The sequence below is a fragment of the Leiobunum rupestre genome, chromosome 9 (assembly GCF_980474605.1).
Source record: "Leiobunum rupestre chromosome 9, qqLeiRupe1.1.hap1, whole genome shotgun sequence".
NCBI classification, from domain to species: Eukaryota; Metazoa; Arthropoda; class Arachnida; order Opiliones; family Sclerosomatidae; genus Leiobunum; species Leiobunum rupestre.
Genome location: NC_143392.1, coordinates 980,398 through 1,268,755, shown reverse-complemented (window position 1 = coordinate 1,268,755; position 288,358 = coordinate 980,398). Strand labels below are relative to the sequence as shown.

The 288,358-nt window shown below is 35.0% G+C and overlaps 3 protein-coding genes across 3 annotated transcripts; all 3 read right to left on the bottom strand.

Annotated features, from left to right (window-relative positions):
- Positions 1-64,805: 64,805 nt before the first annotated feature.
- Positions 64,806-65,393, bottom strand: LOC149926282 (uncharacterized). The gene is made up of 3 exons (XM_090159334.1): positions 65,347-65,393; positions 65,140-65,288; positions 64,806-65,084 (listed from the first exon to the last, which is right to left on the bottom strand). Exons 1-3 carry the CDS (start codon positions 65,355-65,357, stop codon positions 64,918-64,920), a joined length of 327 nt encoding a protein of 108 aa, XP_090015460.1. The 5' UTR covers positions 65,358-65,393; the 3' UTR covers positions 64,806-64,917.
- A 36-nt stretch (positions 65,394-65,429) lies between these two features.
- Positions 65,430-68,946, bottom strand: LOC149926281 (uncharacterized; the record flags this gene model as incomplete). The annotated part of the gene is made up of 9 exons (XM_090159245.1): positions 68,032-68,946; positions 67,887-67,968; positions 67,574-67,826; positions 67,147-67,516; positions 66,994-67,081; positions 66,833-66,909; positions 66,581-66,767; positions 65,827-66,075; positions 65,430-65,518 (listed from the first exon to the last, which is right to left on the bottom strand). Coding segments are annotated over exons 1-9 (2,310 nt in total), but the record flags the coding sequence as incomplete, so codon positions are not given.
- Positions 68,947-208,810: 139,864 nt separating this feature from the next.
- Positions 208,811-209,406, bottom strand: LOC149926280 (uncharacterized). The gene is made up of 3 exons (XM_090158309.1): positions 209,325-209,406; positions 209,058-209,252; positions 208,811-208,998 (listed from the first exon to the last, which is right to left on the bottom strand). Exons 1-3 carry the CDS (start codon positions 209,365-209,367, stop codon positions 208,811-208,813), a joined length of 426 nt encoding a protein of 141 aa, XP_090014435.1. The 5' UTR covers positions 209,368-209,406.
- Positions 209,407-288,358: the final 78,952 nt, after the last annotated feature.

Genomic DNA, 288,358 nt, shown 5'->3' with positions numbered 1-288,358 from the left:
TACGATTTTCCTTTATCGCGTGTCCTACTTCACCCAACTATAGAAGAATTTGAGCTCGATAGAGACTACAAGCGACATTTCTAGCGGCCAGCAAAATATGTAGAAAGATTCAGCACGTGATTTAATAGCTTTTTGCGATTTAAAATTGAGCGCCATTTTATTAGTCAATTTGCATTTAAGATCTTTATTTTATCAACTTTCTGTTGTGCAAATCCGATTGAATCAAAGTTATGTAGGACTAGAATAGGACGTGGAACACATTTCTAATTGAAACCATCTTCGTTACTCTTACGGTTTTCGAGATAATTTTTGGATGACCTTGAATACACGTTTCAAGGTCATCGAAATTTTCAAAGTAGGTATTCCCCTACTCACTGTATGCGACCTGAAAATTTCAATTTTCTACCTAAAACAGGTTTGGAGATATTCGCGGCGCCTACTTTTTTATCGTTTCGTCCAACTGTGCAGCGTACCAGTTAGTAATTATTAACTATTTTTTTTTTTATATTTTCTTTGTTTTTTTAATTTATATTTTTTCCGATTATTTAAATTTTCTCGTGGGAAATGGGTGGCCTTTCACCCATATCCCGAGGTTTTCGCCCGCTTATCGTTTCATTCCGACGACGGCCAAAAGTCGTCGCCGTCGGTGTGACGTTCGGAGGCGATTTCCGTGGACGAAGGCCTCTAAGCTGTCGGGGGAACCCTGTTTTTCGGGAGCGGCGTTGGCAGCGTTCCTTTGGGCCGTGCGCTTCGACTTCGGGCTCTCCTGCCCGCAGGGTATCGACCCGCTTGACGGCGATCCCGACGCCGTATCGTGAAAGAAGAAAAGTTCTTAATTCTAGGAGGGACAGCCCGAATCGTCACTTTGCTCTTTTTATGTATGCAGAAAAGCGAGAGAGAGGGGAGAGAGCGCGGCATAACGAGACGGTAATTGGGATATTCGGCACTTACAATTAATAAAAGTAGAATGCACCGAAACCGCTAAACACCAACGCTTTGTTGGGAAGAACAAAGTGGGAACACGCCCTTGTAAAAAAAAACACAAAAATTACAAACCAAAATTTTTCGCGCGCGCCGGCACCCATTCAAAAAACCCCCGAAAAAAATCAACTACTCGGGAGTTTGGGAGACGCCCGGTCTTTAAAGACGAGTAGGTTTCGACGAAAACAAATATAACAAACCCTTCAAAACAAATAAAATGAAAAACAAGGTGTAGCTTTGATCTTTTTTATTTTGTTACCGCGCGGGGGTTACGGAATATTTTTTTTAGCGTTGGGGGAACGAAGTCGTCGTAGCTGGCGAGGTTGACGGATGCGTCATGTAAAACAAAGTTTTGGTTTTAAAATTAACGAGTAGGAACGTTCGCGTTGTTTTCTTGCGTCAAATCAACATACCAGGGAGCGACAGCGGTTTAGGCACACCGTCAACTTGGCGGCGGCTACGGCCCTCGCTCTCATCTCCCGATGATGGGCTTGGGCCGCGATATGGCCTGGCCACACGTACCGTAGAAAACGGGTGCGCGCGGAAACGAGGGTACGCCTGGTTAGCCAGCCTGTACCGGCTGCTAACCCCATGGCCGACGTGCCGATGCCGTGCGAGTGCCCATCGGCGAACGAGGGAAATAAGGCGGCGGTCGTCTTTGGTCGTGAAGCGGCGTCATCCGTGGAAGTTTCGTTATTTTTTTGTTAATTTTTTTATTTTTTTTACTAATTTTTCGTTATTTTTTAATTGGTCTACTCGTCGATAGCCCAGTCTTCTTCCGTCATCTTTAGGCAAAATTTAGCGTATTTAACGCGTTTGGAGGGAGACTCGGTCGTCCTCGAACTCCAATTCAAAGTTAGCCGAGGATGGAAGATTGGCGGGTGCGGGGCGAATCTTTCCGTCATTAGCCGTTCCCAGCTCGAACTCCCACTTATCGTCCTCTTCCACCTCCAATTCGAAGTAAGCTAACGGTAGACGGCAGACGATAGGCGGACTTCTTCCTCGGCGTCGGGCCAGAAACTACACCCCGGCTCGAGTCGCCGCTTTAGACCACGTTTGGACGGTGGTACCAACGATCGTTATTTTTGAGGCGAACACCGCTCCCCATCTTTTTCCCCGTAATAGCATGATTTTTACATTGCTGTAATAGGCTCAGGCGTTTCGCTGACTCTAAACTTATGGCATTGGCGAAAGCAAAATTAACCCGCGCGATTTCCTGCCTGCCTTCGCGGCGTTCCAATTAGTAATATTTAACTATTTTTTCGTTATTTCTTTGTTTCTCACTCTATTATTTTCTATATTATTATATTTTTTCGGTTATTTAAATTGACTCGCGGGAAATGGGTGGCCTTTCACCCATATCCCGCGGTTGTCGCCCGCTTATCGTTCGATTCCGACGAGGGCCAAGTGTCGTCGCCGCCGGTTTGACGTTCGGAGGCGATTTCCGTGGACGAAGGTGTGAAGGCCTCCAAGCTGTGGGGGAACCCTGTTTTTCTGGAGCGGCGTTGGCAGCGTTCCTTTTCACCGTGCGCTTCGTTTTCGGGCTCTCCTGCCCGCAGGGTATCGACCCGCTTGACGGCGACCCCGACGCCGTAACGCGAAAGAAGAAAATTTCCAAAGTCTGGGATGGACCGCCCGAATCGTCACTTTTCTCTTTTTCCGGGGCCCCGACGACGACCACGTTCTCCGGGCTTTCGAACGAAGTGGGCGCCTTTTGCGGAGTGGGTTGTCCACCCGGAAAAAGAGTAAAAGAAGATTCGGCGGGCGACTCTGAGACGTGGGTGGAAGGAAACTTCGTGACGAACGAAGGCCACGGCGCGTTGGAGGAGGAAGGCGGGAAAAACGGGGTCATCCGAGGAAGTTTCGTAATTTTTTGGTATTTTTATGTATTTTTTATTTTATTAATTTGTCTACTTGTCGATAGCCCAGTCTTCTTCCGTCATCTCTCGGCGAAATTTAGCGTATTTAACGTGTTTGGAGGTAGACTCCGCACTCTCCGGGATGGGCTGTTGGTACGTCTCCCAATCCTCCGTTTGTCTTTCCGCGGACGATCACCCATACCGATCACTATTCCAATCGGCTTAGCAAACGGATCTCCAACAACGTAACTTTGGCCCAATCACCTAACATTTAACGAAAAATATCTCCGACAACGTATCTTTTAGCCTATCACCAAACGTTTCGCGAAGCCAATATCGAAAACAATCAAAAAAAATCAGGAAATAAATCGGTACACCAATCTCCAAACTAATATCTCGCAACGTATCCTTAAGTAGAGCTCGAAACGGATCACCAAACCATTCTCTCCTATCGCGTTGTTTAGGAGAACACCGAAGGATAAGCGAACTGATCACCAAAAACATCGCTTAACCGATCACCAAACGGAGCAGCCGAAACGCCACCATCGGGCGATCACGAACCAGATTTATCGCGACGTTTGTTTTGGGAGATCAGCGAACCGATCGACAACCAGCTCAGCAAACAGATCACCCAACTTACGGCCCGCAACGTATTTTTCTTAAACGAGCCGCGTGAGTCGCCGGGAAAGATACAATAATATTAGTCTTCCGCAATTTTGAATTTAAAATTATAAAAACCCGGTGACAGGTTATGTCGGTAAAAAATGAAAAAATTGAAACTTTTATTAATTTATAATTAAATGGATTGCGCGCAAAGTAGAAGTAACAATACTCTGTCTTTAGTGTTAGTTTAACTTATAGAACTTGCTAGGTATTTAAAGTATTGCAGCCTGACGGTGGCGCGCACTCCCTTCGCTCGAGCGCTGGGGGCGCGCGGCGCCTCCCCAGCCCCATACTAAAAAAAGCGATGGGCCGTCTATACCGCGACTTAGAAGACAGTACTGAGCCTAACGCACCGAGTATAGTCGGGCGTGGAATATTTTCATTAAGTTCTGGCGCCTCCCCAGCCCCATACTAAAAAAAGAGATGGGCCGTCTATAACGCGACCCAGAGGGCAACACCGAGCCTTACGAAACGAATACAGTCGAGCATAAAATATATTCGAGGTATTGGCGCCTCCTGGCGCCCCGAACTAGCTAATCACGCTGGACCGTCTATAAATCGACCTAGAGGACCAGTACCGAGCCTAACGCGCTAAGTATAGCCGGGCGTACTCTTTCGGTACGATACCGAGACATAACAGCGCTAAACGTTCCCGAGTAAGGGAGAAAAGTGTCGCGTGACCGAGTACTGGCCGAAGGAACGCGTTGCTTTAAGATTCGAGGATTCTTTTAAACGCGCGCGTTCCATTTCTCTTAACTACGTTCGACTAACTTTAAACGTGTTCAGGTACCACGAGAGTTTGCCAAGAAGACAGGATCCCTACGAAAACAACTTAAACTTGTTCGGAAATAACGATAAAAATTAAAAGATGTTTACGCCAGGTAACCCGGAAACTTACCCACGAATAAGACGTTCCATGACGAACTTATAGATGCCGTTATATTTAACTAATGCAAAACTTAAGCGTAAGAGATAGTTTAATATTATATACTAAAAACTACGTATTTACAAAAAAAACGTCGAAATTTAAAATAAATTACAAAAACTTAATGATGTTTAGATTTTTTCCCTTTTTCTTTCCGCCGTCTGGGCTAGACAACTTCTTCTCGTTACCATCTTGGGAAGAAGACGGGAGATGTCTTTTCGACGCACTTCGAGACGACGGGGCCTTGAGTGGAGAAATTAACCTCGGCAACGGCGACGACAACATCTTTTATAAAGCGGCAAGTTCTTCAAATGGCGCCGTTAAATCGTCCTCTTTACCCAACGCGACGGACGGACCTTTTAGGAAAGAAACGTTTTAGTTTCCAAAATTAAGAAAAAAGAGAAAGACGTCTAAACTTACTGTCTATCTTGACCCAAACGGGCATCTTCTGATCCAAAGTTGTTTTTTAAAGGCACGTTCTCGGAACATATTGGAATAATTAAATCTTGTATCTGACCCTGTCCACGTATTTTCAAAGTTTTCTGCCATATATCGTCGATATTTTTCGACTTGCGAAATCGAGTAATACTGTTGGAGACGCGCGAATTATGAACCATTTCGATCGAGGAAGTTTTCGGAATGATCCGTTTTACCATTACGCGCTGCCTTAAATAGCCAGTCAGGCGGATTGAGGAACAACCGCGTCCCCGACGTCCGTTCTCGACCTGCTCTCCCGGACGTTCGCGCCGACCGCGAGGCGAGAAGGGGAGAGTATCCGAAATAATCTCCAACAACGTATCACTCTTTGCCCAATCACCAATTGAATCAGCGCACCAGTTCGGCAAACGGAGCGTGAACTGTATCGCCAACGAGCTATCTTTGGTCCGATCACTAAACGGATCGCGTTCTGTATCTTCGACAACGTATCTTTTAGCCGATCACTTAACCGATCAGCAAACGTTTCACGAAGTCGAACGCGAAACCAATCGCCAAAAAGATCGGCAAACCGATTTCTCGTGACGTATCTTTTAGCGGTCTCGAAACGGATCACCAAACCTAGCCCTCACGTCGCTTCATTTAGGAGATCACCGAAGGATAAACGATAGGATCACCAAAACGACCACTTAACCGATCACCAAACGGAGCAGCCGCAACGACACCCACGGACGATCACGAACCAGATTTATCGCGAAGTACCTTTTGGGCGATCAGGAAACGGATTAACAAAACGATCACCCACGACGTATTGCCTACGGTAAAATATACCTATTAAATTAACCTAATACTTTAAAATTAACTGTTTAGAGTATCGGTTAATGTCTTTAACTTAATTCAGATCAGGTTTATTCTGATTAGGTTAATTAAAAAGGCATAGGTTACGTAGGATAATTTTGGTTATGGATATTAATTGGTTTGTTGGATTAATATCGGGTTGACTATACTTAAATGCGTAAGGCTTGCTGCTGTCCTCTAGGTCGCGTTATCGACGGCCCATCGCTTTTTTTAGTAAGGGGCTGGGGATGCGCCGCGCGCCCCTAGCCCTCGAGCGTAGCTAGTGCGCAGCGCCGTTAGGGGCCAATACTCAGAAAAAATTCTCAAGACATAGTATTTGACATTATTCTAATTTTAGGTTAGGTTAGGTTAGGAATCGTAGGTGGCGAGTAGCTATTTTTTCTTAAAGCTAGGACCTCGAATCGGGCCCACTTCAACCACGCTTTTTTCTCTTTTTTCGCGGTTAAAGGGGTAAAAATCCGAAAAAAATACCCAAAAAAAAAGAAATAAAAATATAAATTAGAAAAAAAACCATTTCGTAAATCGTCGACCGCGGGATTCGCTCCGAAGCTCTTCCCCTCCGCCACGTCGTCGACTTTGACAGTCGCGGCTTCGAAAATCGAGGTACCCCGGGCGACTTTGTCCAAAAATTTGTCCCGAGTATTAACTCGCTTAAGACCACTTACGGAAGTTTCTCAGTACATGTTTAGACCCGTTTTTTATGCAATATGGAAAGGAAACGTTACAGAGCGTACGAAACGCGCCTGGTACACGATAATCTTCCGGGAGGAGGTAGGCGGGAGTTCATGCGCGTGTATTTAGCTTTCGCGAAACCAATCAGCGAAGAGATGGCGAAACGCCTGACAGAGGACGCGAGTATTACGCCCTGTTACTACGCTAAAAAAGATGGGGGGCTCTTTTCGCCTCGAAACGAACGGTCGTGGGGACCACCGTCCAAACTTGGGACAAACCGGTGACTCCAGCCACTGGCTCGGACGCCCCCGAAAAAGCGCGCCAATGGAGTCCTATCGCGCCCCGTCCGCCATTACCAAAATTCATTTTGGAGTTGGTTGATGACTTCCTCGATGATATTTTAGACGAGGCTGAGGACTGGGAGGATTACAGACAGTCCATCCCGGAGAGCGCGGAGGCGACCCAGTCTTCCTCGAAACGCGTAAAATACGGTAAATTTAGCATCGAGTTGACGAAGGAAGACTGGGTTATCGACGAGGAGGAGGTTTAAAGAACCACGACCGCGGGAAACGGGTGAAAGGCCGCCCGTTTCCCGCGAGGAAATTCAACTAATAATTAAAAATATATATCTATAATTACTGAAATAATTGAAAGAAAATCTAGAAAATCCAAAAAATAAGACAAAAAACAAAACAAAACCCAAAAAATTAAGAAAAAACGTTCCCACAAAAAAAAACAAAAATTAGAGCTTGCGTAGTTATTATTATCAAATTTAATATTTTTTAATAATTCCATTGTTCTGTGTGTATTCTATACTTTGCAATCATGTCCTTCATTCAGTGCCCCGCCAGCAGTAGGCACGTGCCTATGTTCAAACATTTAGACCTATTTTAGGGGTCTCTAAAAGTTTAAAAAAATTGCCTCTGGGGCCTCCAAATGTGATTTTTAATTTTTTTTTAAATTGGTCATCTAGCCCCCTAAAAAACTCCCATTCAATTCCAATTTCCAAGAGTCCTAAATGGCCCTAACAAAACGTTCCCTTTTGAACCACCTATACTCGAAATCAATATTACTTGAGTACACAACCAAAGGCAGCGAACTCTGTGGTTTCTGCTTTTGGTAGTGTACTCTTATAACATTGATATAGAGTATATGACAAAAGACTAGCCCGGGATGGGGAAGTCCGTCGTGCAAGAAAAGCAGCAAAAAAAAAAACACCTGTTCGCCTCAGTGATAACTTAGCTCCAACCAATAAAATAAACATAAGCTTAGTTTCTAGGAATTATACAAAAGGGGGCATAAAGTGAGAAACTGGATTTCTTTAATACGACTTAAACGGTTGCAAAGCTTAAACGAAGGGAAATCCGCGCGGAGCTGAAGTCGAAGCGTAAAGCATCGTACCAGTCACTACTTTGAATAGAGAGCGTCCTGGGGATTGGGGTTTTTTCTAAGGCTGGGCGAATAACCGAATTCACCGAATAATTCGATCGAATATCGAGACGAATAACCGTCTCGATATTCGCTTCACGCCTTTTTTTGGTATTTGATCGAATATCGAATAGCATTTGTATTATCCGTTAAATATTCGGCGAATATTTCTTGAAGATATTCGGCGAATATTCGGAAGATATTCGGCGAAAAAAAATTACAAAAAGTACCTTAAAAAGTTAAAATGTGATTTTCTTATTTAATACCGAGATATACTTCAATATTGTAGTACCAAAGATTGTGTACTCTAGTGATATTTTAAAATAAAACATATTTGTTTTTGGGATGCTCAATGGTACTTTAAACTGATACAATTCTACCATTTAGATATTAATTTTTTAAATATTTAGACTATTAGAGCTGTTATTCGACGAATATTCGGGCCTATTATTCGACGAATATTCGATAAGGTAATATTTGTACTAAGCCTAACTATTCGGTATTTGGTTCAAAAACTACTATTAGTCTCGGTATTCGATATTCGTCTCGATAGGTTAAAAATGCTATTCGCCCAGCCTTCTTTACTTTTTTCTTTATTACACTTTGTCCCTTTTGCGAAACCACGTGATATTAGTGACCACTGATCGTAGAGAAAGGCACTAGACCTTCGGTGGTCGGACTTGTCCCAGATAACGCGCGTTTCTTCATTTCGTTTTCTGCACCTGAACAAAGAGGTAGATCTCAATTTCGATTCTCTGCCAGTCAAATTTTTTCAAAGTCTCTTCCGAGACTAACTTTGCCAAACAGCCTTTTTCAAGGCTAATTAGCTATTCTAGCTAAATTATTCAAAAAGCCTTTTTCAAGGCTAATTAGCCATTCTAGAAAAAATATTCAAACAGCTTTTTTCACGGCTTTGATATAGCTGTTAATATTAAAAAGTCTCTTTGAAGACTACATAGCTTTACCTAAGCTTTATTTTCTTAAACCTTTTTAAGGTTATTTCGCTATTAGTATATAATAGTAGCATTTTGAAATATGAATACCAGAAATTTTTTATCTGGGTCCCAAAAACGAGAAAAACGGAAAAGGGAAGATAGTTTCGTTAAAAGTCAGAAAGGTGCAATGGCACGTTTTTTGAAATCGTCGGCGCAAAGCCATAACTATAGTTCTGAGAAAAACCTAGTCAAAGAATTGGGAAAGGGTTTAGAATCCTTGGGGACTGATAACAGTCACTGTTTTAGTTATACTGCTGAAGTTCTTCCAAACGTCAGTACTGAAATGGAACTAACTCATGAAGAAGAAATTGCAGAAGTAATTGCAAACCCCAACTCGAACCATGCACAAAATACATCAAAAAACGTGTGCAATTCAAAAGAAATGGGCTTACACGCGTTGAATAACTTGGATATAAGTCTAGGTAAAGATTGCCTTCCAGTTCAGCCTAAACTAAATCATTTTCCTAAAAGATTAATTGGCGGTAAAAATCTTGGTTTCAATTCTTCTTGGTATGACAAATATCAAATATCAAATGATTGAATATTCAGTTGCCGAGTTTACACGGCGGTAGAACATCCCTAGTTAATTGATCCAAGGATAAACTTATCATATTAAATAACTGAATACTCTGAAGCTAGTATTGAAAGGCTCGTTGGGAAAATATAATTAATGCGCATTGCAACTTTAATTAGAGTTCATATAGAATGCCATAAGGATAACATCTACAAGGTCAGTCTGTATTCATGCTTTCCAAAACCAACACAATATTCCGCTAAAACGTTGGACAAAAACGTAGGAAAGTGACTACAGTATATGGTAACAAATTCACGCGATTGCGAAGGAGAAAGGGGATCGCGTTTTTGGTAAGGGATGGCGCCTTACTGTTAAAGGCGTTTCCAGTACCACATTCAAACTACGATAAAGCAAAAACGATGGCTCTAACCAAACTATTCTATAAAACCATTTTTGTATAACCAACAAGGCCCTAATTTCCGTAATTGGGTTTATAGCCGTAAATACTATCCAAACTCTATTTAGTGCTCACAACCAAATGCTGGGAAATTTTTGTATTTCATATATTATGGCTAACTGAAGGTACCAGTCATAATTCAATTCGGTAGCTTATCTTCCTAAGTAAAAACCTTAAATTACTGGACTATTAGCACCCCCAAAAATTACAATGCCAAATACTAAATATTATATTCCCTTTAAGCAGGAGAGAAAGGTATGCCCCCGGTGAATGAGAATTTAATTCAGAAATTCTTCCATTCACCGGAAGGACATAGAGCACTTCCCCCCTTCCCCCATTCACTGGATCCTTTGCCTTCTCGTTCACCAGCTGCTTTGCCCCGTTGCTACCCCCTTCACTGGATACTTTGCCTTCTCGTTCACCAGCTCCTTTCCCCCGTTGCTATCCCCATTCACTGGTCTAATTCACCGGAAGGACATAAAGCTCTTTTCCCCCATTCACTGGTTCCTTTCCCCAATTGCTAAACCTATTCACTGGCTCCTTTCACCCTTTCCACCCTCCCCCAATCGTAATCGCTAAAGCGCTTCTAATGTCTATAATAAGCAATAATGAACAAGTTATTTTAGAACTTTGTTTTCATTTTAAATCGTAATTAATTCGATCTTCGTAAGGGATATATACAATTTCATTTAAAGGGTTGAAAAGAAGTACCTTCTGCAACTTGTATAAATAATTTAACTCAAAGTTCTAACTTACGTATTTGTAGTGTCTAACAGCAGTACCATCTATCACATGACGGACAGTCACAATCGTCGTTTTCTTCTTCAGGTACAGGTGAGATGCATTTGTAGTTGCTTTTGGCGTAGGTGGAATGCCCCATTCTTGCGAGAGATACTTTTTTTCTTATGGTGAATTATCCCTCGACGGACAGCGTGGGAAGGATAAGGCATGTTCAAGTTCTGGTACGTCTCCTGATTCCCAGTTTCCTAAGATTCCATGGCCCTTGTAACATCGTACATCATCTAAACGTTGAATGTCGTAGAATCCAGCCTCCGCTAGTTTCTCTTTAGTGACATGCGGGTTTTTCCAGTGGCGAAACGTTTCAAGTCGATACGCTTCGATTTCCATAGCCGATCTAGACAAAATATGTTCTATAGTTTCATATAGCTAGTTTCTATAGCTTACATGCTTAATTTTCACACTAAACCTAATTTTTTCAATATGGTTAAATTCCTACGCTAAAATTCTCAATATAAACCCTTTTTTCAATATGCAAATTGTTTTGAAAAAAAAAATAGTCTACTACAAAACAAAAATAGTTACTTACTTTCTATGCTAATCTTATCCCTACATGGCCTAATTTTCTGTCTAATACATTTCCAATATATATATATACAGGGTCTTTTTTTTTGCTCGGAAAAGTGTTTTTTTCAAAAACTATTTATAGTACCGATTTCAAATTTGGAAGGTCAATTCTCTATACTGGGGGACATCAGTTTGAGAAATTTGAGCGTTTTCGGTAATGTTTTTCACCAATTTTGAAAAATTATTTTTCGACCACTAGGTGCGAGATAAAAAATTTCTATTATAAAGTTGTAGGCCGTCATCGAAAACCCTTAAAAATTGTTCACTCGACGAAAAACAACTTATTTATCAGTGAAAATTCGAGCTTGAAAAATTTACAAGTTGGTGAAGCCAAATTACGATTGTTTGAAACGATAATTGAAAAGGGAACAAGTCTAATACAAACGTAGTAGAGTTTTCACACTTGAAAAAATGTACACGTTTGGTTTTTAAATGCAGATATTTTATTCACATAAATTTTTACAAAACATTTTCAATAATATCACCATTGGCTGCAACACAGGTTTGTGCGCGGACAATTAAGTTCTCAAACGCTTTCTCTACCATTTCTGGTGTGACGTCTCGGCAAGCACTGATTATTCGTCTAATGAGTTCCTCCCTAGTTTCAATGGGCGTGGCGTATACCTTTGCTTTAACGAATCCCCAGAGAAAATAATCCAGCGGTGTTAGGTCAGGTGACCTTGCTGGCCAAAGCACTGGACCATTTCTCCCTATCCACCTTTCAGGAAACTCGTTGTTGAGGTGCTCAGTTACTTGCCGGGAAAAATGCGGAGGGGCGCCATCTTGCTGAAACCACAACTGACGTCTTTCAGCCAATGGAAGGTCATCGATTGCGTCACTCAGTTCGTTCTGTAGAAAATGTAAATACCTTTGGCCGTTGAGGTTCGTCGGCAGGAAAAAGGGACCAATCAAACGGTTTTCAACAAGTCCAACCCAAACATTGACCCGTTCAAATTGAACCTGGTGATGATATTCAAAACCCCAATGTGGGTTGATGTCAGACCAAAGATCGCTGTTTTGATGATTAAAGGGCCCATCTCTAGAAAATGACGCTTCGTCGGAGAACAAAACATAGCGCAAAAATTGTCTATCTTCTTGGACAGCATTTAGTAACCAGTTGCTAAATTCATAACGTCTTTGATGGTCTCCGTCAATTAGTCCTTGGTGGAGCGTAGCTCTATATGGGTGATAGCGATTCTTACGAAGAATTTTCCACACACGATTTGCAGAACAACCCAAATCAGCAGCGGCGTTAGCGCAACTGTGACGAGGATATGCCACAAAGTACGCGAGTACATTGTTCTCGAAGTCTAAATCCGGTTGACCCAATCCGCGAAACCTAGGTTGCAAGATACCAAATTGATTGAAATCGTGAATTGCTCGTCTTACTGTATTTACAGATGGTGCTCCATTTGGATGTCTTTCTGCGAAGATTTCAGTCACTCTTCTAAGGTTTTGCGCTGCTTCTCCATAGTAAATGGCAACTATCTCGGTACGCTCAGCTACTGAATAACGAGGCATTGCTCGAAATATTATCAAACACTGATAATAATCTCCCAAAGTTTTCCTTTAAATACCCAATGCATGTTTAGGATTGACCTATAGCCTCGTGTTTTTTAAATCCGGTCGTTTTTTTAACCAAAGTTTCAACTGGATTAGGTAATTCGGTTTCAATTATCGTTTCAAACAATCGTAATTTGGCTTCACCAACTTGTAAATTTTTCAAGCTCGAATTTTCACTGATAAATAAATTGTTTTTCGTCGAGTGAACAATTTTTAAGGGTTTTCGATGACGGCCTACAACTTTATAATAGAAATTTTTTATCTCGCACCTAGTGGTCGAAAAATAATTTTTCAAAATTGGTGAAAAACATTACCGAAAACGCTCAAATTTCTCAAACTGATGTCCCCCGGTATAGAGAATTGACCTTCCAAATTTGAAATCGGTACTATAAATAGTTTTTGCAAAAAAACACCCTGTATATATATATATATATATATATATATATATATATATATATATAAATACACGCTAGGCCTAATTTTCTCATTTTAAACGCGTACTTATGATAAAGTTCATTACCAATAAATTGCTAAACTAGTATTTCGTTTCATAATAATATACCAGCTAGAATTAAAAGGTCATAACTAATTTTGAAAATTAAAACATTCATATGCTACTGATGATTAATACTTGAGTGTAGTAGTAGGATTTTAAGAGAAAAAAATTAAATACGGTAAATCAATTCTTTTATTTAAAAAGTTTGAAAATGTCTTCACTTGTGAGGTCCCACCAAACAATTTCAATGTCCTCTATAAAGTCCAGCTCATCTGGAGCGTCCCAGAAGAAATGTTTTTCCTTAAAATGGAACATTGCTTGTAAGCACCATCGTCGTTCAACTGGATGCTATCAGAAAGAAAAAAAGAGACAGAAATCATTAGCATTTAGGTCAATATAATACTATAAAAGTATGGAAAATGTTGAAATTCAAGCATACAAAAAAGATAAACTTAGAAATACGTTTTTATGGTAATGAAGAATTACTATTTTACCTTCTAACCAAAAACAAATTGGGTCATACCCTTTGGGTACTCTGGTCCAACTAAAAGAAAAAAAAAATTAATCTTACACTACTTGAAAAATCCAAGAGATTATTATTAAATTCTTACCTCTTAAAACAATTTCGGACGACATTTTTTTTTGCGTTATACTTGTAGTTGTTGTGATCGTATTATGAATTATCCATTTTCATTTCATTGGTATTTATACATAAACGCCATACAGCCTCGATAGTTAAGAAACAGTTTTGAATAAAAGATAATTGTAGATAAACAATCTTCAAAAAAAGGAGTCATCCAAAGTTTAGGAATGAATGTTTGCATAAACAACAAAATTTCTATTATCATTTATTTCTCATTGATATCTGAGTCGAATATAATCACGTATCGTACGTGGTTTTTCCTAGAAAATAAAATTTCCTCTCCGATTATAATCACGTTTCGTAGACTTAAATAAGTATATTCTAAGCGAACTGGATTATACCGATTAATTTTAAAGGCCGAGACCAGAGAAACATTTTATCGTGTGCGAATTTCAGCCCACTCTTCTCAAACTCTAGGTTGATTGACATCCCCCCGGAGCGCGTGCACGTTCCCTCTCCTTATCTCTACCACACTAACAACTTTCGTTGATTCTCTACCTCTATCTCTACATGCCATTACAACGGTCGCGTTTAGCAGTAAGATGCGGTACGATTTGCCACTGAATTCCGAGAATAACTCATTTCCTTATCAGGTGGTCAGTGACGTTTGCGCCCGCTTCGAACCGATTTCAAATTGGTTCTCACACATTCTTTTGCTAAAATTCCGACCGCATTAGCTATTTAGATCGTTTTATTTCTTATTGTCTTCGTGAAAATAAAATTGGCGAAAATTGTAGCGAAATAATAATTAGCGGCCGGATTAGTAGAAATCAAGAAGTGGCCATTAGGCGTTTGTTTTCGAGTAATGGCTGGAATTTTGAAAATACTTTTGGGAACCAAAATAATGGTAAATATTTTACTCGATTTATATAGTCAACGGGCTGGGGAACAAAATCAATTACCGCTTGACAACAATGCATCAAATAATGTAAATGATAACGATCTACCGGAAAATCAACCGGATAATAATAACGAAAACGGAAACGAATGCCCTACCTGCTTTTTGGATCCATGCATAGCAATGAGAAACCACCCTTGGCTCCAAAGGCAACAAGAAGCCCAAGCAGAAAATCGTGGTATTAGACGCAATAAATACAAAAAATTCTGGAGTTCCATTTCGAATTTAGGAGGATGGGCCAAAGATCGTTATATAAATAATGCCCGAATGTGTTGTTCGAGAAGTGAGAAGAAGATATCCAAATTCATCGGGGGTTCCGTACAAAGGACATGATTGGGCTTAGATTTATTTTTTTTTGTTCCGTAATCAATTAATTTTTAAAATGCATAAAGAGCAAGTTAATAACGCGTTGCTTCTCATTTCGACTTTATTATTATGTAAAAATGTATTTTCGAGTTGCGTAATAACGTTTTGAGAATTTGTAACTAAATACACGAAAATAAACTTGTATGTTGTAGATGCAATTACCTTTGTTGTTCATTTTTCTACACATAGTATGTGGCGCAAGTATATGACAGGGAACACAAAAACATGGTAGGGAACACGAAAAAAGCAGTAAGAGTAAAGGAAAATTTAGGAAAAATAATAAGTAGGACATAGGAAAATAATGGAAGAAATAATTAGGCATATTATAGGCTAAAAAAGGCGCGAATTTTGACAAAATGGAGCGAAATAAAGATAAATTTTGAAAAGTCAGGTCGCTCTGCAATTAGAGACGTGTATTAGTCCAGTAACTTTAGTGCCCTTCCCAAAAAAATCAAAAATAACCGCTTGGTAATATATCTCAAGTTTCAAAAAATATATATATTTTTGTATTTAAAAGAAATTTGAGTCGATGTAGAAATTATGTTTAATTCAGAGAAAACGGCATGGTATTAGAAGATAAAACTTATTTTATACAAGACGTTTCGAGCCGAGGCTCTTCTTCAGTCGTTCGTTAGTTTTAATTTGATTTAAAATTTTACCACGCGCCATATTCAAGTTCTAATATCACGCGAGCAGAAGGTCAGCGTGTTAAAAAATAAACAAAAGTTTTACTGATTTTAACAATTTACGTGTGTAATAGAATCAATGTAACCGATAAATCCAAAGTATATGTAAGTCAGTGTGAATTATTAAAATATAAATATAAAATAAAATAAAATTTTAAATCACAATATTACCCCAATTAGTTACTTCTTGACATCCTTTATCTAAATTTAAATTACCTAGTTTACGAATATACAATCCTTCATAGAATTTTCTTTTGTACCAATTGGTTTCCCGTTTTAAAATTTTGTAATCATCCCATTTAATAGAGTGGTTTAACGTAGACCAAATATGTTTTGAAATTCCGTTATTCATATCGCCCTTAGCCACGTAGGATTTATGTTCACGTATCCTGTCTAAAATGGAACGTTTTGTTTCACCAATATACGTTTTTCCACATGAGCAAGGGATTTCATAAATAACGCCTCGAATGGCGGAATCTTCTATTTTAGGTTTTAAATGAGAAATTTGATTTTTTAGTATATTAGTGGTTTTTGATACTAAGTTTATTTTATAATTTTTCAAAATACGTTTAAGTTTCTCTGTGGTTTTAGGTATATAGGGTAAAACTAAAACCTCCTCTTTAGGTTTACTTTTCATATCAGAAGGCATGCTGATTAAAACTAACGAACGACTGAAGAAGAGCCTCGGCTCGAAACGTCTTGTATAAAATAAGTTTTATCTTCTAATACCATGCCGTTTTCTCTGAATTAAACATAATTTCTACTAATATTCACCATGGTAAATAATAAGTTTATTATATAAATTTGAGTCGCTATACCGTGGATTTTTATCTCTGTTTATTAATTTAATTTGCCTTGTTTTCACTTTCGTTTGTTTATCTCTAAAAGATACCAGATGGCGTGGGAATATATATTTTTTATCCTCTGGAACCGGATTTTTTTTTAGTCAGTCACCATACCTCACTCTCTAGCTAATGAAATCGCCAAATTCGATGTGATGATTTTTCCAGCATGATTTGCGAAAGATAAAAATATCTTGTGGTCGTTTTTTCCCAATTTTTCGAAAACTTTTGGTAGTACCTTTTTGTACTCTGTCCTTTAGTTCTATGCAAAATAAACATTACGCAATATTCGCCGCAAACGTTACTAGTTAGTCCTTGCAATCGTCTTTTACAAAATGTCCACGTCTTACACATTGAATTTAAATATTTTCTGATTAAGGGTAAAAACGGGGGAAGCCCCATTGAATCAAAGTAGAATCCTCGTTTTCTGCCATCGACGTAGACGCAATTCCTGTTTCGCCCCTTTTATCAAAATTATTGATAAGCGATTGTGTGTATTTCGCGACGGGTTTTAAATTATCTGAAGAAAAAACGCCTAAAAAGTTCGGTGTTTTATACAGTGCCTGAGATAAGTCAACGTTTGTCGTAAGTTAGGGTTATAAGTCATAATCATGATAACTTATATCCAGGGTATAATTTACTAAACTTCAATAAATTTGACTTGATAAAGTGGGTAATACATGATTCGAACTAAGTATACAAATTTGATATTTTAATTTTTATAACTTTAAATATCTTATGTGCTTAGATTATTACCATTTAGAGTACAAAATGAAATTTTAGTTAAATTGGAGACTTGCTGCAATCATCCATATCCCTTTATTTAAATTACAATGTTTGTGAAAAGGCTTCATTTAAGTATGCGACATCATTTAAACAATGAGAAATTAATTCGTTTATGTCGAAGCGGGAATACCCTGTAAATTCATCCAAAAAATCTTTTTTTACACGATGCAAATAATCCTGGGAGATACGAAAGGTTGTATATTGATTTAAAAAACCACAAGGTTCACCTTGATTTTTCAATGGTATATAAATACAATGAATTTTTTTGAGATTTTCGATCAATACACAAAACATTGAGTTTATAACTAATATATTATTGTTTAGTAGATTTAATTGTTCATCTATACAAACTTTAAAGTTATTCAAAGCTAACACCTGAGATCTACTAATAGTTAGGCTGTAGGAAAAGTTAGTATCATCCTCAAAATATTTTTGGTTAAAGGGTAGAATTGTCCACGAGAATTGACCTCCCAAAGAAGAAACTTGAAAATTGTGAATATGGTTCTTCGTTAGGAACCGGAAGAGCAATCTTTTTCGCAGTTGTAGAATATAGACTAGCAATGACCAACGGCCACTTCATTGAGAGGACCTTCCACGTTTTCAAGGAGAGGATACTACTTTGGAGTCCGTTAGAGCTGTACAACTGAGGTTCTTTGTTGAAAATTGATGTAATCACTTTCAGTCTTGAAGGAGAGGAAAAGGTCCTAGATACTTCAAACAAATATAAAATATATATATAATTTTTTTTATTTAAAAATCACTAGATATGTCTGATTACATACCGTTTTTAAATGTACGATTTACAATTAAGGTTTCAGCTATTGTAGAAAACAATTCGGACTACTTGTCGAATAGTAGGAAACAGATAACAACCATGAAATATAATTTACCAAGATATGTTATGATCAATATAAATAATTTTTAATATTTAAATTCAAGGTATTAATTTTTAATTCTACGATAAATTATACTACCAAGAAAAAAAAGAGAAAAGTATATTTACCAAGTTTGTCTCTTGAAATCTATTGAAGTTTTGCTTCTACGTTTCTAGACACTAGAAGAATGAATAAATGTTAATGGCAGTGTCGGTTTTTATACTAATTCATAAACACTTACATTACCAAAGTGTTTTGATTGAAAAGTAAGTGGGTTTTACTATTTATCACGGTTATCTTATTTATTAACCGCAGATTTTGGCGGTCCTACGGACGAAGGCAAGATCTTAGTATGACGTCAATTAGATGCACAAAGGACGATTTTGTGTTTGCTGGGTATTGATCTGTTATATTAAAAATATTTTTAAAATAAAATACTTTTTATTTTGCAACTTATGGCGTTCTTTTACAAATATAAATTTTAGGCAAAATATGCCCTGTGAGGCAGAGCAAAGGAACAGTTATTAAATAAAAAAATGCCTTTATCAAAACAATTGAAAGGTTGAATTATGGGTGAGTAGTTGAGATCTATGAAGGCGCAGATATTGAAAATGTTTTAGGTTTAAAGAGTTTGGTTTTGGAATTTTCAGTAGCGAAATATATGTCTAAAATAATTTGCATCAGTTTTCCTCACCTTTTATACATTTTAAAACCCTTCCCTTAAATTTGAGTCTTGAAACTAACAGTAAACTGAGAAAATTTTAAATTGTAAAGGATTACGTGTAAAATGACAGCATTTAAGAAAGAAAAATACGAGCTAGGCTACATTGCTTGATACGGCACCATATTTTTGGGCTTCTTGCGTTGATTTTCAATCCGATCGACGTCTGCTACGTTGTTGCAAAGATAATATGTTAATTTAAAAATGTTGTATTAATTAAAAAGAAATTAAACGGTTAAAGGAGTTGGCAACGTTATATGTAGGCTAATTATCTGAATTTAATTGATGTTATATAAGTCATATATTAAATTATATCTATCATAGTCGGCAATTTTAAACTTTTCGTTTAAAGTAGAATCATGAATTAATTAACCTCATTAATCCATGGTAGAATTACACATAACAACACGGAGCTTTATACAGTTTTGGCATGCCTAATGAAAATCTGAAGCTCCACACAAGTCGAGTAAGCGCTGGTAGTAAAAAAGAGACATTATTGCAAATCTCTTTTATTTATGACTTTTTTCAAGTTCAGTTTCTGTTATATATATATATATATATATATATATATATATATATATATATATATATACAGTTATTTCAGTGTCACGTGATACAACATCACCCATGCTTGTTGAGTGAAACTACTCTACATGTGTTTATAGAAGTTAAATGCTGTCATTTTACACGTAATCCTTTACAATTTAAAATTTTCTCAGTTTACTGTTAGTTTCAAGACTCAAATTTAAGGGAAGGGTTTTAAAATATATAAAAGGTGAGGAAAACTGATGCAAATTATTTTAGACATATATTTCGCTACTGAAAATTCCAAAACCAAACTCTTTAAACCTAAAACATTTTCAATATCTGCGCCTTCATAGATCTCAACTACTCACCCATAATTCAACCTTTCAACTGTTTTGATAAAGGCATTTTTTATTTAATAACTTTTCCTTTGCTCTGCCTCACAGGGCATATTTTGCCTAAAATTTATATTTGTAAAAGAACGCCATAAGTTGGAAAATAAAAAGTATTTTATTTTAAAAAATATTTTTAATATAACAGATCAATACCCAGCAAACACAAAATCGTCCTTTGTACATCTAATTGACGTCATACTAAGATCTTGCCTTCGTCCGTAGGACCGCCAAAATCTGCGGTTAATAAATAAGATAACCGTGATAAATAGTAAAACCCACTTACTTTTCAATCAAAACACTAGGGTAATGTAAGTGTTTATGAATTAGTATAAAAACCGACACTGCCATTAAAATTTATTCATTCTTCTAGTGTCTAGAAACGTAGAAGCAAAACTACAATAGATTTCAAGAGACAAACTTGGTAAATATACTTTTCTCTTTTTTTTCTTGGTAGTATAATTTATCGTAGAATTAAAAATTAATACCTTGAATTTAAATATTAAAAATTATTTATATTGATCATAACATATCTTGGTAAATTATATTTCATGGTTGTTATCTGTTTCCTACTATTCGACAAGTAGTCCGAATTGTTTTCCACAATAGCTGAAACCTTAACTGTAAATCGTACATTTAAAAACGGTATGTAATCAGACATATCTAGTGATTTTTAAATAAAAAAAATTATATATATATTTTATATTTGTTTGAAGTATCTAGGACCTTTTCCTCTCCTTCAAGACTGAAAGTGATTACATCAATTTTCAACAAAGAACCTCAGTTGTACAGCTCTAACGGACTCCAAAGTAGTATCCTCTCCTTGAAAACGTGGAAGGTCCTCTCAATGAAGTGGCCGTTGGTCATTGCTAGTCTATATTCTACAACTGCGAAAAAGATTGCTCTTCCGGTTCCTAACGAAGAACCATATTCAAAATTTTGAAGTTTCTTCTTTGGGAGGTCAATTCTCGTGGACAATTCTACCCTTTAACCAAAAATATTTTGAGGATGATACTAATTTTTCCTACAGCCTAACTATTAGTAGATCTCAGGTGTTAGCTTTGAATAAATTTAAAGTTTGTATAGATGAACAATTAAATCTACTAAACAATAATATATTAGTTATAAACTCAATGTTTTGTGTATTGATCGAAAATCTCAAAAAAAATTCATTGTATTTATATAACATTGAAAAATCAAGGTGAACCTTGTGGTTTTTTAAATCAATATACAACCTTTCGTATCTCCCAGGATTATTTGCATCGTGTAAAAAAAGATTTTGTGGGTGAATTTACAGGGTATTCCCCCTTCGACATAAACGAATTAATTTCTCATTGTTTAAATGATGTCGCATACTTAAATGAAGCTTTTTCACAAACATTGTAATTTGTATACTTAGTTCGAATCATGTATTACCTACTTTATCAAGTCAAATTTATTGAAGTTTAGTAAATTATACCCTGGATATAAGTTATCATGATTATGACTTATAACCCTAACTTACGACAAACGTTGACTTATCTCAGGCACTGTATAAAACACCGAACTTTTTAGGCGTTTTTTCTTCAGATAATTTAAAACCCGTCGCGAAATACACACAATCGCTTATCAATAATTTTGATAAAAGGGGCGAAACAGGAATTGCGTCTACGTCGATGGCAGAAAACGAGGATTCTACTTTGATTCAATGGGGCTTCCCCCGTTTTTACCCTTAATCAGAAAATATTTAAATTCAATGTGTAAGACGTGGACATTTTGTAAAAGACGATTGCAAGGACTAACTAGTAACGTTTGCGGCGAATATTGCGTAATGTTTATTTTGCATAGAACTAAAGGACAGAGTACAAAAAGGTACTACCAAAAGTTTTCGAAAAATTGGGAAAAAAACGACCACAAGATATTTTTATCTTTCGCAAATCATGCTAGAAAAATCATCACATCGAATTTGGCGATTTCATTAGCTAGAGAGTGAGGTATGGTGACTGACTAAAAAAAATCCGGTTCCAGAGGATAAAACAATATATATTCCCACGCCATCTGGTATCTTTTAGAGATAAACAAACGAAAGTGAAAACAAGGCAAATTAAATTAATAAACAGAGATAAAAATCCACGGTATAGCGACTCAAATTTCTTTTAAATACAAAAATATATATTTCTTTTTGAAACTTGAGATATATTACCAAGCGGTTATTTTTGATTTTTTGGGAAGGGCACTAAAGTTACTGGACTAATACACGTCTCTAATTGCAGAGCGACCGGACTTTTCAAAATTTATCTTTATTTCGCTCCATTTTGTCAAAATTCGCGCCTTTTATTAGCCTATAATATGCCTAATTATTTCTTCCATTATTTTCCTATATCCTACTTATTATTTTTCCTATATTTTCCTTTACTCTTACTGCTTTTTTCGTGTTCCCTACCATGTTTTTGTGTTCCCTGTCACATACTTGCGCCACATACTATGTGTAGAAAAATGAACAACAAAGGTAATTGCATCTACAACATACAAAATTTATTTTCGTGTATTTAGTTACAAATTCTCAAAACATTATTACGCAACTCGAAAATACATTTTTACATAATAATAAAGTCGAAATGAGAAGCAACGCGTTATTAACTTGCTCTTTATGTATTTTAAAAATTAATTGATTACGGAACAAAAAAAAATAAATCTAAGCCCAATCATGTCCTTTGTACGGAACCCCCGATGGCTTTGGATATCTTCTTCTCATTTCTCGAACAACACATTCGGGCATTATTTATATAACGATCTTCGGCCCATCCTCCTAAATTCGAAATGCAACTCCAGAATTTTTTGTATTTATTGCGTCTAATACCACGATTTTCTGCTTGGGCTTCTTGTTGCCTTTGGAGCCAAGGGTGGTTTCTCATTGCTATGCATGGATCCAAAAAGCAGGTAGGGCATTCGTTTCCGTTTTCGTTATTATTATCCGGTTGATTTTCCGGTAGATCGTTATCATTTACATTATTTGATGCATTGTTGTCAAGCGGTTATTCATTTTGTTCCCCAGCCCGTTGACTATATAAATCTATATTTAAATAAAAACACCCTTAGTTATTGTTTATATAAAAATCGAGTAAAATATTTACCATTATTTTGGTTCCCAAAAGTATTTTCAAAATTCCAGCCATTACTCGAAAACAAACGCCTAATGGCCACTTCTTGATTTCTACTAATCCGGCCGCTAATTATTATTTCGCTACAATTTTCGCCAATTTTATTTTCACGAAGACAATAAAAAATAAAACGATCTAAATAGCTAATGCGGTCGGAATTTTAGCAAAAGAATGTGTGAGAACCAATTTGAAATCGGTTCGAAGCGGGCGCAAACGTCACTGACTACCTGATAAGGAAATGAGTTATTCTCGGAATTCAGTGGCAAATCGTACCGCATCTTACTGCTAAACGCGACCGTTGTAATGGCATGTAGAGATAGAGGTAGAGAATAAACGAAAGTAGTGACTGGTACGATGCTTTACGCTTCGACTTCAGCTCCGCGCGGATTTCCCTTCGTTTAAGCTTTGCAACCGTTTAAGTCGTATTAAAGAAATCCAGTTTCTCACTTTATGCCCCTTTTTGTATAATTCCTAGAAACTAAGCTTATGTTTATTTTATTGGTTGAAGCTAAGTTATCACTGAGGCGAACAGGTGGTTTTTTTGCTGCTTTTCTTGCACGACGGACTTCCCCATCCCGGGCTAGTCTTTTGTCGTATACTCTATATCAATGTTATAAGAGTACACTACCAAAAGCAGAAACCACAGAGTTCGCTGCCTTTGGTTGTGTACTCAAGTAATATTGATTTCGAGTATAGGTGGTTCAAAAGGGAACGTTTTGTTAGGGCCATTTAGGACTCTTGGAAATTGGAATTGAATGGGAGTTTTTAGAGGGCTAGATGACCAATTTAAAAAAATAAAATAAAAATAAAAATCACATTTGGAGGCCCCAGAGGCAATTTTTTTAAACTTTTAAAGACCCCTAAAATAGGCCTAAATGTTTGAACATAGGCACGTGCCTACTGCTGGCGGGGCACTGAATGAAGGACATGATTGCAAAGTATAGAATACACACAGAACAATGGAATTATTAAAAAATATTAAATTTGATAATAATAACTACGCAAGCTCTAATTTTGTTTTTTTTTGTGGGAACGTTTTTTCTTAATTTTTTGGGTTTGTTTTGTTTTTTGTCTTATTTTTTTGTCTTTTCTAGATTTTCTCTCAATTATTTCAGTAATTATAGATAAATTTTTAATTATTCGTTGAATTTCCTCGCGGGAAACGGGCGGCCTTTCACCCGTTTCCCGCGGTCGCAGTTCTTTAATCCTCCTCCTCGTCGATAACCCAGTCTTCCTTCGTCAACTCGATGCTAAATTTACCGTATTTTACGCGTTTCGAGGAAGACTGGGTCGCCTCCGCGCTCTCCGGGATGGACTGTCTGTAATCCTCCCAGTCCTCAGCCTCGTCTAAAATATCATCGAGGAAGTCATCAACCAACTCCAAAATGAATTTTGGTAATGGCGGACGGGGCGCGATAGGACTCCATTGGCGCGCTTTTTCGGGGGCGTCCGAGCAAGTGGCTGGAGTGGACGGTGGTCCCCACGACCGTTCGTTTCGAGGCGAAAAGCGCCCCCCATCTTTTTAGCGTAGTAACAGGGCGTAATACTCGCATCCTCTGTCAGGCGTTTCGCCATCTTTTCGCTGATTGGTTTCGCGAAAGCTAAATACACGCGCATGAACTCCCGCCTACCTCCTCCCGGAAGATTATCGTGTACCACGCGCGTTTCGTACGCTCTGTAACGTTTCCTTTCCATATTGCATAAAAAACGGGTCTAAACATGTACTGAGAAACTTCCGTAAGTGGTCTTAAGCGAGTTAATACTCGGGACAAATTTTTCGACAAAGTCGCCCGGGGTACCTCGATTTCGAAGCCGCGACTGTCAAAGTCGACGACGTGGCGGAGGGGAAGAGCTTCGGAGCGAATCCCGCGGTCGACGATTTACGAAATGGTTTTTTTTCTTCTAATTTATATTTTTATATATTTTTTTGCTAATTTAAATTTCTTTTTTCTTGGTAGTTTTTTCGGATTTTTACCCCTTTAACCGCGAAAAAAGAGAAAAAAGCGTGGTTGAAGTGGGCCCGATTCAAGGTCCTAGCTTTAAGAAAAAATAGCTACTCGCCACCTACGATTCCTAACCTAACCTAACCTAAAATTAGAATAATGTCAAATACTATGTCTTGAGAATTTTTTCTGAGTATTGGCCCCTAACGGCGCTGCGCACTAGCTACGCTCGAGGGCTAGGGGCGCGCGGCGCCTCCCCAGCCCCTTACTAAAAAAAGCGATGGGCCGTCGATAACGCGACCTAGAGGACAGCACCAAGCCTTACGCATTTAAGTATAGTCAACCCGATATTAATCCAACAAACCAATTAATATTCATAACCAAAATTATCCTACGTAACCTATGCCTTTTTAATTAACCTAATCAGAATAAACCTGATCTGAATTAAGTTAAAGACATTAACCGATACTCTAAACAGTTAATTTTAAAGTATTAGGTTAATTTAATAGGTATATTTTACCGTAGGCAATACGTCGTGGGTGATCGTTTTGTTAATCCGTTTCCTGATCGCCCAAAAGATACATCGCGATAAATCTGGTTCGTGATCGGCCGTGGGTGTCGTTGCGGCTAATCCGTTTGGTGATCGTTTTGGTGATCCGATCGTTTATCCTTCGGTGATCTCCTAAATGAAGCGACGTGAGGGCTAGGTTTGGTGATCCGTTTCGAGACCGCTAAAAGATACGTCACGAGAAATCGGTTTGCCGATCTTTTTGGCGATTGGTTTCGCGTTCGACTTCGTGAAACGTTTGCTGATCGGTTAAGTGATCGGCTAAAAGATACGTTGTCGAAGATACAGAACGCGATCCGTTTAGTTATCGGACCAAAGATAGCTCGTTGGCGATACAGTTCACGCTCCGTTTGCCGAACTGGTGCGCTGATTCGATTGGTGATTGGGCAAAGAGTGATACGTTGTTGGAGATTATTTCGGATACTCTCCCCTTCTCGCCTCGCGGTCGGCGCGAACGTCCGGGAGAGCAGGTCGAGAACGGACGTCGGGAACGCGGTTGTTCCTCAATCCGCCTGACTGGCTATTTAAGGCAGCGCGTAATGGTAAAACGGATCATTCCGAAAACTTCCTCGATCGAAATGGTTCATAATTCGCGCGTCTCCAACAGTATTACCCGATTTCGCAAGTCGAAAAATATCGACGATATATGGCAGAAAACTTTGAAAATACGTGGACAGGGTCAGATACAAGATTTAATTATTCCAATATGTTCCGGGAACGTGCCTTTAAAAAACAACTTTGGATCTGAAGATGCCCGTTTGGGCCAAGATAGACAGTAAGCTTAGACGTCTTTCTCTTTTTTCTTAATTTTGGAAACTAAAACGTTTCTTTCCTAAAAGGTCCGTCCGTCGCGATGGGTAAAGAGGACGATTTAACGGCGCCATTTGAAGAACTTGCCGCTTTATAAAAGATGTTGTCGTCGCCGTTGCCGAGGTTAATTTCTCGACTCAAGGCCCCGTCGTCTCGTAGTGCGTCGAAAAGACATCTCCCGTCTTCTTCCCAAGATGGTAACGAGAAGAAGTTGTCTAGCCCAGACGGCGGAAAGAAAAAGGGAAAAAATCTAAACATCATTAAGTTTTTGTAATTTATTTTAAATTTCGTCGTTTTTTTGTAAAACGTAGATTTTAGTATATAATAATAAACTATCTCTTACGCTTAAGTTTTGCATTAGTTAAATATAACGGCATCTATAAGTTCGTCATGGAACGTCTTATTCGTGGGTAAGTTTCCGGGTTACCTGGCGTAAACATCTTTTAATTTTTATCGTTATTTCCGAACAAGTTTAAGTTGTTTTCGTAGGGATCCTGTCTTCTTGGCAAACTCTCGTGGTACCTGAACACGTTTAAAGTTAGTCGAACGTAGTTAAGAGAAATGGAACGCGCGCGTTTAAAAGAATCCTCGAATCTTAAAGCAACGCGTTCCTTCGGCGAGTACTCGGTCACGCGACACTTTTCTCCCTTACTCGGGAACGTTTAGCGCTGTTACGTCTCGGTATCGTACCGAAAGAGTACGCCCGGCTATACTTAGCGCGTTAGGCTCGGTACTGGTCCTCTAGGTCGCTTTATAGACGGCCCAGCGTGATTAGCTAGTTCGGGGCGCCAGGAGGCGCCAATACCTCGAATACATTTTATGCTCGACTGTATTCGTTTCGTAAGGCTCGGTGATGCCCTCTGGGTCGCGTTATAGACGGCCCATCTCTTTTTTTAGTATGGGGCTGGGGAGCCGCCAAAACGTAATGAAAATATTCCACACCCGACTGGACATGTGTCAGATTTATAGCCCGGTGTACCCGGTAAGATTGAAACCACACCACCGGAGGTCTGTCATCATTATGCCCTACGCCAGCGTCCACAGACCCGGACAGGCGGCAAAACCAGCATGGGTAGCAGAACCCCACTACTGATGGTCGCGCCCTTGACGCAAGCCACTCAACCCAGCAGAAAGTGCAGCAATGGGTCGACCAGCCCCCACTTCGCACACAGCAGTGGGAATAAGAGCGGATGCTCTGGCAACGCCAGCCGACACCCTACCTAGAAAGGTAGAGAGCCAAGCCCTTTGGAAGGAGCGCCTAAAGGGGAACGGCGGGCACACAGCAGCCCGCATAACCCGGCACAGCTGGCACCGGATATCCCGGTGGAACTCCAAAGGCCGGGAGATGGGTCCGCCGCGCCCTCGTACGGAGGCCCGCAGCCCCACAGCAGGCAACTCCATCCGCCGAGACGGCCAGTTTGCCCGGCCCCTCTCCGTTAGCCTGGGCCGAAGCCCAGTTACCAGCCCACACCGGACCGAAGTCGGAGGTGGAGATAGGACCATTTGGACGGAGCTAACATCTCCCAGTGCGCCACCGCCCGTGCCGGGTTACAAGAGCCGGACCCCAACTCCCCGGTTAAGCCACCAGTTATTGCACACTCCGACCCCTCGTGGGCCTCCACGCCCGACTATACTCGGTGCGTTGGGCTCGGTACTGTCTTCTAAGTCGCGGTATAGACGGCCCATCGCTTTTTTTAGTATGGGGCTGGGGAGGCGCCGCGCGCCCCTAGCGCTCGAGCGAAGGGAGTGCGCGCCGCCGTCAGGCTGCAATACTTTAAATACCTAGCAAGTTCTATAAGTTAAACTAACACTAAAGACAGAGTATTGTTAATTCTACTTTGCGCGCAATCCATTTAATTATAAATTAATAAAAGTTTCATTTTTTACCGACATAACCTGTCACCGGGTTTTTATAATTTTAAACTCAAAATTGCGGAAGACTATTATTATTGTATCTTTCCCGGCGACTCACGCGGCTCGTTTAAGAAAAATACGTTGCGGGCCGTAAGTTGGGTGATCTGTTTGCTGAGCTGGTTGTTGATCAATTTCAAGATCTGGTTTGGTGATCCGTTTTCTGATCGGCTAAAAGATACGTCGAGAGAGATACGTTTAGCGATCGGTTCGCTGATCTCCCAAAACAAACGTCGCGATAAATCAGGTTCGTGATCGCCCGATGGTGGCGTTTCGGCTGCTCCGTTTGGTGATCGGTTAAGCGATGTTTTTGGTGATCAGTTCGCTTATCCTTCGGTGTTCTCCTAAACAACGCGATAGGAGAGAACGGTTTGGTGATCCGTTTCGAGATATTAGTTTGGAGATTGGTGTACCGATTTATTTCCTGATTTTTTTTGATTGTTTTCGATATTGGCTTCGCTAAAAGATACGTTGTCGGAGATATTTTTCGTTAAATGTTAGGTGATTGGGCCAAAGTTACGTTGTTGGAGATACGTTTGCTTAGCCGATTGGAATAGTGATCGGTATGGGTGATCGTTTTCCTGATCGTCCGCGGAAAGACAAACGGAGGATTGGGAGACGTACCAACAGCCCATCCCGGAGAGTGCGGAGTCTACCTCCAAACGCGTTAAATACGCTAAATTTCGCCTAGAGATGACGGAAGATGACTGGGCTATCGACGAGTAGACAAATTAAAAAAATAAAAAATACAAAAAATATAAAATACCAAAAAATAACGAAACTTCCTCGGATGACCCCGTTTTTCCCGCCTTCCTCTTCCAACGCGCCGTGGCCTTCGTTCGTCACGACGTTCCCTTCCACCCACGTCTCAGAGTTGCCCGCCGAATCTTCTTTTACTCTTTTTCCGGGTGGACAACCCACTCCGCAAAAGGCGCCCACTTCGTCCGAAATCCCGGAGAACGTGGTCGTCGTCGCGACCCCCTCCGGGGCCCCGGAAAAAGAGAAAAGTGACCATTCGGGCGGTCCATCCCAGACTTTGGAAATTTTCTTCTTTCGCGTTACGGCGTCGGGATCGCCGTCAAGCGGGTCGATACCCTGCGGGCAGGAGAGCCCGAAAACGAAGCGCACGGCGAAAAGGAACGCTGCCAACGCCGCTCCCGAAAAACAGGGTTCCCCCACAGCTTGGAGGCCTTCACACCTTCGTCCACGGAAATCTCCTCCGAACATCAAACCGACGGCGACGACACTTGGCCCTCGTCGGAATCGAACGATAAGCGGTCGAAAACCGTGGGATATGGGTGAAAGGCCACCCATTTCTCGCGAGTCAATTTAAATGAGTGACAAACAAAGAAATAACGAAAAAATAATTAAATATTACTAATTGGAACGCCGCGAAGGCGGGCCGGAAATCGCGCGGGTTAATTTTGCTTTCGCCAATGCCATTAGTTTAGAGTCAGCGAAACGCCTGAGCGTATTACACCAATGTAAAAATTATGCTATTACGGGGAAAAAAGATGGGGAGCGGTGTTCGCCTCAAAAATAACGATCGCCGGTACCACCGTCCAAACGTGGTCTAAAGCGGCGACTCCAGCCGTTGGGTTGAACGAGCCGGGGTGTAGTTTCTGGCCCGACGCCGAGGAAGAAGTCCGCCTATCGTCTGCCGTCTACCGTTAGCTTACTTCGAATTGGAGGTGGAAGAGGACGATAAGTGGGAGTTCGAGCTGGAAACGGCTAATGACGGAAAGATTTGCCCCGCACCCGCCAATCTTCCATCGTCGGCTAACTTTGAATTGGAGTTTGAGGACGACCGAGTCTCCCTCCAAACGCGTTAAATACGCTAAATTTTGCCTAAAGAAGACTGGGCTATCGACGAGTACACAAATTAAAAAATTACGAAAAATTAGTAAAAAAAAAAAGATTCTGTCCAAAATTATCAAATACGTGAGACAAGAGGCACCAGGTTTCGATTTCCTCAGATTTGCAATTCAATCGGAAAATTTAGAACATCCAATTAACATTAAATTTATTCAAATTGATCAGTTAACTGTTTCTCGAATATTTAACGATATAGCTCGCATTGCTCAATCGAAAAAAGATTTCTTACTAGATGGAGAAATTAAATTCAGTATAATTCTTTTGAAATCCCCACAGAAAATGGGAAAAAAATTTTTAGCTGTAAAAACAGAGACATCGATCTTGATGCTTTTTTAAAAACTAAAACCAATTTTTACTATATAAACAACATCGATAATTTATGTGTAGCGAGAGCCCTCACAGTAGGAATAAAACTCTGTGAAATTGCCGAGTACAAAAAGAAAAAACTTCCATTAACAAGTGTTCTTAAAGAATATAGAGCCTTAACATTCTTTCGTAGTAAATTACAAACTAAAGCCGCTAAGAAATTGCATGATGATGTAGGAATTGCAAAATGAGCTGTAGAAATTGGTGATATAGCTAAATTTCAAACATATTTAGCCCCAAAATATCAGAAAATATTATTTAACGCAACGGAAAATTTTCAAATTTATTTCAAAGGCTTCCCCCCTGGCGAAAACAAAATTCTACTTGTAAAAATTGGCACGCACGTTCATTTAGCTAAAAATCTACATTCCATTTGGGGCGGCGTAGCTTCGTGCTTAGACTGTGAATTTTTTTTTTATTCCACCACACATAGAAACAAGCACCACTGTTTTGCTGCTTCAAATATTAAATGTTAAAGGTGTTCAGGTCGAGATTTTCACGAATTTTTTGAAATTCCTTCAATTCGTTGTAAACTTTGTAATAGGTATTTAAAACAAGGTGACTGTTATAGTTTTCACCTGAAAAATGAAACTTGCAAGCTTTTCCACAGATGTGAAAAATGTTGTGTTCAATTTGAAACTTTAAAAACTCACAAATGTGAAACAGCTTGCAACTCTTGTAAAATTGAACATCCTCCTAACCAGCATTATGTTAAACAGTCGATTGAACTATAATTGAGAATAATATGCATAAACCTATTCTGTTAGTGGCACAAAGTGAAATTTTAAATCAGCCTGTGGAAACCACTGTTTTTGAAGGACAATATTGTGTAAATAACTTCCTCAATTTTTTGTTTCAACATGAAACTTTTACTTACGGATGGGAAACGGAAAAGAAAAACAATTAGACCGAAATTTACAAACCTCATCGTAATGGCCCATAATCTAAGATCTTTCGACGGAATGTTTATTATTTCTAAATTAATTAATCATGTCATTCCCGAGGTTATTTACGATGGAGCCAAAATTCTAACTGTTTATATTAAAGAGGTAGACATTCGTTTTGTAGATACTTTAAACTACATTAGTGCTCCACTAAGACATTTTCCTAAAATATTTTCTTTACCTCAAACTAAAGGATATTTTCCCTATATTTTTTAGACAAAAGAAACTTTGAATTATTCAGGACCAATTCCGGACGAAAAATATTTTGAGCCTAATAAAATGAAAGAATTTGAATACCGAGAATTTAAAAATTGGTATTCACACAAACAGCTCGAACCGGTCTAGCTATGCAGAAATTTCGCATCTTATATAAAGAACTAATTGAAATTGATATCAGTAATTATGGTGGTATTTCTCTTTCTGGGGCACTTAATTATGTATTTCTCGACAAGTTTTTATAACCATATACCTTATGTACTATTCCGGCTATCGGTTTGGCAAGTAGACAGAATCAAAGCGAGATTGCCTTAAAATATTTATCTTGGTATGAGAAGGAAAATAATTTAATTTTGCAAACTGTCAGATCCGCGGCTGGGGAACAGTCTGTAGGTCCGTATTTCGTAGATGGTTACTGTGAAAATCCCCCCATAGTAATTGATGTAATGGGTGATTTCTGGCACGGTTGTCCAAAACATTTTTCTGGCTCGAGCTTTAATTCAATTGTCGGGAAAACATTCAAAGAAATTAGAGAAAGAGAATTAGACCGAAAAGAATTTATTGAACAAAATTTACCAAACCACACATATATTCAAATTTTTGAATGTGAGATATTAGACTTGTTGAGAAAAAATGCCGAGGCGAAAGCATTTTTTAATACAATTAAAATTATTCCTAAAATTAACCCTAGAGATTCTTTAGTTGGAGGGCGTGTAGAAACAATTAAGCTGTACCATGAAATAGACCCCTTAATTGGAGAACAAATCCGATATTTTGACTTTTGTAGTCTGTATGCGTATTGCTTACAAAAAATGGGATATGGTTTTAAAAGTGTTAAAGTTATCACACACAGCTTTGATTATGAACCTGACGCCTATTTTGGAATAATTAGTTGTAGAATCCTCCCCCCCAGAGACCTCTACTTACCCGTTCTTCCCTACCGATTTAATAAAAAACTTTATTATCCTTTATGTGGTAGTTGTGTAATAAATAATGATGAAAAATGTACCCATAGTATTGACGAACGAGCTATAACGGTAGTTTTACCTTCGGTGGAAATCTACTACTCAATAAAAGAGTGTAATTATCAGCTGTTAGAAATTTTCGAAGTTTACCACTATAGTATTACAACCAATTTTTTCAAACCATATATTGACATTTTTTTAGAGCAAAAGATAAAAATTCAGGATTTCTACCCAATATTAAAACAAATCAAGAACAAAAAGAGTATTTAGACGCGATATACGAAGCTGATGGAGTAAGGTTAGAGCCTGAGGAAATTGTTGATAACCCATCCTTAAGAACTTCCGCGAAATTGGCGCAAAATTCGTTATATGGAAGAATGGCCTTAAGAATGGATAAATCATCAACTAAAATTATCCATCGCTACTCCCAATTAACCGAGATTATAGCAGACACAACGAATAAATTAACAGACTTTCATCTTATCAACAACGATGTTGCCATGGTAGGCTATAAAAAAAGTGAGCTGGACCCCACATTTTCAAAAGGTAATGTAATAATCTCCGCCTTTGTCACCAGTTACGGTCGTATTCATCTGCATAAGTTAATTAATAAGTTGGGAAAGCGTGTAATTTATTTTGACACTGACGGAGTGAAATTTACACATCTACCAAACGAATGGCTACCCCCCTCGGTGGTAATTTAGGCGAGCTTACGTGCGAGACTCCGAATACATATATCACAAAATTCGTTTCAACCGGACCAAAAAGCTATAGCTTTAAACTTGAAAATAATCGGACAATTATAAAACTAAAAGGAATAACTCTTACCAGGGAGAATTCAGACATCATCCATTTCGATTCTTTTAAACAGATGATTTTGTGCCAAATACCGAGTTTAAGGTGAAAATTCCCTTTAACGTAATAAAAGATAAGTACAAAATGCTTTTACGCGTTGGCAACTTAAGTAAAACTTTCAAAAAAAAACATTTTGTAAACGTGTTCTAAAAGATAATATCTCTAGTGTCCCCTACGGCTATTTAGAATGTGAAGATGGTGAATTGTAAAATTTATGTAAAAAAACCCCGCAAAACAGGTTTTATTTAACAACATAGTTATCGTAAATGAAATCTCTTCCGAAAATCGAGTAAATACTTTATTTTTAAATAACCTAAGATTTAAACTTTTAACTTCCAAAATTGAATTTTTACTTAAAAACGGGAATTAATAATTTTTTGGTGAAAGAGATGTTATGATTTATTTTTTATTCAAAAATGTTATTTTTGTATGTTATTTTTTGAAACTTTATATAACTGGTGAAGGAATGGATTTTGATACGAAACATTATACTTTAATAAAATATTTTTTTAAATTTAAAATGTGTTTGTTTATTTTTACATATATTCTATAAAACAGTCAATGTACTAACAAAATACGTAGTATGTTGTCTTTGTTTAAACAGTAATGGCTAATATAAAATTTCTTTCACCATTTCGAATGATGGTGTCAGGGCCTACTATGTCGGGCAAATCATCATGGACGAACTCACTAATTAGATGGAGGAATGAATTAATCGATAAACCTCCTATTAAAATTATTTATTGTTATTCGGTTTGGCAATCAGGTTACCATGATTTATCTCAGTTTTTAACCGATATAGAGTTTATTCAAGGACCTCCTCCAATGGACAGCGAGTTTTGGGAATCAAATAGAAATTCCTTACTTATTATCGATGATCTAGCAGACGAACTTTACAAAAATGATCAAATTGCTAAATTGGTTACTATCGACAGTCATCATTATGAAATTTCAGTCGTATTAATCTCACAAACCCTATTTCCTCGAGGCAAACAATCTCGTTTAATTTCTCTTAATATGTCATATCTAAATCTGTTTAAATCTCCTCGAGATCTAAGTCAAATTCAATATTTGGCCAATCTAATATCTCCAAATAATACAAAAATAATTAAAATGGCCTACGATATGGCTACTAGAGAACCTTACAATTCCCTTTTTATAGACACATCTGTCACCACTCCAGATAGCTTACGATTAAGATTGTACACATTTAATCGAAACGGACCACAAATGGTAGTTTTTTCCAATAATAAATAATTTACTATATTATTATCAAGTTCATTAAAGACAATGGCTCCAAAAAAGACAGTACGTAAAAAATCGACTCCTATTGCAAATCCCTCTGACAGGTTTAAAACACACTATCCATATTTAAATTTATTGTATAAATCTAAAGGAGGGATACGTAAAAATTTATTAGCTAACAGTTCTCCAACGCAATTAAAAGCCTTACAGACCGTTTGCAAAAATTTGAAAGGGGGTGGAATTATATTATCTAAAGCCAAAAAAAACAACTTTCTAAATATAAAAAAGCAATACGGTTTTTAGCCAGTCCGAAAATTTCGCAAAAAAAGAAAGCGTGCTCTAATAATTCAGAAAGGTACGGGATTCTTCATACCGGCTCTATTAGGATCTATCGTTCCTTTAATTGCCAATCAATAAAAGATAAAATGAAAAAAATGATTTTAGTTCCCGCATCGCGTGTCGGACAAATATCTCAAGAAAATAAACAGCTTGTTTCTCCCCAGGAAACATATTATGACTTATTAGATAATGAGCTGCAAAATATATTAACTTCTAATTTAAACAGCCGCTCCAAATTACGAGAATTTCTAAAAATACTGAGCGAGGCCAGATAAATTAGGAAAGCGATACCGGTACCTAAAGTTGAAATTACAAACTTTCAAGCACCCGTACCTGTTGCCCCATTAAATTCCCCGTTCACCTCGCAAATTTATTCACCCTTCAAAACGCCCGAGGGAGTTAACGCTGGCGACGCTGCAGAGCTGCGTTTAAATACTATGACACGCAAAATGAAAGACTATCTCAGCGAGAGAGAAAACGAACGAACTAGGGGAGAGGTCAAATTCCCGAGTCTCTTAAAGACAGTAGATTCTTGGAAAAGGAAATCATCTACGCCGATGGTTAAGCAACAAAAGACAATTACTGATGATAGAATGCATAAACGATTAAATCAAGAAAATGAAATATTTGAAGAATACTTAGAAAATACCGATATTGGAAGTCAATTAAGCAAGGAAGATGATTGGGATCGAGAGCTATCTTTGGAGGAGGGTGCTGTTGGTGGAGTTCCAATATCGCCGCAAAAAAAATTAAAATTACCATCCCCTAAAAAATCTCCCAGGCCCAAAAGACAGACCCGGCCTCCTTCCCGCTGGCAAGAATAATAAAAATGTGTAAAAATAATTATGTGTGAAATAAATAAACATTTTTTTATTCTAAACAAATTGATTTATTTTGTTTCCACTCTTTCATCAAATGAATACATATATTCAACAACGCTAAACTATCATTTCTTTTTAAATCGAAATTATACAATTCGTTAATTATTTTACTGTAAGAAATCCCCATACATCTCGAGGTTAGAAAATAAATCACATGAGGTCCGCAGTTTTGGGTTTTATTTGATTGATATTTATGAGTATTGTATCGAATACGTTTGCCATATCGCTCTAGCAAAAATCCATAGTCACGATGTGATCTTCCTAGAGAACAAAAAAGTCCAGAGTGTCGCCCGATTTGTAAACAGCCGTCCAATGAGAGCCTGGAAGCGTATCAGGATCGGTGTTGATTACGAAACAATATGATTTTTTTTAATTGGAACTTTTGGTAATCTATTAGCGGGGAACACTCCGATAAATTTATCTCTCGAGCGGGGGTCACACTTCTTTCACGTCACTGTCAAAATGCATATTTTCTCATATTGATCTTTTGTTAAGTTGATTCCCCTGATAGATGGTTTTAAACTCCCGTCTTCTTTCTTGAAATGTCGCACGTCGAAAGTCTCGTTACATTTTACGAGGTACGTGTCTCTTCCTAGATCGTATGCTTTGTCACAAACTCCAATGTCTAGGCTATATTCGGGACTTCTTTTTTTAAATTTCATCGCGGTGACACTATTGTGGCACTAACACCAAATATTACAATCGCGAGACCCAGGAGAATGTGTACTTTACCCATGGTTAACAAAATGTTGAATAAAGACTGTAGCGCTCTACACTTGAATTTTAACTATTTCTTGAGGGTAAAACGCCCCTTTAATTATATTGCCGGTCAAATCTTTCACAATATACATACAGGGATCTCTCGTAATTACTCTATGAATTTCAAATATTTCGGCTGTAAACGTTCCCCTATATGCTTTATCAAATGTTGATTTTGCAACGGCTAATCGAATTTTATCCCCAATTTTTAAAGCTGACTTTCCAATCATACTAAGGTTGCCATAGTTTTATTTTTCAAATTGCCGATTCATTGTTTTTATTGACATCTTTGGGGGCGATTCCTGTTGTAGAATGTTTTCGAGCGTTATAAGATTTTGCAATTAATGGTAGTTTATTAAGATAATGTAAATCGCCGGTCTTGGTAATTATTTTAAAAAATTTAGATTTTACTGTACGAAAGAGTCTCTCAACCATAGAGGCCTTTTTCTCGGAGTATGTGAGGTAATGGTGGATGTTATAACGCTTTAAGAGAGCGCGAAATGGGGCGTTTCGAAATTCTGACCCTGCGTCGGTACATAAATTAAGGGGTACCCGTTTTTTGAAAATCTCTCTAAAAGCCTTCACAATCTCGCTCGAAGTTTTATTTTTAATTGGCAGAATAAAAATGAATTTGCTTAAGATATCCTGAACTAATAACAAAAAACGGTAATTTTTATTAAAAGTTTGTAAAATAGGGAGGTCTAATAAATCGGCCATAAATGTCTCATCAATAGTTGTTACGTATAATTTGTTACGTTTAAAATTTAACCTCCTAGCTCTGTGTTGTGTGTAAGTTGGTTGTTTGCTGAGAAAAATTTTAATTTCTTTTTCCGAAATTTTGGGAAAATTTTTTCTTAAAGTAACACTGTCAGAATAACTGTATTGGTTTTCAACATCGTAATAAACTTTACTTAATTGTTTCTCTGTTTTTGACACCACCATCTTTAAATGTATGAATAGTAATAATAAAAACAGATTATAGTAAAAGTTTTTATTTTAATAAATTAAATCACATTTCAAGTTTGACACATTTTGAATAATATCAAAATATAATTTACTTTCTACTATTAAGGGGTCAAGACCAAATTCCTTTTGGAATCTAACAATAACATGATCAAAATTTAGTTGGGGAATAGCTAATAATATCATATTTTCCACTCGGTCTTCAAAATTTGTGCTAAATCCTAGTTTACAAGAGAGATCGTGAGTAATCGAAGATTTACAATGTGGATTCTCACAATTTTCGGTAATTTCAAGCATTTTATCCGTGAGCTCATGTACAATTATGTCACGCATAATATTTTTTGCCGACAAAATTAAATTAATCTCCTGATCGATTGTATGTTTACAATGTTTCAATCTTTTCCACCCTGCTTGGTTGAGAGTAAAACCATAATTTGTTGAATAAAAAAGATGATACAAATGGTTTTTTCCTCTTGCGCAAGATCGTACATCCACGAGTTTTTCCTTTTGTCCCTTGAAACACTCGATTTTTATCTTTGAACCTTCAAGAGGCAGCCAGGTGTGAAAACTAGCAACTTGATCTTCAAAAAATCAGTTATTTCCTTTTCGAATGTGAATAGAGATTGCCAGGCTTCCAAATTCAGTTCAAATTCGGCGCAAGTGTCTATTCGGTAAATTTTGATGGATGGGTTAACATTATGGATGGGTTAACATAACCTATCACCGATACTTCTTGTTTAGGTGAGAGACTGTGAGTTCGAGACATCTTTACCACTACGATTTCAAGAAACAACTAACCAATCTTTGCCCTCGTTGATTGATTTTATTCCGTAATATACGTAACTTGACGCTCTTGGTTAATGACAAATCGGTTTTCGTATTCTCCAATAATAATTATGTTTTGAATATTAGTTAAGGGGGAAGAAAATTTCATTACCATCCGTAAACTACCATTTCGTTGAATTGAGAGATTGTTAGAGTAAGCCGAGGAATCGTAAGTTAAATCAAACGCGAATAATGTATTACCGTTTTTATAATTTTCGTAATCAATACAATTACCAGAGTTATTTCCAATTAAATCAATTGCCGAGAATAGTGAATAATATGACCTAGTGTAGAGATTTTTATTAAAATCTGGAGTTAGAGCAGTTTCTGGTATATTTTGGTCATCTAATGAAAGTTGTAAGAACGAGAGATTATTATGGTTAAATTGAAAAGGGTTTTCTTGACTGACGCCATTGTACGCAGAATTGTTTACCATTCCAATTATTACCCGATTTGGAATTTTACCTAAAAAAATATTTGACTTCACGAAATCGCTAGCGCCTGTTGAGATTGTCAGCGTTTTAACAACAGTTTCTGTTCAATCGTACAAAGCTCTCTGTTTCTGCAATATCGCATTATGTGCCAGCTGGAGATCTGGATTAACGAGAATATGCTTAGTCGTAAGAACCGCATCTTCGACAATCAATTTATATTTCTTATTAACATCTCATGGGAAATAATTATAACATCATCGGAATTTTTCAAGAGACGAATTCTTAAATTCACTTTGTTTAAAAGAAATTTGTCTATTTTACAAGAGTCTACATGAAGTCTACCCATATATTCACAAAGTTTCGATCCCGAAATATCTTTACTTTTTTTTAAAATTCCATTATTATTTTTATTCTTATTAACATCATCAAACGCTAGCGTTGGGTCGCAAAACCCGTCTTCGTAAAAGCCCTCGGCGGTTTTGTAAGATTGTTTGGCTCCCTTATCAAAATTTAAAACTGTTGCTAAATATGCTAAGTATGGGTAGCAGTTGTTGCTAGATTGTACTAAAGTCTCATTCATAAATACGTCTATTTGGCTAAAAATATAATGCAATGGAAGGTTACATAGGGATACTTTTTTTTCGGCTGCAGGAATATCTATTAAAATCCCGTTTTGTTCTTTTTTAACACGAATTCGAATTTCAAGCATCAAGTTTGACATGTCAATATAATAATCTCCCCCGGGGATAGAAAAATCAATCTGTGTAGCATTAGACAAGGGAGCTATAGGGAAATAATCTACAAATTTATTCCCCTCAATATTTCCATTAATCAGGGGTTCGTTAAAAAGCTCTAACTCTGAACACATAGATTCAAATTGAGGCATAATGCTTTAGTCAAGAAAATCGGTTTTTGTTCTCTTGCGTTTTCTTTGATTATTGCGTAATTTTGATTTGCGCTTCTTTACTCTCCGAACTCCAGAGCCTTTCTGTGTATTTAATATGGAATCACCGAGACTATTTAAAAGATTTGTTCCGGCAATTTAACTATTTTTTTTAAAAGACTCCTTAAAATTTTGACCCGCAACAACATCGTCCATAATTCTTTTCCCCATAACCAACCCTTTGATACCGAGTGATTTAGATACGGGTCGAAAAAGAGGAGTTACGAATCTTGCTAAACTTTTAAAAATTGACCCAAATCCACGACCAGTTTGATATTGGCTTCCTCGAATCTTTCCATGATGAGCTTGTTTTAATTGTACTTTAGACTAAGAATCCAGTCTTTTAAATATTAATTTAACAATATTCTTTCCTGTTTTATATGGCAGGAGTTCACCGTAATCCGACCTTAAAGAAATTCCTATAGTTTGTATTTGATCGTAGAGAACTAGAAAATAGTCTAAAAAATGAAATCTTTCAACTTGTGCTCGATTTTTATTTTCGTTTAATTTGATAATTCTCAGCAGGGGCGTATTAGTGTGTCCTGTAATTACAGGTTGTATAATATTTGTATAGACATAAATTTTGGATATTCCGTGGTTGAGATCTGCGGGGTACATACCTATTTCGTTAAAAAGAGGTCTTTCAATTTGATTGGGTGCAAATCCTAACATTTGACCGAGTTTGGGGTTATCTATTGGAAAGGTTAAAAAACTGTTTCCACCCAAACCTTTAACTGAAACTGTCGAATCTGAATTAAAATTAAACTCGAATTTAGCCAACTCTGATGTGGTAATGAGTGTTTCATCGCAATTAAAACATCATCAATAGTGTGGTAAACGCACCTTGGAATTCGACAATGGAATTTGTCTACAACATTTAGTTTATTATTTTTACCTTGTTCGTAATTGTGGAAATCAATATCACGTTTTTGTCGTCGACTATTCTCAACTCTGTTTAAATCGTTTCGAAAAATTATAAAATTAACCGTATTATCTAATTCTAATCTAATTTGAAGAGGGTCTAATGCTTTGCTTTTATAAACTGAGGAGATATAATCTACTTTGTACTCAATTTGCAAGAGGTCTGCTAGATGTCCAAATATTTTAATTTCCAACCCACTCATTAACTCAATTTGAAAATAATATTTTCCATTTTCTTTGAAAATAAAAAATCCAGCCTTAAGTGAGATATGCGAATCAAAATATTTTTGAAGTTCATTTAAAATTTTGAAATGAAGAGATAACGGTTTAAAATTTCCGCTTGAATCTTTATCAGACTCGTAATAACTACGTTCAAACGTATAACTGTCATTTTCCCAGTTAGGTATAATAAAAATATTCCAATTGAAGCCCCTAAAATCTATAACCGATTCCTCATCTGACATAAATTTTTCCTCATACACTTTTAAAGGATTTTGACTGCTAATTACACCATCTTGAAATTCTGGCGCTTTTATATAAAAAATATTTGCTAATCTCCCGGTGAAGGCCATCTGTAGATCTTGAGGGAATGAAATTCTTAAGTAATGACCTCAATTTATTTCTTCGATTACGTAACTAATTTCGAACCGATTTAAAGGGGGGAAGTTAGTTGCCTGTTGAATCTCGTTTTTTAATTGCTTATGCAAAGATAATGGAATATTATTTCCAAAATCATCTCTCTGACCTTCAAATAAAAAAGGTTGGATAATTGATAGAGAGTAGAAAGCCCAATCTTCCTGCTCAAATTGCGGTATTTTTGTAGTCTCAATACGTATGTCGATAAAATTGTTGCGTGAACTAAAAGTAATATTATTTAAATTATTTAACGGTCCAAATTTTTCAATACCCGTAAAATAAGTGTCTGGTGGAATTTTAAAAAGATCTGCTAATGGATTTTGAAATTTAATTTCCATCCCTACCGGTATTTCTAAATTAAAATATAAATTATCTTCATCATCGGACGATATCGCGGTTTTTAAGCCGTCAAACTGTCTTAGTTTACATCGTTCTAATAAATCGCGTATAATTAAGTGTAATGTGAACGGTTGAATTTCATTATTATATTGTCTTTCTCCCTCATATCTGCCTGCCTCAAACACAATTGCGTAATTATTACATTGTATTTGTTTAATAACAGGCTGAGATGGTAAATTAACTGGTATTGGAAGAGAACTTGGTAAATTATTTTCTTCGGAAGGATTTAAAACTTTTGGTTGGTTGACGGCTCCATTAATATTTGGAATTAAAGGGTCAGTTGGTAAAATGTTGTTTAGATTTTCTTCTGGTTTCAAATTTGACTTTTCTTCTAAATTTGGTTTTGGTATTTCTTCTTGTTTCACTTCTAGTTTTAGTTTCGGTTTCTTGTTAATTTTCTGTTTTTTCCTCCTGGGTTGTGATTGTATTTCTTCCACGGGAATTTGTCGTGGTAAATATTTTTGTTGATATTTATTCACAATTAACGCTTTTTTAATTCGTACTTCTATAAAATTTGTTGCGTAAGTTAAAGAAATAGTTTTGGCGTGATTCGAGAGTGGATAATTAGAAAGATAATCACTGTCGACAAAATCATTTTCTCTAAATTCCAAAACAGACGCTAGGGGCGATGCTTGAGGTATTCTTACTTGCACATCTTTTTGTAACTGTATTTTTAATTTTGAACTGTCTTCGTTTTTATCTACTTTTACCGTATTCATATGTATTTTTCCTTTAAGTGTTTGATTGTCCTCAATAGCTTTAGCAAACTCATTAAGTATATTATTTTGAAGAGATGTTGGAATAGTATTCTTATTTCGGTCTAGATCACCCTCGTAACGGTTGGGTGGAATTTCAATTTTAATATAATCCCATTGATTTTTTTCGGGTGAAATAGCATTTGACACGTGCCCTACTTGGAAATGCGAATACTCATTTGTTATATTTGAATAAGTTTCAGGAAGAATTATCTCTGCTAATGCACAAACACATTTTTCATTGTTAAACTTTAAAGGTTTTGATAACTTTACTTTAAAGTTAGAAGGCGTATTTTCCGGGTAAATATCGGGTGATGCGTTCGAAGGTAGAAATACTACGAAACTTGACATCTTTATAATGTAAGTTTTAGTTGGGCGACATCTCGTTTTATATTAATAAAAGATTTAGCGTGATAGATCGAAAGTATTGGGAGTTGAACTGAGACTGTTTGAATAACATCCTGCAACGCTACCGATCTACCACGCTAAACCTTAACACGAAAGAGTTAAATTATCTATTTTTACGTAGGAAAAATAAGAACAATATATTTATTAGAAAACATATTTATTCACATATTTTCAATCATTTGACAAGTTTGTTCAAGATTTTCCAAAACCTCAATAGGTGTTTCAACTTGATTAAGAGTTAAAATTTGATTATTTTTACAATATTCTTGAAAAAAAATAATAGCTTCCATCTGCTCATCAGATGGCATGACAAAGTCCGGTGGAAATAAAACATTTGATTTCATTGTTGAATTTAAAGTTTCTTCGGACTTAATAACAGTTGTCTCTTTTTTTACGATGAATTTTCTTTGGAGTTCCATTATCATTAACAAACCCGTCGAGCCATTCTTGATTTTTTACGTTAAACTCGTTCAAATAATCAATAATTTGGTCGTCTAATATTTCTTCTTCGCTTGTGTATTTCGGTTGATTTGAATGAAGACAATCGCAAACATCAATATTAAGAAGTGTTTTATTAGAAAAACTAGATGTCAAATGATTCAGCAGAGGCATCTTAAAAACTCTTCGTTCCAGAAATAAAGCTTGACAAACCCAACATTTAACACTAAATTTAAAACTATTTATAAAATCAAACGCGTGTTTGCGACATGGTTCCTCGTAATAACAAGGATTCTCGGTAGGAGATTTGCATTTAATTTCTGGTTTCCCCATAAATAACTTCATTTTTTTAACCTTTAAAGAGCTCGATTTTTAAGACGTCTTACGCTTACACATGTCCTTTGACTTTTAAATGTAAAAACAATTATCGTTTATAGAAATAGTTTTTATCGACATTTTAGATTTGTTTATTAATTGTTTAAAGTATTTTGGGTGGGGCCAAAACCGCCAAGGGTATGAAACGAAGGTCGCGAATTCGTTTCCCCATCTCGCAATTCAATAATTAGCATTTTAAATGGCGAAAAAACGAAAAAAGTGACACCAAAAGTAAACAAGTTGACGTAATCAGGGGGTCACATATTACCGCCGATATCTCGGGTCGAGCTTGTCCGATCGTGACCAAACTTGTTGGGGTGGTGGACAGTGCTCGAGCGTCGAGGTCAAGGATCATCTTCAAGGTGAAATTTGAGATTGAAAACAAAAATATGTTTTTGGAAAATGTTTGGGGGGGGTTATGGCGGCCATCTTGGATTTACATGTTCATATTTAGTTTACTACTACTTATATACCATTATACTACAGAACGATTTTAATATCATTGATCTAACTGAACGTCTTTCAACCTGTTTCCGGATAAAAGTCTAACAAATCTATGAAGAATGGTATGAGATGTCGTTCCTAGTGTTTTAGTACATCAGTCCTTTCAGAAATCACATTCAGATAATCATCTCGCCTGTTGTAAGAAAAAGGGGTTTTAACATACACTTCCACTTCCAAAAATGAAGTGGAAGTATACTTTATCTAAGACCATATACTGGTCATAGCCATCTAGCGACAAATTATGACAAAATAACACAAATTTAAAGATTTTTTCAACTATTTATTGTTCATACATTAAAGTCGTTAATATTAAACTTATTATTTACCATGGTGAATATTAGTAGAAATTATGTTTAATTCAGAGAAAACGGCATGGTATTAGAAGATAAAACTTATTTTATACAAGATGTTTCGAGCCGAGCCGAGGCTCTTCTTCAGTCGTTCGTTAGTTTTGATTTAAAATTTTACCACGCGCCATATTCAAGTTCTAATATCACGCGAGCAGAAGGTCAACGTGTTAAAAAATAATTTTTTTTCTTCTGATTTTAACAATTTACGTGTGTAATAGAATCAATGTAACCGATTAATCCAAAGTTTATGTAAGTCAGTGTGAATTATTAAAATATAAATATAAAATAAAATAAAATTTTAAATCACAATATTACCCCAATTAGTTACTTCCTGACATCCTTTATCTAAATTTAAATTACCTAGTTTACGAATATACAATCCTTCATAGAATTTTCTTTTGTACCAATTGGTTTCACGTTTTAAAATTTTGTAATCATCCCATTTAATAGAGTGGTTTAACGTAGACCAAATATGTTTTGAAATTCCGTTATTCATATCGCCCTTACTCACGCAAGATTTCTGTTCACGTATCCTGTCTAAAATGGAACGTTTTGTTTCACCAATATACGTTTTTCCACATGAGCAAGGGATTTCATAAATAACGCCTCGAATGGCGGAATCCTCTATTTTAGGTTTTAAATGAGAAATTTGATTTTTTAGTATATTAGTGGTTTTTGATACTAAGTTTATTTTATAATTTTTCAAAATACGTTTAAGTTTCTCTGTGGTTTTAGGTATATAGGCTAAAACTAAAACCTCCTCTTTAGGTTTACTTTTCATATCAGGAGGCATACTGATTAAGTTTCTGTCAAATATGGTGTCTATAAGTGTTTTTGGATAATCTGATTCAATTAACTGATTTTTAATTTTTAATTTATCCGCAATTGGGTTATCAGATATGGATTCAATATGGTGTTTTAAACCTTTTACGACTGATGTTTTTACATGGTTGGGGTGGTTCGAATTAAAGTTTAAAAAGGTTTTTGAATGAGTAGGCTTTTGGAATAATGAAAAGGTTAGTAATTATTTAAATCATTGTGAAAAGTCGTTCTACAAAAATGAAGTGTAAGTGTGTATACATTGTTTAGTTGTCCTTATTAATTTCAAAATATTTAGCTACTGTCCCTCTTAAAAATTGTAAAATATTGCTGTATACTTGAAGGTTTTGTACTGTTGATGTACACATAAAACATGATATTTATTCATTTTAAAATTATTGTTATTATTATTCTTATTATTTTGCAATTATTCTTTATATGACTTTTATTATTATAGACAGTTTAGTTCCCAGGTTATATCGTTACATTAATGAGTTTGTTTATGGTACAAAATGGCATATTTTAATTAACCAAACAGAGAACGATTAAAATTCATTTATTTTTTACAAATTATATATCTAGGATAAATATAAGACGGTTAAGTTTTACATTGAAATAAGTGTCTGTCCGCTTTTCAGAATTATTATAAACTCGAACTTATAACTAACGCTTTCTTTAATTTGGAAAGCCATTAAGTAACAAAAAACTACAAAATTATTTTGGAGGCGTGGTTTGTAGAAATGTATAACCGCTTCGGTTGTGACATCATTGCATTTTGAATTTTTTTGTTAATTTATTATATGTGGTAAATTGTTATTAAAACGAATCATTTCTAGATATTGATTATCAATAAATATACTGACACAATTTAAAAAAATTTGATTAACATTGGATAATATGTCACATAAAAGAATTACAAAATCTTAACTTCGATTTTAGATATTAAGTTTAGTTGGCGAAATATTTCGAGGGTCTTTGTTGGCGCAAATACATGGGATCTTATTAAAAAATATTTCGGTTTCTTATTTAGAATGTGCAAACTTGGATGAATGTGATGGTGCCAATTGCAGAAAAAATTTCACTTTAACGTGTAGACAGGTTCCAGAATGTTTAACAAATGAGGAAAAAAAGTTCTGCAGCAAAAGATGCAATTGTCTTCCATTGCAGGAATTTTGGATTTATTGTAACAATAATTGCCCAGAATCCCCTTACGTAGACTGTGAAATAAACGAGTGTCAAGCATTAGATCAAGAAAACACTTGGAATAATCCACAATAGATATGAAGTTAGTTCTGTATTTCATTGTTAAGAAATAATTAAAAAAAAACTGATTTATTACCTTAGCAATGACTTTGTATAGGGTAATTGGCCCCTTTGTGAAATAAATTGCTTTAATTGCTAAAACATATCGTGTGAGTAGCGTTCTTTTAAGGCACATCTCTTGTGAGGAACATAAATTGAAAGGAATTTCACTTGATAGAAACGTCTATTGTGAGAAATCCCCTTGTGAGGAACGTCCCTTGTTAATAACGCCCCTTGTGTGGTAAGCCACTGGTCAGTGGCGTAGCCAAACATTTGTCAAGGAGGGTCGAAGTATGTGAATGTTAAGAGGTATTACAAAAATTAAAAGTTATTATATTCAAGGCCACAATATAAAGGCTGATGAGGAAAACAGTACTACATAACATCATTTTTTCACGTTCGTTTTAACTTAAAAGCATTATTTTTGTATTTTTTAAGAAGCCATTCGAAATTTTGTAGTTTTTACTAAATTAATGAAATGGAAGTACAAGTTCTTCGGTTTCCCCTTCCCTAAAAACTTGACTTACCGGTAAAAGTTATTATAGGCTAGCGTGGCATGATGGGCTTGCCTCCACCTGGCCACCTGAAATAATGGCTTAAAACGTTGCTTGATGATTTTGGCCTAAGGTGGTGCCTTGGGTTTTAGCCTAGCTGATCATTATTATTATTATGTTATTATTTTGATATACATATTGTTCTGAATAGAATTTCTACAAGCTTATCAAATTGAATATTTTATATGAATAATTTCACTTCAACCAAATTTCTGATCGTAGTCGGGGCAGGTTTTAAAATATTTCATCAACTGATTTAATAGCTATTATAAAACCGAAGTCGGTGGCAAATTTCATCTTCTGATTCATTCAAAACGTTTACAAAACAAAGAAAAGTTTTTCCTGTGAAAATTTTGTATTTTTAGAGTTATATAAAGTAATATTCGTAATTAATGAAAAAATTTGTATAAAAATTTACAAACCAACAGGAAATAAGATTTCTAAGCGATATAGATTCTTAAATTTACAACTTGTCTAACGTTTATTAATTAAGTGATAATTAATTAAATAGTAATATTGGCGTTATTCTTGTCCCATGTAAAATTTAAAGTTGTCAAGAAATATTGGTAGGGTAATTGTAATATCAATGAATTTATAATGGTTTGATTATGTAAATGAAAATGATTTGATTAAGAAATCCAGAGTAGTTTCGTGAAAATTAGGTAGAAGATCTATTTGATCCGAGATTCGCTCGAAGACCTATCGGTACGAGTTATTAGTAAGTTTTTTAATTTCTTCAAATTTGTTTAGGATTTAGATATATTATCCCTTTTAATTATGGACTAATCTACTTTTTCGCGTATCCTATCGTGATCATTAGCCGTTCGTTTCCACGACGGCAGCTGAAAGAAAGAATTTACAAACGAAAAAGTTTTATCGATTGAAGGCCATTAAAATTTCAGCCCTAAAGTAATTTTTCAGGGTTATCCATTAAATCGGGCAATGGCAATTAAATGCGGGTCTTTGAACGACAGAGATATGAATAAAGCAGTAAGAGTGTAATGAAATTAACCCCACCTTTTCTGCGTTATTAAATAAAAGGTGCTTATAGAAAACATCCTCTTCTGTGACTGATTTAGAACGTACTTGGCAGCTTTAGCTTTATCGTTCGTTTTGCCACAGTTTTTCACACCATCCTTCAATCCGAATTATTTTCATCGGTAATTCCACTTTATTTGTCATTTGTGTCCTGCAATATTTAAATATCGGTCCCACCAAATGTCGAAAAAGTGTCGTTATTTTGTATTTAAGACACTTTTACACCATTATTGCACTTATAGAAATAAATTTAAAAATAAATATTACATAGAAACCAAAGTCATAATTTTCATTGTCTAACCATTTTAACCACATCTTTTTTTTAAATCGAGTCATGTAAACCCCCCAGGGGTCTAACCCTTTATTCCTCTTATCTCTGTCGAACGCGCTTAAACCAGATTTGACCTTTATAATTTCATACGTAAAGCAATCTATTAACTATTAATATACTCTTCCACTTAAGCGGACTTAGACTTACTTATTTTCATTGAAGCGTAACTGGTCGTTATGTGGTAGAATGCTCACCTGTCATGCAGGAGGGCTCAGGTTCGAATCCCGTCCGATACTTTCACCAATTGATAACAAGATTTATACCGTGAAAATTTTCTAGATACCATGCCATTTGGAAGTTGAGACACTTAAGTTAACCCTTAGCACAAGGTTCGTCCCAAAAGTTAATAACCAAAAGAAGTTGGATAGTAGTTATCCAGTACATACAAAACACACGTTTCTTTCTAGAACGCAATTCAAGCCTACGAGGCATTACAACGTCGCACGAGAAAACCCAGGACACCATATCATAATTAAAAAAAACTGTCGTATTTGCAAAACCATATATCTATGTACGGAAACCGTAAAGATAAGATACGTGGTTTTGGAAATAAAGTCGTTTTAGAAAACGTTTTACCAAAACTCAATAACCACAAACGAGGTGGTTGCTCTTTTCCCCGGTACTGCGGACAAAAGATAGACAGACAGAGAAATACACGGTGTTTGTACTACCCTAACTAAGGATAGACCCCTCAGAGAGGTAACAAGTTTGCAGTCCAAAAATATACTTCTCCTCGGGAGAGTTTGCCCTACTGGACAGGGCACGCACCGATATTACACCAAATACCAATTATCCGCCTAAAAATGTATTCCCGTTTCTATTCCTACCAGTAGTATATTAATTTTAATTTTTAAATATTATTGCCTTAAACAAATCTCAATTATCAATAGAACAAAAAATCCAATTTACACCATAAACGTTATGAAAATAAAGCAACAAAAATGGGAAATATAAAATATTTAATTAACAATTAATAGAACGCTCACGAAACTAAAACATAAACGTGCGAAAAACCATTTTGAAGACAAAATCCAACAAATTGTAATTTAGCTCTTAATCAATTAGAGTTATATATCTCCGCAATTCAGAGTTATTTTCTAAAAACGAAATCCCGGTTCAATCCCGCCCGGTATAAAATTTTAATTATAATTAAAATAATTGAGATGATACAACCGAGTTTAATTTCTTCAGAATATTATAAATTAAGTAGTTACAACAGTGATTTAGACGCACTAAAACAATGTACAATTGAATTTACCCCTATTTACAGTACAAGTTTATCAGTTAAATATACTACGAAGCAAATGTTAATGAAAGAAATATCTACAGAGGGTATTTGTATTTTTCTCGCTTACGAAATACTTGCCACATCTTTTACGCTCATTTTATTTCAACACTCGCCCTTAATGAAGATACCGTAGAATAGCTATATTCGACGTTCTGGCACTCGTAGACCCCCGGTCGACGTTGTGACACATACCGCATAAGAAGACCAATGCCGTCCAATTTCCAATATCATATAATGACTCCCAAACCCAGGAAATCGATGACAGCATTAGGAATCATAGATTTCCAAATATCCACACCAAGAAGCAAAAATCTTACCATTAACAAAGCACAGAAAGCCACTTGACTAAACGACAGCTCGAATATCAATAAATGACCATAGACGGAATAGTTAGGGCTCTTTAGAAAAACAAACGAACTTAATTTATGAACTGCATTGAACATCTTAATCAGTCGAGAAAACGAAGTAATGACGTCCCAGTTAAAAACCAGACCAACGTAAGTGTAAGAGCATGATGTATACAACTCGATATTTTCTTTATAAATGAACCATTACGCTAAACACGCAAAAGATAAAAATAAACGACTGAAAAAACGAAATACATTACAAAAAATATAAATATTATTTGACTGCTCTCGATCGCTCTGAAACCGATCTGCCGATTGCGATAGATCAACGGATCGAGATCGGAGGAAATTTTTGTGTGTTGCTATTAGATTTTTTGGCAAATGGCAGACTAAGACGCGAAAATTCAAAAAATAACAATAATGGAATTATTTATTTCCAGTTTTTCTCTAGTCGATCGGGGCGAAATCAATGACGTCCGAGACAATGTCGGTGCGAATCTCGAGTAATCAAAAGTTAAGCGCTACGAAAACCGTTTTTATAAATAAAGACAGTAACACCAATATTGAATGTAAAAAATTAATAAAAGACATTAATTGATCGAAAATATCGAATTCACTATTAAAAGCTAGGTCGTTAATAGAACGTTTATTTTTGCATTTAAAATTTGGAAATACAAGCGTTTTTTCGTTACTTTTATTGAAACCAAAACCATGCGAGCTATCTTCCCTCTCGAAAGGGATCGGAATGTGAAGCCGTCAATGAAATATTACCAAATTATCAGACCACTATTTAATTATATTTTACGAAGTGTATTTCTTAAATGTTATTTCCCTTTAATCAGCGTTTTCATCTATCACGTCTTTATAGCAAAATTCGTCGTGAAAAATTATTATACAAAATAAAAAATAATAGAATTATTAAAAATGTTACATTTTAAAATACATTTCATTCTTAATTTTTACACTTGTGGATATATGGCGACCGCGTTTTCCGTCGATAAACGTCATCCAAAATAAGGCCTGATATGATAGGATAGGACTTAGGAGGTCTCGTAACTTAAATTTAAGAAGACTGGGGATTTTTCGATGTCAGTTTAAATTCTTTTTACGTTTAGTTTCGAATGAATTATCATTTATCATTCGCAAAACGTATGAGGTTTTCAAAGATTGGTCGTAATTATTAATTTTCGGAAATTTCTTTGTATGGTATGTGCCTTAGAATCAAAACCACACTTAGAAGATTATCTTAGCTATAGTTAAGGGGCGAATTTATCTTGTGGAATGAGCCCGATGAACGTTTGTTAATGACACGCTTGGCAGCTAAGGAAAGATCTACATGGATTAATGTTAAGAGGATTTTTGAGCCCACTACGCAGTTTTCGGAGAAGAGAAATTCCCCGCGGACCAACTTCAATGATTCTACAGCGGTTTTTGATCTTCTCACCCATTACTCCAAAAGAAATTAATCACCGAACCTGTAAATTCGTTTTCGGCAGATTTACTCAAAAGTTGACGAGGCTAGTTTTTTGTTGAGTATAACGAAATGTTTTTTTAATTCAATTTTATTAGGATGTAGAGTTACGAGGGGTCAAGGTTTGACCGTAGAGTACCGTTTAGTCGAACCGAAATAAAACCGCAATCACCAGATAATTATCCTTTTAAAACTCTTTGTTTAAACAGCTGATTAGTGCATTTACATAAACTCGTAGAATACTTGAGATAAACTGATCGTTGGTGGATGTGGCACCCTTTTTGTTGGGAGAGAACTTAATATGAACGCTTTTATTTCCAAGATGGCCGCCAAAACAACCCCCCACCCCCCCAAAATATTTTCAAAAACAAAAATTTTTGTCCTTGGAAAAATTGAAAATATTAATGTTTTCAATTTCACCTTGAAGATGCTCTTTGACCTCGATGCTCGAGCAATGTTCACAGCCACTAAGCCTCGGTCTATCACCCCAACAAGTTTGGTCACGATCGGACAAGGTCGAACCGAGATATCGGCGGTAATATGTGACCCCACCTAATACTTCCACTTATTTACTTTTGGTGTCACTTTTTTCGTTTTTTTCGCCGTTTAAAATGCTAATTAGTTATTTCCGAGATGGGGAAACGACTTCGCGACCTTCGCTTTATATCCTTGACAACTTTTGGCCCCACCCAAAATATTTTAAATAACTAAACTAATATAAATGAGTTTTCATTTTTTCGCAAATATTTTATTATTTTAAAAACAATGATAGTTTAAGTAATCAAAAACACAATTAGTTATTATAATATTTAATAACTATGATATTTCAATATATTTTTTAAACACTTAACAACATATGAAACACTACAAATAAAACTAAAATCTAACAAATTAAATTAATAAATAATAAAGAATTAAAGAAGGGTGTATAAATAATTTGAAGGCTAAAAAATTTAAAAAAAAACAATGTTAAAAATATTTTAAGTGTATAATAAAAAATAATTATAATTACATCAATTCGTAGAAGGTATTTTTCCTCTTCGGTACAAAATGACATGTCGGGTTGGAAATTCGGGCTAGAATTTATAAAAATAAATAAATTAATCTATTAAAAATGAATATATCTAAAACATATTTACCACAAGAATTCTTTTTGTTGCTCTAACATCGAACGAATAAAAACACTGGTTTTGGTCTTAATCACTTCGGAAGTATATAGTTCGAGACTGTCTGAATTAAAACAGATCGAACGGTATGTTGTACAGTGCCAACATGTTGAATTTGATCTAACACACGAAGTTCAGACTTAAACTTTTTAAATTCTTGTGATTCCACCACGAAATTTGACGAGTATTACAAAAGAATAAACATTCTTACTACTCGAAAAGAGAGAATTTTTAAAGATCGTGGTAAAGAAAGTACAGGCTTTAGATGTAATTCACCAGACATCTTGATTCTAGATTTCTTTTGGTAAAATCCTTTACATTGAGATTTTATAGTTTAAGCCCGACCTTTATTTTAAAAATTTAAAAATATTGTATTTGGGAATAATTATTAATTTTTTAATACAACTAAGGTTTTATAAATTAATAAAAACAATTATATTCAATTTTTAAAAACAACCTAATACACAATGTACTTATACAATTACCAGAAAACACATAAAACATTAAAGTTTAACCGTTATTAGTATAAAAAAGTACATAGAGGACATGAAAAAAATCAAAAAGAATAATAAATAATCAATGGGTTGTTTGATATAGGCGATAGATTGTATCCCAGATGAACTTTGTTTAAATCAGTTTTAAACAAGAAATTTTCAAGAAATTTTTTAAATAATCATTATAATAATAATAATAATAATAAAAATATAAGAAAACTAATATTAATAAAAAAACAAAAAAATATATTTATATCCACCAATTAATTTAACCAAAAAAGATAAGAATAAAATTTCTTGAAAATTCACTGGATAAAAAAGATGAAAACAAAGAATGTTTGCTATAGAAAAGAAATGTTAATAATCTCAGGTAGACTTTTAAGGTTTCGGTTAGGCTCAAGGGTATATAGCGCAAGAGATGAAAAAGCAAAGAGATTAATAATAATAATAATAATAGAAAAACATCAAATCTAGTACAAAGCGTATTAATAAATTTCAGTTAATAAAATCTAATACTATAAATTAAATTAATAAAGCTAGTTAAAAAAGAAAAAGTAGATTATGAATTATTAAAAAGAACCTCCACCGCCTGAATTAAATTAGTAAAGCTAGTTATTTTGGAAAACATGTTTAAAAAAATCTTAAACTTTTTAAAATAAGAACATTTAAAATAAAAAATATAAAACATTTCCAAAATTATCACTTTCACCAAATAAAAAAAAACAATTAAAAAATAAAAAACACAAATATAGTCTTTAAATAAAATAGTCTGTTGAACAATTCTAGAATTTTATAAGATTTGAGTCCTATTTCAAAAAATAAATAGTTTGTTTTTAAAATAAATACCTTGAGTCGTAGTTGAAAAAGTTGCCGACGATCATTTAAATTTTGAGCTGTTCGAGATAATTTGCAACTAAATAAAAATATTTATTGTAATTATTTTTTTAAAATTAGTATTCCTTACTCTAAAGTTGTAAGTATTTTAACTTCCTGTCTATCCAAATCATTAATAAAAAATAAAACTATCATTCCTATCTCCAAACGGATGGTATATCTCGTTAGGCGAAAGTCAGTTGTAATTGATAATTGTTTTTTTCGAAAAAAGGAAACTTGTTGTAATTGAAACAGTAACAAAAGGTCACGTTGAAGGCTCCTACGATTTTTGTGTTGGTGAAACCATGGGATCTTATTTAAATTTTGATATAGGCGCATATGTTTTCCAATTAAGCGTAAAATTTCGTAAGAAAACCAGCCTTCAAGAGTGGATTGAGTGTGGAACAATAAGCCGTCAAACTCAAAAGCCTCGTGGGGACAGACAAAATTAATAGAATGAACGTCAAATAGACAAGAATTGTTATTGATTCTTCTAGAAAAAACCGAAGCGAAAACAGCTGGCGATAATTTGAAAGAATTTTTTATAAAGGGACAGGCAAGAACAATTTTTTAAAGGGTTCTATTAATGCTTTACACTAAAGAAAGACAGTTCTCATACAGTAATTTTCAACTCTAATTGAAATATCGTTAATTTTAAAAAGGTTATAATTCCTAACTTTACGTAAAGCTAAATATTTTAGTGAAAAAGGGTTAATAGCGAGAGGATGAGAAATCTTACCAGAAAAAGTCAAAACGTCGCGAGAGCCCATGGTTTATAAAAGGAACACGGTGAAAGACAGTCTTTTTATAAGAAAAATTTCAGAATATTTAATTTTTACATCCTGATTTTAACCTGTTTTAAAATCAAGTCAAAAGACAATTTTTTATCAAATACACCCTGCAGAAATATAATTTTATCCCTTCGTTTAAATTTTATACCTCGCAGAAATATATTTCTTCCCATAGAATTTTAAAACATCTAATCCTGTAATTAACAAAATTCTTACATCTATAATCGATTTTTAAAGCAAAAATATTAAAACTCTTAGGGCGTTGTCTTTTTTGTCAAGGAATTAAATATAAAATCCTTCAAAAAATAATTAATAATTTTATATTTTTATACACATCTACATATTTAAATTGTTATTCACAAACAATTTTAAATACCGTTTACATTTCGATAAGTTATACCTAGGTTCTATCCTTGTAGTATTAATCACTTTAATATTCAAGGTTTTATATTTTGAAAAAAATTAATGAAAAAATACATTTGGTATAAAAGGGCAAAATTTTACTATTGAAACATAACAGGCTAAAATGGCTTCCACAAGTAATAGTCAAATCTCCGCGAGTCAGGTATTTTCAGTTTTTGATAGGCCCGAAGAGGAGATGTTATTAGAGTCGGACGAATCGGATGGGGACTATATTCAAGAGGTCCGTAGAATGTCAAACATCGAAGAAGTTGGAATCAAACAATCAGTGAAAGTTAAGAAAGGTGGAGTCTCTTACGAAACTTAAACTCCGAGAAAAAAAGCGAGCGACAAGGGGGTATATCTAGATATTCAGATATATTCATATAAAAACATCAAACATCTTCCCCAAGATGAACTCTGGAAAGGTGATTATAAAAGGGTGAAATTCTTAGCTAACACCCTATCCATGGACGTTATTCGAATCATAAACTCAACAAACAGGCTGAAAAAATTAATTGAGCAGACGGAAGGAAAAATTGTTGTTCCACCCACGAAGGCAAGTTAAACTCATTAATTAATTATTCGTAATAGAAATTAGAATAACATTTTAGACCTGGAAACGAAATTAGAACATGGGTGACTCCAGTGATTACGATTCGGACTCTCAATTAGACTTTTCATCTTTAAACAGTTTTAATTATAAAAAGTTTTATAAAATTAAAAAATTAAGCCCTAGAAATTCAAAAAAGTGGAAATGTAAACAATTGGATATTGATCTAGAACTAATAGACTTAAACGAAATCCCCACACATTTATTTTTTACAGTATTTGAAAAGATTCTGTCTAAAATTATCAAATACGTAAGACAACAAGCACCCGGTTTCGATTTCCTTAGATTTGCAATTCAATCGGAAAATTTAGAACATCCAATTAACATTAAATTTATTAAAATTGATCAGTTAACTGTTTCTCGAATATTTAACCATATAGCTCGCGTTGCTCAATCGAAAAAAGATTTCTTACTAGACGGGGAAATTAAATTTAGTATAATTCTTTTAAAATCTCCACAGAAAATGGGAAAAAAATTTTTAGCTCTAAAAAACAGAGATATTATCGATCTTCATGCTTTTTTAAAAACTAAAACCAATTTTTACTATATCAACAACGTAGACAATTTGTGCGTGGCGAGAGCTCTTGTGGTCGGAATAAAACTCTGTGAAATTGCCGAGTACAAAAAGAAAAAACTTTCGTTAACAACCGTTCTTAAAGAATATCGAACCTTAACATACTTTCGTAGTAAATTGCAAACTAAAGCCGCTAAGAAATTACACGATGATGTAGGAATTGCACAATGAGCTGTAGAAATTGGTGATATAGCCTAATTTCAATCATATTTAGCCCCAAAGTATCAGATAATAATATTTAACGCCACGGAAAATTTTCAAATTTATTTCAAGGGTTTTCCCCCTGCAGAGAACAAAATTCTACTTGTAAAAATTGGCACGCACGTTCATTTAGCTAAACATCTACATTCTATTTGGGGTGGGGTAGCTTCGTGCTTAGACTGTGAATTTTTTTTTACTCTACCGCTCGTAGAAACAAACACCACTGTTTTGCTGCTTCAAATATTAAATGTAAAAGGTGTTTAGGTCGAGATTTTCACGAAATTTTAGAAATTCCTTCAATTCGTTGTAAACTTTGTAATAGATATTTAAAACAAGGTGAATGTTACAGTTTTCACCTTAAAAATGAAATTTGCAAGCTTTTCCACAGATGTGAAAAATGCTGTGTTCAATTTGAAACTTCAAAAACTCACAAATGTGAAACAGCTTGCGAGTCTTGTAAAATTGATCATCCTCCAAACCAGCATTATGTTAAACAGTCGACATTTAAAAAAAAACCACGATCCTATGTATATTTCGATATTGAAACTATAATTGAGAATAATGTGCATAAACCTATTCTCTTAGTGGCCCAAAGTGAAATTTTAAATCAGCCTGTGGAAACCACGGTTTTTGAAGGACAATATTGTGTAAATAACTTTCTAAATTTTTTGTTTCAACATGAAACTATTTTACTTACGGATGGGAAACGGAAGAGAAAAACAATTAGGCCGAAATTTACCAACCTCATCGTATGGCACATAATCTAAGATCTTTCGACGGAATGTTTATTATTTCTAAATTAATTAATCATGTCATTCCCGAGGTTATTTACGATGGAACCAAGATACTTACTATTTATATTAAAGGGGTAGACATTCGTTTTGTAGATTCTTTGAACTTTGTTAGTGCTCCACTAAGGCATTTTCCTAAAATGTTTTCTTTGCCTCAATCTAAAGGATATTTTCCCTATATTTTTTGGACGAAAGACACTTTGAACTATTCAGGTAAAATTCCGGACGAAAAATATTTTGAGCCTAGGAAAATGAAAGAATTTGAATACCGAGAATTTAAAAATTGGTATTCACACAAACAGCTCGAACCGGTCTATTGTATTAAATCAGAATCCAGAGCGTATTGTCTTTTAAATTGTAATTTATTACGCTTAGCTATGCAGAAATTTCGCATCTTATATAAAGAACTAATTGAAATTGATATCAGTAATTATGGGGGTACTTATCTTTCTGGGGCACTTAATAATGTTTTTATTGACAAGCTTTTAGAACCATATACCTTATGTACTATTCCGGCTATCGGTTTGGCAAGTAGACAGAATCAAAGCGAGATTGCCTTAAAATATTTATCTTGGTATGAGAAGGAAAATAATTTAATTTTGCAAACTGTCAGATCCGCGGTTGGGGAACAGGCTGTAGGTCCGTATTTTGTAGATGGCTACTATGAAAATCCGCCCATAGTAATTGATGTAATGGGTGATTTCTGGCACGGTTGTCCAAAACATTTTTCTGGCTCGAGCTTTAATTCAATTGTCGGAAAAACATTCAAAGAAATTAGAGAAAGAGAATTAGATCGAAAAGAATTTATTGAATAAAATTTACCAAACCACACATATATTCAAATTTTTGAATGTGAGATATTAGAACTGTTGAGAAAGAATGCCGAGGCGAAAGTATTTTTTAATACAATTAAAATTATTCCTAAAATTAACCCTAGAGATTCTTTAGTTGGAGGGCGTGTAGAAACAATTAAGCTGTACCATGAAATAGAGGCCTTACTTGGAGAACAAATCAGATATTTTGATTTTTGTAGTCTGTATGCCTATTGCTTACAAAAAATGGAATACGGTTGTAAAAATGTTAAAGTTATCACACACAACTTTGATTATGCACCGGACGTTTATTTTGGAAAAATTAGTTGTCGAATCCTCCCCCCCCCAGAGACCTCTACTTACCCGTTCTTCCCTACCGATTTAATCAGAAACTTTATTATCCTTTATGCGGAAGTTGTGTAATAAATAATGAAGAAAAATGTACCCACAGTATTGACGAACGAGCTATAACGGTAGTCTTACCCTCGGTGGAAATCTACTACTCAATAAAAGAATGTAACTACAAACTGTTAGAAATTTTCGAAGTGTACCATTACATTATTACAACAAATTTTTTCAAACCATATATTGAAATTTTTTTTAGAGCAAAAGTTAAAAATTCAGGAGTTCCACCCAGTATTAAAACATATCAAGAGTAAAAAGAGTATTTAGACGCGATTTACGAAGCTGATGGAGTAAGGTTAGAGCCTGAGGAAATTGTTGATAACCCATCCTTAAGAACTTCCGCGAAATTGGCGCAAAATTCGTTATATGGCAGAATGGCGTTAAGAATGGATAAATCATCAACTAAAATTATACATAGATACTCCCAATTAACCGAGATTATAGCAGACACATCGAATAAAAAAAAAGTGAGCTGGACCCCACATTTTCAAAAGGTAATGTAATAATCGCCGCCTTTGTCACCAGTTACGGTCGTATTCATCTGCATAAGTTAATTAATAGGTTGGGAAAGCGTGTAATTTATTATGACACGGATGGAGTAAAATTTACACATAAACCAAACGAGTGGCTACCCCCCTCGGTGGTAATTTAGGTGAACTTACGTGCGAGACTCCGAATTCATATATCACAAAATTCGTATCAACTGGACCAAAAAGCTACAGCTATAAACTTGAAAATAATCAGACAATTATAAAACTTAAAGGAATAACTCTTACCAGGGAGAATTCAGAAATCATACATTTCGACGCTTTCAAACAAATGATTTTTGTACCAAATACCGAGTTTAAGGTGAAAATTCCCTTTAACGTAATAAAAGATAAGTACAAAATGCTTTTACGTGTTGGCAACTTAAGTAAAACTTTCAAAAATACTTTTTGTAAACGTGTTCTAAAAGATAATATTTCTAGTGTCCCCTACGGCTATTGAGAATTTGAAAATGGTGAATTGTAAAAATAAAGATGTCATCTTTTAATTATAAATATAAAAAACATGTAACAAAAAAACTTGCAAAACAGGTGTCATTTAACAACATAGTTATCGTAAATGAAATCTCTTCCGAAAATCGAGTAAATACTTTATTTTTAAATAACCTAAGATTTAAACTTTTAACTTCAAAAATTGAATTTTTACTAAAAAACGGGAATTAATAATTTTTTTGGTGAAGCAGATATGATTTATTTTTTATTCAAAAATGTTATTTTTGTATGTTATTATGAAGTTTATATAACTGGTGAAGGTATGGTTTTGATAAGAAACATTATACTTTAATAAAATAATTTTTTAAATTTAAAATGTGTTTGTTTATTTTTACATATATTCTATAAAACAGTCAATGTACTAACAAAATACGTAGTATGTTGTCTTTGTTTTAACAGTAATGTCTTATATAAAATTTCTTTCACCATTTCGAATGATGGTGTCAGGACCTACTATGTCGGGCAAATCAGCATGGACGATCTCACTAATTAGATGGAGGAATTAATTAATTGATAAACCTCCAATTAAAATTATTTATTGTTATTCGGTTTGGCAATCAGGTTACCACGATTTATCTCAGTTTTTAACCGATATAGAGTTTATTCAAGGACTTCCTTTAATGGACAGCGAGTTTTGGGAATCAAATAGAAATTCTTTACTTATTATTGACGAGTTAGCAGAAGAACTTTACAAAAATGATCAAATTGCTAAATTGGTTACCGTAGACAGTCATCATTTTGAAATTTCAGTCGTATTAATCTCACAAACCCTATTTCCTCGAGGCAACCAATCTCGTTTAATATGTCATATCTAAATCTGTTTAAATCTCCTCGAGATCTAAGTCAAATCCAATATCTGGCCAATCAAATATCTCCAAATAATACAAAAATAATTAAAATGGCCTACGATATGGCTACTAGAGAACCTTACAATTCACTATTTATAGACACATCTGTAACCACTCCAGATAGCTTACGATTAAGATCGTACACATTTAATCAAATCGGACCACAAATGGTAGTTTTTTCCAATAATAAATAATTTACTATATTATTATCAAGTTCATTAAAGAAAAAGACACCAAAAAAGACAGTACGTAAAAAAACTACTCCTATTGCAAATCCCTCTAACAGGTTTAAAACACACTATCCATATTTAAATTTATTGTATAAATCTAAAGGAGGGATACGTAAAAATTTATTAGCTAACAGTTCTCCAACGCAATTAAAAGCCTTACAGACCGTTTGCAAAAACTTGAAAGGGGGTAGAATTATATTATCTAAAGCCAAAAAAAAACAACTTTCTAAATATAAAAAATACGGTTCTTAGCCAGTCCGAAAATTTCGCAAATAAAGAAGCGTGCTCTAATAATTCAGAAAGGTACGGGATTCTTCATACCGCCTTTATTAGGCTCTATTGTTCCTTTAATTGCAGATTTATTCAATAAAAGATAAAATGAAAAAAATGATTTTAGTTCCCGCATCGATTGTGGGACAAATATCTCAAGAAAATAAACAGCTTGTTTCTCCCCAGGAAACATATTATAACTTATTAGATAATGAGCTGCAAAATATATTAACTTCTAATTTAAACAGCCGCTCTAAATTACGAGAATTTCTAAAAATACTGAGCGAGGCCCGAGAAATGAGAAAAGCGATTCCGGTACCTAAAGTTGAAATTACAAACCTTCAAGCACCCGTACCTGTTGCTCCATTAAATTCCCCGTTCACCTCGCAAATTTATTCACCCTTCAAAACACCCGAGGGAGTTAACGCTGGCGACGCTGCGGAGCTGCGTTTAAATACTATGACACGCAAAATGAAAGACTATCTTAGCGAGAGAGAAAACGAACAAACTAGGAAATTCCCGAGTTTATTAAAAAATGTAGAATCTTGGAAAAGAAAAGCATCTACGCCGATTGTTAAGCAACAAAAGGCAATTACTGATGATAGAATGCATAACCGATTAAATCGAGAAAATGAAATATTTGAAGAATACTTAGAAAATACCGATATTGGAAGTCAATTAAGCAAGGAAGATGATTGGGATCGAGAGCTATCTTTGGAAGAGGGTGCTGTTGGTGGCATTCCAATATCGCCGCAAAAAAAAATTAAAATTTCCATCCCCTAAAAAATCGCCAAGGCCCAAAAGACAGACCCGGCCTCCTTCTCGTTGGCAAGAATAATAAAAATGTGTAAAAATAATTGTGTGAAATAAATTAACATTTTTTTTATTTTAAACAAATCGATTTATTTTGTTTCCACTCTTTCATCAAATGAATACATATATTCAAGAACGCTAAACTATCATTTCTTTTAAAATCGAAATTATACAATTCGATAATTATTTTACCGTAAGAAATCCCCATACATCTCGAGGTTATAAAATAAATTACATGAGGTCCGCAGTTTTGGCTTTTATTTGATTGAAATTTATGAGTATTGAATTGAATACGCTTGCTATATCGCTCTAGCAAAAATCCATAGTCACGATGTGATCTTCCTAGATAACAAAAAAGTCCAGAGTGTTGCCCGATTTGTAAACAGCCGTCCAATGAGAGCCTGGAAGCGTATCAGGATCGGTGTTGATTACGAAACAATGATTTTTTTTAATTGGAACTTTTGGTAACCTATTAGCGGGAAACACTCCGATAAAATCTTTCGAGCGGGGGTCACACTTAAGTATAGATTGGATTTGATTAGTGTTCATCTTTCACGTCACTGTCAAAATGCATATTTTCTCATATTGATCTTTTGTTAAGTTGATTCCCCTGATAGATGGTTTCAAACTCCCGTCTTCTTTATTAAAATGTCGCACGTCGAAAGTCTCGTTACATTTTACGAGGTACGTGTCTCTTCCTAGATCGTAGGCTTTGTCACAAACTCCAATATCTAAGCTGTATTCGGGACTTCTTTTTTTAAATTTCATCGCGGATGTTACTATTGTTGCACCAACGCCAAATATTACAATCGCGAGACCCAGGAGAATGTGTACTTAACCCATGGTTAACAAAATGTTGAATAAAGACTTCAGCGCTCTACACTTGAATTTTAACTATTTCTTGATCGTAAAAAGCACCTTTAATTATATTGCCGGTTAAATCTTTCACAATATACATACAGGGATCTCTCGTAATTACTCTATGAATTTCAAATATTTCGGCTGTAAACGTTCCCCTGTATGCTTTATCAAATGTTGCTTTTGCAACGGCTAATCGAATCTTATCCCCAATTTTTAAATTTGGCTTTCCAATCATACTAAGTTTGCCATAGTTTTTTTCCCAAATTGCCGATTCATTGTTTTTATTGACATCTTTAGGGGCGATTCCCGTTGTAGAATGTTTCGAGCGTTATAAGATTTTGCAATTAATGGTAGTTTATTAAGATACTGTAAATCGCCGGTCTTGGTAATTATTTTAAAAATTTTCGATTTTACCGTGCGAACGAGTCTCTCAACCATAGAAGCCTTTTTCTCAGAGTACGTGAGGTAATGGTGGATGTTATTAAGAGAGCACGAAATGGGGCCTTTCGAAATTCTGACCCTGAGTCGGTACATAAATTAAGGGGTACCCGTTTTTTGAAAATTTCTCTAAAGGCCTTCACAATCTCGCTCGAGGTTTTATTTTTAATTGGCAGAATAAAAACGAATTTGCTTAAAGGGATAATGCAAAGCCGAACCAACCTATTTTTTATCGATTCGCATACCTAAAACTTGTACAAAAATCATACTCACCCTAAAAAATGGTTTGAAATTAAATTTAAATTAATTTTTAACTTTGAGAAAATCGGGCCTTGGCACTTCCGATGGCCTCTCAACTGTATTTGCCGCGCATCCGACGCGTCGTCTGAAATAAGGTCCCCGACCAATCAAAGCGAGGAGCACCCTTTAATCCAACATCCAATGATTTATCTCTTTTCGCACGTAATCGCTCGAAGCTTCCGGGAAAAAATCAATCGATTCTAGAGCTGTCTAAGCCTCGGTCGTTCCTAGTTCGTTGTTTGTAATATTTATTACGTTATAAATTTTGTGAGGAGTTAAATATCTCTTTAGTTTAAACCTAGATACTATGGAGGATCAAAACTTAGGCGCTCAACCATATTTGTTTGAACCGAGATTGGCTCAACATCAACCAATTAATGCTAACAATGATAGTGATAGTGAAAACAAAGCATTAGATGTAGGCCTAAATCTTAATAATGAACGAATTGGCAATACGAACTGGTAAGTAATCTTATCTAAACTCTAATAATAACTTTTAATAATAATGTAAAATTAAATAGGTGTCATTGTAACAATTGCAAAGAAATGCCAACAGTTATCGAAAGTTTATGTTGCCAAGAGGTTCGCCAAATAAGAGAAAAGGTTTTTGGTCATTCCTGCATTCAAACGTATCAGAGATTCATCAAAAATTGTACTGATATTGATGTGTTAGAAATTCACTACAGAATGTACGTCCAGAACACAAATGATAGGAATGACTTTAATATCCACGAGTAAGTTAAAAGGGTGAAGGATACATGTTTCTGTGCATGAAATTGATCATTTTGTGAATTCTATAGAAAATATCGGTATGTTGCTTATCGAAATTATATATACGTTGTGCATGAAAAAATGGGAAGGCATCGTAGGACACCCATACCAAGTTGTGTGGTATCGAAGATAAGGGAGTTGTTCCCAGCGGAATCTGAAAAGTATACGGGATTTAAATACCCAAGATTTTAAGATGTTTGATATATAAATAATTGACTATATTGTTTTTGTTAAAATAATTTATTAATTAAATCAGCTGTATTTTATGGAAATGTTCTTTTCATTGCATCAGTTATATTATTTAAAAATATTTCTTCTACTGGTAGTAAAAGGGCCCCCGATAGGTGTTAATCTAGCACTGAATTTATCAATCAAATCGGCTTTGTTTCTTTGCTAGGATGATGCTCTTATCTACCCCTTCTGAATACTTTGACGCTAGCGTTTCAGCTGTACAAGCAGAAGCCATTAACTTAACCCCTATGGTAGTTTCCAAGGCTTTTTCATATGCCATTTGTAATAATTTTTCCACATATTCTAAAAAAAAATAATTTAAAATTTTCACAAAAATATTTTCTAATTTACCACTCACCGTAAGTGTTTTCCTCAAGAATAGCGTTTACAGTTGGTTCTCCAGCTTTGGCTTTTGGATATGCCAAGTAATACTCTTCTTCACCTTGTTGGTTTATTTGTTTCGCTTTCTGTCCATTTTCATTAAAATGAAGGGCCGCTAAACATGTTCTAGAAGAACGCAATGATGTAAATATTAAATAGAAGCAATTGGCTATTTGAACTATACCTGGAGACCATAGAATCTTTGTGAAAATGAATCCTCTTTGGCGTAAAAGAATTTAGTAGAGAATGAAACACTTCTAATGTAAAAGTTTGATACTTTTGTGAGAGCTGGGCTACTGCAGCCAAAGTGTGAGGGGCGTGAATTATTGGTGAAATTTTTTCGTAAACAACGGACTCTATTCAATTTAAAAAAAAAGTTATTTCAACTGATTTGGTTTAAAGAATTCTTCGCATTTTCCTTTTACGCTCTCAGATTGATCTTTGAGTGCTCGATTTTCAATTTCAGCGAGTCTGCGATCTCTGAGTGAACCAAAGGATAACGTTATAAGTACTTCACCAGTGGCGTAGCCAGGATTTGGTTTCGGGGAGGGCCCACAATGAAAAAAAGTAAAACAAAAAATAAAATAATTGTGCATACAACCATACGTTTTGGGGGGCGCGTGCCCCCTGTGCCCCCCCCCCTGGCTACGACACTGTACTTCACCTCTGTGTAACCAAAATCGCTCTTCTTCCTTGGAAATCTCATCATGGAGGCAATTTGGAAAGGCTTTGCTGTGACCCTGGTGTATGTTGCATATGTGGTTTAGCAATGATGTCCATTTTCCGATACGTTCTTCTTTAGTGGTTGATGAGCGAGCTACCCAATATAAGTGATTAATAATGGATTGCATCCAAACTTCGAGATCTTCACAACCCTTTGTGTTAGCTACAGCTCTTAATTTCTTCTTTATATCTAAAAATTTTTAGAAAATCAGTAACTAAATTATTGACAGAGTTGGCACATTTTTTCCAGGGTTGAAAAAAACCATGGTTTTTCCCAAGAAAAGACTGGATGACAAATTTTAAGCTGTTTTTTCCACTTAGTTTTTCCTGGTAAAAAGTGGGACGTAAAAATGAACTTTTCCTTGGTTTTTTCACTTCCAATGGCCAAAATTGAAAAAAAATTCATTTAAATTAATTAGAGTAACAGAAACAAACTTTTTCGCAAAGAGATGAACTAATTGATTTTGATTGGAAATTTGGAATATAGTAGCTGTTTTATTATCTACTAAGCCTATATTTAAATCTGAATACATCAGTAACAATTTAATTATTTTAAAGTCATATCAAATCTTAATATCCCTTAATTGGTTTTCTCCAATTTTTCTCGTTTTTTCCTCTTTTTACCACTTGTTCCGAAAAAAAAACAACTTAGCCGGGTTTTTTCCAACCCTGATTATTGAACAATTATATCCTACTTTTAGCTACATGCCAGTTGTCGAATTCGTGGTTTATTTCTGGATGTTTTTTCCTCAAATGAGCTGTGATTGCGATATGACGGTCAGATACGAGAGTACCAATTTTTACTCCTTTATCATAGAAAAATTTTAAGCCTCTAATAAGGCCTTCCATTTCCATTTGATTAGATGATACAACTTTAGTTGACTGTCAAATTTTAAGTTTAAAATTAGTTTAAAGAGGTTTTTAGTTAAAATATTTATTTAAATTACCTGCACAAGCTCGAAATGTATTATTTTTTTGGATTCTCCCGTCATAAAGTTGTACAGTCCGTATTTAGCTGAGTAACCTAAATGAATAAATGTAATAATATTTTTCTGAAAATTTACATAAAGCGCAGTTAAAAGTATTTAAAATTAAAATGAAATTTCACCGGGACTATCTGCTCTGCCGTCTCCACACACATTTAGGGGTGAAGCTTTCATTTCATTCAAAAGTTTATCCTGTTCGCTTAACCAAAGCTAAAATATATATGTCCAAATATTAAAGAAAACCGAAATGTAAAGCAAAAACAAAATGATTATACTTTTTCTATTACTGGATGAAACATCCTTTGGTAGTAGAAATACATCCGTGGGCCAAAGCATCGAAGTTTGAACTGTTTACAAACCAGCAAAAATTTTGTGGGTAAAACTCCGGAAAAATACATGCAAGCGGCAAGCAAATAGTTCCCCCAAGAGGTTCGACCAAACTGTGGGTGGCTTTGCCATTTAAAAATATGACCTTTGGTACATTCTGTAGTAACACACAAACAAGAGCCAATAACTCTACGTTTAATGTCTATGACAGGGCTATTATGGCAAATTTGACAGATTCTGAAGAGAGTCAAGAGACATGATGAGAAAACAATAAATTTATCCTCCAGATGGGGCTCAAGTCTAGATGGAAAAGTCTCCCTACAAATAAAAAGGATTGTTAAAAACCAAATCAAGTCAATAATAATTAAACCATACTCGTCTGATTCAAATTCCTCGCTTTCTGGGCTAACAATAGTTTCACTACTAGGTTCGTATGTGACATCACTAGGGTGGTCCTCGCTTTTAGCTGATTCAGTTTCATGACTAAAATTAATTGCCTTTGGTGTTGGCTCTTCCACCGAATCTTCATACTCAGATTCAGAATCTGTGTCATAAGACGTTGTTCCACTTGCAACAATTGGGGAAGAAAACATCAATGGAGCAGCGAAAGGCTCTTTAATTCCTAGATCTATAATGCAATTTTATAAATAGTTTTAAAATTTACATACACTGTATTTTTTACTCTTACCAACAGGTCGCACAAGAGTTCCTTTAGATTTTGTTTTACTTAGTGAAACAGAGGTTTGTACACTCTTGGATGAAATACTTCTCTAAAATAATTAAGCTTTTTTAATCCTTAACTTTTGAATAGGAGTAAAAAAAAATTATCTAACTCTAGATGCATAAGAATGAAATGTCAAAGCTTGAGCTGAATCCACAGGCTTGCAAGAACTGGTGTCCCCAGCTTCGTGAGAACGGGTGTCCCCAGCTTCGTGAGAACGGGTGTCCCCAGCTTCGTGAGAACGGGTGTCCCCAGCTTCGTGAGAACGGGTGTCCCCAGCTTCGTGAGAACGGGTGTCCCCAGCTTCGTGAGAACGGGTGTCCCCAGCTTCGTGAGAACGGGTGTCCCCAGCTTCGTGAGAACGGGTGTCCCCAGCTTCGTGAGAACGGGTGTCCCCAGCTTCGTGAGAACGGGTGTCCCCAGCTTCGTGAGAACGGGTGTCCCCAGCTTCGTGAGAACGGGTGTCCCCAGCTTCGTGAGAGCGGATGTCCCCAGCTTCGTGAGAGCTGATGTCCCCAGCTTTGTGAGAGCTGATGTCCCCAGCTTTGTGAGAGCTGATGTCCCCAGCTTTGTGAGAGCTGATGTCCCCAGCTTTGTGAGAGCTGATGTCCCCAGCTTCGTGAGAACAGGTGTCCCCAGCTTCGTGAGAAGAGGTGTCTGAAACTGATGTTGCTAATGGCGGAAGGGCAGAAACAGTAGCAACGCTTGTTTCTCCAGAATCGACACTGGGCCCACTTAATCTTAATCTTTTAGGTTGAGTTGAATCAAATACATTAGGTACTACTCCAGATTTAAGATGTTGTTTTACACCGTTGCTTTCGCAGTTATAACAATTATCAGAGAAATGATTGGAGCATACAGCTAAACTAGAGGTCGGTATCCAGTCTTTCGATCGTCCAAGAATTCTTATCCATTTGATTCTAAGTTTAGGATCCTTCGGGAAGTAATGGAATTTAATGTCTTTCCCTTTTGTATTTTGGCGAGTATTATCACAGTTGAAAGCTGCACATTTACAACTTCCAGGCATCTTTCTTAACCTAAAATAAACATTATTATATTTTTATCAAAGATAATTTACGATTATTTTAAATATTCTTACCGAAATATTTCCAAAAACAATCAAAACTACACCTTAGTACTGACCAGGTGTTTAGAGAATACTGATAGTCCTCACGAAATGGCTGGGTTTATTATTATAAGATATATTTAACCACTCACGAAATTGTTAGTTTTATAACACAAGTATATTTATAAAATAAAAGCGAATAAAAATGCTTGAAAATCTCCTACAATATATTAAATAATACAAACAGAGAACTAGGAACGACCGAGGCTTAGCGAGCTCTAGAATCGATTGATTTTTTCCCGGAAGCTTCGAGCGATTACGTGCGAAAAGAGATAAATCATTGGATGTTGGATTAAAGGGTGCTCCTCGCTTTGATTGGTCGGGGACCTTATTTCAGACGACGCGTCGGATGCGCGGCAAATACAGTTGAGAGGCCATCGGAAGCGCCAAGGCCCGATTTTCTCGAAGTTAAAAATTAATTTAAATTTAATTTCAAACCATTTTTTAAGGTGAGTATGGTTTTTGTACAAGTTTTAGGTATGCGAATCGATAAAAAATAGGCTGGTTCGGCTTTGCATTATCCCTTTAAGATATCCTGAACTAATAACGTTTAACGGTAATTTTTATTAAAAGTTTGTAAAAAAGGGAGGTCTAATAAATCGGCCATAAATGTCTCATCAATCGTTGTTACATTTAATTTGGTACGTTTAAAATTTAACTTCCTAGCTCTGTGTTGTGTGTAGGTTGTTTGTTTGCTGAGAAAATTTTTAATTTCTTTTTCCGAAATTTTGGGAATTTTTTTTAAAGTAACACTGTCAGAATAACTGTATGGGCTTTCAACATCGTGAGTTCGAGACATCTTTACAACTACGATTTCACGAAGCAACTAAACAATCTTTGCCCTCGTTGATTGATTTTATTCCGTAATATACGTAACTTGACGCTCTTGGTTAATGACAAATCGGTTTTCGTATTCTCCAATAATAATTATGTTTTGAATATTAGTTAAGGGGGAAGAAAACTTCATTACCATCCGTAAACTACCATTTCGTTGAATTGAGAGATTGTTAGAGTTTGCCGAGGAATCGTAAGTTAAATCAAACGCGAATAATGTATTACCGTTTTTATAATTTTCGTAATCAATACAATTACCAGAGTTATTTCCAATTAAATCCATTGCCGAGAATAGTGAATAATATGACCTAGTGTAGAGATTTTTATTAAAATCTGGAGTTAGAGCAGTTTCTGGTATATTCTGGTCGTCTAATGAAAGTTGTAAGAACGAGAGATTATTATGGTTAAATTGAAAGAGATTTTCTCGACTAGACCCATTGTAACTAGAATTGTTTACCATTCCGATTATTACCCGATTTGGAATTTTACCTAATAAAATATTTGACTTCACGAAATCGCTCGCGCCTGCTGAAATTGTCAGAGTTTTAACAACAGTTTGTGTTAGATCGTACAAAGCTCTCTGTTTGTGCAATATCGCATTATGTGCCAGCTGTAGATCTGGATTTACGAGAATATGTTTAGCCGTAAGAACCGCATCTTCGATACATAATCTATATTTGATATTAACATCTTCTTGTGAAATAATTATAAATTCATCGGAATTTTTCAAGAGTCGAATTCTTAAATTCACTTTGTTTAAAGGAAATTTGTCTATTTTACAAGAATCTACATGAAGTCTTCCCATATATTCACAAAGTTTCGATCCAGCAATATCTTTACTTCTTTTTAAAATTCCATTGTTTTTTTTATCCTTATGAACATCGTTAAACGCTAGCGTTGGGTCGCAAAACCCGTCTTCGTAATAACCCTCGGCGGTTTTGTAAGATTGTTTGGCTCCCTTATCAAAATTTAAAACTGTTGCTAAATATGCTAAATATGGGTAGCAGTTGTTGCTAGATTGTACTAAAGTCTCATTCATAAACACGTCTATTTGGATAAAATTAGAATGCAATGGAAGATTACATAGTGATACTTTTTTTTCGACTGCTGGAATATCTATTAAAACACCGTTTTGTTCTTTTTTAACCCGAATTCGAATTTTAAGCAACAAGTTTGACATGTCAATATAATAATCTCCCCCGGGGATAGAAAAATCAATCTGTGTAGCATTAGACAAGGGAGCTATAGGGAAATAATCTACAAATTTATTCCCCTCAATATTGCCATTAATCAGGGGTTCGTTAAAAAGCTCTAACTCTGAACACAGATTCAAATTGAGGCATAATGCTTTAGTCAAGAAAATCGGTTTTTGTTCTCTTGCGTTTTCTTTGATTATTGCGTAATTTTGATTTGCGCTTCTTTACTCTCCGAGCTCCAGAGCCTTTCTGTGTATTTAATATGGTATCACCGAGACTATTTAAAAGATTTGTTCCAGCAATTTTACTATTTTTTTAACGACTCCTTAAAATTTTGACCCGCAACAACATAGTCCATAATTCTCTTCCCCATAACCAACCCTTGAATACCGAGTGATTTAGCTACGGGTCGAAAAAGAGGTGTTACGAATCTTGCTAAACTTTTAAAAATTGACCCAAATCCACGACCAGTCTGATATTGGCTTCCTCGAAAGACGTTATATCCGCGTCCTGTTTGTACACAATGATGATAATATCGTTCCATGATGAGCTTGTTTTAAGTGTACTTTAGACTAAGCATCCAGTCTTTTAAATATTAATTTAATAATAGTCTTGCCTGTTTTATATGGCAGGAGTTCACCGTAATCCGACTTTAAAGAAATTTCTATAGTTTGTATTTGATCGTAGAGAACTGGAAAATAGTCTAAAAAATGAAATCTTTCAACTTGCGCTTGATTTTTATTTTCGTTTAATTTGATAATTCTCAGCAGGGGTGTATTAGTGTGGCCTGTAATTATAGGTTGTATAATATTTGTATAGACATAAATTCCAGATATTCCGTATTTGAGATCTTCGGGGTACATAACTATTTCGTTAAAAAGAGGTCTTTCAATTTGATTGTTTGAAAAACCTAACATTTGCCCGAGTTTGGGGTTATCTATTGGAAAGGTTAAAAACTGTTTCCACCCAAACCTTTAACTGAAACTGTCGAATCTAAATTTAAATTAAACTCGAATTTAGCCCAACTTTGATGTGGTAATGAATGTTTCATTGCAATTAAAACATCATCAATAGTGTGGTAAACACCAGTTGGAATTCGACAATGGAATTTGTCTACAATATATAGTTTATTATTTTTACCATGTTCGTAATTGTTGAAATCAATATCACGTTTTTGACGTCGACTATTCTCAACTCTGTTTAAATCGGTTCGAAAAATTATAAAATTAACCGTATTATCTAATTCTAATCTAATTTGAAGTGGGTCTAATGCTTTGCTTTTATAAACTGAGGAGATATAATCTACTTTGTACTCAATTTGTAAGAGGTCTGCTAGAGGACCGAATATTTTAATTTCCAAGCCACTCATTAATTCACTTTGAAAATAATAATTTCCATTTTCTTTGAAAATAAAAAATCCAGCCTTAAGTGAGATATGCGAATCAAAATATTTTTGAAGTTCATTTAAAATTTTGAAATGAAGAGATAACGGTATAAAATTCCCACTTAAATCCTTATCAGACTCGTAATAATTACGTTCAAACGTATAACTGTCATTTTCCCAGTTAGGGGCTTCAATTGGAAAATTTTTATTATACCTAAAATCTATAACCGATTCCTCATCTGACATAAATTTTTCCTCATACACTTTTAAAGGATTTTGACTGCTAATTACACCATTTTGAAATTCTGGCGCGTTTATATTAAAAATATTTGCTAATCTTCCGGTGAAGGCAATCTGTAGATCTTTAGGGAATGAAATTCTTAAGTAATGACCTCGATTTATTTCTTCTATTGCGTAACTAATTTCGTACCGATTCAAAGGGGGGTAGTTTGTAGCTTGTTGAATCTCGTTTTTTAATTGCCTATGCAAAGATAATGGGATAATATTTCCAAAATCATCTCTCTGACCTTCAAATAAAAAAGGCTGGATAATTGATATGGAGTAAAAAGCCCAATCTTCCTGCTCAAATTGCGGTATTTTTGTAGTCTCAATACGTATGTCGATAAAATTGTTACGCGAATTAAAAGTAATATTATTAAAATTATTTAACGGGCCAAATTTTTGAATACCCGTAAAATAAGTGTCTGTTGGAATTTTAAAAAGGTCTGCTAATGGATTTTGAAATTTAATTTCCATCCCTACCGGTATTTCTAAATTAAAATATAAATTATCTTCAACATCGGACGATATCGCGGTTTTTAATCCATCAAACTGTCTGGGTTTACATCGTTCTAATAAATCACGTATAATTAAGTGTAATGTGAACGGTTGAATTTCATTATTATATTGTCTTTCTCCCTCATATCTGCCCGCCTCAAACACAATTGCGTAATTATTCCATTGTATTTGTTTAATAACAGGCTGAGATGGTAGATTAACTGGTATTGGAAGAGAACTTGGTAAATTATTTTCTTCGGAAGGATTTAAAACTTTTGGTTGGTTGACGTCTCCATTAATATTTGGAATTAAAGGTTCTGTTGGTAAAATGTTGTTTAGATTTTCTTCTGGTTTCAAATTTGACTTTTCTTCTAAATTTGTTTTTGGTTCAAGTTTTGGTTTTTCTTCTTCTTTCACTTTTAGTTTTAGTTTCGGTTTCTTGTTAATTTTCTGTTTTTTTTCTCCTGGGTTATGATTGTATTTCTTCCACGGGAATTTGTCGTGGTAAATATTTTTGGTGATATTTATTCACAACTAACGCTTTTTTAATTCGTACTTCGATAAAATTTGTTGCGTAAGTTAAAGAAATAGTTTTGGCGTGATTCGAGAGAGGATAATCACTGTCGACAAAATCATTTTCTCGAAATTCCAGAACAGACGCTAGGGGCGATGCTTGAGGTATTCTTACTTGCACATCTTTTTGTAACTGTATTTTTAATTTTGAACTGTCTTCGTTTTCATCTGCTTTACCGTATTTATTTGTATTTTTCCTTTAAGTGTTTGATTGGCCTCAATAGTTTTAGCAAACTTGTTGAGTATATTATTTTGAAGAGATGTTGGAATATTATTCTTATTTCGGTCTAGATCACCCTCTTAACGTTTGGGTGGAATTTCAATTTTAATATAATCCCATTGATTTTCTTCGGGTGAAATAACATCTGACACGTGTCCTACTTGGAAATGCGAATACTCATTTGTTATATTCGAATAAGTTTCAGGAAGAATTATTTCTGCTAATGCACAAGACCATTTTTCATTGTTAAAATTTAAAGGTATTGATAACTGTACTTTAAAGTTAGAAGGTTTATTTTCCGGGTAAATATCGGGTGATGCGTTCGAAGGTAGAAATACTACGAAACTTGACATCTTTATAATGACAGTTTAGTTGGGCGACATCTCGTTTTATACTAATAAAAAGATTTAGCGTGATAGATCGAAAGGATTGGGATTTGAACTTGAGACTGTTTGAATAACATCCTGCAACGCTACCGATCTACCACGCTAAACCTTAACACGAAAGAGTTAAAATATCTATTTTACGTAGGAAAAATAAGAACAATATATTTATTAGAAAATCAGTTTTATTCACATATTTTCAATCATTTGACAAGTTTGTTCAAGATTTTCCAAAACTTCAATGGGCGTTTCAACTTGATTAAGAGTTAATATTTGATTATTTTTACAATATTCCTGAAAAAAAAATAATAGCTTCCATCTGCTCATCAGATGGCATGACAAAGTCCGGTGGAAATACAATATTTGATTTCATTGTTGAATTTAAAGTTTCTTCACTCTTAATACCAGTTGTCTTTTTCTTACGATGAACTTTCTTTGGAGTTCCAGTACCATTAACAAACTTGTCGAGCCATTCTTGATGTTTTACGTTAAACTCGTTCAAATAATCAATAAGTTGATCGTCTAATATTTCTTCTTTGGTTGTATATTCTGGTTTCTTTGAATGAAGACAATCGCAAACATCAATACGAATTTGATTTTTATAACTACTCGATAAGTGATCCATTAAGTGTTGCTTAAAAATTGTCTTGTCAAGATATTGTTCTTGACAAATCCAGCATTTAACACTAAAGTTTAAATTATCAAAGAAATTAAAAGCGTGTTTGCGACATGGCTCATTATAATAACAAGGATTCTCGTTAGGCGATTTGCATTTAATTTCTGTTTTCCCCATAAATAACTTCATTTTTTTAACCTTTAAAGAGCTCGATTTTTGAGACGTCTTACGCTTACACATATCCTTTGAATTTTAAATGTAAAAACAATTATTATTTATAGAAATAGTTATTATCGCAAGTTTAGACACGTTTATTAGTTGTTTAAAGTATTTTGGGTGGGGCCAAAAGTTGTCAAGGATATAAAGCGAAGGTCGCGAATTCGTTTCCCCATCTCGCAAATAACTAATTAGCATTTTAAAAGGCAAAAAAACGAAAAAAGTGACACAAAAAGTAAATAAGTGGAAGTATTTGGTGGGGTCACATATTACCGCCGATATCTCGGTTCGACCTTGTTCGATCGTGACCAAACTTGTTGGGGTGATAGTGGTTGTGAACATTGCTCGAGCATCGAGGTCAAAGAGCATCTTCAAGGTGAAATTGAAAACAAAAATATTTTCAATTTTTCCAAGTAAAAATTTTTTGTTTTTGAAAATATTTTGGGGGGTGGGGGGTTGTTTTGGCAGCCATCTTGGCGGCCATCTTGGAAATAAAAGCGGTCATATTTTGTTCTCTACTACTGGTATGTGCCTTAGAATCAAAACCACACTTAGAAGATTCTCTTAGCTATAGTTAAGGGGCGAATTTATCTTGTGGAATGAGCCCGATGAACGTTTGTTAATGACACGCTTGGCAGCTAAGGAAAGATCTACATGGATTAATGTGAAGAGGATTTTTGAGCCCACTACGCAGTTTTCGGAGAAGAGAAATTCCCCGCGGACCAACTTCAATGATTCTACAGCGGTTTTTGATCTTCTCACTCATTACTCCAGAAGAAATTAATCACCGAACCTGTAAATTCGTTTTCGGCAGATTTACTCAAAAGTTGACGAGGCTAGTTTTTTGTTGAGTATAACGAAATGTTTTTTTTAATTCAATTTTATTAGGATGTAGAGTTACGAGGGGTCAAGGTTTGACCGTAGAGTACCGTTTAGTCGAACCGAAATAAAACCGCAATCACCAGATAATTATCCTTTTAAAACTCTTTGTTTAAACAGCTGATTAGTGCATTTACATAAACTCGTAGAATACTGGAGATAAACTGATCGTTGGTGGGTGTGGCACCCTTTTTGTTGGGAGAGACTAAATTTACTTAAAAACCGACTGAAAAATTTCTAAGTATAGGAAATTAGGAATTAATTGGAGACGACGAGGTAATTAACAGTTAACCAATTTAATTACTTTGAATTAATAAATCACAGTTAGTTAATAAAAAATTGAATTATATTTTGCTCTTATGGAGCGACCGCGACTTTAATTTTTCTGGGGTTTCTCTTTTTCTGGAGAAGTTAGGAAATTTGGACCTTATGGGTCCCGCGCCAAATTGCAAGTGAGAAGCCCAGAGAATATTTTCTCGGGGCTTTCTTTCGCGCGCATTTCACTTTCCACAGAAATAGCGCTTACAATGCTATGGAAAGTTTTTTGTATTGGGATAGAAATTCCTCAAGCTCCGAGCGTCACAGTGTCGGGCTGTTCCGGTCATCGCTAAATCGCCCGAAGGGATTTTGGGGAAACCCAGTAACGCTCGGTGCCAGCACCCTTTCTTTACAATGGCAAAGGGACAAAAATGGGCTTTCTTAGAAGGGACGGTAAAATACAGCATTAACGCTACGAAGGCTAGGGTTCGAATTTTGGCTTATTTTTATAGTTTTACAACGTCCCTTCGGGAAACGCATTAATTTTAAATGGTATACACTTAGGTTAAATATTAAATTAAATGGATTACAATGATTCACATTTTTAGGAATGCTTAGAAACAATTTTGGGATTATTTGGAAGTAACATTATTGAAATTTACAACATATTTTTTCATAGAAACAAGTTGGGTCAAAACCCTTAGGATTTGGGAAACACTCTAAAATATGCAACAGTGGGCCTCCAGATTTGCTATGTCCCGTGGCCTCTCCTGCATGTTCCTTATAAAGCGTCCGTAAGAGTCCCGCCGTCGCTAACCGTTGAACCCCAGAAAAGCCGACCGCCGCCGGACTGGTGGCGCCACCTCCTCCATATGCGGACACGGCGGCCCTGTTTCCTGGCCTTTTATAGTACACCGGGATCTCAGGTGCCAGCTGTGCGGGGTTACTTGGGCTGCTGTGTGCTCGTCGTTCCCCTTTAGGAGCTCTTTCCAAAGGGTTTGGCTCTACTTTCCTAGGTAGGGTGTCGGTCGGAGTTGCCAAGCATCCGCTCTCATTCCCACTGCTGTGTGCGAAATGGCGAGCTGGTCGAACCATTGCTGCACATTCTACTGGGTTGAGCGGCTTGCATCAAGGGTGCGACCATCAGTAGTAGGGTTCTACTACCCATGCCGGTTTTGTCACCTGCCCGGGCTTGTGGATGCTGGCGTAGGGCATTCTGATGATAGACCTCCAGTGGTGTGGTTTAAATCTTACCGGTACACCGGGCTATAAATTCTAACACATTGTGGCGCCACCTCTCCACTCATTAATGCACTGCAAACGTTAACAAACCCACCGAGGCTTTCCGATACAGCTCCCCGTAACATCGTCCCCCTCCTCAAAAAAGGGAAGCCTCGGGAAAAACATAGCAGAGGGGAAAAAACGGGAAAAAAACAATTTTTATTTGAAAAAAAACCTCCACCCGAACAAATTTTAATTCGGCAGATAAATCTTATTAAATTTTTGCTCATTCTGCAACAAAACCGACGCCAAAGGATACACCTAACATCCCCTCCAAAAAGCCATCGACTAAAAAGCACCCCCACTAAACCCGGCAACGGAGCTGAAATTTCCACCAAATAGTCAACCGGAAGACCCCCAGGAACAAACAACGGTGCTACTGACTCCCCAATAATTCGGCCAACCTCCACCCCCCGAAAAACTTCCCTAGCTGGCCCCAACGATGGGAACGTTGCCATAGGAGAATACCCTAACCAAAGGTTCGAAAAGTACCCTAGAAACTGATCCGCATCCCACCGAGACCCAGAAAAATTGTGGAGGAGAACATGATGCGATCGAGAGACGTGTTCCTTCAACAACCGAAACACCGTTACAAGGATACAAATGATATATTCCCTGGCGTTTTCGTAGCAGTGTACTTAGGCAATAACACTGACAAAGGATGGAAACTGATAAATTCTGGCCACCGGGGAAGTTAGCTTTAAATCGCTCCACATTGGACAGTTAATTTGACGTTTAAGAAGTAACTTAAATATATTTCTTATACGTTGTACGTTATAGATATTTAATTCAAAACAAATTTTAAATTAAAGCTCTGATATCCTTACTCGATGATAAATGTCAACTCCGAAGTACGACGAAATGAAATGCATTTTAAAAAGATGGGAAACTACTGAAAGAAATTTACAGTATTTGGTTGGTAGTGAGTATTATCTTAATTTTTGTAAATTTGGTCAAGCAAATCGATACATACTGCGAAAATCATAGCTGCAAATATTAAATCTTTCAAGATTACTTAACTTCCGTTTCAGTTGGCGCAATAAAGCGCTTGGTTTTTACTTCTGCGCAATATACCACAAATCAAAAGTATATTGACAAGTTTACAAAAGGCGTTTGAAGTATAATATCTTATGTATCGTTTTTCTACCTATTTAATGCTTAACATCTACTAAGTTGGTAAATTGCTTTTCGTTAACAGGTCTAACTTTTAAAAAGAAAATTATTCTTAGAGTCCTTTTCTTACCAGCCCAAAATTAAATAAGGGAGGAAAATTTACGGGTTTCATAAATGATATTTGGAGTTTGGAAATTTCATCATGCTCTTTGCTCGGGGCCTTTTTTACATTCGATATTCAAAACTAATACTAATTATCGGGAAGCTCAATGTCGCTCTCAATTAAACTATTTTTTGAAATTAAAACATTGACCTAAAGCGGATACGGGAATTCTACTAATACAGCGGCAGCGGGCTATGAATAAGATCCGAACTGATAGGCTCGTACAATTGCGAGGTAACTGTTTTGGACAGGATAAAATTTTTGTAAAATATCGAATTATGAGAGTTGTAATTTTGGGTTAAGTGACTTTTATTTAAAAATTTTTTCTCTTATCCTCAAATTTGTTCATTTCTTTTACCCTATCACGTTGTGAAATATATGATCCGTGTCTTTTGTAACACCATATGTTAATTGGTGAATCTAACTGTTTTTATTCGATAATGTTAATCTATAAATACAAAACATAGTATCCTTACGCTGGACCTAAGGAAACGCGCGCACACAAGCAGTCCAAAAAACAAGGTAAAACTACATCTTAATAGCTCAAAATAGTTCCCTTTCATAATAAAATGTAGATGGTATAAAACTATAAATAAATTAAAAAATATTATTAATAACAACCTCTAGTACGCCTAGGCTTTTAGCGATAAGTCAAAGAAGCAGACAAAATTCAAACGCTGGATGAAAATCGAAGCTAGTAAAAAGTTTTTACACGGAAGAGGGAAATTTGAAGTATAATTTTCATGACCGTAGAAATCAGAGTAGTAACTAGAACCCTCCTTCGAGTGGCCCAATTTAATGCTAACGGTAGCTTTGGTTTGGCGGATGTCGAAAGTATGGCCATCCCCAGTGGATATTTTTTGAAAATGATATCTTGATTATATTATCAGAGTCATTTTTATCATTACATCGATCAGTATTAATAATTCGGAATTACGTAGAAGTTTTATATTAATATTTACCGAAAAGAAAGGTGTTTTAATTCTTTCCGTCTCATTCTCAGAGCTGATTATCCTTTGTAAAATATTTTTTATAGTTAACCCTTAATTTCAATTAGTTGCTGTGATAGAGGAAAATCAGCTTCGACGGTTAGTCGGGAGCAGTTTTAACCAGCTTATAATTTCAAAAGGCGCAACATTCGTTAATATGTTAATTACATATTTTTTGACGATGTCGGTAATTTAAGAATAATTGTTAAGGACCCCAATGAAAGTACCGTTAAAAGGGTCACACATAATTTAACTTTGGTTTTAAGAATTAGTTATTTAATGGAAACTTACTTAACGCGTTTTGGGGGTCTTACGGCCGTCCAGAATAAGTAATAAGAAAAATATTTATTCGACAAACTTTAATTAACTTTCTCAAAAATACTTAAAGGGGAATTGTCACGAAAACAAAAATTTACAGAATGATAGAAAATATATTAATGATTATGTCCCGGAAATTTTTTAGTTATTGGAAAAGTATTTAAAAAGTTACGCTCCTTTTTCCGCAACCTACTTCAAACGGCGCCAAAAGAATGAAGCGGCAAAAATTTGAGAAAGGGTGGGGTGTAAGACATTGTAAAAACACAATAAACTACAACCTACGAATAAACCTCGATTAAAAAGCCAAGGAGAATGTCGTAACAAACGACAGTTCCGACCTAAAACGAGAAAACCGCGGAAAATAATATTTCGTTGACGAGATGGCGCTGCAGGTAGGTTCAACCAAGTGGTTCTGAGATTCTCGAGTCGGGGGGGGGGGCATAAAGCAAGAAATTTGGTTGCTAATAATAAATCTAATACTGGCAATATTAACATGAAATTTTTTCTATAACCATTTTCGGACGTCCTCTATCAATTGAAATGGTTTTTAATGTTGACAATTCCCCTTTAAGTATAAAAACTAACCATATACGAGTATAATAGACTGTAGTTCAATTAAATGGGTGAAAACTCGGAAGAATTCCGTCTGCGTTGAGATCACGAGTTCCCTCCTCACTGGTTTAAAGAGCTTTCCCCCGAGATCTTCAGTTTCCCCTTCCATAGAAAACTTGTTGGCGTTAACGGTAATAGTTGGTGAAGGGAGCTGGCATGAAGCTCTAGCCATCACCCTCGTACTCCTTGTAACCCGGAACCCTGAAGTCGCTGGATGGTGCCATGGGTATTCGCCAAGATGATAATTATTATATATTTTACAAAAACAAATTAGAGGTCAAAAATTGGTCGCCAAATTAGGGAGGGTTAAACTTAAAGTTTTTCACGGTTTTTTTATGTTTTTAATCGTGTTTTTTTGAACGACGGGATTAATTTAATTAAGAACAGACCGATAATTGATAGAAACAATGAAATAGGTATTAAGTTAATAAAATAAACTGGGAATGTTAAAAATCTAATATAGATGATACAAAATAAAAATATAAGGTTAGTTTATTGGAAAATAACCAAATATTTTAAAATACTATTTAAGGAGGCCGTAGCTAATAAAGACGCGAAGAAATTAAAATTTTATAATCTTAAAATCTGTATTAAAAAAGTTTAAGAAATACCCGTTTTTAATTTGCAATTAAAGAACAAAAAGGGTCTAGAACACGAAAGCTTGCAGATTTTAAAATTCAATTAAATATATTATGAACCATTTTGTATCAGGCGTTGGTTTTTATTCATATTATTATGAATTTTAATCATGGTCAATTAATTTTACTTACATGATTTTATGATTTATATCACTTAGTCAAACATATTTTATGAAATTTAAAACAAAGTTATTTGAATCAAGAAACTTGCTTGCCATTAATCGTCAATTCGAAACTGCCTGAGATAATAACCCTTATATACTTTTTCAAAAAGGAAGCACAAAAGAAGTGATAACAATTTCGTCGATTCAAACCACCATCGTTTATTCTCTTTCAATGTACGGTTATGTTTTATTGTTTTATTGAATTAAAATAAATGCATCTATTTTCTGTTTAATTTCTTTATTTTCAGTTAATAACTTACGTACTAAAGCTAAACTAAATAAAAACAATAATTATTTGAAATAAATAAATGTAGACAGGTGTGAATAAAAAGCATTTATTTGTTTTTTAAAAGTAAAGCTTACAAAATTGCAAAACCTTATATTAATTTTATTAATCATTTGAACTTTCGAAAGCATTTTATTTAATACTATCGAGGATATCTTGATAAATCTTGGCGTTTTTTTTCCCTTTCACCAGAAATCTAACCGAAACTAGAAAATCCTCGTATTGAACTGTGTCGTATTTCTTATTCTTCTGAGTATACTCTATTTTATCGTCATCCTTCTCAGTTTCAAAGGAACTTCTCTTTGGATAATCGTTAGTCGGTATAAGTTTACTATTTTCAACCTCCGGCGATTGAACGTCGGCAAAGTGACTTTCATTTTCGACAGGCTTCTTTCAGAACGGAGGCCATCTGTTAAAATTTAATAAAAAACAGTAAAGAATGTTATTAACTATTGGTTAAGAAACTAAAATATAAATGAGGAAAAATATAAACCTGTTTATTTTAGAAAGGCTCTAGAGAAAATAACAAAAATGTTTCGGTGGACAGATCTCAGTCGAGAACGGGAATGAAACAGGAAGAACTGGCCTTGACGCGACGCAAATTTCAAATGACACAAGCTGGTATAAGAAAATGCTTATATAGGTTGGGTGGTTAGATAAGTGCTTTAGAAAATAACGAAATAGCTAGCTTCCAGAACTACTATAAGGTGGCCAGAAATCAAAGAACTTATTGAAAAAAGTTAAATTCTAGTGACGGATGTTTAACTTTTTTACGTAATGATATGCAAACTTATTCTATGGGTTTAAGAAAATATTGAAAAAGCCATGTTCCCGAACTACGACCGTGTTGCCCGAAATTAATGAACTGGTGGGAAGAAAGTGAAATTCTAGTTACGGATATTTTACTTTCATTATAAATGAACATGCAAACTTATTGTATATGGATATAGGAAATATCGAAAAAGCCATGTTCCCGAACTACGACATGGTTGCCAGAAATTAATGAAGTTGTAGAAAACAGTGAAATTCTATTTACTGATATTTAATTTTCGTACTAAACGGACATGCAAACTTATTCTATTGGGCTTAAGAAATATCGAAAAAGTTCCTATTTTTTTATATAGAAGATCATTAGTAAATAGTTTTAAATAAACCGCTTTTCATCTTTTGATATGTTTTATAATGTTTTACTGAATACTTATTTCTTTAGTTATTTGGTAAAAATTAGATAAAAATACGCTTTGAATAATAATTTTAGTGTAGATTTTGAATATAGATAAAAAACTTAATCTAGACAAGGTTATTCGATATTATTTTACATCGGTTTTTCTATACTATATGATAAATAACTGTTAAATTTAACTTTCATGACGGATATGGTAAAGTCTGGGTGCTAACCACCCACAGGCAATTCTTAGCACTAATCGGGAAATATAGCACTGGTTTTTGTGCAAGCAACTGTACATCTAACGTCCTTCTTAACGAATCAATGAGTAACGGCATTTGATCCGCAGGCACTTCATAAGTTATCAAGCGCCGAAAAAAAGTAAAGCCTCTATCCCGGAAAAAAAGCAAACTATCCATATATGAAAAAAGAAATTACAAAAAACATGCGTTTTTATGTAATATTTGTTTTCAAACTAGCCCTTTATAATTTTTGTATTTGGCAAATTGATGTTAGTAACGCGCTGATTTCGCACAGCTGTAAATATTACGGACTTACAAATGTCCGCACAAAACTTGACGAGAACAATTGTTTGAAATGTCAGCCATTAATCCAAAAATATTGTTAAATACAAAACTCACGTCCAAGCCCTTTTTATTTAAAAGAGGAAGAGTATTGAACGCCGGGTAGTAAATGAGAACATCATTATCGTCAACTGAAAACGCGCCATCCCCTATTAACGCTAAAATATTTTGCCTGTTTGACACAAAATAATTTGTAATAAATCCAATATCTTTGCATAGATTGTAGTTATGTCCTTTAACATAACGCGCTATAGCGGCTTCGCCGACCTCGCAACTTATTATGTCATTTATTTTTATATCAAGGAACGCCAAATTTTTCTTCTTTATGAACGTATCTTCTAGTCTTACAAGGTGAAGATTAACTTATTTCGTAAATGGAAGGAATATAGATTCGCATCGAAATGTTAATGTTTCACCGTTTATTTCTCTATGGGTTTCACCGGATATTAACTTCAGCGCGTTTACTTTAGTTAAGCACTTACAAACTCGTTGAACGAACATACAAATTCCAATCTCGCGCTCCCTGTTTTTGTTTCCGAAAAGTCGGTAACAATTCGCTCCAACAAATCCAATTCTTTTCGAACGTTAGCGCATTCACTACGTATTCTAAGGTGTTCCACCCGGGAACATTTTGGGAAAGTTATGGTCGCTGCTCTTAAAAACAATGTTGAAGCCCTCGGGACTTGAAAAGGTGGTTAAGGGTTTCAGTGACAGTGCTTATGGGAGCTTGAATAGAATATGGTTTCGGTAATAGCAAAACTATTTTGATTCAGCTGGCACTTGTGCGAAAAGTAGTAATTTCCCAGTGTGCATATCGCGTTCGGGAAGTACTCATGAGAGGGTCGTCCTAATTACATGGTCAAAGGGTCTCTCGACCATAGAAGGTATTTTCCTTCTTTCTTATTATCGAAGGCGATGTGATATAGTATTTTAATAACATACTGGCAATTAACATCCCATTTGCGGTTTTGGAAACACCCAATATTACAACTTTGGTCTGCTGATACAGATTGGAAATCCAAAGTTATAGCACAGGTGTCCCTAAAAAGTGTAGCTCTAAGATTTATTTCGAAATTGTAGCCTAAAGCTTCGAAATCGGTTAGAAACACTTTTAATGTCGTTCTTTTGGTACAGTTCACAAAGTTTTCCACTTGTTGCCAATATTTTGCATGTGTTTCGCTGATATCCATGTAATTTAGTCCCATTTCTAACGATGACTTGATAGTAGCGAGTAAAACGTTGTAGGGAATAAACTCCTCTGTGGTAAAAAACGTGATGCTTAGTACATTGTCGCAAATTTCAAAAAACCGCACGGTGTAAACCTACTTGTATTCATTTAATGCCTGAGATGCTTTAACCGCCCTCGACGTTTTTTCTTTTTTAACTCTTAGGGGAAATAGTGTATTTGGGGACTTAAGAGGATTCCAAACACGCCAAGAAGACGAAAGCAGGAAAAATCCGTCCATATTTACTTCCGTTTCTATATTTTCAGCTTTGCAAATTAATTGAGACATAGTTATTGTTCCGGTAGCAAAAGAGTTCACAGGGTTGTATTATTTTACTTCCTATATTCAAACTTCCAATCTATTTTTATTATAATCGCGAAGATTATTTAAAAAATATAAAAAGGGACGATGAGTTTGGAAATAAAAAACCAGGCAGCGTGCTCTTCAAGTGGTAAATGAGACACGGAGAGAAAGTGCAACGCCAATCCGGAATGTTTTAAAGAAGAGATAAAGTTTTGTTAAATCTTTACCTCGTCGCCGTTAAAACAAAACCATCTTTTCGGTGACCTTTTTGAGAAAAATTGATTTTTAATTTAGCAGGGACTTGTGAAATCGTGTGTTAGGTTTTAACATGCGAGTTAATTTTATAGTTAAATTATTTCGTTTCAATATTGAATTTATGAGGATTTTAATTTAAAAATATTTTGCTAAAGGGGATTTTTTATAGATACGTGGTTTTTGCGTCATTAAGTGAAATAAGAGCTGAAAATAAGCAAGTTACGTGCTTTTGCGCGAAATGCATTGTGAATATCAAAGATACGTTTAAATATGGCAACCTATTAACGTTTTTAATGTTATATGCGTAAATTGGGGTGTAGAATCAAAATATGTAAATTTTTACAAAACTACGTATCTTAAGTTACGTGGTTTTGTTTTAACGGCGACGACCTGATCCTAAAAAAACTAAAAACGTTAGTTTTAACGATGACATCACCGTAATGGAAATCGCGCGATCCGAGGAAAGGATAGAAAAAACGTGGCTGGGATTAACACTTAGTTAGTGTAGGGAACTGTTGGCTCACGTTCCACCACCCTCCTAGGCATTGTAACTCGGCCACCTGTTAAAAGGCATTAATAAGGTGGTCCCTTGGGTATTAGCCTAGTTTATTATTTTTTTTCGCGAATGAATTAAACGATTATAAAATTCGTGAAATGAAAATTCATCTTTAGAGCAGACACCTGACTAGACTTCATTAGGGAATACCGAGTCCTCTGAAGACTATAACCACTCTTGACCCTTATTATTAAACGTTTTTTTAATTTCTAAAACTAAACTGATTTCCTAAAATAAAAATTTCAAATTCATCGAATATCGTGTATTGCTTTTTTTTTCATAAAAAGGAATAACTAATTAATAAGACAGCTCATTTAAACCTACCGTACCTACGTTGGTTTTCACTCTTATTCTTAAATTTTAAAAGTTTTAAAAGTCATATTGTAATTAAACCACTTTAATCATAGTCATGAAGTGAAAGTGTCTGTTTTAATTAGATATCAATATATTTTCATTCTTTTCTTAATTTATTAATCATTTTTTAGTTTTATCGATAAATTAGATTAAATCAAACCCCCATTTTCGAAATAAATAATGTATTTTGAATAACCTTCGATATTGTTAAAATCACCATATGTAAATGTTCACAAAACGATCCAGTCAGATATAATTATTTAACATGAAGCTAATGCGTAGCGTGTTTTTCCGATTTTCATTTATTTTTGAGTTATAAAACATGATAATACAGAGATTTGTAATAATGAACGTAATAATATTCCGATATACACCTATTTAAACACTAAAACGAGATGACCCTAGCTTTCGCGACACAGCGTTACGCTCGTCAATACATATTACGTTAAAACACAGCCTAGCTAAGCTCTAAATGCTCTTAAAGGGGGAACCCTTACTTTCGTGACACCACTTTTCGCTGGTTGGTCCGTATTACGTTATAACTTAGGCTAGCTTAGCGCTTAATAAATGATGGAGAGGACACAGCGTTACGCCGTTATAACGTATTACGATATTGCACAACGTAGCTTAGTGCTTAATATTTAAAGGAGATAACACTTACTATCGCGACACAGCGTTACGTTTATCATTACGTATTAGGTTTTATCACAGCTAAACTTAGCTCTTAATATTTTGATAGGACCTTTACTTTCGCGACACAGCGGTATGCCGATCATTACGTGATTTTCTTCAATCTGGCTTGGATTAGCTCTTTATATTTTAAGCAGAGTACCGTCTGGTCATTGCGAATCACGGTTAAGCTCGGGTTCGGTATGCTCTTTATATTTTTAGTAGTGGACCCCCTTTTGCAGAACAGCGTTATAAATTGTCATACTTGAACCCCAATAAATGTCAGAACCGTTGACCACAACCTAAGTTATTTTTCAGATAAAAACACAAATTCCTTTTTTATGAGATTGCTATGAGTCACAAGATAAAATTCTATTCTTCAGAAGACGATCAATTGATCACCAAGGCCGTTCTTAAAGTTCATGGATCGCTCACGGGCCCCGGTATAACCGCTGATGTTTTGTGGAAGAAAAAACAATTTTTAATATAAGATTTATTTAATGATTTCACTTAGGAAAAATGCAATTGAAAACTCAAATTATTTTGGTTCAACTATTTTAATAGCGGGAAATTTCAATTCAAAATTCTTTGTGATCTAGATATGTGAAAAAGTGTTCAGAAGTATGCGGTTATGTGATCTGTAAATGACTAGTAATCCACTTTCTGTTAAGATTACATATGAACGCTTGTGCATCACTTACTCTATCGATCACTATGACAAAAAAGCAGATCACCTATGAACTTCTTCAGATTACATTTAATCGGTTACGGATCACTCAAGGAACATTGTAAATGTTCGAAAATGATCTCTGAGTGAAATTAAAATTAATTCTGACCCAACGGAAGTATTGAAGTTGAAAAAATCGAAAATTCCTCTTTGATCACCACTAATCTTTTAGTTTGTTATACATTCAAATTTCTATTTAAGCTCATCACAGTCCACTACCGTCATGAAAGACCGAAAGGGAGCGCCAATTTTGAAAGAATCGTACGCCATTTTTTTGTTTACCTCTATTTGGCCGCAATATTCCATTTTTAAATTTTTGTAAATCATTTTTTTATTCCTTTCCAATTTCTTTACAGCGTTCCTAAATCTTCACCAACGGAAGTATTGAAGTTGAAAAAATCTTAAGATCCCTTTTGATCATTTAGTTTGTTATACATTCATATTTCTATTTTAGCTCATCAGAGGCCACTACAGTAGAGGGAAAGTAAGGGCAACGGGTCGATCTTAGGATCGAGGATTTTAGGGGTGAAATGGGGGTAAAATCATGGGAAAGTCTATGTATTTAAGATATTTATCGCGACGATTTGTTTTTCCACATAGCAACATCTTTATCTCTGCTTACTTTTATGTCAAGTGTTTCAATTATTTAAAGAGATAAACTGTTACATAAGACGCGTGAGGGGTGAATTTTCAACCCCATAGAAAAGTAGCGGAGTAGTGGCAGTGGGTAGTTGGTTTTTTCCGCGTAGTTTCCCGAATACGAGTGCGATATCCACGTAGTATATACAATGTGTATTATTTCAACACTAAATGTTGACCTCAGAGCCAGTGTGTCAGAATTTATAGCCCGCTGTACCTAGTAACAGTGACCATACCACCGGAGGCCTATCATCATAGTGCTCTACGCCAGCGTCCACTTAGGCCGGACAGGTGACAAATCCAGCATGGCTAGCAGTACCCTACGACTGATGGTCGCACCTTTGACGCAAGCCCCTCAACCTAGCAGAAGGAGCAGCAATGGGGGGGACCAATCCTTACATCGCACACAGCAGTGGGGGTAAGAGTGGATGCTGTAGCAACTCCAGCCGACACCCTACCTACGGAGGTAAAGAGTAAGACCCTTTGGAGAGAGCTCCTAAAGGGGAACGACGAGCACACAGCAGTCCAAGTAACCCGGCACAGCTGGCACCGGAGATCCCGGTGTGACTCCAAAAGGCCGGGAAACAGGACCGCCGTGCCCTCATAAGGAGCACCGCCGCCCCACAGCAGGCTACCCAATCCGCCGAGGCGGCCAGTTTGCACGGACCCTCTCCGTTAGTCTGAGTCGAAGCTCTGTATCCAGCCCAAACCTGACCGAAGTTGGAGGTGGAGATAGGACCATTTGATCAGAGCTAACATCTCCCAGTGCGCCACCACCCTTATGGGTTACAAGACCCGGACCCCGACTCCCCGGTAAAGCCACCAGTTATTACACACTATAACCCATTGCGGGCCAGACCTCAGAGCCATGTTGTCAGAATTTATAGCCCGGTGTACCGGTAAAGAGAACCACACCACCGGAGGCCTATCATCAGAATGCCCTACGCCAGCGTCCACAAGCCCGGACAGGTGACAAAACCAGCATGGGTAGCAGAACCCCACTACTGATGGTCGCACCCTCGACGCAAGCCGCTCAACCCAGCAGAAGGTGCAACAATGGGACGACCAGCCCGCCACTTCGCACACAGCAGTGGGATAGAGAACGGATGCTCTAGCAACTCCGGCCGACACCCCACCTACAAAGGCAGGGAGCCAAGCCCTTTGGAGAGAGCTCCTAAAGGGGAACGGCGGGCACACAGCAGCCCGCATAACCCGGCACAGCTGGCACCGGAGATCCCGGTGGGAGCCCAAAAGGCCGGGAGATGGGTCCGCCGTGCCCTCATACGGAGGCCCGCAGCCCCACAGCAGGCTACTCAATCCGCCGAGGCGGCCAGGTTGCCCGGCCCCTCTCCATTAGCCTGGGCCGAAGCCCAGTATCCAGCCCACACCTGACCGAAGTCGGAGGTCGGAGATAGGACCCTTTGGACGGAGCTAACATCTCCCAGTGCGCCACCGCCCTTACGGGTTACAAGAGCCGGACCCCGACTCCCCGGTAAAGCCACCAGTTATTGCACACTCCGACCCCTTGAGGGCCAGACCTCAGAGCCAGCAAGAATATACTTACTTAATACCTTATATAATCCTTTAGCAAAGACAGTTTCTCTAAACGAAAGTACATCTAATTTTAACAGAAGCCAACTGAAAACATACTATAAACTAAGTATTATAAATAGTTAGGCCTATCCGACCAAGGTAAAATTCCCAAACAAACAGAAAATAAAAAAATAATTTTTGAATATGAATATAATATGTCACAGAATTAGATAGCAACGTCTAAGCCTAACTAGCCCTAAATACCGTAAACTATTTTTAAATAATAAAGATAATCTATCATCTCGTAAAATAACAAACAAATGCTGCATTTACCTTTCGAAAAATATGAATCCGAAAACCACATCTTGCTTTGTACTTAAAGCTAAAACCGTTAAAGAAAGTAGAAAAGACCACTACTGAATCAACAACACCTGTAAATGGTTATTTGCATCAGTGCCTACGTTATTCACATAGTAGACCTGATCACTAGTTAAAATAAGCTTCGTGTGCGCGGTGTAAATGGTGTTACTGTCGTTTTAGCCAAGAATCTAATCGGCGGTCTGCCAGCCATTCGATTACGCGTTCTAGTTTGTTATCCGATTTCTATGACACTGTATAAAGGTGAAATAAATAAGATATTTTGCTGATACCGCAAATCAAATGCCAACATTCTTTTTGGAAGCCAAGGCTAAATTGTTTTGATTGGGTGGCTTATTGGCTACATATAGTTTATTAAATAAATATTCATTTATCAAAGCAGTTGGAAGGTTGATTTAAAGGGGAGTAGTTGGGATCTATGAAGGCACAGATATTGGAAATGTTTTAGAATTGAAGAGTTATTTTTTGGAATTATTTTAAAAAGTCAAATATATTTCTAAAATAATTTCCATCGATTTTCCTCACCTTTTATATATTTTAAAACACTTTCCTTAAATTTGAGCTTTGAAACTGTAAAGGAGTACGCGTGTTTAGTTCAGAAATATGTATATTCTGATGGAAATATTTAAAATTAATTTTAAATGGGAATTTCGAAGTCAAAAACGCGAAAAACGGGATTTTTCATTTAATGAAATTATCCCAAGAGGGAAATTTTAGATATCAAATTTGAAAGCCCTGTCTCCTATGCAGCAGCAGCTGTCGTAACTGGATTCTGCAGTTTTGTTTCAAAATACTACTCGCAAAATGTTATAACCTTAATTAATATGCTGTTTTATATGTTAAATTAAAATTATGTATAAATACATTAGAAATTAAACGGTTAAAGGAGTTTCCAAGTTCTATGTAAGTTTATTCTTTAGGCGTCTTTAGAAACTGTCAACTTGGATGACCTTTAACTCATGGTATAAAACGCGTCTTATTTGAACGAACCATTGAGAGGTAGACGGCGCTACGGGTAGAATGATAAAGTTTTCTCGTCATTTGGGAACAGACGGCAGTATTCTTATTTTTTAAAAACTTGTTTCGCGAAATACTGAAATCCGACGTTTTGATTGGACCTCTAGATTAACATTCCCAACTCAATGATTGGAACCTTTGGAGAGCGACAGAAATACCAGAGGTTATATTCCCTTTAAGTTTACTTAACACCAAAAATAACATAAGAATGACCAGAAGTGTATAATATATCGCTTACGAGACACTAATCAATCTGCGCCGTAATAATGAAACATATACCAGGAGGGTAGTAGTTTGCTTTGAGCGCGAATGTTCCTCCAAACCGCGGATGTGTACACCGCATCACGCAGGGTCGAAAGAAAAATCGCGTTTTTTTATTAAAACTGCAGATCAATGACTTTGTATGGCTATATCCGAATATCATTGCTTTTATCCGAATTTTTTTATGAAACCTCTCTATTTTAAGTGTATTAATTTTAATTTTCAAATAAAACAACTCCAACTCAAAAGCATTATTTAGCCATTACAATTGCGAAATATTTTTACAATAACATTGCGTTTAGCACGGCAGATTGCAAGTTATTTTCGTCAAATATTTCCGTCCTTTTAAGATTTTTAAAAAATCCGGATTTCTTCTGTGAATTTTATTTAGTTGACTTATAAGGTTTAAACCACCCAGTTTTAAACAGACTGGACAGGTCTGTGTCAACTCTGGCATCACGGCTGAACATTTACAACGTGTACTTAACATTGAGTTGGGAATATGAATTTAAAGGTGCAATCAGGAAATCCGCTTTTTGATGTGATGATCATAAATCTTTGGCCGGCAAACGCGTCTTATTTGAAATATTTAGGCTTAGTGAATGAACCGCGCATTTCGAAACGCGTTCGAAAAAGTTGGCCGGTACATGTCTCACGGTTATAGCCAGGGCCGTCTTTAGGTATGGGCAATCGGGGGAATGCACGGGGGAATGCACGGGGGCCTCATAATAGGCGAAACTATAAAGTCCAGGGGCGCTGAAAAGATTGTAGCACGTGACTTTGTGCAGAACTGCAACGCCATCTATCCTAAGAAATACGAACTATTATTCATTTTCTTTTCCTAAAGACGGTTTAAATTTTGATCGATTCATATAAATTACCCAATTAAAGTTATTATTTAAACCATTTTGTAATAAAGGTGTAAGTTAATTAGTTGTATGTAGTATTTACTGTATTTGGATGGAATATTTTTTCTTTATCGTCGCACGGCCAACTATGAACACGAATTATCGAATCGAAGTTGGCTGCGAAATTTTAGTCACGTGATTTAGTTTTCCCATTTTAATAAGTTGGTTAAGACTAAATTTACTTTATAGTTTCGCCTATTCTAGGTAACCTCACGAATAAATAGGCCTCATGTGAAATTAAATTTTTTCTCGTAGTAATATCCAACCTTTGAAGACGCTTTTTGTTTTCGTGCACCCTGCCTAATAAAAAGTGTATATAATATATTTAAACCATCACTGCTGGAGTTGCGTAGAATTCAATAAGGTAGAAATCAAGATACCCTAATTAACTGTGTGTTTGAATGATTTTTTGAGTTGTGTATCCGGTAGAGTTGTCTCAAAAAATGTTATTTCACTATTTGGATTAATGGTAGTTATTCGATTAGGTTGGAGGGGTGCTTGCTTCCTTCCCCCTTGTAGGTGCGCCTACGTCATACATTGTTATTCCCGGGGGCCTCCACTTCCCTAAAGACGGCCCGGGATATAGTATTAGCAGTATATATAGAATTCTGGAACCACACTGTCCATTGTTATAGTTGAACCCAGATATCGTGCTAACCTCTGGCTTTATATGTTGGAAAGTTATCCAAAATATGATAAATCGGTAAACGGTCCATTGATGGAATTATATATGGTAATTTGGGGCCCAATAGCAAAAGTTGATATAAAATCAACGAGGGTGGAGAAATTGTCCATCGATTGAAGCATCATTCTCTCTTCTAACTTCATTGGTCGAAGAGTTTAGTAAAATCTCCAATTTGGGCGCTATTAACGTTCTGGGTACCATACACAAAAATCGATATGGGTATATCGAGGATCTGAAATAATTTGACGTATCGTCAGTGACGTTGCTGGAACCAATGGATCTCAACGCAATAAATAAAGGTTGGAACCAGTACAAGATAGTAAGGTGAGTCATAGTACAACATAGAGGTGAGCCTCTTTTGCGTGCATAAATGGCGTGGACTGAAAGATAAATAACGTGCCCTGAACGGTGGCTGGTCGTTGCCAATTACGGACTTACGGGGTCCCTACTGGACTTGGGTTCCAACGGTCAGCTAATGAATAAAAAATATACATGTTTATACATTATATGATGTCTAACTTTTCTAGCTACGCCAATGATTAATTGGGTTTCGTGGCACTTATGGACTCTTTGGTCTATAGCTGGTATTTGCTATACTGAAACGATATTTATTACCACCATCAGAGGTGCCACTTAACAGTGGCTTACTCAGAAGGTAGTAAGTAGTCTGCATCGTAAAAAACTAAGGATAAATGTGTTTTACCAAGAATGTTTTATTTTCCAGAATGAGCATGCTAGCAGCTCCTAAATGCCTTTGCTACGTCTAAAATATCCGAAAAAGAATAAATCAAGAAATTTAGCATTGCCTTTGGAATAAACGTAGTAAACGTTTCAAATAATACGATGTCTAGTTCGTTTTCAATAAGGTTCGATTAGGTATTGAAAAATAATTATAATAAACCGCCACAGGTATAGCATATCGCCTTCTAATGGATTGGGTAAACGCATATACGACAAAAATTCTACTCACTGGAGGTCCTGATTATAATGCCCTACGCCAGCGTCCACAGCCCGGACAGGTGACAGAACAGCCAAGGCAGCAAGGGAACCCTACCGCTGACGGTCGCACCTTCGACGCTAGCCGCTCAGCCCAGCAGAAGGTTTAACAATGGGACGACCAACCCCTCACTTAGCACACAGCAGTGGGAATAAGATCGGATGCTATAGAAACTCCAGCCGACACCCTACCTACGTAGGTAGAGAGCCATACCCTTTGGAGAGAGCTCCTAAAGTGGAACGCAGGGCACACAGTGCTCCACATAACCCGGCACAGCTGGCACCGGAGATCTCGGTGTACTCCAAAAGGTCGGAAAACAGAACCACTGCGCCTCATACGGAGACCCGCCACCTGTTTGCCTGGACCCTCTCCGTTAGCCTGAGCCGAAGCCCAGTTTCCAGCCCATATCTGACCGAAGTCGGAGGTCGAGATAGAACCATTGGATCAGAGGTAATATCTCCCAGTGTATCACCGCCATTATGGGTTAAAAGAGCCAGACCCCGACTCCCCGGTTAAGCCACCAGTTATTGCACATTATTAACCATTAAGGACCAGATGAAAGGACAGTGGCGTAATTATAAATTTGGTATACCTGGATGACACCCATAGTTGGTTTCATATAGCCATAAATGAAGCCCCACCCCCGTTGCGCCACTGATTATAAGGGGAGTGCACAATTTAATTGTTAGCCTACCCCTGAAAAAAGCTTAGCGTCGCTACTGCGTTGAGACCTCAAAACTTGTCAACCGGATACCGTTGTGCACACAAAAACGCTGTAAACCAACTTACCGGTACGTGAAACATTGTTTGCTGATTTTCGCTTCACTTCAAAGCCCGCTGAAAATTTCAACGCTTTTAACAGAAAAATCCCGCTTATTTGGACAAAAAATAAAACCTTATTGAATCGAGAAAAAAAATACTTCTGCTTTAACTAATACGGGATGATATTACCATTTGGATATGACATTGGGTGGGGGAAGGGGGGTTGCCAACGGCATATATTTGTACTGTAACCATACATCGGCGGCTTCGGCCACCAGTCTCTGAGACCCGCGATGTATATGGAGACTGGATACCTCTAGTCGCGATGAAGATTTGACACATGGAGACCGAGGGCCTCAACTCACGATGGAGACTGGAAGCCCAACCTTCTAGTGGAAACTGGAGACCAAAACTGTTGCCGACCTATGATTGTAACTTCGAAAGAATTTTCATGAAAGGAGGCAGTTGTTCCGTTTTACACCCCCCTTTGGACTCTCATATCATTTGGCATTTGAATAAATTGGTGAACAAACAACGTGATTTTTAGCAAAACTATGAAACATCAGTTTGTTTTCAGGTACAATTGAAATATAAATCTTTGTTTGCGCTTTTTCACAGTTAAACAAAATTAGGGATTCGTACGTTTTAAGGTATGCATTTATGCTACTTTTATTTCTAAAAACAATTGCACTTTTAACTTGATACATTTTATTTATTTTTAACTTTTTACGAAATTAAAATGTGGTTGATAAGATGGAAGCTTTGTATAGGGGAAACACAAAACTTTCTGTCTGATTCTCCTTTAGAATTGAAAACGTTAACAAGTGGTCGCCTTAAACAGTCGCAAGATGACTTTGGACTAAGGTGTTGCCTTGGGTATTAGCCTGGCTAATTATTATTATTTAAGCCAAAAATTTCCATCTGGCGCCATTTTTCAACGAGGGTGATTACTTCGCCATAAGCACCGGAAACAATTATAGAATCAAGAATAAATTCAGGTATCTAAGAATATTTCAACCCCATCGCTATCGGAGAGCCAAGTTCAAGCAAATCGAAAAACCCCTATTTGAGAAAAACAACTTAGTTGTTTCAAATCAAGAATCATAATCTAATATAGAAAATGTACAAAAAAGGGTATATCCAACGGGAAATACGATCTAGATTTTTTTAAATCTCGAGATATCTCGAAACCCGTTACGAAAACACGAAGTCGAACGAGAAAACGTGGAATCCGACGAGTATTCCAACATAAAATGCAACGCGAATGGTTTAAATGACCGGACGCCACCCGTGCTTTTCTTTATATAAAAAATTCTCCAAATTGGCGGCTATGATCTAGCTCCTTAACAATATTCCACATACCCTTGCACAAACTTTATATAAAGAAACATAAACGTACTTGGGCGTAAATGGCTTTCATAAAAGTCATTGTTCTTTTTAGGGTTAATTGTATTTCATAATACATAGACTCTCTTTTTTTAGCCTCGGCATCCGCCGGTTGAGATTTCGATTCAGTATTGTTAATTATAAAGGGATCCAGTTGGGGGACTATATATTCTTGTTCGTTGATATATATTAGAACATTAATAAGATAATTATTCGTGTTAGCTCATATCTAACCAATTAAAAAATTACTACTTACAATTGCTAAATAATAATCATGATCATCATTTAAGTTTAGCTGCTACTTGTCCTAAATGCTTTGTTCAAAGTTTTGAAACCAAACTAAAACTAAGCTAACAGGCATTCATGTTTATACCTAACCCCTTATTGGCGGACGCAACGGAGGGTCTTATGTATAAGGGGGGAGTTTCTCTTGTCTAAGGGGTTGTCATCCTTGCTGTATCATAGTATAAAAAAGCTATACACTATTTTTTGCAAGTATCCCCTCCTTCTTTTCCTAGAAGTTGACTTTTTAGGTTATTTGCGTAATTGGGAATAAGAGGTAGAACAGCACCCGGGTAATTACAGCTCTAAGGAGAGAAAAAAAGATTTTATCCCAAAAAAACGCTTTCAGAGTTACGGCAAACAAGTATGTTTTAATTTACAGTATTTACCAAAAAAGGAAATTAGTTGATTAATTTAGTTGGTTTTTACAGCTAAAGCCATGATAGAAATTGTAAAAATTCTATTAAATCAAGGTGCCAAGTTTGTCTTGACAACGAATTTTAATCAAGATCTGCTTGAACTTGAGTTTTCAGGGCAACGGGCAGCAAATGGATCAAATGATAATCCAACAGTACAATTGGCAACAACAGAGAATCACTGTGGATGCTAAAAAATTACAAAATCCCCTACCATAGTGCATATGGAAATACAGTGGCGTAACATTCGGTGAGCGCCATGGGTCCGCTCTGCCGCAGCTGGGTGGCGGTTATTAATAGATAGGCTAGCTATGTGAAAATTATTTTAAGAAAAATAATTACATGTTCAGAATAAAAAGTAGGTCCAAGAATCAACACATTTTAAATATTGATTGATTGAAAACTTTTCAAAGAAAAGGTAATTGGTTCATCACAAGTAGGCTGTTCGTCGGGCCTTTTGTTTCGCAAAAGCGTCAATTACGGATAATATGTTCAGACTGGCAACTCTCTGATTGTCAATTCAAATAATAGATAATCCAGTTAATCGAGATTGCGACATTGAGCTCCGCAAGTACGTTTTTATCAGCTTTAGTTTCGAAAAGCTCCGCTCGGCTGAAGCCACAGTTACAGGTATTGTCAAGAACAACAGGCATGCCGTGATGATTTCAGTCAAACCAGACGAAATTCTGCCAGCACTTTTACGTCCTCAATTGCGGCAAGTTTATTGGACATCGCCGACTTCAACAGTATCACTTCCTCGCAAAGAGCATGCGTGAGGTCCGAAGTATAAGCTTCAAGTAGTCGATTTCCGGCCTCCATGATTTCTTCTTCACTCATTGAAAGGATTTCTTGAGGATTTATGCACTTGAAAAGAATATCTGTCTCCATGAGCGAATCAAACCTCACTCCGATCTGACTTCTCATAATGTCGAGCACTCTTTTATAAACCTCCACTTCAATTCGTTTTTCGGTCGAATCCAGTCGTGAGTCCTTTGATAGTTGATCATGGAAGCGCCGAACGCGTCGAACCCGTTCTTCAGAAAATAGCGGGGAAATACCCCACTTTACGGCGAGCTGTATTGCTTCGCCGGTAGTGATATCCCAGTTTTCCCACAAATTTTCCAATTCGGTCTTCACTGCAGCGAGAATTTAAACCGCTTTTTGAATGTCACTAGACTTTGATTGCAGAAGTTTTAGTGCGATGTTTAAAGGCCCCAAGATTTTTGATAAGGTAACAACTAAAACTACCTCAAAATATATTTTTAGTCCAATTGCCACATTGATCTCACCTTTTTTTTATGTCAATGAGTAAAATTTGAGTAGCTTTATCACATCAAAATATCGGGTACGCAAAGCCAGTAGTGCGTCATTCCTTGACGACCAACGGTTTGGACGCGGAGAGGAAGATGATGTGTCATTTTCTAGACGGCTCCACCGTGATACAGCGCAAAAAAAAAGACATACAGCTCTTGAACACGGTCAAAAAGTTTTTTTTATCTCTTATATCATTCACAGCGTCATTCACAACTAAATAAACGTTGCGTGCAGCGCAGTGCGCATACCTAGCGGCAGGTTATACATCATTGATTCGCTTCTGCACGCCGCTTTACCTACCACTCATATATGCCGCTCCGTCGTAGTCTAACCGCGTAATTCCGTAATCGTTTTGAGAGACTCAACATCAGTAAAATTTCCTTGGCAAGTGATTCCGTCGTTTGACTTTGGACAACTGTGAAGCCACAAAACGATTCTAACACAGATAGTGACACTGGCTTCCCCGTAGATGTGTCATACAGAATTTTACAAAACGAACAATTTTGAAAGCTGATCATTCTTTGATATATCTTGTGTTGTGTCAACTATAATTGAGAAGAAGGAAGCCTTTGCCAAATCATCTTTAATGCTTTGGAGCGCACAATTTCCAATGGTTTCAATTAATTCATTTTGAATGCTTGGACTTAAGTATTATGTCGTACCTTTTGGTTTTTGTAGAAGCTCGCACAAAAGAGGGTCATACTTGGCTAAAAGCTGAACAATAGCCAAAACGTTTCCACCTGACAACGCGCTGTCACTAAAGATGTCTTCCCTGTGACCTCTTAAGGGTAGATCGCACGCTGACAATGTTATAATGACATCTATTATGCGTTTCAAAACCTTGTGCCAGTATTTCTCGTGTGCAACAATTTCATAATCGATCAGTTTCTCCATCGTTTTGTTTTCTCTCCAGCGATGAAAAATCAGGCATGCATTGGCACGGCCAGGGCACTTTTCATGGATAGAGATGTTACGAGAAAGGTGCTTCCAATCTTGAATATAATAATAATAATAGTTTTATTTGACTTCGTTTAGAAGATATATATACAGTTTATGTTATAGCCCAAGTCAGACGCTGGCACTACATTTCCAAATAGCCAGCATGATGTGCAATAGCATTTGTTTAAAATGTGACTGTACGACAACCAATATCGGGATACGGTATACCCTGAAACTTTAACACACTTGTAAAAACTGCTGTCAAATGATCGGTGGTTGGTTCTGAGATAAGGTCCAGGATTTTGGAAAGCACCATGGTCTACAGTAAAACGCATTTCAAAGTTGGAGAGATCGAGATCCAAAATTACCCATATCAGTATTTAAAGGTAGAGACGTAGTACTTGAAGCTGGTGGTGTTTGGCCACCATCAGTACTCTGATTAGCCTCTTGCTCAACTCCTCCACTGATCAACCCGGCGTTTAGATTGTATAATTCATGATCATTAAGAGCAATCCCTATCCCTACAAGAACTTTTGGGTCGGCAATACCAGAGGCTGCTGCGCAAGCGCTACTGTCATCAACAATCTGTGGAGGCTCTCTATACACTGCTTCGATGACCAACTCTGTGTTTAGGTCAATTGTTTCATTGTCCGCAACAGCCCTCACACGCACTTCAGAGTCATTAAAATTTAACTCTTGAGCGATGGAATCGACACTAATGGGTGAAGCTGAAGTCTGGGACCACATACTCGTGAGTTTTGGAATTTTAGCGAGCAAACGTTCTGTTGCTATAGCGCTCTCTTCAGCAAGCTTTCGACGCTGCGTCCCACTCGGTTTCTTGGGCGGCATACTGCAATAGTAGTAATTTTTTTTCTAAATGTTAAACCAAAATCCAGCCCGAACTGGCTCCTTTGGGTGCCCTCGACTAGAAACGGAAAAGAAGACGGAGCCCCTTACCGAGCGCTGTGCGAGTATGGAATAGAAATTGGTATTTGGTAATCATGTAAAAAAATCTCAAATATAAACTTAGTTTTCAATCTATTTCTCCAATAATCCAATTTGACTTAAGTTGATTGTTAGTTTTGTTACGAACTTTAATATAAAGTAACGGTAACTGAAGTGAAAATTAATATCCTAGTAGTCGTACCTGAAATTATCGTCTGAATTCTTGATAAAATACTTTATAAGAGCAAAGATAATTTAAACTCGTACCCTAGATTTGAAATCACTCTCTCGCGCGTTGCCGATAGCGTTTACCCACTTCCCGCCGGAACACAGAAAAAATTCGCTCCATGGTTTGCGCCTTACCGCAACCGATGGAGCCCGATTTTTCTGAGGTCACGTGCCGGAAAAGGGTAAAAATTTCGTAACAAAACCGTCAATGGGAAAGCTCTCAGTATTCGAATCTAGGGTACGAGTTCAAATTATCTTTGATAAGTGTAAGATACTATTTTGGCGAAAATCAATATTAATTAAAAATATCTTTCGACAATTGTGACTAATTCAGCAACAAAAAAGAGCTTCAAATATAACGGAGTCTGGAATTTCATCCCTTACTTGTAACGTCGTTGGTTCTGTTCTACCGAAAATTTTATATTTATTGATTAAATTCCCAACGCTGTGAAAACCAGATCCGTCCGTCCTTTGACAGTGTTTTTAAAGTGTACTAGGTGTAAACAGTGATGGGCGCGCTCGTATATTTGGATACTTTTAGGATACGAGATGATACTTTATCCGAAAAATAAAAATAAAAATATACGATTTTGATATGATCTTCTACATTGCAAAATGATCGCGATAGAATGTTGAAGAAAAAAATCGGCAGCGAACTATATTTAAAAAGATTTTTCTCTTACCTGGCCTAGCGAAAAAAAAGAGTGGAATAGAGCTAGTGCTTCCATTTGTTGAATTAGAACTTTACAGGATAGATTTTTTTCTGGTTCCTCTTCAATTTTGTTTGTATTTGAGAGGAAATATTTAAGCCGATATACAATTATTTGAGCGGCGAACGTCTCTCACGTGATACTGAAATGTAACCAAACCCGAAACACTGTTAAGTGATAGAAGGGAGAGGAGCGGTCAACGGTCGCGCAGTTTTTCTGGTTGTTTTTTAACGGGGGGAGGGGGGATCATTTGCTCTATCCCTAGGCACAAATAGGCGGACAGAGGAGGGAAAGCAAAGACTGATTCTAGCGATAAGAAGCTGCGCCGCGCAGCCTTTAAGGCAATTTCAAAACTAAAACCAAAACTCCCATAAGTTATTTTTCCCACCGTCCCAACTCCTACGTAGTTAGAGTGTCACGTGTGTTGCAAACTGGCAGTGTGGGCTGTGGCGATGCAATAGCATTATTTTTTTTTATAATTTAGTTTTTGAAAATACAAAAATTAACATCGATTCTAATCCATTAAAATCAAATGTTGGAGGGTTTACTACTAAATTAACAATCAAAAATAGATATTGAAATATTCCTTTTAATACTTCGAACTTTTGATTTGAAAAAATTTTATACTACTTTCTCGTGAAACGTACTTTAAATATTTATAAATATACACTTTTAAAAATAATGAAAACTAAAGAAGTATTTGAAATGATACTTATCTAAACCTTTAAAGATTTCTATTGATAATTTTCAGGCACGGGCAAATAGAATTGAAACTCTCATATCTTAGAAAGAAATTTGAAAGATCGTGAAAAAATCCAAGGGCCAAAACTAAATAAAATGAAAGATTGTGAATGATTTTGTCGCCATCTATGCTCAAAAATAAAATGATATTTTAAAGAAACTTCAGAGGGAAAAAATTGATAGTATAGTATAGCTGCTGCCATCTCTGTAAAAAGATACGAAAAAGATAGATATGCGTCTAAAGGGCCTATAAGAAAAATGTATTATTAGCAATTTTTTCTTGTTCAAAAACTTACCTAACCTTTCATAACTCCACTTTATTTTAATTTTATCTATTTTTTTCAGAGAACAAAAATATATTTAGAAAAGTTCTTAAGAAATGGCGCCCCTTTGGGTCAAATTGACCCATTTGCCCCACGTTGTTACGCCGCTGGGGAAAAACTCTATTGATTCTACACAAGGGCTTTTAGAATGATCCTATTTTATATATATAAAAAAAACATGATTAACAATACCTCTATTGATTCTACACAAGGGCTTTTAGAATGATCCTATTTCATATATATAAAAAACATGATTAACAGTACCTCTATTGATTCTACACAAGGGCTTTTAGAATGATTTAATTAAAAATAAATGTATTCAATTCCTTTGTTGTAATTTACACTCATTGATAGCTGCTGCTGCAATTGCTTATGCTGTCTGTCCTTCGAATTCGCTTTTTGCTGTGCCTTCTTTTTGAAGTCGTCTTTCTTAATGTGGCCATTACCGATAGTATTTACTAAATACTGAATGCAATGTTTCAGTAAATTTAAATTATCCGCTTCATGAACCTCATTTTTCAAGAAACAATTCCATTTGACCCCGGAGAGGGTCGCGACGACGACCACGTTCTCCGGGCTTTCGGACGAAGTGTCCGCCATTTGCAGAGTTGGTTGTCTGCCCGAAAAAAGAGAAACGGAAGATTCGGCGGGCGACTCCGAGATGCGGGTGGGAGGGAACGCCGTGACGAAAGAAGGCCACGGCGCGTCGGAGGAGGAGGTGGAATGCGGGGGAAAGGGAAAATCGGGAGAAGCGGCGGCGGCGTCGTCGGAGGAAGTCGAGGAGGACATGGCGATGTTTTATCCCGCGGAAACATTTCCGATAAATCCGGAAAAAATTGGCCGTAAATTGTCTAAAATGAGTTAAAACTCGGGGACAAATTTTCATCAAAGTCGCCTCGATTTTCGAAGCCGTGAAGGTCGAGCTCAACGTCCCGAAGTTCCGATCGGCGGAAAAACTTCTAGCGCGGCCAACGTCGGAGAGCGAAAAGCCCGGAGCGAAGTGAGTGCGCGGCGCCAATACGTAGTTGACGGTCGAAACCAAAGTAAGGGGGTGGGGGGCGCCGTCAGGCGACAATACCTAGTTGACGGTCCAAACCAAAGCACGTTTTCCGTTAAAGGGCGATTTCTTAACCATCCGCGCCGCAAACCCTGATTTATATTAATCGTTGAGTGTAGATCTTAACTAATCTTAAAATATCTCCGTAAAGGATCTCGATTTTTTATATATAAATCTTTTTCGAATCAAGCTCAACCGAGTTTTCTTTCCCTTAGGCAGTGTTGGTCATCTCATTGTGAGCGGATTTGTTATTATGAGCGAAATTGAGCGGTAAAATATTTTTTTAAAAGAGCGGAAAGAGAGGAGTGAAAATTTTACCGCTTTAACTTCTATCTTCTGGGTGTCCGATTTCAAAATAATTAATTATGGCGACGAGGGTTTTCGATACGTGAAATGAAACTAGTACACGACAATCCCTATATAGTGGCGTAACTAAACTTACGGTCGCCCGGGGCGGAAGACAAAACCTTAGCCCCCTCTCATACAATTAATGAATAATAATTTGAATGACCTCAAGTATTAATTAATTGACGAATTAATTCATTATTATGGGAAATGAACTACAAATATTATTTGCTTTGGTAATAAACATTGAAATTAAACTTTACTGAAAGTCTGAAATACAAGGAATAAAAATGTCGTGATAATCTGCGACCGACCATTCAAAACGCGCCCTCCGCTCCTATAAGTTTGCACCTGGGGCCCTCTTCGCCCCCCTGGTAGATACGCTACTGCCCTACATACCTAAGGATTGTGTGTATAAAGTAGATGAAGATGTAGTTAAAGCTACTTATGTTAATTGTATGCTAGAAAAGAGCGTAGAGGAGCGCAAATATTATCGCTCAACAAGAGCGAAGAGAGGAGCGAAAATTATATCGCTCAATATAGAGCGGAAAGGGATGAGCGAATATTTTACCTAAAAATCACCGTCTGCTTAGTTAAAATTACCAAGATAAAGACAAATATATTAGAAAAATGTTTAGCTGGCGTAGGATAGCTGGCTAGAGATGCTTCTGTCTGTTTACCTTCTCGACTCGGACTCAAATGCGACTTATCATTGAAGGGCGCTTTGAAAAGGGGAAACGCTCTGGGATTGGCTGGGTGCTTTATTTCGGAATTCCCGCGAAATACAGGGCTCAGCTGACCGAAATGCCAAGGCCCTTTTTTGCAAAAGTTAAAATTGTTTTAAAAATCGAATTGATTTTTTTTAAAACGTGAGTATCATTTTGAAACTTAATTTAGGAGTAGGAATAGATATAATATAAGTTATATTAGCCTTTCATTATCCCTTTAATAATATCATTACTTCTAGAGACACGAGGTTTGACCAGTTTAACAAATAACGAATGGGCGTTTGTAAAGTATTTATGAATGAATACTAATGTTTTAAGTTTGTATATTTGTTCTATTTTTAAGAATTTAGCTTTGATAAAAAGCTCCCTAGTATGGGATAGATAAGGGGCATTAAAAAAGGGAACGAGCCGCTCTCTTTTGGATAGTCACTTAACTCACTATTCGACTTAGGTTTGGTTTTGAGGTATTTCCCCATAACTCGACTCCGTAGGACATTACAGAGTTAAACAGGGCATGGTTTAACTCAATTAATATATGCCTTGGGATGGCGTTTTTACTATAGTACAAGATACCACAGACACGAGAAAGAGATTTGCATAAGTTCTCAACATGAGAAGTCCACGTTAATTTATATTGCCGCAGCCTGTTCAACTCAGCGCCACCGACCTTAATTTTTACTTCAGAATCGATATTTTTATTAGAAAAAATAATAAATTCAGATTTATCAGTGTTAAGGGAGAGACTCTTGGTATATAGCCAGATGCTGAGATAAGACAGATGGTTATTTATGGTTTCCGCAAGTTTAACAATATTCTTACCTGCTTTAATTAGGATTGCGTCATCCGCGAATAGGTAAAGAAGACCCTTTGGGATAGAATCAAATACATCATTAATAAAGAGGTCGAAGAAAAGATGGGGATAAGACAGAGCCTTGGGGTACGCCTGCTGGTAAGGTCTTGGTATTGGATAAATTATTATTAACGCGGGTGGAACAAGGGCGATTGGTCAGGTAGCTAGTGAGCCATTTTCCAGCATTACCCCTAATACCCATACGGGCTGATTTATTAATAAGTCACTGATGACTGACCGAGTCAAAAGCCTTTCGAAGGTTCAAGAACACGCCGATACAATAACATTTCTCATCAAATGCAGTTAAGATCTTTTTATATACATTGGTTATAGCGTTAATTGTGTTCTGTCCTCTGCGAAACCCAAATTGATTATACGATATGAGGTTATATTTGGTTGAAAAAGATAAAGAGTCGATTATAGTAGGCTTTGTCGACACATTTAGAGATACATGAAAGTAAAGAGATCGGTCTATAGTTTTTAGCGTCATAAGGATTCCCTTTTTTAAAAATTGGGATAATTAAGATCGTTTTAAGCTTGTCGAGGTTACGAGCCAGTGATCAATGAGGGATTAATAATAAACATATTAGGTATAATTAAGAATGTAGCAACGATTTTTAAGACCTTGGGATGGAAACCATCGGGGCCGGGTACCGCATTTGGTGAGAGATCGGAGAAAATGTTTTTCAGTTGACTGTTTTCGAGTGGAAAAAGCATCATCGTTTTAGGATTAGATAAATAAGTTGGTGGAGGATCTTGTAAGATAGCGTTATTAACGGGAGTACTCGAGGTAAATAATTTATTTGGTGTGTCCGAGCTAACCGGAATTTCTTGGTTGGGGTTTAAATTTTTACCCATAAGGGTATTTACATTAGACCTTTTTTTCTTTTTGGGTCGATCAACTTTTTATAGAAATGACAATTTCTGGTGTTTCTTATTAGGTTGTTACAGAAATAATGATGTTTTTTTTGTAATTATCTATGTTTACATGAAAGGGGTGGCGCTGCGAAATTTTTTGGAATTTTGATTTTGAGCTGAATGGCGGAACAGATCTCCGTGGTGAACCATGAATGACTGTTCTTAAAATCAAAGGATTTGTTATATAAATATAGGAGACGTTCCTCAATTAGGTTGTAAGCTTCGTTCACATTAGATAGATGCATAAATTAGAAACTTTCTTTATTTCTCTGGCTTAGATTTCGTATTTTGGATGAAGCGCATGCAAATTTAAAGCAAAACCAAAGAAAACACGTGCAAAAGCAGCAGCTGTGGTGAAAAGTTAAATAAGCGTAAAATTAAAATTAAAATTCTAATATTTCAGGTCGATAAAATTATGATAACTAGAAGTAGAAATCAAGGTTATCTATCTGTATTTAAAATTGTGAAAACTTCAAAAGTACTAAAATCAGGGGGTCACTTAAGTTGGTCCCCCAGTATCAATAAAATTGGTAAAAACCATATCCACAGACCTTTCACCACCTTGTACCATCAAAGTAAAAGTTTGCACCAGAGGGCAGTGCATAGCAGAAGGAAAACCAAAAGTGTTTAGTTTCAAAGTTTGGTCAAAATCCAACTGGGGCTTACTTAATAGCCAGCTCAGGGAATTATCACTTTCTTTTAAATGCCACCGCTCAGGATTCCATCTTTACGTGTTGAAACGTTGTGTTTAAGCTTAAACTGCTTAATACCAGTTCCCTTATTTACCCATAGGTCTGTTGTAAGATTCGAATAATCACTACCGCACCATTTAAGACATAAACGTACTAACTTCTCACTAGTAAAGTTTTCCATTAAAATCGAAGTAAATTATTAAAATATTAATACCTAACACCATAAGTAAAAATGGAAGTGGCTCTTTTTAAACTTTCGCTAGTGCAAGTCGTCCATTGACTTCAAACTCTTTTACGGCGTAAAATCTCGGATGAATACACTGTTTAAAAAAATGTGTATCTTGATTTTAAACTATATAATGAATATCTAACCCGATTCACTGCAGATTTTGTACGGAAACAGCACTTAGTTTGAAGTTTTCTCTAGTTATAGGTAAAATGAGAGTTTGACTAACTTCTTGTTAAGCCTGTCCAAACTAAACGAAAGGGCCACATCACACAAACAATGTATATCGAAAAACAATTGCCTAGGCAAGAATAATCAGTTTCCGCTTCTAGAAAGCGTGAAAAGAAACTTAGGAGCTAGTAGCAAGTAGTTTTATGTTTCGTGAGTTTGCGAAGCGGAATCGGAAAAAATGTTTGAACAGATCGACGCGGAAAAATAAAAAGCTTGTCTGAGTGAGCGTGAAATTGGCGCTGAACGACTATTAACCCTCAAATCAATTACAAAATTTACTGGCCAAACCCTACAATTTAAGTGTTAATAATATTTAAAAAATTCCATGAAGTAACAGATTCTTTCGCTAATTTTTAAATATAATTAAAGTTATATCAGATAAATTATCGACAGAAGTTTACAAATAAAGCTGATGCGGTTTAAACGTTTTAACTTGTCGTACAACAAACCTAGTTAGTGTGACTCATTTTCAACACAAATCTTTTATGGGATGAACAAAATTATTTAATCGAGTTGTAAAGTACGTGCAAACAGATAATTTCGTTTCTAGAGCTGGTCCTTTTTGATTCTGCAGATCGTCATATATAACCCAATTCCCTTTGACGAAATTGCTACATTTTATCCTAAGGACTTTAAATTTTTCGTCCTCTTATATCCAACTGCACCATGAAGCTTCATTTGAATATCTTTGAATTTTAAGGACACCGGAATGTTATTTAATTTCATAAGGTAAACGAGTTCCCAATCTGATCTTTCTTTGAAATTTGTCAATTCGGTAAACATAACCAATTGTAAATTACTGGTAGATAATTTTTTGTGCATTTAAGGCAATACTCTTCACTCTGTTAGAATTTTTCGAACGCTATTTCTTGTTAAGATTTAATATTGCGGGGAGTGCATTCAAGACATAAAATGTTGTGAGTAGCTTCAATTTTGGGCTGGGAGCAGCTTGCATTACAACACTGGCTAAGAGAAGTATAAAGGGATACTCTTTAAAGGGAATATAACCTCTGGTATTTCTGTCGCCCTCCGAGGGTTCCAATATTGTCCGCTGCCTCCCACTGCTTTTCACACTTGCGGCGCTGATAATCGCTGATTGTAAAAGGAATAAAGAAAATTGATGGGGTCTTCCATAAAGAATGCGTTGGAGGTTCTATTCCCTTTAAATACTTTCATTATGAATTCGGCTGCGGAAAATTGACAGTTGAAATATTTCAATTCGTTAGGCAGGATTTCTGGTTGGATTATTAAAAATTATCCCCTTTTTTGTAGGTATTGGCTTTTATGCCTCCCGTAACGATGGCATACGCTTAGTTTATTATAGAAATTGTTTGATCTGCTCCATCTTTTCTTTCAGCGCGCCACTGTCGCAAATTTACGTAGCTAATATTTGAATGATAGAATCAAAGGCGCACGTGTTTGAGAAACTTTAGCTTTCTCCTTGAATAGTAGGGGGTCGAAGGTCAGTAGTGCGATTTGCATTTCTAAATGCCCAATTGGCATGATTTTTTTCTGTGAAGATAAATCGGCTGTAGTCATTTTGCTTATTGGGTTTATGTATGATTCACAACGTCTTGTTTTCGGAGGTGAATCATCCAATCCTCTCCAGTTTTCATTTGCGCGTTATATTGCTTTTCATTGTTTGAGCTTTTGGAACACTGAGGGCAGTGTCGTCCTTCCCCGTAGCCTTCTTCATTTTTAGTCGAAACAGAACAAATCGAAATTGCATGCACGTAATCTCATTCACAAAAAAATAACTAGAAACTTTTCTTATTAATTTTCCCGACGAGTTGTAAATTGCATATCGGTGGGCACCGGAATCCTCTTTAGCGCATGAAACGCAGTTTAGAAACTCTTCAGATCCTTGAAAATAGTTTTAAAATGCATGAAAATAGCAACTTGTTAATTTACTAATATATTTATGTTATAAACGAGAAAAAAAGGACTCGTAGAGGGCTGCAGGGTCGTTAAAATAGAATTTAACTAAATATTTTCGTACAATTCAGTTCGAGATTCAGGGTAGATTCCTCAATTTTCGAAGTTTGATTTAAAAATATATGTTCCGTTTCCTCATCTTATTATTTTCAACATGGATTCCATTCCAGGTTTGCGAAATGAATATCGTGTATATTGAATAAATTGCGTTCCATTGCAGGTTTGTAAAGGTTAAGAACGAAATCATGTAAGCTCTAAAATCCTTATAATCTTAATGATGATTTTCCTTACACAGGGTGTTTTAAAATTCAGTACAAAAAATTCAAGGTGTTTGAGGGGTTGTCTTCCTAGCGATACTCTGCAACGAAATGGATAAGCCTAAAGGGTCTAAAGTTTGGCCTAAAGACGCCTAGACACAAGAACACGGATAGGAAAGCCAATTTTAGGTGGAGAAGGGAAATATGACTTTACAAAAGAATGAAGTAAAACGTTTCCATTAGCGGAATGTAATTTTTTAAAGCAAATTTCCTTTTCCGAGTGATAGCGTAATTAGGCCAAACTTTAAACTCTTTAGCACTAGTCCATTTCTTCAGAGGATCGCGACGAATACAGTTATACAACTTTACTCAAACCATATAACTCCTTAAATTTTCAGTTCTGAATTATCAAACACCATGTATAGTAAAACGCTTTACTTATTTAATGAAACGTTTCTTTGTAATGTTGGCAGGGTGGGTGACTTTGAAATATTTCTACTTTTGGCCTTACTTTCACTTTCTAAAGAGAATTGGTATTTCAATATCAATAATTTATAATAATGGTCTAACTAATTATGCTAATAATACCCGTGCCACCTTCTTCCTCAATATTTTTTTCTGATGATAGCACAGATTTTGCAGGCAGAATCTTCGTCCTTAATTTTATGCCCATTATTAAATAATGAAATTCTCAATGATATTAAAATAAAGTTGAAGGTACATACCGGCGTTAAAATTTACTAGTTTCTTTCACAAACCTCCTAAAATATGCAAGAATATGATCGTCCAGAGGGGACATCACGATGTGCAAAAATGCAGAAAAGATTACTAGTAAATTTCCACGTGGATTATTTCAAACGTCGGTGTAGCCGGGCCCTTTAGCACTGGTTAAGAAAAAATTTTAAATCGCTGTACCTAAATTAAAAAAACAGATGTTCATGTTGAATCAAGTCACGTGACCAACACTTAATAAGGTTTCAGTGTTCTTTGTTAAATCTAAAATTGCTCGGAGAAGAATTGCTTTTGCGTTTCTAGTGTTTAAGGTTTTCTTTACCTCTCTATTAAACCAGTCCAACAGCGTTCACAAAAATGACACCTTCTATGTTATCTTTTATTTTTGGTTTCGGTTACTGTTTGTGTTACTATTTAAAGACATTTCATTATTTCTAACTCGTTTGATGATGCGCCCAGTTCTCCTAAAACAGTACTGAAAGTTGAACGCCACCTAACTTTTGGTGAAGCACATGCTACCAGCTTTATTGGGCCTTCAATCGAATCCACATAGTCCGCGACAAATACATCCACCCTTATAGGAAGTTTTTAATGTGCAAAGTTGACGTGTTTCACATCTTTAAAACTACCTTCAACTGACGTACTGCTCGCAACGGGATTTTTATCATCAAAAACTGATGTCCATAATGGGATCAGGCGCGCTAAACGACGTAAATCCGCTACTATTTTAGGTTCAAATTGTTGGTTTCGTGTATCACCTTCTTTATTCCAAAGTTCCTTGCGACATTCTTCGACGAGGGTATCCATCCATTCATCAAAACTCTCTGTTCCAGTACTAGTATCGTCATCAGAACCTTCCCGTCAGTCTGTATTCTCTCGAAAATCACCGTCACGGTTTTCCATTATGGAACTGAACAAAATGGTTATACTCGTTTAACCCCGATGTTACTCGTCTAAATAGCCATTCCTTTCTAGTTTGGCAAATAGTGTGTTCTGAATTCTCGGAATGTTTATATAGTTTAAGGTTCGTGGGCATAGAAACGCGTTTAGTTTTGCGATCTACTACCCAAATCCATAACAGGAAACCACTTTTTGAAGATAACAATTATCCGGACTAGCTCTTTGTGGTCTGCTCCAAATTCAGCCTTTAGTGCATTCTTCATTGACCTGCTCATAATTTGTGTGGCCGATTTTACTTTCATCCTATTTTCCAAGTATAAATAATCGGATCTTTGTTTATGCCATTTCTTAAATTGCCCGATATGTCGATAACTTTTTGGAACAATTTGCTGTAAATGTTCATGCCACTTTTTTACCCTTTATTTGACAGATCCGAAAGGCAATCTCTTTTCTAACAATTTTAAAGCAGTTCCGCACAGTTTTCATTAAGTGAGGGACGTCACAAATTAGGAATCAATTTCTGTTGGGATCAAATGGGTTTGGAAATTTAAATGTCTGTTCTTTGCAATTTATGTTTAAGCATTTTCTGTTAGTTTTTATCCCATCTCCAACCACTTCTAAAATTTCGATCCCTGATAACTCTAGCTTCTGTATTGCTTCCCAAAGCAAGCTATCCAAAGTTTCAGCTGTTACAAAATGTGTTGCCAAGGGTTTTTGAAAGCCATTAGTCGCCCCTCTGACCATAGGGTTTCTTTTTGTTTGAATTTCTGGTAATTTTTGTTCAGCTTGGCTCAAATGAATATATCTTATAACATCACCAGTCTCGACATCGTTAACTAAGTCTTCTTCGATTTGAATTGACCAGTCAAGATAAAAAATACTCTTCTTCAGCCTTTGCTGACACCGGTAAAAATTTTACATTTAATCAGTTACATTGCTAGGAAAACCTGGACGTGTCAGAATTCCGTACCAAGGTTGTTTTCTACAGCTGAATCAGGAGACCAGATTCATTTAGAGTTTTGAACCTTCTAGGACTCTTCACGTACAAAAATAAGCACCACTGAATTTCTAAGGGGTGTCACATTTCGTCGTTTTTTTTTGTTTTAACATCTTGAGTTGCTTCGTCACCAAAAGTCGTGAAAAGAGTGATTTTCTTATGATGCTCCAATATTTTCAGAAGGTATTAGAGGTCTTGATCGGTTACTTATTAAGTGATTTGCTTTGCCATTTGTTTCCGTTACTCTAGAACTTCAGATGTTTACTCTTACACAATTTCTGTGTTTTTCGAGTTTATTTGAAGATAAAGCTTGTAAGAATCTATATTTTATAGTTCTTTTCCTAGTGCCTCATACTTTGCATAAAATGTTTCATCCAATTTAATACAGTAAATTATATAATTAATCAATTTCTTAAATCTATACAGCTTAACACCGTCTGGTACTTGACTCGCTGTCCACTCTTTTAGGAGAGTGAAACTCTCATGCAGATTATGCAAATTTAAAGCAGTGGTGTCCATGTTTGAAAATAATTAAGACCTTAATAACGTGTAGGATGCTGCAGTCAATGTTAGAAACTTATCTTTAAAAAGTTGTGTTGAAGTGTGTCCATCTTGCGACACATGAAATTGGGAATTAAGTTTTACGGGTATTCCCGTTTTCAATGAGTGGCTCCATAATATTGCTACTTAGCTCTGTACCTAAAGAATGGCGTTTCAGTATAGATACATATTCCTAAACAATAAAACCCCTTTAAAGTTATTTATCTGAAAAAGTAACAGTACATATATCCTTACTGAATGATAGTGAATTGTGTAACCGCCTCGGTTGCATTCTCTTCTTTTGCTTCAATAATTTCTAATTTTTATTACATTTTATATTTTATGTAAAGCTTGTTTTGACATCCAGTAAGCGAAGTAAGTCTTTTTGAATGTCCCCTCGAACTTTTCAACACTATGTGTTTAAGATTAAGCTAACGTAATATCGCTATAATCAATAAGTTTCCTACGCGATAATTCTATTTTTATAAATAAACTAGATAAAGTACCCCCTCTGTTATAATATGGAAATATCTAAATCTAAGAAATGTTAACTATTTTAAGTACAAATTTTAGTTTAAGTTATGTACATAATAAAGGTTGGCCCCCTAGTCATTTTAAAGTATAAAGTCCCCAAAGAACTATGTGGCCTGAGGTTCCAGACGACAAATGTGAGATCTTAATTAAGTTTTGGTCAAATATTAAAGTTAAATGTAAAGTAATGTAGATTTCAGTGTTAAGCCTAGGCCCCAAAGAATTCAATAGCAGGAGGTCGGGAGGAGAGTTGGTATTGTCTGTTTGAGAGAGCCCCTACGCAAAAACCTTGGAAAGTATCATAAAACCTCTAAAAATAGCCATAGTATAAATCGTGCATTGGATCCCTCAGCAACAAGGCCAAGGTTACCAAAGACGCGATAAGATGAAAGGACCCCCAACTCCCCACCGACCTCAAATTCGTCGTCACGTAGACCACAAAAAAGCTTAGTCAAAGGCGTAAGCCACCCCCTTACGTCCTAGGGACCCAATGCCCAAAGAGAGCACCGTCATTAAGGAATGAGTGACAAGTCCGAGGGCATAAAATGACCCCGCACCCTCCAAACAAAAAGAAACCTGAAGAGAACCCCAAGAGACTCGCAGTCGGAAGCTCTGCTCCACCATGGCCCGACCCTCCACTTAGAAACTCCAAACTTTTAACCAAAACGTAGAAACTTAAGCGAAGTCGAAATGAAATCATAATTAATAAAAAACGACGTTCAGCGAGTCCCCAGACGTATCCAGCTACGAAAATCAATGAATCCAGAAAGACGGCTAATCCAAATCCCAAGAGAGCGAGAGACGTAAATCCAATCCAGAGTTCGAGAGTCCCGTTCAGGTCCGAAAGAGATATCCCGACGAAGACTGCTGGGAGCCTACTTCCGTAACCCAGAAATCCCGTCACCCGGAAGCTCCCGTAAACCGAAGAGACTACATCACAGTCGTTAAATTCAAGAGAAAGAGTCCCCAACCTTCCATCGACGCATCGTGAATCAAGAGAGAAAGAGGGCCCTATAATTTTTAAAAGTGTATTTTTTGTTAAAAAGGTCTGAGATTCCATTACTTCCCCTTTCCCTCTCCCCTTTTATAATCATTTTCGGTGGGAGCATATAACACCGGACTATTAACAGCCTTTGATTACTTGCCATCGAATCACCAAAATGCTCCAACCGGAGAGAGGATATAATTGGGTCTGTAAATTGAGTTGTTGGTCCAGTTTTACTCACAAATTTTTAGGGCATAAGTAGGTACTGTAATTTATTCTACCTAAAGTTTAATCGCCTCTGTTTTACCATTTAATTCATTTCTGGCACTAACTTAAGTTTTTTTTTAGCTTTGGGAAATGGTATTAAGAATACACTATTGCAAGTGGGGTAAAAACACAATTTTTCTTCATAATTCTAACTGTTTCTGTCTTTTCGTTAGAAGTTGTTGTCCTAATTAAGATTATTTTATCTCGATTTTAAAGAAAGCCAGTCAAAGAAACCGTTAGATCTCGACTTAATAGCAGCCAAGTTTTACCTTTGAACATCAGCTGTGGCTATTGCATGAAGACGTTGACGGATATATCGGGGACTAATCAGTTATGTAAAGTCACTGGAAAATTTTTACCAATAAAAATCCACGAAACAAAAACGGAAATCAGTCCGACTAATAAATGTCTTTGCAATAAATCAGTTTTGTACTTCGGTTCTCTGATAACAATAGAATGAAGTGATACATTACATGAAATTTTTAAATGGAAATTGGTAAGGGAATAATTATCAGCTAGCTAGGCTAATACCCAAGGCACCACCTTAGGCCTAAGTCATCATAAGGTTATGTATTTGTACCCCGCCGTTCCGCTGGGCACTACGGCGGCACACAAGACAGAGTCATGCCGGAAAAAAATGCACTTTGCGAAACAAACGTTCGGCCAGTGAGACAGCCATAAAGACAGGCTCACATATGGCAAACAAACGCCCTCATCGTGGCCCAACAAAAGGCGACACCATGGGATGCCCTAATTCCCACCCTCGCACAGCTGAGGACTAGAGTGACTTCCTCTTCCACCACAACTATCCTCCCCAGTCTAAGTCATCAAGTGACTTTTGAAGCCATTAATTCAGGTGGCCGGGTTACAATGCGTAGGAGGGTGGTAGCAAGCCCTGCATGCCACGCGAACGAGCCAACAGCTCCCTACACTAACTATTACCGTTAACCTCGACAAGTTTTTATGGAAGGTGAAACCGAAGACCTCGGGGGAAAACCCCTTAAACCAGGGGGGGGGAGAACTTGCAAACTCTACGCAGAAGGAGTTGTTCCGAGTTTTCACCCAGTGCCATAAGCTGGGCTTGAACCCGGCTCCTCTCGCTGCGAGGCGAAAGTGCTAACCACTCCGCCACCCCAGCAATATAGTTTAGACGAAAATGAAACGTAATTTTAATTATAAAATTATGCATTTTTAAAATTATTGAGTAAGTTCATGGTTTTTGGCGCAATGTGTAACACCATATTTTAATATATAATTAGAAAACTTATTTTTAAGGGAATTTAATAAATTATTGAAATGTCACTGGCACTTGTTCCTTTTTTTCATATTTACATGCGGTGGTGCAGTTTTATGAGCTTTCTTATAGGTTATTTGGTTGTTTGTATATTCCTTTTAATGTGATTAACTATAAAGGCATCTGCAATCACTTCGTAGGTATTTTCTCAGTTAAAAAAAATTTCAATGGACTCTAAAGCCGTTATTCGACTTGTGCCAATGGTTCATCCGAACTACGGGACCCTCTATTTTCGGATTAAACACAAGAAAAAATTGGAGACTTTGACAGCCTACTTTTTAATCTAAAGAAATATGTCCGCAACGGCCTTGTCAAGTCTAATTATTAAGGGGTATAATCTTTTAATCCGGTTCCCACTAATAAAAAAGCAACCGTTCCAAGCCACTAGTAATTATTAAAAACGCCGAAGTAAAGTTCGCGAAAATATAACTTAAGGCTGTTCTCAAATTTGATACAGCCTGTGTGAAGCTTATTTTGCTCCTCTATGTTAAATATGATGGCATTTGGCCACTTGCAGCGGTTGTCAGCAGGATTTGTAGTCTTGTTGCTTAATTAGGGTGCCCACAGTTCAACCCATCCCTGGGCCTTTTGCTATATTCAACATTGATCATGCTGTTCGTAGCTTTGTTACCGCATTCAATAAAGAAATCCGTGACCTCCTCCCTGAAATAATCTAAATAGAAATTCTAGAACAGTTTTTATTTCTACGTCGAAGCTAAAACGACACTTCTCATCTTACCTATGAATAATCCATTATTTCTTTGGAAAGAGGTGTCCGGTAGTAGGAAAAGTTGAGCCCAACACTTTTCTATCTCTTCGTACAACCGGTTATTTATCACATAATATCTGAATAAAACATCTGGAATTTGTACCCTAAATCACTGTGCCTCTTTAGCGTTTTACACCTCAGTGATTAACCCAGCCATGAAGATCTATAATCAGATAAAGACTTAGTGTTGAAACGATCGATATGTAAAAAAAGGCGATCCACTGCGGATCACGTTGTGCGCAGCGGCGTTCTTTTCGTGTTTAAATTTTGGCGTCAAAAAGCATATCCGCAAAAATGATTAAAAACTGCGCTTTTTCACATTGTAAAGAGAGATCTGGGAAAGAAATAAAATTATCATTTCATAAGTATGTAATATGAATGGAAGGCACCATTTGAAAGCAAATGCTGTACCTACACATTCTGAAATACAAAAACTAACTGAAATAAAAAATTAACTGAAATATGAATAATTTCTTTATAAAAAAAAATTTCGAAAGAGCTCCCAAAAATATCAATTCCAGAACAAAGTATAGTTTACATCTTCTATAGTATGCCAATTTACCCATCTCTCGTTGTTCATCGAAAACTAGCGAACACTTAATGGCTTTTCCCTATATTTAGTATCTATCACTCGTAAATCATGGTAGGTACCGTTAGAGACTAGAACAGTGGATTGCAAATCAAATTTTAGTCATTTTCCCGAATTCAATTCGCATTTAAATATGTATAAATTAAAAATGTCAAGAGCGCATAAATATTTCCTACTTAAAAAGTTTGTTTTGTGAGGGGGGAGACACGTAAACATGGGTCCGTCTTCGTCTAATTCAGTAACCTTCGGACACCCTACACCATTTAAGTCTATAATTTCGCAGTGTATTAGTTCTAATAAAAATACACATTACTCCTCGCCTTTACAAAATACGCGGTCATAGCCGTGAGTAGTCATTAGCATACATTTTTCCAATTTGTTTTAGGGGGTGAAACCATAGTCCCAAGCGAGACCGTGAACGTTCTTCTCAACCCAAGTGTTCTGACGTTGAAAACGGAAAGGTATATCGGTTCGGCTGTACGGCGGGAGAAAAGTCCACGATACGACCCGGGGTGTAGTTTCGGCCGAGCATGCTGACGCTTCTTTAAAAATTTTCTCCGGGTTCTCATTTTTGGTCCGCCCATCAAAGAATTCAAAATCAACGATTATCGATTTCTTATACCTGCAATTCAAAAGTAAATGCATTGTCCTCAGAGAAAGAGGTTTTTAATATAAAAAAATAATACTTACATAGTTCTTGTCGGGTTATTCTTCTTGACTTGAATTTTCGAGTTTGTATGGTTATCCACTGATCGCTCGACTTTATATACTATTTATTGCGTCATTGTATTTTACCTCACCACCGCAATGTAACTCGGAAAACCCCTCGATTGCGCTCCTTCACTCATTCGCCACTTTAATAATACCGGGGAAATCAGTGGTTAAAATTTAGTCTAATTTGCATGGTCTTCGTACTGTTAAATAGTGTCAGAGAAACGTACGCTCATCAAACAGACGTTGAAGAAGTAGGGACTGTTAATCAGGATTAAAACCCTTCTATCAATAATAGAGAGAAAGGTGGGTACCTTCTATAAACATTTCATTTTAGCGAGGTACAGTCTTTACGTGTCCTTATGCACCACTCTCTTTAGCGTTACACGTTCACCGCCCAACGAACGCCGGGACTATCAATCAGGATTATAACCCTTCTTTTCGACGAGGGGGTAAAAAGATGAGCTGCTGCATTTACACGTTCACCGCCCAACCGCCCTGCGATTCTGTCTAGACAGTTCACCGCTTGTAGATTTCAGTGTTAAACCTAGGCCCCAAAGAATTCAATAGAAGGAGGCAGGGAGGAGAGTTTTTATTCCCAGTTGGAGAGAGCCCCACGCAAAAAACCTTGAAACTATCATACATAAAATAGCCATAGTATAAATCGTGCATTGGATCCCTCAGCAACAAGGCCATGGTTACCAAAAACGCGATAGGATGAAAGGACCCCCACCGACTTCAAATTCGTCAAGTCACGAAGACTTCAAAAAAGCGTAGTCAAAGGCGTAAACCACCCCCCTACGTCCTAGGGACCCAATAACTAAAAAGAGCACCATCATTAAGGAATGAGTGACAAGACCGAGGGTATAAAATAGGCCCCACACCCTAGAAACAGAGAAAGATAAGTAAGGGAACCCCTAGAGACTTGCAGGTGGAAGCTCTGCTCCACCATGGCTGGACCCTTCACTTAGACACTTCAAACTTTAAACCAAAACTTAGAAACTTTAGCGAAGTCGAAATGAAATCAAGAGGTCCCCTATCATTTAACATTCATAACTCTTTTTATTGAGTTTTTGGGGACCTTTCAAGTGACACTACTGAACAATACTTATGAGAAGTCTTTTTACCGACTGTCTGTGGTCATTTTGAGTATCAATTATGAACTATGCATACGACGACCATAACATTGAATTTTTAACGTGTCATAACTCTTTTTATCAACTTTATGGGGTCATTTTGAGTGTCAATAATTAACTATACATCTGAGGACCATAACATTGTAATTTAAACGAGTTTTAAAAATCTTTTATCGACTTAATGGGGTCATTTAGAGTGTCAATAATGAACTATACATATGAGGACCATTACGTTGATTATTTTACGTTTTAATAACACTTATTATCGATTTTATTTTACATTCTGAGTGTCACTATTAAACTATAAATATGAGGGGAAGAACATAAAATTTTAACGGGTGTTAAAACTCTTTTATCGACTTTGTGGCGACATTTTGAGTGTCACTACTGAACTATATTTATGACGACCATAGCATTGAATTTCTCACGTGCGATATAATTTTTTATTTACTTTTTGTCACTTATGAAATATAAATATGATGAGCAGAACATCAATTTTTTTAACGTGAGTTATAACTTTTTTATCGACTTTGTGGGGACATTTTAAGTGACACTACTGAACTATACTTATGACGACCATAACATTAAATTTTTATCGTGCGATAAACCGCTTTTTATCGACTTTGTGGGGACCTTTTAAGTGCCAATAACGAATTATACTTATGACGACCATAACATTGAATTTCTAACCTGATTTATAATTTTTTTATAGATTTTATGGCGTTATTTTGAATGTCACTATTTAACTATAAATATGAGGGACCGAACATTGATTTTTTAACGTGAGTTATAATTTTTTATCGACTTCATGGGGTTATTTTGAGTGTCAATAATGAACTATACATCTGAGGACCGGAACATTGTTTTTTAACGTGTGTTATTAGTCTTTTTATCGACTTTATGGGGTTATTTTGAGTGTCAATAATGAACTATACATCTGAGGACCATAACATTTAAATTTTAACGTGTTTTAATATTTTAGTCGACTTTATAGGGACATTTTGATTGTCAATAATGAACTATACATCTGAGGATCGGAACATTGTTTTTTAACGTGTGTTATTAGTCTTTTTATTGACTTTATGGGGTTATTTTGAGTGTGAATAATGAACTATACATCTGAGGACCATGACATTTAAATTTTAACGTGTTTTAATATTTTAATCGACTATATAGGGACATTTTGTGTATCAATATTGAACTATACATATGAGGACCATAACATTGAAATTTTAACGTTTGTTTAAACTCGTTTATCGATTTTGTGAGGGCCTTTCAAGTAACACTGCTGAACTTATGACGACCATAGCATGGAATTTTTAACGTGATATATAACGCTTTTTATCGATTTTGTTGGGACCTTATGAGTGTCAATAATGAACTATTCATCTGAGGACCAGAACATTGATATGTTTAAGTGTGTCATGACCCTTTTTATCGATTTTATGGGGACATATTGAGTGTCGATAATGAAGTATACATATGAGGACCAGAACATCGAATTTTTAACGTGCGATATAATGCTTTTTATCGAATTTGCATTCCCTTCGGGGGGCTGGCCTCGGCTTCGGTGGTTGCTTGCGTCTTTTCACTCCTGGAGAATGAGGGTATCTCCCCCTTCGGCAATTCTGGTTGGAATTAAACATAAAACATTCCTGCCTACCCTTCATCTAACCATCCTGACGTTCTCAAAAGGAGGTTGAGCTATTTGTATTTTGGTTAAGCTGAAATTTTCTCTTTTCATATTATCTAGGCCATTGGTTTTCCGATATACCTCCACCTCATATCGCGATCGAAACTTTTCTCCCTGGGGTCCATTTAAGCGCTAGGGGCCAGATAAAATATATCATTCTCTTGCCCTTCCGGTTGGACAACATTCCGCAAAAATACTTCTCATTTCCAACCGTGCTCAATAGACCACATCTTTCTGTAAACATTTTAACAAAATTGATAGACATTATTATATCATAAAAATATAAATCCACGCGTTCATCCGCATTCATAGTCAAACATTCGTGTTTGTTCTGAGACAGGTTGTCCGTTTCACAAGCAAAGTATGTTTTACTAAGTTGTCTTACGTAATTGTTTTAATACGATGTTAGATATAGCTTCCCTCGTTTCTTGGCTTTGTTTTATACAATTTCGAATCTACTTATACTGGTCTAGGATATTTGTCCAAGATGAACTAGCGAATGTTTTTCCGTAATTTTATCAACTCCGGTTGAATACTCTTTTGCGTGGTCAACATAGCAATAAGCTGTCATTGAAATTTTCTTCTGTTTATCGTTTACAGTGTCACACTTATGTTTCAGATATAATAGGCGTAGCTAAATGCTTTATTTAAAGATTTTGTATGATTTTTGGATATTCATTGGGAGATTTTTGCGTTTTCGTGGGACACGAAAACTTGTTATCATTCAATTGCAGTTTTTACCTTATTCTTGGAGACGCACTTTATCATTATCAGCCCAACTTAGGGCTTATGATTTTGATATAAGTGGAATAATCCTCCATCAAGTTAGAAGCATTAACAGAAAACGCTTTACGTACGTTCTAGTATCGAACTTAGTTCAGAAGCGTCTAGCGATACACTACCACGTAGTGAAGACGATAAATATTCAGATCTTAATTACGACTCTGACTCCGAATTACCGGATATTATTGATGAAATAAGCACGAACCGGAAGAAAAAGATACGACCAAGTGAATCGGTGTCCATGGTTCCATGCGTTAAAACCCCATTGATTAAATTAGAAGCAATAATGCCCATAGCGAGAAAAATTGAGTTTTATAGTTGCAGCTTATACGACGATACCCTGAAGATATTATACAAAGAGGAAGATATGCCTCCGCCTTTCGAAGAATTAGAAACGTATAACAATGAACAACAGCCAGATTCAACGAGTTTGTCAAAAAATTTAGTCGAAATTTTGACCGAATTAAAAGAACAAATAGATACCACTCGCTTTACATATTTCAATATTAGCAGTATTATGGCGTATAAGCGTAAAGTTTTTAACTCTTCTCTCAAAATGAACGTCAGTTTTGTCGGAACGCCTGGATCAAATTAAATAACCGTAGGTGCCATCGACGCGGGTGGACGTACTCGAGAATTTTTAAGGCTTCTTGGGAAAGAGTGTATGATAAGTTGTATATTTTGCAGTCCGGAGACTATCCGATCAATAGTTACAAACCCGGTAGGTTTTGAAAGAAAACTTTTTGAAAATTCTGGTTTGGCAATTGCATTATCTCTCGTGCACGGTGGTCCAGGGCCATCGTGCATGTCCACTACAACGTTCGAGTCAATTGTAAAAGTCGATTGCCGAGATATAAAAATTAGAGCTGTAGATTTTCAACCGTTTTCCATAGTATAAGATCCAGGTTTTATTGATGTATTATACAATTACGATCATAAATATAAAATACCCTCAAGAACAAATTTTTCCTGAAATATAATTCCAGATCTACATGTTAAGATGATGGAAGACATAAAAAAAACTTAACCACGGCTATTAAAGATCATTCACAACAGATTTCTGGTCATCGAGGGCCATGGACTCGTAGCTGAGCCTTACGTGTCATTTTGTAACAGACAGTTTTAAACCAAACGTTTTAACGTTAGCTTGTTAACCTTTTCACCAAGAGCACACTAGTAGAATTAAAGTGAGGTCGACACTCCGATCCCGGGGTCGGGGTCAGGTTCGGGATCGGGGTCCGGGATTTAAGGGGTGAAATGAGGGTAAAATCGTCCAAAAGTCAATGTATTTAGGGTATTTCTCGCGACGATTTGTTTTCTCATATATCAACATATTGTGTCCAGGCCAGCTTGTTCATTTATCTCTGCTTATCGCGAAAGACACTTGAACGTATATCTTATCGCGTTTTATCGTACGGAATAAGTTGAAATGATGTAAAAATTGATAACCTAGGCGGCGCGTGCGCAGATTCCCCGGGAGGCGCGGTTAATTTGAATTTAAGAGTGTTTTGACGTCATTGAATATTCGTTGTTAAAGTAGAATGGAAATATTTTTTAACTTCATTTTAATATCATTGAAGTACGCTTGGCACTTGAACCTATCTCACGAGTATTTCACTGGGTGAGAGATAACGCGCGCGTGCGTGGATTACTCGGGGCGTGGTTTTCGCGGCGCGGTTAATTTGAATTTAAAACACGGATTTGAGTGTTTTGACGTCATGGAATATTCGTTGTTAAAATGATGTAGAATGGAAATATTTTTAAACTTCATTTTAATATTATTAGCACGTAAGTTTTAAATTTGATTATCATAATTTTATACCTATATTTACATATTGAAATTGTTACGCATACATGGTCCCCATTTAATATTGGGATATTTATAGTAATAAATACATAGAAAAATACTATAAAAGTTCAAAACGTATAAAGAGTCCTTCAAAGTACTTTAAAAGGATTTTATTTACGAACTAAATCCATATTTTTTTTTCAAACTTAGAAGTTAGTTTGTATGAAATACTTTCTAATACCTGAAAAATGGACTTTAGAGTGGATAATTAAGTATTTTTTCAATCCTTATACCTATATTTACATATTGGAATTGTTAGAAAAGGTTCTTTTAAACGTAACTTAGTACATTAATTTATTTTGGAAGTTCAAAACGTTTTAAGAGCCCTTCAGAGTACTATAAAAGGATTTCATTTAGAAGTTAGTTTGTATGAAATACTTATTAATACCTGAAAAAAAAACTTTAGAGTTGATAAGATTTGTAAATATCATTTGAAACTAATAATTTTCACGCTTTATTTAAGTCAAGCAATTACATTTTTAAAAATGAAAGAAGTTAAACAATATAAAAATTTGTAAATATTGTAAATATTTTTAGGTAAAAAAGAAATTAAGAAATGTTTTAATTAAAATATCTTTCATTTTCTACTACATTTTTAAAAATGAAAGACGTTAAACAATATAATTATTCTAATATAATTTCAAATTCAGTTATTATTTAAAGTACAAATGCATAATTTAGTGAAGCAATTCTTATTTAAATACTTTTATTTAATTAATTTGTATATCTGAAATGTATTTATTGAAAAATAAGTGGGTTTTACTATTTATCACGGTTATTTTTATATATATATATATATATATATATATATATATATATATATATATTGGAATTGTTACAAAAGGTTCTTTTAAACGTAACTTAGTACATTAATTTATTTTAGAAGTTCAAAACGTTCAAAACGTATAAAGAGTCCTTCAAAGTACTTTAAAAGGATTTTTTATTCACTATATAATCCACTTTTTTTTCAAAACTTAGAAGTTAGTTTGTATGAAATATTTACTAATACCTGAAAAATGGACTTTAGAGTGGATAATTAAGTATTTTTTCAATCCTTTTACCTATATTACATATTGGAATTGTTACAAAAGGTTCTTTTAAACGTAACTTAGTACATTAATTTATTTTGGAAGTTCAAAACGTATTAAGAGCCCTTCAGATTACTATAAAAGGATTTCATTTACAAACTAAATTAATATTTTCTTCAAACTTTCAATTCGTTATAATTTGAATTTAAATGAAAACATCATGGATTATAGGTGCGTAATCTACATTTCAGACGTCGACGGGGGTTCGGGGCACCGACGGGGCTGGCGCGGACGCTGGGGCACGGGCGCCACCCGCGTCTCAGCGTCTGACTATCATCTGGCAGTTCCATACTGGGCTATTCGACCATCAAAATGACCAAATACACGTATATTTGAACATTTCCTTGACTACATGACTGAAAAATTGTTTAAAGGTCCATCTACTTGGTTACAAAATTTGTTAAATACTTGGCTTTAAGGCCATCTAAATTAAAGTTAGAAGAAGCTAGACAAAGAGAAATTGTTCTGAAAAATAAAATTAAGGTATAAAAACTAACCAATAGTATTTCGAATACCAAATAATTCAACGTATTTGTTTTTGAAATAACTAAATAGTTTGCATATTTGTCAAAAAAACTAAAAAAGTAATTGAAATTACTGTTAATTTTACTTGCAATAGTAAAATACTAAACCAAATGTATAATTTATATTTTATTTTATTTAATAAATTTAAACTATAATACTAAACTTTTTCAAAAAAACTTTTACAAACAAAATTTAAAATACACATTTTTAAAATTTAACTACACCAGCTCCAAGTCAGCTAGCGACTATTCTTTTTTTTAAGTAACTACTAACTACAATTAAAATCAACGGATCTGCTATATTTTTCATGCTTTGAAAACAATTTATTAAAATCTCGAGTTTTTAAATATATGTAAAACACGAAGGAGCAGATCTTTTATCACAAATTTTCAAAAATTATATTTAATTTAGTTTATAATAATATAGGGAACTCAAAAATCAAAAAATTACTTACTTCAACCTTTCTCCCAGTTATTAGTTTCGTTTTAAACTTGGTTTACGTTTTAGTTTTACTTTGCTATTCTAGAAAATTCCAAAATTCCTTTAGAGTTTATCAGTAAAACCACTTACTTTAAGTATTTTTTTAATCCGTTCGGTCTAATAGTAGATTACGCACCTATAATCCATGATGTTTTCATTTAAATTCAAATTATAACGAATTGAAAGTTTGAAGAAAATATTAATTTAGTTTGTAAATGAAATCCTTTTATAGTAATCTGAAGGGCTCTTAATACGTTTTGATTTTCCAAAATAAATTAATGTACTAAGTTACGTTTAAAAGAACCTTTTGTAACAATTAGAATATGTAAATATAGGTATAAGGATTGAAAAAATACTTAATTATCCACTCTAAAGTCCATTTTTCAGGTATTAGTAAGTATTTCATACAACCTAACTTCTAAGTTTTGAAAAAAAAAGTGGATTATATAGTGAATAAAAAATCCTTTTAAAGTACTTTGAAGGACTCTTTATACGTTTTGAACGTTTTGAACTTCTAAAATAAATTAATGTACTAAGTTACGTTTAAAAGAACCTTTTGTAACAATTCCAATATATATATATATATATATATATATATATATATATATATATATAAATAACCGTGATAAATAGTAAAACCCACTTATTTTTCAATAAATACATTTCAGATATACAAATTAATTAAATGAAATTTGTACCTTAAATAATAACTGAATTTGAAATTATATTAGAATAATTATATTGTTTAACGTCTTTCATTTTTAAAAATGTAGTAGAAAATGAAAGATATTTTAATTTAAACATTTCTTAATTTCTTTATTAAATAAAAATATTTACAATATTTACAAATTTTTATATTGTTTAACTTCTTTCATTTTTAAAAATGTAATTGCTTAACTTAAATAAAGCGTGATTATTCTAGGAGGTTTAAACATACACCATTTCAGTACATTCTTAACTTATTCCATACGCTATTTAAAACACATGCGATAAAGATAACGAGGAAACAAGTTAACTATGAACATATATGTTATGCTCTATACGTGAAGGATGTTGTAAGCTTAAATTCATAATGGTTAATGTGTAGTATTTTTCTACCTTTTTACATTTTATAGTATTTCTTTATCTATATTTGTGTATCGGAAATGTATTTTAACGTATCGAACGTAGAGTAAATTTTTTTTATATTTTCTTTATATATTTGCGTATCAGAATTGTGTGTTGTCGTATTAAAAGAAGAAAAAGGAACTATTCATAGTGTTATTCTACCTATTTACATATCGGAAATGTATTTATATTTTACCGTATTTAAAATATAGGTAATTGTTTTTATTGGCTTGACTTAAATAAAGAGTGAAAGTTATTAGTTTCAAAATGATATTTACAAATCTTATCCACACAAATTTAATTTAATTTTAATTTTAGTGTTTTATAGTATCTTTCTGACTATATTTGTGTATAAGAATTATATTTTACCGTATTTAAATAGTAATAAAAGCGAATTAAAAGTTTGAAGAAAATATGAATTAAGTTCGTAAATAAAATCATTTTATAGTACTTTGAAGGACTCTTAATACGTTTTCAACTTGAATAAAATTAAAAACAATAATCTAAGATACCCTTTAAAGTTAAATTCCTTTAGAGTTTATCAGTAAAACCACTTTAAGTATTTTTTCAATCCTTATACCTATATTTACATATTGGAATTGTTACAAAAGGTTCTTTTAAACGTAACTTAGTACACTAATTAAGTATTTTTCATTTACCGTAATTAAAATATAGGTAAGTGGTTTTTATCTTATTTTATACCTACGGAAGAGAAAAATAAATTATAGCAATAAATTTTTGGAGTTTGGAGATGGGTGGAAAAAAAAATAAGGCTCTTTGTTTTTCCAACTGCTTTTCTGATGTACCCAAAAATGGACCAAAATAGACCAAAAGTACCCTTAAAACGACCAAAGTCACCATTTTCGGCCCTATGTACCCCATTTCGGACCAAAAGTACCCCAAACTGGACCAATTAGCTTTATTGTAATGTTAAACTCCCATAGAGATTCCCCTAAAAAGAAAAAAAACTTGCGGTCCAATTTTGGGTGCATGAATTATTTCGGAGAGGGAATCCATGGCAGAGTTCATATACCTACTGCAATTGCTCAACTGTTCTCTAATTGGACCATCTTTTTTTTTGTCTTTAGCTACCCAGTACTGGATATAGACGAAAAGACTGAATTACAAGTGTGAAAACAAAGATCCAAAATTATGGTTTAACCACCGTACGCTTTTTTAAATCGCGACAAATATTCAACCGTTCGTTATCTGTGACCTATTCAACGTTTTTAACTCCAGTGACGCTCATATCGTTATCTAAATTCCTAAAAAAAAAAAGGAAGAAAAACCGGGAAAAAGTTTTTTAAACACGTGTCTTGGCTCAAGTCTGCTAAAGTTATAAATACGGGTGTAAAGTGTTCGATGTCTCCACTCTGGCAGAGTTCATATACCTACTGCAATTGCTCAACTGTTCTCTAATTGGACCATCTTTTTTTTTGTCTTTAGGTGAGCAAATTTTACTTAACCTTTCCTCTATTATTGTGAACTCTGCCAAGTATATTTAAAAGAAATTAAAACATCTAAATTATAAAATATTCAAATATACCTCCGGAAACGAGAGACCCTATACTATCTGAAATTCGGAAACTTAACGAAAAGATAGACTCTAAATTTGCTATGACGAACGACGCCTTAACCTCGATATCAGCGCAAATAGATATTAACAACAAAAAAGTTAAAAATTTAGAAACGCTACTTGTGGGGGTACAAAATAAACTTACGGACTTAGAAGAAGAGGTAAAATCTATCCCTGATTTAAAATTTGAAATCAACAGAGTTAATCATAACGCAGTAGCTATCAACCAAGACCTTAGCGCTAAAATAGAAAAAAATCGATTTAAACTTGAAAACCTAGATATAACCATTAGGCGAAATAATATTGTGATAAAGGGTTTGGCAGATAGTGAAACAGAAACCCGCGATCAGTTAGCAGAAAAATTGAGAGACTTATTCCGTAACCACCTCGAGATGTACTTTGACTTCTTTGCAAACCAAGCCTGCAGAAGGGGTCCCTATATGAAAGAAAAAAGGCGCTACGTAATTTTTAAAGCAGAAACGTATGATGCAAAAATTGAGATACTTAGAAACAGCCCCAAACTTAAAGGAAAGAACATTTATCTTGAACATGACTATACGCAGGAACAAGAAAGCGCGAGATACTTCTTACGTACTTTCGCGAAATCAAAGTTCCCTGATAAATACAAATTTACAAGTGTAAACCAAATTCTAATTGGAAATAATAGCTATAAGTATGATTTTGTTAAGCGTGATGTCGTGCAGATATAATAATTTTTCTTTTTTTTTCTCTTATGTTTCAAATATTTAAAATTATGATTAAAATAATCTATAGCAATATAAGAAGTGCTTCGGCAAATTTTTCTAATCTATTATGTAATTGTACTTTTAACTTTAACGACAAAATAGATGTCTATGCTCTTGTCGAAACGTGGTACTGTGAAACATACTCTGATTTGGTGGAGGGTTACCAGTTCTCAGGTATTGGAAGAAATAAAAGAATAGGTACTAGGGGCGGGGTAGGGGGTGGGGTGGGCTTCTATGTACGGTCTGGTATTGACTATGAAATAATTCGCGACGCGTGCCAAATTAAAAATTCTATTGAGTCTTACGTCATTAAAATTGGTGAAATCTTTTATTGCGTAATATATAGACCAGAGGGAAATGTAGTCGAATTTCTAAACGAGCTAGAAAATATTATTGATAATTTAGGCCCTCCTCATATAAAAAAAGTTATTTTTGGTGATTTTAATATAGATTTAGACATTTCCAAACGTAGTAATGACTCCTTAGCGCTAATTGATCTAACAAACTGTAAAGGGTTATCACAATTTATCCACCGCCCAACGAGGGTGACTGCTGACTCTGCGACTATTATAGACCACGTATACTCAAATGTAGAGAATAATTTAAAAATTATCGATAATTGGTCGATCACCGACCATTATCCGATACTTATCGAGCTTCATAACAATATAGACTTTACGGAATCGATCCCACGTAGAAGCTATTCAAACACTAATATAAAAAACTTTTTGGCAAAGGTAGGCAAAATTAATTGGGATACCCTTTTTAACATCGAAGAAATTAATCATGCCTTTACATATTTTCTAAACCTAATCCTTGAAGTCTACAAAGTTAAAAGATCGAACGAATGGATTAACGATAACATTAAGCAAGAGTTAAAAATTAAAAACAGGTTAAAAAATAAAGCTAAGAACTACCCTACAGACGAAAACCAATTTAACTATAAAAAATCCAAAAATAAATGTGTTAATCTAATAAGAAACGCTCGTCATAATTATTATGATAAACAAATATCTGATAGTAAAAACAATAGAGATACCTGGGGGCTGGTAAACCGTCTCTTAAATCGAAAAGAAATTAAAAAAACACCTATTAAACTTTCACCCAACGAGTTAAACGACTTCTTCTGTTCGACTACCCCAAATACCCCAATATCGAACGCCGAGATGTATACCACAGTTAAAAACACTCCTAACTCGTTAGTCCTCCTCGATGTTGATTCAAATGAAATAAATAAAATTCTAAACACTCTGAGAACAAACGCTGCACCTGGTGACGATGGAATTTCATCGAAATTTCTAAAACTTGTTAGCGAACACTTAAACAAACCGCTTGAGTACCTAATTAATCTAAGTTTTAAATCCGGAGTATATCCTAATATCCTTAAAAATGGTATAATTAGCCCAATCTTTAAGCAGGGCGATCCAAATGAACCTGGAAATTACCGTCCCATCACCGTTTTATCTGTATTTGCTAAAATATTCGATAGCTGTTATTTCTCACGTCTATCCAATTTTTGTTATAAATACAACCTCATATCAAAAAATCAATTCGGATTTGTAAAGAACAAGGGAGTCGAACATGCAATTAATAGAGTCTATAAAAAAATAATCGACTCATGAAATTTTACTAAAAAAGTTATATATTCTGGGAATTCGGGGCCCTGCATATGAATGGTTAAAATCGTACCTCCACTTACGTAGCAATAAAACTTAAGTAAACAATACTATCTCTAACCCGAAAATAATCAAATATGGGGTCCCGCAGGGATCAATCTTATCACCACTTTTGTTCAACCTATTTATTAACGACATATTTAATATCGATGAAACAGACTCGCTTACGTTATACGCTGACGACTCCCTCCTTCTAGAAAATGATACAGACTTAAAAAAGCTTATTAATAATATAAACAATAAATTAGGTAAAATCCATCAATGGCTAACCCATAACGCGTTAGAACTAAATTTAACTAAAACTGTATATATGGTCTTCTGTAACAAAAACAAAATCGTACCTAAGAACATTAAGATAATTATTAATAATAGAGACCTAAATAGAGTAGATAAATACAAATACCTTGGAATATGGCTCGATGAAAAGTTAACCTGGAATGTACACATTGATAAGATTGCCCAAAAAATAGCTTACAGCATATACACTATTAATAAAAACCGCTATATTCTAAGTGAAAAACTATGTATACAACTCTATTACGCTTTAATATATCCTCACATAACCTTTGGTATTTCGGTTTGGGGCAATACCTCAGACACAAACCTAAATCGAATCCATAAATTACAGAAAAGAATTGTTAGAGTCATTAAAAAAAAACCATATCACGAGCCAACTAGAAATATGTTCTTATCTCTAGGACTGTACAATGTTAGAGAAATCTATAAATATAACTGTTTAATCTTTATCTTCAATTCGTTAAAACATCCGGAAAATGATTTATTTCAATATACCCCTGCCAATACACATAACCTCAGATCAAATGACCTATTAATTGTGCCTTCAGCAAGTACTTCTAGAAAAATTAACTCTTTATTTTATACCGGAATTAAGTTATACAACAATCTACCCAGAAATGTGCAAAACTCTACAAACATAATAGGGTTTAAAAAACACATAAAGAACCTTATTAGGGAAATATAAAACCAATATGTAAAAAATAGAGATAAATTAATTGTAACTGGTAAAATTTGTATAGTGAAGGAATTAATGTGTATAAAAATTAATAAACATAAGCGCGTCAAAATATACAGAACTTAACCACGAAAATCTAAAACTAATATATACATACCACCTACTAACGTGTCTTTGTGAATAAAATAATAATACTGAAATAAAATGTAACATGCGTGCCGATCTCTGTCGGGTTTAAGGCCTAAAAGTCTTTTAAGACTTGGCCATAATCTGTAATTTATTATTCATACTTTTTTGGCAATCTATGAAATAAATTGAAATTGAAATTGAAAAATTGAAATAAATTCAAATTAACCGCGCGCCCGGGCAATCCACGCCTCCCAGGTAATCCGCGCACGCGCGCGCTATCTTCCTGCCTAGGTTATCAAGTATCATACAACTTACATAATTTTCACTTATTTCGTACGATAAAACGCGATCGAGATATTCGTTTAAAGAAATACTCGTGAGATTGGTTCAAGTGCCAAGCAATGATATTAAAATGAAGTTTAAAAATATTTCCATTCTACTTTAACAACGAATATTCCATGACGTCAAAACACTCTTAAATTCAAATTAACCGCGTCCCCCGGGGTAATCTGCGCACGCGTCGCCTAGGTTATCAATTTTTACATCATTTCAACTTATTCCGTACGGTAAAACTTGATAAGATATACGTTCAAGTATCTTTCGAGATAAGCGTAGATAAATGAACAAGCTGGCCTGGACACAATATGTTGATATACGGGAAAACAAATCGTCGCGAGAAATACCCTAAATACATTGACTTTTGGATGATTTTACCCTCATTTCACCCCTTAAATCACGGACCCCGACCCCGGGATCGCAGTGTCGACCTCACTTTCCTTCTACTCACACTGCCGATAATGAACTACATGCAATAGTTGACTACCTTCAAACTTTAATATCTGCTGACGATTTAAAATCTATTACAAAATATGTTGTAACAGACAACGCTTCTAATTTGAAGAAAGCAATAATTCAATCGGAGTTCAATCATATCAGGTGTTTCTGTCATACCCGTCAACAGGTTGTAGAAGGTAGTATAGAAAAAATTAGCAAGGATTGGGTAAATGTTGAAGATCAATTAATCAAGTGTCGATCCATTGTAGGCCACTTCAAACCCAGTAATGTTTCTAACAGCCTATTTACTCATGCACAAGTTGAATTATTGGGAATAAAAGAATCCCAAGCGAAGAAACTCCCACAGGATTGTAAAGCCAGATGTAATAGCCAGTATTTCATGCTAGAGAGACTCCAAGAAGCAATAAATCAAGCTTTGAAACAGTCAAAGTCCAACAACTTTTTAACATCATATGATTGGGCCTAAATAAAATATATAATAGAAGTTTAACAGCCCTTTGAAGTAGCAGCTAGGGACGGGTCAGCAGATCTATACCCAACCATTGAAAATGAACTAATGAACCAAAGTTCGTTATCTCAAATGCTAGAAGTAAACATTAGGGTTCTCTGCTTATAAGACTTTAAAGTTCTATGTGATATCTATGATGTTGGACCCAAGTATTATTGAGAGGTGCTGAATTGCACCGTTCTAATAACTTTTAATAAATAATAAAATTCCAAATTAGCTAAGTAATGGCCTAATACCGAACGCACAACCGTAGACGTAACTCGTAACGATTTGTGCTGATCTCTTACAGGTACAAAACAAGACGCTGCTCATGGACCGCCAGCTCAAGAAGACAATGTGGAGAGACCTATATATCAGGCATATGAAAGACAATTGCAAAGAAAGCAAACTGGTGACCATGACTAGTCGTGGAACTGGGAACAGTTTAAGCGACCAAGTTAATAAGTACTTAGAAGAACCCAACGAAGACGAAGACTGTAACATATTTAAGTTTGAAAGGTAAAAGCTTTGGAATTTACTGATATCGCTTAAATTGCCAAAAAATATCAGCCTATACCTGCCTTTTCAGTTGCAGGCGAAAGAATGTTTTCTTCCACTGGAAATGTGGTTACAGAAAGAAGAGCTTCACTACTCCCAGAAAATATGGACAAGTTGACACTTCTGCATGAAAACTTGAAACACCAACTACAGACGTAAATACTAAATATGCTCAGAAATGAACTTAAGGTTAAAACTTTAAAAAATTAATTTTTTTTAACTTAGTTACTGTTATTCTCTTTAAAATTTAACCGACTAAATGACTTCAGGAACAGTTATTGAAAGGTGGAGTGATATTATTTTGTGATATGGTTTACTGTACTCTTACCACTTTATTAAGAATTTAAAATTATTTAACTTAAGTTTGCTTTTTTTAAGAGATTGAAAAATAATATCAAAGAGAGAATGTGATATATTCTATTAGTTTAAAAAATTCAAATTTAAAAGAAAACCAAGGCAATAACCTTTCAAATTTTAATTAAACTTTTAAATACTTCGATGAATTAAAGTAAAATATTGTATTGTAAGTTACTGTATTTTGTTGCAGAACAGATCTTGTAGTAACCAAAAAATCCAGATTCTAGATACTTAAATACATTTAAAAAAATGTATAACTTAAATTAGTAAATTACTTCTTATTATAAAAATTGGTGATTAGTATTTTAAATATTAATTACGTATTTAATTTTTGGGATGATTCTGACTTTTGAGCAATATAAGGCTTAGATAGAGCACAACTGCAAATTGGGGACTCTAAATTAATTTATGACTCGAATTGGACTTGGAATAAATTTAAGGACTGGACTCGATTTGAAATTTAAGACTAGAATAGGGCTCGTGGCTAATTCTTAGTCTTCATACGTATACCCTGATATTTTCAAAACTCTAAATATCTTAATTTTCGAAATGAAATCCTTTTCCGAGAAAAATCAGACATTTTTCAATATTTTTAAGCATACAATTTTAAGTAAAAGCATTATTTATTAAATGACACTGTTACTGATATATCTCCTTTAGGTTATATAGTTATTCTTATCATATTAAATTATTAATTAACTACAAAATGAATATTCATAAGGGATCTGATATTATTATAAGAGATACATGTTTTAACAAAATAATGCACACCATGCATATTTGAAATACACTTTTTTTATATCACACGCGTTTATGGCAAATTTTTCTTTTAAGCAGAAGACGCTTACTCTCCCCATTGCTTAACCTAGTGTCTTTCCAAGTTAAACATTAAGAAAATAAAATAACTTGAGCTTAAATTATAAAAATGTATTGCCGAAATAAAAAAACAACTGGAAAGAAGACCGGTAGTGCAGGTTTACCCATGCTGTAAAAGTGGATTATGTTAGGCATGATTTATCTGTTGTTTCAAAATTGGCTTAAGATAAGAGTATATTGGAAGACTAGATGAATAAATCCCATCGGTAGCTTTCTCCTCGTGGATTCTTAGTTCAACAGTTCGTCAAGTTTCAAAAATGTCCTTTCCAAAAAATTGGTTGTGATATTTAAGAAATGGTTGTGTAATTACTCTACACTTGTTTCTTTGAGTAGATGCTCAATCAAAAGCCTTTGTCACCCATAACGTTTGATTATCTGGTAAAAAGTTTGTCTGATTCTCTTTCACCCCAGCCTTCAGATCGAAAGAAATTACAGGTGCAGGTGTTAGTTCAAATAAATATTTTTAAGTGTTACGACTTTTATAACTAAAGATAATAAGATTGTGCTTCTAATTATTTTCACCGTTCAGAAATATTTCCGATTAATCAAATGTAATTATTGTATTCGGGTATTGAAAGAAACACTGCGGCATATATGAATAAACTAAAGCTTTTATACGAATAGGAAAGAGTTTGATAGGAAAGCACATGGTTTTTGAAATTTCTTGTTTCAGCTATATCTAGATGGAAAAGTCCTACTTTGTGTCTGATCATCATAGCCGGAAATCGGTCCACACAAGTTTTTTTTCCATGGTTCAGATTCTCTTTTTTTCCCCCTTATAAGATTTTGCTTCCGCTTCCGCTTTTGGTTGGCAGAACCTGAACTTAAAAATTAGAATTCAGAACCCTTACGAGAAACGCCACATGAAAATAGGATACTACGGCAAGATAACGTAAATAATTGTCATTGTTTCTTATATTTCCCCCAAAACTTCTTTCTTAAGGATTTTTTTCTCGTTTAGTTCTGTTATCAATTTCAAGTTCAATTAAGTCTATCTGAGTTACTCTATAATAAAACACTAATGGACAAATTTCCATTAATTTTTGGATAAGAGGAACCGGAAATTACTATTGATTTTTTTCAAGATTTTCAGTGTTTAGAATGTTTTTTCAATCCTATCTTGTATGGCAAGGCAAGAGTTTTCCATTTATTAAGAGCAATAATCCATATTGTTATCTGAGTGTAATCATTATGAAACTGACGTTTAAGGATAATTAAATGCTGCGGAACCAATGTATTATTTATAACTTTATAGTCTGCTTCCTAAAAAAATGAAAATTGAATGTTATTTCACAAATTTGGTGAAAAGACCAGGGTTATGTATCGTTAGAAATTTTAAGTAAAATATGATTACTGACCCTTTTTTGGTGTTTCTTTATGGCTTCTTGCTCGTTTTGAGTCTTTTATAACTGTACTTCGTTCATATCTAGCCAGGATTATTATTTTACCATCTAGAACATCGAGACTGAAAATTCCGGAAAAACCGAAAAAACAATGGCGTAGCTCTCTTAGCATTTCTGTTTGTTAATCTTGTTTATAGGAAAATTATCTTTGGAATACAAAGGAACCTAATTCCTGGGGTTCCGTAGATTTTTTACAGCCAACGATACTGCGCCAAACAATTTGTATTTAGAAAGTGACTATCAAATTTTTCCTATACAATATATCTTTGCCGATTTCAAACAGATTTTGCTCTTGCGGGAGTCGCTTCCTCCCCATTATTAACCAAAAATGGTATAAGGTTTTGGAGCAATCGTTTATGATATACCAATCATATTATTCGTCAACACAAGCATTTCCTTTATTTTTCAAATATAAATCCAAAAAATGTACATTCGAAGCCTACGCCCAAATTTTGAAAACTGGTCCTAGGTAGTTTTATTTAAATAAAACTCTTCTATTATTTGAGGACTGCAAAACATTGAACTTCTGTTTATTTAGAAACTAGACTTGCTTTTGGTTCCGGCTAAAATAGGCAGCAAGAGGTTCGAGAGGGAGTTCTATAAAACGGCTGTCATTGGCATTATGGAGGGAATAATTATCAGTGGCCCACCAAAATCCATTTCAAGGATTTCATTTAATATTATGATAAATATGAATGAACTGGTTAGTGAAAACACAAACTTATGATAATAGCCGCGCTTTAATTTCGAGATCAACACATCGAAAGTCGTTGTTACCATAAACTAGAGTTATTTTTTGGCTTCCTACGCAGTAGATAATTTAAATTTATATATTGTAATACAATTAAGAAAATGTCGTTTGGTTGTTACATTAATATTTGGTTGCCAAGGAAAATTGAGAACCCATTGTTCAATTTACCTTTTGGAATTTTCAAATATAAATATATAATAAATATTAACTTATTATTTATAGAGATACCGCGTTAAATAATTTTGAATAGATATCGTTGACTTATTCAACCGGTTTGTATTATTATTTGTTAAAATATAAAGGTTTATTTATTATTCGTTTTTTGGTTAAATTAAAATATCAGAACTACGATTGTTTAATTTCAAACTAATGGAAAGAAAAAACTCATCTATTAATTAAGATCTGTTTAAAACTATGTTACAGTAACCTTATGTAATTTTGAGTTAATGAATCATCGCATAAGCTCCCCCGCGTTTTCGTTATTAATTTCTTCACTGAAGGCATTTTACTGTATTGTAGGAAGTACCTGGCCTTTTTCTATTGGCCATTTTAGTTTTTGCCTTCAATTTAATATTTGGAAATAAAAACAACAATTTTTGATAAAAATAAAAACAAAGGAAAAATCAGAAAATCAACGATAAAATCAATTCTCTCTGCGTTGTCATTTTATTTAAAAGGAGGTGATACCACTCATCAGACAGCGTGAGTATTTTGTGATTTTTTAAAATAGAATATAAATACTTTATTAGTTCGCCAGCACAGTGCCAAAATTATAATTTAAAAAAACACACACAATTTTTAATACATGCTTATTTATAGATTATTTATGAACTTGGCTGATCATTAAGAAAGTGCTACTTTCTGACTACATGTACTTTCTTCCCACGTTTCAAAATTATTAAGCACAATATATTAATTTAAATTAAATTCAAAATTATCTATTAAAAAGTTCATAAAATTAGAAACAAGATCATAAACCAAGCGTTATATAATTCCAATGCGCTTAAATGAACAGCTCTCACTACACTTCGAAGAAAATACTCTGAAAGCATAGCAAACAGCAACAAATATTATAACTGATGACCAATCCCCACAGCTATCGTTTGCGGCAATTTTGATATGTAAAAGTTAATTATATTAAAACAAAATATCTTTTCTAATACAAAAACTTACCACGGATCGCAACGTGTCTCAATCAAACAAACAACCTTTGCGGAACAAAATTTAAAATTTCAAAGGGCATACAACGAAATGGGAAATTTGGCCTCGGTTGGAGGGACTTTTTTTCTATTTGTGTAAAATTAACATCGATTTTTGGCAACTTGAATGTTTACCTATTAGCTAGAAGTTCTACCCTTTGTTGCATCTGCTTCGGGTACCATAGGTCAGTTAAGTTTTGAAATTTTCCTTCTTCAAGGTCGAAGTCGTATACGTTTTCAATGTTTTTTTTTAATTTTTCCTTTGAAGGAAAACTCGTTTGGTTGTCGGTTTAGGAAATAATTTTATAAAACCAATTAAACTTTGTACATGTACAGTCTGTTACAAAAGTCTTCGACAAAGGGAGTTTTTGCATTTATCTTACATTTTCTCGAAACGTGTAAACGATAGAAAAATGAAACCAGAAACAATTTTTTATACTTTTTTTATTTCCTTTCACGTGGAGTTGTCGTATTTTTCGAAGCAATAGTAGTTACGGCGGAAATTCCAGATGTCGTTTTTGACAACTTTTCAAATAATGGAGTTACACTCCTGAAACCGGCATTTAAAGAATCAGGGCGGTCGATTCATATTTTGAAAGTGTCACTGTCATTGAGGAGCTATAGCCGGTTACAATTTTCGATTCCATTTGGGAAAAACTAACAGTTGCCAAATATCACTTGTGGCATTCCCCCGATAATGCAGAGTGTTTCAAACAACATTTTATTTTGTATAGGAAAAGAGACGAGAATGGAAGCAATGAAAGTAGAAAATAGGTGGAGAAAACTGTAATTACTGGTTTAACATCCTTTCCTCGATTCAATGGCTTTGTTTACAATATTTTGATAGACACAGTGACTAAAAGTTTTAACATTGAAACAATGGCAAGTGCCATACTAATAGAGATTATGTTACTTGTGGTAAAAAAGAATTTGGCAGAATCGGTTGAGGGGTTAAAAGGCGGAAACCTTTTGCTTCAACAGAGATTATAGTTTTCTTCGCCTATTTTCTACTTTCATTGCTTCCATTCTCGTATCTTTTCCTATACAATATTAATTGTTGTTGAAAGGATCTGTATTATCGGGGGAATGCCACAAGTGATATTTTATGTCTTTTAGTTTTCCCCAAATAGAATCGAAAATTGCAACCGGCTATAGCTCCTCAACCGTTGGTGGTAGAGCAATGACAGTGACACTTTCTTAATATCAATTGACCACCCTGAATCCGAAAATGCTGGTTTCAGGGGCGTAACTCCATTATTAAAAAAGTTTTCCAAAATGACATATGGCGTTTCCGCCGTAATTATTATCGCTTTGCAAAATACGACAACTCCACGCGATAGGAAATAAAAAAGTATTAAAATTGCTTCTGGTTTCATTTTTCTTTCATTTACACGTTTCGAGAAAATTTAAGATTTTGCAAAAACTCCATTTGTCGAAGACTTTTGTAACAGACTGTACAAATATGGTTCGTTTGAAGTCGGTGTATGATGGAGAAATAATCTATAATTACCACTCCTATAAGCTCTACCTGAACTTTCTGAGGCGGTGCTTAAATAACCTAAAACGTTTTAATATTTAACGTTATTAAAAAAGTATCATTAAAGAAACTTTCTTAACCCCGATTTCGATGACAACTTCGAATCCGAGCCGCTTTTCGTTGCGACGGAGATTTCGTTTGCTATAGTTACCTGCTGAGCAGCTAAAATTAAAAAAATTATTTATTGATTATTAATCAGTGAGTACTTCGTTTCATATCAGCACAGACACTTGCTCAACCACTTTCTCCACGGTGTGGTACTGGTAGTATTTTGGCAGTTGCACTTGAATGGGATAACAATCCGCACACCAGTCCCTGTTCGTTGGCTGGTTGGTTCATCATGTTAAAAATCAAATTGATTTGTATTCTGTAAATATATTTGTTTTCAATTAGAATAGAATGTTGTGATTTTTTTATATAAATAACTTGTATATTGTATGTATTTTTTAGTTGTATATATTTCAAAAAGTAATCGGGAATATTTTACTGTATTTTCTTGTATGTGGCAATCGCCACTAAAGGGTTTTTCCTTTCATTGTAAAATTTTTAACGCCGAGTTGTTAGCCCGTAGACTTACGGCACCACCTTGTATTGTATAGTTGGAAAGGAAGGTGCTTGTGTTGTTTTCGGGTAATTTTCCGAGTGTCCACAATTTTATGTGCGGGGGTGAAACTCCTAACGGGTCCCAATCCAAGTTTTCGAGTAAGCCCGAAAAATACATAAGGGCAGAAGTTCTAAAAGATTAATATTGTTCGGTCTAGGCAATGTGCGCCAGCCAGCAAAATAAAAGTAATTTCTCAGATTTGATCATTTGTAACTTTAAGACTAACGTGCAGTCTAATAGTAATAAAATGTTGTTTTTGTTATTAGAAAAGTTCGTCCAATTTTTATTATTTACCCGCGAGGTCTAACGTGCTAGGTCCCGGTTTACCCAGTGCTAGTTAGGGCGGTGTTTCAGTCCGCTGTTCTAACTCAAAACTTTCAAGCTCTCCCAAAAGCTAGCTCGCGCCTTTTAATCCGCAACATTATTGGTGCCGAAACCCGGGATTCTCGTGGTAACTTTAAGAATTGGACTGTTTGATATTTGATGGCTACGATGGCAACGGCAGATATGAAGCTGTTGGAGAAGCAGCGTAAAGTTTTACGCGGAGCGGTAACGATAATTTGCAACCTAATTAAAGATGAACTCGAGAAAGCCACGCTCTTATCGGAGCGCGAGCTAAGCGATTGCGTAGCCCGGCTGGATTCGAGGGAACCAAAGTTGAACGCCTTAGATGACCAGCTACTTTATTCGAAAACGTCGGAAGAAGAACAAGATAAGGAGCTCGCCGATATGGAGCTATACAGCGACAGACCCGTCGTTTGGAGGAATCGGGCCAAAGCGTGGATTCACGAGAAGAACACACAGGCCACGGTCACGACGAGGGTTGAGAACGGCTCATCAGGATCTCAGCATTCAGGAAACCATCGTTTCACCTGCAGCGGCAGCAGTTCGACTCCCTAAATTGGACCTAAAAAGTTCGACGGACAGCTAGACAAATGGCATGGATTCTGAACCCAATTTGAAGGAGCAATCCACAAAAATAGGCAATTATGCATTGTCGATAAATTTAATTCTTTAAAATCGTATTTAAAGGGAGCAGCCGAAACTGCTATAGAAGGTTTAAATTTAATGGCGGAAAATTACGAGATAGCCATTGATATTTTAAAGAAGCGTTTTGGACGTGAAGACCTGCAGGTTAGCGCTAGGTTGAATAATTTTTTGAAGTTAACGCCCGTTACCAAGTCTTCGGACGTAGCGGGCTTATGGCACCTGCACGATACGTGTGAAATAGAAGTTAGGGGTTTGACCTCTTTGGGGCATATGACAAATAATTATGGCGAACTATTGGCCCATATTGTGGGAGGCCTGCTGCCGTTAGATCTGCTCGAATTATACAATCGAGGCGGCAGCCAGAGTCGGCCGTTCAGGATAGTCGAACTGTTGTCCTTTTTAAATGACGAAATACAATGTCGTGAACGAGCCCAAGCCGTTCATAAAGCGGGTCCCTCGCAACCTAAGGCCAGTAGTACGCTAGATAAAACCTCAAAGGGCGGGCAAATCTCAAGTAAAGGCGCGAATCAAAAATCATTTTCGGCAGCCGCACTAAATACGGGTGTTCAGAGTAGTATTAAGGCATGCGTTTTTTGTAACAGTACTGATCATCCCTTTTTCATTTGTACGGGAATTTCAATACCAGATAAGAGGGCTATTGTGATACAAAAGAGATTGTGTTTCCTTTGCATGAGGTCGGGGCATTCCTCCCACCAATGCAGGGGCAGAATCCAAAGTTGCAAAAATTGTAGACGTCGGCATAATTCGGCGGTATGCGATCAACTTATAGAGAAGCCCACGGACGATAGGAAATCGTATCAGACCCATGCCAAACCCGTTAAAAACCATAAAGATGAGAGGCCCCCTAGTAACCAAGACTCGGTTACCCTAGCCACAAACAGTTCGGGCAGCAATTAGAGACCAATTTAAAAAGAATGTGAGAGTAAGGTGCGTCCTAGATGGAGCCAGTCACCGTAGTTTCATTAAGGAGGAACTGTCCCGAAAGCTACAGTTGGAGGTTGTTGGAAACGAAAATATGGACTTGTTCCCTTTTGAAAGCGAGGTCCCTATTAGATCGATGAGAAGAAAAGTTCAGGTTACTCTTAAAAACGTAAACCATGGGGAAGAAGTTAAAATTTTAGCGCTTGAGACTCCCTCTATTAACGGGGCTGTATTCGCGATGCCCGACGACCAGGTGAAGGAACAGATGAGGAGTAGAAATTTAGAACTTTCAGATTTGGTCGGTCTAGAGGGCGCGGAGAGGGATGAAATTTTAATTGGGGCTGACTACTTCTGGAAAGTTTGCACTGACCAATGTGAAAGGTTGTCCCCCGATTTAATGGCAATTAACACTGTTTTAGGTTGGACGGTACAGGTAGGGGTCGGACTTTATTATACAAATTGTTGAAAAATAACGGCTTTTTAGTTGTAGATAAACATATATTATTCGTTATGAGAAGCTAAACTGATAAAAAAGGTACGCGTTACATCTGAATAAGATTATTTACAAACAATTTTAACGGCGAGCATATCTACGGCTTTATAATGTTTTTAGGCCAATCCACAGAGCGGTTTTATTCATCAATATCCATGTTCATACACAATCCGTTGTGTTTTATCACTACCAGTATTTATTATGGAGAACGGAAAAATAACTGTCTAAACGTTTATCGATGACCAGAATTTATTTTAATTTATTTCAACCATTTATAGAAAAGATATGAAATGTCAAGAAATAAAATAAATCGAGATAAGTTAGGTTTTTTATCCTATTGTAAAATAAATTAGTCCGAGGCCCACCACGATTTCAGGCTCATGACCGCTGAAATGGTGTCCGGTTTCATTGAGCCACGCTTTGGCGACACCAAATTTGCACCTTTGGAAAACGTCCTTTCTGATGGTACGGACGAACCTTCGATGGATAAATAATCCCTCGCCATTTTAGCAACATTTGAATACTTATGCTCATTTATCTAAGAATAAAGATATACATTAAACCAAGACATTTTATCTACTTTCATTTACAAAGGAACCATTTTAGTCTCGTGCTACCAATTACTACACTACAACGCCGAGTAGAACAAACTAAGATTTTTAATTACCTTCCAAAATTGAAGAATGTCTGTATTCGGTGACGCAAGCTCGTCCTTTAAATATAGAAGGAGTTCTGATCCATTTGAACATTTTCGGGCCCGCTTAGGGAATATCTCATTTGAAAGTTCAACACTGCAGCTACCAGAAGAATAAATTGGATAATCGAGTTGCTTATTCTTGGAGTCGTAAAATCTGTTGTATGTGTTTATTACTGCGCATTTGATGTTCTTTACGGTACTTTTGTCATAGTTCTCTTTGAAGAAATCTAATTTTAGAGTGGGATCCACAACTGAAATTACCGACAATATTATTATTCGAAGTAGAGTTAGTACCCCAACCCATTTTAGGGGTCCTTTCCTCCAATTGTCATATCCAAAAATCATCCCTAGGCGCTAGGGGAGAGTGGAATGACAAAAGCCACAACAGCTGTGAATAAGTACCCGTCCTGACTGCGAATCTCTCTCAAGCGAAGGGTGCGGGGCACCGTATAAACGTTTGTCGAGAGAAAGAACGCTGAAAGTTAAAATTGTATATTTAACGTCCGCTTCTTCCATATTTGAATCTATTGGATCACTTCGTTTAATTTACTTCTGATACCGGCAATAACAATCCAATTTTTGGTTTCGCACAGTGTAGTAAAAAGCTTATTAAGAGAGTATATTAAATACATCACGCTTAAAAGGGCTGTTCAATCAAATTACGAGTAGTATTAACATAAGTAACGTAATAAAAATAAGTATGCCAATAATAAGCCATTATCGCGACCTGATTTTCAAAATTATTTCACAATGATGCTTTAGTTCAGCACAGAGCCCCCTAAAAATAGCGAGATTTCTGTTCACAACTGGATGTCCGTTTCTTATAACGATTCGCAACGAAATAAATTTCACGAATTCAGACAGATTTAGGCTTAGTAAACTACGTGAACACCTAAAGCAAGGAGGATATTATCTAATTAGTTACGCTGCAAATCCAACAAGCCGTAGCCGGACAAGAATGTCAGTGTCTGAGATATATTTCGACTATTCGCATTAAAACTCTAAGCAATGTCATACTTCCTTTTATTACGCTACATTTGGTATTACCTATTGCGATCCACTGAGCTTCAACGTTTGAATTTTCCGCATATTCTTCCAATTTGTTTCTCGCAAGGCAACAAGCTTCCTTGAGATTACCTTCTGTTCTGTCTATGAAAGTCTTTAGCTTGTCCTGTAACCAATGATACGCGGGCATAACAATAGAAATGGTTGGGTATTTGGAGACTGACACCCGCCGTGTCGCCAATTCGAAATCCTTTTATACGGAGAAGAGCTATCAGTATATAATCTTTTGACTTTTGAACTCAAATATGCAAAATGCATTAACTTGCCTTCAATACTTGTACAAATTCTTTAATTAGTTCCCACTCTAAGTCTGACAAAATATATTTGTGCAAATCTTTTTCGCTGTTCATGAGCGATTGAAGCAACTGGATTTGGAAAATCAAAAGGAGAATTATGTACGGTAGAAATGGTACTACAATGGAGAAAGTGGTCGCGAACGACGACAGTACTGACCAGCTGGACCTCGTTCCGCATTCTAAGCCCCCAGTCCCCCACCAAAACAAAATTCCAAGAAAGGGTCGGGATGCCTAGCCATGGAATATGAAAACTCGGTACCACGCTTACCTCGAATGCATGTCGTCGCCTGAAAGCCAAATCCATGTAACTATGTACCCAAATCTTAAAAAGATAGTCGATTTTGCTTTCAGGTGGCGATATGCATTCCGAATACTTACAAACGCGGGAAGGGTAACAGGTTGTATTGTAGAAACGATAAAATGCAAGGTTGGTAGAAGAAAAGCACCGTATAAAATGCACCTGCTCATAATAAACGTACTTTCCGTTTTTGTCGGCTTAAATACCTATATATAAAACCATTAAAATCGATTTTCGAGCTTTTTAGCATTATATTAGATATATTTTAAGAGATCTTACATTAGTTATACGAATATTTTAACAAAGGTAGCCTTTTATACTTTAAAGTTATAGCCGTTCATAAACATTTCCAGTCAAAGCCCTAAAATTATAGAAATATATGTTACTTAATTAAGGGTATTAAAGTAAAAAATATAAGAATTATTACGTAATACAGTTTTAATTATTCTATACTATACCATAAATTAAATAAAATGAGATTGATACCGATGTATGAAAAATAAAAAGAGTACAAAAACTGCTGGAATAATGATGAAAATAACAATGACTGTTTTAATTATCCCTAAAATTTGGTACAATAAAACGGTCCTCTTTACTCTCTACTCAATTATTTGTAGAGATATGTCTGGTATTTGAAAGTGTAAATAATAGCGAAAGTGCTATCCACTCAGCCACCCGAAAACGTATAAAGCTCGTATAAAGCACGATATAGTGAAAGTGGGGAAAAATACGGCAGCGGCTCCGATCCACACTCGATAGTCGGAAACAATATGAAAAAGATCAAAGACTGTTTATTATTCATTGGCCTAAAAAGAGCTCTTTAAATCCCGAATTAAAGAATTTAAATAACTTTACTTTATTGAAATATGGGTTCAAATAGTTTTTTATTTTATAAAAATAATTGGTTATACCTTGTTTATATTGGGTAACATTTTTACAATATGGGTTCGTTAAGATTTTTATTTAAAATAAAATGGTTCTCGCCTGTCCGCTGGCTTACCCTTTAAAGGGTTAATAGGTCTGCGTTTGGATAAAAACTTATCGCTATATCTTTTTTTATCCACAAACGACGATTATCCGAAAATAAAATTATTTTTTGCATGTTAAATTCCTTTCTATCCGTTGATAATATCTATAAATAAACAGTTAACAGCAATTTTTAAGGTTAATCGATATTTCGCCAGTTAATTTATTTGTTTTGCCCACATCTAAAAGCGTTGCTCCCCACTCCCAAAAGAAATTACGATGTTCAGACTTAGTTATATACAGGTATGAGTCATGTCTTTCACTTCCTAATTCCTCGCGTTCCTATTTTTTGTTACTTTTATATAATTTATTAAATTGAAAACATTTTCCTGCAATATAAATTTAATACTTATATTTATAAAATGTATGAAAAATAATTCTGGTTGAAAATCATTTGTATGTGTTAAATCATTTAATCGTATTTATAAGGGCACTAAAGTTTAAGAAAACATACCTCTCGACAAATTAATTGAATCTTTTTCATTTACAGTTTATAAAGTTTCTAAAACATTAGTTTACTATTTAAACTACAGCAACGCGGAACAAAATATAAAACAGCAAAGAACTGTCATTGTCGTTGAATTAACATATTGTTACTGTATAAATTACGAATTTACTGTTATACTTAAAAAAACATGTTTAACTCGTCTTCATTATCGAACATTACTGTTAAAAAACAGCTACGATTTTTTTTTACAAAAAACAGTAATTACCTGTAAAACTGACGGTGCATTGCTGTAAAACTAAAAATACCATAGCTTGCTGTTTTAAAAATGGTCATAGAGCCTTCAAATTAACAGTTAGTTCCGAGAGTGTACATATTTGCTCAATACATATTACTATGTATTTACAGTAGAAAATGAAGACGTTTTAATGTATTTAAAATACAGGTAGTTTCTGTAGTTATTGTGGTCGAAGTTGAATTGCTACCAAACAGTAATAATCCATTAAAATTCATTATTTGTTGTAAATCAACTAAGATGAAGAAAAGATTTTTAGTGACATCTCATAAAAGCACCAATTGAGTCCTATTTTTAATTACCCATCAAATTAAAACAAATTAATGTTTATACATTTAAATGCAAATTCATCGCGTTAGTATTTGTGGTTTGAACTAAGTTTAATACGTGTCTGGATTCCGAGCCGATGGGTTGTATTACTATGTTGTGCACGTGTTTATGTCTCCTGCTTTGGACTCTAGTTCTGCTGGAGCTTATTGGTATATATTTAGCAAATTTGTTGAATATTTTTTTTACAATTAAAGTACCTTATTGGTTAAAAATTAATTACGGAAATGTTTAGTGTACCTAAAATTATTTTAAAAAAGGGTAGTAAGAACAAATCAAATATATAATATTTCCTGGCTATATTCCCGCAGTTTTTAAACGTAAATTCCGTAATATTTACAGGCGTGTTAGCAATTATTATTTCAGTTGTATACAATACAATGATTCTGGTTGAAAATTTTACTATGAGATACTTGTATATTTTACAGGAATCTCAAGTAAAAGATATTTACGAAACTTTCTGCAAAAAATACAGAACATTCCTGGCTACTCTTCGTCCAGGAGTTCCATGTAATTTCTACCCAATATTTTTCTCTCAGTGTTGGGAACACGTTGCTGGCGCGGAAAACCTGGCTGATTTGCCCTCGCGTGGTAAATCAGTCGAGGAATTAAAAACATCCCAATTGTGGCTTTACGGACCCCCTTGGTTATTGGAAAACGGTGAATGTGAGGTGAAAACCATACCTGTAGATGAGGACGACCCTGTGATTGTAGGGGAGAAGAGAACGAACGCGGAAGCGACATTAGCAATTTCAATTGAGGAAAGGAACGATGAAACAATAATAGACGTGAATAGATATAGCTCCGCTAATGTAGTTTTTAGACTGACGACCTATTAAAACAATTCTTTACATAACGCTTAACATAAGTCTAAAGATTTGGATAAGATTACTGGCCCTTTAACGTCGGAGGAATTAAACGCCGCCGAAAAATACTGGGCCAAAATAGCTCAGAAAGACGATTACATTAGCGAAATCAACGCCCTAAAAAATGGTATTGGAATTCCCAAAATTTCAAAAATTGTCACCTTGTCACCCTCATTAGACGAAGATGGTCTATTGCGTGTAGGCGGTCGGTTAGACGCGGCCAATATCACATACCAGGAGAAGCATCCGTGGATACTTTCTCACCAACACAGATTATCGAAATTGATTATTGACGATTGCCACATAAGATTGAAACATGCCGGCGTTGATCATGTATTAGTTGAAATTAGAGAAAAATATTGGGTGATCAAGGCTAGACGACTAATTTAAAGCGAAATAGGTAGCTGCCCAATGTGAAAGCGCCTGTAGCGGTTATGGCACCATTGCCAGAGGCCCGAATAACAGTAGTAGAAAACTAAATATGAACATGTAAATCCAAGATGGCCGCCAAGATGGCCACCAAAACAACCCCCCACCCCCCCAAAATATTTTCCAAAAACAAAAATTTTTGTCCTTGGAAAAATTGAAAATATTTTTGTTTTCAATTTCACCTTTAAGATGATCTTTGACCTCGACGCTCGAACACTGTCTACCCCCCCTAAGCCTCGGTCTATCACCCCAACAAGTTGGGACACGATCGGACAAGGTCGGCCCGAGATATGTTTGGTAATATGTGACCCCACCAAATACTTCAACTTATTAACTTTTGGTATCATTTTTTTCGTTTTTTCGTTTTTTAGCGGTTTAAAATGCTAATTAGTTATTTGCGAGATGGGAAAACCTTCGCTTTATATCCTTGGCAACTTTTGGCCACACCCAATCACGTGATATCCAACTTACCCCTGTTGAAAATTAAACTTTATTTACTTTTTGGAAATAAATAAATAAACAAACAATACATACTTTGCATCCCTACGTCATCAATGACGCAGTTCCAAGTATAGATTTAAGAACCAAGAATAAATATTTAATTTGAGCTAGAATGAACGGTTCTATGCCGCCATTTTGCCGGTGTAGATTTCTTAGTAAAACGGGAGGGTTAACAGTTTCAATCGTCTGTTTACGGATTTTAATTATTTTCAAATGATTAAGAAATTAGTTTCGCGTTAAAAATAATTATCTGCCTGGTTAAAAATTGTTCGAGTAGTTCAATTACCAAGGGAGAGCGAAAATTGTTTATTTTATTCGATAGCGAAGGTAATTGTAAAAAGGATGACCGCAAAGGCCTAACTTTGATAAGCTTTGTCAACTTCTTTTCGTAGATATTTCTGTCGTAATTTGATATTTTATTTAAATAACCCGGCCTTAGAATCTTATTTGACTTTGTTTAGGGCCCATTTAAAATTTTAAAGCATAAATCTAATTAGTTTTGTCGCTTTGACGAGATTACCAACAAAATGGCTACCTATTTAGTAGCTACGCGAGAAATGGTTTGAATTTTTGATCGCCCTCCCAGTTTCCTTGGAGACCATAGGCCCCTCCCTTCGGTGCAAACTATGTATACACATTTTAAAACAAATTAAAATGGGGCTGGTCAATATCCGCCCGAGATATAGCCCCTTATGTATAACCCCGGTCGTAATAAAATACAATTTAACTTACCCCTGTCGAAATAAAATACATATTTTAAAACACAACAAATTGCAATAGGCCTGATTGGTCAATATCCGCCCAATAACTTATGTTTTACCCCTGTTGAAATGAAACTTTATTTACTTTTGGAGATAAATAAATAATACAATAACGACATAATAAACAATCAATACATATTTTAAAAACACAACAAATTACAATGAATAAAAGCGGTATTTATTTAAGTAATTGTTTGTTTTTATTTAAATAATAGGCTTATTCACTTTCAATTATTTAAACATTTTGCAATTTCTATTAAACTATTAGTTATTTAAATAAATATTGAAATATAGCCGAGCTTATTTTATTCATGGAAAAAAATTAATCGACTGCCGAGCACTAACTTTTGCAACTCGAAAGACTATAATTTTACACAAATGGATGGCTGGTTAATTTTTAATAGTAAAATAATATATTCTAAAGTTGGAAAATCATTTTTAAGTTACATAATCAATAAAAATTCCAAAAACCATTTATTGAAAATAAATAAAAAATAATAATAATTAAATTAAAAATAGCAACATTGTAAATAGAATTTTCTCTGACTATACACAGTGAACGAACGGGTGTTTAACGGTGGCTAAATTAAAACAACATTAAGTTTAATAATTTTAATTATTTTTCAAAATTAAACATTACTTACTTTGATTTATAAGTTTATTTTTCTGATGAACAAAGTTACCAGAAACACGCAAAGCCATCGTACAAGACACGGTATATGAAATTCTGCCGGATTGCGAGCTATAACTGGTTCAACATTCTATTGTATTAGCCTTGTAAAACTGATTTTATAACCACACCCTAATTATCGTCATGCGTAGAATTTATCAACTCATTACAACCTTGTAAAACTAGTTTGGATTTTTCAACAATTTTCTAACAAACGATAAAACTATAAACGCAGATCACGTTTCACAAGGAAACATTCAACAGAGCCAGTGGGAAGAAAAAACTGGTTTTTACAAACAAATGCTAGATATTAATAAAATATTAATTTATAAATCCTCTAATTTGAAAAAAATTGTAAATAAAAATGAATTGTTTTAAAAACAAAGCTGATTAACAATTTACTTTTTGAAGATACAATCGTTTATAATACTTAACAACTATTAGTAATAATAATAATAATAATACTTCTTTTGCAAAAGACTAACTGTATTGGCTACCAGGATATTTCAATAAATTAAATTTAATTATTAAAAACGTAAAAACAGTATCATTTTTGTATTTTTATATTGTCAGCGTAGTTTCTATAAATCAATTATCTGTAAGAGCTTTTATTATAAATTAAGATAAAAAATATAAGAATCATTATGAAAAAATAGCAAGATTTGGAATGTCTCACTAGAATAAAGTGAATTTTCTCAAAAAATACGTTTATCTTATATTAATAAATAATAAGTGTAACCTGGTACACTATCGAATGTTAATTATAAAACAATTTAATTTTCTCGTATATGTTTTTATATAGAGGGAATTATTTACGTGTTTAAACAGGCAACGTAATTTGTTGAACTTGTGTGCTTTTTCGAACGTACGGGCGCAACGGTCTTAGATTTGGTTATTCTAATTAAAAGATAAAAACTAAACATTAATTAACACAAATTATATTCTGTTTTCAATCCAAGGTATCAGATTTCGAACAATTTAGCTTAAAGTATTATTTACGCTTTATAAATAACGTTAATTTTGAATATAATTTAACAATAAAATACCAATTGTCTATTTATTTCCTATTTTTTTCAATCTATAATATATAACTTTATTCCTAAATTTATAAGTTTATTACAATTGGTATATCATTTTCGACTCATCTTACAAAATACGTATGTATAAATTTATCAGGTTCTCATACGGAATCACGTGTACAATTACAATACTTGAGAAAGACACGTTTCTCATACTAAAACTTGAGATATTAATTTAAACAAAATGCTTGTGATGTTGGCTAAAGCACTACTTTGTTATAAAGGCACTTAATGATATTAAAGGGAGTTTATAATTAATGTGATTCACTTTAACAAAACACTTGTGGCGTAGTAGAGATAAGGTTCTTTCAGACGATCTAAATTTTAGCATTTCTGAACTTTTATATGAAATATATTCAATTACTTATAAACATATGGATTTCAATACATTTGAAGAAGCGAGTAAAATAGTGGAAGAGTATAATGTGACGTGGTTAGATGTGCAAGAAATAAGAATGCATTTGGAAGAAATGGAAAAGCATATTGAAGAGTGGAAATTTAAGCTAGAGGAAGCTAGTCAGAGAGAAATTTTACTGAGAAATAAAGTTAAAGATATAAAAACAGATATAATTGGATTGAAAATATTGCAAGATAGTTGGAAGAGAGCAGACAACTAGAAAGTGTGTTAACAAAAGGTTCTTTTAAACGTAACTTAGTACATTTATTAAGTATTTTTAAATATTTGAATATCGGAATTGTATTTTGTTGCATTAAAAGTAGTGTTTAGATGTTTTTCTAGTATTTTTCTATGTATTTGGATATCTGAAATATATTTTATCCGATTAAAAGTAGAGTTAAGACGTTTTGTAATATTTTCTATGTATTTGCGTATTGGAAAAGTATTTTAACGTATTAAACGCCAAATTTAAGTGTTTTTGTACTATTGTTCCACCTATATTTGCGCATTGAAATATATTCTAACGTAATGAACGTAGAGTATTTTCCGACCTTTATTTACACATTGGAAAGTTAATTTATCGTATTCAAGATTTTTTATAGTATCTTTCTGACTTTATTTGTGTATAAAAATTTAATTTTACCGTATTTAAAATATAGATAAGTGGTTTTTGTCTTATTTTTATAACTATATTTACATATTAAATATTTTTTTAATTTTATTTTTCCTATTTACAACACTATCTTTAATATATAAGTTTATTCCTAAATTTATAAGCTTATTACAATTGACATATCATTTTCGACTAATCTTACAAAAATTCATTAAGAAATAATATTTGTAATAGGAAAATCGTGGATGTTAAATTACTTGAAATACCGTAAGCCTATGTAGTATTTTTCTACCTATATTGGCATTTCGGAAATATATTTCAACGTATTGAATGTAGAGTATAGAGATTGTTGCAGTATTTTTCTTCCTACGTGACTTCACCAGAAACGTCAATGTTATTCTCTTTATTAATCAAGCCGACCCTGATCATATGTTTTACACTTTGTTCTACAACGTTTTAACATACACCATTTCAATGCATTCTTAAGTTATTCCATACGCTATTTAAAACACATGAGATAAAGATAACGAGGAAACAAGTCGACTCTGAAAAAATATGTTTTACTCTACGGGAAATATGTTGTAAGATTAAATTCATAATGGTTAATGTGAAGTATTTTTCTACCTTTTTAAATTTTGTGGTATTTCTTTATCTATATATATGTATCGGAAATGTATTTTAAAGAATCGAACGTAGAGTAAAGAGTTTTTTTTAGTATTTTCTGTCTATATTTGCGTATCGGAGTTGTGTTATGTCGTATTGAAAGTAGAAGAAGAAGGAATTTTTATTTTATTATTCTACCTTTTAACATATCGGAAATTTATTTTATCAAATTTAAAAAAAGGGATTTTAGTAGTATTTTTCTATCTATATTTTCATATTTGAAATGTATTTTAATGTATTAAAAGTAGAATAAAGTTCCATAAGAATTAATCTTTCTCACAAGTCTTACCAATCATACATACATCATCTAATCTGGAATTTATGTTTAACAAATGGATGAATTCGTGTTTACAAAAGGTTCTTTAAAACGTAACTTAGTGCATTAATTAAGTATTTTTTAATTTGAATATCAGAGTTTTTTTTAATTTAAAAGTGTAATACCTAGAAGGATGTAAGACAATTTTTCCGAAAAAATAATAACAATTTTGCAAGTATATTTAATTTCAGGTTCCGAGTTGAAAATTATCTTATAACATTGTATTATTCATTTTGAATTTTTTGTTAAAAACAAAATTTGGAAAAAAGTTGTTATTAATTTTATTCAAATAAGCAGCACTCGTTAGTTGTAAACTAGATTAATTGTTAAAAACTAAAACACAAAATTTGTTAGTAAAACATGATTTTCAAAAATTAACATATTAACCTCACAGAATGCAAAGCTTATCAGACAGAAAAGTGAGTCATGAAATCGATTGATTTAAAATATATTATAAATCAGACAAAATAAAGGTGTTTCGGGTAATTGATTTCTTACTATTTTGTATGATCGCTTAAATGTATCGACTGCATTTTTAAAATTTTAATAAATTAAGTTTTGTATTGTATTTAAAAATTAAATATACAATTTTCATGATATTTATTATAACATAACTTTTTTCCAAATTTTGTTTTTAACAAAAAATTCAAAATGAATAATACAATGTTATAAGATAATTTTCAACTCGGAACCTGAAATTAAATATACTTGCAAAATTGTTATTATTTTTTCGGAAAAATTGTCTTACATCCTTCTAGGTATTACACTTTTAAATTAAAAAAAACTCTGATATTCAAATTAAAAAATACTTAATTAATGCACTAAGTTACGTTTTAAAGAACCTTTTGTAAACACGAATTCATCCATTTGTTAAACATAAATTCCAGATTAGATGATGTATGTATGATTGGTAAGACTTGTGAGAAAGATTAATTCTTATGGAACTTTATTCTACTTTTAATACATTAAAATACATTTCAAATATGAAAATATAGATAGAAAAATACTACTAAAATCCCTTTTTTTAAATTTGATAAAATAAATTTCCGATATGTTAAAAGGTAGAATAATAAAATAAAAATTCCTTCTTCTTCTACTTTCAATACGACATAACACAACTCCGATACGCAAATATAGACAGAAAATACTAAAAAAAACTCTTTACTCTACGTTCGATTCTTTAAAATACATTTCCGATACATATATATAGATAAAGAAATACCACAAAATTTAAAAAGGTAGAAAAATACTTCACATTAACCATTATGAATTTAATCTTACAACATATTTCCCGTAGAGTAAAACATATTTTTTCAGAGTCGACTTGTTTCCTCGTTATCTTTATCTCATGTGTTTTAAATAGCGTATGGAATAACTTAAGAATGTATTGAAATGGTGTATGTTAAAACGTTGTAGAACAAAGTGTAAAACATATGATCAGGGTCGGCTTGATTAATAAAGAGAATAACATTGACGTTTCTGGTGAAGTCACGTAGGAAGAAAAATACTGCAACAATCTCTATACTCTACATTCAATACGTTGAAATATATTTCCGAAATGCCAATATAGGTAGAAAAATACTACATAGGCTTACGGTATTTCAAGTAATTTAACATCCACGATTTTCCTATTACAAATATTATTTCTTAATGAATTTTTGTAAGATTAGTCGAAAATGATATGTCAATTGTAATAAGCTTATAAATTTAGGAATAAACTTATATATTAAAGATAGTGTTGTAAATAGGAAAAATAAAATTAAAAAAATATTTAATATGTAAATATAGTTATAAAAATAAGACAAAAACCACTTATCTATATTTTAAATACGGTAAAATTAAATTTTTATACACAAATAAAGTCAGAAAGATACTATAAAAATCTTGAATACGATAAATTAACTTTCCAATGTGTAAATAAAGGTCGGAAAATACTCTACGTTCATTACGTTAGAATATATTTCAATGCGCAAATATAGGTGGAACAATAGTACAAAAACACTTAAATTTGGCGTTTAATACGTTAAAATACTTTTCCAATACGCAAATACATAGAAAATATTACAAAATGTCTTAACTCTACTTTTAATCGGATAAAATATATTTCAGATATCCAAATACATAGAAAAATACTAGAAAAACATCTAAACACTACTTTTAATGCAACAAAATACAATTCCGATATTCAAATATTTAAAAATACTTAATAAATGTACTAAGTTACGTTTAAAAGAACCTTTTGTAAACACACTTTCTAGTTGTCTGCTCTCTTCCAACTATCTTGGAATATTTTCAATCCAATTATATCTGTTTTTATATCTTTAACTTTATTTCTCAGTAAAATTTCTCTCTGACTAGCTTCCTCTAGCTTAAATTTCCACTCTTCAATATGCTTTTCCATTTCTTCCAAATGCATTCTTATTTCTTGCACATCTAACCACGTCACATTATACTCTTGCACTATTTTACTCGCTTCTTCAAATGTATTGAAATCCATATGTTTATAAGTAATTGAATATATTTCATATAAAAGTTCAGAAATGCTAAAATTTAGATCGTCTGAAAGAACCTTATCTCTACTACGCCACAAGTGTTTTGTTAAAGTGAATCACATTAATTATAAACTCCCTTTAATATCATTAAGTGCCTTTATAACAAAGTAGTGCTTTAGCCAACATCACAAGCATTTTGTTTAAATTAATATCTCAAGTTTTAGTATGAGAAACGTGTCTTTCTCAAGTATTGTAATTGTACACGTGATTCCGTATGAGAACCTGATAAATTTATACATACGTATTTTGTAAGATGAGTCGAAAATGATATACCAATTGTAATAAACTTATAAATTTAGGAATAAAGTTATATATTATAGATTGAAAAAAATAGGAAATAAATAGACAATTGGTATTTTATTGTTAAATTATATTCAAAATTAACGTTATTTATAAAGCGTAAATAATACTTTAAGCTAAATTGTTCGAAATCTGATACCTTGGATTGAAAACAGAATATAATTTGTGTTAATTAATGTTTAGTTTTTATCTTTTAATTAGAATAACCAAATCTAAGACCGTTGCGCCCGTACGTTCGAAAAAGCACACAAGTTCAACAAATTACGTTGCCTGTTTAAACACGTAAATAATTCCCTCTATATAAAAACATATACGAGAAAATTAAATTGTTTTATAATTAACATTCGATAGTGTACCAGGTTACACTTATTATTTATTAATATAAGATAAACGTATTTTTGAGAAAATTCACTTTATTCTAGTGAAATCTTAATAATGATTCTTATATTTTTTATCTTAATTTATAATAAAAGCTTTTACAGATAATTGTTTTATAGAAACTACGCTACAATATAAAAATACAAAAATGATACTGTTTTTTATTTATTTTTACGTTTTTTAATAATTAAATTTAAAAACATGTTTATATTCAAAACCAAATACATTCCATTATTACCAATGATTCTGTTGTTCAAATGTAATGTGTAGGGAGAATTCAGCATAAAAACTGCTCTTTTAACAACGTAAACTCATTACAACAGCATAATATCAAATAATTTGTTAGTTAATATTTATCATTATATTAATTTAATTATACTTATTAACAATTACAAGATTTAGCTCGAATTTCAAACCTGATACCTAATTTCGTAGTAAAGAAATATCTTCTACGAATTCAGGTAAATATAACTATATTTATTTGTGTCCTTATAATTTGTTTTTTATATTTCTATATTTACAACCTTTAATTTTTTTCATATTACTAATTATCTCTTAATTAAATAGGCTATTTTGTACATATTTTGAGATTGTTTTGTTAATCTTTATTGTTTATATAATTTAATTTGCAATTGTTTAAAAAATAATTTTATTGGTGTAAATTATTTTATCTTATTTATTGCAATATCCTGGTAACCAATACATTTAGTCTTTTGCGAAAGAAGTATTATTATTATTATTATTACTAATAGTTGTTAAGTATTATAAACGATTGTATCTTCAAAAAGTAAATTGTCAATAAGCTTTGTTTTTAAAACATTCATTTTTATTTACAATTTTTTTCAAATTAGAGGATTTATTAATTGATATTTTATTAATATCTAGCGGTTGTTTGTAAAAACCAGTTTTTTCTTCTCACTGGCTCTGTTGACTGTTTCCTTGTGAAACGTGATCTGCGTTTATAATTTTATCGTTTGTTAGAAAATTGTTGAAAAATCCAAACTAGTTTTACAAGGTTGTAATGAGTTGATAAATTCTACGCATGACGATAATTAGGGTGTGGTTATAAAATCAGTTTTACAAGGCTAATACAATAGAATGTTGAACCAGTTATATCCTAGAGGTAATTATAATTTATGACTTTAAAGATATAGCTCGCAATCCGGCAGAATTTCATAGACCGTGTTTCTGGTAACGTGTTTCAGCAGAAAGTTAAAATAATCAATCAATGTAAGTAATGTTTAATTTTGAAAATAATTCAAATTAATAAACTTAATTTTGTTTTAATATAGTCACCAATAATCGGCCGTTCGTTCACTGTGTATAGTCAGAGAAAATTCTATATACAATGTTGTTATTTTTAATTTAAAAAAGTTAATTATTTTTTATTTATTTAAAATAAATGGTTTTGGAATTCTTATTGATTATGTAATTTAAAATGTTTTTCCAACTTTAGAATATATTATTTTACTATTAAAAATTAACCAGACATCCCTTTGGGTAAAATTATAGTCTTTCGAGTTGCAAAAGTTAGTGCTCGGCAGTCGATTAATCCATGAATAAAATAAGCTCGGCTATATTTCAATATTTATTTAAATAACCAATAGTTTAATAAAAATTGCAAAATGTTTAAATAATTGAAAGTTAATAAGCCAATTATTTAAATAAATACCACTTTTATTCAAATAAAAGCTTTGTTGCGTAAAAACATAAATAAGTTAAAATGATATTTTTTTCCCATCTTTTTTTAAAATAAATCGGAAAATTTGTGGATAATGAATAAACAATTGCGAACACTAGTAAAAGTATCAATAAAAACAACATTGTATCTTCAAAAATGTAAGAATTATTTTTATATTGGTAAAGTAATACGTTTTATTGTAGGTGGATAACATTATACTTTTGAATGGCTAAAAAAATGAATTTTTTCATAATACATTAGCGACTATATCTCTGGCGGATATCGCCCGATTAAGTTAATTGTAATGTTTGTTGATTGTTTATGTAATTAATTTATTATTTTAAAATAATTGTTTTTCGGATTTTTTATTTGATTATATTATTTTAGAATGTATTGGAGTACTATTGAAAACCAATTTCCCTGATAAAATTACACCTTTGTATTGCAAATGTTAAAAAAAATGTATCTCCAAAAGTAAATACATTTTATTTTATTTATTATAAACAAAATTGGCTATATCTCGGGCGGATATTGACCAGCCCCATTGTAATTTGTTTTAAAATGTGTATACATAGTTTGCACCGAAGGGAGGGTCCTATGGTCTCCAAGGAAACTGGGAGGGCGATCAAAAATTCCAACCATTTCGCGCGTAGCTACTAAATAGGTAGCCATTTTGTTGGTAATATCGTCAAAGCGACAAAACTAATTAGATTTATGCTTTAAAATTTTAAATGGGCCCTAAACAAAGTCAGATAAGATTCTAAGGCCGGGTTATTTAAATAAAATATCAAATTACGACAGAAAAATCTACGAAAAGAAGTTGACAAAGCTTATCAAAGTTAGGCCTTTGCGGTCATCCTTTTTACAATTACCTTCGCTATCGAATAAAATAAACAATTTTCGCTCTCCCTTGGTAATTGAACTACTCGAACAATTTTTAACCAGGCAGATAACCATTTTTAACGTGAAACTAATTTCTTAATCATTTGAAAATAATTAAAATCCGCAAACAGACGATTGAAACTGTTAACCCTCCCGTTTTACTAAGAAATCTACACCGGTAAAATGGCGGCATAGTTCATTCTAGCTCAAATTAAATATTTATTCTTGGTTCTTATATCTATACTTGGAACTGCGTCATTGATGACGTAGGGATGCAAACTATGTATTGATTGTTTTTATTTATTTATTTCCAAAAAGTAAATAAAGTTTAATTTTCAACAGGGGTAAGTTGGATATTACGTGACAGACAAACTTGCCAAGGCTATAAAGCGAAGGTTTCCCCATCTCGAAAATAACTAATTAGCATTTTAAACCGCTAAAAAACGAAAAAACGAAAAAAATTACACTAAAAGTTAATTAACATAAGTATTTGGTGGGGTCACATATTACCGCCGATATCTCGGTTCGACCTTGTCCGATCGTGACCAAACTTGTTGGGGTGATAGACCGAGGCTTAGTGGTTGTGGACAGGTGTCTGTCGTCGAGGTCAAAAAGGATCTTCAAGGTGAAATTTGAGATTGAAAACAAAAATATGTTTTTCGATTTTTCCAAGGACAAAAATTTTTGTTTTTGGAAATATTTTGGGGGGGTGGGGGGGTTGTTTTGGTGGCCATCTTGGCGGCCATCACCGAGGCTTAGAGGTTGTGGACCGTGCTCGAGCGTCGAGGTCAAAGATCATCTTCAAGGTGAAATTTAAAGTTAAAAATTAAAATATTTTTTTGACTTTTTCCAAGGACAAAAATTTTTGTTTTTGAAAATATTTTGGGGGGTGGGGGGGGGGTTGTTTTGGTGGCCATCACCGAGGCTTAGAGGTTGTGGACTGTGCTCGAGCGTCGAGGTCAAAGATCATCTTCACGGTGAAATTTAAAGTTAAAAATTAAAATATTTTTTTGACTTTTTCCAAGGACAAAAATTTTTGTTTTTGAATATATTTTGGGGGGTGGGGGGGTTGTTTTGGTGGCCATCTTGGCGGCCATCACCGAGGCTTAGAGGTTGTGGACCGTGCTCGAGCGTCGAGGTCAAAGATCATCTTCAAGGTGAAATTTAAAGTTAAAAATTAAAATATTTTTTTGACTTTTTCCAAGGACAAAAATTTTTGTTTTTGAAAATATTTTGGGGGGTGGGGGGGTTGTTTTGGTGGCCATCTTGGATTTTTACATGTTCATATTTAGTTTTCTACTACGACCTTGTCCGATCGTGACCAAACTTGTTGGGAGTATAGACCGAGGTTTAGTGGTTGTGGACAGGTGTCAGTCGTCGAGGTCAAAAAGCATCTTCAAGGTGAAATTGAAAACAAAAATATTTTCAATTTTTCCAAGGACAAAAATTTTTGTTTTTGGAAAATATTTTGGGGGGGTGGGGGGTTGTTTTGGTGGCCATCTTGGCGGCCATCTTGGATTTTGCATGTTCATATTTAGTTTTCTACTACTAATAACGCAGTCCCCGCCGTTCTCGGTGTGCGGTATCGATTTTGCTGGGCCACTAATTAACAAATCAGGAGAAAAGTGTTACATAGCATTATACACCTGCGGTGTTACTCGTGCCGTACACTTAGAAATGGTTAGCGATCTAACCACCGATAAATTTTTATTGTCATTTCGGAGATTTGTGCCTCGCCGTGGCGTTTGTTCTATTATTTATAGTCACAATGCGAAAACATTTAAGAAGGCCGAAAACGATTTAAAACAACTGATAAAAAACATTCGACACCCGGACGTTACAAAATATGTTGGATCCCTCAGAATCGAGTGGCGCTATATAGTGGATAGGGCGGCTTGGTGGGAGGGTTTTGGGAACGAATGGTCCGTTCGGTGAAAACGGCCCTTCGAAAAACCCTCGGTCTGACCTCCCTATCGTACGAGGAGTTAGAGACCGTCTTGATTGAAGTCGAGGCGACGATAAACTCGAGGCCCATTACATATGTATACGAAGGAGCGGGGGAACCGGCTCCATTGTGTCCGGCCCATTTTTTAATTGGAACTAGATTAACTTCCCTTCCATCAAGAGTGTTTTCCGATGGAGAGATCCAAAACGTAACGCAGCGAGCGTTAACTAAAAAATTAAAATATCGTCAAACTCTTTTAGACCGATTTTGGTCGCGTTGGAAGTCTAATTATTTGTTAGAATTGCGTTCGGCCCATCACAAACCTTCCCGCAGCCCGTCCAAGCCTTTAAAGATAAATGACGTTGTATTGGTGGAAGAGAAAAGACGGGCAGGGATGGTATTGTGCGGTCGTACGTAGTGCGGCTGCCGAATGGAAACCGTATAAAACGGTCAATCCAAATGCTCTACCCCTTAGAAATTTAACATTTTTTTGTATACTGTAAATATATTTGTTTTCAATTAGAATAGAATGTTGTAAATTTTGTATATAATTAATTGTATGTATTTTTTTGTTTTTTATATTTCAAAAAGTGTTCGGGAATATTTTACTGTATTTTCTTGTATGTGGCAATCGCCACTAAAGGGTTTTTCCTTTCATTGTAAAATTTTGAAAAGGATTAGTGGTAAAGCGAGGTAGAAAAAGAAACCCAAGCTATTTTTAACGCCGAGTTGTTAGCCCGTAGACTTACGGCGCCACCTTGTATTGTATAGTTGGAAAGAAAGGGGCTTGGGCGGTTTTCGGGTAATTTTCCGAGTGTCCACAATTGTATGTGCGGGGGGTGAAACTCCTAACGGGTCCCAATCCGAGTTTTCGAGTAAGCCCGAAAAATACGGAAGGGCAGAAGTTCTAAAAGATTAATATTGTTCGGTCTAGGCAATGTGCGTCGGTCAGCAAAATAAAAGTAATTTCTCAGATTTGATCATTTGTAACTTTAAGACTAACGTGCAGTCTAATAGTAATAAAATGTTGTTTTTGTTATAAGAAAAGTTCGTCCAATTTTTATTATTTACCCGCGAGGTCTAACGTGCTAGGTCCCGGTTTACCCAGTGCTAGTTAGGGTGGTGTTTCAATCCGCTGTTTTAACTCAAAACTTTCAAGCTCTCCCAAAAGCTAGTTCGCGCCTTTTAATCCGCAACACATCATGGCCGATTGCAAGGCTTTCCTGTTTTGGGTGCAAGTCTTTTTTGGATGAAACTCGGCTTGCTGCAATTTATAAACCAATGTTAAATTAAACGAATTGAAAAAAAAAGAAAAACCTTTCTTGCCGGTGGATTTGTTTTCATCCATTTTTATTGTGTGCAGTGTTTCTTTCAGGCATCTCTCCGGGGGGCAAAGCCACCCCGGAGCTTCCCCTTTTTCCGACGCCACTGCCAGGCGTGCATGGAGTGCTACGCTCGCCACTGGATACCGGCACCCCCGGATGTCTGGGCAACCCCCCGGAAGAATTTTTTCTGAAAGAAACACTGATTGTGTGCCCCTCTTGAGGCACGAAAAACTTAGCTCAAATATTCTTATTAAGATTTTATTTAAAAAAACCACTGCAATACTAGACACGTTTTATTTGTCCGAAATGATATTGGGTGACGATTCCGTTAGCGTTCAAAATTACATTATTTAGAAAACTGCCTCGTCTTTTTCTTAGATTATATCTATGAGCCATCTAGAATCGTACCTACTGATGGTATAACAAGTGCAATAGTTATCACTACTATGGTCCAAAACCATTAAAAATTTTAAAGGCGAAAGGGAGTACGTGACGGGTAAAAATTATAACATTTTTAAGGGTTTGATCTGTACTTATCCGAAAAAAATTGAAAATGCTTATTTTGCCCAATAGCTGGTAAATTTCGAACAACTATATCTAAAACTGCACGAGGGGTTGTACAAAATAATTTATTTCTAAGGAATTAAAATTACTACTTTGGGACAGGTAAAGGTCAAAGGTCAACCAATTTAAACTGTTTTTTAAGACTGAGAAATACAATATAGAATTTTTAATTTTTTTCTGATTTTGATAACAAAAATACTTTAAAATAAGCTTTATCCCATTAAAATCGGCTTTTGTTTAACGGAGATATAAATTTCCGACTTTTCGGGGTCAAGGCCTTTTTGGCCTTTTTTTGGTAAAGTTCTATGGCGAATATCTCAAAAAACGCTTATCGCGCATTAACAATAATTTGGAAATCTGCTTTTTCGATCAGAATAACCCTTAAGATAAATTTTTATCCAATTCTAAAAAGGCAGGGTGGATATCTTTGGACGATTTGTCATGGAATGACCCTACTGGAGTTCACCAAAAATTGTGTTATTGCTGATTCTCGCCCGATACCACAAGAGTTTTTCAGTGTCCATGCGGGAAGCACGTCTTTTTGTAGATGCTCGATGTAATTATAGAAAGGTATATCTGGATTTAAAAATTAAAATTATAAAATAATTATTATTTTAAAAATAAAAATTAAATAATTATATATAACCAAATTATTTCCAGTCCTAACCACATCTGTGCCAACTCTTATGTCAGACAGGAAGCGCTTTAGAGCCAAGAAAATATTTTTGACACTACCCACCAAGTTCTATAAAATATATTATAGGTTCACAATTAGAAATTAACTAATAATTGAACTACATGAAAAGCTGCCCTTTTATATATTCTACGAAAAGAAAACTACTTGTTAATTATCATTCAACAAAATCAAATTTACCAAAAACCCTTTTCAATTAAGATTTTTTTCTAATTCTAAATACTTACAAAATTTTAAAGTTTTAAATTATAGTTATATAAACTATTTTTCAAAGAATAAAGCTATTTAGTTTAGTGGTTTTTCAAAAAATGTTCTAACAAAACGAAAAAACTTGATTTAAGAGCTATTTTTATAGTTAAAAACGCTTGAAAAGGGAACAATTAAAATTTAATTTGACTTACTCTGTAATCCTGGATGAAGCTGCCAAACAGCGGGGTTTTTTTTCAATTAATTTAATGTGGCAGAGGTCCGGGTTGTCTGGTTTTATTGCTATATGTTTGAGCAGCTTAGCCATGTGCCGTGCGTAGTTCTTTTTAGCTCCTAATATAAAAAAATATTTTCTAAACAATAATACATTTAAATGGTATGTGTCTACTAACGGACTTCTCTAGCCAAGAGTAGTGGCGTACTCCTGTAATCCCAAGCGTCTTGGAGGCAGAGTTTGTGGATGGCCGCGGGTGGTCGAAATACTTCCGCCACGGGTGTCCCCACCCCTGTCCCCACGTATCCCCTCGTTGGCGTGACCGTTACACTTGTGTCACCCTGATAAATTAGTTAGTGTGCTGGTGTCTAAGGCCTTGGGTCGACACCGATTTGTGTCTATCAATACAAAACCAGAAAAACGGATGTAACGAACTAGTCATTTTTTGGGAGAAAAAATATCAATTTTTGCCGCAGTATGACTTATTAAAAACGCGAAGCTAGCGACATCTGGGATACATTAGATCCCACGTGGTGGGAAAAATTCAGTCAAACCATAAAAAACGATAATTTTTGTATAAAAGCCCAAGAACAACGAATTTAGACACAGCCTAATGTCCTAACGATAGACGAAAGCCACGACCCGACGAAATTTCCTCGGTGTTAATAAGTTAGACGAATAAAGGGTTTAATTTGTGCGAAGTGCGGGTTTTCGTGTCACTACTGACGTTTTATTATTAATTTTTTGGCTTTAAGAAGTGTGTTGTGAATTGGAACTGTTATCATTGAAACGAACGACCGCGTGTTTCGTGTAGTGTGCGCGAAAAAGGACAAAAGGCGGACGTTGAATCAACAAGATATGTAAGAGTAATTTTTCTAATTTATATTATGGTAAATCAATTGTTTTGTTTAAACTGAGGATATTGTATGGCTCTATCGTATTTATTGTGGCCCCATTGTATTAGCCGTTAGAGAAGGTGGGTGACCTTGAAAAGTAAAACTGTAAACAAAAGTGAATCCCCCGAATAATTGGGTTGGCGGAGATTGTCCAAAGATTTAATGACAGTTTTGTCTTAAAGAGTATTTAAGTATTTGATTACAATTTGATAAGGTTAGATCTGGTTCCAAGTGTTAAACCTCAACACTGGGGCAGCTAACGAATGTATTTCTTTGAAAGTTTATTCAAGCAACTGTTCAATGTGTTAGACCTAGGGGTGTGCGAGTAGTGGTTTTTGGTAATCGAGTCGGGTATCGAGTACTCGACAACCTCTCGTCGTGTAGTCGAGTCGGGTAATATTTTGGTCGAGTCGGGTACTCGAGTACTCGATTAAGCTAAATTTTTTCCTTATTCGAGTATCGAGTATTTAAGAAAAATCGTTCGGGTACTCGAGTAGTTTGAAAAATCGCCCGGAGTTGTCGAATAAAGAAAAACCAGTAGCTATTTAAAAATTTTAATTAATTTTAATAACTTTAAAATCTGAAGAGTTACAATAAAATGACCTAATTTATTTATCACAGGTATTTATAATTCTAGTCTTGTGAAAAATTATCACAGAGGTAGTTCATGTTCAATTTAAAACTATAACAATTAAGTTAAAAATCCAAAAAACAGGGAAAGCAAACCAAACAACTGATAATTTTGCCTAAGTTACCTGACAAGTTATCACATTTGATTTTGAAAAGTGAAGTTTTAAAACACTAGAAAGTTCTAAAAGTACAGGAAGTCCGCCTTACTTGTTACTACTACCAATTCAAAGCTATCCGTCGTACCGTATGCCTAAGAATACCAGGTAACGGTGGCATTTATTTATATTATAGCTGTGTACTGCGCAGCCGCGCGTTGAAGATAAAATAAAACGCTTCATCGGTGGAGAAAAGGGCTAGACGAAGAGAAAGAGACTCTTTTAGAGGGGGAGTGTGACGTTTTTTAGACGATTACACGACGGGCTGAATATTATCGACGGGGAAATAACTCGACGAGTTTAGCAGGCGGCTTATTCGAGTAGTCGAGTACTCGAATAAGGCCAATTTTTACTACTCGATAATCGACGAGTATTTAAATTTTCTTATTCGAGTTGGAGTTTCGAGTACTCGACCACAAAAACGTCGGGTACTCGATGATGATCGAGTACTCGCACACCCCTACTTAGACCAGATCACATGAACGGATGCTACAGTCGCGTATTGTTAATTTGGACCCCGTGTCACAAGTAAATGAACGGAAGTATTGTTAAATAAAAATAAACCTAATTGACCATTATCCTACTAATTTTTTTATCCTACTCGCACAAGATATCAGTACTCTTATCCGAATCAATATAAATTTCAATATAACGACAGGGAATAAGTCTGAATTCCTTGAATTTATCGTGCGGGGAAAAGGGGGAAAAGGTTTCTGTAATGTAAATTATTAATATTTTTTCGCCGAGATTACCCCCCCCCCAATTCGGAAAGACGTTATACGGACTTCTCTATTTTTGAACAGGTTGGTTATATTTCCCTTCTATTTATCCTATCTCTGTAATGTGGGTGAACTCTGCCATTAAAGCTCTAAGGATATAAAATGTATCTTAGATCTAGATCTAAAACTAACTTTGACTCGTCAGATCATCAATCTAATATGGTCTTCGAATCAGTTATATTTAAAGAACTACACGCCATTTCAAAAAAATTGATAACCTATCTGATAATCTAACGGAAACTAACCAAACTGTTAATACTATTCAAAATAATCAAATTTTTACGAATCACAAAATAAATGAAATCCATGGAATAATACAACAAATCGCTCGCCTTTAAGAAAAAATAAAACAATTAGAACATGATATTGAAAACAACCCTAGCCGTACCAATGAAGCTTCGGAAGTTACTCGACGGGTATAGACAATCTTGGGGTTATGATTAGAAGGAATAATTTGGTTATACGAGGGTTAGACGAAGTCGAAATTGAGGATAGAAACCAACTATGTGAAAAAATAAAAGACTTTCTCTACAGTAAGATGAAACTTGAATTTCCTATAGTCCTAGCCAAATATATCGCCGGGGGCCATTTACTAAGGGCAAAAATAAATATCATTTACCTCTGCGACACTTACGACCAAAAAATTTTAATTACTACATTAAACACGATTATACGGCTAACTAGCAGTTGGCTAAGTTTCAGTTACGCCAATTTGCTAAAAAGTGCCTCCCTGAAAAATACAAGTAGATGTCGACTAATTCGATATCAATTGCTAGGGAATTCCTCAAATACGACTTCCCTACTAACAGTGTTATAAAACTCCTAAAGCTACCTAAAAAATAACATTTATATCAATTTTTTTTTCTACTGCGTTTAAATGTTAAATATCTTATATAACAATATTCGTAGTGCGAACGCTAACTTCGCTTACTTATTGGCTACGTCTGTATCCTTATCTCTAGATGTTGACATTTTTGCCCTTTGTGAAACTTGGTTCCGAGATAACTCCTCCAACCTCTACCCAAATTTTAACTTCGCTGAGTTTGGTCGGAAAAGTCGCGTGGCGGAGGTGTCGGTTTTTATCTAAAAAGAACATTATTTTTGGATCTATTGAGGAAGCCTGTCTCTTATCTGATAACTGTGAAATGTATATTATTTAAGTTGACCAAATCTATATTTCGGTGCTATATAGATCCGGAAATATTTGGGAAGGATTTTTTAGTGACCTCGAAGCGTCTCTTATTAAAATTGGTAATCCTACTAGCAAAAAATTCTAGTCGGAGAGTTCAATATAAATGTGTTAAGTTCGTCTCTCAACTCCTTTCGCCTCCTTGAATTGACAAAAAGTTTTGATTTGCAACAATTTGTCGCCCATCCTACCAGAGTAACGGAAGAATCCTCTACCCTAATTGACCATTTTTCTCAACTATCTCAGTCTCGGTCGAGGTCTTAAATACTATTAATTTGACTGACCACTTTCCTTTGTTTGCCCTTCAAAAAATTCCTTGCCGATTAAAATACGAAAATTTTCGAAGCACAACTTGAATAAATTTTTAAACCTTATAAAAAGAAGGATTGGAGGGAAATTTTAAAATAAAATGACATAAACAAGGCCTTTGACAATTTTCTTACTTCTATCTCTAAGCACTATAATGATAGTTTTCCCTACTATGACGCAAAGAGAAACGATAGCCATAAGTGGATTTCTCCTTACATATCTGAAATCAAGCTAAAAAATAGATATAGTACCAGTAACAAAAAATCCCCAAACGAAGTCAACAAAAGTGCTTATGTAAAACAAAGAAATAAATGTAATAATTTAGTGAGAAACGCCAGCATTAAATTTTATAAAGACTCTCTTGTCGTAAAACTAGGAAACTAGTGAACGATTTAATTGGTAAAAAGTATAATCAACAAGCAACGATGCCTTCGATAAGTGCTAATTCGTTCAATGAATTTTTAACCCGGCCCCTACGTCAATGCCCGAACCGGTAGTGAATGAACCTGCCAATAGCCGTGTGAGCTTTTCCGGCTCGATGGGGCTAATTCCAGCCGACGAAAGGAAAATTCTTGCGCTTTTGAATGATCTAAAGTCTAACTCGGCATCGGGGTACAATGACCTTTCACCAAAAATATTAAAATTAATCGCACATTTTATAGTCACCCCTTTATCATATCTGATTAATCTTTCATTATCGTCTGGTATTTACCCATCGGCCCTAAAACAGGATCAATTTTCCCCGTTTTTAAAAAAGGGGAAAAAAGTAACCCATCGCATTATAGACTTATATCTATCTTATCAATTATCGCCAAGATTTTTGACAAGTGTTTTTACTCACGTTTTTTAAATTACTGTAATTTTTTTTATCTAATCTCGAACAATCAATTTGGCTTCCATGAGAAATCCAGTGATGAAAATGCTCTATCGCGTGTATACAAATCAATTGTCGATAACCTTGACTCGGGAAATTTTGCGATCGGTGCCTTCCTGGATCTCAGTTTTTTTTGGTTTTATTTTCTTAAACTCGTGCTTTCTTCAATGTTAAGTTCCTTTTATTTTGCTACCAATAAAGAGGTACCATTCGATCTATGAAAAATACATGTATAAAGCATTCAGCATTCGGGTAACGGTGTGATTATCTGACCCATAATCTTAAGTATTTGTGTAGCACGGGAAATATCAACGCGATTTATATTTACCACTTCGTTAGATATTCTTAGTAATTTAGTAACGCTAGTTTTACTTTCTCAGGGTTTATTTGTTTCACCGTCTATATATTGGTATAAAGTTCTGAAAAAATTATTTGTTTTTCATGAATTCTTTAAATGTTTATTATTTTGGGAGTCACGCTTTTGGCTTCTAACTTATGTATTTAATCCAATGGAAAACCTCTAAATTGAGAAGGCATTTTTTGTGTCGGAATTTTAGTGAGCCCAATGTAGCTTTATAGAAATTTATAAACTCACTCGGTTTGTGCGGATAAAGTCAAATAATCTGTAGTTTAGAAAAATTAAAATTTTGGGGAAAATGACTAATACGGTTCAGAGATCGCTTTCCGAAAATGGAACAAGACGATGTCGAAGTGGGATGTATATTCCACCAGCGTTATTAAAACCATAAACCTATCAAAAGGCCCCCATAAGCAAAGTTGTACCATAAGGTCCCATGTTAACCTCTAATGAATCAACAACACCTGTAAATGGTTATTTGCACCAGTGCCTACGTTATTTACAAATTAGACCTGATCACTATATAAAATAAGCTTTGTGCGTGCGGCGTAGATGGTGTTACTGTCGTTTTAGCCAAGAATCTAATAGGTGGTCGGCCAGTCATTTGATTAAGCGTTCTAGTTTGTTGTCCGATTTCTATGCTCACAACTTAAGTTACTTAACTCAATTTGCGGCAGTTTGACCGTTCTGTTCTACCTAATAAACCGGACCTGGTCTTAATCCGCTATTGAATGAGTCTAACACTCAACTGCTTGCGGGTAATAACCTCTATGGTAATAACTTAAATATAATCGTAAAAGTATTAAATTTAATATTGGTTTTCTTAAATATATTTGTAATAAGGACTCTGTAAACCTATTTGAAAGAAGATAGCTCCGTTTCATTTGCAGGGATACATGGGCGCTCTCATCTCACGATGGAGTGAAATGAGTATTTTGAGAGGAGCTGGGACCAGTTTTTCACTGTCGTGAGAGGAGCGCGAGATGAGTGGTATGCAATAAACCGTTAATCGTAGGAGAGGGAGCTAATCATACTTAGTTAATTTTTATGAACAAGAGCGAATGAGTGATTTTATAATATAAAAAATGGAAGAGAGAAATGAGTGAGTGAATCTTACGAAACGAAAAAAGGTGATAACACTCGTGAGTGGGAAACTGCTAACAGAGAAAGAGTTGAGTGGAAAACCGCTTCAGGAGATTGGTGAGCGAATTTAGCGGGGGGAAAAACGGTTGTCTATTGTCGCTCGCCGGGGGGAATGTAAATAAATGAAGCCATCCTTATAACACTCTCGTTGGGTCACAGATTCCTGTAGTACGCCTGCGCAATGCGCAGGCGTTTTTTTTGTCTTTCGAGAATCTTCGAAACTTTCAAATCAGGGGGAGAGGGGTGTAACTTACTGAAGTTACTATAACAAAGTTCGCGCCGGATCCTGTCTTCTTTGTTTCGAGAATCGGATTTCACTCAGTCATTTGTGGGGTGTTTTTCGTGGCGGGTGAGTTACTGAGAAATTTCGGCCGGAATAGCTTTCAACTAAAATGTGGCTAAAACGGCCGAAACTTTCGGTCGGAATAGCTGACGAATTGTTGGAGGCTATTCCGGCCGAAATTTTCCAACCCGAAAGTTTCACCCAGAATAGTCTTCCATCAGCAACCAGCTAATTCGGCCGAAATTTTCCCGAAGTAAAAGTTTCGGCTGATTTTTCCAGCGCAGTGAGGGCCGTCTAAGCCGGCCGAAACTTTCCTTATATAAAAAAGTTACTAAACCTTAATTTTAATGGCAAATCGTGTATTATTCAGAATCATTGCTATTGAGAACAAGAAGCAAACTTATCGAACCATTGATACTAACCATTTAACTGCCTTTTTACCGATTATTATTTTTCGTTTTCACCTAGGAAGCGATAAATTCCCAACGAACTTTATCTCGAATAATATTACTCTTCCGGTAATACGGGGCAGACGAATAAAAGTTTGCGTTTGGATTACACTACACTCGTTATGTTTCTAATAATGAGATAAATTCTTACTGATTCTGAAATAAATAAATAGTTTTCTAATTGAATAAACATAAATATAGTGAAAGCTATAAGTCGCTTATGACTTGACCCTCAACTTCAAACTGTTCGAATAAAAAATAAAAATGGAACAGAATTGATATTGGCCATCTGGGTTAGATTTTGGTATTTGAAATACAGAAGGGTAGTAAATGAGGTAAAATTTCATTGCATTCAAAGTGTATAAATGGTTTTCGAAATTAGTCTCTATGATTATTGTCGAAGGTTTTGCTATACTGACTCGCTAACGTTTTTTTTCGATAATTTATACTTCTCGTAAACTAAATTGGATAAACTAACGTCGTAAGTTCTGCATTCAAGAAACCTAGTAAATTTAAAATTAGTAGGCTTCCCCAAATCCTAATAAGATGCATGAAGAATCAAATAGGGTTTGCTACGGAGGGGAGAGGTGGTTATTTATAAAAATATATAATTTTGGGGGGGGGGGGGTCGTTTAGGATGGCTCTTATATCTGAACTTATGAAATAGGATATTCTTACCCTCTTATTTTGTTTCTATATACGAAATAATACATGTATATCAGGTAAATTTAGTACATAATTGAACAATTTTTAGGGGTAGTTCAGTTATGTTGACCAATATCTTTATAACATAAATAAAATAGGTATACCATGTCTAATAATAATGTGATATATGCCTATTTGGTAACAATTTCTTCTTTTTGGGGGACTCATACCTTTTTATTTTTTCTTTTAGATTATGATGATGCTCGCAGATTTTTAAGTGCCTAAATCGTTGATCCTCACATTTCACTCTTATGGATCGTTTAAATTGGCGCTCCTCTCATTTTTGATATTTTAAATGCTTAAAAACCGCCCAAAATGAAAGGAGCGCCAATAAGATTCTTTAATGTACGTGTTCCTTAAAAGCAATACGAATAGCCAGGGCATGCAAACGAGTCGCAAGGGGAGTGGGGAGGTTGAAAATATAAAATTTATTAAAAAAACACTTAAAAGTAGTGTTTAAAATCGGAAAATCTTCCGCGGAAAATGACCGAGGCCTTTTTTCCGGAAAATTTTCCGCATTTTTCCGAAAAAAATAAAATAATAATAATTAAAAATAATAATTTTAACGGAATCGGGCCGATTTTAATTAAACGATAGATCATCGAAATTTGGTTAAAAGAATATTTCCTAAGGCCGCGCGATAAATTTACGAGAATAATTTCCCGTCGCCGTTATATCGAAAATTTATTTGATTCGGGATTGCCAGAACTGTAATGTTGTAGGCTAGTGATTATAAAATAAAATGACAACCAGAATTATGCAAAATTATAAATGTTTATTTTTATTCAAAACAGTCTATGGAACGTTCTAGATTTAACTTTCATAAATAACGCAACAATATACAGGGTCTTTTTTTTTGCTCGGAAAAGTGTTTTTTTTTCAAAAACTATTTATAGTACCGATTTCAAATTTAGAAGGTCAATTCTCTATACCGGGGGACATCAGTTTGAGAAATGTGAGCGTTTTCGGTAATGTTTTTCACCAATTTTGAAAAATTATTTTTCGACCACTAGGTGCGAGATAAAAAATTTCTATTATAAAGTTGTAGGCCGTCATCGAAAACCCTTAAAAATTGTTCACTCGACGAAAAACAACTTATTTATCAGTGAAAATTCGAGCTTGAAAAATTTACAAGTTGGTGAAGCCAAATTACGATTGTTTGAAACGATAATTGAAAAGGGAACAAGTCTAATACAAACGTAGTAGAGTTTTCACACTTGAAAAAATGTACACGTTTGGTTTTTAAATGCAGATATTTTATTCACATAAATTTTTACAAAACATTTTCAATAATATCACCATTGGCTGCAACACAGGTTTGTGCGCGGACAATTAAGTTCTCAAACGCTTTCTCTACCATTTCTGGTGTGACGTCTCGGCAAGCACTGATTATTCGTCTAATGAGTTCCTCCCTAGTTTCAATGGGCGTGGCGTATACCTTTGCTTTAACGAATCCCCAGAGAAAATAATCCAGCGGTGTTAGGTCAGGTGACCTTGCTGCCCAATGCACTGGACCATTTCTCCCTATCCACCTTTCAGGAAACTCGTTGTTGAGGTGCTCAGTTACTTGCCGGGAAAAATGCGGAGGGGCGCCATCTTGCTGAAACCACAACTGACGTCTTTCAGCCAATGGAAGGTCGTCGATTGCGTCACTCAGTTCGTTCTGTAGAAAATGTAAATACCTTTGGCCGTTGAGGTTCGTCGGCAGGAAAAAGGGACCAATCAAACGGTTTCCAACAAGTCCAACCCAAACATTGACCCGTTCAAATTGAACCTGGTGATGATATTCAAAACCCCAATGTGGGTTGATGTCAGACCAAAGATGGCTGTTTTGATGATTAAAGGGCCCATCTCTAGAAAATGACGCTTCGTCGGAGAACAAAACATGGCGCAAAAATTGTCTATCTTCTTGGACAGCATTTAGTAACCAGTTGCTAAATTCATAACGTCTTTGATGGTCTCCGTCAATTAGTCCTTGGTGGAGCGTAGCTCTGTATGGGTGATAGCGATTCTTACGCGCAACTGTGACGAGGATATGCCACAAAGTACGCGAGTACATTGTTCTCGAAGTCTAAATCCGGTTGACCCAATCCGCGAAACCTAGGTTGCAAGTTACCAAATTGATACAAATCGTGAATTGCTCGTCTTACTGTATTTACAGATGGTGCTCCATTTGGATGTCTTTCTGCGAAGATTTCAGTCACTCTTCTAAGGTTTTGCGCTGCTTCTCCATAGTAAATGGCAACTATCTCGGTACGCTCAGCTACTGAATAACGAGGCATTGTTCGAAATATTATCAAACACTGATAATAATCTACCAAAGTTTTCCTTTAAATACCCAATGCATGTTTAGGATTGAACTATAGCCTCGTGTTTTTTAAATCCGGTCGTTTTTTTAACCAAAGTTTCAACTGGATTAGGTAATTCGGTTTCAATTATCGTTTCAAACAATCGTAATTTGGCTTCACCAACTTGTAAATTTTTCAAGCTCGAATTTTCACTGATAAATAAATTGTTTTTCGTCGAGTGAACAATTTTTAAGGGTTTTCGATGACGGCCTACAACTTTATAATAGAAATTTTTTATCTCGCACCTAGTGGTCGAAAAATAATTTTTCAAAATTATTGAAAAACATTACCGAAAACGCTCAAATTTCTCAAACTGATGTCCCCCGGTATAGAGAATTGACCTTCCAAATTTGAAATCGGTACTATAAATAGTTTTTGAAAAAAAAACACTTTTCCGAGCTAAAAAAAGACCCTGTATATCCCTTCTACGTAATTGTACAGAACTGGTACTCAAGTGCCTGAGACTAGATTTGTCTTAGTTCATCGAGATTGAAAAATAAACCAAAACACTCTTATACTTAAGAAAATATCATAAATTATACTGAGTAATTTTAACTAAATTCAAACTACCTTAATTAACAGCTGAGAGCTGTTCGCTACTAATTACTTCCAATATACTTAATTAGCCTCACAGGTTGAGTTGATAATTTCAAGGCTATAATTAGGTTATTCCAATTCAAAAAATAATAACAATCAATTTTATCTTACAGCTGACTTGAGCTAGTTCACAATTACGTGAACACTTTCAGTCTTAAACACGCACTGCTCATACACTTAAGTCCATTCACACACGAAGACCGAACATACTAATTAAAACCGCAAAGTTACCTCATAACTTTCGACCGACACCAGGACCCCGTCCTGTAGTAGTTCGTCTGACAGCCAAGAACTAAGAAAGACTTTATCTTCTATATTGACGGCAACGGCCTTATATAATTTTATTAAAGTTCAAAAAATTGAAGATATTATATTTTTAACCCGGTTTGATTGATAGTTCTCCACACCGTGGAGCTATATTATTACTTTGATATAGTTTCCGCGGGAGTTTTGAATAATTATCCTTTTTCTAAACGTTATTAAATTTAACAAAAATTTAAAACAAAACAAAAAACCGTACCAAAGAATAAACAAACAAAGTTCAATAAACAATATATACAGATATTGTATTATTCCGTTTAGTAAAAAAACCCGCCTTATCACAATGGTTCCTTTACTTTAATATTTTCCCTAAGGAAGTTAATGGCTCGGCGGTGAACTATCCGCATTGTTACAATGCGACCCGAGTTCAATTCTTGATCACGATCAAATATTACATTAATATACTAAATATGTATTAAATATAAAATTAATGTAATGCATAAATAATTAATTAAATATAAGATTAATATAATTTTTAAATATTTAATAAAATGTAAGATTAATTTAATTTATAAATATTTAATTAAATATAAGATTAACCAGTAATGACTAAGTCACTTAAAATTGGATACTAGAATACAGGCGGCCTTCGTACAAAATCTGATACTTTCTTTACTAATGTTAACATAACCTCCATGGACATTATCTGCATTACTGAAACGTGGTTTAATGACAGCCACTTCGATGAAGATTACTTTTCTAACAACTTTTTAGTCTTTCGCTCAGACAAGAGACAACTCTGCTGACCCCAATATTAGTGGCGGTGGTGCTCTTATAGCTGTGAAAAATAACCTCACTGTTATTAGGCGTACTGATCTTGAGGGAGTTCCTGAATGTGTTTTTGTGGAGGTCAAAATTACCCCTGTTTCTTCCCTACTAATTGGAAATATATATCTGCCACCAAGTCTGAGCGAAAAAATTTATGAGGACTTTGGCCTACACTGGGCATCTCACTCTACCAGTTTCTCGAACGATATCTTCTTGTTTGGCGATTTTAATCTACCAAAATTAGACTGGCCAAACTTCAGTACGCTTGATTGTAGCTACACAACTAAACGGAAGGCGTCCCACGTTTTTGATATCTGTTACTCTGGTAATCTTCGTCAATTCAATTATATACAAAACGATTGTGGAAATGTACTCGACCTCTGTCTTACAAATGTCAATGCTGTAAATATTTATCCGTTAACCGAACCCTTTACTGAAATCTCTGGCCGTCACCCCCCCCCCCCCTTTTATGCAGAATATTACACGGACTTTGATAACACTATTCCACAATCTATCCAATCATTCAATTACCCTAAAGGAGATTATCTCCACTTGTATAATTTCCTACGTGACTTTGACTGGTCAGACTTATACAAACAAACTGACGTCGACATCTGTGTCGTAATCCTGACCAGTACAACCCAAACTGCGATGACCAACTCTGTGCCTCGAACTGTAAATAAATGCTTTAAAAACTTCCCCAACTGGTACTCTAGGGAACTCATTAAAACTCTAAAACGTAAAAAGTACTATCATATGAAATTTAAGCGGACTCAAAATTCTGAAGATTATGACCGTTACAGTAACCTACGAAAAATGTCCAAGAACCTCATATATAGAGACCTTAAAGTAAAAACTAAGAGTACTTGCGATATGGCTGTCAAGCACCCGAGAATGTTTTGGGGTTTCGTGAATAAAAACTTAAAAGGCAAACCTATGGATATTCGGTTAAAAAAGGAAAATCTCATGTTAACAAAACCCACTGCTCTCGCGAATGAATTTGCAACTATATTCTCGAAAATTTCTGCTAACGATACGGCAGTTTTACCTTCTTCCTTCTCTGATAATAATTGTTTACATTCGGATACTTATAGCTCTCTAACGATATCTCAAACAGACATAAAAGGAGCTATTATGAAACTTAAATTGACTTTTTCTACTGGCGTCGATGGTATCCCCGCTTTCATTGTAAAGGGCAGCGGCGATATTCTTCTACCATTATTAGAATTTATCTTTAACCTATCCATTACAACCAATAAATTCCCAGCATTATGGAAAACCTCTGTAGTATGCCCAATATTCAAAAATGGTTTTGCCGGAGACCCCAAAAACTATCGGCTTATTTCGTTGCTCTGTATTTTCGCAAAAAATTTCGACTCTATTATGCACAAGTACATTTCGAACTGGTTCAACGCATTTCCCAACTCTCCTCAACACGGGTTCTTGAGAGGGAAGGGTGTTGAAACCAATCACATTAATTTCTTAAGTGACGTCACCAGAGCACTAGAAAACCGAAAACAGATCGATGTTGTGTTCTTGGACCTTTCAAAGGCTTTTGATAAAGTATCTCACCCTTTGCTAATAAAGAAAATTGACCGGTATGGGCTTCATGTCAGTTTGTTGAGTTGGTTGGAAAACTATTTATCGAATCGTACCAACGTTCTTAAATGTAACAGCGTTGTCACCGACGTCTCCTACTGTGTCAGTTCCGGGGTTCTTCTCTTGGTCCCCTTCTGTTTAATATTTACATAAACGATCTGCAATTCGAAATTAAAAATTCCTCCCTATATCAATTCGCCGACGATCACAAAATTAGTAAAGAAATATTACACTACTCGGACTGTGTACAGCTACAAGATGATCTAAGTCGGGTCTCCGCATGGTGTATCTGTAATAACTTGCCGATTAACCCATCAAAATCAGCACATGTTTCATTTAGCAGGAAAATTGAAAACATTCGGTATGGTCTTAGAATCGACAACGCCATTATTCCTCGAAAGAATTTAATTAAAGACCTCGGTGTGCTTCTCGATAAAGGTTTATTTTTTCGAGAACACATTCAAAGCGCTGTGAATAGCTGTAGGAGATTATTAGGCGTTACTCTAAAACTCTGCAAAAAAATTAATTCTAAAAAACATTTTATTCTTCTTTACCATAGCCTGATTAGGTCCAAATCTATGTACGGGTCTCTATCCTGAGGAGGTTGCAGTAATTATTTGTTACGCCATATTGAAAAAATTCAAATTAAATTCGTAGAATATCTTCACACCCACTTCTTAAAAACTCCACTTTACAAATATTTGAAAATCCTGGGCGATCTCGGAATTGACACACTGGCAGACTCTCGGAAAAAGGTCGAACTACTCTTTCTTTATAAACTATTAAAACACACGATCCCCTGTGACAATCTGGTTCTAAACCTAAATATCTTGATCCCTAAGTACAACACTCGAAACCCAAAAATGTTTAAAACTGAAAGAAGCACTCTGAACCCTATTAATCGTATACAAATAACTGCGAATACACACTTGACAGACTTAGACTTGTATAACTGTAAAATATCTGAAATCAAAGCATTGTAACAGCGCATAGAACGTTTCGCGAAATTTTACAAAATTTTGTGATAATATATCCGGACAGGTCAACTGTATCCGGACTACCTGCCAGAATATTTCACTATGTATATAAATGTATAACACTGTGTACCAACTAGCTGACACTGTAAAAAGGGTTGTTTTGGCACACATTAAAATTTCATTTCATTTCATTTCATTTCAATATAATTTATAAATATTTAAAATGATGTAGAATAAATTATAGTACCTAACGTTATAACTTTGTAAAGGCCATTCGCCAAAAATGTTTTTTTAGAAAAACACCGTAACTTAACGACGAATACCGTGTACAATTGGTGGAAACCCTGTCATTGGGCGTTGAGAAGTTGCATAACACTCAGCACTCGGTCCGTCCCAAAGCTATTTAGAAGAAGTTGGAGAGAAAACGCCCATACAAACACAACAGACTCAACATCCACAACCATCATAACACAAACACAACAAACTCCACACCCACAATATTCACAAGACGAATTCAACATTCACAATCTACACATAAACATTACAATAACGAAATATCCAATCAAATTGAATTAAAACTGTCGCGACGGTGAGCGTTGATGAAAAAAAGACAATCCAAACCAAAACCAACCGCAAATCAATCCGTTAACGCTCACCGTCACACGGTGGTTTTGCCAACCCTTCGAGAAACTGCGAACGCAGAAATTTCGAGAAACTGCGTACGCAATGATTACCCTTTGCCCCGAAAATGCGAACGCGTTCGCAGGCCTGACAGACAGACACGGTGATTGTATAACCCCTCCTAGGGGACTTTGTCCCCTCGGAGAGGTAAAAAGCGAACGGTCGTTATAATACCCACTGTAGATATTTCTTTCATTAAAATTTGCTTCATATTATATTCAACTGATAAACTTGTACTGTAAAAGGGTTTAATTCAATTGTGCATTGTTATAGTACGTCTAACTCACTGTTGTAACTACTTAACTTATGATATTCTGAATAAATTAAAATTGATCGTTTCGTCTCAGTTATTTTAATTATAATTAAAATTTTATACCGGGCGGGATAGAACTGGGATAAAATTTTTAACAAATAACTCTAAATTGCGGAGATATATCTTTAAGGGTTATCTCGAGAAATTAATACCACTAGGGACAATTCTTCCGAGGAGAGGTATATTTTGGCTTGCCAACTTGTTTAACTACACAAATATCGAGAAACCGCGAGATCCGTATCCACAAATACAGACTACACACCCCATTTGTGTCGCAATCGAAGATTTTTACTACACACAACTCGCTTTTAACTAGACATAAATGAACATCCAATGGTTTAAGTCTCCATTTCGCCCATCCAATGATTTCATAGATGTAAGAATTATCGTCTGTTTAAGAGTCTGCTTTTTGTGAATGTAAAAGGTTTTGGGATGTAGTAGAACTAACAACGAATATATTTTTAAAAATAAAACTAAAATAACGTTGAAATTGTTGAAAAATACGTATTATAATAACTTTGTATTTTGTACTCTATAAAACTCTTTTATTTTCCCTTAAAGAGGTTTTCATGATTTTTAACACCAAATCTTGAGGTCCCTGATAAATTCAATTTAGAGAGCCTTGGAAATTCTGGTATTAAGAAAGTAAAAACAAATATTTAAACAACAAACAAATTGGAGTGATATTTGATAAAGGATTAACGAGGAAGCCTCACGTAGGTTCTGCTGTTTTCCAAATTAACAAGAGTTACGATAATGATCAGAAGCGTCGGGTAGTAGCTTACCATTTGTAAATACTATTTCAGTAATTATAATTGATAAATTACATACAGTTTAATGGTGTTTAATTCATCTTACATACCACTACAACACTTACCTTATCTATTACCATGAGCGAAAGGTAGTCACTATACTACATGTCAAGTTTGACGAAAAGGTTCCTGGGATGGAATATATCACGTATTCTCAAAGGGAAGTTCGATTGAGTTTTTCTTGGCCACAAGAGAATGAAGATGATTTGGAAGACACCCAACAAACAATTCCTGTTGTCGCTGCTGCACACCTATAATACCAGCAGGCTAGAGAAGGAACGTTGTCATCCGGAAAACTGGAGCCTCGAAGGGCATTGTGGATGTTTATTATTATGGCCCAAATGGGGAACTGTTCAGGTTAAAGCCAGAGGTGCAGAGTTACCTTGTTCATAAAAACTTAGCACATGATCTCACCGGTTTTGAAGAAAAAATAATGCTATGACATTTTAAACTATTATACATTTATATTTATATATTTGTTTGTATTGTCTTTGCCTCTGTGGTTGCCTGCAAAGTTGTTTTTGCGAAACAACTATTATTACTAACTGACAGCGACATCTCCGAGCCTTATGAAGCCTCCTGCGACGAATTTATTATACCTAAGACATATGGGTAATGAGATCTCGACAGGTCTAAAAGTGGCAATCAGCAATGGATGAGGGAAAGGAAGACACTCGCTAATCGCAGAGTCATAGAAGTTATCGAGAAGCCAATAGAATGAAATGATAACGAATCCGCAACATGTTTTGCGAAAAATTCCATTGAGAATCAGGGATCGAAACACAGACCAACGAACAGGGTAAAGAAGAGAGCGTTGTTGAAAAGGTAATTTTGAGGCTCAACAAAGTATACAGACTCCAACTGTTTTTCGCAACTGTAATTTTTAAAATCTATGGTAATTTTAAAATAAACACTAATTGAAACAATTGAACAATTTTTTTTCTTTTATTAAAGTAAATGACTTAAGTGTATCAAAATATGTCACTTTGTGAATAAACGTTTTTTTTTTAAATATGCCATTCTCTTTCAGTTTTCTTCCCAAAAAGGTAATGCGACTTATTAGGAACTTATTTTGGTCTACATCACCCTCGTAACGTTTGGGTGGAATTTCAATTTTAATATAATCCCATTGATTTTCTTCGGGCGAAATAACATCTGACACGTGGTCTACTTGGAAATTCGAATACGCCTTTGTTATATTCGAATATGTTTCAGGTAAAATTATTTCCGCTAGGGCACAGCTCCATTTTTCATTGTTAAAATTTAAAGGTTTTGATAACTGCACTTTAAAGGTGGAAGGCGTGTTTTCCGGATAAATATCGGGTGATGCGTTCGAAGGTAAAAATACCACGAAACTTGACATGTTTATAGTGATAGTTTAGTTGTTGCAACATCTCTTTTTATATTAATAAAAGATTTAGCGTGTTAGATCGAAAAGCCCAGGACTCGAACTTTAAACTATTTGGTTAACATCCTGCAACGCTACCGATCTACCACACTAAACCTTAACACGAAAGAATTAAAATATCTATTTTACGTAGGAAAAATAAGAACAATATATTTATTAAAAAACCAGATTTATTCACATATTTTCGATCATTTTACAAGTTTTTTCAAGATTTTCCAAAACTTCAATGGGCGTTTCAACTTCGTTAGGAGTTAAAATTTAATTATTTTCACAATATTCTTGAAAAAAGATAATCGCTTCCATCTGCTCATCAGACGGCATGATAAAGTTCGGTGGAAATACAACGTTTCGTTTCATTGTTGAATTTAAAGTCTCTTCAGTCTTAATAGCAATCGTCGAATTCTTTTTTACGTTGAATTTTCTTTGGGGTTCCATTATCATTAACAAAGTTGTCGAACCATTCTTGATTTTTTACGTTAAAATCGTTTAAATAATCAATAATTTGATCATCTAATATCTCTACTTCGGTTGTGTATTCCGGTTGATTTGAATGAGAACAATCGCACACGTCAATATTAAGAAGCGTTTAATTAGAATAACTAGATGTCAAGTGCATCTTAAAAGTTCTTCGTTCCAGAAATAAAGCTTGACAAACCCAGCATTTAACACTAAAGTTAAAACTATCTATATATAAATTTATATCTTCTAAGATATACTACCTGACTCTTGATTTCTTTTTTAGTTCTACATCGATATATATATATATATATATATATATATATATATATATATATATATATATATATATATATATATATATATATATATAGTTGTGAGTTTCGAGGCACTTCACCCCAGTACGCCCCCAACCCCTTTTTCCCATGGGATTATTTCCGTGTCACCCTTTTCTCCTTAGTCGAACCACCGCAGTTAGGCACCTTCCCCCTTTTACCCATGTGATAATTTCCGTGGCACCCTTTTCCCCATAGTCGCACCACCCCAGTAAGGCTCTTCCTCCCCTTTTTTCTCATGTGATAATTACCGGGGTACCCACCTTTCCCTTTTTCCCATGCGAGAATTTCCGTAGTACTCCCCTCCCCCTTTCCAATGCGAGAATTTCCGTGGTACCCTTTTCCACGAAAAAAATAACTCAAACTCGCAGTCGTACCAAACCCCCCCCCCCCCTGTACCCATTTAAACCCCCTGTATTTAATGGCTGGTGCATAAAGGCCACGGGACTTTCATATTGGAACGAACCCGAAACCCCTCCACCTCCCCGTTCCCAAAACTCACACTCACAGGCCTTCTGAAACTACCCCATACGATTCCCCCCTCCTCCTTCCGAAATTGGGACAAAAACGGCCCAACTCTCATTGGCGACAGATTTTGATATGCTTCCCAACCTAACAATCCAATACGCTTTGAATTCTTTGTTTTTCCGCAAAAGCTTCCCTTTCTTAATTCAATAAGCCAGAACACCCCTACTCTCCAATTACCAAACTGTTAATTCCATACGCTATGAATTCTTTGTTTTTCCGCAAAAGCTTCCCTTTCTTATTTCAAAAAACCAGAAAAACCCTGCTCTCCAATTACCAACTGTTAATTCCATACGATATGAATTATTTTTATTTTTCTGTTAAAGCTCTGCTTGCTCCCAACTCAAGCCGATAACACCTTATAAAAGTTTCCACCAGAAAGTCTATAAAATGTTCTTTGTTATTTCATTTTCACCTCTCAGTAAGCTTCCGTGCAGTTTTTACTATGCTTCCCAACCTAACAATCCAATACGCTATGAATTCTTTGTTTTTCCGCAAAAGCTTCCCTTTCTTAATTCAAAAAACCAGAAAACCCCTACTCTCCAATTACCAAACTGTTAATTCCATACGCTATAAATTCTTTTCTTTTTCTCATAAAGCTCTGCTTGCTCCTAACTCAAGCCGATAACCCCTTATAAAAGTTCCCACCAGAAAGTCTATAATATGTTCTTTGTTATTTCAATTTCACCTCCCAGTACGCTAAACACCTTCGCCTCAATAAAAATACAATCACCGACTGGGCGAATTTCATTAGAGAAGTCGCGGTTATCACGGCAATAGACAAAAAATTGGAGGCGAAGGAAAAATAGTGGAACTAGATGAGTCGCAATTTGGTAAGATGAAATATAACAGAGGCCACCGGCTAAAAGGCACTTGGGTTTTTGGAGGTATTGAAAGGCGAACAGGGGAGTACTTCATTGTACCTGTCCCTAAAAGGGACGTACTGACTCTCTTTCCTTTGATCGAAATTTGGATAAAGCCGCAAACCACAATATATAGCGATTGCTGGAAAGCGTATGATAAACTAAAAGAACATCCCCAATATACTAATTTGCAGGTCAACCATTCTATTAGTTTTAAAGACTTCGAAACAGGCGTCCACACAAACGCAATCGAAGAAAAGTGGAATGGAGTGAAAAGAAATCTTCCACGATTTAGTTACAAAACTGAATTTTTAGAAGGTTATTTAGCCGTTGAAATGATAAAATTCAAAGCCAAAAAAGACGAAAAAACTTTTTTTGGCGAAATGCTGAAATATATAGCCGCCGTTTATTATCCAAACAGAAAAGACAACTAAATTGTAATTTCTTTCAAGTTGAACTAATAAATAGCATTTTTTTGAAAACCCGTTTAGTAATTTCACTTACTTATGTTACACATAACCCGTACTATAGCATGAAAAAAGTCATTACAATCAAATCGTAGTTTTACATGAAATAGTTGCCTACATGAAAACGGTGCCTACGCGCCTGCGGCGCGCCCGGCTAACCTAACCTAACCTTACCGTACCATGGTTGTATAGTACATTTTAGAATGGCCTCTCACATAGGACGCTCTCAGTCCTATGACAGAGGCCATTTCAACGTAACATCTTGCTATTGGCCTCTCATATAGGACGCTAGGTGTCCTATAACAGACACCATTCCGAGGTAACACCTAGCTATTGGCCTCTCATATAGGACGCTAGTTGTCCCATAACAGAGGCCCTAAATGGGTTAGAGTGTGCAATAACTGGTGGCTTTACCGGGGAGTCGGGGTCCGGCTCTTGTAACCCATAAGGGCGGTGGCGCACTGGGAGATGTTAGCTCTGATCAAATGGTCCTATCGCCACCTCCGACTTCGGTCAGGTTTGGGCTGGATACTGAACTTCGGTTCAGGCTAACGGAGAGGGTCCAGGCAAACTGGCCGCCTCGGCGGATTGGGTAGCCTGCTGTGGGGCGGCAAGCCTCCATATGCGGGCACGGCGGTCCTGTTTCCCGGCCTTTTGGAGCCCACCTGGATCTCCGGTGCCAGCTGTGCCGGGTTACTTGGGTTGCTGTGTGCTCGTCGTTCCCTTTTAGGAGCTCTTTCCAAAGGGTTTGGCTCCTTACCTTCATAGGTAGGGTGTCGGCTGGAGTTGCTATAGCATCCATTCTAAATCCCACTGCTGTGTGCGAAGTGGGGATTGGTCCACCCATTGCTGCACCTTCTGCTGGGTTGAGTGGCTTGCGTCAAAGGTGAGACCATCAGTAGTAGGGTTCTGCTACCCACGCTGGATTTGTCACCTGTCCGGGCTAGGGGGACGCTGGCGTAGGGCACTATGATGATAGGCCTCCGGTGGTATGGTCTCTGTTACTAGGTACACCGGGCTATAAATTCTGACACACTGTCCCATAACAGAGGCCATTCCAACGTAACATCTTGCTATTGGCCTCTCATACAGGACGCTAGTTGTCCTATAACAGAGGCCATTCCAACGTAACATCTTGCTATTGGCCTCTCATATAGGACGCTCGTTGTCCTATAATAGAAGCCTTTCCAACACTATTACCTTATATATATACCCCACCCAAAGCCCAAATTTTTACCCTTGGTCCCGAAAGGAGGTTTATTAGACCTTTTATATATTGTACCTTTTATATAGTACATTTTGTAATGGCATCTCTCATTTTTTGCCCATTTTCGACAAATATTGTGTGGTTAGCACTTTCGCCTCACAGCAAGAGGAGCCGGGTTCGATCCCAGCTTGTGGCACTGGGTGAAACTCGGAACAACTCCTTCTGCGTTGAGTTTGCAAGCTCTCTCTTCGCTGGTTTAAGGGGTTTTCCCCCGAGCTCTTCAGTTTCCCCTTCCATAAAAACTTCTTGAGGTTAGCGGTAATAGTGAGTGTAGGGAGCTGTTGGCTCGCGTGGCATGCAGAGCTTGCCACCACCCTCCTACGCATTATAACCCGGCCACCTGAATTAATGGCTTCAAAAGTCGCTTGATGACTTAGGCCTAAGGTGGTGCCTTGGGTATTAGCCTAGCTGATTATTTATTTATTTAATATTGAAGGTGAAGAAACCCACCCAATCGGGCGGTTTTTTGTAGCAATTTTTGCAGTGTTACCTGGTTAAAACTTAAAAACACAATACTTCAACCCCTTGGCCTCTTTCATAGGAATGAACCCTGCTATATTAAGCTCATACCCTTGTCCCTAGCTGGTTCGATTCCGTCTGGTGATACCAAATATTTTTTTTATTATTCCATAGGCTGCTCTGTGGGTTACAATGTATCAGAGTATACTGAATTTGTATCCCTAATTACTCAAGTTAATGAGCAAGTAAATGCAAGTTTACAAAACATTAAACATTTTTTGTCATATATGACCCAAGAAAAGTTTATGAAGCACTGAGCTTTATACCTATGGTTATATAATAGAAAGAAATTATCTGCTAGTGATTAGCAGTGGCATGCGGGGTAACCACTTTACCGTCATATTCCGTTAAATTAATTAAACATAAGTATGACACTTATGTTTATTTTGCAATGTACCTTTTGGTTTTTAAAAATTTGAAATCAGTCAATAAGCAGTTATGTTTAAAAAAATTTGGTACTCACAAATATCTTTCCACTTGTGTATTAAGGGGTTTTTAATTTTACAAAATAATACTAGTCATGAAAATGTATATTCATTTAAAATACTTCTTGCTCTATTAGAAAAATTATCTTGTGTAATTCTTGTATTTGTTTGATAAGTAATTTAGAAGTTAAAAATTCTGATTGATCATCAAAATATAGAACTTGGCATGTAACCTAAAATTACTTTTAAGTAAAATAGAATGTTTTTTATCTTTTGAAATCTAAAAGTATATTTGATCATTTATATAAAAATTGAAACCCTTGAATTGAGGATATTTGCCAAAACATGGTCCAACTGAACAACCTGTTATAAAATATGAAAAGTGCAATTTAGCTTGCTTATCTACCAAGGACAGGAATTTTTGTCAAAAATAGCAAATTTATACAAAATCAAGGTGCACTTAGTATCATCTTTAATATAATGATATTTAGGACTGCACATTTTAATTCTTATCCTTTTTTTGTTTGGGGCTTCAGAAAACTAACAGCACTCTATTTAAGGAAATCTAAAATAAGGTTTGTTCGTCACTTGCTTATCTACCAAGGACAGGAATTTTAGGTCAAAATACCCAATTTAAACAAAATCAAGGTGCACTAACAAGGAGACAACCCGAGGTGTAACACACCGATTTGGTTCAAACTCGGGGGTTTGGTAGACCTTCATGTAACTTGATAAACCCCAAAGGGAAATGTCTCCATAGACAACCGTTTTGTCAAGCAAAAATGTTTTTGACAATACAAAATGGAAATTTTCCCATAGAAAATAACATGGGAATCTAATAGAGAGGCTGATTTTTGACATTTTAATTGTTAATTTTTAATTTCAATTTATTATTAAATATTAAATGTTTTTAAAACTCATGAGTATTCCGTAATCAAGTTATTTTACTTCAAACATGGGAATCTGATGAATATTAAGGGTACCCCCTGTAAAAATGTTTAATTTTTGAAAATGATAAAAAAGTTTGAAAATGACTAAAATCTTTACAGGGGTACCCTTAATATTGGTCAGATACCCATGTTATATTCAATGGGAAAATTTCCATTTTGTGTTGTCAAAAACATTTTTGGTTGCCATGGCAAAACGGTTGCCCATTGAATAAATTCCCTTAAGGGTTTTTCAAGTTACACGAAGGTCTACCAAACCCCTGAGTTTGAACCAAATAGGTGCGTTACACCTCGGGTCATCTCCTTGTAAGTTTCTTCTTTATCAGAATGATATTTAGGACTATATATTTTAATTCTTATCCTTTTATTTTAATGGTAATTATGAAAATCAAAAAAAAATGTGTTCGTCACTTACGTAACTGCCAAAGACTGGAATTTTGAGGGAAAAAATAAACCAAACCAAGGTGCACTTAGTTTTCCAGACTTCAAGCATTTTGGAGGCACGTTTTAAGGCTTTGGCATTTGCATGAAATTATTGGCCTAAAATATTTATCATATGGAGAATGTGATGTTCGAAGCATTATGACATACGTGATAATTCTTTTCCCAAATTAGGCATTTCAAATATAATAAGCATTAAAAATGTTTATATATTCCTGCCACAGAAGAAGTTAGATATGGGTCAAAAGGTTAGGTTATCCAATAAAAGGTTATCTTAAACTGCGAATATCACAAAATACTTTTACCATACGCTTTGTTTCCCATATTTAAGCAAAGAACCAAATAAACACAATTTTCTGGCTCTCTACTCAGATAATTAAAGCTAGCTCCAAATGAGCACTGTAAACATGTTTAAGAGAGAACTGTCAATCATTTTATCTTAAATTTGAAACTGAAAGTTCTAACCACAAGTTTACTGACTTTAACTTCTAAAATAAAGAACTGCTATAGCGATTTAAACTTTCTAAAGCATCACTTCTTAATATCTATTCATTTTAAACTTCTGTCCCTTTAGGGGTTTTAATTTGAGTTGCATATTAATGCACTTTTATAAAAAAGAAAGAAAAACTATTTTAAAGAATAATTAACCATGCACTCATAAAAGGGTTACTTTCAAAACCTTTGAACATCTCGTTTAAGTATAGATTAAGCTTATAATTTAGTTCATGTCACGTCCGAGTATTCAAGTGTACAACTCTACTTGGTGTTAGGATAAGTTATCGTGTAAACTGATTATCTTTTACAATTATCATCATGAATTGCCGTTAAGATACAATCGGTTTTTAAAATACGTGAGAATCACTTCGCTAGGATACTTGAAGATGTCATTGTAGGCCTCCAATCTTCACCTTACTAGGTTGTAATACTTCAAAATTGAACTTATTTCGACAATGTGAGCGCATTAAGGTTTCTTTAAACCTCTGGGAGGTAGAAATCCGCTCTTATCAACAGAAATAAGCATATTAAAATATCTCGAATTAAAAACTTAAGAATGAGAAGAAAGAACATCGAGTAGTCATCTTGTGCTGGCGGTTGGAACTCGGAAAATGGCGACAGTAACAGAGTTGCCAATGTTCGAAAGTCGAAATTCCCATTTCCGGATAGTAAATTTACCACGATTTTCCACACCCCAAATTAAGCCCTGCCCCCAACGAAAACTCAACGGAAAACATGCCATAATTTTTGTAAAATAAATCAAATTTTATTGGAATTTCAAATTTTAAACATTTTGGTTGTTAGGCCTATGCATTGATTGATTGTAGTATTAGGAGGCGTCTCCTTTACATTATTTAGGAAATCCAAAAATTCACTGCTCTAGGTAATTTTGGGCTTCCTATTGAAAGTAAAAAAAACATAGGATAAATACCCGCCGACATGAAAATTCCCACAAAGTCAACGTTTTTAAAAAATTATTACCTTTTTCCCCCAGAGGCAAAATGGACCCCAAAAATTTTCACAATCTGGCAACCCTGGACAGAAATGTGGTTGTTGCCAGATCAAAAACTAAATATTACCAGAGAGGGTAAAGTCGCTTCGCTACTGAGAGGTGTCTCTCGTTCAAAAATCCGTATTTATTTTTTTCACGAAAATGCCCATGGGATCCGAACTTTTGATGGCGCTACAAGAGTATCTGCCAGTCCTAGCGTACGATTCAATATTCAGTTTAGGACGACCAATGAGGATTATAACAGGAGGCGCCACTCGGTCCGTTTTTAGAGGACTGGCGCAACACTAGCGCAGTCTGAGGAAAGTCCGGTAAAATACCATAGAGATAGAAAAGAAATAAGGGCACTATTGTATCTGACGAAGTTGACCGCGAGTGCCGACCCCCTTTTCGCAAATAAAGGCAGCCATGAGATGGGCAGCTTACGCGCGGTGAAATGAAATACATTATGCCTGTTTGAAAATCAACTGTCATTTGATGTAAACAAGGAATCTTTATATGTAAACAAAGGAAGGATGAGGATAGTGAAAGCTAAGAGCAACAATCCCAAGGAGAACGCAGCTAGCCTTTAAACACGCTAACGAAGGGTTGAGTACGAATTTCATTGGACGAGCGTCACGAACCTTTATGCTAAACGTTTAACGGTCGAGGGGGAAGAGAATTTCAGAATTTTCCCCTTCCGACGGCAGCAGGCGCTAAAACGTCTAGCCAATGAAAAACATACTCAAGTAAATCCACGACTTTTGACGGGTTGCGTTCTCCTTGTGTTTGTTGCTCCTAGGTTAAAGTGACAAGTCGTAAAAAAATATTTAATTTCTTTATCAATATATTATATTTTCTAATACAGCTGCCAGTGGATTATGTAAAAGTCTAAAAAGGCTGGTTTGTAATGATCAGGTACTGCAACCAGCTGTATGAGATTATTTTGGTAACTTTGAAATGTTTGAATAGTTAAGAAAAAGTACCTGCATGGTGGCAGTACTTGACCATTACAAACCAAATTGTTTTTTTTCTATACTTTTTGTTATACACTGGCAGTTGCGAATTAGATTATTTTGGTGTTTCGCACTTTGAATAGTTAAGTAATAACACCTGATGGCAGTACTTGACCATTACAAACCAGATTTGTGTTTTTATCTCATACTTTTTGTTATCCACTGGCAGCGGCATTAGATTATTTTGGTGTTTCGCACTTTGAATTGTTGAGAAATAGTACCTGGCGGCAGTACTTGACCATTACAAACCAGATTTGTGTTTTTTTCTCATACTTTTTGTTATCCACTGGCAGCTGTATTAGATTATTTTGGTGTTTCGCACTTTGAATAGTTGATAAATAGTACCTGGTGGCAGTACTTGATCATTACAAACCAGATTTGTGTTTTTTTCTCATACTTTTTGTTATCCACTGGCAGCTGTATTAGATTATTTTGGTGTTTCGCACTTTGAATAGTGGAGAAATAGTACCTGGTGGCAGTACTTGATCATAACAAACCAGATGTGTTTTTACCTCTCCGAGGGGACAAAGTCCCCTAGGAGGGGTTATACAATCACTGTGTCTGTCCGTCTGTCTGTCCTGCGAACGCGTTCGCATTATTCGTGCAAAGGTTAATCATTGCGTACGCAATTTCTCGAAATTTCTACGTTCGCAGTTTCTCGAAGGGTTGGCAAAACCACCGTGTGACGGTGAGCGTTAACGGATACATTTGCGGTTTGGTTTGGATGGTGTTTTTTCGCTCACCGTCGTGACGGTTTGGGGTATTACGTTTTTGTAATGTTTATGCGTAGGTTGTGAATGTTGAGTTAGTGTTATGACGGTTGTGAGTGTTGAGTTTGTCGTGTTTGCGTTATGATGGTTGTGGATGTTGAGTCTGTTGTGTTTGTATGTGCGTTTTCTCTCCAACTTCTTCAAACTGACTTTGGGACGGACCGAGTGCTGAGTGTAATGCTACCTCTCAACGTCCAAAGGCAGGGTTTCCACCAATTGTTAACGGTATTCGTCTTAGTATCAATTTGCGAATTATTGGCGCCGGCCGGGAATCGAACCCGGGTCTGCCTCGTGCAAGAGATTTACTCTAACCACTCAGCCACCAACGCTTGTTAAGTTACGGTGTTTTTTTAAAAAACAGCATTGGCGAATGTCATTTACAAAGTTATAACGTTAGGACTATAATTTATTCTACATCATTTTGAATATTTATAAATTATATTAATCTTATATTTAATTAAACATCTGAGTATTTTAATTTATTTGACCGTGTTCAGGAATTGAACTCGGGTCGCATAGTTGCAATGCAGATATTTTACCGCCGAGCGATTGACTTCCTTTAGGAAAGTAAAAAGTAAAGAAACCATTATGATACCTTTTAATAACGCTTAGAAAAAGGATAATTATTCAAAACTTCCGCGGAAACTATATCAAAGTAATAATATAGCGCCACCGTGTGGAGAACTATCAATCAAACCGGGTAAAAAATATAACCTCTTCAATTTTTCGAACTTTAGTCAAATCTCGGCGGGTTAAAAAACACAAAATAAACGTATATAAGGCCGTTGCGGTCAATTTACACGATTTAGTCTTTCTTAGTTCTTGGCTGTCAGACGAACTACTACAGGACGGGGTCCTGGTGTCGGTCAAAAGTTATGAGGTAACTTTGCGGTTTTAATTAGTATGTTCGGTCTTCGGTCAAGGAAAGAGTTAAATTGTGTTTCGCGTTTGGAACGTGAGTGAATGGACTTAAGTGTATGAACAGTGCGTTTTTAAGACTGAAAGTGTTAAAGTAATTGTGAACTAACTCAAGTCAGCTGTAAGATAAAATTTATTGTTATTATTTTTTGTATTGGAATAACCTAATTATACCCTAGAAATTATCAACTCAACCTGTGAGGCTTATTAAGTAGATTGGAAGTAATTAGTAGCGAACAGCTCTCAGCTGTTAATTAAGACCGAGTTTATAGTTAGTAATTTTAAATAATTTCAAAGTACCTCAGTATAATTTATGATATTTACTTAAGTGTGTGTTTTGGTTTATTTTTCAATCACGATGAACTAAGACAAATCTAGTCTTAGACACTGGAGTACCAGTTCTGTACAATTACGTAGGAGGGATATATATTGTTGGGTTACTGATGAAAGTTAAATCTAGAACGTTCCATAGACTGTTCTGAATAAAAATAAACATTAATAATTTTGCATAATTCTGGTTGCCATTTTATTTTCTAATCACTCGCCCACAACATTAGAGTTCTGGATATCCCGAATCAAATAAATTTTCAATTTAACGGCGACGGGAAATTATTCTCGTAAATTTATCGCGCGGCCTTAGGGAATATTCTTTTAACAAAATTTCGATAAACTATCGTTTAATTAAAATCGGCCCGATTCCGTTAAAATTATAAACTAAAAAGCGAACGGTCGTTATAATACCCTCTGTAGATATTTTTTCATTAAAATTTGCTTTGTATTATATTCAACTGATAAACTTGTACTGTAAAAAGGGTTTAATTCAATTGTGCATTGTTATAGTACGTCTAACTCACTGCTGTAACTACTTAACTTATGATATTCTGAATAAATTAAAATTGGTCGTTTCGTCTCAATTATTTTAATTATAATTAAAATTCTATACCGGGCAAGATAGCACTGGGATAACATTTTTAACAAATAACTCTAAATTGCGGAGATATATCTTTATTGGGTTATCTCGAGAAATTAATACCACTAGGGACAATTCTTCCGAGGAGAGGTAAATTTTGGCTTGCCAACTTGTTTCTCACACTTTTTGTTATCCACTGGCAGCTGTATTACATTATTTTGGTGTTTCGCACTTTGAATAGTTGAGAAATAATACCTAGTGGCAGTACTTGATTATTACAAACCAGATTTGTGTTTATTTTCTCATACTTTTGGTTATCCACTGGCAGCAGTATTAGATTATTTTGGTCGCTCACAGCCTCACACTGAGTAGTTGAGAAATAGCACCTGGAATGGTAATTCGTAATGGTCAAGTACTGCCAACTGCATCAAAAATCTGTGTTTGATTATAGTATTCCATTGTTAGAAAGCTTGAAAGCTTTAGTACAAATTCCAGACGTTCAATTTTGGCTTAAAAATTCTCATAGATCTGATAATTATATTATGAAAGATTGGTGCGATGGTACTTTTTTAAAAACCATCAATTATCAGGATAATTGTGCCTACAAATTATTTTAAATGTTGATTATGTTGAAACCTGCAATCCTATTGGCATGCACAAAACAATACACAAACTAACATTTTTCACTTATGAATTAGTTAGCATCCCTCCGATGTTCAGGTCGAAACTAAATACAAAGCAGCGACTCGCAATAGTTAAATCATCGTACATTAAAAAATTTGGCTTGAAAAATATTCTGTTAGATTTAGTTGAGACTCTGAATTAATGTATTTAAAATCTTAATACATCTCAAGATCAATTTGAAAGAATGGTGTACTTGTATTATCCCTCGCTCCCGCGCGTATCGTTTAATATTACGACGTTGCAGTGCGTTGATGATAATAAGTAAAAGAAAGATGATAATATCGGACAGTGATTAGGATACTCAATGAAATTCTCGATTGAAATGCTTTTATTGATAGATATAAATAATAAAAATACACAATATAAACGAAAAGTTAAAAATGGGACTTCTTACTTAAATAGTACGTATCCTCGGGATACCTGGCAGCCATGGTGATGGTTATAACACTTAAATTTAAGCGGGAAAGAAAAATAATAAAGAAAAAGAACTTGCGTTAGGCGCTTAAATTTAGAGCTTTTAGAAATTATTGAGGAGAGCTTTAAATTTAGACTGGCGTCGAGAAGGTAGAAATCGGTTAAGATACAGTTCTGGGTTAGGAGCTAGGTTTTTATACTGTTCGGAATAAAGGGGTATTGTTCGGGGCTCTCGACGCGAGGCTTTTCTCGTTCTAACGTACGTTTTATGGATTTTTTAATTTAATTTTAATATTTAGAATTTTAAATTATATCTATTTTCTGGGATTTTTCTGGGGCTTTCCAACCATACCACAAATGCCATACCAAGTATCGTAGGGTTAATTAAGTGTATTAAATGATTTTTAATCAATTGGGGATTTTTGATTATATTTGATATAGACTATGGGAAATTTATCAAATATAGGAGTATGGGGCACACAAAACGAAAAACCGTCTCATTTCTATTAACATTCATAAATGGGATATACAAAACGAAAAACACAAACGACCAATGCCGTCCAATTTCCGATATCATATAATGACTCTTACACCCAGGATTCAATGACTGCATTAGGAATCGTAGATATCCCAATATCCACACCAATAGAAAATGTATTAATATGAAGCGAAAACCATGTCATTAACAAAGCACAAAGATTCACTTAACTAAACGACAGCTCGTATATCAATAAACGTCAAACCAACGCTACCGCATTAATATATCAAAGTCGATAAGAAAACCCGTCAATAAATTAGGAACTTTGGACGCAGTTATCATGAAACGGATAAGCTCGTAACAAAACGCATCCAATTTCGCCGAAGAAGTAAATACGCTTAAACAAAATTCACGACACCAAGGATCCTTCAATAACAACTGTTATAACGGCGATTATTTTTTCAAAGGAATAACAAAACAAGATATCTTAAGATATATTACATATTTCCCCTTATCTATAAACGGGTACCGAAAATCTACGTTTTCTCAAGTTTACCAAATGTAGGAAACCACAATCAATTTTTTTTGCAGAATATATTTGTCCAGTGTTTAAGGTCAGCTCTCTAGCCCAGGGGTTTAATAACAGCATCGCAACAGTTATTAAAGAAATTAATGTAAATTGAATTGAACATGATCATATATTGCAATGTTATAAAATATTTTAATTATCTTTAAAAATGTATTGAGAAACAATATTATTTTCCTCTGGAGTATTATGAACAATTTCCCTAAAGAAAAAGAATGAATAAATGACAAATATACAATTATGATTAAGCTTACATTTCTTAATCAATCTTATACTCAATTATTTGGGAGTGATTAAAAATATAATATGAAGAACAAAAACTATAGCTAGATTTTCAACTTACACTATTTTCAACAGAACCTTTTTAACTATCTCGAAATCTTCATAATTATTCAAAGAGAGTGACAATAGATCATCGTCACTATCTCCTATTTCGTCACTTTCATTGGTTAAGACACTAATAAGAAGATTTATATCGAGATATTTAAATATTTATTTAAAAGAATACTCGACTTTTACACAATTTAAACCTGACGACGACGTGAGAGTACGTCGACACATGGAGTGTTTTATTGTAATTAAGTATTTTTAGTTGTGTAAAAGTAGAGTATTCTCTTAAATATCTATATACACAAGAAAAAACGCCATTTTCAATTTAAGATATATCAGCTAGGCTAATAATCAGCTAGGCTAACACCCAAGGCACCACCCTAAGCCTAAGTCAAACACAATCTTCCAAACTCAAACTTCGTGTTAGCGTGGAGTTCGAGACTGTTAATTTTCTTGCAATTTTTCATTTCAAAACCATCGGCATTAAGAGTAGCGGACGTTTTTCTAGCTATTCTCTACAACCAAAAGTACCTTAATTAGGAGTTTTATACCTCTGGACCGATTGATTTCTGGCTCTTTGGGGCGTATAATTAACTCTCGGCAATTTACTCTTTAACGAATGTATAACATTCACCATAAAGATAAAAGTGAGATTAAATTAGATAATAGAATGCCTGCCAATAGACTGCACTGCCATACCTTTTTAATAAAAAATTTCCATCGTACTGGAAAATACAAAATTGGAAAATCCAAACTGTGCCAGGAATCGATATAAACAAGATTAAACTTTAAAAAAAACCTACTAAAAACCCACAAAATTAAAAAATACCTATTTTGAGAAACAGCGGTTGATTGATTGGTTATGCCCATTAACGAACCTTTTTTTTTCAATTTCAGTTGAAAAATATAATTTCACTTTTAAAAACATATCGTATCAAGGTGCCGTGTAACCCCAATTGATGACTTGCAACGAGACCGGTAGCATTGCAAAATGCAACCAAGGCATTATGGTTAATCGCTTTATACTAATCGTTGGTATGAGGGCTAGTAACCCTGTTTGGAGAAATAGTTATTATTTATGTAGCAGACGACAAAATTCTTCAAACAGGGGCCGCGTTCAGTAACAGCAAACGTTTGGACCGTTGAATGCGCATTCGCTACTCTACGACTTTTCACTTCTGCGATATACGTCATGTTTGCAAACTGAGTCAACGAAATAAGCGGCTGAAAGAGCCGGTTATTTTGTTGATAAACGCATTCGTGACGACACAGCACGCGGGAAGGCTAGTTGCAGACGACACGAAAGACGATATTTTATAAAATTTACAACAATCGTTAAAAAGCGTTCAACAGACGTGGCGTCACAATTGCAAACGGAGATCAACGGTTAATTAACAATTTCCCCTCCGTTGAGCGTCACTGAACGAGGCCCAGGGCTACCAGCAATTAGTATAAAGTGAATACCAATAATGCCTTGCGCGCATTTGGCAGTGCTACCGGTCGCGTTGCAAGGGCTCAATAGAAGCAAACCATTACTTCTCCACATCAGTTGTCGCCTTACAGTATCTTGAACTAAAAATTACGTTATGACAACGAGGAAAAAAAGTATAGCGAAACAGCTTCCCAGAGATGCAAGGGCAAAGCTAAGGTTTAACGCAAAGCTTATACCAGAATAAACACTTTCCGTAGAGAAATAAAAATTTAACGGAACAAAGGTAACCTTTTTGAAATTAAGGAACAAGAATACAACACTAAACAGCTTATTCTAATAAAAAAAGAAACACGCTAGAATAATATTCAGTTTTAAAGAACAAGCACAATAAAAGCATTCTATTTCAATATAATATTTCAGGTATAACTATTGGTACACATAATAAGTAACTCGTATATAAATTAATTTCTAGTGTCTAACGGTATTAACAAAGTACGCTCTATACAAAAATAAATATTTATAAACCATTCGTGTTCGCAACCAGCGAAAACAAGAATTCGAAATAAAAAAAATAATATCGTACCTAGATTAGATATCTGGTAATACTAGCCCCCCGCAGCGGGGAACAATGTGAAAAATTGCTCACATTTTCGTCTGTTTGATCAAACATTACACAGCTTTAATACTTAATAAATAGAAAAATTTAGTAGACGAACTTGAGAGCAGCTTGAACAATTTTCTAAATAAAGCTGTCTCTCGGTTTTTCATGCAATGGGACTATAACAAAACCCACCTTCAACATAAGGTGTACAGCGCTCTAATAATGCTATATCGATTACAAATAATCTAATTTAAAAACAAACCCCGTTACCTCACAGCATACCTTTTTACGTTCCAAAATAACCAACATACCAAAAATGTGCAAAAAAGCAACCAAATAATACAAATCCAAACCCTATAACCATAAGGCTATCAAGACCACCCTAAGTTTAAAACGAAGGGTATTTAAACGTTAGGCTAATGACTACACAAAATGGCAACATTAATCTATTTGGTGGTGAAAATCTGAAACTTGCGCACAAATTCCTAATGCATGCTACCGGAAACTACGTCTTAAACTGCGAGAAGCTTAGCGGGAGTAGATAGAGGTGATTTTCTTTTTCTCCGCCAGGTAACGTAGATCCTAATATTGGTTACACCCACACTTGTCTAGTGCTGAATAAATGAACGCTTATGCCCAATTCAAACTTAGGGAAATATCACTAGTCTAATGCTATTACGCAAATACTCACTCGGTTCCATCCACGTAACAATACGTTTTTTTGGAAATAGAAAACCTACCAATTAAGCTAGCACTTTCAGGACAATTGTCCCAAAAAGCGCACAGTTGCTGGAGGGTGTGCAACGTATTCTTATAAGGTATGAACGAGCAATTGAATTTTAAAGCTTCGAACACCATGCATGGGGGAATGCCATTCATATATCCAAATGCTGCCAACATATTAAGTTGGTTAGTACTCTCAATTGTGGTTTTGAAAAAATGCGAAGCGAATGGCAAAGCCCTTTTTTCGATTAATCCCCGGCTACTTTCTGCAAAATAACCCAAGGATTATTTTTTAATTCAAATTTTGAATATCTTTGAGCCATACCTAAAAATAAAATCTATTTAAATTAAAATACTAACGCCGGTAAACGACATTCATCAGTTTAAAATCTAAAAAAAACCCTTAAAACACCCAAAACAATTCATCGTTTCTACCCTTACATCAAGAACACATATATGTATAAATAACTATGAACGATAACATCATTCCCTGCGGCCAAGATCTTTAACTTCTCAGGATCAAGCGCCATTAAAACGGTCCTTAACACCATGTGATAAATATAAACTACATTTGAGATACTACTTTCCACGTTTATATGAAAATATAAGCACTAGAAAGCGCCAGAATATTTGATTAAGTTGATAAATAAAACATTAGACACCGGCATCGGAATGTTTCATAATTTTTAGTACATCTATAAGTTTTTGCTTACATTAAGTTAGAGTGCCAAATTTTACCTTTCACAAAAATTTAAATTTGGATTAAAATTGCCACGACATCATTGTAGCCCACACAATAGAAGCTCGCCAGTCTATTTTTCCACCCCTTAGTACGCACTACAAGGGCGTTTTGTAATAACCAACTTACCGGATAAACTTGAGTTGCTGTTATTAAAGATAATCCGCGGACGGTATAAAAGGCCAACGGCTAAAACTTAACGTGGAAAACAAGACGTTAATAATGATGCTGTAGCTCTCAACGTCGCCTTTGAAGCTTCTAGGCCGTTCGGTAAATCCCTTTAATAAAAAAACAACCTCGAGAAAAAACGGAAACCAAATATTTGATAACGTTATTTTTTTATCCCTTATGACCTTTGATATCTTTCCACATTACAACACCCAGATTTTTTTCGGTTTTAACCAGAAACTATATAAGTTTAAAGGTTACATAAGTTAAAGTTATAACGTCCAACAGCAATGGATAGGTTCTACATTCAAAAGTCAGTTATTAACATAATGAAAGGTGGAAACAGAGGTGGTTAAAGAGGTAGAAGAAAATGTTACTCCTGTCGTCAACCCGGTCACATCAAACAAAACTGCCCATATAAAGAGCAAGAACGTCCACCACAGCAGGAAGAAAAAACCCATCAGAAAACCAAGCACCATCACCCGATCGACATATTCAACAGATTCCACGTAAATAACATTTTCCATAAATAAATGCATTCCAGAGAGAAGGGTTACCCTTGGGGGCACGAGCTTTGAAGCTCAAATCTCATGCCCCTAAGCGTAACAGGCTCAGTGCCCCGTAAAAAGCTTTAAATCATCCCCCCTATAAGGCTTGTGTCCCCCATGCCCCGTAAAAAGCTTTCTATATATCAGTTCGTAGCTCATCCCCCTATCAGGCTTGTGCCCCCCATGCCCCGTAAAGCTAGCGCCCCGTAAAAAGCTTTCTATATATCAGTTCGTAGCTCATCCCCCCCCCCATGCCCCGTAAAGCGCTTTCTATCTTATCAGTTCGTAGCTCACCCCCCCCATGCCCCGTAAAGCTTTCTATGCCACGTAAATTATCAGCTATCAGTGCGCTATCTCTTCTTCCCTATATGTTAAGCGAAGTTCGAATATATTCGCAGCTACCCGTGCCCCGTATCCTAATCGCCAGCGACGCACATTGCATAATAAAAATAAAGATATATACATTTCTAAATTTTATTTACTTTTTCCTCGCGCAGATTTCTAGAGGATTCACTTTACCCCTCCGCTTTCTCCCGTTCTCCAGAATTAGTTTTCCTCGCTAAGATTTCTGGAGGATGGATTTTACCCCTCCGCTTTCCCCCGTTCTCCAGAATTGGTTTTCCTCGCGCAGATTTCTGGAGGATGATTTTTACCCTTCGCTTTCTCCCCGTTCTCCAGACTTAGTTTTCCTCGTGCAGATTTCTGGAGGATGGACATTACCCCTCCCCTCTACCCCGTTCTCCAGAATTAGTTTTACCTCTCCGAAAAACTTCATGTACCCAAAATTGGACCGCAAATTGTTTCTTTTTAGGGGAATCTCTATGGGAGTTTAACATCACAATAAAGCTAATAGGTTCGGTTTGTGGTACTTTTGGTCCGAAGTGGGGTACATAGGGCCGAAAATGGTGGTTTGGTCTCTTTTAGGGTACATCAGAAAAGCAGTTGGAAAAACTAAGCGCTTCTAATTTCTAAAATATAATTAATAAGGACAAGTTATTTAAATTTAATTTATTTTTATTTTAGAACTTGGTTTACATGATTACGTAAAATTGGTGCTATGACTAATATGGTATTTTACTAGTTTAAATAGTAATTTATCTATAGTTATCAATTCGATCTTCGAAAGGGATATATACAATTTCAATTAAAGGGCTGAAACTACCTTCTGCAAGTGCAACTTGTATAAATAATTTAATTAAAAGTTCTAACTTACGTATTTGTAGTGTCTAACAGCAGTACCATCTGTCATGTGAGGGACAGTCACAAACGTCGTCTTCTTCTTCAGGTACAGGTGAGAAGCATTTGTCAACGACAGTAGTAGTTGCCCTTGGCGTAGGCGGAATGTCCCATTCTTGTGAGAGGTACTTTTTTCCATTGATGTAATTTCCGACCATTTCCAGACCAAAAACAAACAATATGGGCTTTAAGAAGCGTAGGCATTTTGTCGGCTTCCGACCATCCCCACTGATTTAATTTCTTACCATTTTCCGATTAAAATGGGCTTTAAAAAACGTAGGCATTTGGTCCTTTGCAGATAATCAACATTTATTCAAGGAACTATTAAATAAGTTTAATTATGGGTTGACAATTCCTATCTAGATTTTATTTTTAATGGCACCATTTGCTGGATGTACCAGTGTGGCAACGTAGAAGAAACGTTTGTAAATAATCGTTTGCCCAAAAGAGCGAATCGGCAACCAGTGAAAGTTTCGCTTCGTGGTTGATTGTTGAAAGGCGTTTGTTTGAGGTTGTTTTATTAATACTACTTACTGCGAGAAGACTGAAGCTGACTATCGGGTGCTTGTTAATTTTGAAAAGAAATTTAACGGAGATTTAGAAGGTAAAGGTATTACGGGCCTGGTTCTTTGGAAACAGAAAGCCGCAGCCGCAAAAAAAGGTTTTTTTTGAAGAGCCTCCGTGGTCATAACTAGAATTTCAGTTGTTGGCCGCCAAAAAGCTTAACAAAAAGGAGTTGGAGGACCAAGAGGAAAAGGGCCGTGAAAGATGTTGAAAACCAAAAGAAGGAAAGGGATGCGGAGGTTGAAAACCAGAAAAAAAGCAGACGGAAGAGGAGGTTGAAACTAAGAAAACAAAGGAGAAGGAAGAGGACAAAGAAGGAAATAGAGCAGGAGGAAGTTGAAAAGAAGGAAGAGAAGGAGGTGGATAATAAGAAAAAAGGAGAAGGAAGAGGAGACATGAAGGAAAAATGGCAGGAGGAGGTTGGAAGAGGGGGAAAGCCGAACGGAAACCAAGGGAAGGAGGTGATGGAGAAAGTCGTGTAAGTGTTAAATTTCCTTTCGTACATGTGATTATCTGTATTTATATTTTGGTATTAGTTAAAAACTCATATTTTGATTATTGTTATTCAGGAGGAAGACGGGAAAAAAATTTTCAAGAGCAAAAGTAATAGATGTGATTGAATTTCAAAAAGACATTTAAGAAAATTGAAAATGTTAATATGAAAAGTAAATTTTAAAATATATAAAATTAGCATTTTCTTAAGCTAAAAGTACTTATTGTTAAGAAATGTTGTTAAGTGGGTGAGTTTGAGATATTAGTGGGTAAACCGGCAAAGTGGGGAAATTTAAGATATTGGTTGGTAAACCTGCAAAGTGGGGAAGTTTGTGTTAATATCTAGTAACCCTTTAAAATTGGGGAATGCGCAAGTGGCTGGTACCATTGCGAAATGGGAAATAATTGATTTTTAGTTGGTAACATTGCCCAACTGGGTATGTTCGCTTGGTAATAGATGGCGTTGTGTAATTTTGTGGCCAAGATTGATAAATATGATATATAAAATGAATTGTGTGTCGTTTAGAACTTTCATTAGGAATAGGTAATTTTTTTAAAGCGGAGGTAAGTTTTCTAGTCTCTAAGTTTGGATCGTGATTTTACTTTTTACTTTATATATGGTGGGACCAATATTTGTACATATAGTAATGTCAGACACCGAGCGCGATGGGGTCGGTGATAACAATTTCTGACGACGATGATTTGGATTATAAGGATAGTTTGTCCTCGCTATTTGGTTGCACTTAATAGGATATTGAAGTTCCAGATTTACCGCCCCATCTAGGCCCTTTTATCCTATAATTCCCGCCTACGATTACTTCTGCCTTTTAACGAGGAAGGCCAAATTCCGAACTACATTGACGTGAATGAGGAAGCAACCGAAGGAGAAGATGGTTCTTCTTTAAGCAGTGATGAAATGCCTCTCAACTTCATGCCCATGTTGTGCGTTGGCGATAATTATTATTTTGAAGGAATAAATATTTCAAGTTACGAAAAGTAAAAATCCACATTGGATAAGTTATAAATTTATATAAATCACTATGTATATTTTAAAAACTAGATAATTGAAATAAATGTAAATAGTTGTATAAAAGTGTGTTGATTATGCTGGGAAATGTGTTTCATAAGTTAATATTGAATGCAGTACGTGCCAGGATTTGGGTTCTTGCTAAACAATTTCGTGAGTAGCGTCAATCAATAAAGGAAGAATTTACCAAAAACCCTAAACACCAACGCTTTTTGTTCGGGAAATAATGGGGGGGGGACCAAAGTTTGGAAACAACAAAGGGCGAACACGCCTGACGCGGCTTTGAAGAGACCAAAAATTGAGCGGATAGTCCCACCGCCCGGAAAAACCACCGCGAGGGACCCAAAATTAAATAAATGAATAACCAAAAAAAAGGTAGACGCGCCGGCACCGACACCGGCCCAAAAACTACTCGGGGGTTGGGGGACGTCCCCAATCCCATCGAGTAGCCCAAGCTTAGAGGCTAAAATTCAACCATCTAAACAATGGGGTGTTTGCGGGGACCAGCATCGTCGAACACCTGTAAAGAAAAAAAAGATTAGTAAGAAGTCGGGAACGCGAACGTTTAACTAAGTAGCAGTTAGTTAAACGTCCACGTCCCCGCGCGACTTTTCCTTAAGAAAATAAAGACAAAATTATGTAAGAACAAAATAAACCTTTTAATTGGCCAAAACATTTTTACAACACTTTCGTAAAAAATATAACAAAAAACCAATTTTTTCGGGATTTTTTTCCCCACCCTTTTGTTTCTTCCCTCGATTTCTTTGGAGTTTTCGTCGCGGCTTCTTTTTTCATTTTCAATGCCGAATAAAAATTCGTCTAAAAAGGCCAGTTTGCTTTCAAACTCCACCGTCGACGTCACGATTGCTTCAGGCTCGTCCAACAGGTCGCTGAAATCCACAATGTCGCCGATAGGATAACTGCGCGGTTCCGGAAAATACGGCGGCGTCGTCATCGCTCTCCTTCGACGAACCAGCAACAACGTTCTCCACGACGATGTTTCCTGCGGACGAAACTTCTTCGTCTCCCACGTTGTCGCCGCCGCCGTCCTCCTCTTCCGACCACGCGTGAAAGTTTCCATCCATCACCTCTGGATCTTCATAAGGCAGAACGACCCCTGTCGGCTTCTTGAAAAAAGGCTCTTTCACCTCTCGGAGCACCATCCTCCGCAAACACGCCGCGCGATGGTGTTCCTTCATGGAAGGAGGCCAAAATGGCTTAAGTGATTGCAAATAACGACTCTGGCATGTTAGCGGGGATGGTGACAGAATCGTACTTTACGTCTTGGGTCTACTCCCTATCCACTCCTAAGAATCGAAGAAGCTGCTCGGGCTCCCAGGACGCGACGCCAAAATCGTCAAAAATAATGCCATCGAATTGCTCTTCTTGCAATTTTTTAAGTCTTCTTTGTGGGAAACGATTAGTAGATTTTGAAAATGATTTTCTACGTAGTAACTTTTTCCCAATCCGGTAGGACCAAAGACTAACTGCGTCATCGTTTGAAGACTTTTCGGGTTGATGGGTTTCCCAACGAAATCTCGAGGGAAAAACTTCTTTCGCGGAGCAGGAGAAGCGATTTTCCTCGCCTTCTTCCGACGTGCTGCTCCCGCTATCGGGTGACAATTCCTTGTTGAGCAACGCTCCATCAGTAGCGCGTATATCTTTGAGCCCCTTTTTTCTTTCTTCTTCCAACATTTTAGTCCTTTCACCGCGCGATTAAGTACATACACCGATTAAATGGGAAGGACGCTTAATTCTTTACCCACTCTTATTTCCTTTTTTCCCGCGCGCCTTTCTTTCTTTAACCACTCGATCTCTTTTCCCGCTTCTTCTATTTCCATATTGGTTATATTTAACTGCTCTTCCTAGCGTTTGTTCTCCTTTAACTTCTTCTATAATAATTTTTAAAAAGATAATAAATCATCTAACTATACCTCCAGTCCCGCGAATGTCGAATCATAATGTCCAAACAAAAATTTACCTCCCGAATTTCCGGAATTTTTGATAATTCCTTTCTGGGGGCGGGCGTGGAATAATTCTTACACCTACCGAAAAAAGGCGAAATAAATATATATATATACCACAAACAAATTAATATCACCTTGTAACCCCAAAACGATATTGAGATTTTCAAAATCGCCAGCGTAAGGAAAATCCGGCCTTCGCCCAACTTCAACAAGCATGGTCTTGTTCCACCACGGATTTTCCTGTACGTAAAGTAGGCAGGTATTATAGACCGCCGATGGAAAAATCCCACCTTCGTTTGCGAACGCTCTGTCTTCGCCGAATCTGGCCGCTATGACGCGAGGACAAAATATCTTTATTATTATATTTATATTAATTATTGTATTTATATTAAATTAAAATGTAAATTAAAAAATTAAATTATTATTTTCATTATTGTAATAACCCACAAAATTTCGCGCGTATACTTACCACTCAGTTTTGTAATGAAATACGTACGAATTCGGTTGGGTTTTCGAAAGCTGTTCCTTCTTTGTTTAATTTAAATAAATACTGCCACTCCCTAGCGTGGCGTAATTTTGCTTGTAGAAATCGTTTAGCCGATCTAAAATGAAACGCGAAAAATTGAAATAAATCGCCGGTAAATAACAAATAGTTGTCACTTACGGATTGGTCACAAAATCTTTGCCACTCGGGCCAAACAACAACGCCGAATTGACAACGGCGTGCCAAGTCGCAACTTTTTTAAATGGTGTTGATATAGCTTGAATTTCTTCTTCCTTTAAAAAAAGGGTACGCTGGAGACCTTCCGTCACGACGCGAACAAATTCAAAAATTGCCGAAAGCATATCGTCAAATAAAAAAATTTCATTATCTCTTTTCCTTTTTGAATGCCTCGTTAAGCGGCTCGAAGGCCGATTTCATAGATAAATATTCCAAAGACATTTCTACAAAAGAAAATATTCATTAACGCAACTGGTTTTATTATATTATTATACAGGGTGTTTTTGTCTCGAAAAAGTGATTTGTTTCTAAAACTGTTTTTCTAGAAAGTTCAAATTTGTTCTGTACGTGCCGGGGGAAACTTTCTTCCAAAATTGCGTCTAAATCGAAAAATATTTTCTCGTTTTTTGAAAATTTAAATTTTAACCGCTAGGTTATATAAGATAATTGTCAAGGAGATAATTATAGAGCGTCACCGAAAACGTACAAATAGCGTTGGCGCGAAAGAAATAGACGTCTTTTTCACTAAAAAAATACAACTTTAAATAGTGAAAAGTTGGGCAAGCTAAAATAACTTTTTTTGAATTCCATTGGGAGAGTAGTGTAACTTTATGAAAGTCAGAAATTTTATAATCTGGTGTTTAATGCAATAAACACCGCTGAAAAAGTCGAGGGCACAATGGCAAATTAATTAATCTGGCGGCCTTGCTGGCCAATGTGCCGAACCGTTTCACCCTATTCATAGTTTTGAAATACAGTATTTCACATTTGGGTCATGAGGCGTGGTACTCTTTTTGAAACCACAATCTGCCTCATTAAGCTATTGACTTTTCCTGTTAGTTTTTTTATCTAATAGGCCTGTGTTTGCATCTAGTCGTATTCGAAACCTATTTTAACCCTGATAGACGAGAAGATTAAAAGACCAATGGTTTATAGCTCAGGAAAAACCTTAAATTTATTAAGTACTTAAATAACTTTAATACAAACTGTCTTACATTATTGTCGTTATCAATCTTAACAATCATGCATCAATATTCCAGAGCTGATCGTACGGAACTAGTGGCCATTTACTACGCGGAAGGTGGAAGAAATCTACAAAGAGTGAGTGGGATCTTTGAGCAACGACATCCAGATAGAAGACCATCCATAACTACTGTAAGGCGAGCTATAAATGATTTTCACCAGTATGGTAACGTACAACCTCCATTTCGTGGGCCTGGTCAGCGGGAATTGGACTTTGAAAACGACGTTTTAGCCTATTTTGCCGCATAACCCCGTAGTATTTGTGCCGCGGCGAGTAAGGATTTGGCAGTTAAACTCGCATTCTGGAACTTTTACGTAGGCATAAGTACCATACGAGATGGAGACGCTCAACAGCGGTTGGATTTTTGTAACTGGCTGCTTAATTCCGTGCACGACGACCCACAATTCCTCCGTAACGTGATATTCTCGGATGAATCCTCCTTTGCAAGAGACGGCCCTGACGATCACCAAAATAATCATGTTTGGGAAGATAAAAATCCACACTGGGGATATGAACACCGTCACCAGTTTCAATTAAGGCGCTTGAATGTTTAGATTGGTCTTGTTGGAAACCGGTTAATTGGTTCAGTATTCTTACCGCAAAATCTAAATGGCCAGAGTTATTTAGATTTCTTGAGAAATGAGCTAGAACAACAACTTGAAGAACTGCCGTTTACGCAACGAGCAAGACTACGGTACAGCCCCGTCTCATTACCACAGAACCGTGAGAGCTTACCTAAACAACGAATTTCCACAACGATGGATAGGAAGAAACGGTCCCGTACACTGGCCAGCAAGGTCGCCCGATCTGACTTCGTTGGATACTCTTTCTTTGGGGCTTCGTCAAGGACAAGGTGTAAATTCAAGCCGCCTCCGACAATATGATTGTTCGCGGCCAAGCCTGCATCGCAGAGAAAGGTGGTATTTTCGAAACGTACTCATAAATTTTGTTTGTAAGTAGATAAATAAGATGCCTTTGTTTTTTTAATTCGCATTTTTCATCCTACGAAATTAAATCGTGTAATACCTACTTCGCCATTACCTCCTCGATTTTTCAGCGGTGTTTATTGCATTATACACCAGATAAACAAATTTCTGACTTTCACTTAACACTTTTTCAAGTCGTATTTTTTCAGTGAAAAAGACATTTATTGTTTTTCTCACGTTTTAGATGACGCTCTGCAATTTTCATTTCAAAAAATGTTAAAATATATTTTGATATAGATGCAATTTTGGTCGAAAGTGTCCCTCGGCACGTATAATGTACAGTACGAATTTCAACTTTCTAGAAAACATAGTTTTAGGAATAAATTACTTTTTCCAGCAAAAAACCCTGTATAACCTCTTCATGGTAATCCCCAACCTAACAATCCAATACGCTAGGATTTTTGGTTTTTCCGTAAAAGCTTCCCTTTCTTAATTCGAACAACCAGAAAACCCCTGCTCTCCAATTACCCAACTGTTAATTCCATACGATATGAATTATTTTATTTTTCTCTTAAAGCTCTGCTTGTTCCTAACTCAAGCCGATAACCCCTTATAAAAGTTCCCACCAGAAAGTCTATAACATGTTCTTTGAGATTTTAAATTCACCTCTCAGTAAGCTTCCGTTCAGTTTTTAATGTGGTCCACAACCTTACAATCCAAAAGCTTCCCTTTCTTAATTAAAAAAACCAGAAAACCCATTCTCTCCAATTACCAAACTGTTAATTCCATACGCTTTGGATTTTCTTTTTCTCTTTAAGCACTGCTTGCTCCTAACTCAAGCCGATAACCCCTTAAAAAGTTCCCACCAGAAAGTCTCTAAAATGTTTTGTTATTTCAATTTCACCTCTCAGTAAGCTTCCCTTCAGTTTTTAATATGTTCCCCAACCTAACAATCCAATACGCTATGAATTCTTCGTTTTTCCGCAAAAGCTTCTCTTTCTTAATTCAAACAACCAATAAACCCCTGCTCTCCAATTACCCAACTGTTAATTCCATACGCTATGAATTATTTTCTTTTTCTCTTAAAGTTCTGCTTGCTCCTAACTCAAGCCGATAACCCGTTATAAAAGTTTCCACCAGAGAGTCTATAAAATGTTCTTTGCGATTTGCAATTCACCTCTCAGTAAGCTTCCCTTCAGTTTTTAATGTGGTCCCCAACCTAACAATCCAATACGCTATGAATTCTTCGTTTTTCCGCAAAAGCTTCCCTTTTACCTTCTGATACTCAATTTTCTCTGCTAATATTATAGGGATCTTCGACAAATTCGCCGGCACTTCCACTTCTTTTATTATTCTCCCAGCTAATCGAACAAAGAATATATTATTTCAACAAACGCTTTTTATAAGAACATTAAATTACCTTCTAAACCCAACAATAGATTTGGCTCTTCTGAATTTATAGCGTGGCTAAATTCTTCTAACCATTCCGCAGGCAAGCATATTGTCTTTTCCCAAATTAAATGCACAGAATTGTGGTGGCTTACCACGTTCAAAATACAAGCCGGAAAAATTCCCTGCACGGGTTTCAAGGCTTCTTCTTTGCCATATCTGGCTTCTAGAAACCGATGAATTGTAATATTATTTTTAGTATTTAATTATTATTAACATTATTATTATTATTACTCACCGTTTAATTTTAAAACAAAACATGCCATACGCACGCCGAACATTGATCGCTTATTTAAGCCGATTCCTTCCGGATTGATGGGAAAAAAAATTCTGCCACTTCGTCACGGCGCGGCTAATTATCATCCGAAATTTCTTTTCAATCCAAAAAAAAACATTATTTCGCGTCTGTTTGTTGGCCCCGATTAAAAATTAAAACTTGCGGTTTCTCTTGAAATTTGTGTTTCAATGGGCCGTGTAAACACGCCGAAAGAATAACGGCATTCCATGTGCCAACCATTCTTTGATCCTCATTTAGTCCTTTTACTTCATCCTTCGTCATGAATAAAGTGTGCTGAATTTCTTTCGGCAACACCCTCACGAAAGTTAAAACTCTGGACATTACGTCGCTAAGCTCGAAACATTTTGTAAATTTCAATTTTTCCGCTTGAAACGGTTCATTTATCTGCTCGAAACAAGTGTTCCACTTTAAAAATTCTTAAAAAAACGCTTAAAGAAGGCCTTTACCAGAAATAGCCCCTAATTTTTGTTATTCCTCACCCTTCTTTCCCAGAGACTTACCACTCACGAATCTACCTGTTCAAGCTAACCAAAACATTCCCGCTTCAAACTTTAATTTATCACCTTATTTCCACTTTGACCTTTCGATTATCGTCGGAATTTTATTATTTTTAACGACCCTCGTTTTTACCCCTTCTTTCCACTTTCTCCCCAAACCCCGATTCGCTTTTACTCGCCACCCTATTATAGCGCCCTAAATAAATCCCCGCTTAAAAACTGTTCTTTATTATCTTCCGTCCACTTCCTGTTTCTTCAATATCTATGAAACCGGGTGTTTGCCCCTTTCATCCACTATCTCCCGAAACCCCGATTCACTTTTACTGACCACCCTTCGAGCTGTCGAGTGCCGTCGATAAACTTTTTATGAATCGTGTACGTTAGTAAACAAGTCATTATAGGCTGGTATTGTCCATGGGTGTGTGTGCGTGTTGCGAACGCGTTACCGGGACAGAGTCCAAAACGCGTTACCGGAGCAAACTAAAAAAACCGTGTTTGCAGTTTGGCAAAACCACTTTGTGACGGTGAGCGTTAACTGACGAATTTGCGGATGGGTTTGGTTGGTTGTGGTTGTTTTTTTTTTCGTTAACGCTCACCGTCACGCCGGTTTCGACTAAGCTTTATTGGAATTTTGTTGTTGTAATGTTTATGTGGGAATGTTGAGTTTGTGTTGTGGCGGTTGAGTTTTGTTTGTATGGGTGCTTTCTCTCCAACTCCTTATTATTGACTTTTGAGAAGGACCGAGTGCTGAGGGTTGCGGTAAACGTCTCAACGTCCAAATTGCAGTGTTTCCACCACTTGTTTATATTATTCGTCTTAGTATCAATTTTCGATCACATCGGGAGGGATTCGAACCCGAGTCCTCCTGTATGACAGGCAGACCGTCACTTATTACGCTTCATCGTAAACGAGACCTTCAGCTTTATTGGAAGCGTATATTACTAATTAATAGAGTATGCAATTTTGGTTTTTATTTAAATAGAACGAGATTTCGTGTTCAATTTAAATTATTGCATTGAAGGAATTCCAATGTAGCGTCTTCTGTATTGATTAATAACAATACACCGTCCAGGTTTCGAACCCGGGCCGTTCTGCTTGGCAAGAGATTGTAGAGAATGCTCTACCACAGAACCACTAACAAGTATAGCATTAGCATGGTGTTTAAAAACAGCTTTGGCGAAATGTGTGTTATCCTTTACACTATTATGAAATTATTAATGCCAAATGTTTTTATAATGTTCTTTAATAAATTCCATTACAATTAAAAAAGCAATTAATTATTATAATACGGCAGTGGTCAGAAATGGAACCCCCGTCTTATTTTAGCAGGTTGGTTTGCCTCTGTTAAGTCATTTGAATTCACAATGGTCGGTTCTTATTTAGAAAGTGGAAAAATAATCCCTCTACAACCAACGGTTGAGAAGTTTTCGCGTTTACAAGCTAGGAAAAACCTAAAGTGCATCAAGCGATTATTAATAACGCAACTTCGACAGCTATAAATTTCGAACTAAACTATTAAAAAATTAAATAACCTTCTTTATACAAATGTAAAAGTACAATAAAACTAAGCCATTTAATACTATTCCTTAAAAATAAATAATTAAGACTATCGGATGAAAAAGGTACTCTAGAAATTGCTGTTTCTCGAAGCTTAATTTTAATATCTATCTAAATCTTGCTTTCGGAATTACAATTTAACTATATAAAATATCACAGTATGAAATATAGCTTTAGGCGAACCGTTCAGTAAGAGTAATGAATAATAAACTTAAATAGTAAAATTGAAACATGTACAGGTACCAAATGCGGTTTAAAAACAGCGAACCTTCCGTAACTTTCAGAGAATACACCGCAAATCTTACTTTTGGAATTACAAATTCAATATCTATATATATTGGTTTGTTACCTTCTATGAGCGCCCAAGATAATTGCCCGATTCGCACGAAATTTGGCCTGTGGCATTGTGGCCCCTGCCGTCAGGTTAAAGGGGCGTCTTGAGATTGCTAACCTTCGTAGTTTGTGACCCCGGGACCAATAACCGGTGACCGCAAGTCCGAAACCCCTGACCTCACGCTGTCAAGAGACGCGGGTATATAGAGACACGGAAGTTTGTCTCTCTGGCTCTAATTGCCTCACTTAGCTTCTGCATGGCACGACCTTCGACCCTTTTCGCTTGCGTTCGTTCTCTTTTCTCAGCCCCCCTCCCTTCTTTATCTGAGTCACGCAGACACCTTTGCCCGGGCCGTATTCATTCCACGCATACCCATATTACCAACCAGCATGCCTTTGATTTTAAACGCCTGCAATTTCCAATTAATCTTAGCTTCGCAATGACAATTACTTAAAACTGCGGGAATTAATTTAGAAAACCCATGTATTATATGGCGTGCTCAAGAGTTGGAGCTGCAAATAACCTGTACATACTTACTCCAAACGGAGAAAATAAAAATAGTGTACAAAAAAGCTTTATCATAATTACATCTTAAACTAATCAAAGAAATCAAATGTATGTTAATATCACAAGATATGATATTTGGCACTATTAAACGTTTGCAATTTAAAAAATTCCTATTTACTATTTAAAAATAATTTAATTTGCATATTTAAAGTAAAGTGCATTTTGTTCCCGTTTTCTAAACCCCAATTTACTCAACTAGCTGAAAGCACAATCAAGGAAATCAAATATATGTTAATATTACAAGATATGATATTTTGCACTATTTAACGTTTGAAATTTAAAAAAATTCCTATTTACTATTTAAAAATAATTTAATTTGCACGTTTAATGTAAAGTGCATTTTGTTCCCGTTTTCTAAACCCCAATTTACTCAACTAGCTGAAAGCACGGCCGGAGGCCGGGCTTCTCATCTAGTATAAAATATAACAGTATGAAATAAAGCTTTAGGCGAACCGTTCAGTGAGAGTAATGAATAATAAACTCTAAGGTGTTAAGTTATTGACTGGATGCAAAGACTATATCAATAAATAAATATTTTTAACTATAAATCCACTATTAGATTATTATTTTCAATATTCTGTATACAAAACAGAAACAAGTAAGGTGGTTTCTAAATAAGACTTTGTCTGAACTTAATTCTGTTCTCTTAACTATTGCAATCTGTTCCTAGTTAAAACTAAGACCGGTTTTCTTAACGACTTTATGGTGTTCTTATGTCGAACGCATTACGGTTCTCTTTTGTATTCCAACTGTTCTCAGCTCGAACTTCGTACTGTTCCCTTCAGTCTTTGAAAATGTTCTTGGGTCGAACTCTGACTGTTCTTTACAAATTTAATTAAGTTGTTGGGCACACTCATACCTGTTCTCTTATGTATTCCAGTCTGTTCTCAGTTTGAACTTTGTGCTGTTTCTTCTAGTACATAAGGATGTTCTTGGGTCAAGTATTTCACGCTGTTCTCGTCACAAACAGTACACTGTTCTACTATGAATGATACAGCATTCTCGGCTTACACTAGGTACTGTTCTACTAAAACTAGTTACTGTTCTACTTAGAATGTTATGGCGTTCTCGGGTAAAAGTACGCAATCTGCTACTTAGTATGTTACAGCGTTCTCGGGGAAAATAGATTACTGTTCTAATTAGAAAGTTACACGGTTTTCGGTAGAACTAGATATAATTATTTATAAACGAAAATGAATTGTAATTTCGTAAATATTTAAATTCGACATCTTAATTTTCCAATAAATATTAGACGTATAATCTCTGTCGTTTTCGTAATTTATTATAACTTTGGAGAGAGAGTTTATTACAGAATGGTGGCCCATGGGGGGAATGCCTTTCAAAGAAAATATTAAGTATTTCTACACGGACGGTAGAAACTCACCACACTCGTGTAAATCGTACGTTTCCACGTTACGCCTTGTGTTCTTCACTCTACGCCATATTGGATACGAGTCGCCAAGTTTCGCGCCAAAATCCTCGGACACGTGATTTGTCTGCTCCAATCATATCGGAGAAGAAGCCATTTGTGTTGTTCTTTACGAAAACGACCACCTCTCCGCCATTTTGGTGGATGTCGCGGTCCCGTTAGCAGCGAAATATACCGCTCTCGCATTCAAGGGTATTGTAATCGTATTTTGTTTACGTTTTTAACTAATTAATTTAATATTTCGTTTTACTTTTTAATTAATTCAAATAAATCAATTTTGGGACGAATAACAATTATGGAGAATATTCAAATTATTAATGACTTTATCATAGACTTTTCTGTGCAACTTCAAGACTTGGCCAAACACTGTTGGACATGGATTTGGTGGATTTATATTAGTGTGGCATGGAGGCTTTATTTAGCCCTTGGTATTTATTTATCCGTATACTGAGTTGTAATATACGTAAGTTTTCGAATTTTACTATTGTTTTGGCCTAGTTCACCTATCCTGAAAGGGGCCGTTACAATATGGAAACTATTTCCGATCTATCTTTACTGTCTAGTATTACTGATGTGGAGAACTGGTTATTATCTGGGAGGCTTGGTTCAACAGAATGGAAAACAACTAAAGGACTATGGTTGTCAATTGGGAAACAATCTTCTCCGGGAAAAAGCCGAAACCCCATCAAGTTCTCAGAGCTCACCGGAGTCTTCTACAACCACCTCTGATCAAACAGACCCAGTAGAGGAAACCCAAGTATCTCCACCCAATGATAGTAATGGTGCCAGCTCTGGTAAGCAGGACTTGGCACAGGTCCGGGAACAATTGGGAACGTTGCAGGCCAGCGTCGCTGAAGTGATGAAACAATTGGCGACATGAACATCGATACCGACCACTAATGGCCCTAGGCCTTCTTCCAATTCCACAGAAATACCAACGCCAGCAGCAGGACGAGCAGTGCAATTCTCCGGGATAGACAACTTGGGAGAATCCAATCGACTATCTTTTGGGTCGAGCACAGGATTGGGAGCCGAACTAACCGGATAGGGAAGTTTGCAAGTACCGAATCTGAGTAAGGTCAAATTAACAATACCAACTTTTTCGGGTGGTAGCGACAATTCTCGAAGTTTTATAAGAGAGTTGAGGTTATATGCCGAAGCTAACCAATTGAATATGCAGGGTATAGCTGCCATTTCTAGAAGTATATATCAAGGTGATGCAAGAGTCTGGTATGAGAGTTCTGAGTTGGAAACTGAACCTCTGGATTGGAGTTGGGCCGGTTTCGTACAAGCCTTCGAACGCCAATATCTAAGTACTGATCAAGAACATCGGATCAAGGCAGAGATTGAACTTTCCAAACAGGGAGAGAATGAGACAGTTGGGGCCTATATCACCCGTATTCAACAGCAAAACCTCTCATTACTTCAACCATTACCTAAAGCCAAACTGGTTAAGTACATGATTAAAAATGTTCTTCCTATATATACTCCTCCCCCAATCAGGTACAATTGTCATGATCTGGAGAGTTTCCGGGTCAAAGTATCGGAGATGGAACAAATGTTTGGTCCCAAGGCGTACAGGCCCGTATCACTACCAGAACCTGATAAACACGATGGTGCACAGACTAGTGTTGCGGTAGGAGAACCAACGGGGACATTGAATTCCAATACCAATCGTTACCGAGGACGCTACCAAAAGACATCCGCTCAGCTCAGGAATCAACCCAGTGGTATCACCGTAACGGAGATTCCCCAGACGAAGGAAAAAGGAAGAGGGGACTGAAGGTAGCAGGGAGTCAGTCTCCGGGTTTACACAAACCTGCAATTTTAAACATTAACTTACGACAATCTTACGGCATTTATCTAACCATTAATAACCAAACTCATTTGGCATGTGTAGATACGGGTGCCGAGGCCAGTTTTATTACTAAATCCTTTTTAAAGACTTTGGGATTAACAGAAACAATAAAGGAGTCGAAGGAGATATTTTACGAAGCCAGTGGTGAAACCATCCCTATTTTCGGATATATATCCACTGCCATCAAGGGACGCAGTACCGGAGAACTACACTTTAACATTGTTGGGTCGTTACCATGTCCCATAGTCTTGGGTACTGACTATTTGACTAGAATAGGCGCCATCATTAACTTCAATCGGTACATTCTATCGTGGGTGAAAAATACAATCCAGCTACACCGCATGGATAGTGAACAACGGGCTAAGGCCGACACCATTGCAGATTCAGTTCTGACTGATGTCTTTAAAGTCATAAGCACCGAGAACACTACCAAGGAGCAGCAAGGTGAATTAGTTAAATTAATCAAAGAATTTCCCACAGTGGTTACAGATAGAATTGAACAGACAGATTGGGTGAAACATGAGATCAAAATCAAGCCTGGGTCGAGAGTGCAGTGTAAACCAAGGCGGGTCACTCGCCGAGAAAGAGCTGTCATAGAAGAAAAAGTCCAGAATATGCTGAGAGACGGAGTTATTGTACCATCACAAACTCCGTATACTTGTCCAGTACATATCACCGGAAAGAAGGATGGAGGAAGAAGATTTTGTGTTGATTACCGCGAGTTGAACGAGGTAATAGAAGATGACCCGTATCCTTTTCCCAGAATCAACGACATTTTGGACTCCCTAAAACAACCAAAGTATCTTACTAAATTGGACTTGAGAGCTGGTTTCTGGGAAGTAGCTATGGACCCAGCAAGTGATAAGTACACCGGATTCATCGTCGAAAGTAGCAAGTATCATTTTAAATGTATGCCGTTTGGTTTAAAAACCAGTCCCGCAACCTTTCAACGATTGATGGACCGAGTACTAAAAGACGGAAAGTATTTGGGAGTGGCTTGGTATCTTGATGATATTATTATTGCAAGTAATACTTGGGCCGATCATCTAAAAGCAATACGTTATGTACTGTCTCAACTCCAAAAAGCCGGACTAACTTTGAAGATATCAGAGTGTGCCTTCGCCTGTTCAGAAGTAAAAATCTTGGGGCATGTTGTTAGCACCGAAGGAATTAACATTGATCAAGAAAAGTTTCAAGCTATTCGGAGCTACAAAACTCCTAGGAATACAGTGGAACTAGCAACATTTCTGGGTATGGTAACCTATCATATACGGTTAATTCCCAACTTTGCAGAAATCGTGACACCACTGCAGCAACTGAAAAAGAAAGGTGCGACCTGGCGATGGACGGAGGTAGAACAATCTGCTTTTGAGAAGATCAAGGAGCTCATGGTAAATGCAGTAATGCTTCACGTACCTAATCCAGACAACCCATTTATAGTTATCACCGATGCAAGTGGAAATGCAATAGGGGCAATGTTGTCTCAGATTCAGAATGGCGTGGAAGTCCCACTGGCATACACCAGTCGTGCATTCCGAGGGGCCGAGCGTAATTATGCTATCTTAGAGAAAGAGTGCCTTGCAATCGTATATGCAGTAGAGAAATTCCGATATCATCTTCATGGTCAACGCTTTACCGTAGTTACTGATCATCAGGCCTTAACCTGGCTGTTTAATCAGAAGAAACCAAAGAGTAAGTTGGTCCGATGGGAAGTTCAACTACAAGAATACAGCTTCAATGTAATCTATACAACGGGGAAAACCAACTGCTAGACCCAGTGACCGCACAGGAAGTAAAAACCGCACAAGAAGCTGATGAAGAATGGATCGAACTCCTGGACCTCCTTAGGAAGGGAACAGAACATGACTTATGTGCCGACTAATGAAGATTAACCCAACCTTTACTACGCCATACCATCCACAGACGAATTAATATTATGGTAACTCGAATAATAGGATTAAAGCTGTTGTGTACATTTAATATCTAGTAGCTATTACGGTAAGAGTTGGTATTTGATTTTAAGTGTAAAAATGTTACGGTAATTTAACAGGAAGCTATGGTAATTGTTAACAGCGTACGGCGGCATCAGCTACCCTGTTTTTGGGTCCAGTACCGACAAATCCCGTATGATTGTGTGTAAAAAGGGTTGATCTTATAAAAAAAACTTCTCTTATTCAAAAGAACTTGTATATTTATCGAGAATGTACTACCGCTATTAGATATTTTGGATGAAGGCTATCAAAAATGTATGCTTGTTTACGAAATTATTTCATTTAACTTCATTTCCAATATGGACACTGTAGTACAAACATCGACCATAATCGATATCCTTAAACAATAATCAAATTGATAATAATTTATTACTATGGTTTGCTTGTATTATTTTTCTATTACCTTAAGACATTTTCTCGTTATTTAATAAATTAATTGTACAATAGTTATCGTTATTTAGTTTTTCGTTTAGCAAAGTTTTTAGTCTTGGATTACATATCCTTAATAATATAAAAAAAAATTTAGTACCTATTAAATTGTGCGATTTTATATTAAAAATAATAATTTATGTAAATTTTAATATTGAAATATTTAAAGTAATAAAAGGTGACTATTGTAGAAAATAAAAGGGATTTTAATTAAAATATCTCTTAATTCCTTTATTGTCTTAAAATATTTACAATATTTACAAATTGTTTTTTGTTTAGTGTACAATTCCTCGCCCGGTAAAATATACTGGTTATATGAGTAGGTTTCTAATAATTGAATAATATTAATAGGTTTATAATTTTTGGAGATTTTTAGATGTAATTGGATTACTTGTACGGTAGTCTTTAGGACTGCTAACGTAAACGCACTTTGGGGATAAAAATCCACAAAATAAAGTTATTTTTCATGATCGTTATCTCCTTGTAGTATAGTCTTAGTTTTTACCGTCTCTCTTATCAAGCATGATAACCTACGTTTCACAGTATTTTAAATTCCCATACGCCATTTTGCCTTAAATATACAAATACAATTTTTACAAACTACCAGTTTCGAAATCCGGATTATTCACGGACAAGTTTTGTATTTTAACTAACCATTTAATTCCGAAAAACTAATTCGCTTAGATTTAGTTAAAAACATTTCGTACTATAATAAATAAAAAAAAATTTAAGATTGTTTATAAAAAGGTAAATCTTTATTAAATGAATATCAAATTGAGATATTGTTTCGTTGAATTTTAGAATTCCTTGTCAATATAGTAAACCCAAGAGACAAATCCGGATGCAACGAACGATTTATCCTTGGATTATTATTATTATAATAATTTAATCTTTTTTATCTCGAGAGCTGGATCTCAAATAATAAGATAACGATTATCCGACGGACCGAATAAAAAAATCTCTACGCTAAGACAACTATCTTCCTCGAAAAGTTGAATAAGTGTCAAAGAATTGCTTGATAGGAATAACAATCTCAATAACAGAGCTCACTTTGTCACATTGTTCACGTTACGAAGAGTCTCGCCTGCTTTTTAAGAAGTAAAATTTCTATGACCTACCTCTACCTGACTATAACTAACAATTTTTTCTATTGAAAATAAAGAATTTAACATAAATTTATTTAAATTGATATAGCTCATTATTGAAAATCGAGATAAAATTAGTGAAACTATCAATCGTATTTGCACCAACTTACGTGTTAAGGAAATGCGTGGAAATTTCAACTAACCTTTGACTTTAAATACATTTAAACATTATCTAATACACTATTTTGTAATTAAAAATAAAGTAAAAGAAACTGAAAGAGTTTGTCATGGAATTGATACTAGTGTTTAACAAAAAATAAATAGCTTATAACAAAAAATATAATATATGTAAAAAAATAGCATGTTTCTTAAATATTTTTATTATTAGGAAAAAATATATGTTAGATTTACAGTACTAACGTTTAACGAATAGGATTTTATAATCAATGAACTTCATCTATTAGTAATACTATCTCATTATCTCCCCTTTTTTATCTTGATAAGTTTACGTTTCACTTTATTTAAAATTTCTGTAAGTCAAGACCAGACACAGAATTTCATAGCACCAAAAATTATCGATACAGGGTAACCATAATCACGTTACAACGTGGTTTTGTTATGGTTCCATTTACAATAAACTATAAACTTGGCTTATCTTTGATAAAAAAACGTCTCTTATTCCCAAGAACTAGTTTATTTTTCGAGAATGTACTAGCGCAATTAGATCTATTGGTGGTAAGCTGCACTAACATTTATGCTTATTTACGAAAATATTCCATTTCACTCTATCCTTAAACAACCATTAAAAATTAGTAATAATATTTATTACAATTTCCTTCTTACAATAAATGTTTCTGTATTTTGAAAATGTTGTTACCTCAAAATTGTTTTTATATTTGCGTATTATTTTGCACTCCAAATGTAGCATTTGAATAATACAAAAATGTTTAATTGGTATTAAATATAAATTTCTATTAATTGTTTGTTTTTCTAGAGAAATGACTTCAAACAATGGGTTTTTTCCACTTTAGATAATCAGCTAGGCTAATACCCAAGGCACCACCTTAGGCCTAAGTCATCAAGCGACTTTTGAAGCCATTGAAGTGGGTTAATTATATGACGTCAAACAATTTTTTTTTTTCAAATATTCAAGTGGGAAAAATTATGTCGTCAAACAAGAGGAAGTTGCAGTTTTGATCACGAGACGGTTTAATCTTAAGTGTACATAACTGTTATCTCAGAGAGACAACCAATATAATTTAAGGGTTAGTTGTCGTTTTGATCACGTGATGGATTAATCTCGACCAATAGGAAACAACGTTCAGTTGCTGTTTAAGACTAGTTATATATATTCGACACGTGATTATTATTAGTTCGGATAAATCTCGTTAAGGCGACCATGATGTAGCTCAATGGGTTTTTCCACACGATTATAAGTTCGGAAAAATTACGTTAGGGATCATCCTGATATAGCGTCAATGGGTTTTTCCACTCTGGTACTTAAGACATGACGTCAATGTATTCATCAACCAATGAGAAGTGAGTTTCAGTTTCGGTTTTTAGGTGCAGTTTCGATATCGCAAGAGGATTTAATCTCAAGAGCCTTATCTACAAGTCATATAGCGTTCTTTTAGTCATAGGAAATTGTCGTGGAAGGTCCCGCAGCTTTTTGGCTTCACTTTTAGCCGTTCGTCGACTATATAGGCTTAAGGATTTCCCACCGTAGAAGAGGAAAAAGTAAGTTTCTATTTTCATACATTATTTTACTATATTTAAAATGAAATTTGTAGGCATTCTTTTATAAATTGGAAATTTTAACGTATTAGACATATAAAATTAGGCCTAAATAAGGTCCTGTAGGGCTAAAATTAGCGTAGAAAGTAAGTTACTATTTTTTTGTAGTAGACTATTTTTAAAACAATTTACATATTGAAAAAGCGGTTAAATTGAGAAATTTTAGCGTAGAAATTGAACCAGTTAAAAACCATATTGAGAAAATTAAGCTTAGCATGTTGGATTAGATTATGTATCATTTGAAACTATAGAAAATATTTTGTCTAGAACAGCTATGGATATCGAAGCGTATCGACTTGAAACGTTTCGTCACTGGAAAAACCCACACGTCACCAAAGAAAAACTATCGTTGGCTGCATTCAACTATATTCAACGTGGCGAAAATGTACGATGTTACAAGTGTCACGGAATCTTAGAACACTGAAAATCGGGAGACGTACCCGAATGGGAGCATGCCAGATTATTTTCACACTGTCCGTGGAGGGATAATTCACCCTCGGAAAAGTACCTCTCGCAAGAATGCGATAAACCACCTACGCCAAGAGCAACTACTGTCATCGATTAATGCATCTCACCTGTACCTGAAGAAGACAACGTTTGTGACTATCCCTCATCCTACAGATGGTACTGCTGTTAGACGCTACAAATATGTAAGGTAGAACTTTTAATTAAATTATTTATACAAGTTGCGCTTGCAGAAGGTATATCCCTTTCGTTGATAGAAATAATAACTATAGATAAACCACGATTTAATCGGGTTAAATGTCGGACTATTCGTACAACCAATTTTACGTAATTATCTAAACAAAGTTCTAAAATTAAAAATGTAAATAAATTGACCTTTTTAATCATATTATAGAGATTAAAAGGGTTCGGAAGCGATAAATAAACTATAGCGATAAATCTATGGAGTTTGGGGATGGATGGAAAAATTACGACTCTTAGTTTTTCCAACTGCTTTTCTGATGTACCCAAAAATGGACCAAAATGGACTAAAAGTACCCTATATCGACCAAAGTCACCATTACCGGCCCTATGTACCCTAAACTGGAACTATTAGCTTTATTGTAATGTTAAACTCCTTTAGAGATTCCACTAAAAAGAAAAAACTTGCGGTCCAATTATGGGTGCATGAAGTATTTCGGAGAGGGAACCCTCATTAGGAAAATATAGAGATTGGCTAGTGATAGGGAAAATAAATTCTGACGATTGGGGAGAGGTAGGGAGAAGCAGAACTAATCTTGGCGATTGGGGATGAGGGAAAACAAATTCTGGCGAATGGGGAAAGGCAAAGGGGTAAAATCCATTCTCCAAATAAATCTGCGCGAGGAAAACTAATTCTGGCGAATAAAAATTATGGCGAATGGAAGCGATAACAAGTTCTGGCGAATTGGAATGGGGGGGGAGGGGAGAAGGAGAAAAAATCTTGGCGGTTACCAACCCGCGATTGAGATAAGATATATGGAAACAATAACAAATTCTGGCGATTGGGGAGGGGGCAAAGGGGGAAAACAGAGATAAAATCTTGGTGATTACCATCCAGCGATTGAGATATGATGTCAGACTAATAATCTCAATCGCGAGATGATAATCCTTTTCTCTAATATCAACTTCCCTTTATGGTTTTTCCTTGACAAATTGACCAATTTTGTTTTATTTTTTGAGCCCTACCAGTTTGGATTTTTTGACCAATTTATGTTAATCTAAATCTAATTAAAATATATTTTCTTATTTAAAATTTAATTTATTTTGCTCTAATTTTCTGGCGGTTAAGAATATTATTAATATATTAATATAAATTATAATTAAACTAATTTTATATTTCCAATAAAGATTGAACAGGATTTTGAATAAATGTTCCCAAAAAATTCAATTATTCTTTTGGACAATTGGAACAGTTTTTGCCCAAAAATTAAAGTTCATGCTTTAATTGAGCTGAAAGAAACGGTTTTGAAACAATTAAATTTTGTTTCTGAAGCAGAATATTGCCTAATAGAAAACTCGTGCATTTATGCGCGGGCATATTTGGTACCTTCGTTAACCTTTAAACTTGGAAAACGCACTATAAAGCCATCCACAAATGATGTGAAACATGCATTTATTATTAATCTGGTACGTATATTAGAATTATGTATTTATTTAAGTGATAATATTTATAATCGTGTATTTTTAAGGTTTTGATATAAACATTAACGAGTATGTAGAAAATAGCAAAATCCTTGAACCACATATAGTTACTTTTGGTAAAGACTTTTTAAAACCAACTCAAAGTTTTTTCGTCGTTCTACCTTACTGCATGAATGCTGTTGATGCATGTTTTAAAATGTTTTACGTGCTCGATATGAACTACCCAAAAATGTAAAAGAGTGTGGGAACTTATTCAAGATTCTTTTTTTGAAATTGTTGGTAATGAAAAGAATGGAGTAAGCAATGCTATTATTTCCACGAGGAATTGGTTTAAATAATAAAATAAAATGATTCTATAGTGCAAAATGGTGTATCTAATTCATATTAAAAACACATCTTATAACTTTAAAATTAACTAAGACCATGAAATACCTTTAACCAAAGCTTAAATAAATTAAAATTTTTCTTTAAGATTGAGTTAAATGTTAAACAACAAATGGTTAAAATTAATGCATTTACTAACAGTCCAAATAAATTTAAAATTTATAAGCCAAATAAGTGTTACATTCAACACGAATTGAAGTTAAAATTTAACCCAAATTGAAGTTACATTTAACCCAAATATATCTTTAAATTTAAACCCAAGAAATAGTAATAAACATATAACTAAAATATGGTTAAACAAACAAAAAAGTTTGGGTTTTCTAGATTCGACCCAGTTTTTAAGTCGGGTAAATACGGACCCAACTTTAGGTTATCAAATAACCCATTATGTGTTCAAAACAACCCAAACCTTTTAAGAGTGTAAGGTTTTTCGCGGAGGATGGTGCTATGTAAAAAATAGTACCCGTTGGCTTCGGAACTCCCAGATAATAATTACACGAGTCACCGATTGTAGTACGTTGAAGAACGATGCCGAGAAGAACGGGTGCGTTGAAGTTAAAAGCCGAGCCGATCGAGCCGGTACCGATTAACGCCCGCGAGTGTGACTAGGGTTCCTCCGGATTCTACGACGGTCATAAACCAATAATATGTCGTTTTTCAAAAATTATGTTATTTATATTTTATTTCTGTCTAATTATCGCTAAAGACCTCTGGTCCAATCACGATGCGTGAAGAAATGGTCTAGGCGAAAGGAAAAGCACTAGTCAAAATGTAGTTTTGACCGATTTTGATATGAATTGGTGTTGAGGCCAGTTAAACTGTGACTCCTCCTCAACTACGCCCAAATGAAGCACCCAATTTCTAATGATTGAATAAATAATTAGCTTAATTCGTCAATGTTTTACTGGTGGAAACGTTGCAACTTCGGTGGGATTCGGAGAATTAATATCGAATAGATGGAAATGGAAAAGCACCAATCACAACCTTTTGGCATGCCAAAAAGTTTTGCTTGTGACACTTTTGGCGTTCCATACACGCCTGGTATTATATGATTACGCCAAAAACACTCATCTAGCATGAAACTTAATCATTTAAAGCCAATTTTAAATGCATAATTTGATTACCTGCTTTTAATTACGACTATAAATGAGAAGAACCCTGTCACTTGCTGGAGTCTTGTACTTTTATTTTTCTCTTAGTGGGAATTTTTTGCTGATAAAAAGAACCGTTACCGCCCAAAGTCGGAAAGTAACAGTTTCTTAAGAAAAATATGCACGCATTTTGAATATAAGAAAACCTTCAAGCTGATGTCACCCTCACCCTCAATGAATAATTTAAACAATATTTCGTATTAATTAAAAATTATATTGTTTTAAAGTTCTACTGCTCAAAATATTAAAAAAACGTGCCATGTAAGCCATCTGGTGGCTGAAACAATAATTACAATGGCGGTATGTTGAAATATATTAAAAACCCAGCGTTTTAAAATAATATTTATACAAAATACTGCATTTTAAAAATTTCATGGAATCTTGTGTGATTTAAAAAAATTGATTATTGAAATAAAATAGTAATCGAAAAATAGGAGCCTAACTACTGTTTTACCCTTAATGGGTCGGAGTGTGCAATAACTGGTAGCTTTACCGGGAAGTCGGGGTCCGGCTCCTGTAACCCATAAGGGCGGTGGCGCACTGGGAAATGTTAGCTCCGATCAAATACGGTCTTATCTCCACCTCCGACTTCGGTCAGGTTTGGGCTGGATACTGAGCTTCGGCTCAGAATAACGGAGAGGGTCCGTGCAAACTGGCCGCCTCGGCGGATTAGGTAGCCTGCTTTGGGGCCGAGGGCCTCCGTATGAGGGCACGGTGGTCCTGTTTCTAGGCCTTTTGGGGTCACACCGGGATCTCCAGTGCCAGCTGTGCCGGGTTTCTTGGGGTCCTGTGTGCCCTTCGTTCCCCTTTAGGAGCTCTCTAAAAAGGGTTTGACTCCTTACCTCCGTAGATTGGGTGTCGGCTGGAGTTGCTACAGCATCCACTCTTAACCCCACTGCTGTGTGCGAAGTGGGAATTAGTCCGTCCATTGCTGTACTTTCTGCTGGGTTGAGTGGCTTGCGTCAAAGGTGCGCCGGTTCTGCTACCCATGCTGGGCACTATGATGAACGACCTCCGGTGGTATGGTCTTTATTACTAGGTACACCGGGTTATAAATTCTGACACACACTGTTGTTTAGAACGAAGCTCATTTAAAAAAATTATTAACACTGAATACTGAACTTTAAAATATTAACTAAGACTTAATAAGTTCAGATTCTATTTTATGAAGTTTTTAGTCCAAGTGGCAATTTCTATACACTGTTAAAAATTGCTGTTAAAATTTACAGGAATTTACCTGGCAGAAAATTACCAGGAAAATTTTTTCCTGTAACCGTAGCAAGTAAAAACCTGTTCTAGACACGATAAATATAAAGTACCATTAACAGTAAATTTTAAATTGCTGTTGTTCCAACATGAAATTTCCCATTACGTTTACGGTAATTTAACAATAGAACTTTATTATCCTGTTGTTGCAAAAATTATGCTGGGGCTATAGGCCTAACCAAAATTAATTCCAAATATTAATAACTACATGATAATTGTACATGAATGGCTATTTTAAATTTAAATAGATAAAACTAAATTATTGATGAACTTTTTTATTTGAAAAACATGATACAGCAATTGAATCAGATCAGGTTATGTGAACACAATTTTTAAAACATCAAAAAGTGCATAAACCTCACCAAGATTGTTTTTACTAAAAATACTTATACAATTTATAAAATTTAAAGTTCAAATTTTCAAATCAATTAATAAAATAAAATCTGTCAACGTTCGTTAACACTTGTATTTCGGTGAAATTAAATTATAAACGTGAATTTTCTGCTATTTAATACTCTAAGGGTTAGGTTTTTTTCTTCCTGACACCCTTTAAATTTACTTTCCTGCCACACAAATATACTGGTGGTAGGCCAACTGCAGAAAACGTTGGCCTACCACCAGGGTATTTGTGCGGCAGGTAAGTAAATTTAAAGGGTAACAGGCAAAAAAAGACCTTCAATTAATTTAACAATTGATGGTTTTTTGAAATTATCAGCTTCAGCTTTCTTGTTTGATTGTCATTGATGGAGATACTCGAAATGAAACTTTAGTCAAATCCTGGAATCCAGCTGTTTCCATTTCTCAATCTTGATTTTAATAAATATAGCCAAAATATTTTTCAATTTGAATTAAACTCTTCATCAGTGTTCAATGTCTTCTATGAGTGTACTGCAGCTAAACAATATAATAATTTTAATAACTGGAAATTCTTCGTACAAAATCACAATTATTGAACCAAAAACATATGCACATTAAGCATAGTCATTAAGATTTTAGGCAGGTTCTTTCAGCGGTAGTGATTAAAATACAATTACAATTATTTTTAGTAAAAAAGTTTAAATAGATGACCAAATTTCAAACTTAATTTTAAAAAGGGAGCTAAATGCATTTTTTTTTCACCTAGCTTACTCAATGGGTGACCACAGACTAAGATAGATAATTTTTGAAGATATTTAAAGGCAACTTCTCTTACATTTCACCCAGAATCACATTTATTGAATAAAGAAAATGTAATCCCCTACTTCAGACTTGGGCAAGGTGGTTTTTTAGAGGTGTTAAAACGGTATGATTTTACTATGAGTGTCGCCCCCCCCTAGATGGCGTTTTTGTTTCTCAATTTCCTGTAAAATGAATATTCAGGGTACAAACGGGTACTTGACGATAGTACTAATATTTTAGACTTGATTTTGTTAATATTTATATTATTAGTGCCTCAATAATTTGGCTTTTGGCGTTTTGAGCACGTAGAGCACGTGCAATTGTTTGATCATTTGCTAGATTTTAGGCCAAAGTAGACGAATATCGTTGGTCTCATTGGTTTTTGACCTACAAAATCGATTTCGACTATGGTGCCTTATCGTTCTGCGGCTTGTTCTGCGGAAATTAAAAATCGCTGGGCAAAATCCGATATTAACTCAACCAAGGATAGTAAATTTGTGGCACAATACTTATCAGAGTATTGTTACTTGTCCATGTTTGGCAAAAACCAAGATTGGAAATGGCTTCCAGGTGGAAATATTTTCGCCAATATCATAAAATATTTATATCATATTTGGGAACAAAATTTATCTACAAGTATATTAATTTAAAATAATGTTTACAATTGTTCCCCTTATTGGCTCGAGCGCTGGGGGCGCGCGGCGCCACCCCAACCCAACCCAACCTAACCTAACATAACCTAACCAGCTAAAATCTACCCAATAGTAAACTGATATAAGTTTAATTTAGAGAAATAATCTTTAACAAAACGGCTGTGGAGGCGTTCTGCAACGTGACAGATACTACATTTACCGCTGAGCAGAACAGCCGTCGAAGCGCTCGAGAGCGTAACAGATCCAACATGTCCTCTTGGCCGAGAGGCCCAGAGACGGTGCATGGTTTCGTGGGATAATGTGTTATATATAAAAGAGAACAAGCCGAAGAACGATAAAGCACCATAGTCGAAATCGATTTTGTAGGTCAAAAACCTATGAAACCTACGATATATCCCAATATTCGTCTACTTTGGTCTAAAATATAAAAAATGCTATAAAAAACACATGAAAAATCCGTTTAAATTTTAAACACTCTATAATATAATAAAAAAACTCGTTAGTTTTGTCTACATATAATAATTGTATCTTCGTGTACCCTACGGAATATCAAAATGTATTAATATGACCAAATTGCGCCCTCTACTGGTGTTAACACTCATAGTAAAATCTTACCGTTAAAACAATAACTTAAATTTTAAAATAAGTAAAATTTTGGTGGTATACACGCTTGAGCTTTTTTTTTTCAATTTGATACCATCACTTTAAAACAACTTTGCCAAAGTCTGAATAACTATGTAAAGTAATAAAATGGTGGTTAAATATTTTTGGATTCAATAATTGTGATTTAGGGCAAAACAAATTGAATATATTAAAGTTATCGTAGTGAAATAAAATAGTTTCCTTTAAATGCAGCTGAAAAGAAACATCATTAGTTTGTGTTCACCCATTGAATACGGTAGCAGGTGTAAAATTTTCACTTCGCCAACTTTTTAAAATAAAAAAGTGGTTAAATATCTTTTGGTCCAATAATTGTGGTTCTGGGTTTAAAAAAATCTTAGATAACAGTATTGAGTTGGTTAAATAAAATTTTTCATCTGCTACCATACCCAATGGTCACACATAGACTAACAAAGATAATTTTTAAATATATTTAAAGGCAACTTCCCTTACATTTCACTGTAAAAACATTGAAACTTCCTTCACTGCCATAACTTTATTACATGCAGTTTTATTTTCCAGAATCACAATTATTGAAGAGAAAAAAATACGTAACCACCTTAAAATTACCCAACACAGGTATTCAGACTTTGGCAAGGTTGTTTTTAAGTGATGGTGTTCAATTTAAAAAAAATTACTTCAGCTTTTAAATAAGAATTTATTTTGTATCCACCCTATATCATTTACATATCATTTTTTTATTCTAATTTAACCATCACTTTAAAAACTGTGCAAGTCTGAATAGCTGTGTAGAGTACTATTAACAGAGATAATTATTTCTTGGTTCAGTTAATGTGACGATTCGAGTGAAAAATTTGCATATGTTAAAGTTATTGGATTGAAGGAAACTTCAGTGTTTTCAGGGTGATAATTAAGGGAAGTTGAAAATTATCTTTTTCAGTCTGTGGTCACCCATTGAATATGCTAGGAAGTGAAAAACTTTCATTTAGCAAGCTTTTCTTAAATTTTGGTATCCACCCTGTATCATTTAAAAGCTGGAGCATTTTTTTTTCAAATTAATTTTAACCATATCTTAAAACAAGCTTCCCTAAGTCTGACTAGCTTTGTAAGGTAATAATAAAAAAGCGAAATATTTTTGGGTTTAATAATTGTGATTCTTATTGAAATTTTGCATATATTACAGAATTAGGCTGGCTAATTTTATTTTCACCTGCTACCATTCTCAATGGGGGAACAAAGGTAATTTTCCACTATATGTAAAGCCAACTTTCCTTACATTTCACTATGAAAACACTGAAGCTTCTTTCAATGCGATAACTTTATTACAAGCAATTTTTCCCCAGAATTACAATTATTGAATCGAAAAACATATGTAACCACCTTTGAATTACCCAACACAGGTATTCAGACTTGGGCGTGGTTGGTTTTTAAGTGATGGTGTTCAATTTTAAAAAAATAACTTCAGCTTTTAAATAAGATTTTTTTGGATCCACCCTATATCATTTATATAACACCTGAAATAATTTATTTTTTTGATTCTAATTTAACCATCACTTTAAAAACCTTGTGCAAGTCAGAGTAGTTGTGTAGAGTACTAATAACGTAGATAAATATTTCTTGGTTCAGTTGTGTAGGGAAGCTTGTTTTAAGATTTGGTTAAAATAAATTTGGAAAAAAAATGCTTGAGCTTTTAAATATATGATAAAGGGTGGATACCAAAATTTCAAAATAAAATTTAATAAAAGCTTGCTATATGAAATTTTTTCACTTCCTAATATATTAATTGGGTGAACACAGACTTAAAAAGATAATTTTCAACTATATTTAACGGCAACTTCCCTTAAATCCAATAACTTTGACTTATGCAAAATTTTCACTCAGCATCATCACATTAAATGTGATCCAATCTGTATCGTAAATTTAAAAGCTCAAGCAATTTTTTTTTCAAATTCATTTTTAACTTATCTTAAAACAAGCTTCCCTAAGTCTAACTAACTCTGTAGGGTAATAATAAAATAGCAAAATATTTTTGGGATTCATGAGTGAAAACTTTGCATATATTACAGTATTAGTTTGGCTAATTAATTTTGTTTCATCTGCTACCATACTCAATGGGTGAACATAGAATAACAAAGGTAATTTTCCACTATATTTAAAGCCAACTTCCCTTACATTTCACTATGAAAACACTGAAGCTTCTTTCAATGTGATAACTTAATTGCATGCAATTTTTTTCCCAGAATTACAATTATTGAATCGAAAAATTACCCAACGCAGCTTATCAGACTTGGGCAAGGTTGTTTTTAAGTGATGGTGTTAAATAAAAAAATATACTTCAGCTTTTGAATAAGATTTTTTTCTATCCTACCTATATAATTTATATAAAAGCTTAAGTCATTTATCCATTCAATCCAACAAGCATTAAAAAACCAGGTTCAAGTCAGAATAGCTGTGCAAAGTACTAATAACGTAGAAAATGTTTTTGATTCAATTGACCTGATGAAATCATAAATGCAAAATTTAACCATGGTTAGTTTAAACTAGTAAATAGTAAGTAATATACTATAGAGACAGATACTTCATGGTTTAAAATAAACCTGATGAAAAATTTTCATATGGTAAAGTTACTGGACTGATGGAAGCTTCAGTGTTTTCAGAGCGAAGTCTTCTGTTCACCCACTGAATATGTTAACGAGTGAAAAAAAATAATTTAGCCAGCTTTTACTAAATTTAAGTTTAAAATTTTGGTATCCATCATCGTGTAAAATATACTTAAAAGCTATAGCAAATTTTTTCCAAATTCATTTGAATCATAACTTAAAACAACCTTCCCTAAGTCTGACAAGGGTAATAATATAATATAATATAATAGCTATGCTAAATATTTTTAGTTTCAATAATTGAGATTCTGGGTGAAATATTTGTATATATTACAGTATTAAATTGGCTAAGTGTTTTTTTAACTGCTATTTTGCTTCAAAGTTATAACTATAATATATACAAATTTATCACTCAGAATCATAATTAAAGTTTTAAATTATAGCGTTTAACGGGATAATTTAAAAATTGACGCGTTATTGAGTTAAGCCTAGGCGATTTGTTTTTACCAATCAAGCATAACTAAATACATTCTTGACCAAATACACAATACAAATATCTAATTAACTAAAATGGCCCCATTATTAACTTAATTATTATTTTAAAATAATGAAATTTAAAATTCTACTCACTATTTTGTATTTGATGATAATTTGTGTTCCGTGATACGATCATCTTCAATTGCACCACAGCAAAGCTGTTACACTTTGAAACTAGTGAAAACTGCAACCTCCACAAGATGGCGGGCTCAAGCCGTCGGTTACACGGTATTACCGAAAATTTACTGTTAATATAACGGATAATCGACGAACAGGACTATAGCTGTTGCGTACAGCAACTATCTAGTAACTCTAACGGTAAAAGTTGGTACTGGAATTTACCTGTTAAAATTTAACAGGAAGCTACAGTAATTTTTAACAGTGTAGCTTGATGGGTCACTTTCCTTTTTAGTTCAATGAACTTCTCATAAGCAATTGATTTCTTGGAGTGCAGCTTCTCCTCTACCTTGCCTAATATTTCCCTGGTTAAGTTTTTTCGACTCCTCTAACTCCCAAAGTGTAACCTCTTTAAGAATCTCAATGTTTACGTTGTTTCTTCTACCGACTGGCGACCGTTATCCTAACAGAGGGGGTGCATTTGTCGGACTGCTCATTTCCAAGACCTGATTTTCGATTCGAACTTGCGAAAAGATCGCATTTCGACACTTTTTTTATACCATACGGTCTAGAAAAAAAACCATTCGATTCCTGACATTTCAATCCTCGCCTTTTGCTATATTTCAAATCAATTCCAGTTAATTTAAATTATTAAATAATCGTATACAAATTGAGTTCCTCAAACAACCAGCTGTTTAAATGGAGTACGACGCCTTAAAAATTCAGTCAGTGACCATTTTTAGGAACGACAAGGGGAAACATTTTCACGTTATTCAAATTCCACGCTATTCACTTTCCACGATATTCAATTTCTACGCTATATACTTTCCACGCTATACACGTTGCTGTCATTTTCCACGTTAATCAGGATGTCAGTTATTCAGGTTCCACGTTATTCAAGTTGTTCTCATTTTCTACTTAAATCAGGATGCACGTTATTCAGTTTTAACATATTCCACGTATTCAGTTTCCAGGTAATTATTTTTCTACGTTATTCCAATTTAAACTTTTTCCAATTTATTCAGTTTGCACGGTATTCCAGTTTCATCATTTTTCACGTTTTTCTTCTCTTTCTTCGAGCGAGAGAACGAGAGCTCCGTGGTCGTTTGCGCGCTTCTTTAAAAAAAAATCGACCCACGAAATTCTAAAGAAGAATCTCCTCGAACGTCGAACTGTTTCTCGACCTCAGATCAGACGAAATAAACCGCTGAATTTAAGCATATAAAAAAGCGGAGAAGAAATAAACTGAGATTCCCTAAGTAGCGGCGTGCGAACAGGGAGAATCCCAGCTGCCAAGCGTCCGTCCCAAAGGGGCGAGAGTGCAATTTGGTCCCACCAGGGGTGTGCCAGTGGGTTCAAGACAACAAGTTGATTTAAAGTTCACGTGGACGACACTGTGGTAGCATGCCTTATCACTCAAATGTCAATGTTTTTAAGGCGATCAAAATTAAAAGATGAGTTTATGTACACAATTGAAAGTTGAAGTATTAATTATTGAATGGTTTATAATATGTGGTTAAGACATTCATATTTCAACTCTTTAGAGTTAAAAAACAAATTCAGAATTTCGCCTAAAAATCAGAAAAGTTTAGTATTCATATTAAAGTAGTTCATAAAAATTTAATTAATCAATAATGTTTACTTTTTGGACTTCATTGCGTTAGCGATCGTAGTATCGAACCCCCGCTAAATATTCAAATATTCATTTTAAAACACGTTAACTAATAAGCCAATTTTAAATCGCACCATCGTATTTCGCGCCTATCATTTCATGGTTGAATGGTTTCAAAAGAATCATCTGGAAAAAAAACGCAACTTATAGGTCTTCGAGTAAAGAGGCGCAAAAAATTTGCGAACATCAAAAAATTTGGGAAGTTTACTTTAAAATCCACTCAAAAATTCATGTTTTATTATTTTCGCATACAAATCTAGCAATCTTTGTTTTTGAACATACCAACAAACGTGTTAAATTTCAAAAAGATCGGTACACTCATGGTGGCATGCTTCGGTGAGTCCTAGGGAATGGTCCTAAACCTTTTGTTAGATTTGGATATCTAACTTGTCAAAGCTAATTTAATTCAGCTAATTAAACTACGATACAAGAGATTTAAGTTGCCCAAAAAGAAATAAATTAATGTTACCTTGTGTTTCTTTATATTCGCTCCTAGCGGATTGTAATGTTCAGCTTCTTCTTATTAAAGTAGGATCCTAACAAATTGAAGTTCATTTGACAACATAGAATGTTTGTTTTTTTTTTCAAATTCACCATTAAAATCCATTGATAGTTGGGGTTTTGTAGTCTTTTTTCTGGGTTTAATTCTCTTTACGCCGGATGATGTGTTAATAAATGTTTTAAGACTAAAAAAATAGCTTCATAACATAGTTATTCATTAATTTCCTTTCCCTTAACTCTTATGGTCCCTAGTAAATACTCTATTAATTACCTTTTTCTTGTAATATTTTTCAAGGAGGTAATCACTTTAAACAACACCCAAAACAGATCGCGAAATTGTCCAGGGGATATTGCCCCGAGGGGTCGGACATTTACCAAAATTCCGTACACTTTGTCTAAAATCTCAAAATCTTTTAACTCTCTCTGTGGAAAATTAACATTGAAGTCCCAAAATCATTTCAAAAAGTAATGATAAAATCGTCAAAATCTCTACGAAATCCCGAACAAAATAATGGCAAGTATCCGACCCCTCGCTCTGCCCCCTTCAACCCCTTGCTGGTGAGACCCCGGGGGGGGGGTGATATGTATTTTCACTGCTTATCAGCCTCTTATTTACTCGTACTCCACGCCAAAGTTAATAACATAATGTATATACAGGATGTTTTTTTGCTCGAAAAAGTGTTTTTTTTTTCAAAAACTGTTTTCTAGAAAGTTGAAATTTGTACTGTACATTATACGTGCTGGGGGACACTTTCTACCAAAATTGCATCTAAATCGAAAAATATTTTCACGTTTTTAGACAATTTAAATTTTAACCGCTAGGTGCTATAAGAAAATTGTCAATGAGGAAATTGTAGAGCGTCACCAAAAACGTACAAATAGCGTTGTCCCGAAAAATAGACGTCTTTTTCACTGACAAAATACGACTTGAAAAAGTAAAAAGTTGGGCAAGCTAAAATTACTTTTTTTGAATTCCATTGGGAGAGTAAAGTAATATTATGAAAGTCAGAAATTTGTTAATCTAGTGTTTAGTGCAATAAACACCGCTGAAAAATCGAGGAGACAATGGCGAAGAAATTAAAATAATTAATTACTTACTTAAATTATTAATGGGGATTTAAATTTCGTAAACGTTTCACCCTATTTATCGTTTTGAAATACAGTATTTCACATTTCGGTGGTCATGAGGCGTGGCACTCCTTTTTAAACCACATCTGGCTCGTTTAGCTATTGACTTTTCCTATTAGTTTTTTTAATCTAATAGGCCTGTGTTTGCATCTAGTCGTATTCGAAACCAATTTTAACCCTGATAGGTGAAAAGATAAATAGACCACAGGTTTAAAGGTCAGTAAAAACCTTCAATTTATTAAGTATTTAAAAAACTTTAATACAAACTGTGTAACATTATTGTCGTACTCAATCTGAACAATCATGGCTCAATATTCCAGAGCTGATCGTATAGAACTGGTAGCCAGTTGCTACGCGGAAGGTGGAAGAAATCAACGACGAGTTAGTGAGATCTTTGAGCAGCGACATCCAGATAGAAGCCCATCCATAACTACTGTAAGACGAGCTGTAAATGACTTTCACAAGTATGGTAACCTACAACCTCGATATCGTGGGCCTGGTCAGCGGGATTTGGACTTTGAAAACACCGTTTTAGCCTATTTTGCCGCGTACCCACGTAGTAGTTGTGCTGCGGCGAGAAAGGAATAGGCTAGCTGTAAAACTCGCAAAAATGCAAAGAAAGTAGTTGTTCTTGCATTGAAAATAGATTGAAGTGTACCAAACTGTGCATACTTAAAAATTTCGGAAATCAGAAACCCAAGGATAAATAAAGCTTTGTCATGCCGCGAGACAATGGAGAAGATGAAGATTTTTACAGTTATTTACTGTGTTAACACTATTAAAATATTAAAAAAAATAACATTTTTGTTAATATTTTGCCGGCTTAAATCAATTAAAGGTATAAATTGTAGTAACATTGCATTATAATTAACACCATTAGATTTGCATTGCATAATTCTAAAAAATGAGTACAGACACGATGGGGTTAACTAAAATCGTCAAGGTCACGGTGCGCTGAGGTCGTAAGTGGTACAACACTGTATACCACATCATGCGAAAGGTTATTTTAACATAGAGCGTGGATATGTACATTATATGTAAATCGGGGCATCGCACGTAGACTTATAAGCGTTTCAAAATCCGCCATTTTGAATTCCCATCCCCTTTTCCCCTCTTAAGCTACTCATGCGCACGGGCTATCATGGCTGAAAATTATCATGACGACATCTAGTATCACGCTGTGCAGTTCAAATTTGGTGCGCTCGAGTGGTACCGACATCTTGTGTGGCTCATGGTCTAATAGGCATGAGTACCATCCTTACAGAGCAACGCTTCACCACGGTTAACGAGATGGAGACGCTCAACAACGGCTGGATTTTTGCAACTGGCTGCTAAATTCCGTGCACGACGACCCACAATTCCTCCGCAACATGCTATTCTCGGATGAATCCTCGTTTGCAAAGAGATGGCCCTTACAATCACCAAAATAATTATGTTTGGGAATACACAAATCCACATCAATGTAAATGTAACTGTCAATTAATTTTGCAATCACGAAACAAATGGTTGTTTTGTAACGTGTGAATTTTTGGTGAGTTATACTTATAATCAAATTTACATTATAATGAAGGCTTTTTTAAATAACAGATGACTTGAATGCTTTAAGAAAAACACACGTTAAATTTTCGTTTTCACTATCTAGACCATTCTATTTTAATAAATGTAGTATGAGATTTGTATTAATTCTTTTAAAAAAAGTAAACTTGATTACGATTTTTTGGCGTTATAATTTTTAAATTCAGAACTGTTGATTAATTTTTATAATACCAGTCTTTCATCAGGGTTCGTACAGAACCTGGATATCCTGGAAAACCTGGATAAGTCAGGGATCTGTAAAATGGAGTCAAAATGTCAGGGATAAGTCAGGGATTTTAGTTAAACAACCAAACCTCACAATAACAAAGAATTTTGGCCTAAAATAATGAAACAATGTCCCAATATATAACCAAAAAGGTCAGGAATATTAACAAAAATTGGTCAGGGATAACCTGGAAAAGTCAGGGATTTTAGATCAGAAATTTTCGTACGAACCCTTTTCATAAAAAGTGCACTATTCGTATTAACTTATATTGTTGAAGCAACATTTCAATTGCTTGTTTATCTTAAAGGCGCCGCTGATTATTTATTGCTCTTAAAACCTAAGGATACCATGAAATTCTATTTCAATACTTATTGTATTTTATGTTAAGCAAGATATTAAAAATACTTTAAGACTAAGATAATTTTGGAATCTTGAGATTTAATTTTATGAGTATTTTTCTAAAATATTTATTTGCCACCACATTACAAACATTGCTAAAAACTTAAGTACTTCAACCTGTAATTTGATAATACAAGTGTTTTAATGCTAGAAGAAAAATTATTTAATACTATTCCAGGTTGAGATTCTTAAAATGTCTAAAAAAACTCTGTACATTTTGAAGTTTTTCATTTTATCTTCATTCACTATCCACATTTATCATTTGGCATGCAACATGAAATGATCCTCTGTCATGTGAATTTTTATTTTTTTAAAACTTGAGTTGATTTGTTCATTTATTTGTGAGTTGATGTTGTAATTTGGGTATTTCTCTAGGCAATATCCAGTAGAGCAAACTGTTATAAATGAATAATATTACTTAGATACCAGTAGTTTACAAAAACTGTAGATCAAATTGTAAAATGAAAACAAAAGCAATGAGTTAAAGGGAATATAACCCTGCAGGAAAGGGTCAAGCTTACCAAAATATCAACATCTGTGGCATGGTTCAAGAGTAGAATGTTTCCATAGAAAAACCGTTACGGTCACTTCCTCTGAACCAGTTTAGGATGATGGGAACTTGGAAAGATAAGCATTTTACTATTTGCTGTGCAGCATGAGTGGATACTTTTGTAAGCATTAACTTTCATTCCAGGATTATAATCCCTTTAAGCTAGTTTCAAACTCCCTTTTTCGTGAAACTAAATTTTTATGAAGGAGTGCAAAATGAGCATATTAGGTTGCTCAGTAAGGCCGAAACATGTTTCTCCATGCCCTTATGAACTCTCTCAATACTATTTAGCATGCAGTTAATTTTTTACATTACATTTGATAGTAGTCATAATACTGCAATAGAAATATACTGTAAACATGAGGCTAACCAAACATTCAGAAGCAGATTAGTCATCCGTTTAGTTTTACAGTCAAATTTTTGAAAAGCATACAATAAAATTTTCATGCGCAAAATTTATATCTTTCTGTATACTACTAAAAAAACTATCCTAAATTATATTTCATGCTATCTTCATGTTTCATCGTGTCATTAATTAATGCGAAATAAAGATATAAATTTAACTTCATTTTTTATTTATTAATAGCAATTAACATTTTAGCAGAAATATTATTAGTATGGTATTAGGTTAGCTACTTCCGCAAATTCTCTACAGGCTTGATCGCTACACGAAATCGGTGTACAGCCCCTCAGCTTGGTAACAGTAATCCAGGAATTTGTGATCAAGTTTGTTTGAGGAAATACTTCTAGATAATTTTCTGTATAAATATTCCATAGCAATAATTTTTAATATACTTACCAACGTGGTTTTTCTAATGCAACCTGTCTATCAAGAACTTGGTGTTCTTGAAAAGTATAGGCTCTCTATTTAAACAGTACGTGTTAAGAGCACACGCAATGTCATAAATAATACAATCTGGAACTATGTAAATTTAATTTAGTTGAATCTACAATTTGCCTCCATTTTTCATATTATTAAAATGGTTATGCTATGTAGATACCTAACTACATTTATTTCCGACTGTGAAAACAAAACTTTTGTTTATATACCCTTTTTAAAATTGTAATATGTTGATTTAAGATAGATTGACTACCACACGAAAATTTCACTTAACAATGGTTCCTATTATAAATATAATAATAATAAGAACCATTTGGAGGCAAAACAAATCATCCTGTATATTTAAAAACCAAAATTCAACCTATTTATTCTAAAAGAGATGCGTGACATTATACGAACTTTTTTTTGAAACGTGTAGTTAAAATTGTGAAAGGTATATTTGCGGATTCACAAGATGAGATGACTTGAAACCCATAGCAAATGTCTAAAATATAAAGAACATTACATCATTAATGATATTACAGAGCCGCTCCTCATACGAATTCCATACCGTACCAAGTATCGCTAAAATATTTTAGGAGTTTCTTAAGCCACCTAAAATATTTCTGATGCACCTTAAATTTCCGAAAAGCAGCACATAAAATACCCTCAAAGTCACTCATGAAATTGTTGATTTAAAGTTGTTTAAGAAATATTATTGAGGAAAACCTATAGTGCTTCTAATTTCTATCTGAAAAGGACAATCTGCTTTCTTTTTCTCATATCAGTTGATAAACAGATGCATCTGGTTCTCTATCGCTTATTTATTTGGTCTGTACCAAATCTGATTTATATCTGGGTTACAAATCCGACATTCTTTCAATTTTGTACGTAGATAATCATAACAGATCTATTGTTAGCCACAGTACACTCGTTTAATGGGTTTTCCCCCATGATCTTCAGTTTCCCCATTTCATAAAAACTTGTCGAGGTTCCTACGCATTGTAACCTGGCCACTTGTTTACTGGCATTAAAAGTAGCTCGATAGTGGCGCCTTGGGTATTTGCGTAGCTGATTATTCTAATTATAGACCGATAAGATAATATTTTAATGTTTTTATTCAATTTTTGTCTCTAAAAATTTTGATATGTAGGGAGTGCTTATCAAATAGCTCAACTGTAGCTATCACGTACTAAAATGCCTTAACATCATTTAAATCGATAAGCACCAACTAGTAACTGTTATCTGTAGATGATTAAAAAAATATTTATCTGAAAACAGAATTAATAAAAAAACATGGTAGTTAAAGAAAACAAGTTCAGTTAGAAGCCCTTGAAAATTCATTTCTCAATTTTATGTGTTGACTTATCAACCAATTTGCAATCTAGAAGAGTCAATTTGGTATTAAGCATGTGTTGTTATGGTTCCTTTTCAGTTTAATCGCCAATACTATAGTCATGGTTTAAGAAAAATTAACATATTCTTAACGTGCCACTTTTTGAAGGTATTAGTCTATTTATCTCATTAATTCAATAAAGTAATGGGATAAAATGTGGTACTTTGGCCAATAGGCCCTTCTTGCAAGAATAACAGGTGTTTATTTGTATTTTCACCAGGAAGCTAGGTTTAATGGCGCGTTTTATCACATTGAATTTTAGTTTTTTACGTCAATATGTTGATCTTTCTTTACATTTACAAATAAAAGTCGTCTCTTTAATCAGACAAATGGTGGCTTTTGTTGATCATTTGCCTTATTGATTTCATTGTCTAAAATTAGGGTCATTCATGATTGTAGCCTAGGTCCTAGAAATAAGGGTTTTTTAGATTTTGCTTTCATTTGTATACTAAGAACTTCTTAGATTAATTACAAGAATGAATTTAGGTTTTTAAGAATGTGGGATGACCGATTTCTATTGCATATACTCGGGTTCTTTGTTTAAATTCCCTTGGTTCGCTGTTAAAAGGACCTCAGGCCCGCTGCAATGCAGATTATAAACAGCTTATTACTATATTTTTTGTGTGGTTAAGATTAATTCTACAGCAAATCAATGATATACGCACTTATTCAGTCGACATAAATGGAATAGACTTTAATTTTTTTCAACGGGTGTATTGGCTATAGAAACTAAATTTTTGATCTTCAGAAAGACCTACAAAGCAGTTTTAGTGTTGCAGTATAGTGTTCTTCGATTTTCACTCCTATACTACATCTTTGTATGGATCTCTTTCTAAAAATCGAGAATGATGTTTTGGAGGTGAAAATAACTTTTTAAATAAATTTTAAGAAAAGTCAATAAATCTGCCATTGAATTACTCGTAAACCAAAATGAAATAACTAATAATACAAATCAATTAAAAAATTGGAAGTGACTATGTGTGTATCATTTACATGTATTACAATAAGAAGTACGCGTATCATCTGAAAATTATTAAAACTTGACCACCTTTCTAAAAAAACATTTTACAATTGTCATAGTGTATGTTAGTACGTACAATTTGTTAATAATGGTTTAATAAATTCAAATACTTTCGCAATGCAATCTCAATATCTAATGTCTAAATTGCCTTTAAAATTGGAATGACTGATTTTTAGTAAGATATCCGGTACATGGGTATACATTTTCAAAGCTGTATGACAATTCTAAACAATTAAATATCATGCCTTCCCACAATTCTTGCCACCACTAACAATAGCGGCGCCAGGATTTTTGGGGAGGTAGGCCAACCAATTGGAGGCCCCACCAAAATTATGGAGGGCAACCCTCCCCACCACAATTCAAATCCGTCCACGTGGATTATTTAATTTTTTTGAAGCAAGTGGTGAAATTTCTGGGTAAAATGGGTACGCGACGACAAACTTAAGAGTTAATTATGAATTGAAACATTACTAAAACGTGAGTGTGTGTTGATCTTTTTTGTGTACCGATAACACTTAACAAATGAGTGGCTATTTACTTATTTCAACGAATGAATTCGTCTATCAATTTACATTCATACCTTCGGTACTTCGCATTTACATCTTTACAACTTTACGAAAATGAATATACGTAGCTACACTAAGTAAAGTAAGTTTAAGAACCATTAATTTGTAAAGATAAAATTAAAGATACAATTTCGATATAGTAGTGCTCGCGAAAACTTAAAACTAAAAAATAAACTACTGTCAAAGAAAAGTAACTCGTACCTTTGAAAGGAATAAAAACAGCAGTGTCGTTAAGTGAATCACTCGCATTAAATATTGGAAAATTAATAAATAAAAAAATTATTTCGCAAACAAATTAAAGAATTTTTTTATATTAAATAATTTGGAGGCCCCTTTAAACGACTTTTGGAGGCCCCTACTAAAATTTCAAGTAGGCCCCGGCCTTTTGCTGGCGCCGCTACTGACCACTAACCTAGGCATAGTAACCCAGAAATATGATATAATATCTTTAATTGTGGTTTACAACTTAGTTTTTCTTAAACATGTCACCACCAATATTCACGAAAAAAAATTAAATTTAATTAAATTACCGTGTTCACAATACATAGTAAAAACTGCAGGCAACAACACTGGATGTCCACTAAATACTTTATAACAGGCAGAACTTGCTCTAGTTCCTTGGTCTGCAGAGTACTGCGGGCGTCCACCGAAAAGTTCCAGAGCTGGTAGGAATGAATTTTTTTTTCCAATTTAAGTCGTTGTTGGTCACTTCGTAATTCAACCTATTGTGTGTAGTGTTTTTGAATGGCTTAACAACCGAATAAAATAATTCTTTTAACTGTGGCAGAAATGATGTTGGGGAATTGTCAGTATTCGAATTTTGTAGTAACTCAAATAGAAAAGGCGAACATTAATTGATTTTGTTAAATGAGTTGGGTTTCTCTTGATATTTATCCCAACACAAACATCGTTTAAAATCTTGAGGCACTCATGAGATGGAAATATTGAGACGCAAATTGGTGAGGTTTTTGATATGACCGAAACAATTTTGCCACACATCTCTTGGCAAAATGTTCCATTAGTATTTTCCTGAGTTATTTCTATGACGAAATCATGTATGGTTCGTGAGTTTGGTTTTAAACATTTTAATAGTTTGTCATATTATTGCATAGTTGATGTTTTTGAAAATTCCGCAAGAAGTTTCCTACTTGTGTTGTCCTTAATGAAAAGTCTGTCATTATAACTGGTATGAAGACCAGATAAAATGTTAAACTGGTGAGTAGACATTGTCAAATTATATTTATATTTATGATTATCTCAATGAATAGAAATATTTTCTTAAATGACCACTATGATATTAAAAGTAAAAGAAAAATTATACAGTATTTGTCTGATATCTATGGCAGGTGAGAAACCTATACATTCTCTACCAATGTTTTTAAAGCCTGGTGTCACTGTTATTTATGTCTTTCTCCGGGAAAATAACCTTTAATAGTTATTGACATGTGATCAAATTACCACAAATCTTTAATTAATTGTGAAGATTATGGGGTAAATCAATGTTTTTCTTTGAAATGTTAAGACCTGATGCAATTAAATTTAAAGGAAAATTAATTTGGGTGGACGTTATTATCTAAAATATGTTCATAAATTAATACTTTAAAAAAATGAAATACTTATCTTCCGTCAACCAATTCTTATGTTTTATTATTATCTTTTTCATCTAAAAACATTTCCCAGTCTAAAAATTTTCTTCGAAAGGAAACACTTGTTCTATCACAAAGGAGGGTTTTGGATCCTGATTTACAGATTAGACAAGTAAACCCAGAATTATAGTCAAAGTCCAGTAAATGTAGAAAATGGGACCATCCAGCTCTGTACTTTTGGCATGACATCAAACTTTTAAAGTCATTGAATCCACCAATGTCAGTCATCATGTTTACGTAGGACATATATGAACCATACAGAGAATAATTAATTAAAATAATTAAATTTGTTTTATTAAGTTTTAACTAAATTTCTCTGATTACATTTTTAAAATTATATTACAAAATGTGGCTGATGAAGGACCACATTATTCATAATGAACGCTTACAATACGTGAAATTATTCAAATAAAAAAATTTCTCGTCGTTATCATATCAATCCCACATGCCAACTCATATCGATACCAGATAAAAAAGCGGAAATCAATAAGGTGTATTCTCATGACGTCACCATCACTATAATGGTAGGCTAGTGTCAGCCCCTTTCCCCCGTCACTATCTACCCAAAAGCAGTCGCCGCCATTTTCCCTTGAATACCACCTATAGCTTAAAGACCCAGTCACACCTAAAACGATTTAGTACTGTGTTTAAAACTAATTTTTAACCAGGTTTCTATCAAGTCTATTCGCATTTCGCTTAATCACACGACAAATGAACCCGGTAAATAACTATAAATAACTATATACATACTGGGGTTTAACTATCGTATGACTGTGGTATAAGAAACATTTAATATTAACTTAAGTATAAAGGGAATATTAAATGTTAGCTTTTTCCATAAGATAATCCCAAAAATATCCAAATAAGAGATATCTTTCACACAATATTGCAAATCGTAAATTAATTCTACAAACAATGTGAGTCACCCTGTATATGAACTAAACAAATATACGTAAAAAAAACAACAATCAAACCCCTATATCCAGGTGCAAAAACTATGGACCAATTTTAACCTACACTACTTCGGACAGTAGATTTTAAACTATTTCCTCGTCTTCAAAAGCAACTAATGACTTCGATAACAGCTCTTCGTCGCCGCTGTTAATTTTCTTAATACCAGAAAAGCTAATAACTACAGAGAAATATAAATTCAATTAAAAGCCTTTGAGCCACGTGTCCCAATGATCTTCTATATATGAAAAACTGGTGCACGATGTAAAACTTAACCATTATCATATTGTAAGTGCAAAACGAACTTATTTAATGCAAAATGATTTTATCTATCAATTCGCGTTTATTTTATGCACCAAATTTCATGAAAAATTCAGTTCTCCAAATTTTTGACCATTGGTGGATCTTTTTGCTTATCTGCAATAAACTACAATACCTATCGCACGTGGTGGGATCAAATATTTACGTTTGAGATGCCAATGACTCCATTTTTTCTTTGGTGATCTAGATAGAAAAGTCTAAGTTGTAGGACAATATATTCGGTACAATGTCGTCGTAAACATTACCTTGAGCATTCAAAAGCCATGTTGATTTTTGTTGAAGTCATCATATTATGGCCACTAGTGGAAGGTTGCGGTTCCAATATAAGTGCACTAAAATGCAACAAAAGTTTTTGTATTAATAATTATCTGAAAGTGAACGACCTGCAAATGATATATATAACCAAAAATGTACGAAACTGCAAACTAACTTTTCTCCATTTAAATTATAGCACCCTCCTTTCTCCACGGAATAGGACACCATACATCTTCTCAGATCCACACTTGCTTTCCACGACTGGTACGCCGCTATAAGAGCTTCCTTGGTGTTGAAATATATATTATAAGTGTTGTTGTGTCATAACGCTGAACAAATCATTTCTGGCGGAACCTGATTAATGTATCCGAATGCACACATTTTAAGTCAGTAGAGAAAAATCATATTTGAACCATTTTTTCCAAGATGGCCGCCAAAACATCCCAAATTTTTTTTCCAAAAACCAATTTTTGACCTTGGAAAAAGTCATCAAAATATTTTTGTTTTCAATCTCAAATTTGACCTTGAAGATGATCTTAGACCTCGACGCTTGACCCCTGACCACAACCCCTAAGCCTCGGTCTATCACCCCAACATGTTTGGACACGCTCGGACCGAGATATCGGCGGTAATATGTGACCCCACCGAATACTCATGTTAATTCACTTTTGATATCGCTTTTATTTTTTTCGTTTTTAAGCCGTTTAAAATGCTAATTAGTTAATTGCGAGATGGGGAAAGGAATTCGCGACCTTCGCTTTATAGCCTTGACAAGTTTGTCAGTCACATGCTATCTAACTTACCCCTGTCGAAATAAAATACATATTTTAAAACACAACAAATTGCAATAGGCCTGATTAGTCAATATCCGCCCAATAACTTATGTTTTACCCCTGTTGAAATGAAACTTTATTTACTTTTGGAGATAAATAAATAATACAATAACGACATAATAAACAATCAATACATATTTTAAAAACACAACAAATTACAATGGCGCTAATTGTTCAATATTCGCCCGAGATATAGCCAATTTTGTTTATAATAAATAAAATAAAATGTATTTACTTTGGAAATACAATGTTTTAGCAATTCAAAAGTATAATGTTATCAACCTACAATAAAAACGTATTACTTTACCAATATAAAAATAATTCTTACATTTTTGAAGATGCAAAAGTATCAATAAAAACAACATTGTAAGTGTTCGCAATTGTTTATTCATTATCCACAACTTTTCCGATTTATTTTTAAAAAAGAAGGGAAAAGAATATCATTTTAACTTAACTATGTTTTTTACGCAACGATGCATTTATTTGAAGAAAGCGGTATTTATTTAAGTAATTGGTTGTTTTTATTTAAATAATAGGCTTATTCACTTTCAATTATTTAAATATTTTACAATTTTTATTAAACTATTAGTTATTTAAATAAATATTGAAATATAGCCGAGCTTATTTTATTCATGGATAAAAATTAATCGACTGCCGAGCACTAACTTTTGCAACTCAAAAGACTATAATTTTACCCAAACGGATATCTGGTTAATTTTTAATAGTAAAATAATATATTCTAAAGTTGGAAAAATCTTTTTAAGTTACATAATCAATAAAAATTCCAAAACCTATTTATTTAAAATAAATAAAAAATAATTAACATTAAAAATAGCAACATTGTGAATACACGTGGATAGAATTTTCTCTGACTATACAAAGTAAACGAACGGGTATTTATTTGTGGCTAAATTAAAACAAAATTAAGTTTAATAATTTTAACTACTTTTAAATAAAATATGACTTACTTTGATTTAAAATTTTAACTTTATGTTGAACAGCGTTACCAGAAGCACGCTCTATGAAATTCTGCCTGATTGCGAGCGATATCTTTAAATTCATAAATTAAAATTACCTCTAGGATAGGAATGGTTCAACATTCAATTGCATTAGCCTTGTAAAACTGATTTGATACCCACCCCTTAATTATCGTCACGTGTAAACGTTATCAACTACAATTACAGCCTTGTAAAACTAGTTTGGATTTTATAACCATTGACTGTCACACTTTCAAACGCAAAAATGTTTATTATCATCTGGCATCATTGATCCTACTCAATTTTTTCCGAACTTTCGCATCTCCGCGCCAGATTGAATTAATCAATAAAATTATAAACGCAGATCACGTTTTGCCAGGAGACATTCCACAGAGCCCCGTTATAAAGAGAAAAAAACTGGTTGCTCTAATATATTTAATGTGAATTAAAAAACTGATTTTTTACAAAAAAAATTAAATTTGATTTTGTATTGCTCTGTTGTTTATGTAACTTTTCTCTATATAATACAAGAAATATTTATAAAAAAAGAGTTATTTCATTTTATACACAGTGTTTTTTTAGATTGAGGATAAATACATACCGAGCTATATTCGGATTCTATACAATCTGTATCTCTCGAACGAATTCTATTTCCTCTTACACCACATATTATACAAATTAAATGTTGAGGAAAGATTAATAATGCATCCGATGGAATTCTCATTGATAAACAATTGCCTTGTCTAAAAACAACAGGTCGGTAGTAAAATCGACATTGTTTATTCCAACAATAATATAGGAGTCCACCATAGGTTTCTAACGACTCAGTATATCCAAAACAATAAGGACAACAAATAAAACCATCTTTTTGTACTTTAACAGAACCTCTTTTCAACAAAATTTTGCAAGAAGTCTCGTCCACTATATAAAATGAAAAAATAATTAAAAAAATATAATTTAAGAATATTAAAATTACTAAATAACATACTTTTATCTCCAAAATTGAAGAAAAACTGTATTTCTTAATATTAAACTCGCTCGTTTACACGGCGAATATATTTCTAATGATTAAAGGTAAAATTCAAGTTTTTATACAAATGCTGTATGTGTAGATATTAATATTATCATAAATTAAAAACCCCGAAGATTTTAAGTTATATAAAAATAAGTCAAGGTTAAATCTTTTTTCATAATATAGTATATTTAAAATCACCTTTAGAAATAATTAATCAAATAATTATATCTCAAAAATAATTTATATTTTGAAATTATTTTCAACCTTATCAAACGTTAATTATAATACAAATTTATCGTAAATACATGTACTTTTTATATATTAAAAAGGGTGTTCGTATCGTTGGAATGTGCTTTCCCCCATCAATACACAAACCTGCTAACCTTGAGGAATTTAATATTTTTCAAAATTTAAGTTATTTGTTGACCTTGTTTTTTCAACAGGTAGTGGGGCTCGATTGAGCTGTTATATCACAGTTGAAATGGGAAAACGCAAGATGTCTCAAAAATCACCCCCTTTAAAAGTTAAAAAAATGAAGTTATTTATGGGGAAACCAGAAGTTAAATGCAAATCTCCTACTGAGAACCCTTGTTATTATGTACCGGCATGTCGTAAACACGCGTTTAATTTTATAGATAGTTTAAACTTTAGTGTTAGATGCTGGATTTGTACAAAACAATGTACAAACAAGTTAATTTTTAAACAACACTTGATGGATCATTTATCAACCAGCTATATAAATCAAGTCATTCGTGATGAATGCGATTTAAATCAACGGGAATACACACCTGAAAAAGAAATATTTGACGATCAAATTATTGATTATTTGAACGAGTTTAACGTAAAAAAATCTAGAATGGTACGATGATTTAGTAATCGACGGTTAGATTCAACCTTCAAACTCAAATGTTGAATCAACTAGTAAAGAAGAAAGTATAGATTCGAATATTCTTAACATGGCTGAAGAAACGTTGAATTCTTTAATGGAGTCTAACCCTGTACTTACAAACGATTTGAAAATGCCGAGCGATAATCAGCTGGAAGCCCTTATTTATTTTGAAGAATATTGTAAAAATAATCCAATTTTAATCCCCAACAACAAAATGGAAACTTCTATTGATGTATTGTAAAATGATTTAAAACATGTAAATAAATCTTTTTTCTATAAAATCCACTGTTATTATTTTCCTACGTAAGATTTCTTTCAAACAAAATTCAATAACAATTTACTTTATATAATAATATTTAATAATAATAATAATAATATTTAATAATATTTATTTTGCCAAAGACAAAATTTGTAGGCGACCACCGAAAGTCTATATGTAACGGATACCATCCTAGTACAAACCACTTAATTAGATTAAAATAAATAAAATTTTACTCGAATAAAATCATTTTTTCTGAAGAATTACAAAATAAATTATACAATTCATAAAGATTTAAAAAAATTAATCAATTCCAAAAATCTGTACAAAATAAACCATCAAATAAAGATATTATTAGGAATATGAAAAAAGTAATGGTTGTAAAAAACTAGAAATATTATAACGATATAATTAAAAATATTTATAATTACATTATTTCGTAGAAGTTTTTCTTCTTAACTAAAAAATGAGGTATTATGTTTAAAATTTAGGCTAAAATTTGTAATAGTTAATTACTATAATTATAAGAATATATTGTAAAATATAAACCTAAAAAATTATTTAATTTTATACTCTCTCTCTAGTTCATATACATTAAATCTATAGAGCCTTTTATTAAAATTTATGCACAGTGTTTTGAGATCAAGGATGATTACATACCGAGCTTAATTCGACTTCTACACAAGTTGTATTTTTTATACTACATATCTTAATATATCTATTTATTTATAACTGTTTTAACCAAAAATATCTTGCTATTAACTAATTGAAGATAAATTCTCAAGTTTTTATTTATTTTGTGAGATAAATTTAAATATAAAAAATAGTAAAGAATTTAAATTAGAATGCTGAGAGTTAAAAATATTGATCAAATTTGTGTCAAGGTGCAGTTTTTTAATACTATCACATATTTAAAAACATTTCTAGAAATGATTAATCAAATAACTATGTCTCAAAAATAACTAATTTCTTATAATTATAAATAATAGGTGTAACCTTCTAACTTAATATCAAACGTAAATTATAATACATCATTCTCGTAAATACGTATCCTTTAAACATATTAAAAGACTGATTTCAAATTTAAAACAAAAATGAACTATACTTATTTTTTTAAATTATAAACCTAACCTTGGATATATTATACATTAAGTATAGTAAAATTTGTATTATCTTTTTAGATATGCGTATTATTTTGTATAAAAATAGGGCGTTGTCAGATTAAAAAAATTACGGTTAATAGTATTACACATACAGTCACATTCTGTATAAAAAGGTGATATTTTCCATGGTAGGAAAGCACACTGACTGACAAATTTGTTTCGATTCGGGGACGTAGTTCAAATAAGACAAGTGTTTGAACATTTTTCTTACATAAAAAAGTGAACTAGATTTTAAAAAAATGGAAATAAAAATTGTAAAAATATCAAAGAATGCTTTCGATCCAGTTCGCGCAACCAAATTTTCAGCAGGCTTAGATTTAAAATCTGCATATGATTATATATTGGTTTCTGGAAACAGGTTGTTAATAGAAACAGATTTAAAAATTTTACTTCCCGAAAACACCTATTGGTAAATTTTTTCATAATGTTGTAAAAATTTAAGAAATCAGTTCTTAATTTACCATGTTTAAAAAGCTCCACGCAGTGGTTTGGCCCTTCATTACGGGATTGATGTTTTAGCCGGAGTTATTGACATAGACTATACTGGACCAATTGGTATTGTTTTAATCAATCATGGGAAAGTTGATTATAAAATTTTAAGAGGTGATAAAATAGCGCAATTGATTTGTGAGAGAATATTTTATCCATCAGTAGTAGAGTGTGAAGTATGTTTAACCAAGATTTACCTAAAGTTTTGACATAATAACTATTTCTTGTTATTAAACAGAAATTAAAAGAAACGGAAAGAGGATGTCATGGGTTCGGTTCAACCAACTAACACAACTTAATGTTTATAATTTCATTTATGTAAAATAATTAAATAAATATTTAACCAACAGTTAAAAATGTTTTATTTTATTTTTATATAAACAAATATTGGTATATATGATAATATATAGAATTTGTTAAAATAGAGTTAATATAATTTTATTACAAGAAAACAACAATGTATAAATACAATTCCGATAAAAAAATTAACTAGGTATATATGATCAATTCTTTCTAAATCAGATCATCCCTACTATGATTGTTTGATGAATATAATTATTAATAAAATAAGAGTAGTCTCTCCAAGTTTAGTAATAAAAACTCAATAACGCATAATTTTTATTAACAATTGATAGCATCGACCTCAAACTAAATTTATATTGCCACACAAAATTATAAATGTGAAGCATGAAATATTTCACTGAGTTTGTAAAAAACTGTATTTTTTTCAACTAATGTTAAATATGTTAGGAATTCTATTTATAAAAATATTTTAAAAATTAATTTAAATTTTATTTTTAATATTTGTTAAAAAAAAATCAAAACAATCATTTACTTTCATTGATGATATTCAATAATAATTATAATTTATATTAACCAAAACAAACTTTGCATTAAAAAAGGATGTTTATATATGTTGGTAAACAAGACAGCACAAACAAATATACTAACTTAATATTGAGTTAATTAAAAAATAAAATAAAATTAAACCAAAAACAAAAATAAGAATAATAATTTAATTGAAAAAATAATCAAAAGATTAATTAAAAATAAGTTTGAGCTCTATTAAAAGAAAAATTAATTAGTTTATAACAATTTAAATATCAATGTTATAAATTCCTCTATCCGTAAATAATATTTGTATCTGTTGTCAAGTAGTTGAGATTTAAATTTAAAAAAAAATAAGTTTGATATTTTGAAACAAATGTTAGGTTGATGTTCTAAATAAAATAGCCTTTGTTCAATATTTCAATTTGAATTGATTATGATTTTGTTGTTTTTGATGTATAAAAATCATTGAACAATCGCTTATAAACCCAATATCATTTTTCTTTATATGTGCACGGTAATTTTCCACCAACTATTTTACTTTCTATTACAAAAATTGAAGATTAAAACAATATTAGCAAATGGCGGCTCAAGGTTTTAACTTATATTACATTACAACCATTTTCGTTCCGAATACAAGATCTTTACGACGTTCTAGTTCTATAATAAAGAAAATCTACAATTAACGTGGAAATTGTAGATATCCTTTCCAATACCAAGATCCACATTTGGAAAAATTATAATTTTATTTAAAAATCTATTTTTTGGACAAAAGATTTCCGTCATAGTCCTACAAAACTGTTAAATGTACTCATAAGACAAGAAAATTTACACGAAATGTTTAGTATATTTTCTACAAAAGCATGTTTGGATGTATTATGCAATAACCGTATGATTAAATCTTATAAGAATTAATGTCGTTATCGCGATGTTTAGTGTTATTTAAAACTTTGAATGCTTGAATTTGTAAAATATTTCAAACAAGGCAAGAATAAGTTCCACTTAACCGAGAGAAGAGTATATGAATCGCAAAACACATTCTAGCCGGGGGCCAAACTATTAATGGATAGGTAATTAACTTCTAGTTGTTTTACCGGTGGGTAAAAGTGATGAAAATGTAGTCAATCGAACCTGTGGTAAAACTGGGGTGTTATCATGTTGCCGAGCTTGTTCACCTTATTATTAGGTATTATTTTTACGGTCTGTTATTGAACGTTCACAATTCAATTCTCTGTGATTCAATAGGATTTATTGACCATCGCCTTGATTAATGTGTAATGTATGTTACAATTATTACAATTAGTTTAATTTATTTATTCCGATAGTTGGATTTACCACATACTATACAAATAATCCTTTAAAGTTGATCATAGCAAATTTAACATATTAATAATGGTGTCCTAGGTAAAATATTTACATGCCAAAAGAACATTATTAGATAAATAGACCAAGCTTAAAGACCATTTTCAATATAATAATATATCAAATGGGCTTTGAATTTTAAAATGTAAAATATATTATAACAGATTTGACATACTATGAATTACATTATTTTTGCGGTATTTATGAAGATTATAGTAGAATATCGCAGTAGGAAACATTTCCATAATTTTAGTTTTAATGTAGTATGCAATTGTCAATTTAAAAGTAACAGTCCATCAGTTTGATATTTAAGAACATGTTGCAAATTATGTGATTATTAAATTTTAGAGTCATTCCAGGTGAGATAATATTAAATTATTTTAGAATAAAGTCTTTATCTTTCAAGATTTACTGTTTCTATTAAGTAACATGGAACAATGACAACATTTTTATCATCAGAGTAAATCGATCCTATTTCTTTTGAAAGAAATTGTGCACCGTTTTGCAAAATAGCGCAAATTAATGTATCTTTTGTTGCGATAAATTCTATATTATTAGTAATTTGAAGAAAAAACCATGGGCAATTTTATATAAAATTGGTAAATTTGAATACATTTCGGCTAAATCAAATTAAATTGGGTAAGTTCTTATATTATTGGATTAACTGAATTTATTATGATTGACTTGATAATAAATTGAAAACTTTCGAATACATTTTGGTAAATTCTTGTATCTTGGGTTAATTGAAATAAATAAATTTAGTAGAAACAACATTGTCTACATTTATATAAATTTGAAGAAATTCAAATGTTATTTTTTATTTGAATAATTTTTGGTAAATTCCAATGATATTGCGTAATTAATATCATTTTGTTTAGATTTTTAATTTTGACTAAGTTCAATTTACAAAGTGTAAGTTCATTTACCATTGGGTGGTGCCTTAGGTATTAACTTAGGTGATTATTATTATTAATGGGAATAATATCGATAAATTTATCATCTAATTAAAATAAATATTGGGTAAATTTATGTAATGTTTTTGTAAATATATGAGTGCTTGCAACGAAAAAAATGACCGAATTATTGTCGAATAATTACGGATTTAATCGGAACATGAGGTATTTGGTGTCAGGTGTTTTGAAAACAAATGGCATAATTAAGAACTAGCACAAAAACAGGTAGCAGATTTAAACAGCCCTATAATATTACAAATATTTGTAAAACTTTAGTTTTGGGAAATACCGCTAGAAGACGCCAGTCACATTTAACCATCATGTGACTACAGCAACATTTTCTTGATTTTTATAATCATCCAGCATTTATCAACGAATCTTTTCCGATGACTGACAGTCAGTAAAATACGTAAAAAATGCATTTTGAAAGTAAAAGGATAAAGAGTTTCAACTCAAATTTTAAATGTAAACGAGTTGGCAGTTGGAGAAAGGGTGATCATCCTTTACTAATTCATATTCAGCGGTATCCGAATTGCAAATTTGTTCAGGATGAATCTACAGAAAATGTTCCCGTGCTACGCATAACGAACAATCCTTGGAATTTAAGCCCAATGCGATCTGAATTGGTACGAATACAATCGTTTAAAAATTTCCCGCAAAATATTACCCGAGATGTAAATTTGTTTTAAAGCAGAACTGTGGTAATATACCGTGCGGGTATCGTTCAAATCAAAAACCCTATTCTAGCTTAAACGAGAAGGTTTTGGTCTATTGTTTAATTAATAATTTAATTAACAGTTTAGATCGAAAGAAATCTAAACCATTTTGTAGCATTTTATAACGAATTTTTTAGCAAAATATCGGTCGATCGAGTACCGTAAAAAATATTATTTAGTTAACATTTAAATTAAAACAAAAGATAAAATAAATATTAAATTGTTTGTAATTTAGACTAAAAATATTACGTTGAATAATAAAAAGGTAGTATGAGTTTGAAAGACTTTTATTTTTGAACATGTTTCCAATACTTATAATTGTGTCTAAAAGAAAAGTTAACTACCGAAAAACTAATAAAATGAAAACAGTAAAAATGTTTCAAAGTTAAAAACCCAATGTTTCAAACTTTAAAAAAATGTGTGTGGAATATATAAACCTTACTAACCACCATGCAAGTTACAAGCAAGTGTTTTGATAGGTCTCAAAACGTCAAACATCAAAGAAATTGGTAAATTATATAAACGGCAAAACTGACAATCAATATACAATTATACAAATAATTTCAATCCTTATGTGCAAAGATTTATTGAAAAGTTACTCAAACGGATGATATTACTGAAAGCACCCGAATCCAATTTCTACAGGGTTAACATCCAAGGTAAACTTGAACGAATTTTTTACACAATGCTATCAACATAATGAAAAATTGAAATTATTTAGAAGTTTGTAAACTTTGGAAATTACTTTGAATAAATTTTTTTTTAAACCTTATCAAGCTGACTTATTTCATATTTTCTAAACATTTTGGCTGAGGCAAGGAGGTTTGTACTTTTTAACAGACAAAAATACATTTAAAAAATCGAGATTGTTAATTTTGTGCGACATTATCATTCGTCTAACTTGTTTTCCTCGAGAACGGTGTAAATGACTAAAAACTATGCAAAATTGGTAGTTCGAAATGTTTTTCGTGACAGTGTGCACAATTCGTGTAAAACTGTTTTATAAAACTTGAAATTATTGCGAAAATATAAAATTTGTTAAGTAGTAAATTTATGAAATTTTGTTTTAATAAATATTTATTTAAATGTGATGACAGAGAATACATTATATATTTACAAACTGAAAACACTTTTTAAATATTGTACGTCATTTAAACAATGATCCATTAATTCCCTTACGTCAAATGGACAATAACCTATAAATTGATCCAAAAAATCTTCTTCCACTTGATAATCCTGTGAAATACGAAAGGCAGCGTAGATTTCTACGAAATCACAGAGTGCTTCTCGCTTTTCCAGTGGTTTATAAAACTCTTGAAATTTCGAAAAATTATCAACCAATACAGAAAACATTTGGTTTACACCAAACATGGTATTTCTTAACAGATTTAACTGTTCATCTATACGCAGTTTAAATTCGTCTAAAGCTATCACTTGCACTCTACTAAGTGAAAAACTGGTTGAATAGTTCATTTCGTATTCAAGATACTTTTGCGTAAAAGGTAATAATGACCACATAAATTTTCCACCATCGGAAGACACTTCAAAACTGTGATGAAAAGTACGATCGGAATTGGCAGGTTAACCTTTTTTATTGATGTAAAGCTTAGATTTTCAATAATTGAAGACCATGATTTTGTGAGGGCGTCCCATGTTTGCAAGGAAATGATAGTGCTTTGGTTCCCATTGGAAATGTAAATTCCGGGCTCTTTCCGAAAAATTGATACTGTTACAACTAGTCCGACCAAAATTTTAAAGATACTACAACAACAAAAAACAATTTTAAAACAATATAAGTTATTTTAAAAATACAAGTTTTAACGTACCCTTTTTAAAAACCATTGTGTATTTAATGAATTCTTCAAGAGAAATAGTACCAAAATCCACTTTTTTGTGATCAAAATACACAATTTTTGCCGAGTTAATTAGAAATTCCACGTAACGGCTATAAAACACAGTAAATTTAGTTCTAGCTAGATCGAATAAAACGTGCAGGAATGTTTTAATAGAGCGCGGCGCGTTTCTCACTGTTCTTCCTTATCGTAAGGCTTTTTCTCCCGGTATACCCTGGAGTTGGTGCGCGTAACGTTTTCCCTCACGGTAAGATAGCCCGCCGGCTAAGACAGTTGGGGAAACTCCGCCTCGATGAGGGTTGTTTTATCTGATTGTTTAGTATGTAATAGTATTATGTAAATTTATAACGCTACCAAGTAAAAACGGTATTAAATGTGCGGTAGATGGCCAAGTCAAACAGCGATTTATAATCCTCCTGTATTCATCCATACAACATATTATAAATATAACTATTAAAATATAACTTAATTAACATTTTTAAAGACAATACAAAAGTAAATTAATTAAAATTTAAAAAATGCAGCCGATACATTTAAGCGATCATACAAAATAGTAAGAAATCAATTTCATTACACGAAACATCGTTAATTTGTTTGATTTATAATACATTTTAAGACTCGCTTTTACTGTCTGCTACGTTTTACAGTCTGTGAGTTTAATATGTTAATTTTTGGGTTTTAGTTCTTTAACAATTAATCTAGTTTACATCTAAAAAACTAACTTATACCGTCAATGTGTTTCTTGTTTGAATAAAATTGATAATATAACTTTTTTTGCAAAACTTTATTTTTAACATAAAACTCAAAAATGAATAATATAATGTTATAAAATAATTTTCAACTCTGAACCTGAAATTAAATATGTTTGTAAAAAATTGTTATAATTTGTTTTTAAATTATCTTACATCCTTCTAGCTATCACACTCTAAAATAAAAACTGATTCAAAATTTAAAACTTTATTAATATTTTACAAAAAAAATTGTTGACACAAAGGAACTATCGTTAATAACATTTAACACGCTTTCAATAAAAACCACTAAATCGTCTATCGCCTTTAAGAACCCAGTTTTTGGGGCTCCTTCCAAAAGCATTTCGTGAGAATTATGCTCTTTTTGAAAATATATCATTCTTTGTGCAATCAAATCCATTTCAAGTTTTCGATTCAGTTTTTTCAATTCTTTATTTAAATGTTTAATCAGTTCATAGTCCTTAAACGGTTCCTTATTTTCTTTATAAGTCATTATTCGCCAACAAAAATCAAAGCGAAACTAGTTTGTATAGAAAGCGATGCGGTTTGTTTTTTCTAACAGACCACGTAATATAAACTACATTAACAACCCGATTTTAAACAGGTTACACAAAAATATTTTATCGTTACACCTTGAAATAAAAATTATAAATAAAATTTTTTTTTAAACTTTTTTTGTGATATTATTTTACATTTCCAATTTGGCAAGAATAAATGGACACAAATGAATCTGATTACCGCGAACTATTAATGGTACATCACAATCTTTTCGTCTTTCAACAATTAAACCGTAGAAAGGGCATTTAACAATTAACACTCGAGCCGCTGTCGCGCGAAAAAAGCCCCAGGTGGATAATTCATCTTAACTCAATAATCTTTCTTCTTCCGAAAACCTTTGCAAATATTCGTAAGAAGGTTCCTTTCGTATGAAAGGTAACAAACTATCAAGGAGTTTTCTCTCTGCTATATATTCCGCTTGAAGTTTTCGTTTGTTTTTTTCAATTCTATAATTGTATGCTGTAGTGACAACAATTCATTCTCCTTATACAATTCTTTATTTTGTTCAGCACCCATTTTTTTTCGACTGTCGTCAACAAATTTTATTCTGTTATGTGTCAAAAGTAATGAAATAGGCAAAATCCATAAAAATCAAAATTTTTGGTATTTGTTCATAGAGTGCCGGTTTTAAATAATTCTTTTTTAATCATCACACTAACATCATTACCGAAAGCATCTGCCAGTTCTATTATTCCCGCCCATTATTTCGTTTTCCATAAAACCTAACGATCGTTTTGTCGTTATAAAATACCAACGAGCTTGGTAAAATGATAAATTGACTAATCTAAGTTATATATATTATATTTGCTGTCACCAATAACTAAGTCTTTAAACCAATCTTGTGACGTATACGCTAAAATGTAAAATAATAATAGATGGCTGTATGTATTAAAAATGCAATACATACATACATTTTTGTAACGAAATTTTCCATTATTTAATATTTGTACCCAATTAAATAAATTATAAATATAATTAAAATAAACCATAAGCAAGCGACAATAAAAACCATTGACTGTACGCTTAATAAAGAAACCATTCAAATAAAAAATATAGCCTACTAGAAATTATAATAGTGGTAATAATAAATGTAATTATAAGTGTATTTCATAATTTACACATAATATAGGTTGTTTACATTAAAAGACGGGAGATAAATAACTCCAAATGTCATCTTCAAAACTTATTGTAGCCTATTGAACCGGAAAATGTACAAATACAATAAACCGACTAAGATAAGATAAGAACGATTTATTCTTAATTTGTTACGTTTATTCAATACACGAAGAGTAAAAGTTCACGAATGAAAATTTTTTCACGCGGACAAATACATGAAATTAAGTTTTAATACACTTATAGTACTTAAGATACCTAAAAATTCCAGATAATAACAAGTGAAAAGACGTACGTAAAGTCTGGTATCTTACAATATTCATTTACCTAATTTTAAGTTTAATTTAACCTTAGATTTTTCTTTTTTGGCAATTTATTTGCAGGCTTTACATGTAATTTCAGAAAAATCAAACTGATCTTTTATTAATCTCGTATTAGCTCTATTATTATCCTACCACTGTCTGTAGAAATTTTCGAACCACCTGTCAGATGTGTATTACGAAGAAACCAACCTACTCTTCAATCAACTAAAGTCTCCAGATTCTTTATAAGATTTAATTTACTTTTTATCAATTTTAATTTAATATTTTTATCTCTACCAGTATTTTTTAATTTTATTTGGCAAATTTGCTTTGCAAACATAAAAATCGGAATATTTAAATTTTAAATACAAACAAATTAAACAGAATTAATAATGGCACGTTAAGTAAGGTTTAAAATTCAAAAATTAATCGATTTAAATATCCTCTTTTTTAAGGAACATGTTTCTGCAATTAATATTTCTATTTTGAATTCCACAGTTAATGTAAAATTAAAAACGTGTACTTAACAGTTGAAATGTCTTTGTGATTGGAAATACGATAACGGATCTGCTTTTAAAACTGAAATCCATAAATCAAACGGTTTTATGATACAGGTTGTAGAACATGTCGTCTAATTAGTAAATAATAATCTGATACCTTGGATTGAAAACAGAATATAATTTGTGTTAATTAATGTTTAATTTTTATCTATTTATTAGAATAACAAAATTTAAGACCGTTGCGCCCGTACATTCGAAAAAGCACACAAGTTCAACAAGTGACGTTCCCTGTTTAAACACGTAAATAATTCCCTCTATATAAAAACATAAACGAGAAAATTAAATTGTTTTATAATTAACATTCGATAGTGTACCAGGTTACACTTATTATTTATTAATATAAGATAAAAGTATTTTTGAGAAAATTCACTTTATTCTAGTGAGACATTCCAAATCTGACTATTTTTTAATAATGATTCTTATATTTTTTATCTTTATTTATAATAAAAGCTTTTACAGATAATTGATTTATAGAAACTACGCTGACAATATAAAAATACAAAAATTATACTGTTTTTATTTAGTTTTACGTTTTTAATAATTAAATTTAAAAACATGTTGTTTATATTCAAAACTAAATCCATTTCATTATTAGCAATGATGCTGTTGTTCAAATGTAATGTGCAGGGGGAATTCAGCATAAAACCGCTCTTTTAACTACGTAAACACATTACATCAGCATAAAATCAAATAATTTGTTAGTTAATATTTATCATTATATTCATTTAATTATACTAATTAACAATTACAAATTTTTAGCCCCGAATTTCAAACCTAGTACCTCATTTCGTAGAAAAGAAAAAAATCTGCGAATTAAGTTAATTTTAATTATATCTTTGTATTACTTCTAATTTTTTTTATATTTCTATATTTACAACCTTTCAATTTTTAATTCCATCTTTATTGTATAGTTTATTTGGTATAGTTTGTTAATTGTTTTTTAATCTTTATTGTATAGTTTATTTTGTATAGTTTTGTAATTGTTTTTTAATCTTTATTGTTTATATAATTTAATTTGAAATTCTTTAAAAAAACACTTTTGGGTGTAAAAATGTAATCTTATTTAGTTTTTTGTACTATCCTAGTAGCCAATACATTTATTTTTTGCGAAAAAGTATTATTATTATTAAATATAATAAAAGATTGTACCTTCAAAAAGTAAAATGTTAATAAGCTTGTTTTTTAAAACAAATCATTTTTATTTACAATTTTTTTAAAGTTAGACAATTTAATAATTGGTATTTTATTAATATCTAGCGTTTGTTTGAAAAAAAACCACTTTGTTCCTTCTCACTGGCTCTGTGAAATGTCTCCTGGCGAAACGTGTTCTGCGTTCATAATTTATTGATTAATTCAATCTGGCGCGGAGATGTGTTACAATGTAGGTGACAAGATAAGGGTAAAATCGATTTTTATAAAGATTTTTGCGTTTGAAAGTGTGACAGTAAATTGTTGAAAATTCCAAACTAGTTTTAAAAGGTTGTAATGAGTGGATAAACTCTACACGTGACAATAATTAAGGGGTGGTTATCAAATCAGTTTTACAAGGCTAATGCAATAGAATGTTGAACCAGTTATATCCTAGAGGTAATTATAATTTATGAATTTAAAGATATAGCTCGCAATCCGGCAGAATTTCATAAACCGTGTCTTGTACGATGGCTTTGCGTGTTTCTGGTAACGCTGTTCAGCAGAAAAATAAACTTATAAATCAAAGTAAGTATTATTTTATTTGAAAAATAATTTTAAAAGTTAATTCTTTTTTATTTATTTTCAATAAATGGTTTTGGAATTCTTATTGATTATGTAATTTAAGATGTTTTTCCAACTTTAGAATATATTATTTTACTATTAAAAATTAACCAGTTATCTATTTGGGTAAAATTATAGTCTTTCGAGTTGCAAAAGTTAGTGCTCGGCAGTCGATTAATTTTTATCCATGAATAAAATAAGCTCGGCTATATTTCAATATTTATTTAAATAACTAATAGTTTAATAAAAATTGCAAAATATTTAAATAATTGAAAGTGAATAAGCCTATTATTTAAATAAAAACAACCAATTACTTAAATAAATACCGCTTTTATTCAAATAAATGCATCGTTGCGTAAAAAACATAGTTAAGTTAAAATGATATTCTTTTCCCATCTTTTTTTAAAAAGAAATCGGAAAATTTGTGGATAATGAATAAACAATTGCGAACACTAGTAAAAGTATCAATAAAAACAACATTGTATCTTCAAAAATGTAAGAATTATTTTTATATTGGTAAAGTAATACGTTTTTATTGTAGGTGGATAACATTATACTTTTGAATTGCTAAATAAAATGAATATTTTCATTATACATTAGTGACTATATCTCTGGCGGATATCGCCCGATTAAGTTCATTGCAATGTTTTAAAATGTTTATTGATTGTTTATGTAATTAATTTACTATTTTAAAATAATTGTTTTTCGTATTTTTATTTGATTATATTATTTTAGAATGTATTAGTGTACTATTAAAACCAATTTCCCTGATAAAATTACCCCTTTGTATTGCAAATGTTAATCTCCAAAAGTAAATACATTTTATTTTATTTATTATAAACAAAATTGGCTATATCTCAGGCGGATATTGACCAGCCCCATTGTAATTTGTTGTGTTTTTAAAAATATGTATTGATTGTTTATTATGTCGTTATTGTATTATTTATTTATCTCCAAAAGTTAATTAAGTTTCATTTCAACAGGGGTAAAACATAAGTTATTGGGCGGATATTGACCAATCAGGCCTATTGCAATGTGTTGTGTTTTAAAATATGTATTTTATTTCGACAGGGGTAAGTTAGATTGCACGTGACAGACAAACTTGTCAAGGTTATAGAGCGAACGTCGCGAATTCGTTTCCACATCTCGCAATTAACTTATTAGCATTTTAAACGACTAAAAAACAAAAAAAAACGAAAAAAGTGTCACCAAAAGTGAATAAGCGTTATTATTTGGTGGGGTCACATATTACCGCCGATATCTCGGTCCGAGCTTGTCCGATCGTGTCCAAACTTGTTGGGGTGATAGACCGAGGCTTAGGGGTGGTGGACAGGGGACAAGCGTCGAGGTCAAAGATCATCTTCAAGGTGAAATTTAGGGTTAAAATTAAAATATGTTTTTCGATTTTTCCAAGGTCAAAAATTGGTTTTTGGAAACAAATTTGGGGAGGGGGGTTATTTTTGGCGACCATCTTGGAAAAAATGGTTCAAATATGATTATTCTCTACTTTGGTCGCGTTCCTCAATTGTTTTTTGAAAAAAAGTGCGCGAATATCCTTGGGCCAATCATTTCGATTGAGAATCGACCCGGAATACTTCCGCAGCATTTGCCACCCGTTTAATTCACCACCGTGCATCTATAAGTTAAGTGGGATGACTTTCCAGGCTTAATATCGGCCAAAGCCATACACCACTGAAAGTGGGATGACTCTCCAGGCTAAATATCGGCTAAAGCCATACACCACTGAAAGTGGGATGACTCTCCAGGCTTAATATCAGCCAAAGCCATACACCACTGAAAGTGGAATGACTCTCCAGGCTTCATATCGGTCAAAGCCATACACCACTGAAACTGGGATGACTCTCCAGGCTAAATATCGGCCAAAGCCATACACCACTGAAAGCGGGATGACTCTCCAGGCCAAATATCGGCCAAAGCCATACACCACTGAAAGTGGGATGACTCTCCAGGCTTAATATCAGCCAAAGCCAAACACCACTAAAAATGGGATAACTCTCCAGGCTTAATATCGGCCAAAGCCATACACCACTGAAAGTAGGATGACTCTACAGGCTTAAAAAAGTCAAGGTCGTTTCCAAAAGTCTTAGTGAAAATCAAGTAAAACCTCTTATCATCCTTCCCACGGTACATACTGCCACGTAGCGAAAAACGTGAGAAACTAATAAGCCGTTGGAATAAGTCTGATAAGCAGACTTCCTTCTCAAAGTACCAAACTAATTTACTTCCCAGATTGACCTGAGAATCAAGTGTTGCAACTAACTCTTTTAATAAATGCATATACCTTGTGATACGAAAAATACGATTCCCTATAACAAGCTTCATAACGATCTCGAAAAGCTTCATTTCCAAAAGCCAAATCTAATTGGCAATTGTAGTCGGTGGAATAATTCTTCTCGAGCCCTGGCAAAGTGACATTCCAATTGGTTCAAAAAACTTCGTTAGCGCAGTCTTACATTTCAAAAAGTTTATATTAAAGTCCCCAACAACAACTGTTGGAACTAAAGAACGGTACTTGCTATCAAATAAAGGATTGAAATCTTCAAAGTCAGCGTTTAAACTCGCTCCGGGAGACTTGTATAACAGTATTAAAGCAATTGGCTCATTATCAATTGAAACATTCAACCAACAACGCTCTACATGAGCATTCCTTAAAGGTCTATCTTTCTGCAGAACTCGTTCATCAAACTTATGTACACAGTTTTTAGCCGACTCCTTTAAATAGATAGACGAGCCGAAAGCCACTCTGCGTGCCGTTCTTGGTAAAGATATAGCACCTACTTCCCTAAAAGACGGCACACTCATGCTATCACCCTCTTTTTTCCACGTCTCAACAAAACATAATAATTCACTCCCTAAAATTACATTGTCGGCTAAAATATCGGCTAAGTTAGCATTTAACCACTGCACATTATGAATAAAAAAAGGAAAGGAATACGTTCATTTTCTCGTTATCTTTTGAGCTCCAATTCAACAACATCTTTTTTAGGGGTATTTGGAACTTGAAACTTCCCGTAAATATACAAACCAGAAGCTGATTTTGCTCTACTACAAGCCACGTACAGTTGAGACTTTGCAAACTTTTTCGACGGCTTACAGTAAACTACAACCGAGGAGTATGTATCGCCTTAGCTTTTGTGTATAGTAATGACTTCGGAAATAACGAGAGGAAATTGTTTCCTAGTCCCCGAAATGTTTTGTTGCTTCCATTTTCTCGAGAAAGATTTGGTAACCTTCTCAACGGGTGTCCATGACCTACTAAAATCATTACTTTATACAGCCCATAACTTCTTTGTCTTAAATTTTTACCGACATCTTGGCCATCAAATTCCACACAAACCCGAAACGGAAATTGTATCCCGTTTCTATTCATGCCATACTCTATTTTCCTTAACCACCCAGTTGCGCCATTCGTCAGTCCGTCCGAAGTGTCAACATTGTAAGTCATCATATATCTTACCTCGCAAGCTAAAGTTAATTCCTTCGGAAGGTCATACGTATCTGAAATCGCTAGTGTTGCAACTTGCGTTAAAATATCACTTTTAACTTTGGGACTTAAATCTCCGTTGACAACATCGAATGCAGACGAAGAAGCCTTTTCAGTTTCCATACTAGAAATTTTCACCGAGTTGAACCGGTTTACTTCAACATTGGTCGTTTTGTCTCATAATTACATCTAATTCCGAAAATTGTAATTGCCCCCATATAGGATTATCGATCAGTGAAGTGTATACATTATCAAACTCATTTTGACCTTGAAATGCAAAAGAATCGCACACCGGTCGAAGCTGATTAAAATCGCCAACAAGTAAAACGGACACGCCACCAAAATAGTCGGGGCATCCCATAATTTCCTGCAATCTAGCGTTTACTCGATGAAAGATTTTTGACCCAACCATTGATATATCATCGATTATTAATAATTTCAATTGATGATAAGGCAGCCTACACTTGTGCAGAGTTTCACTTTCTAAAGTTAAGATATTTCGTGCAAATTGACTAACAGGTAGGCAAAATGTACTATCTAAAGTTGCACCACAAATATTAAAAGCCGCTTTTCCCGTAAGAGCGCATCTAATAACCTTCGCTTTCAATGGATTAGATCCGGGTTGTTTGTTATAAAATCTAGTAATTGATTCATAAATTGCGCTTATCAAAAGGCTTTTCCCAACACCAGCCCATCCCGTTACAAACATACGTAAAGGAGTTTCCTTCGTTTTTAGATGGAAAAAAAAATTTCCCTTTGCTTGGAATTTAACTTCCTAAGAATATCAAAATATTCTGAATCGTCCACTTTAATAATTGAGGGTAAAACGGGTCTATTATCATTACCATCAACAACCTCCCTATTGATGTTACCCACAGCATCTTGCTCAACCCCGACCGCTAATTTATCCCCTTCATTTTGGTGCTCTAATTCCGGTTGAATATTAGTCAAATCGGGTTCAACTAATTCATTCTCTAAATCCTCCAAAGCCTTCTCAAATGCTAACTCGTCGAAATCATTGTTAAATTTCTTCCTTATTTCGTTAATATTTTCCACATTAATTTCATACTCTGTTCTAAAATCCTTCCCTAAAATATCTTCATTTTCATCACGCCAAGGCACAAATAACATTATTTGCTCGCGATAAAAGTTATTCGAATCTTTAATTAAACTAAAATTTCTGTGACGAATAATTTTAGGCCAACCACGTTTTCTAACGAAACCAGATTCACCTTTTAACTTCAGCCAGTTACCAAACGAACGCCATCACAGCTTCCGTCAACGTCGTCATCGTGAATTTGGCCAGGTGAAGATCTTCAGTTTTTGGCATATTCATACCAACCGGCAAACCGCGCTAACGTTACACCCTCCATTACATCTGGCCTCTGTACATTATGGTCCAACAAACCACTGGAAAACACATCAATACTGTTCTCGGGCAACTCACGAAGCTCCATACAGGTTTAAGAATGCGCACACGATCTTGTGGCAAATTCGTGTTAATGAAAATACAAGATCTACTAGTAGTAAAAATTTGCCAATTCAAGAACAAAAGAGTTAACGAATATGGGAGTCTACGTGAGGCTGGGAAGCTGGTAAAGTCTGCGTGAGGCTGGGGAGGCTACGAGGCTGGGAGGTAAAGGGCCAGGTAAAGGCTGCGAGAGGTTGGGTTGCTTCGAGAATGGGTTTGTACGGACGGTCCCCTCTTTCTAAAGAAAAGAAGTAGGGCTAAAATCACGATTGACACACCCCGATTTCGAACACCCGAATAATAGGAGAGGGGGATTTGATTGACATGAAGCGCGTTAGATTCTCCAGTACAACAATATACAGGGTCTTTTTTTTTGCTCGGAAAAGTGTTTTTTTTCAAAAACTATTTATAGTACCGATTTCAAATTTGGAAGGTCAATTCTCTATACCGGGGGACATCAGTTTGAGAAATTTGAGCGTTTTCGGTAATGTTTTTCACCAATTTTGAAAAATTATTTTTCGACCACTAGGTGCGAGATAAAAAATTTCTATTATAAAGTTGTAGGCCGTCATCGAAAACCCTTAAAAATTGTTCACTCGACGAAAAACAATTTATTTATCAGTGAAAATTCGAGCTTGAAAAATTTACAAGTTGGTGAAGCCAAATTACGATTGTTTGAAACGATAATTGAAAAGGGAACAAGTCTAATACAAACGTAGTAGAGTTTTCACACTTGAAAAAATGTACACGTTTGGTTTTTAAATGCAGATATTTTATTCACATACATTTTTACAAAACATTTTCAATAATATCACCATTGGCTGCGACACAGGTTTGTGCGCGGACAATTAAGTTCTCAAACACTTTCTCTACCATTTCTGGTGTGACGTCTCGGCAAGCACTGATTATTCGTCTAATGAGTTCCTCCCTAGTTTCAATGGGCGTGGCGTATACCTTTGCTTTAACGAATCCCCAGAGAAAATAATCCAGCGGTGTTAGGTCAGGTGACCTTCCTGGCCAATGCACTGGACCATTTCTCCCTATCCACCTTTCAGGAAACTCGTTGTTGAGGTGCTCAGTTACTTGCCGGGAAAAATGCAGAGGGGCGCCATCTTGCTGAAACCACAACTGACGTCTTTCAGCCAATGGAAGGTCGTCGATTGCGTCACTCAGTTCGTTCTGTAGAAAATGTAAATACCTTTGGCCGTTGAGGTTCGTCGGCAGGAAAAAGGGACCAATCAAACGGTTTCCAACAAGTCCAACCCAAACATTGACCCGTTCAAATTGAACCTGGTGATGATATTCAAAACCCCAATGTGGGTTGATGTCAGACCAAAGATGGCTGTTTTGATGATTAAAGGGCCCATCTCTAGAAAATGACGCTTCGTCGGAGAACAAAACATGGCGCAAAAATTGTCTATCTTCTTGGACAGCATTTAGTAACCAGTTGCTAAATTCATAACGTCTTTGATGGTCTCCGTCAATTAGTCCTTGGTGGAGCGTAGCTCTGTATGGGTGATAGCGTTTCTTACGAAGAATTTTCCACACACGATTTGCAGAACAACCCAAATCAGCAGCGGCGTTAGCGCAACTGTGACGAGGATATGCCACAAAGTACGCGAGTACATTGTTCTCGAAGTCTAAATCCGGTTGACCCAATCCGCGAAACCTAGGTTGCAAGTTACCAAATTGATTGAAATCGTGAATTGCTCGTCTTACTGTATTTACAGATGGTGCTCCATTTGGATGTCTTTCTGCGAAGATTTCAGTCACTCTTCTAAGGTTTTGCGCTGCTTCTCCATAGTAAATGACAACTATCTCGGTACGCTCAGCTACTGAATAACGAGGCATTGTTCGAAATATTATCAAACACTGATAATAATCTCCCAAAGTTTTCCTTTAAATACCCAATGCATGTTTAGGATTGACCTATAGCCTCGTGTGTTTTAAATCCGGTCGTTTTTTTAACCAAAGTTTCAACTGGATTAGGTAATTCGGTTTCAATTATCGTTTCAAACAATCGTAATTTGGCTTCACCAACTTGTAAATTTTTCAAGCTCGAATTTTCACTGATAAATAAATTGTTTTTCGTCGAGTGAACAATTTTTAAGGGTTTTCGATGACGGCCTACATTTTTATAATAGAAATTTTTTATCTCGCACCTAGTGGTCGAAAAATAATTTTTCAAAATTGGTGAAAAACATTACCGAAAACGCTCAAATTTCTCAAACTGATGTCCCCCGGTATAGAGAATTGACCTTCCAAATTTGAAATCGGTACTATAAATAGTTTTTGAAAAAAAAACACTTTTCCGAGCAAAAAAAAAGACCCTGTATATTATTCCTTACGAGGATAGAGTTAACTACGATATAAAAAATAATCACTATTTTAATATGCTAATTAAATTAAAATTTGAGCCGCTAATTTCGCCAGTGAAATTTCACTTCCGTCACAGACGCAACACAACTGTCTTGAGGACTGGGAAATGCGTGTTACCATGAACTTCGATACTGTGATAAAAAATTTAGATTATGTTAAAATTTATAAAATTTTCACTTTAAAAACATTTTTAAGTGACGACTTTTGTAAATGTTTGGTAGCACGTATTGTTTGTAACGCCAAACAACATTTGTATATAAATGCCCCGTGATTTGAATAAAATGTGTCATTCTAAAAATGGAATTCAGCTTGCAACATCCTTTCAATGGTCTTGTAGCGGGTGCAACTCAGTCAGGAAAATCATTCTTCATTGCTAGTCTTATCAAATACAAAGATACGTGTATTTCACCACCACCCGAGATAATAATTTGGTGTTATACAGAATACCAACCGAAACTGTTTAATTCAGTGTTAAATCATACACCACCAGTCGAGTTTCACGAAGGGTTACTGGATGTGAAAATTTTAGATCCCGATGTCAAGAATTTTGTTATTCTAGATGATTTACTATGCGAGATATCTAACAACAAGGATATTACTAATTTGTTTATACGAGGGTCTCATCATAAAAATACGTCAGTCTTCGTACTCATGCAAAATTTATATTATCCGGGGAAGGAAATAAGAACATTAAATTTAAATGCGCATTATTTGATTATTTTCAAAACACCACGTGACAAATCTGCGATATTTCATTTGGCTCGACAGATTTTCCCCCACGAACAGTAAATTCGTCATGGACGCATTCAATCAAGCTATTGCAAGAGACTTTGGGTATTTATGGGTAGATTTGAAACCAACAACGTCAGACGATCACCGACTACGAACCGGACTTATACCAGGAGAGGAAGCTGCAGTTTTTGTACCGAAATGAAGAGAGTTCACAATCACAAAAATTTTTTTTAAAGTATCTCGCAAAGTGTAATACATGTCAAAGGGCCGCAGCTATCAAATATGCAAATAATGACGCAATCAAGGCTATTTTAGAATGGTGTATAAATGTTCTACGTGGGAACGTGAAACTGTCAGACGATTGAAGAGACACCGTCAAACTTTGCGGAAAATATCTAAACCTAATTCCCTTGCAAAACGAAAAAAGATTCTGATACAAAAAGGTGGTTTTCTTCCTTTACTGTTAGCACCTCTTCTATCTATTGTAAGTAGTGCTGTGGGCGCAGCTATAAGTAGAGCTATCAAAAATGGCTAGACAGATGATTCTAGTTCCCGAGGAAGTTTATCGACGGCTGAATTCTCAACCGAAACTCGACGAAAACTTGGATGCTAAAACTGTTTTGAATAGCCAGAAACTCAATGATTCCCAAAAAATGGACTTGTATAACCACGTTCTGCAACAAAATATTAACAAAAAAACTAAAAAGAAGAAAATCGTTGAAAAACCGAAAAAGAAAGATTGGTACCCTGAAATTGCCATTGCGATTCCAGATTCTCATCTCAGACCCGTCATTGCGTTGTGGAAGTGGTTTGATAATAATACCAAGATTGAATGGACTTCTAACGGTGAACTTATATATAAAGGACAACCAGTCGCTGATTCAAATATAATGGACATTTTACACGAATCTGTTAAAGGACATAGAACCAAACCCAAATACAATACTGTCGGGATAGATAAGTTTTACGAAATGCTTAAAAATGAAAATGTACCCAAAACTCTCGTTAAAAATAAAATTCCTTTTACCACCGCTATTCATAATGAGGACAAAACAAATGAACCAGTTATACATACCGTGAAACCTAATGATTCGGGGGATGATTTTCACTTACCCCAAACTCCTGAATCTATACATGGAAACGGGTTATTGAATTGGATAAAATTGAAATAAATAATAAAAACTTCTATTGCGTGCCATTTTCTTTCACAACATGGAAGGATGTAACGATCCCACTCCCACTGGGCTGCTAACCTCTTTATCAGTTTCTTATTTAAAATCACCTAAAGTTGTTACGGCGTTTTTATTGCTATTTATTATTATCGTTTTTGAATTATTTGATTTCGCGTACGGGTACCAAGAACGTAAACTGAACTGTACGATGAATGGATAAGCTTGAAGAAATATACTTAAGTGTAAAGGACCCCGGAAGTTATGGCGGAATACACGGTCTTTATCGAGCTGCCAGAGCAAAGGGGCTTAAAGTTTCCATAAATGACGTTCCTGAATTTCTAAAACGACAGGATACGTATACGTTACACCAACCGATAAAACATAAAATCAGAAGAAACAAGACAATCGTATATGGAATAGACGAACAATGGCAACTCGACCTGGCAGACCTGCAAGATATTAAACGACATAATAACGGTTTCAGATACCTATTATGTTGTATAGACGTATTCAGCAAATACGCTTTCGCTGTAGCTACCAAGGATAAGAAACGAACGACAATACTTGAGGCTTTTAAATCGATCTTGGAATATGGTCGAAAACCAAAGATTGTTCAATCAGACCACGGAAACGAATTCATATGAATAGAAGTACAACGAGAATTAAAACGTCGTGGTATCAAGTTTTTCGCTACTCATTCGGAGGTGAAAAGTAGCATCATAGAACGGTTTAATCGCACCTTGAATAGTCGTATGTATCGTTATTTCACGCAAAACAATACACATAAATACATTGACGTATTACCAGATTTACTGAATGCTTATAACAACAACTATCATAATTCTATTAAATGCAAACCAGTTGAAGTGACGAGTGAAAATTCAAAAAAAAGTGTGGCAAAATGTATACGGGAAAATTAATTTTTTCCCCTCCCGTTACATTCCCCTTTGAAGTCGGAAATCTGGTTCGAATTAGCAAGAATAAAAAAACTTTCGAAATGGGGTTTAAAGCGAACTTAACTGAAGAATTATTCCAAGGAGCGCAGTGCATACTGTTGTAACGCTAAAAAGGAACTACGACAGCTAAACATAACCAAACGCTTTATTCATAGAACTCAAATTAAGACTCGCCCCTTTTAGAGGGAACGGGGAACTATATATATACAAGTTAAAAAACAATCATGTTTGTTTAGATTACATTCGGCTCAATTTATTGGAACCGTTCCAACACCTCCCTTTTTTAAAAAGTTAATCGTATGATGTTTTATGAGGTTGGATGGTAAGTGGAGCCGGTTTCCGTCGCACCCGTTCTGACCGCCGTATGGGAGGAACCTGAGTATCATCCTCCGGAATGCTGAATCTGACGTGACGCTCTCCGACAGGAACAACTATGGGACGGTGTTCTGGTTCTGGTATCGGCAGATCGAACGTGTCTATGAATATTGACTGCTGCTGGAGGTACAGGCGGGTGTAAGAGATCTAAACCAATTCGTAGTTTCCTCCCTAGAAATAGCTCGGCCGGACTTTTCCCATCGATACGATAGTTCGGAGTTGATCGGTACGTCAGCAGGAAAACATTCAGCATGTATTGAACACTTCCTTCACCCTTAAGTTTCAATAGGGCTCTCTTGAAGGTATCAACAAACCGTTCGGCCTGACCGTTGGACTGCGGGTGGTAAGGCGGAGAAAACATGTGCTGGATTCCAGCTCTGCGACAGAACGTGGCAAACATTCCCGAAGAGAATTGGGTTCCGTTATCGCTTACGATCACTTCCGGATATCCGTAGCGAGCGAAAATGTTTTCTAGCGTAGAGATAGTGGTTGTTGCCGTGGTGGATTTCATGTCAAAGATCTCCGGATATTTGCTATAGGCATCCACGACGAGAAGATACTGGTGTCCATGGTGAGGACCCGCGTAGTCGAGGTGAATTCGCTGCCAAGGCCTTTCAGCTTTAGGCCAGGAATGTAGAACAGCCTTCGGTGGTAGTTTAGCTGCCGAGATGCATTTAGTACATTGCGCGACGTACTGTTCGATTTGAGTATCCAGGAATGGCCAGTAAGCATGAGCGCGGGCTAAAGACTTCATTATGCTGACCCCTGGATGTCCATGATGAAGAAGTTTCAGAACCGTAGGCCGCAGCCTGCTTGGAATGACAACCCGGTCTCGAAGGAGAATGCAATCTTGCTCGATAGTGAACAAATCCCTGCGCCGATAAAATTGCTCCAGTTCTTTTCCCTCCCGTAACGCTTGTAGGTCCTTGAGGGAAGGCCAATTAGTTTTTATATAGGTCATTACCGTCTGCAAGTGTGGATCTAGACTGGTCGCTGCTTTGATTTCCTGGAAAGTCACGGGCAGTTGCCGAACTACAGCTTGGATATCGGATACCACCTGCAGGCTGGCCAGGACTATGTCATCCTCGGGACAAGGTTGCGACGAGATTAACCTGGACAAGGCATCTGCCTGTCCAAATGACGTCGTCGAGCGATATTCGATTTTGAAGTCGTAGGCTATCAGAATGAGCGCCCAGCGTTGGAGTCTGTTGGCTGTGTGCACAGGAATTCCCTTCTTGCTACCGAAGATAGATAGAAGCGGTTTATGGCCCGTGAGCAGCGTGAAATGGCGACCATAAAGCATTTTGTGGAATTTCTTAACCGCGAAGGTAATAGCCAGACCCTCCTTCTCAATTTGACTGTAGTTCTTTTCGGCAGGAGTTAACGCTCTGGACACATGACTGACGGCCTGGATTGTCCCATTTGGTAAGCGATGCTGGAGGACAGCCCCAATCCCGTAATCCGAGGCATCGGCTGCCACGATGATATCGAGTGTTGGGTCGTAATGCGTGAGCAAAAGGTCAGATTGCAGAATTTCCTTAATTTTCTTGACCGCTTCGCTACATTTGGAAGTCCAAATCCATTTCCTCTTTGTCTCCAGAAGTTCGTCTAATGGCTGCCGAATAAATCTCATATTAGCGACAAAAACTTGATAATAGTTTACGATTCCCAGGAACGATCGAAGCGTTCGAATATCGGTGGGTGCTGGCATATGAGTTATCGCCTGTATCTTCCCTGGGTCGGGACGTCGGCCATCACTGTCAATGATAAACCCAAGATATTTAATTTGCTTCATAAAGAACTTGCATTTCTCGAGGCGAAGGTGGAAACCGAAATCCTTAATGCGGCCGAAAACTTCCTGTAGATGGCGCTTGTGTTCTTCCAGGTTCCGGCTGACAATGATAATATCGTCGAGATATGCCTTAGCAAATTCAAGCCCAGCGAGCATGCTGTCCATCATGGCCTGGAAAGCACCGGGTGCAGATTTGACTCCAAAAGGAAGTCGTTGGTACTGGAAATTCCCCTTGTGTGTGGAAATCGTACAGAGATCTTTTGAGTCATCATCCAGCTCCACCTGCAAGTATGCTTCGGACAAATCCAACTGCGAGAAAATATTACCTCCATTTAGAGTGGCGAAAATATCTTCTGGGAGCGGTAATGGGTGCTGATTAAGTGCTATGACGTCATTTAACCCCGTAGAAAAATCTGCCCAAAGACGAATAGTTCCATTAGGTTTCCGGATACTCACGATCGGAGCGGCCCAGTCACAGTGTTCGACTGCCTTCAGAACGCCTAACTCCTCAAGTCGCTTTATTTCGGTCTCGATGGTTTTACGAGCGGCGTAGGGGGCTGGCCTTGCCCTACAATAGATTGGAACGCAGCCAGGCTTAAGAGAGAGCCTAGCCTTTGCTTTTGTACATCGCCCAAGACCATCGCTGAAAACGGCTGGAAATTCGTCCTTCAATGAGCGAATGAATGCGTCTTCTTGGACCTTTTCCGATTGTTCGGTCTGCGTGCCGCAGAGATTAACCGCTGGATCGGTCGGTCCAACGTGACGGAGACTATAAAGCAGACCAAAAGAATCCAGTGTCTCGACTCCAAGAAGATTCAATGCTCCCTCACGGGCAACATAGAAACTGTGTTGAACCTCCCTTCCTCCTAGCTTGAATACAGCTGTTCCCTTCCCCAGGAACGTGGCAGTCGTCCCATCAAAAAGGATTCCCTGTTCGTGACAATGGTTTAGCTTTGGCTTACCAATACGCTCATACGTTGATTGATTGATAATGTTGCCTTCGGCGCCACTGTCCAGGTAGAAAGTGACGGGTACGTTATTCACCAGCATTTCGCGTGTAATGAGCTTCGAGGAGCGCATTGAGTTAAATCGAACCGTGGGGAAACGAATGGAATTGAATTTATTCGTAGATCGTTTCTCACATTGAGAAGCGAGATGACCAATCCTGGAACATTTGTGACACGTAGTCTTGGGGTGCGAACAATCCTTGACCCAGTGCATCTCTCCACATCGGAAACAAGCGTATGGCGGTGGTTTCGCAGACCGGGATGCTGAACGCGAGCGACGCTTCCCCGCTGGTTTGGACGAAGGTTGCTCGGCCTCCTGATTGCGGATGCTGTTCACCGGAATAGCGTTTCCCTGGAATACGATCTGTTCCGTTCTTGTGGCGACGATGGTTAGGACTTCTTCGATTATCTCCTTGAGTTTGATGCCAGCCTCGGCGTTCAGACGCCGCAAGATCCTCGTTCGTATTGATTCATCTTCTGGCCGCGACAAACCACACAGGGCAACTAGGATTCCAAATTGGTCTTCGGTCAAATCGGCAAAGGTGAATCGCTTTAGCAATAATTTGACTCGGATGAAGTACTGGCGGTATTCTTCGCCCTGTTGCCGCTGAATACGCATAAAATTGAAACGTTCAATGAATAGAGTTTGCTTCTTACCGAGGAGTTTCTTGAGGTTTGTTACGGTCGTGACATACGGGAAATCCGTCGGCTCTTTGGGCATACACGACTTGTAATACTCGCTAAAAGCTTCGTTCGAAAGTTTCGAAACTATGTATTTGACTCTGTCTAGGTCGGTAAGATTGGGAGCGCTGATGTCCAAGATATATTCGAACCTCTTTAGCCACTGTTCAAACTTGTCGCCATCACTCTCGTCCCATTCGAAAACTGGGATGTCCAAAGAAGCTACCGTGGAAGTTGCCGTAGAAGCGGACGTAGTGGGAGTCCCGATATTCTGAGTCAATAAATTAATGAGAGCTTGGTTTTGTTGCTGAGCCGTCTGTTGTTGCCGCACGAGAACGTTGAGGATAGTTCCAAGATCGGAGGCTGCTGGCTGGGGGACTTCTGGTTTCGGCATTCTGCTGAAATCCCGCCGCTGTCACCACTGTTGTAACGCTAAAAAGGAACTACGACAGCTAAACATAACCAAACGCTTTATTCATAGAACTCAAATTAAGACTCGCCCCTTTTAGAGGGAACGGGGAACTATATATATACAAGTTAAAAAACAATCATGTTTGTTTAGATTATATTCGCACTCATATTAGGCTTAACGAGAATACCCGACAAAGATGTTACCGTGGTTACCTCAATGACGACTCCTTTCAGTTGCGATATGGACGCAGGTTTACACTCCCTGTTTATTTACTCGGACATTATACAAAGTCGATCGGTTGGCGACTCTGACGTGTTGCTGTTACGAATTATAAGTATTCAAGGAAAAGACGGAGACACGGTAGAAAAAGAGTTTTCACGTCCACATTATATGCCTATAGCGAGCAACAACTTTCAAACCATTGAAATTAATATTATGAACGAAATGGGTCAACCAGTACATTTTGAACGAGGAAAGGTTCACGTCACTCTCCATTTCAGACCTCGAAGAACATGGACTCCACTATAAAACTAAGTTGGAAATCAACCACCGTTTCATTTACGTCAAGCGAGTCGAAGAAACAACATGTCTCCGCATAATTTAGACAGAGTTTCCGTGACCGATTATCAAAACTTTTACTTAAATCAAATTGGACACGGATCGATTCCGGTATATCAAGGTGTAGCCGTTCAAAGAGGCTACGGTCTCGGAAGTATATTGGCTTCAGCCTTTCGATCAGCCATGCCCATACTTAAAAAAGGAGCATCATTCCTTGGACGAAATTTTGCTGGTGCTAAAGTTGCATCAGGTGTCTCAAGCGGGGTTTCCCTGAAAGAAGCATTAAAAACGAGGGGGAAAGAAGCGGGGAAAGACGCTTTAAGAAAAGCAGCCGAACACGTTACGAAACTAACTGGGAACGGTAAAAGGAAACGCAAAGCAACAAAAATTATCAGTTCAGTACGAACCAGGAAGAAAAGTAAACGTCATTGCTTCACTCCGATATATTATCGTAATAATGTCGTTGCAACACCCAAGTTCGCAAAATAGCATCAGCTCAGAACTCTATTTATTCCACGTACCGTATACTCAGACTGGAATAATCGGAAGTCAATGGGTTGAATATAATCCAACGTCGAACGTAAATGAAAATCAAGCAATTATCTTCAATATCGCTGGAAACTCAGAAACGTACATTGATTTGAAAAACACCTTATTGCAAGTTCAAGTGAAGATTGTGAAACCTGACGGAACTTTACCTAAAGCCGAAACTACTAGCGGAACAACAACAAAGCCTGCAGATAAAGTCGCACCAGAAAACCTATTTTTGAATAGTCTATTTGGAGAAGTTCACGTATCACTGGGTGACAGATCAGTTACATCGTGCGCTCAACAGTACCACTACAAGAGCATGATTCAAACACTTTTGACTTTGGTGGCCCCGCAAAAGAGAGTTTTTTAACAGCTTCACTGTTTTACAAAGATCAAGCTGGGAAATTCAACGGCTTTTTTGATAACGATGGTTTCAAGAAACGAGCTAAATTCGCGCAAGAAGGCGTTATAGATATGATTGGAGTTGTTCACGCGGACATTTGCCAACAAAACCGATTTCTCCAAAATTTGATTGACGTTAATTTCAAATTTATTAAAAGCCCCAACGAATTTTGCATACATTCCGATGGAACAAAATGTAAAGTCGTATTTAACCACGCATCGTTGTTCGTCAGAAAGGGGAAATTGACTCCAGAAATTGTGATATCTCACGCTAAAACCTTGGAATTGGCAACCATGAAATTTCCAATTACCAGTACCAAGTGTAATTCATTTTCTATATCGGCTGGTAACAAGATATGTGTCAAAGATAATTTATTTAGCGGACAGTTACCTAATAAGGTAGTTATAGGATTCGTAGACCAAAATGCCTTTTTAGGGGACTATAAAATGTCACCTTTCAGCTTTAAATTTTTTTCGCTAAATCAAATCGCATTATACGTCGACGGGTCAAGTATACCACATAAGCCTTTAAACCCAAACTTTAAAGATAATTTGTACATGCGAGCCTACACCAATCTTTGCCGACCACAGTTAGCGTTATTTATTATTCCGAGTATCAGTCGTTGGTAGAAATCGACCAAAACAGCCGTGTTGTTCGATCAAAGCGCATAATGAACTCTCGTCAAATTGAAAAAATACTCAACATGAATCCATATACCAAATATCTGTTCAGAGGCGTTTTCCCTGCGAATAAACTACCCAAGAATGTGAAAACGTACCCATCACTATTCATTGCGAACACGGATACGTCGGAAGGCGAAGGGATACACTGGTGTCTGATATATATATCAAGAAAATTTCATTGTACATTCTTCGAGAGTTTTGGAAACAGTCCGGATTTGTTTAAATTTAACTATTTTATAGAACGAAATAGCTTAACTGTAACGTTCAATTCCGTTCAATTACAAGGTGAATCTAGTAAAACTTGTGGTGGATACTGTATATACTTTGCTATTAACATGTGTCGGGGAATAAAATTAATTCAAATATTAAAAAGATTTTCTAAAAATAAAAATGTAAATGATCGTAAGATTTAAGATTTCATGTATAAGAATTATTCAATAAATTTGTTATGAAAAAATATATTTTATTAACCATTTATTTTATAATGCGCATGGGCGAGTGTGCTTATGGCATCATTTAGAATGTATCGTTTGTCATCGCATGGATTGAAACACAATTGGTTATGTCGTATTGTCGACAGTTCGTGTTTGTTACTGACAATTGTTACGGCGCGGTAAAACAAACAGTCGTGGTATTCGGCGTGGCGTACGCGCTTTTGCACTACACGACGGCACACTCCTTTACACGTCTTTTTTTTTCTTCTTTTGTTGACAAAATGCTGTACATCTTGGGCCTGAGACCTACGAACTGAAATATTGGGACACTGTCAAGTTCGTCCTTGAATTTACCTAATTGTTTTTTGTTTGTTTCATCGAACAAAAAGTGATCTTTGGGGTATCCGGAAAAGTCGAATTTATCTTTGGCCTGTTCAAAATCTTTGTACAGATCTGGGGTTTCAATGTGGTAGGTAAGACTGTCTGTAAACCAAAATAAAGTTAGAATACTAAACAAAGAGATGATAGGGGGAATAAAAACCAAACTAACCGGTATCGGTGAACAAAAGTTTAGCTTTTTCACCGTATTGATGTTTTATGGTGTTGTAGTGAAATTCATACATAAGCAGCTTCGAAAGGTCTAAAATTGTGAAACCTGTGTATATAGGACGATTTAGAAGCAACTTCTTTTTCACTGAGTGGATTCCCACCAAGTCATTTTGGAAGATGGTTAACTTTTCGAACGCCGGGGAACTAGCTTTCTTTACAGCCTTTTCAGCTGTGGTTACTAGTTTGAAATCGATACGGTTACGTAAGTTTTCCATAGTTTTCCCTGAAAAAAATAATTTAATTTTTAATTTAATGTTTTAATCACAATTTAATAACTTACCGAAGACTGCGTTGTTCATTAATTTGAAAAATTCCTTTTCAAAGGCATTAGCAGCTATTTTTCGTTTTTCCGTGTTGAATTCAATATATGGCCTCAACCAAGCTCCTTGATGAAACTTCAAAATTCGGTGGATTTTGGTTACTTTTAGACCTTTTGACACATAGTACTTTAAGTTACGATAGTGAACTACATATCGTTCCTTATTATTTAAGTTCGGGACAAATTTTGGGAGACTCTTTTATTTTAATGTTGAGTTTTATCAATTGGTCCTTTTGGTATTGGGTTAATGCTTCCGGATTTATAGTGGTGGATTCCGGTGCCAAGGGGTAAGAATTATGGGCATCATGAAGCTTACTGGGGTAGTTTAAATCAACCTCAACTATAAACCCTTCTGGCGCGTTGACTGGACAGATAAGGATTTCATCCAGGCTATTTGGTTCAGGATCGACCCATTTAAACCCTTTCATTGGTAGAGCATCACACACCACGGTACCGTACAGGTTATTACAGTCTGTAATTAATATTAAAATTAATATTTTAATTGAAAAAAAGTGATATATTAAATTTTACCGAGATATCAAATGTAACTTTTAGGTTTTTGGGGGTTGTACGACTCTAGATAATTGTTGTTTGCTTCAGCGAAGCGATGTGAAATCGATGAAACCCCGCCCCTTATCCCCTTCTCATTGAATAAATGCATATTTTCATCTAGAAGAAGATCTAAGTGTACCTTGGTCATGTAAAGTGCAGCCTGCCAGGCGAATCCTATAAATATATAAGTTTTAGATTATAATGAAAAAAAAAAGTGAAAAAAATATTTGTTTACCTGGTCCCGTGAAAGCATGCATAGGGCCTAAGCGGTAAAAATTCATACATATACTCCTAAAATTCTGAATAATATCAGCTAGGAGTAATGTGTCAGTCATGACATATAAGTCGTGGTATTCACCTTTTTGAGAAATTAATTTATTTTTATGATTTTTTAATAAATCTTACCGAGATTTTGAATATTTAAACGTCTCCAAACAATTTGAGCGTGATTGTAGTCTTCCTGACTTAAATGCTCTTCGGTAAGTGTATTATAAAAATAATCAATAGGTGGTAACTGCGTTTCGTTGAAACGTTCTCCACTACTAATATAATCGTAGGGGTAAACCACATTTCTGAAAAGTAATTCTATTTCCTCGGGTTTAAACACAGAGTTCATAGTAGAAAATTTCTCCGGTCCCTCTTTGGCTAAGTTCCGAACTAATGTCTCAAGACTAGCTGGCAAGAACCTTACACTGTCGATGAAACGTAATTTACCTAAAGTGAAGGATATATATGTTTCACTATTTGTTGGTATGCAATCGATGTCCTTGTTTAAATCTTGTCGATTTGCTGCATAATTAAGTGCGCATCATATCTAAAGTTATACGCAAAATGTAAACATTATTTTTTAGGAATATTATCATACAGAACTTACCTCGACAAATTATGCATTACGCATGGTATGAATCCCGGTGCTTTCAATTGAAGATTACACCTTTGACATGCGCTACCACGAAATATTCCTGAATAATGGTCGTGGTCTCTAGTTTTTATTGACCCCTCGGCAAACGTTTCCTCGCACACATAACATGCTTCCTCGGCGTCCGTTAAAGCCATGGGAATATTTTTCTTTAGTTTTTTAAAAATATCATCCGCTTCATTTAAAAGAAGCTTTACAAATTTTAGAGCAGCGTCATCTCCTCTATATGTCACGCGATTTACGAGTTTTCCTTTTAAAATATATTATATATATATATATATATATATATATATATATATATATATATATATATATATATAGTAAAATAGGGCGCGTAAAATAGGATTAAACTCACCGTCAGGCCCTATTATAGCGTATGAAAATCCGCAAGTTACATGTAAAGACAATTTAGTTGTGGAAGATAAAGTGGAGTCTGGCAGACATGTAGAAACATGCGACTGAAATGTTTCTAAGTCCGCCAAAATGATATACGGAATCTATAATCAAAAATTTAAAATGTTATTTCCAATCAATATTTAAATAGACTTTCAATATACCATTTGATGGCAACTGAAATTGGAAAATTTCAAAATTGGTTCTTTCACTGGCATCACCACCCGTTGCGGATTGTGAATATTACCGTCTTTAATATGCTCCTCGTGAATTTGCCTTCCACGTCCTCCGATTGTTTTCTTCAGACAACGCCAACAATAATTTGATGTATGCCCGTTACTGTTTACGTCGCCAGGCAGACGACTAAAATGATGGATAAGGCAATAATGCATTGTTTGTCCATTTGATAACAGTAAGAGATCAATTTCTCTTTCCTCTGGTACGTTATTTTCGCTTATGTACCGTGGAAAAACTCCCTTTTCAAACGCAAAAATGTTTATCGAAATGTTATTATTTTCTTCGAATCGCTTAAGTTTAAATGCATCTAACTTAAATGGAAATGTAATTCCCGTCAAGTGTAGTTCATTTTCATATCGTACGTAGTGTTGAAAACGGTGAGGATTGTTCGGAACCGGATGTAATTTCGCCAAAACACTCCATAAAAAACACTTGCCGTCATCTGATTTGATATTGATTAGAGCGTGTTTCTTTTTTAACACAGGCGGTAGATCAAAATATGTACCCCCGGCCAATGGTTGGTATTGTATAATGTTTATTTGAAGAAATAAAATACTGTCTAATACCCAACCACTTCCCATTGCTTCAAATTGTTCCATGGCCTCAGAAATTTTGTCCCTACTGGAATTTAATTGGTGAGTTATTGTCTCGGGAGTTAATGACGTAAGTAGTATAGTACCGTATTCCTGGATACGCGTGGGGGGCGTGGCTACCGCGCCCACAGCTGCGTGACGGGGGGAATGAAGCGGGGAATCGCGTTGCCGACCCCCCTCGGGCGCGTGCACTCGTGCGTAACGAGCACAGGTGTTAATTAATTAGCCTAATTAGTCGACCTGTCAATCAACTAGAGTAGGTAAGCAAGTGTTTTAAAAAGGGTGAATATTAATGAGCGTGGTTTACCGTTAGGGGTCATTGACCTGTTATATGGATAGCATTTTTGGCGTGAATTTAACATGTGTTTAGGGTAAGGATCAACAAGTAGTTACACTCTATAGCACTATGTTCCAAAACGCCCAAAAAACGGCTAAAATTCCCCATAGAATATTTAAAAAACTTTTTGCATATTATGAATCAGTGTAAAATCAGATTTCACCCACAGAAATTTCTATTCTCTGCGACCCCTGGCGGCGAAACTAGCCCCCTGGCGGAATATCGCAACAACACTTATCACAATCTGTAGTTTGCCATCGGGCTAGTCATTTTTAAAATTTTCAGAATTTTTCCACTGCCCAATTTGTTGCCGCCACCGTAAGAAAAGTGAAAAACCCCATTTTCGTCCATGTTGGTAGAGGTTTTTCTCAAAAACCCGCAGGTACCTTTTCAAACGTTTAACGACGTCTCCTAGTACAATACCCCAACATTACGTTGTAATTACTTTCACGCGTTGATCTCCGCGCATTTTAAAGAAAAATTCGTTTGAAATTTAAAAAGAATATTTCTAAAATAGCCCAAAAACCGCCAAAGTTTTGGGCTAGCTTTGGCTGAAAAAAAATAAGTTAGTTTTTTGAAACCAAATGTTTCATTCGTGTACCTGGCTTTATTCAGTTTTATTTTTCCATGTTACAATGTAAAGAGTAAGACTAACGCCTTATTTGCATATATATTCTTAATTATCGAATTCCATTTCATCTTCTATTTCTAATAGAATATTATTCAATGTGTTTCTAGTAAAGTCTTCAAGGAATTGGTCCTCGTCAGAGATATCAGTTGATTCGTTTGAAGAAAATACATTGTTTTGAAATGGCGGTTCGTCGGGTTCTTTAAGTAATTCTAGCGCGGCTTTCGGAAGTTGAATGGCGCTTCGTTTTTCTAGCCTCTTTTGTAATGAATAGTTGGAGACAATTGGATCAGAAAAGTCCATAGCTCTATTGAATATATCTGTTAAATTGTCAATTCTTGAACTTTTTCGAGCGTGTAAATCCCGATCCTTGCTATATAATTTGTTTCTTGACCATGAAAAATAATTTTATGAACTGTAACTGGCAAATAATACCATGGCCATGGTATTATTTGCCAGTTACAGTTCATAAAATTCTTTTTCATGGTCAAGAAATAATTCAAAGTTCGACTTTGCCTATGGGCATGTTAAGCGAACATGCAGGCGAGTCCCGAATAAACACATTGAATAATATTCTATTAGAAATAGAAGATGAAATGGAACTCGATAATTAAGAATATATATGCAAATAAGGCGTTAGTCTTTACATTGTAACATGGAAAAATAAAACTGAATAAAGCCAGGTACACGAATGAAACATTTGGTTTCAAAAAACTAACTTATTTTTTTTAGCCAAAGCTAGCCCAAAACTTTGGCGGTTTTTGGGCTATTTTAGAAATATTCTTTTAAAATTTCAAACGAATTTTTCTTTAAAATGCGCGGAGATCAACGCGTGAAAGTAATTACAACGTAATGTTGGGGTATTGTACTAGGAGACGTCGTTAAACGTTTGAAAAGGTACCTGCGGGTTTTTGAGAAAAACCTCTACCAACATGGACGAAAATGGGGTTTTTCACTTTTCTTACGGTGGCGGCAACAAATTGGGCAGTGGAAAAATTCTGAAATTTTTAAAAATGACTAGCCCGATGGCAAACTACAGATTGTGATAAGTGTTGTTGCGATATTCCGCCAGGGGGGCTAGTTTCGCCGCCAGGGGTCGCAGATAATAGAAATTTCTGTGGGTGAAATCTGATTTTACACTGATTCATAATATGCAAAAAGTTTTTTTAAATATTCTATGGGGAATTTTAGCCGTTTTTTGGGCGTTTCGGAACATAGTCTATAGGATTATTATATGTTTGAATATTAATTTTTGGCGGGAAAGTATAAGCGTCACGTGTATAAATCAACAAGTGGTTAAACTCTTTAGGTTTATTAATGTACACTTATGTTTGACATGAATATTAATATATGGCTAAAGTTTGTACCTTTATAATTAACCGTTAGGGGTAATTGACCTGGTAGCTATATGGTTAACAAATCATTTTTGGCGCGAATTTAACACGTGTTAAGGTTTATTAGGAATGGTACGTTTTAACCGATCTGCATGAAAATAGTTCATATGATACAACTAACGTGCGTTAAGCTTAAGAAAGAGACAAAAATAAATATAAACAGTTTATTTTAAATTAAAATTTTAAGGGCGCCATGTAAAATTACATAAATTTGTTTCTAATATAATAAAACATGTTGAATATATTACCCCCTTCCACGATGATTTTGATACCCGGCGCTAGAAAAAATTCATATTATATCTTCATACGTATTAAAATATATTTAACGAATTACCTTTCCTCAAGTCCAGCACTCGCATCTCCGCCGACAATGACGGGTTTATCAATATCTCCCGATATGGAATTGTGGGAGAGTCCGAGGGCGTTGGGGAGTTCCCGGGTGTTGGTGGGTCCGAAGACGTGGAGGGTGGTGCCAACGTGTCGGGTCCTATTGTTAAATTTTTTTTATAAAAGTATAATATAAAATATAAAATAATTATTTCGAACTGGTCCTAGGTCCGCGTTTTCTCCTATAATTTAATAATTATCAATTACTTGTTACAGAATATTATCAAAAGTACATTACTTCCGCGTCCTCTCCCCTTCACTATTTTAATAAAGTCTGCCGTAGTGTTGGAGGCCCTAAATTTTAAAATATTTCTTGAAAAGATTCGTATTAAGACGTTTTACAACTTACATTGTAGTCAAGGAACGAAATGTGATAAAACATGAAAAAATCGCGCTTTTTATACCCGGCAATCTTAACCTAAATATTTGATTTACTATTTCTATAGCTTGAGGTTAGGTTCGTGTATGGAATTTTTATCGAGAAAACATTGATTTATTTAAAAAAAAACCGTTGCGTTAATAGAGTACGTAAAAAAATTGTTACAAAACCATTAGAAAATGGAGTTTCCTAACAATTTACCACATGTTGATATAAAAAACCGTTACGAAAAATTACGAGTACCTAAAACCGTTATGAAAATTAGCATGTGTTATAGAAGTTCCTAAGCGTCCCGCTAGGGGATTTTTGTTTATAACGAAAAATTACGCATGTATTAATAAAAAGCGTTAGATAAATTAGCATGTGTTATAGAAGTTCCTAAGCGTCCCGCTAGGGGGTTTTGCGACTATAAATAGAGGGACGCGCTTTATTTGCATTGATTTCACAACTTGCATTCGACTTGAAGAAATTGTAAGTACATTTTAAAATTTGGGGAATTACCTTTTTTAAATGACCGTTTATTGTTAGGAAATTATTCTGGCACGATGGAGTTCGACCGCAAAGTGATAGTTTATTAATTCAGTCTATTTTTTACACCATTTAATTTAGTTTAATTTTTAGAACCAATCCGAAACACCCCCTGCTCCCAGGTCAATAAGGTCCGTCGTCAATTAGATTTCGGAAATAAAGTAAATATTAAGAAAACTCGTTTCGAAGTAGACATCCCGAAGAATCAACCTGATATCATAGATCTAGCATGCCACGAGGTACTCGATAGTCCTTCCAAACAATCACCATTAAAAACAGTTGATGCGCCACCCAAAAGCACCCTATCCAAGCCAGGTCCATCTAAGCCAGTAGACGACGGCTGAAGGATATAGTCGTAGAGTTTTCCCGCCATAAAAATTTCGGGATAAAAATTGCAAGTTTCAAAAATAACTTGTATTTAGACTTAAGGCGTTACGTCAAAAATAGCGATCGGCCAATTGCGACGAAAGACGGCGTTTGCGTCAAACTAGATTCGGCGTTGGAGTTAAAAGAGTATCTAGAACAGATAGTTTATGAAGAAGGTGATTATCAACTAAGAAACGAGAAGGTTGAAATTCTAGCGGGTCGGCGAGGTGAAGTTCTAGTTTACAAGAACCGTGGACGTCACTACGAAAAACTATTAAACTTGCAGAATTCCGGCGAAGTTTACGACGTCGCGACAACGATTCAAACCGTATTAAATATTTACGCAGGACTTTAAAAACACCATGGGCCTCGATCTTAGCACCCGTTTCAACCCTAAAAACTTTTACTCAATAGATAAAATCATTGCCAGTTCTTCTCGGAAGTATAGGTGTAAATCTATGCTATTCGAGTGTAATATTAAAAATTTAGACCAATTAAACCATGCGGATATCAGTAACCAACTGATCCGTATTTTCCAATCGATATTAGATAGAATTACGGCCGATAATTTAGGCTACACGCGCGTCAGGGTGATGGTAATTTCCGATGAGCTGCACGATCCGATAAATTTCCGATTAATGAATATTAATGAGTTGACAGCTGAGAGAATTTTAACGGGGATTGAAAAGGTAGCCCAGTCCGTAAAAACCATTTATCTAGATTCACCCCTCCGATTCGACCTAATATTTCTTGAAGACACCCCTATGAGAGGACTTCCTCGCAGCGTTAGAGCCAGAATTTATGCATGTCTAGATCAGTATATTAACCAAGGTAACACATTTATTCCCATTAGAAATACAGACAATTTATGTTTTACGAGAGCCCTGGCGGTGGGAAGAGTTTTGGCCGACTATCAGCATTTGAAAAGTCTAGGACAGGGTGCTAGTTTTAACGAATACCAATTAAAGACAATTAGAAACGGGAAAAAACCCGAACAATAAATTGAAGCTAAAAAATTACACGCCTAGCGGGGGTTCCCGAAGGTCCCGTAGAAATAATAGACATTAACCGATTCCAAAATATATTACCCGACTACCAAATTATATTAATCTCGGCGGACGATGATTTCGATAGTGTTTATTGGGCCCTTTAAAGAAAAAAATTTCCTATTAAAAATTAAAGACCACACACACGTCGTACGATCTTATTCGGCCATGTTTGGAGCGCAATCTTTCAGTAAATTTTGTCTTACCCTGTTACATAGTATCAAACAGAAAAAGAGCCACGACTGCGGACCCAATCTTAAATGCCGCCGCTGTCGTGGCCCGGAATTCCACCCTAGTTTAGAACAGGCTACCCGTTGTAATGACTGTAATCGGTATTTTGCCGGACCAAATTGTTTCTCCCAACACGTAGAACTAGGAACATGTCAGGTTTTAAGGCGTTGTTTAAATTGCGGGAAAGACTATGAAGGTAATCATAATTGCGACAACAAATGCGCTTTTTGCAAAATTGAGCATCCCAAAAACGAGTGTCACGTCCGCCCATTTAGAAATAAAATCAAATGAGAAACGACTATGTTATTTTGATTTTGAGACAATAACGACTGACACTGCAATTAGACCAATTTTAATCATTTCCGCGATGCAAGAAGCGCCTTTTTCGGCCCATTATGATTACCGGAAATTTCACGGCTTTGATTGCGTTCAAAATTTCTTAGATTATTAATTAGCATGCCAGGTGACAGTTAATGGTCGCAAAAGAGATACGGTAACGAGGCCGGTCTTTGAAAACGTCATATTAATTAGCCATTTCGGGAGTGGTTTCGATACGCTCCTTATTCTTAACGGTCTATTAAAACGAAAAATAAAACCCGAGATAATTTATACCGTTTCTAAAGCCCTGGGTATGTTTCTCGCCCAATTTAAAATAGCCTTTATCGATAGTTACATGTTCCTACCTACAGCCCTTCGAAATTTCTCGAAAACGTTTAAGATTGTCCAAAAGAAAGGTTATTTTTGTTATTCATTCGCTACGGAAGACAATTTAGATTACATCGGCGCCCTCCCCGAGAAAGAATATTTTGGTATCGACAAATTTACGGACGAGGAAATCGTAGAATTTAATCAATGGTACAATTCCCAACGTTACGTCGTTTTTGATCTAAATAAAGTTTTAACCGAATACGCGATCGATGACGTTAAACTTTTACAGAAAGGATTCGATAGTTTAAGAAATTTATTTTTAAAAACCGTCGATTTTGATTTGTTAGGGTCAAACGCCATAACGTTACCGGGAGCCGTAACAAATTTATTCCTTAGTAGATTTGTCGAACCAAACACTATCGCGATTGTTCCGGGGACGGGTTATAGGAAACGACATAGTGTCAAGGCCCTAAAATGGTTAGCTTATTTGGGAAAAAACTCAACGTTACATTTCAAACGGCTCGATCGCTAGGTGGAGAACATGTCATTTATCCCTATCGATTAGACGGTTATTGTTCCTCGCCCGAAATAATTGCCGAATTTTACGGCTGCCATTACCATAAATGCCCACTGCACACCGACCACCAGGCTAACGATAAACAGTTAAAATATTATAATTTAAATATTTATCTCAAAACCCTCGACCGCGAAAATTTTTTTGAAAAAAGGAACGGCCTAATGCACAGTTTATTAGTATATGGGAG

Coding starts and splice junctions, on each gene's coding strand:
- LOC149926280 (XM_090158309.1), bottom strand. CDS start 209,367: ATGTTCGGCGTGCGTATGGCATGTTTTGTTTTAAAATTAAACG. Junction 209,253..209,324: donor TTTTGTTTTAAAATTAAACG/GTGAGTAATAAT, acceptor ATCGGTTTCTAG/AAGCCAGATATGGCAAAGAA. Junction 208,999..209,057: donor TCTATTGTTGGGTTTAGAAG/GTAATTTAATGT, acceptor TTGTTCGATTAG/CTGGGAGAATAATAAAAGAA.
- LOC149926282 (XM_090159334.1), bottom strand. Junction 65,085..65,139: donor TCTTGAGGAAAACACTTACG/GTGAGTGGTAAA, acceptor ATTTTTTTTTAG/AATATGTGGAAAAATTATTA.